The sequence below is a fragment of the Gambusia affinis genome, linkage group LG01 (assembly GCF_019740435.1).
Source record: "Gambusia affinis linkage group LG01, SWU_Gaff_1.0, whole genome shotgun sequence".
In the NCBI taxonomy this organism is placed as follows: Eukaryota; Metazoa; Chordata; class Actinopteri; order Cyprinodontiformes; family Poeciliidae; genus Gambusia; species Gambusia affinis.
This window is the reverse complement of record NC_057868.1, coordinates 16,346,481-16,590,071: the sequence shown is the minus strand read 5'-3', so window position 1 is coordinate 16,590,071 and position 243,591 is coordinate 16,346,481. Positions and strand designations below refer to the sequence as shown.

Sequence of the window (243,591 nt, the reverse complement as noted above, 5' to 3'; positions counted from 1 at the left end):
CAAAGTATGGGTTGCCCTGTGACCTCACTGCTCATGCATGGTAGGGTTGAATGTTTCACTCACAAAACAAACAAAAACATTTGTTTTGTTCAGTAAAGAATAACTTAGCAAAATATTTGAAAATGAAAATAAATGTCACACTGAAAAGAAATTTGGGGTGTTACAGAAGGCCACAAAAGAGAGAGACAAAAACAGCCTTCGTTTTCAATAAATATTTTATGTTTCAAAATATTTTAGTTTTATTATTATTACTCGTTTCTTATTAGAAAGTAAAATAAAAAAATACATAAACCCAAAAGCAAGCAACTTCCAAAATTATTTAAAAGGGCATATAGGTTTTTGAGGCCTTAAAATGAATATGTGTGTGAGTGTGTTTTTATTTTGTTTTTGTTTTGTTTTGGAAGGGGTTCTAATAATTTAATATTGTCAGATATATTACCTAATTAATGTCTTCTGAAAGACTGTTCTACCGAATCTGTTAAAACATGTTAAAACATACCGAGTTAGTTTAGTTTTTTTTAATCTGTCACATCTGTGACGGATAAAAAAACAAAACAAATTGAGTCCACACAGGCCTCGGTTAAACTGAAGTCAAATTTATACAATACAACTGAAAGTTTTACTTTTCTTTATTATTTTCTGGCACTCTGCTACTAGATTATATAAGCAGTATAGTTTACAAGAAGATAAGTTTAATTTTGTGTAATTGAATTGTTTTATTCAAGCAATTTTACTCTATAATTTTATTATGTTTAAAAAATGAGCTTAAAGGCTTTATATGATGTTATAAGGCACTTTTATATAATTTATGACTTAGTTATGTTTTTTTTTTTTTATCATATTTAATTATATCAACAATATATTATTATTATTATTATTATTATTATTATTATTATTATTATTATTATTATTATTATTATTATTATTATTATTATTATTATTATTATTATTATTATTAACAATTAAAAACAACATGGTGCTTCCGTACCCTGTGTTCCAGCAGAGGTGGTCTCTCCCGCCTCATATATGGGCTGCATAATTTTCGGGTTTGGGGGGATGGGGGTCAGCGGAGGGAAGGGAGGGGAGGAGAGGGGTGAAAGGATTACTTCCAGGGCACATCAGCTCGTTTCCTCACCGACAGCGACCCCCACACCTCCTCTCGCCTCCCCCTCTCCCTCCTCACCCCCTCCCAGCCTGTAGGGTGAACATGTTTATGCGGAGACAGATCAGGAAGGTGGGAACAGCGGGAAGCTTCAGTCAGGCTGCATTCAAGTTCTGCTCAAATTTAAAATTATATTAATAATAATAAATCCCGAGTTATTTTGTTTTTATCATTGTATATGGTCTTTGTAAAAAATGCATTGTTTATAAATAAGTAAAAAAAAATAATAATAAAGTCAGGTTTTAATTTATTTGCATTCTTAAGTAGAAAATGGTTTGAATATTCATGGATCCTGGTTTTATGTTGCTCTTGTCCTCAAATAAACTTGACTTTAAATATTCAATTCCTCAGGTGGTCTTCCTTGAAATACGCATTCAAATGACGCAAACATTCACTCATAGCTTTGCGTCACACACGTTTCCCGAAAGTCGCTCAAGCGAAACATACAGGTTTCCGACCGCACACGAACGCAACAGAGCGGGGGTTGTATGGGCTGTTGTTCCGTGAGAGACCAGCGCTTTACCTGGGAGAACACAGTCAGAACCCAGGTTCTGCCTTTTGTTTGTAGCTCCCAAACCGGAGGGAAAATGGAGGGAAAACATTCACCATTTATAGACCAAAAAACTTCCAGGTTGTTTTTTTCGTCAATCTTGAGGTCGTCGGGCTTCTTGTGTTGTAGCCGCCTGAAGCGGCTGCCTTATTTGTGGACATAGACACGCAGAAAAGCCGTTTTTGAGACACCACTTAGGGGCAATTTGTTTGGACTTTTAAATGGTCACATGTCAGGTAACGTTTTTGTTTCACGGCAGGCCAAGAAATGATAATTAATAGTTAAAAGTAAGTGGGAAAAGTTTGATTTTAAAATGTTTTCATCCGGAAAAAAATATGTCATTAAAACAATGAAAAATACATATAAATAATAATAATAATAATAATAATAATAATAATAATAATAATAATAATAATAATAATAATAATAATAACAATAACACAATTTCGGGCCATAAATTGTTTTAGAATTATCTAAGCAAATAGTAAAAATGAATTTAGAAGCTGCATGAAATCTGAAATGTTTTAGACATTTAAAAACATCAAAAATTTCAATCAGTAATGTAGCTAAGTAAGCACATTTTAACAGCTTATAGGCTGGGCTTTTTAGAATCAAGACAGAGATGTTCCACATTTATTGAATTGTATTTTATTTTAATTTCAGGCTTCATGCACATTTCAGCATTATTTGTTTGCCTTTAGAACACTGTTCATTAAAAATCTGCCCTATAGAAAAAAAATAAAGGAAGTGAGAGAGAAAGAAAGCAACAAAGGGAGATAGAAATCTCTCCTTGATTGCAATAGTTTTTCAAATTTGAAAATAAATTAACTTGACCCCTAATTTGTTACACTTTAACACATTTTCTGTTCATGTTATTTTCATTTGCTAATTTTCTTTCAGTTATTTGGACAGAAGAAAATAGGAAAATGACCAACCAGTGATCAAGCATAAACAAAACGGGATAAAATGGTTGAAACTGATTTTTCTCACCTTTTGTTCTGTTTTCTAGACTGTTCCACATCACTGCATATGAAGAGTATAGGCTGCAGGTCTATTTCATGTAGCACATCAGATAATCACATAATCAAAGCTGTTAAAATGTAGATCTTGGTCTTGTGGGAATGAGCCTTTGTTCAATAGTATTTTAAAGATCAATCATCCTCAAAATAAACAATCTATTGATAATAAGATGACATCAAACGTTTGAAGACATCTAACTTGAGGTCTGCTTAATAATTTAGATATTAATAAGTGAAGTTAGTTTTTCTTCCATTTGATCAGTCCTCCTAATGAGTTATGATCTCATTAATATGTCTTCATGTATCCTGAAAATATTCAATTTATTTTTTTTAAGAAGAGAAATTTTCTGCATCACAGTAACAGTTCTCTGTCTAGTCTAGACAGAATTGTTTAATTTAAAAAAGAAAACGTTGAGCGATGTACTAGAAAACAAACAGAAGGGTTCTGTTGTTTTACGTCATTTTTATTTTAATTTTAATAACCTTTATTATAATAACCTGAACAACTTAAAGCAATTTGACACATGGAAAACTGAGGTTCCATTTTTGTCTTGAAAGAAACTATCAAGCTGGTTGATTATTATTATTATTATTATTATTATTATTATTATTATTATTACTCATATTGCAGTTGTTTTATTTCCATCTCAATTAGCTAACAGGGTTAAAATCAAGTTGTTTAAACAGAAGGTCTGTGCTGTTTTCAGTGCAGAAATCTGGAACACTAGTTGTAAATCCTGATTGGTCCTGCATGAGAATAATAATCAGTTTGATTGGGGGAAAAAAAAAGTATCAACTAATTGATTTTTTTTAAGTGCCTTCCTCGTCTGTTGTAATGAATCCTAATTTGGCTTTTTCGTGGATACATCGGACTGGATTGATGTCAGAGAGCAGCGTTGGTGTCTTCCTGTCTGTGAGATATTTTGGGGAACGGATGCTCAAGTTTGTTAGATATAATAATAATAATAATAATAATAATAATAATAATAATAATAATAATAATAATAATAATAATAATAAATACAATTTCAGAAGGGCACGTTTTTGTCTGGAGGAAAAGGGGGCAGGTGCTCTAGCACCACCTAGTGTCTGTCTGTGCCCGACCCTGCTGACAGAAGTTACCCTGGGTTCACCCATCACCTAACTGGTTGTTGTCAAACACTCTGAATGAACAGAGTGGTGAAAACGTAATGATGGTCACACATCATCTGGCAGCAAACTCTGAGGGCTCACCTGAAGAGGGCGCTATGAACGCTGAAACTGAATCCGAAGGTGCTTCTACAAAGGAAGGAAGGTGAGAAGAAATGTTGAAAAAGAAAGGAAGGAAGGAAGTAAAAAGAGAAGGAAGTGTGTGTGTGAGAGAGAGGTGATTAGAAGGAAGGTAAGAAAGAAGGTTGTGTTGTGTGTTCAACTGATGTTTCCTTACCTCCAGTCGTCTCTCTGGTCGTCTTTAGTCTTGCTCTCCTTGCTCTCCACAGCCCTAAACAGAAGGTGAACATAAACGGAGAAGAGAGGAACTGATGGCTTGAAGATGGATGACGTGAAACCATTTCCCAGCATTGAGACGGAGACCTCTTTCATGAGCCCGTTGTTTATGTGGATGGCGGCGCGGCTGGTTGGCGTTCCAGTTGCAGCTCTGTGGTCTGAGTGATCCTTAACTACACAGCCCAATGCCACATCCCCACTTCCTTTCTCCATCTCTCTCATGCCCCCAAACCTTCCCAGAAAAGTTCTCAGATGCCCAAACACCCCCAACGCAGGAGCGGCAGCCATGTTTCTGCATATTTCATCTCCCATACGCCTCATCAGGCCTGATTGGAGCCACTGTGACAAACGGGACGCCACTCTGGTTCAGAGGCTCTGATGAGGAGACAAAATGAAACTAAACGAAGCATCAGGCATGGAGCAGCCCCACCATGTCCCAGCAGTTCATCTCTACTTCAGGTTCAGCAACATCAAACATCACTCTGATTCTCAAACCCAACATAATCATCTAGAGCACAATAGCAATTAGTAAGAGGGACAGTTTGTTCACATCTGGAGTGCATTTCCTCGCCACCAGAATGCTCAGCAGTCCCGTCTTTCAGTTTCTGTGGCGGTGGAAGTAACCATGTGTGTGTTTTTATGGGCTTTGTTTAAAGCAGACGGGCGGTTTACATTAGCAGAGATATGGGCGATAAACAGATTGGAAGAGAAACTGTCAGGACACAAAAAGGGATGTAGCATCTTTCTGTCCTGCTGCACCGACGACCTGTCTGGATCCAGACAGGTTACAGACTGACTCTTATTTTCATCATTACGTCATTAATTACGTGGTTGGACCCTCTGTTATGTTCCGAACAGCTTTCATTCTTCAAGGCGTACACTTATCAAGGTGTCACAGACATTCCTCAGAGATTTCTCCTTCAGGCGAAGCGAGATAACGTTTTTCTAATCTGCCTCAAGGTTTGACCGTCATGTGTGCTGAGATGGTGTCCCACATAACGTGGTTGTAATGCATGGTTATTGTGACTTTTTGGTAATCCTCAGAAACGCTCAGCAAATTGTCCACCAAGAAGCTCACACTAAGTTCCAAATGCAGTATAATGTCAACTGTTTTGAGCTGTACATTACATTGTCTTATAATGTTATTCCTTCATCAAGAACATACTGACAGTGTTGCCTTGATTCTTTGAATCATGTTTGAGAAATCCCTTAATCTCCAATGGGCAACCATTCAGCTGTGCAAAAAAAAAAAAAGAAAAGAAAAAAAAAGCCTGGTGGGATCTAGATTCCTGCTCCTTAGAACAGCCTCCCCCCACTCAGCTCCTTCAAACTAGCCAGGAGCAATTAGCAAACACCTGGGGGAGCTACACGTCTGCTGAGCTCGTTGTGTGAGCTACTTCTCATTCAATGATTGTAAAAATGTTGTTAAAGGGTTAAAAGAGGAGCCATGTTGTGGCGACTTCCTGAAGGCAGAGTTTCAGAAAGAGCAGGAGTTTGTAAAAAGGTTTCAAGGTGTTAAATTACAAAGTGAAATTTCTTTTAAGTCATGTCTGAGATATATAGCATTTTTATAACAACTGGAGGCAAAGTAGCTACTTGATTGTGCTATAAAATAGCATTAGCAGCATTAATACATAATTTTACCCTGTGGATGTGTTGGAGATAAGGAATAAGGAACTGTGAATTGTGGGTGATTTGCCACAGGATGTTTAAAACCACCTGGCTTTATATGAGAAAGAACAGAAACATACTTCATTGTCCCACTGCGGGGAAGTTCGGATGTACCAGCAGTATGTTAAAGGTAAATAGAAGCATACATATTCAGATTAAGGGTAGAAATTTTTAAATCAGAAAAGTAAGAACAGACTGTACACTAAAAGCAAATTTACAGCATAAGAAAAATAATACTGTAAAAATGAAAAGAATGTCTTACAATGTCAAAAAAAAAAGTGAATCGGTAACGAACATTTTCATAGAGGTGTCTAGATTGGGCCAGTAAAGACTAGAATCTCTTCCTCAACATTAAGAAATTATTGACTTAAAGCAAGCTCCTATATCTTGCGGTAAAGTTACTTGCAAGTTAGTTTTGTCTCATTTTAATTGTGCAAAGATATTTGCACCAGAAACTAGACTAAAGATAATTTTACAATTTATGTTTTGCAGTGTATTACATCAGAATGAAAAATACAAGTTAACAACATTTAGAATATATTAGCTGACTACTATTGCACTCCAAATGACAGCAGGGATGTTATTTGAAATGAAGTCTCACAGCTGCTGGTGGGGAAGGATCTGTGATGACGCTCCTTTGAGCACCCTGGATGCTGCAGTCCATTTCGGCGGTGGGGGGCGAAGCGTGACTGTATGGTTTAGAAGACATTCAGTTATGATGAATTATAAAATGGATTTTTACAACATTTGATCAAACAATTTGGAAAGGTTTAAGTTAATGTTGTTTCAGATGGAAAACCTCTCTGCTGTGAGTAGATTAGATTGATATTAGTGTGGAAAACCTAACTTAAATGTTTTTGTTCTGTCTGTTGATAAGATACTGACTGCTCAGAACCCCCCACAACCATGTCAGTGAGGCTCAGACAGAAATGTTTCAGGACATGTGACCGGCTGCTCAGATGACGCTTGAATTAAAGGTCCCCTTTCCTCTGACCATTATGTAACCACCGGGCAGCTGGCCTGTGATAAACCCTGTGTAGATGCAGAAGGGGGGGATCTATCTGAGCTGAATTTTCTGGAGTTTTCTGTGACGAGGTGAGGGTATCGCACTAAAGACAGCTGATGTGAGCAGGCTGCGGCAGGTTGATAAGGTGAAGGGTGGAGCCGAGTCCGGTCTGGTGAAACAGCAGAGTCATGAAGTAACGCCACAGGGGTGGGGGGTGCGGGGAGGTGGGGCTAAAAATAACAACCTCTGGTGGTCACCTTTTGAACAGATTGAAACTGGAACAATTAAGGATTCTGGGATGATGGCGTTGATGATTTACATCGGCTTTCATATGAAATTGCAATAAAATGCATTTATGACTGTGGTTGTAATGTGTCAAAATATTCAAAAGGTGTCAAAAAGTCAAAAATGTGTCAAAAAGTTCAAAAGGTAAGGGTACTCTTGTAAGCCACTGTTCCCTCGGAAGGGTCAAATAAAACTCCTTTAGAGCCATAAATTTCACATGACCTTTTGAAAAAGACAACTTTTTAAACAAACAGCTACTTAACAAAGGTCTTGCAAAAACACAAAAAACAACAGCTGTTTTATTTCTATTTTTAGGATACAAAATAAAGATAAACATAATCATGGGTTTTTTTTAAGGTCAGATTCCAACCTAAAGACAAAGAAAATAGATCTAAAACATTTTACTGGTATTTGTCATGCCATCCTTTGTGGAAATTCAGTGCAAATATTGCAGAAAAATTGAAAATGGTTAAAAATCTGCATTTGTTATTATCTGGATTTAAAAACATTAAATGGTTCCTTTTAAATTTGGGCCAAAGTTCTTGAAAGCCATTATGGAAGGTGAAAAAAAAGCCACTTACAGCTTCAGAGCCACAGGCTGCAAACCCTGCGTTAGATTCTCTAGCTCTGCTTTTGTTCTTTATACAAAGTTCAGGTTCTGTGGTTGAAATCAAACCCAACATACACCAAGAAAGGCAAGTTGATAAAAAAAAAATAACAGGGTTATTCTGTTTATATTTACAAAAAATACATTAAAATTTTAATATTTCACACAAGTGTCAAAAAATGGAAGAAACGTTTCTGTGTTTCTGTCTGTTCTGAATGCAGGACATTAAGAACGGTCCATGGAGTTCTCACAAAAACAACGAGACGTTTTGCAAGCATGTTTTCCTAAAAGATGTTTCTCAAAGGAGCAGTATTATGTAAAATCCATTTTTTTGAGCTTTGCGTAATGTTATAATGTTACCCCTCATCAAAAACTTATCTGCATTGTTGCTTTGATTCTTTCATGCATGTTTGAGAAATTTTTTAATCTCCCATGACAACCATTCAGCTGTGCAAAACACCTGGCCTGTCCTAGCCCCGCCTTTCAGGATGAGACTCCTCCTCAGAGCTGCAGTTTCCACACGTCGGAGCAGCCCTCCTCCTCAACTCCCCCACCCAGATCCTTCAGACTAGCCAGCCGCAATTGGCAAACACCTGGTGGAACTGCGCATCTGCTGAGCTCATGGTAAAAATGTTGTCAAAGGGTCAATAGAGGAGGAACGTTGTGATGACTTCCTAGATGTGGAGTTTCAGAAAGAGCGGGAGTTTTTAAAAGAGAGACAATTTCAAGTTGGGAAGTTGCAAAGTCAAAGTTCTCTTATGTCATATTTGATACGGATGTAGTTTTGTTTTATACCAACAGAAGGTAATATAATTACTTGATTGCGTTACAATATGGCGTCATGTGCCTTGGAAAATACATAACTCGGCCCCTTTAATACTGAACAGGTGTGGTTGTTAGAGGCAGAAATCAATCCGCAAATTATCTTTAAACAAATCCTAAAAATTTTGTGTTTGGATTCATTTTTGCGATTATTTTCAAGAAATTCATCTCTTCTTGCTTTTTCATCTAAGCTTCAGAAACAAACTGTTTGTACCAAAAGTCAGATGCAGACATAGTATGATTTTTTTTTCTGATGAAAGAATGAAATGACAGTGTTGAGTTTAACTGAAAGCCAGCTTGTCAGTCACCACACAGGAAGGCCTTGTGACAGGCCACTGTGAGGGGCCTGTTACCCTGCACCAACTGCAACCAGGTTAACACACACGGTGGAAAACCATGGGCAGCAGAAGTGACATACGTGTATGTGTGTGTGTGTGTGTGTGTGTGCACATTTCCTAAAGAGCTGCAAACGTCTTCCTCTGCTGCCACACAAGGTGAGGTGTTGCGTATGAGGAACTTAAAGCGTCAAAAAGGGAAATGAAATTGTCAGAACGCCAAGCAGTGAGTCAAGAGAAGCAGAAACGGAGGCTACAGGATAACATTTCTCCCCATTAATTTAAATGTTTATATCCAAAAAAAACAACAAAAAAACAACAACAAAGAAACACGCCGGCCTGAAAGAAAGCGTCTTTCGTTCCGACTCTCTTTTGCAAACTGGGGCTGTGAGTTGTGGTTCTCTGCATTGTTATCATTGCTGTCATCGCTAACAATGAAAAACAGTGTGTGTTCAGGCGATGGGGGAGGAGCAGACACACACACACACACACACACACACACACACACACAACGACACAGGAAAAGAAGGAAAGAGCAGCCAGCTGTCGGGCGTCAGAGTAAAAAAGAAGAATGAAAAAAAAAACGTGTGATTGAGTACAAAAGGAGAGTATGTTGCAGTGAACTGGCTGAGGATGTAGAGGGATTAGGAAAAGTCTGCAGGACTCTAAAAGAAAATGCTACTCTTCTTTGTTTCACCTCCTGGTTATAAGTTTGTGACATCTTAATAATCTCTTCTGCTCTCTGATTTGGAGTAAATTACCACCAACAAATTGTATGCAGATCACAGGGCATGTGTGGCCCAGCCTCCCAGCAGTGGATATTGACATATTTAACCAATTATTATCGGTTGGTTCAAGTCAAACACGGCAAGCTGGCAGAGAGTCCACACGTCTGAAATCAAAGCTTCGCGACCGCACCCCTGAAGGCCATGTGTTGCCATGCCTACCCCGCTCCATGAGTCTGGCCATGTTGAGCACACATGTGAAGATCTATTGATGACTAAATAATGACAGCGTTCTGGAAGTACTGCCCTTCACTCCACTCAAGTCTTTGTCGCTCAACTGATCGACTCCATCTGATTCTGGCGAGGAATCCGATTTGACAAAATCAGATGCATTTCCGTATTCTCTTTCTCACTATTAAACCTTCAGCTGAAATCAGAAGATGAGGGTAGAAAACTTCAGAGGTTTATTGAGTAGCATTTATGTGTCCCATTTTGTCGTACATCCATCACTTTCCACTTATCCTTGCAGGTATCTAGCAGTCATTGGGCTAGATAGCTCGGCAGTCCATCATCACACTTTCACACCGTAAGACAATTTCAAGAGACCAGTTACCCAACAGTCATGATTTTGGACAGTGGAGGGAAGTGAAGGTACCCAGAGAGAACCCACGTATCCACAGGGAGAACATGAAAAACCATACAGGATTCATACACAGGATGCAAGGCAGCACTAGCTCCATTTCTATTAACTATAAAATTAAAGGAAAATAAATGTGCTTGATGGAAGCACTGTAATTTCGGAAAAACGTGATTTTTATAAAAGCTGTTGCGCTAGGAAGAGATGGTTTTTCAGCATTTTTTTCCTCGACGTACCAATCATGTGAAGACGCCAAAGAATATCTATACTTTTCAGGCCCTTTTATATAAACAAGATTTTAGCACCTTTGGTTGTCCACATAGGCTTGGTGGTCTTAATCATTCATATTTAAGGCTTCTGCTTGTGTTGCTTGTTTAAAGGGGTTGAGGTTATTGATCACTGTTACAAAGACAACTTGGAAGAGAAAATAAGTTAAAATGCTTTCTATGTCTTCAATATCTATATTCATGCCTGATTTGACATAAACATAAAACTAAATTATTTTTGACCATTGCCCTCAGTCCGGCTGAATAAAACTACAGCCACAAGTATATAATAAAACATCAACCTTTAGAATGATTTTCTTTGTCACTTTTATTCTCTATAACATTTGGTTAGCATAAATGCTGCTTCATGTCTTTTTAATTTGGCCGGACCATTCTATGCTAGCTTCAGGAGAAGGACAGCTGGATAAATTCGACAAGCAGCCAGTCAGGAGGATGAAAATACGTAAATGAATGTTTAATTAAATTATTTTAAGTTGCGATTTATTACAATGTTTAAAAAATAGATTTGATGATAAAAATTCCTTAAAACATTCTGATTTAAAAAATTTATTAGATTCCATTTCTGTATTTTAGCTCCTCCCTCCCCTCATCTTGCTAGTTTTCTGAAGCCCCCCTGACGCCCTCTAGTGACGTGGCACTCACTTTGAAAACCTCTGCTTCAGATAGTAATCCTTCATAATTTCTATCTCTTAACTTTGCGAATGTATCTGCAATTCTCTCTATATACAGTACAGACCAAATTTTGGACACACAGTGTCCAAACTTTTGGTCTGTACATATAAAAAAACTACTTACAAAAATTAAGGGGTGTAAAATGTTTCCAAATTAAATATTTATTGTTCATTTAAATGCGACAAATACAGTAGAATGTGAATTGGTCCATTCAAATCATAAAACTCATGTTTTAATTACTTTAATTTTAAATTATTTTAATTTAAAATTATTGTAAAGCTGAGTGTAAACATCACTGATGTTGTAGAAAAAGTCAAATCCAGCTGCCTGCAGCATTCTACTAGTCCAAAACATCACAGAGTATAAAAGTTGTGACAACACTGGTACTGTCAAAGTCCTTCTGACCAGGGTGGATTTTCCAGTAGCTTTACTTTTGTGGTGCATTCAAGTACATCTTCTACACTGGATTGTCTAAATATCAAAACAACATAATAATATTTTATCCTTTGTACAGTTTCTATTTGGCTGTAAACCTCTGAACTCATCTGCATGCATTAGAGTTCAGAATATTCGGATTTAGAATAGCTGAAAGCAATTTGATTTCCACTGAAAACATTTCAGTTGAAACCTTACAATTTATTTTTTATTTTTTATTTTTTTCTTTGTGGTTTTACTTTTTTGTCAAATTTAAATTAAGTAACAAATTTTAATACCAAGACAAGATAAATGATAAATGAATATAAGAGAAATCTATCCCTATGTGAAGAAGGAATTGATCCCACTTGTTAAATTTTGAATTAACGATATTTCTATGAAAGCTGACTTCAGTGTCAATTGTCACAGCTGATTACAGTCTCATCTATGGAACCAAGAAATCACCAAAAAAGAACAAGCAAAGAAGCAAGCTAAGATGTCTCAGAAAGTTACACATCATGCTCCGATCAAAAGAATGATATAGAACAGATGAGTCAGGGACATCTATCTATCTGCCAAGTTTTATCTGTCAAGTGTGAATTTTGTCAAGCGAGTCATTATCCACAAATGGGAAAACATTGAACAGTGGTAAGACTTCACCACCAAAATACTCCAAAAGCTAATCAACAACTCTGACTGTGCTACGCTAACACAATACGGAGAAAATAAAATGATTCTCATCATCGTCAACAATAGTCAACATGGTGATGTGTGTTTGATGGTCTCAGGCTGTTTAAATAACTTAAAAAGAATTGTTTTGGAGAGCCCTAGTCAAAGAGAAGTCTGCTTGAGAGGCCGTGGCATTATTACCTATACACATAGGACTTAGATTGCTTCTTTTCTTTGACAAATTAAATTATTACTTTAAAACTGTATTTTATTAATTATGGTTACCTTTGTCTAATATTAAAATAGGTTTGATGTTTAAATGTGATTATTTAAGTGTGGCTAAAAAGCAAAACGTATTTATTTCCATTTAGAAATAGATTCAGAACCACGCGGTGGCAGCATTGAGCGGAGCCCTCGTTTGCCAGCTGTCAGTGAACTGCAGAACAAGCAGCGTTAGAGCAATGAACCGCAATGGCGGTTAGGTTCCAAGCAGGCGATCTTTTCAGAGGAAAACTTGGATTTCTTTTTCTTCTCCTCCGTGCCTGTCTGGGTTCTAGTGAAGAACTTAAGTGGGATGAAAATGGCTACGTCCTCTACTGTCCCTGCATGGGTATAACTTTTATTCACAGCTTCATATCTGTGTTTTCTGCTGCTGAAATTGAACGTTTCATATTCAGAAGTTCAGAGGATGGAACCATGGGGATTTAAAAGTTTGGTTACTGAGTCTATAAATTGTGTTTTCATAAGATGGTTTCTAAATACCTCCGGTCTGGACGCGTTTCCAGGGCTCGGCTAAAAGCTGTTCGCAGTGATGGAGGAATGACGGGTTATTTTGAGAAGCGGCTGCTTGGAACTGAGAAACCTCCTGCTCTTCTCCTTCAGGTCGCTTCGGGAACCAGGCGGACCACTTCCTGGGATCTCTCGCCTTCGCTAAGATGTTGAACCGAACCTTAGCGGTCCCTCCCTGGATAGTGTACCGCCACCACACCCCGCCTTACACCAATGTAAGTACAGCTTAGAACTCCTGGAGGGTTATGAATGGATTAGGGATGAACAAACCTCCTGTTCAAAGGTCAAGTAAGGTTTCTGGAGCAGATCAAAGGTCTTCTCCTTTCTGAGCTTTTGCATCCAGATGTAAAGCTTGACTACCTGCCTTAATAAAATGGTTCTTCCACACAAAAATAAAGAACATTTAGTCTGTAATTTAAGAGACAACGTTTAAACTACTGTCATGCGTTTTATGTGAGAAATAGGCTCAACGAGCTCCATCTTAAACTACAGACCAAATGAAATCCTCAGTCATGCTATCAGCAGATGCAACTTGTTCTCATTTTTCCTTTAATTTCATTTTCCAAAACTCTTTCAGTCCATGAGCTGCATGCTTATGCAAAGTCTCTCATCTCCTGGTCACATAGCTTTAGCAGTGAGCTCAAGTGATAAGAGCTTTAGTTCACCTTTAATCTAATCCAGTCAACTATTTTTAAGAACATATTTTTAGGTTCAATTTGGGCGATATGGCTCTAAAATAAAATCAGTATTTCTTTTCTTTTCATACCAAATTTGATTTTAATCTGTTTTTCTCTACTTTTATAAAAAATGACACAGAAAGTTTTGAAATAGTTACTTTTGTTTCAGTCATCACTTCTGGGAGTCAACCTGAATTTTGAAGTCCAAATAAAAACCAGGTGTAAAGCAAGATGGCTGGCCCTGGGTGGGCTGATGTCACTCTAAACCTGCAGCCCACTCACTGGGGGCTGTGGGCCCCAGGGGGTGAAACATTAATGTTTTCCCAAAGATAAAATTGTTATACGGTCAATTTATGCTTTTTTTGTTTTTGTTTTTTTATGTTATCAAATGAAAAACCATTTCAACCTGGAGAGAAACACACAGAGAGAAAAAAAAAGGTCTTCCTGACATAAACGAATTAAAGTTCTTTGGCGCTCGGACCCCCCGGCACCACACTGGTGGTGGCGGTCGGAGAAACGGTGGAAGCTTGAAGGAGCCCGAAGCATAGAGGTGGAGAAGGAGCTGAGAGAGCACGGCTGGAAAGCAAATGAAGATTGATCGGTGATTGGCTATGATGGTGCATGGGCCGATGCGGATGAACGTTGGATGATGCAGCTGTGGCTGAAGAGTCTTCCAGTTTGAATTTCCGCCTCGGCGCCTTCATTTCTCTGAAATCTCTGATGGGACCAAAGTCATGTCATCGTGCCGCCTCGTACGGCTGAACTAAAAGGCTAACAGTGGCGTAATGCTCCTGTTCTCTCTCCTTCAGGTTCATGTTCCGTACCGGGAGTTCTTCCAGCTGGGGGCGCTGTCTGCCTACCACCGTGTGGTCAGCTTGGAGGACTTCATGGAGGCGCTCGCTCCCAGATACTGGCCCCCAGGCCAGAGGAAGGCCTACTGCTTTGAGACCGCAGCACAGCGGAGCGCAGACAGGAAGACCTGCCCTATGAAGGTCAGAGGTCATGGATACTGAATCCCAGCTAATAAACTGAACAGTAATCCATCACAGAACAGCTACATTTATACAGAGGCTACATTCAAAACAGGAAGACTCTGTTTGCTACTTTTGTGACTTCTATAGCTGAGCGGCATTTATTTTGGTGTATCATAGTAACTGGGGCACATATGCACACCACACATTTTTATTATACGTCTATAAAAGCATTTATAACTTTCCTTTCAGCCCACAACATGCAGTGCTTTGTGTTGGTACGTCACAAAACGTCCCAGTAAAACACTGGAATGATTGAAAAGGCTCTGCCTCCTGCTGCGTCGCCATCAGCATCCACCCATGTTAGTCATCAGTTTTGATGACTAATTAATAAAATTGGGCCGATATGAACAACCCGTGTTTAATTCCACCTTGTTGCATTACTAGCAATGTTAAAACACCAACTATAAAGTCTTGAAAAGGCAAACATCTAAAATTACAGACTTTTTGTTTTTGCTTCAGCTGTTTCATCCTAATTAAAGCGTCCAAATTTTTTTTATTCTTTATCCATGAAGTGTCACTTTATTCACTCAAGTTGTTAGCATGTAGAACAGTAGAAAGAGGAAGTGCTTACAGAGTTCCTGTGAATAAAACGTCAGGTGATTTCAGCCTCCCTGTGTTCACATACTCTGTTGCCTTCGTGCTTATAACCGTTTCACCAAAGAGACTCTTTAACCCTCTTTGCTATGATTATTATTAGTGTATAAAAAAATCCCCTAACAAATAAACAAACAATGCAAGTAAAACCTGGTGGCCCATCAGGCTTATATGACATTAGGGGAAACCCTGGTTACCGGTATCGACCCAAATGTCCATTTGGGTGCCTTCCTAGTGAAGTCTGGACTCACGCTTCTGCTCCGTCTCCAGGACGGGAATCCTTTCGGGCCGTTCTGGGACTACGTGGGCGTGGAGTTTGACCAGTCCATCCTGTTCGGAGGGATTTCCTTCAGCACTTATCACCAACCTCAGTGGATCAAGAAGTAAGAGCTTTGTTGTACACAAGGACAAAATCATTGATAGTGTATTAGAGCCGCTCCGGTTCAATCTAATCGTTATTTTCAGCTACATGGATTTTGATTTCCTCGTGTTGGAACAGGTTCCCGGCCTCTGAGCACCCGGTCCTGGCGCTGCCCGGCGCTCCGGCCCAGTTCCCAGTGGTGGAGGAGCATGTGGGTCTGCAGCGCTACGTGGTGTGGTCAGCCAACATGGTGAAGGAGGGAGAGGAGCACATTGCCGCCCTGCTGGTCAGACCGTATGTGGGCATCCACCTGAGGATCGGCATCGACTGGGTCAGATGATGGGAGAGGTTCTGTAGATCAGGTTCTGTAGATCAGGTTCTGTAGATCAGGTTCTGTAGATCAGGTTCTGTAGATCAGGTTCTGTAGATCAGGCTCACAGTTCATACATATTGGTGACAATATGCACATGGTTTCCTGATAAATCCCAGGCCTAATATCTGTCAGACCCGCAGCAGGTCCGGCTCTGAACCCGGCCTCTTCCTGCTTCTTCTCCAGCAAAACGCCTGCCGGCTGCTGGAGAGCGGCGACACGGGGCCTCACTTCATGGCGTCGCCGCAGTGCGTCGGCTACAACCGCCAGACGGCCCTGCCCCTTCCCATGAGCGCCTGCCTGCCCGACCTGAAGGAGATCAGCCGGACCGTGCAGCGCTGGGTGAGGAAGACCGCTGCCCGCTCTGTCTACATCGCCACCGACTCTGAGTCCCACAGCAGAGACATCGAGAAGCTCTTTAAGGGCAAGGTGGGTTGTCAAGTAGCTCAGTTGTTAGCAGCTCTGCTCCTCTTTAAATATGTCTGTTGGTTCAGAAGCCAAGCAGAGAGACGAAGTCGGGATATGATTGGTGGGGCATCCTTGATCCTCCTCTTTCACTCCTCTTTGATTTGGGGTTGTAGTTCAGGAATGACTTGAGCTTTTGAGGCGCTAAAGCTGTTCTCGATTGTAAAAACGATCCCGTTTCCACGGTTTTGCATCAAAACTGGCCAAAAATGAATAAGAGGGAAAAAAAACATCCTTCCAGAGGATTATTGATCCAGAGGATATTCACCCAAAGCCAGAATGAATATTTCTCCAGACATGCAGCGCCTCAAACAGGAAGTGAGGAAATCAGAACTTACTTAACACAGCTAGTGCAACTTGCTGCCGCCATGATTGGCTAAATTCTAAAGTTAATAACGATAAGCAGTGCAAATATTGCTCCTTCTACAGTAACACTGAACCAGTCCCTCCAGTTTTTCATGTAAAATAAACAAATTTATCCAGATTTATTAAATATTCCACAAAATTGTCAAAAAGACTGGGATTGGGTGACGCTAACTCCCACCAGTAGGTGGCAGTCAAACGTTTACACTACTAACTTCATATGTTCAGCAATGTGACAATAAACAAAAATAGAGCTTTTTAATTTCTCTAAAGAATAAAAATGTTGGTGTCCAATCTGCTTTATTTTTGTCCTTCTATTTTTAGATTTTGGAAGGGATTTGATAAGGAACAAATATTGCAAGTATTTCTAAAGTAGCACCGCAAAAATGAGTGAAACTTAAATTATACTTAAACCCTGGAAGGATTTGGTCTTTCTGTAGTCGGTTTGTCTTTCAGCACCAGCCCAGCTGTGGTCCCTCCTGCTTTTAACAGCAGTTCTCCCTGGGGTTCTCTGCAGGTGAAGGTGGTGAGCCTGCAGCCGGACTTGGCCCAAACTGACTTGTACATCTTGGGACAGGCAGACCATTTCATCGGGAACTGCGTCTCCTCCTTCTCCGCATTCGTGAAAAGAGAAAGAGACGTCCGCGGCCTGTCCTCCTCTTTCTTTGGTATTGAGACGCCGACCAACACAAAGAAAGAACCGAAACAAGAACTCTGAGCTGGGGACAAGTTCAAAGAAATAGTAAAACGGATCGTGAGGATATTTTATATGACGTGTCTCAGAGAGAGGCAGGTCCAGTTTTACGCTGAGCTGAAATGAGGAGGAAAGGCTGGGAGTTAGAGCTGCTACCTTGGGAACTGTTCTGACACGTTTTCCAGCTCCTACTGAACGTTTTCACCATCTATCTGCTGCTGCTCATTTATTTTTAAGACATCTTAGAGGCTCAGTGAACCTCTGTCCGTGATGATCGTCTGCTTTTTACGCAGAGAAAAGCGGCATAAACCAGGACCAAGCACTAGTTGGAACGTTGAGGACAGCATCCTTCAAGACTCATTTAAGTTTTGAGTTCACACCAGTATGAAAACGATTTGTAATTAGCCTTTTTTTAATCAATAAATCAGTATTCTAAGAATGTTTTTTTTTTTCATCACATTCATTTAAAGCTCAAAGTTCAGTATCATCAGCTGATTTCCTGAGACGAAAGCAAGAAGATTTTGCCAACATTTCAAACAAGTCACATGTTTTTCAAAGAGACCTTCATATTTTATTTAATAAGTAGATTCCATCAGCTGACATAAGGTTTTAGTTGCTGAAAGTTAATGGCCATCATGTCGGTTATGGAGCATCAGCACTAGAAAAATCAGTTCTAAATCTATTTGCGTACATAGGCAGTGTTAAAATAATGGAAGCGAGCCAAAGCTAAGCCGACAGTTAAAACCTGCATGAAGAAACCCCCAACCCCTATTCTTCAAAACAAAAAAGGCCAAATATTTGTGCATGCTAAGATATTAAAGGTATAAAGAAAAAAAGGTCAAACAGCCCAGCATTGCCCCAGAGTCCTAACTAAAACATGCTAGCTGATTACTAGCATGTTGTAGGTACATCCATTGACCAAATCAGTAATCAAGACTTAATCACTTTTTTTTTTTTTTTTTTTTTTGAAATCTCTTTATTCATTTCATTCAATACAAAGAAAAAAATTCAATACAAAGAAAAAAAAATAATTTAAAAATGAAATGAAAGGTAGCAGAAAGAAGAAAATAATCTTAGAATATCTGCCCCTTTTTCTCAACTATGGATCAAAACAACAAAAAACAAAAAAAAAAACTAAAAATTTTTTTATTTGTCTTATGTGACAAAAAAAGAAAACAAAGGAAGAACAAAGAAACAAGGTCAATCATCAATCTCAACTGAACAATACTATACTTTGACTTTATACTATTTCATACTTCTTCAAAAAAACAATCTTTAACATTCTTTTAAACATGTGTAATGATTTAACATTTTTAACATCGTTTTGCAGGTCGTTCCACAGTTTGACTCCTTGTATCGAAGTACATCGTTCTTTCAAACAAGTTCTGAATTTAGGTTTCTTAAAAACCTAATATTTTTAAGAAACCTAAATATATTTAAAACCAAATATCCATCGCAATGTACTTTTGAAGTAACTGATAAAAATTAAATAGTGAAACTTATCTGTGTTAGTCTCATTCAGAATTAGAAATCTGACCAATAATTCTACCAATATTATGTAGCTCAGTTATCACTCTTTAATATGGGGGAAGCTGGCTAACCTTTGACCTAATCCTAAACTTTAAGCATCTTTGAAACAATGGGAGGGGCTACTTTAATTTCTATTCTCACCTTTTAGTTTGTAGAAAACATGACTTCATTTCAAGCCCTGACACATCTTGGTGAAATTATTTATTGGGTGCAAATATAAAATACACAGATTCCTTAGTCAACCACACAGACAACAGAGCCTGGGTATGGGGCGGCCTACACATTGTAACAGATCCTCCACCTAAAGGGGGAAAAGGAAAAACCAATCACTTCAGATCTCTGCACTCATTTTGTTTAGCAAAGGAAAAAATTAAAACTGAACAGTTTCTAGAAAGTTTGTGTTGATGGAAGCGAACAAACTATAACAAAAGGGGGGAAAAAGTCAAAGAAAAAACTATTAGGAGATGGAAACATAAGCTGAAAATGACAGTTTATGTATGTATCTGTCTATGTAGCCCAATGGCCAGATGTGCTCAACATCCAGAAAACAGAAGTTAGATTTGGTATTCCATAATATGATCAGTCAATCTGAAGAAGTCCCTGAAAAGGCCGTCAGACTGTTTCCTCAACCCTTGCAGTCACAGCTATCTACCATTCTGACAGCTTTTAACACACTCATTTGCAATAGTTTGGCATTTAGAACTAGGGGTGCATCAATTGTAGTTTTCTGGCCAATCAAGATCTTTAAAAAGTCTGATCTGCTGATGCTGATTTGGCTGACCCCATATTTTTTGTCTGAAAAGTTGCTAAATATAGCAAACAAAATCTGTAAGCTGGTCCCAGAGGGGTGACTATCAACCGCACGTGTGCAGACGTGAGCTGGTGACCGGTCTGTCAAGCCATCTACCACAGCAGAGCAAAACGGGGCAGTGATTTTCAGACCTTTGAAAATGTAAAGATTGGTTACATCTGCAAGAAAGATTACAGATAAACCAAAAATTAAGAAAATCTGGGCTGATTTATCGGTTACATTATGCACCGCTTTAGCCACGTCCTGTATTCATGAGAAAAGCCAAAAAAAAAAAAGCATTAACACACAATGAAGAAAGTTCTCCCAGCCAGGATTTGGACCAAGAAGCTTTGTGCTGCTGTGATGCTGTAGGCGTCTGCAGGGCCGGATTTAGGAGGATGGGGGCCCCTGGGCTGGAGTCAGGATGGGGGCCCCTGGGCTAGAGTAAAAAAAAAATATATATATATAAATATATATATGTTTTGTTTTGTTTTAGAGGATGAGCAGAAAATGACCAGACAGTAAGTTTTGACAACCTACAACTTTAATAAGCCAGTTGTCACAAACTACAAACAACTCTGAACTCTTTTCTAGAAAGACTAAACCACATGTTGGGGTTGAAACTAGAATATGATGCTTGCATCACAAAATAAAATCACTGAATAGTTATTGTTGCCTGGACTTCAACACAAACTATAAAACAGATTGAGTGCAAGAAAGTGCAATGCTCAAATATACTTTTACAAAGCAAAGCGAGTAAAACAATATTTATACAAATATCCCCAGCATTTACAAGTTCATATAAGTACAAGTGGAATATATCAAAACTCAAACTGTTTCTTTGGTTTTAAAGTTCTTGGTAAATAGTGGAGGAAATAAATGTCAAAAAAGTGCTTCTCTGCCAGTCAGACAGAACATGGATATAAACAATATCTTCTAGAAAAAAGAGATCAGGCATACTGTAGTTTTCAGAAAATATCCTGACCCAGGTAAGTCCAAAGTGCTGCCCTCTGAAGGATTTTTTAAAGTTTAGGCATTTGCTTTCAGTTGCGTGCTTCCAGTCACTGAAACCAGTTTCAAAGTTTGACTGAGTATTAGCATTGCTGAAAAATGCAAAACAAAATGCAGCTCCGTGGATGGAGAGTAGAGCAGCCACGGTCTTCGATATACTCACCATTTAACATCTTGCGTTTAAAGTGAGATTTGGAGAAGTGACGCTTTTGATGCTTGTACACCCGTTCTGATGCTTGAAAGCCAACATTCATATTTTGACAGCTCTCCGGTCCTCGCTCAGCCCAGTAAGCTCACGGACTCGTCAATTTCCCCCAAATGCGCCGGATCGGTACTGTACGGATCCACAGTCGCTTTCCATCTGCGGAAGAAGATCCCGCTTCCACCGACTCTGACTCCACAGACGCCAGTCCAGCCACCGACTCAGTCACGGTTAAAGGTTCTGGCGGGATCTTAGTGCCGGTGTTAGCATAGCTAAGGGTTTGAGGAGCGGGGATAATGAGGTTTCTGCTCCATCTCCGCTAACAGGTTTAAAAAAGCCTGTCAGTTTAGGCATTTTGATTGTCGCCTCTTTGGCGCGATGCTCTTTTCTTTTCTCTTCCTTCTTTTCTGCCCGCTGTCATATTTTCGGTTGTCCGCCATTGTAAAATAATATTCCCTTGACGCTCCTCCTCCCCAATGCGTAAGATGCGCCAAAAGTGGACCAATAACAAGCAAGCATTCAAGACGGACGTTTGCCAGAACAAATTGGAACATTTTTCATCGGTGCTGTCAAAATCATGCAGTGATTGATTAAATTCTGACACTATCCATTCACAAAATATAAAACATCCTTGGGGCCCCGAAATGCGGGGAGCCCCGGGCTGCAGCCCCAGTAAGCCTGCTAAATCCGGCCCAGCATATATATATGTATATATCAGACCATAGACCAAACGTCTGACAAGCATTTGGTCTGACGCTTGTCAGACCAAACAAGCTTGTGTTCTTTGTTTGTGCCTTTAGTAAACTGGAAATAAAAGTATTGTAATTTGTAGGTTTTAGGAGTACATTGGCTCATTAGTCATTAGAAGTGAAAGCTTAAAAATTGAATGATGAAAATGAAAATAAAGTGGTTATGGTTCTCATGCAACTGAAACTGAAACACCAAACTTTGGTTTCAGAAATAGTTGAAGTCAAATCTGTCTGGTTGTTCTGAATACTGGACTGTAGTTCTTTGGAAATGAAATTCTTGTGATGTGAAAGCAGCAAAGAAAATGTAATGCTGAAAAATTCCTTCCTCTTCCCACTTAATTTGTTTCACTTTAGAGGCACAACCTTTTTTATTATTTATTTATTTATTTATTTATTTATTTATTTATTTATTTATTTATTTATTTATTTATTTATTTATTTATTTATTTATTTATTTATTTATTAATTAATGTTATGTGCGGAAACCGGAGCCGGTTTCGCACAGCCGCCCCTGTCGCGTCCCCCTCCTCCGCCCTGCACCACACTCGGCTACGACCTCAGATCAGACGAGACGACCCGCAGAATTTAAGCATATTAATAAGTGGATGAAAAGAAACTAACAAGGATTCTTACTGAAGTCCTTACTCCTGTCAGGGAGCAACACGAGCAAAATCAAGACACATTTTTACAACAGACAGAGATGCTGCTGCGGAAACAATAATTCCAGAAGAAGAGACTGCTGTCATTGAGGCAGAGAATCGTGACATCAATCGTGAATTTTATAACATCTCTTTGGCCAATCTGAGGAAACTGATGAGGTAACAGAGAGTACATCATTGGGCTTGTCATTCTCAGAAACTGAGGACGATGTGTTTGACAAATATCGGCAAGACCAACGGATCCCTTCTGAGCCTATTTGTTCGACTTGTTTATTAGAGATCAAGTTCTTCAGATGAATTAAGACAAGATGATAGAGTCCAGGAGACCCAACAGGTCAGGCGGCGGACCATGCGTTTTGAAGTCACTCAGCTGGACGAACCCACCATGATGAGGCTCCAGTGCCTTTAGCTGTTAGGCGTCGCCTTCCAAGTGTTTGCCGTTCTTCAGCGTATTTACTAAAATATTGTAGCGGTTAGAGGGTGCTGTTATGTTGTTATGTGTTTTCCCATGAAGCTTAGCGGCAGAGAAGAGAGCGAACCATGAGCGAAAAGGCTATCTGTCCGAATGAAAAGACCTGTTAACCCGTTAACCATAATTCTGCTGGAGATGTCTCGATACAGCAGTCCCACCCACTCTACAAACCTCCCGGTGGGTGTCATAATTAAATATGCATGGCATATATATGTACCCAAAAGCAGGGCCGGATTTAGGAGGATGGGGGCCCTGGGCTGGAGTCAGGATGGGGCCCCTGGGCTAGAGTAAAAAAAAAATATATATATATAAATATATATATGTTTTGTTTTGTTTTAGAGGATGAGCAGAAAATGACCAGACAGTAAGTTTTGACAACCTACAACTTTAATAAGCCAGTTGTCACAAACTACAAACAACTCTGAACTCTTTTCTAGAAAGACTAAACCACATGTTGGGGTTGAAACTAGAATATGATGCTTGCATCACAAAATAAAATCACTGAATAGTTATTGTTGCCTGGACTTCAACACAAACTATAAAACAGATTGAGTGCAAGAAAGTGCAATGCTCAAATATACTTTTACAAAGCAAAGAGTAAAACAATATTTATACAAATATCCCCAGCATTTACAAGTTCATATAAGTACAAGTGGAATATATCAAAACTCAAACTGTTTCTTTGGTTTTAAAGTTCTTGGTAAATAGTGGAGGAAATAAATGTCAAAAAGTGCTTCTCTGCCAGTCAGACAGAACATGGATATAAACAATATCTCCTAGAAAAAGAGATCAGGCATACTGTAGTTTTCAGAAAATATCCTGACCCAGGTAAGTCCAAAGTGCTGCCCTCTGAAGGATTTTTTAAAGTTTAGGCATTTGCTTTCAGTTGCGTGCTTCCAGTCACTGAAACCAGTTTCAAAGTTTGACTGAGTATTAGCATTGCTGAAAATGCGGCATGCAAAACAAAATGCAGCTCCGGTGGATGGAGAGTAGAGCAGCCACGGTCTTTCGATATACTCACCATTTAACATCTTGCGTTTAAAGTGAGATTTGGAGAAGTGACGCTTTTGATGCTTGTACACCCGTTCTGATGCTTGAAAGCCAACATTCATATTTTGACAGCTCTCCGTCCTCGCCAGCCCAGTAAGCTCGCACGGACTCGTCAATTTCCCCCAAATGCGCCGGATCGGTACTGTACGGATCCACAGTCGACTTTCCATCTGCGGAAGAAGATCCCGCTTCCACCGACTCTGACTCCACAGACGCCAGTCCAGCCACCGACTCAGTCACGGTTAAAGGTTCGGGCGGGATCTTAGTGCCGGTGTTAGCATAGCTAAGGGTTTGAGGAGCGGGATAATGAGGTTTCTGCTCCATCTCCGCTAACAGGTTTAAAAAGCCTGTCAGTTTAGGCATTTTGATTGTCGCCTCTTTGGCGCGATGCTCTTTTTCTTTCTCTTCTTTTCTGCGCCCGCTGTCATATTTTCGGTTGTCCGCCATTGTAAAATAATATTCCCTTGACGCCCTCCTCCCCAATGCGTAAGATGCGTCAAAAGTGGACCAATAACAAGCAAGCATTCAAGACGGACGTTTGCCAGAACAAATTGGAACATTTTTCATCGGTGCTGTCAAAATCATGCAGTGATTGATTAAATTCTGACACTATCCATTCACAAAATATAAAACATCCTTCGGGGCCCCGAAATGCCGGGGGCCCAGGCTGCAGCCCCGTAAGCCCCTGCTAAAATCCGCCCAGCATATATATATGTATATATCAGACCATAGACCAAACGTCTGACAAGCATTTGGTCTGACGCTTATCAGACCAAACAAGCTTGTGTGCTTTCTTTGTTTGTGCCTTTAGTAAACTGGAAATAAAAGTATTGTAATTTGTAGGTTTTTAGGAGTACATTGGCTCATTAGTCATTAGAAGTGAAAGCTTAAAAAATTGAATGATGAAAATGAAAATAAAGTGGTTATGGTTCTCATGCAACTGAAACTGAAACACCAAACTTTGGTTTCAGAAATAGTTGAAGTCAAATCTGTCTGGTTGTTCTGAATACTGGACTGTAGTTCTTTGGAAATGAAATTCTTGTGATGTGAAAGCAGCAAAGAAAATGTAATGCTGAAAAAATTCCTTCCTCTTCCCACTTAATTTGTTTCACTTTAGAGGCACAACCTTTTTTTATTATTTATTTATTTATTTATTTATTTATTTATTTATTTATTTATTTATTTATTTATTTATTTATTTATTTATTTATTAATTAATTAATTAATTAATGTTAACGGGCTCCGGCCCGGTTTCCGCACAGCCGGAAACCGGTTGTGCTGCGTCCCCCTCCTCCGCCCTGCACCACACTCGGCTACGACCTCAGATCAGACGAGACGACCCGCAGAATTTAAGCATATTAATAAGTGGATGAAAAGAAACTAACAAGGATTCTTACTGAAGTCCTTACTCCTGTCAGGGAGCAACACGAGCAAAATCAAGACACATTTTTTACAACAGACAGAGATGCTGCTGCGGAAACAATAATTCCAGAAGAAGAGACTGCTGTCATTGAGGCAGAGAATCGTGACATCAATCGTGAATTTTATAACATCTCTTTTGGCCAATCTGAGGAAACTGATGAGGTAACAGAGAGTACATCATTGGGCTTGTCATTCTCAGAAACTGAGGACGATGTGTTTGACAAATATCGGCAAGACCAACGGATCCTTCTGAGCCTATTTGTTCGACTTGTTTATTAGAGATCAAGTTCTTCAGATGAATTAAGACAAGATGATAGAGTCCAGGAGACCCAACAGGTCAGGCGGCGGACCATGCGTTTTGGAAGTCACTCAGCTGGACGAACCCACCATGATGAGGCTCCAGTGCCTTTAGCTGTTAGGCGTCGCCTTCCAAGTGTTTGCCGTTCTTCAGCGTATTTACTAAAATATTGTAGCGGTTAGAGGGTGCTGTTATGTTGTTATGTGTTTTCCCATGAAGCTTAGCGGCAGAGAAGAGAGCGAACCATGAGCGAAAAGGCTATCTGTCCGAATGAAAAGACCTGTTAACCCGTTAACCATAATTCTGCTGGAGATGTCTCGATACAGCAGTCCCACCCACTCTACAAACCTCCCGGTGGGGTGTCATAATTAAATATGCATGGCATATATATGTACCCAAAAGCAGGGCCGGATTTAGGAGGATGGGGGCCCCTGGGCTGGAGTCAGGATGGGGGCCCCTGGGCTAGAGTAAAAAAAAAATATATATATATAAATATATATATGTTTTGTTTTGTTTTAGAGGATGAGCAGAAAATGACCAGACAGTAAGTTTTGACAACCTACAACTTTAATAAGCCAGTTGTCACAAACTACAAACAACTCTGAACTCTTTTCTAGAAAGACTAAACCACATGTTGGGGTTGAAACTAGAATATGATGCTTGCATCACAAAATAAAATCACTGAATAGTTATTGTTGCCTGGACTTCAACACAAACTATAAAACAGATTGAGTGCAAGAAAGTGCAATGCTCAAATATACTTTTACAAAGCAAAGCGAGTAAAACAATATTTATACAAATATCCCCAGCATTTACAAGTTCATATAAGTACAAGTGGAATATATCAAAACTCAAACTGTTTCTTTGGTTTTAAAGTTCTTGGTAAATAGTGGAGGAAATAAATGTCAAAAAAGTGCTTCTCTGCCAGTCAGACAGAACATGGATATAAACAATATCTCCTAGAAAAAAGAGATCAGGCATACTGTAGTTTTCAGAAAATATCCTGACCCAGGTAAGTCCAAAGTGCTGCCCTCTGAAGGATTTTTTAAAGTTTAGGCATTTGCTTTCAGTTGCGTGCTTCCAGTCACTGAAACCAGTTTCAAAGTTTGACTGAGTATTAGCATTGCTGAAAATGCGGCATGCAAAACAAAATGCAGCTCCGGTGGATGGAGAGTAGAGCAGCCACGGTCTTCGATATACTCACCATTTAACATCTTGCGTTTAAAGTGAGATTTGGAGAAGTGACGCTTTTGATGCTTGTACACCCGTTCTGATGCTTGAAAGCCAACATTCATATTTTGACAGCTCTCCGGTCCTCGCTCAGCCCAGTAAGCTCGCACGGACTCAAATTTCCCCCCAATGCGCCGGATCGGTACTGTACGGACCCACAGTCGTCTTTCCATCTGCGGAAGAAGATCCCGCTTCCACCAACTCTGACTCCACAGACGCCAGTCCAGCCACCGACTCAGTCACGGTTAAAGGTTCTGGCGGGATCTTAGTGCCGGTGTTAGCATAGCTAAGGGTTTGAGGAGCGGGATAATGAGGTTTCTGCTCCATCTCCGCTAACAGGTTTAAAAAGCCTGTCAGTTTAGGCATTTTGATTGTCGCCTCTTTGGCGCGATGCTCTTTTCTTTTCTTCTCTTCTTCTTTTCTGCGCCCGCTGTCATATTTTCGGTTGTCCGCCATTGTAAAATAATATTCCCTTGACGCTCCTCCTCCCAATGCGTAAGATGCGTCAAAAGTGGACCAATAACAAGCAAGCATTCAAGACGGACGTTTGCCAGAACAAATTGGAACATTTTTCATCGGTGCTGTCAAAATCATGCAGTGATTGATTAAATTCTGACACTATCCATTCACAAAAATATAAAACATCCTTCGGGGCCCCGAAATGCGGGCCCGGGCTGCAGCCCGCGTAAGCCCCTGCTAAAATCCGCCCAGCATATATATATGTATATATCAGACCATAGACCAAACGTCTGACAAGCATTTGGTCTGACGCTTGTCAGACCAAAACAAGCTTGTGCTTTCTTTGTTTGTGCCTTTAGTAAACTGGAAATAAAAGTATTGTAATTTGTAGGTTTTTAGGAGTACATTGGCTCATTAGTCATTAGAAGTGAAAGCTTAAAAAATTGAATGATGAAAATGAAAATAAAGTGGTTATGGTTCTCATGCAACTGAAACTGAAACACCAAACTTTGGTTTCAGAAATAGTTGAAGTCAAATCTGTCTGGTTGTTCTGAATACTGGACTGTAGTTCTTTGAAATGAAATTCTTGTGATGTGAAAGCAGCAAAGAAAATGTAATGCTGAAAAAATTCCTTCCTCTTCCCACTTAATTTGTTTCACTTTAGAGGCACAACCTTTTTTTATTATTTATTTATTTATTTATTTATTTATTTATTTATTTATTTATTTATTTATTTATTTATTTATTTATTTATTTATTTATTTATTTATGGAGCCCGGATTCCGCACAGCCGCCCTCCCGTCGCGTCCCCCCCCTCCTCCGCCCCGCACCACACTCGGCTACGACCTCAGATCAGACGAGACGACCCGCAGAATTTAAGCATATTAATAAGTGGATGAAAAGAAACTAACAAGGATTCTTACTGAAGTCCTTACTCCTGTCAGAGCAACACGAGCAAAATCAAGACACATTTTTACAACAGACAGAGATGCTGCTGCGGAAACAATAATTCCAGAAGAAGAGACTGCTGTCATTGAGGCAGAGAATCGTGACATCAATCGTGAATTTTATAACATCTCTTTGGCCAATCTGAGGAAACTGATGAGGTAACAGAGAGTACATCATTGGGCTTGTCATTCTCAGAAACTGAGGACGATGTGTTTGACAAATATCGGCAAGACCAACGGATCCCTTCTGAGCCTATTTGTTCGACTTGTTTATTAGAGAGATCAAGTTCTTCAGATGAATTAAGACAAGATGATAGAGTCCAGGAGACCCAACAGGTCAGGCGGCGGACCATGCGTTTTGAAGTCACTCAGCTGGACGAACCCACCATGATGAGGCTCCAGTGCCTTTAGCTGTTAGGCGTCGCCTTCCAAGTGTTTGCCGTTCTTCAGCGTATTTACTAAAATATTGTAGCGGTTAGAGGGTGCTGTTATGTTGTTATGTGTTTTCCCATGAAGCTTAGCGGCAGAGAAGAGAGCGAACCATGAGCGAAAAGGCTATCTGTCCGAATGAAAAGACCTGTTAACCCGTTAACCATAATTCTGCTGGAGATGTCTCGATACAGCAGTCCCACCCACTCTACAAACCTCCCGGTGGGGTGTCATAATTAAATATGCATGGCATATATATGTACCCAAAAGCAGGGCCGGATTTAGGAGGATGGGGGCCCCTGGGCTGGAGTCAGGATGGGGCCCCTGGGCTAGAGTAAAAAAATATATATATATAAATATATATATGTTTTGTTTGTGTTAGAGGATGAGCAGAAAATGACCAGACAGTAAGTTTTGACAACCTACAACTTTAATAAGCCAGTTGTCACAAACTACAAACAACTCTGAACTCTTTTCTAGAAAGACTAAACCACATGTTGGGGTTGAAACTAGAATATGATGCTTGCATCACAAAATAAAATCACTGAATAGTTATTGTTGCCTGGACTTCAACACAAACTATAAAACAGATTGAGTGCAAGAAAGTGCAATGCTCAAATATACTTTTACAAAGCAAAGCGAGTAAAACAATATTTATACAAATATCCCCAGCATTTACAAGTTCATATAAGTACAAGTGGAATATATCAAAACTCAAACTGTTTCTTTGGTTTTAAAGTTCTTGGTAAATAGTGGAGGAAATAAATGTCAAAAAGTGCTTCTCTGCCAGTCAGACAGAACATGGATATAAACAATATCTCCTAGAAAAAAGAGATCAGGCATACTGTAGTTTTCAGAAAATATCCTGACCCAGGTAAGTCCAAAGTGCTGCCCTCTGAAGGATTTTTTAAAGTTTAGGCATTTGCTTTCAGTTGCGTGCTTCCAGTCACTGAAACCAGTTTCAAAGTTTGACTGAGTATTAGCATTGCTGAAAATGCGGCATGCAAAACAAAATGCAGCTCCGGTGGATGGAGAGTAGAGCAGCCACGGTCTTTCGATATACTCACCATTTAACATCTTGCGTTTAAAGTGAGATTTGGAGAAGTGACGCTTTTGATGCTTGTACACCCGTTCTGATGCTTGAAAGCCAACATTCATATTTTGACAGCTCTCCGGTCCTCGCCAGCCCAGTAAGCTCGCACGGACTCGTCAATTTCCCCAAATGCGCCGGATCGGTACTGTACGGATCCACAGTCGTTTTCCATCTGCGGAAGAAGATCCCGCTTCCACCGACTCTGACTCCACAGACGCCAGTCCAGCCACCGACTCAGTCACGGTTAAAGGTTCTGGCGGGATCTTAGTGCCGGTGTTAGCATAGCTAAGGGTTTGAGGAGCGGGATAATGAGGTTTCTGCTCCATCTCCGCTAACAGGTTTAAAAAGCCTGTCAGTTTAGGCATTTTGATTGTCGCCTCTTTGGCGCGATGCTTTTTTCTTTCTCTTCCTTCTTTTCTGCGCCCGCTGTCATATTTTCGGTTGTCCGCCATTGTAAAATAATATTCCCTTGACGCCCTCCTCCCCAATGCGTAAGATGCGTCAAAAGTGGACCAATAACAAGCAAGCATTCAAGACGGACGTTTGCCAGAACAAATTGGAACATTTTTCATCGGTGCTGTCAAAATCATGCAGTGATTGATTAAATTCTGACACTATCCATTCACAAAAATATAAAACATCCTTGGGGCCCCGAAATGCCGGGGCCCCGGCTGCAGCCCGGTAAGCCCTGCTAAAATCCGGCCCAGCATATATATATATGTATATATCAGACCATAGACCAAACGTCTGACAAGCAATTGGTCTGACGCTTTTCAGACCAAACAAGCTTGTGTGCTTTCTTTGTTTGTGCCTTTAGTAAACTGGAAATAAAAGTATTGTAATTTGTAGGTTTTTAGGAGTACATTGGCTCATTAGTCATTAGAAGTGAAAGCTTAAAAAATTGAATGATGAAAATGAAAATAAAGTGGTTATGGTTCTCATGCAACTGAAACTGAAACACCAAACTTTGGTTTCAGAAATAGTTGAAGTCAAATCTGTCTGGTTGTTCTGAATACTGGACTGTAGTTCTTTGGAAATGAAATTCTTGTGATGTGAAAGCAGCAAAGAAAATGTAATGCTGAAAAAATTCCTTCCTCTTCCCACTTAATTTGTTTCACTTTAGAGGCACAACCTTTTTTTATTATTTATTTATTTATTTATTTATTTATTTATTTATTTATTTATTTATTTATTTATTTATTTATTTATTTATTTATTTATTTATTTATTTATTTATTTATTTATTAATTAATTAATTAATTAATGTTAACGGGCTCCGGCCCGGTTTCCGCACAGCCGGAAACCGGTTGTGCTGCGTCCCCCCTCCTCCGCCCTGCACCACACTCGGCTACGACCTCAGATCAGACGAGACGACCCGCAGAATTTAAGCATATTAATAAGTGGATGAAAAGAAACTAACAAGGATTCTTACTGAAGTCCTTACTCCTGTCAGGGAGCAACACGAGCAAAATCAAGACACATTTTTTACAACAGACAGAGATGCTGCTGCGGAAACAATAATTCCAGAAGAAGAGACTGCTGTCATTGAGGCAGAGAATCGTGACATCAATCGTGAATTTTATAACATCTCTTTTGGCCAATCTGAGGAAACTGATGAGGTAACAGAGAGTACATCATTGGGCTTGTCATTCTCAGAAACTGAGGACGATGTGTTTGACAAATATCGGCAAGACCAACGGATCCCTTCTGAGCCTATTTGTTCGACTTGTTTATTAGAGAGATCAAGTTCTTCAGATGAATTAAGACAAGATGATAGAGTCCAGGAGACCCAACAGGTCAGGCGGCGGACCATGCGTTTTGGAAGTCACTCAGCTGGACGAACCCACCATGATGAGGCTCCAGTGCCTTTTAGCTGTTAGGCGTCGCCTTCCAAGTGTTTGCCGTTCTTCAGCGTATTTACTAAAATATTGTAGCGGTTAGAGGGTGCTGTTATGTTGTTATGTGTTTTCCCATGAAGCTTAGCGGCAGAGAAGAGAGCGAACCATGAGCGAAAAGGCTATCTGTCCGAATGAAAAGACCTGTTAACCCGTTAACCATAATTCTGCTGGAGATGTCTCGATACAGCAGTCCCACCCACTCTACAAACCTCCCGGTGGGGTGTCATAATTAAATATGCATGGCATATATATGTACCCAAAAGCAGGGCCGGATTTAGGGAGGATGGGGCCCCTGGGCTGGAGTCAGGATGGGGCCCTGGGCTAGAGTAAAAAAAAAATATATATATATAAATATATATATGTTTTGTTTTGTTTTAGAGGATGAGCAGAAAATGACCAGACAGTAAGTTTTGACAACCTACAACTTTAATAAGCCAGTTGTCACAAACTACAAACAACTCTGAACTCTTTTCTAGAAAGACTAAACCACATGTTGGGGTTGAAACTAGAATATGATGCTTGCATCACAAAATAAAATCACTGAATAGTTATTGTTGCCTGGACTTCAACACAAACTATAAAACAGATTGAGTGCAAGAAAGTGCAATGCTCAAATATACTTTTACAAAGCAAAGCGAGTAAAACAATATTTATACAAATATCCCCAGCATTTACAAGTTCATATAAGTACAAGTGGAATATATCAAAACTCAAACTGTTTCTTTGGTTTTAAAGTTCTTGGTAAATAGTGGAGGAAATAAATGTCAAAAAGTGCTTCTCTGCCAGTCAGACAGAACATGGATATAAACAATATCTCCTAGAAAAAAGAGATCAGGCATACTGTAGTTTTCAGAAAATATCCTGACCCAGGTAAGTCCAAAGTGCTGCCCTCTGAAGGATTTTTTAAAGTTTAGGCATTTGCTTTCAGTTGCGTGCTTCCAGTCACTGAAACCAGTTTCAAAGTTTGACTGAGTATTAGCATTGCTGAAAATGCGGCATGCAAAACAAAATGCAGCTCCGGTGGATGGAGAGTAGAGCAGCCACGGTCTTTCGATATACTCACCATTTAACATCTTGCGTTTAAAGTGAGATTTGGAGAAGTGACGCTTTTGATGCTTGTACACCCGTTCTGATGCTTGAAAGCCAACATTCATATTTTGACAGCTCTCCGGTCCTCGCTCAGCCCAGTAAGCTCGCACGGACTCGTCAATTTAACCCCAAATGCGCCGGATCGGTACTGTACGGATCCACAGTCGTCTTTCCATCTGCGGAAGAAGATCCCGCTTCCACCGACTCTGACTCCACAGACGCCAGTCCAGCCACCGACTCAGTCACGGTTAAAGGTTCTGGCGGGATCTTAGTGCCGGTGTTAGCATAGCTAAGGGTTTGAGGAGCGGGGATAATGAGGTTTCTGCTCCATCTCCGCTAACAGGTTTAAAAAAGCCTGTCAGTTTAGGCATTTTGATTGTCGCCTCTTTGGCGCGATGCTCTTTTTCTTTTCTCTTCCTTCTTTTCTGCGCTCCGCTGTCATATTTTCGGTTGTCCGCCATTGTAAAATAATATTCCCTTGACGCTCCTCCTCCCCAATGCGTAAGATGCGTCAAAAGTGGACCAATAACAAGCAAGCATTCAAGACGGACGTTTGCCAGAACAAATTGGAACATTTTTCATCGGTGCTGTCAAAATCATGCAGTGATTGATTAAATTCTGACACTATCCATTCACAAAATATACCCCGGCTGCAGCCCCGTAAGCCCTGCTAAAATCCGGCCCAGCATATATATATGTATATATCAGACCATAGACCAAACGTCTGACAAGCATTTGGTCTGACGCTTGTCAGACCAAACAAGCTTGTGTGCTTTCTTTGTTTGTGCCTTTAGTAAACTGGAAATAAAAGTATTGTAATTTGTAGGTTTTTAGGAGTACATTGGCTCATTAGTCATTAGAAGTGAAAGCTTAAAAAATTGAATGATGAAAATGAAAATAAAGTGGTTATGGTTCTCATGCAACTGAAACTGAAACACCAAACTTTGGTTTCAGAAATAGTTGAAGTCAAATCTGTCTGGTTGTTCTGAATACTGGACTGTAGTTCTTTGGAAATGAAATTCTTGTGATGTGAAAGCAGCAAAGAAAATGTAATGCTGAAAAAATTCCTTCCTCTTCCCACTTAATTTGTTTCACTTTAGAGGCACAACCTTTTTTTATTATTTATTTATTTATTTATTTATTTATTTATTTATTTATTTATTTATTTATTTATTTATTTATTTATTTATTTATTTATTTATTAATTAATTAATTAATTAATGTTAACGGCTCCGGCGGTTTCCGCACACAGCCGGAAACCGGTTGTGCCTGCGTCCCCCTCCTCCGCCCCGCACCACACTCGGCTACGACCTCAGATCAGACGAGACGACCCGCAGAATTTAAGCATATTAATAAGTGGATGAAAAGAAACTAACAAGGATTCTTACTGAAGTCCTTACTCCTGTCAGGGAGCAACACGAGCAAAATCAAGACACATTTTTTACAACAGACAGAGATGCTGCTGCGGAAACAATAATTCCAGAAGAAGAGACTGCTGTCATTGAGGCAGAGAATCGTGACATCAATCGTGAATTTTATAACATCTCTTTTGGCCAATCTGAGGAAACTGATGAGGTAACAGAGAGTACATCATTGGGCTTGTCATTCTCAGAAACTGAGGACGATGTGTTTGACAAATATCGGCAAGACCAACGGATCCCTTCTGAGCCTATTTGTTCGACTTGTTTATTAGAGAGATCAAGTTCTTCAGATGAATTAAGACAAGATGATAGAGTCCAGGAGACCCAACAGGTCAGGCGGCGGACCATGCGTTTTGAAGTCACTCAGCTGGACGAACCCACCATGATGAGGCTCCAGTGCCTTTAGCTGTTAGGCGTCGCCTTCCAAGTGTTTGCCGTTCTTCAGCGTATTTACTAAAATATTGTAGCGGTTAGAGGGTGCTGTTATGTTGTTATGTGTTTTCCCATGAGGCTTAGCGGCAGAGAAGAGAGCGAACCATGAGCGAAAAGGCTATCTGTCCGAATGAAAAGACCTGTTAACCCGTTAACCATAATTCTGCTGGAGATGTCTCGATACAGCAGTCCCACCACTCTACAAACCTCCCGGTGGGGTGTCATAATTAAATATGCATGGCATATATATGTACCCAAAAGCAGGGCCGGATTTAGGAGGATGGGGGCCCCTGGGCTGGAGTCAGGATGGGGGCCCCTGGGCTAGAGTAAAAAAAAAATATATATATATAAATATATATATGTTTTGTTTTGTTTTAGAGGATGAGCAGAAAATGACCAGACAGTAAGTTTTGACAACCTACAACTTTAATAAGCCAGTTGTCACAAACTACAAACAACTCTGAACTCTTTTCTAGAAAGACTAAACCACATGTTGGGGTTGAAACTAGAATATGATGCTTGCATCACAAAATAAAATCACTGAATAGTTATTGTTGCCTGGACTTCAACACAAACTATAAAACAGATTGAGTGCAAGAAAGTGCAATGCTCAAATATACTTTTACAAAGCAAAGCGAGTAAAACAATATTTATACAAATATCCCCAGCATTTACAAGTTCATATAAGTACAAGTGGAATATATCAAAACTCAAACTGTTTCTTTGGTTTTAAAGTTCTTGGTAAATAGTGGAGGAAATAAATGTCAAAAAAGTGCTTCTCTGCCAGTCAGACAGAACATGGATATAAACAATATCTCTAGAAAAAGAGATCAGGCATACTGTAGTTTTCAGAAAATATCCTGACCCAGGTAAGTCCAAAGTGCTGCCCTCTGAAGGATTTTTTAAAGTTTAGGCATTTGCTTTCAGTTGCGTGCTTCCAGTCACTGAAACCAGTTTCAAAGTTTGACTGAGTATTAGCATTGCTGAAAATGCGGCATGCAAAACAAAATGCAGCTCCGGTGGATGGAGAGTAGAGCAGCCACGGTCTTTCGATATACTCACCATTTAACATCTTGCGTTTAAAGTGAGATTTGGAGAAGTGACGCTTTTGATGCTTGTACACCCGTTCTGATGCTTGAAAGCCAACATTCATATTTTGACAGCTCTCCGGTCCTCGCTCAGCCCAGTAAGCTCGCACGGACTCGTCAATTTCCCCCCAATGCGCCGGATCGGTACTGTACGGATCCACAGTCGTCTTTCCATCTGCGGAAGAAGATCCCGCTTCCACCGACTCTGACTCCACAGACGCCAGTCCAGCCACCGACTCAGTCACGGTTAAAGGTTCTGGCGGGATCTTAGTGCCGGTGTTAGCATAGCTAAGGGTTTGAGGAGCGGGGATAATGAGGTTTCTGCTCCATCTCCGCTAACAGGTTTAAAAAAGCCTGTCAGTTTAGGCATTTTGATTGTCGCCTCTTTGGCGCGATGCTCTTTTTCTTTTCTCTTCCTTCTTTTCTGCGCTCCGCTGTCATATTTTCGGTTGTCCGCCATTGTAAAATAATATTCCCTTGACGCTCCTCCTCCCCAATGCGTAAGATGCGTCAAAAGTGGACCAATAACAAGCAAGCATTCAAGACGGACGTTTGCCAGAACAAATTGGAACATTTTTCATCGGTGCTGTCAAAATCATGCAGTGATTGATTAAATTCTGACACTATCCATTCACAAAAATATAAAACATCCTTCGGGGCCCCCGAAATGCCGGGGCCCCGGGCTGCAGCCCCGGTAAGCCCCTGCTAAAATCCGGCCCAGCATATATATATGTATATATCAGACCATAGACCAAACGTCTGACAAGCATTTGGTCTGACGCTTGTCAGACCAAACAAGCTTGCTTTCTTTGTTTGTGCCTTTAGTAAACTGGAAATAAAAGTATTGTAATTTGTAGGTTTTTAGGAGTACATTGGCTCATTAGTCATTAGAAGTGAAAGCTTAAAAAATTGAATGATGAAAATGAAAATAAAGTGGTTATGGTTCTCATGCAACTGAAACTGAAACACCAAACTTTGGTTTCAGAAATAGTTGAAGTCAAATCTGTCTGGTTGTTCTGAATACTGGACTGTAGTTCTTTGGAAATGAAATTCTTGTGATGTGAAAGCAGCAAAGAAAATGTAATGCTGAAAAAATTCCTTCCTTCCCACTTTAATTTGTTTCACGTTAGAGGCACAACCTTTTTTTATTATTTATTTATTTATTTATTTATTTATTTATTTATTTATTTATTTATTTATTTATTTATTTATTTATTTATTAATTAATTAATTAATTAATGTTAACGGGCTCCGGCCCGGTTTCCGCACAGCCGGAAACCGGTTTGTGCAACTGCGTCCCCCCCCTCCTCCGCCCCGCACCACACTCGGCTACGACCTCAGATCAGACGAGACGACCCGCAGAATTTAAGCATATTAATAAGTGGATGAAAAGAAACTAACAAGGATTCTTACTGAAGTCCTTACTCCTGTCAGGGAGCAACACGAGCAAAATCAAGACACACATTTTTACAACAGACAGAGATGCTGCTGCGGAAACAATAATTCCAGAAGAAGAGACTGCTGTCATTGAGGCAGAGAATCGTGACATCAATCGTGAATTTTATAACATCTCTTTTGGCCAATCTGAGGAAACTGATGAGGTAACAGAGAGTACATCATTGGGCTTGTCATTCTCAGAAACTGAGGACGATGTGTTTGACAAATATCGGCAAGACCAACGGATCCCTTCTGAGCCTATTTGTTCGACTTGTTTATTAGAGAGATCAAGTTCTTCAGATGAATTAAGACAAGATGATAGAGTCCAGGAGACCCAACAGGTCAGGCGGCGGACCATGCGTTTTGGAAGTCACTCAGCTGGACGAACCCACCATGATGAGGCTCCAGTGCCTTTAGCTGTTAGGCGTCGCCTTCCAAGTGTTTGCCGTTCTTCAGCGTATTTACTAAAATATTGTAGCGGTTAGAGGGTGCTGTTATGTTGTTATGTGTTTTCCCATGAAGCTTAGCGGCAGAGAAGAGAGCGAACCATGAGCGAAAAGGCTATCTGTCCGAATGAAAAGACCTGTTAACCCGTTAACCATAATTCTGCTGGAGATGTCTCGATACAGCAGTCCCACCCACTCTACAAACCTCCCGGTGGGTGTCATAATTAAATATGCATGGCATATATATGTACCCAAAAGCAGGGCCGGATTTAGGAGGATGGGGCCCTGGGCTGGAGTCAGGATGGGGGCCCCTGGGCTAGAGTAAAAAAAAAATATATATATATAAATATATATATGTTTTGTTTTGTTTTAGAGGATGAGCAGAAAATGACCAGACAGTAAGTTTTGACAACCTACAACTTTAATAAGCCAGTTGTCACAAACTACAAACAACTCTGAACTCTTTTCTAGAAAGACTAAACCACATGTTGGGGTTGAAACTAGAATATGATGCTTGCATCACAAAATAAAATCACTGAATAGTTATTGTTGCCTGGACTTCAACACAAACTATAAAACAGATTGAGTGCAAGAAAGTGCAATGCTCAAATATACTTTTACAAAGCAAAGCGAGTAAAACAATATTTATACAAATATCCCCAGCATTTACAAGTTCATATAAGTACAAGTGGAATATATCAAAACTCAAACTGTTTCTTTGGTTTTAAAGTTCTTGGTAAATAGTGGAGGAAATAAATGTCAATAAAGTGCTTCTCTGCCAGTCAGACAGAACATGGATATAAACAATATCTCCTAGAAAAAGAGATCAGGCATACTGTAGTTTTCAGAAAATATCCTGACCCAGGTAAGTCCAAAGTGCTGCCCTCTGAAGGATTTTTAAAGTTTAGGCATTTGCGTTCAGTTGCGTGCTTCCAGTCACTGAAACCAGTTTCAAAGTTTGACTGAGTATTAGCATTGCTGAAAATGCGGCATGCAAAACAAAATGCAGCTCCGGTGGATGGAGAGTAGAGCAGCCACGGTCTTTCGATATACTCACCATTTAACATCTTGCGTTTAAAGTGAGATTTGGAGAAGTGACGCTTTTGATGCTTGTACACCCGTTCTGATGCTTGAAAGCCAACATTCATATTTTGACAGCTCTCCGGTCCTCGCTCAGCCCAGTAAGCTCGCACGGACTCGTCAATTTCCCCCCAATGCGCCGGATCGGTACTGTACGGATCCACAGTCGTCTTTCCATCTGCGGAAGAAGATCCCGCTTCCACCGACTCTGACTCCACAGACGCCAGTCCAGCCACCGACTCAGTCACGGTTAAAGGTTCTGGCGGGATCTTAGTGCCGGTGTTAGCATAGCTAAGGGTTTGAGGAGCGGGGATAATGAGGTTTCTGCTCCATCTCCGCTAACAGGTTTAAAAAGCCTGTCAGTTTAGGCATTTTGATTGTCGCCTCTTTGGCGCGATGCTCTTTTCTTTTCTCTTCCTTCTTTTCTGCGCCCGCTGTCATATTTTCGGTTGTCCGCCATTGTAAAATAATATTCCCTTGACGCTCCTCCTCCCCAATGCGTAAGATGCGCCAAAAGTGGACCAATAACAAGCAAGCATTCAAGACGGACGTTTGCCAGAACAAATTGGAACATTTTTCATCGGTGCTGTCAAAATCATGCAGTGATTGATTAAATTCTGACACTATCCATTCACAAAAATATAAAACATCCTTCGGGGCCCCCGAAATGCCGGGGCCCCGGGCTGCAGCCCCGGTAAGCCCCTGCTAAAATCCGGCCCAGCATATATATATGTATATATCAGACCATAGACCAAACGTCTGACAAGCATTTGGTCTGACGCTTGTCAGACCAAACAAGCTTGTGTGCTTTCTTTGTTTGTGCCTTTAGTAAACTGGAAATAAAAGTATTGTAATTTGTAGGTTTTTAGGAGTACATTGGCTCATTAGTCATTAGAAGTGAAAGCTTAAAAAATTGAATGATGAAAATGAAAATAAAGTGGTTATGGTTCTCATGCAACTGAAACTGAAACACCAAACTTTGGTTTCAGAAATAGTTGAAGTCAAATCTGTCTGGTTGTTCTGAATACTGGACTGTAGTTCTTTGGAAATGAAATTCTTGTGATGTGAAAGCAGCAAAGAAAATGTAATGCTGAAAAAATTCCTTCCTCTTCCCACTTAATTTGTTTCACTTTAGAGGCACAACCTTTTTTTATTATTTATTTATTTATTTATTTATTTATTTATTTATTTATTTATTTATTTATTTATTTATTTATTTATTTATTTATTTATTTATTTATTAATTAATTAATTAATGTTAACGGGCTCCGGCCCGGTTTCCGCACAGCCGGAAACCGGTCAGTGGCAACTGCGTCCCCCTCCTCCGCCCCGCACCACACTCGGCTACGACCTCAGATCAGACGAGACGACCCGCAGAATTTAAGCATATTAATAAGTGGATGAAAAGAAACTAACAAGGATTCTTACTGAAGTCCTTACTCCTGTCAGGGAGCAACACGAGCAAAATCAAGACACATTTTTACAACAGACAGAGATGCTGCGGAAACAATAATTCCAGAAGAAGAGACTGCTGTCATTGAGGCAGAGAATCGTGACATCAATCGTGAATTTTATAACATCTCTTTTGGCCAATCTGAGGAAACTGATGAGGTAACAGAGAGTACATCATTGGGCTTGTCATTCTCAGAAACTGAGGACGATGTGTTTGACAAATATCGGCAAGACCAACGGATCCCTTCTGAGCCTATTTGTTCGACTTGTTTATTAGAGATCAAGTTCTTCAGATGAATTAAGACAAGATGATAGAGTCCAGGAGACCCAACAGGTCAGGCGGCGGACCATGCGTTTTGAAGTCACTCAGCTGGACGAACCCACCATGATGAGGCTCCAGTGCCTTTAGCTGTTAGGCGTCGCCTTCCAAGTGTTTGCCGTTCTTCAGCGTATTTACTAAAATATTGTAGCGGTTAGAGGGTGCTGTTATGTTGTTATGTGTTTTCCCATGAAGCTTAGCGGCAGAGAAGAGAGCGAACCATGAGCGAAAAGGCTATCTGTCCGAATGAAAAGACCTGTTAACCTGTTAACCATAATTCTGCTGGAGATGTCTCGATACAGCAGTCCCACCCACTCTACAAACCTCCCGGTGGGTGTCATAATTAAATATGCATGGCATATATATGTACCCAAAAGCAGGGCCGGATTTAGGAGGATGGGGCCCCTGGGCTGGAGTCAGGATGGGGGCCCCTGGGCTAGAGTAAAAAAAATATATATATATAAATATATATGTTTTGTTTTGTTTTAGAGGATGAGCAGAAAATGACCAGACAGTAAGTTTTGACAACCTACAACTTTAATAAGCCAGTTGTCACAAACTACAAACAACTCTGAACTCTTTTCTAGAAAGACTAAACCACATGTTGGGGTTGAAACTAGAATATGATGCTTGCATCACAAAATAAAATCACTGAATAGTTATTGTTGCCTGGACTTCAACACAAACTATAAAACAGATTGAGTGCAAGAAAGTGCAATGCTCAAATATACTTTTACAAAGCAAAGCGAGTAAAACAATATTTATACAAATATCCCCAGCATTTACAAGTTCATATAAGTACAAGTGGAATATATCAAAACTCAAACTGTTTCTTTGGTTTTAAAGTTCTTGGTAAATAGTGGAGGAAATAAATGTCAAAAAGTGCTTCTCTGCCAGTCAGACAGAACATGGATATAAACAATATCTCCTAGAAAAAGAGATCAGGCATACTGTAGTTTTCAGAAAATATCCTGACCCAGGTAAGTCCAAAGTGCTGCCCTCTGAAGGATTTTTAATGTTTAGGCATTTGCTTTCAGTTGCGTGCTTCCAGTCACTGAAACCAGTTTCAAAGTTTGACTGAGTATTAGCATTGCTGAAAATGCGGCATGCAAAACAAAATGCAGCTCCGGTGGATGGAGAGTAGAGCAGCCACGGTCTTTCGATATACTCACCATTTAACATCTTGCGTTTAAAGTGAGATTTGGAGAAGTGACGCTTTTGATGCTTGTACACCCGTTCTGATGCTTGAAAGCCAACATTCATATTTTGACAGCTCTCGGTCCTCGCTCAGCCCAGTAAGCTCGCACGGACTCGTCAATTTCCCCCCAATGCGCCGGATCGGTACTGTACGGATCCACAGTCGTCTTTCCATCTGCGGAAGAAGATCCCGCTTCCACCGACTCTGACTCCACAGACGCCAGTCCAGCCACCGACTCAGTCACGGTTAAAGGTTCTGGCGGGATCTTAGTGCCGGTGTTAGCATAGCTAAGGGTTTGAGGAGCGGGATAATGAGGTTTCTGCTCCATCTCCGCTAACAGGTTTAAAAAGCCTGTCAGTTTAGGCATTTTGATTGTCGCCTCTTTGGCGCGATGCTCTTTTCTTTTCTTTCCTTCTTTCTGCGCCCGCTGTCATATTTTCGGTTGTCCGCCATTGTAAAATAATATTCCCTTGACGCCTCCTCCCCAATGCGTAAGATGCGTCAAAAGTGGACCAATAACAAGCAAGCATTCAAGACGGACGTTTGCCAGAACAAATTGGAACATTTTTCATCGGTGCTGTCAAAATCATGCAGTGATTGATTAAATTCTGACACTATCCATTCACAAAAATATAAAACATCCTTCGGGCCCCGAAATGCAGGGGCCCCGGCTGCAGCCAGTAAGCCCCTGCTAAAATCCGGCCCAGCATATATATATGTATATATCAGACCATAGACCAAACGTCTGACAAGCATTTGGTCTGACGCTTGTCAGACCAAACAAGCTTGTGTGCTTTCTTTGTTTGTGCCTTTAGTAAACTGGAAATAAAAGTATTGTAATTTGTAGGTTTTTAGGAGTACATTGGCTCATTAGTCATTAGAAGTGAAAGCTTAAAAAATTGAATGATGAAAATGAAAATAAAGTGGTTATGGTTCTCATGCAACTGAAACTGAAACACCAAACTTTGGTTTCAGAAATAGTTGAAGTCAAATCTGTCTGGTTGTTCTGAATACTGGACTGTAGTTCTTTGGAAATGAAATTCTTGTGATGTGAAAGCAGCAAAGAAAATGTAATGCTGAAAAAATTCCTTCCTCTTCCCACTTAATTTGTTTCACTTTAGAGGCACAACCTTTTTTTATTATTTATTTATTTATTTATTTATTTATTTATTTATTTATTTATTTATTTATTTATTTATTTATTTATTTATTTATTTATTTATTTATTTATTTATTTATTTATTTATTTATTTATTTATTTATTTATTTATTAATTAATTAATTAATGTTAACGGGCCGGCCCGGTTTCCTGCACAGCCGGAAACCGGTCAGTGGGCTGCGTCCCCCCTCCTCCGCCCCGCACCACACTCGGCTACGACCTCAGATCAGACGAGACGACCCGCAGAATTTAAGCATATTAATAAGTGGATGAAAAGAAACTAACAAGGATTCTTACTGAAGTCCTTACTCCTGTCAGGGAGCAACACGAGCAAAATCAAGACACATTTTTTACAACAGACAGAGATGCTGCTGCGGAAACAATAATTCCAGAAGAAGAGACTGCTGTCATTGAGGCAGAGAATCGTGACATCAATCGTGAATTTTATAACATCTCTTTTGGCCAATCTGAGGAAACTGATGAGGTAACAGAGAGTACATCATTGGGCTTGTCATTCTCAGAAACTGAGGACGATGTGTTTGACAAATATCGGCAAGACCAACGGATCCCTTCTGAGCCTATTTGTTCGACTTGTTTATTAGAGAGATCAAGTTCTTCAGATGAATTAAGACAAGATGATAGAGTCCAGGAGACCCAACAGGTCAGGCGGACGGACCATGCGTTTTGGAAGTCACTCAGCTGGACGAACCCACCATGATGAGGCTCCAGTGCCTTTAGCTGTTAGGCGTCGCCTTCCAAGTGTTTGCCGTTCTTCAGCGTATTTACTAAAATATTGTAGCGGTTAGAGGGTGCTGTTATGTTGTTATGTGTTTTCCCATGAAGCTTAGCGGCAGAGAAGAGAGCGAACCATGAGCGAAAAGGCTATCTGTCCGAATGAAAAGACCTGTTAACCCGTTAACCATAATTCTGCTGGAGATGTCTCGATACAGCAGTCCCACCCACTCTACAAACCTCCCGGTGGGTGTCATAATTAAATATGCATGGCATATATATGTACCCAAAAGCAGGGCCGGATTTAGGAGGATGGGGCCCCTGGGCTGGAGTCAGGATGGGGGCCCCTGGGCTAGAGTAAAAAAAAATATATATATAAATATATATATGTTTTGTTTTTTTTTAGAGGATGAGCAGAAAATGACCAGACAGTAAGTTTTGACAACCTACAACTTTAATAAGCCAGTTGTCACAAACTACAAACAACTCTGAACTCTTTTCTAGAAAGACTAAACCACATGTTGGGGTTGAAACTAGAATATGATGCTTGCATCACAAAATAAAATCACTGAATAGTTATTGTTGCCTGGACTTCAACACAAACTATAAAACAGATTGAGTGCAAGAAAGTGCAATGCTCAAATATACTTTTACAAAGCAAAGCGAGTAAAACAATATTTATACAAATATCCCCAGCATTTACAAGTTCATATAAGTACAAGTGGAATATATCAAAACTCAAACTGTTTCTTTGGTTTTAAAGTTCTTGGTAAATAGTGGAGGAAATAAATGTCAAAAAGTGCTTCTCTGCCAGTCAGACAGAACATGGATATAAACAATATCTCCTAGAAAAAGAGATCAGGCATACTGTAGTTTTCAGAAAATATCCTGACCCAGGTAAGTCCAAAGTGCTGCCCTCTGAAGGATTTTTTAAAGTTTAGGCATTTGCTTTCAGTTGCGTGCTTCCAGTCACTGAAACCAGTTTCAAAGTTTGACTGAGTATTAGCATTGCTGAAAATGCGGCATGCAAAACAAAATGCAGCTCCGGTGGATGGAGAGTAGCAGCCACGGTCTTTCGATATACTCACCATTTAACATCTTGCGTTTAAAGTGAGATTTGGAGAAGTGACGCTTTTGATGCTTGTACACCCGTTCTGATGCTTGAAAGCCAACATTCATATTTTGACAGCTCTCCGGTCCTCGCTCAGCCCAGTAAGCTCGCACGGACTCGTCAATTTCCCCCCAATGCGCCGGATCGGTACTATGCGGATCCACAGTCGTCTTTCCATCTGCGGAAGAAGATCCCGCTTCCACCGACTCTGACTCCACAGACGCCAGTCCAGCCACCGACTCAGTCACGGTTAAAGGTTCTGGCGGGATCTTAGTGCCGGTGTTAGCATAGCTAAGGGTTTGAGGAGCGGGGATAATGAGGTTTCTGCTCCATCTCCGCTAACAGGTTTAAAAAAGCCTGTCAGTTTAGGCATTTTGATTGTCGCCTCTTTGGCGCGATGCTCTTTTCTCTTCCTTCTTTTCTGCGCTCCGCTGTCATATTTTCGGTTGTCCGCCATTGTAAAATAATATTCCCTTACGCTCCTCCTCCCCAATGCGTAAGATCGTCAAAAGTGGACCAATAACAAGCAAGCATTCAAGACGGACGTTTGCCAGAACAAATTGGAACATTTTTCATCGGTGCTGTCAAAATCATGCAGTGATTGATTAAATTCTGACACTATCCATTCACAAAAATATAAAACATCCTTGGGGCCCCGAAATGCGGGGCCCCGGCTGCAGCCCAGTAAGCCCCTGCTAAAATCCGGCCCAGCATATATATATGTATATATCAGACCATAGACCAAACGTCTGACAAGCATTTGGTCTGACGCTTGTCAGACCAAACAAGCTTGTGTGCTTTCTTTGTTTGTGCCTTTAGTAAACTGGAAATAAAAGTATTGTAATTTGTAGGTTTTTAGGAGTACATTGGCTCATTAGTCATTAGAAGTGAAAGCTTAAAAATTGAATGATGAAAATGAAAATAAAGTGGTTATGGTTCTCATGCAACTGAAACTGAAACACCAAACTTTGGTTTCAGAAATAGTTGAAGTCAAATCTGTCTGGTTGTTCTGAATACTGGACTGTAGTTCTTTGGAAATGAAATTCTTGTGATGTGAAAGCAGCAAAGAAAATGTAATGCTGAAAAAATTCCTTCCTCTTCCCACTTAATTTGTTTCACTTTAGAGGCACAACCTTTTTTATTATTTATTTATTTTTTTATTTTTTTATTTATTTATTTATTTATTTTTTTATTTATTTATTTAATTATTTATTTATTTATTTATTTAATTAATTAATTAATGTTAACGGGCTCCGGCCGGTTTCCACCACAGCCGGAAACCGGTTGTGCGGCTGCGTCCCCCCCCTCCTCCGCCCCGCACCACACTCGGCTACGACCTCAGATCAGACGAGACGACCCGCAGAATTTAAGCATATTAATAAGTGGATGAAAAGAAACTAACAAGGATTCTTACTGAAGTCCTTACTCCTGTCAGGGGAACAACACGAGCAAAATCAAGACACATTTTTACAACAGACAGAGATGCTGCTGCGGAAACAATAATTCCAGAAGAAGAGACTGCTGTCATTGAGGCAGAGAATCGTGACATCAATCGTGAATTTTATAACATCTCTTTTGGCCAATCTGAGGAAACTGATGAGGTAACAGAGAGTACATCATTGGGCTTGTCATTCTCAGAAACTGAGGACGATGTGTTTGACAAATATCGGCAAGACCAACGGATCCCTTCTGAGCCTATTTGTTCGACTTGTTTATTAGAGATCAAGTTCTTCAGATGAATTAAGACAAGATGATAGAGTCCAGGAGACCCAACAGGTCAGGCGGCGGACCATGCGTTTTGGAAGTCACTCAGCTGGACGAACCCACCATGATGAGGCTCCAGTGCCTTTAGCTGTTAGGCGTCGCCTTCCAAGTGTTTGCCGTTCTTCAGCGTATTTACTAAAATATTGTAGCGGTTAGAGGGTGCTGTTATGTTGTTATGTGTTTTCCCATGAAGCTTAGCGGCAGAGAGCGAACCATGAGCGAAAAGGCTATCTGTCCGAATGAAAAGACCTGTTAACCCGTTAACCATAATTCTGCTGGAGATGTCTCGATACAGCAGTCCCACCCACTCTACAAACCTCCCGGTGGGGTGTCATAATTAAATATGCATGGCATATATATGTACCCAAAAGCAGGGCCGGATTTAGGAGGATGGGGGCCCCTGGGCTGGAGTCAGGATGGGGGCCCCTGGGCTAGAGTAAAAAAAAAATATATATATATAAATATATATATGTTTTGTTTTGTTTTAGAGGATGAGCAGAAAATGACCAGACAGTAAGTTTTGACAACCTACAACTTTAATAAGCCAGTTGTCACAAACTACAAACAACTCTGAACTCTTTTCTAGAAAGACTAAACCACATGTTGGGGTTGAAACTAGAATATGATGCTTGCATCACAAAATAAAATCACTGAATAGTTATTGTTGCCTGGACTTCAACACAAACTATAAAACAGATTGAGTGCAAGAAAGTGCAATGCTCAAATATACTTTTACAAAGCAAAGCGAGTAAAACAATATTTATACAAATATCCCCAGCATTTACAAGTTCATATAAGTACAAGTGGAATATATCAAAACTCAAACTGTTTCTTTGGTTTTAAAGTTCTTGGTAAATAGTGGAGGAAATAAATGTCAAAAAAGTGCTTCTCTGCCAGTCAGACAGAACATGGATATAAACAATATCTCCTAGAAAAAAGAGATCAGGCATACTGTAGTTTTCAGAAAATATCCTGACCCAGGTAAGTCCAAAGTGCTGCCCTCTGAAGGATTTTTAAAGTTTAGGCATTTGCTTTCAGTTGCGTGCTTCCAGTCACTGAAACCAGTTTCAAAGTTTGACTGAGTATTAGCATTGCTGAAAATGCGGCATGCAAAACAAAATGCAGCTCCGGTGGATGGAGAGTAGAGCAGCCACGGTCTTCGATATACTCACCATTTAACATCTTGCGTTTAAAGTGAGATTTGGAGAAGTGACGCTTTTGATGCTTGTACACCCGTTCTGATGCTTGAAAGCCAACATTCATATTTTGACAGCTCTCCGGTCCTCGCTCAGCCCAGTAAGCTCGCACGGACTCGTCAATTTCCCCCCAATGCGCCGGATCGGTACTATGCGGATCCACAGTCGTCTTTCCATCTGCGGAAGAAGATCCGCTTCCACCGACTCTGACTCCACAGACGCCAGTCCAGCCACCGACTCAGTCACGGTTAAAGGTTCTGGCGGGATCTTAGTGCCGGTGTTAGCATAGCTAAGGGTTTGAGGAGCGGGATAATGAGGTTTCTGCTCCATCTCCGCTAACAGGTTTAAAAAGCCTGTCAGTTTAGGCATTTTGATTGTCGCCTCTTTGGCGCGATGCTCTTTTTTCTTTTCTCTTCTTCTTTTCGCGCCCGCTGTCATATTTTCGGGTTGTCCGCCATTGTAAAATAATATTCCCTTGACGCCTCCTCCCCAATGCGTAAGATGCGTCAAAAGTGGACCAATAACAAGCAAGCATTCAAGACGGACGTTTGCCAGAACAAATTGGAACATTTTTCATCGGTGCTGTCAAAATCATGCAGTGATTGATTAAATTCTGACACTATCCATTCACAAAATATAAACATCCTTCGCCCCCAAATGCCGGGGCCCCGGCTGCAGCCCCGGTAAGCCCTGCTAAAATCCGCCCAGCATATATATATGTATATATCAGACCATAGACCAAACGTCTGACAAGCATTTGGTCTGACGCTTGTCAGACCAAACAAGCTTGTGTGCTTTCTTTGTTTGTGCCTTTAGTAAACTGGAAATAAAAGTATTGTAATTTGTAGGTTTTTAGGAGTACATTGGCTCATTAGTCATTAGAAGTGAAAGCTTAAAAAATTGAATGATGAAAATGAAAATAAAGTGGTTATGGTTCTCATGCAACTGAAACTGAAACACCAAACTTTGGTTTCAGAAATAGTTGAAGTCAAATCTGTCTGGTTGTTCTGAATACTGGACTGTAGTTCTTTGGAAATGAAATTCTTGTGATGTGAAAGCAGCAAAGAAAATGTAATGCTGAAAAAATTCCTTCCTCTTCCCACTTAATTTGTTTCACTTTAGAGGCACAACCTTTTTTTATTATTTATTTATTTATTTATTTATTTATTTATTTATTTATTTATTTATTTATTTATTTATTTATTTATTTATTTATTTATTTATTTATTAATTAATTAATGTTAACGGGCTCCGGCCCGGTTTCCGCACAGCCGGAAACCGGTTGTGCGGCTGCGTCCCCCCCCTCCTCCGCCCCGCACCACACTCGGCTACGACCTCAGATCAGACGAGACGACCCGCAGAATTTAAGCATATTAATAAGTGGATGAAAAGAAACTAACAAGGATTCTTACTGAAGTCCTTACTCCTGTCAGGGAGCAACACGAGCAAAATCAAGACACATTTTTTACAACAGACAGAGATGCTGCTGCGGAAACAATAATTCCAGAAGAAGAGACTGCTGTCATTGAGGCAGAGAATCGTGACATCAATCGTGAATTTTATAACATCTCTTTTGGCCAATCTGAGGAAACTGATGAGGTAACAGAGAGTACATCATTGGGCTTGTCATTCTCAGAAACTGAGGACGATGTGTTTGACAAATATCGGCAAGACCAACGGATCCCTTCTGAGCCTATTTGTTCGACTTGTTTATTAGAGAGATCAAGTTCTTCAGATGAATTAAGACAAGATGATAGAGTCCAGGAGACCCAACAGGTCAGGCGGCGGACCATGCGTTTTGGAAGTCACTCAGCTGGACGAACCCACCATGATGAGGCTCCAGTGCCTTTAGCTGTTAGGCGTCGCCTTCCAAGTGTTTGCCGTTCTTCAGCGTATTTACTAAAATATTGTAGCGGTTAGAGGGTGCTGTTATGTTGTTATGTGTTTTCCCATGAAGCTTAGCGGCAGAGAAGAGAGCGAACCATGAGCGAAAAGGCTATCTGTCCGAATGAAAAGACCTGTTAACCCGTTAACCATAATTCTGCTGGAGATGTCTCGATACAGCAGTCCCACCCACTCTACAAACCTCCCGGTGGGGTGTCATAATTAAATATGCATGGCATATATATGTACCCAAAAGCAGGGCCGGATTTAGGAGGATGGGGCCCCTGGGCTGGAGTCAGGATGGGGGCCCCTGGCTAGAGTAAAAAATATATATATATAAATATATATATGTTTTGTTTTGTTTTAGAGGATGAGCAGAAAATGACCAGACAGTAAGTTTTGACAACCTACAACTTTAATAAGCCAGTTGTCACAAACTACAAACAACTCTGAACTCTTTTCTAGAAAGACTAAACCACATGTTGGGGTTGAAACTAGAATATGATGCTTGCATCACAAAATAAAATCACTGAATAGTTATTGTTGCCTGGACTTCAACACAAACTATAAAACAGATTGAGTGCAAGAAAGTGCAATGCTCAAATATACTTTTACAAAGCAAAGCGAGTAAAACAATATTTATACAAATATCCCCAGCATTTACAAGTTCATATAAGTACAAGGAATATATCAAAACTCAAACTGTTTCTTTGGTTTTAAAGTTCTTGGTAAATAGTGGAGGAAATAAATGTCAAAAAGTGCTTCTCTGCCAGTCAGACAGAACATGGATATAAACAATATCTCTAGAAAAAGAGATCAGGCATACTGTAGTTTTCAGAAAATATCCTGACCCAGGTAAGTCCAAAGTGCTGCCCTCTGAAGGATTTTTTAAAGTTTAGGCATTTGCTTTCAGTTGCGTGCTTCCAGTCACTGAAACCAGTTTCAAAGTTTGACTGAGTATTAGCATTGCTGAAAATGCGGCATGCAAAACAAAATGCAGCTCCGGTGGATGGAGAGTAGAGCAGCCACGGTCTTCGATATACTCACCATTTAACATCTTGCGAAGTGAGATTTGGAGAAGTGACGCTTTTGATGCTTGTACACCCGTTCTGATGCTTGAAAGCCAACATTCATATTTTGACAGCTCTCCGTCCTCGCTCAGCCCAGTAAGCTCGCACGGACTCGTCAATTTCCCCCAAATGCGCCGGATCGGTACTGTACGGATCCACAGTCGACTTTCCATCTGCGGAAGAAGATCCCGCTTCCACCGACTCTGACTCCACAGACGCCAGTCCAGCCACCGACTCAGTCACGGTTAAAGGTTCTGGCGGGATCTTAGTGCCGGTGTTAGCATAGCTAAGGGTTTGAGGAGCGGGGATAATGAGGTTTCTGCTCCATCTCCGCTAACAGGTTTAAAAAAGCCTGTCAGTTTAGGCATTTTGATTGTCGCCTCTTTGGCGCGATGCTCTTTTTCTTTTCTCTTCCTTCTTTTCTGCGCCCGCTGTCATATTTTCGGTTGTCCGCCATTGTAAAATAATATTCCCTTGACGCCTCCTCCTCCCCAATGCGTAAGATGCGTCAAAAGTGGACCAATAACAAGCAAGCATTCAAGACGGACGTTTGCCAGAACAAATTGGAACATTTTTCATCGGTGCTGTCAAAATCATGCAGTGATTGATTAAATTCTGACACTATCCATTCACAAAAATATAAAACATCCTTCGGGGCCCCCGAAATGCCGGGGCCCGGGCTGCAGCCCCGTAAGCCCCTGCTAAAATCCGCCCAGCATATATATATGTATATATCAGACCATAGACCAACGTCTGACAAGCATTTGGTCTGACGCTTGTCAGACCAAACAAGCTTGTGTGCTTTCTTTGTTTGTGCCTTTAGTAAACTGGAAATAAAAGTATTGTAATTTGTAGGTTTTTAGGAGTACATTGGCTCATTAGTCATTAGAAGTGAAAGCTTAAAAAATTGAATGATGAAAATGAAAATAAAGTGGTTATGGTTCTCATGCAACTGAAACTGAAACACCAAACTTTGGTTTCAGAAATAGTTGAAGTCAAATCTGTCTGGTTGTTCTGAATACTGGACTGTAGTTCTTTGAAATGAAATTCTTGTGATGTGAAAGCAGCAAAGAAAATGTAATGCTGAAAAATTCCTTCCTCTTCCCACTTAATTTGTTTCACTTTAGAGGCACAACCTTTTTTTATTATTTATTTATTTATTTATTTATTTATTTATTTATTTATTTATTTATTTATTTATTTATTTATTTATTTATTTATTTATTTATTTATTAATTAATTAATTAATGTTAACGGGCTCCGGCCCGGTTTCCGCACAGCCGAAACCGGTTGTGCTGCGTCCCCCTCCTCCTCCGCCCGCACCACTCGGCTACGACCTCAGATCAGACGAGACGACCCGCAGAATTTAAGCATATTAATAAGTGGATGAAAAGAAACTAACAAGGATTCTTACTGAAGTCCTTACTCCTGTCAGGGAGCAACACGAGCAAAATCAAGACACATTTTTTACAACAGACAGAGATGCTGCTGCGGAAACAATAATTCCAGAAGAAGAGACTGCTGTCATTGAGGCAGAGAATCGTGACATCAATCGTGAATTTTATAACATCTCTTTGGCCAATCTGAGGAAACTGATGAGGTAACAGAGAGTACATCATTGGGCTTGTCATTCTCAGAAACTGAGGACGATGTGTTTGACAAATATCGGCAAGACCAACGGATCCCTTCTGAGCCTATTTGTTCGACTTGTTTATTAGAGAGATCAAGTTCTTCAGATGAATTAAGACAAGATGATAGAGTCCAGGAGACCCAACAGGTCAGGCGGCGGACCATGCGTTTTGGAAGTCACTCAGCTGGACGAACCCACCATGATGAGGCTCCAGTGCCTTTAGCTGTTAGGCGTCGCCTTCCAAGTGTTTGCCGTTCTTCAGCGTATTTACTAAAATATTGTAGCGGTTAGAGGGTGCTGTTATGTTGTTATGTGTTTTCCCATGAAGCTTAGCGGCAGAGAAGAGAGCGAACCATGAGCGAAAAGGCTATCTGTCCGAATGAAAAGACCTGTTAACCTGTTAACCATAATTCTGCTGGAGATGTCTCGATACAGCAGTCCCACCCACTCTACAAACCTCCCGGTGGGGTGTCATAATTAAATATGCATGGCATATATATGTACCCAAAAGCAGGGCCGGATTTAGGAGGATGGGGCCCCTGGGCTGGAGTCAGGATGGGGCCCCTGGGCTAGAGTAAAAAAATATATATATATAAATATATATATGTTTTGTTTTGTTTTAGAGGATGAGCAGAAAATGACCAGACAGTAAGTTTTGACAACCTACAACTTTAATAAGCCAGTTGTCACAAACTACAAACAACTCTGAACTCTTTTCTAGAAAGACTAAACCACATGTTGGGGTTGAAACTAGAATATGATGCTTGCATCACAAAATAAAATCACTGAATAGTTATTGTTGCCTGGACTTCAACACAAACTATAAAACAGATTGAGTGCAAGAAAGTGCAATGCTCAAATATACTTTTACAAAGCAAAGCGAGTAAAACAATATTTATACAAATATCCCCAGCATTTACAAGTTCATATAAGTACAAGTGGAATATATCAAAACTCAAACTGTTTCTTTGGTTTTAAAGTTCTTGGTAAATAGTGGAGGAAATAAATGTCAAAAAGTGCTTCTCTGCCAGTCAGACAGAACATGGATATAAACAATATCTCCTAGAAAAAGAGATCAGGCATACTGTAGTTTTCAGAAAATATCCTGACCCAGGTAAGTCCAAAGTGCTGCCCTCTGAAGGATTTTTTAAAGTTTAGGCATTTGCTTTCAGTTGCGTGCTTCCAGTCACTGAAACCAGTTTCAAAGTTTGACTGAGTATTAGCATTGCTGAAAATGCGGCATGCAAAACAAAATGCAGCTCCGGTGGATGGAGAGTAGAGCAGCCACGGTCTTCGATATACTCACCATTTAACATCTTGCGTTTAAAGTGAGATTTGGAGAAGTGACGCTTTTGATGCTTGTACACCCGTTCTGATGCTTGAAAGCCAACATTCATATTTTGACAGCTCTCCGGTCCTCGCTCAGCCCAGTAAGCTCGCACGGACTCGTCAATTTCCCCCCAATGCGCCGGATCGGTACTGTACGGATCCACAGTCGTTTTCCATCTGCGGAAGAAGATCCCGCTTCACCGACTCTGACTCCACAGACGCCAGTCCAGCCACCGACTCAGTCACGGTTAAAGGTTCTGGCGGGATCTTAGTGCCGGTGTTAGCATAGCTAAGGGTTTGAGGAGCGGGATAATGAGGTTTCTGCTCCATCTCCGCTAACAGGTTTAAAAAAGCCTGTCAGTTTAGGCATTTTGATTGTCGCCTCTTTGGCGCGATGCTCTTTTTCTTTTCTCTTCCTTCTTTTCTGCGCTCCGCTGTCATATTTTCGGTTGTCCGCCATTGTAAAATAATATTCCCTTGACGCTCCTCCTCCCCAATGCGTAAGATGCGTCAAAAGTGGACCAATAACAAGCAAGCATTCAAGACGGACGTTTGCCAGAACAAATTGGAACATTTTTCATCGGTGCTGTCAAAATCATGCAGTGATTGATTAAATTCTGACACTATCCATTCACAAAAATATAAAACATCCTTCGGGGCCCCCGAAATGCCGGGGCCCCGGGCTGCAGCCCCGGTAAGCCCCTGCTAAAATCCGGCCCAGGGCGTCTGCCATGGTGAAGAGAGAGTTAGGTTCAGCTCTAGACAGGAAGCTAGTCAAGTTCATATGCGCAAAGGTAAACAAGTGAAAACTTTGGGCAATCTTGTGTAGCTTTGAAGCATAAGGTTGCAAACATCCTATAGTCCGCATGTCCAGCACTTACTCGTGAACATAAGGCAAAAAATTCACTACCAGCCGTTAAAAACTAGTCGGTGGACAGGGAAGTGCTTCCCTTGAACCACCAGAGTAACATCACACAGCACACCTTGCAGGAAGAAGACAAATACAAAGTTGATTTCATCCCAGCACCAGATGCATGCATTAATCCAGACCAATTTTCTCATCATATCCATGGCTTTGACTAGCCCAGACAGCTGTTTGAGTGTAGCCTCATGATGACAAGCGCTCACGGTCTTGTTGGAGGTCGACACCGTTGTTTTATAGGCCATCTACGAGGTCAAATACCTTCTGACCTATAAAAACCAGCAGCAAACGACCAGACAAGTGCAAAATTTAAGCCATGACAGTTTTTTGATAAATACAGATCTGTTTTGTCTACAGTATGCGTAGAACATCAAAATATATCATCATCAAGCTGTAGTCTATTCACTATATGAAACCAACTGCATAAATGTAATTTTGAAAATCAGTAGTAGATAGTAGTAATTGGAAAATGTCTGGAGCAATTAACTTTCCACAGTTGGAACCCAGCTTTGTTCTGGTGCTGAAAATCAGCACCAATGCTAAAGTGAAATAAAAAGTAGTCAAGAGCATGTGGAGCATAATTACTAATTACTATATTGAGTAATGTGGACTAACTCCATTCAGTAAGCAAACATTAGTGTATAAGGTAAAATTAGCCAAAATGCTATGGTTGGCTTTAATGCTGTCAGGAGCATTGAGGCATCACCAGCACGTTGACTTACATTCACATTCTCCCTTCAGTATGATAAACATAGCTAATAAATGAAAAATGAGCTAAAATGCTTATTTTAAGTACAGGCCTAATGTTAACATGAGGGCCATAGCTAGCATGTAGAGTGACTAGCATGTTGACACTGCCAGTAGAATGTGGGTTAACACCAACATGTTGACAAACACTGATATACTCCATTTTTAGATGCAGGTTAAGAAGGAATCGATCAGAAATTGTTATGCGCCACAATTTCTTGATTGATTTCTATAAAATATGGCTTAAATTAAAGGTGAAAATTGCAGGTGCTTTTAAAACATGAAAGTATATTCTCCATGGATGTAAATCAATAAAAAGGTTGGTTTCTGTTAGGCAAGATGCAAGATGCTAAGCGAATTTCTTTTTTATATTGGATAATTATTTTTATGTAATTGCCGCTATAAGAGCCATAGTTTCTTCAGATAGAAATGGTCAAACTGTTTGTTGGACCTTACTAGATGATCCAGGTGTGTAAAAAAAAAAGCACCGGATGTTGACGCCCCTTTTCTAGCAAAGACGCTTGCAGCTCGACTTACCGTAAACACCCCAATAGATGCGCAGCCATTTGCGGTTGATTTATCCAGGCTTCAGAGGGAATTTTCTCTGGCAGGTCTCACTCGATTGCAATGTAACTTCTGGACTGAACAACACTACTCACCGGTAAATTCCAAGCCCCGACAGTCCGTGGGTTTTATGTTCGTTTTTAATCCCACCTGTCCGTCTTTCAGAGTGTTAGCCAGGCAATGCTATCGTCCTGGTAGCCGAGGTTACCTTCAGTGTGTTTGGCGTTGCTAGGCCGGTGTTGCGCTCCCTCTCCCCGGGTTGTATCTCCCCTAAGCTAGCGTTAGCTGAGCTGCTACACCGATCGCTTGTTTTTGACGTTAATTTTAGGTGTAATAGCTGTTTTGTGAGAAGAGGCTGACTAACAAACTGCTCTCAGTGGCTGTCATTCATTGCTGCTTCGGTTAGTTCACTTAATTCAGTTAGCTAATTTAGGGTTGTGGCTTCGGACGGCATTAACCGCTAGTATTACTTACTTACTGAGGCAATAAATGTATGAATAGCTTAGTTCAAACCCTGTTATTCCAGTGGATGCTGTGGTTTTACTAATCAGTTTGTAAAACTCTTCTTAGACGTAGCTTGTTATCCATTCTTAACATGTTTATTGAAAAATGCTAAAATGTTTTATTTGTCTCTATCAGTTTATTGACTGGCATTTTAAAGGTCTTTCATATCAGTCTCAAAGCTGACATTTTCAGAGGAATGTTTCTTTCGTTATTAAGTAACTCAGTTTTTACCTATGAATCATTCAGGCATACAGAGGATGTGAAACTCGAGGGATGAACCGAGTCGTGTCCACACAATACAGTTGTATACAATACAATGTACTTATCTACATTGTTACAAGCAGCCTGTCAGACAATTTATCATAAAAATGCACTGATCGGGCCTCTTTTGGCCGATACTGATTTCCATTTTTCATTCAGGTCCAAACCTCTGATTCCATTTTGTTTTGTTTCCTCAAGTTCTGTGGCCTGTAAAACAGAATGACACGCAGCATGATCCTTGATATAGGTAGTAGTAGTTTGGAGTCCAGCAGAATACAAAAGAATTAACCGCCCATCAATTTTGGGCCTCTCTTTCTTGCACAATTTTCTTGATTCAGCCACATGGTTGAATCAAGACAATGGATCAGGAAATGGGTCAATGTCTTGATCTGTGATCATCAATGTCCTAATGCATAACTCAAGTGTGCTTTTTCTTACTGAGGATGTACATTTTGCTTAAGCTGTTACTGGTACAGAGCAGAATTTCTGCTCCCATAAATTATAGCCCTGAGCCAGTAAAGCAGCCCCAGGCTCCCCTACTACTACCACTGTTTAATTGTAGGCGTGATCTTCTTTTATGATGTGCTTAGTGCACCGATTGGGTCATTGATCACCAATCTTTAAAATCTGTCAGTCAAAGTTGTAAATTTTAGATCTTTTCAGAGGCAGATGAGATCAGTGGAAAAAATCGGCTTCACGTATAACCATCAGTCAATCTCACAAAATTAAAGAAATTGTGTCGATTTATTGGTGCGCCAAATATTATGGCTTTTAAAATAAGTTTTAGCCTGGTCTCATTAGTCGTCAGAATATTTTATCTTGGGGATTATTAAGATTGATTTTTTATTTTTATTTTTCGCCAAAAGTGAGGTTAACCTTTGTTATCTTTGTGGTGGTTTGGGGCTTGGAACTTTTTTCTGGCTTTCACAGACATTTATTCATGCACCAAATTCTAAAATGAGGATGTTCTGCATCTTCTCTATGTGTGGCTAAGAGCTCTAATTCAGGATAGCTGCAGCCTACAAAATGACTCTTGTAGCTCTTTGTTTAAGGCCAGGAAAGAGGCTTACGCACATTGACTTCTTAAATATTAGTAAAAACAGCACATGCTTCCTCTGAAAATGGTCAGGCGCTGTACTATACTGAAAATGAGGAGAAAACAACCAAAGTTCTAAGAAATCTTTACGAAAACAGAGAGTGTTGCTGAGATGAATGACTCTCTGTGTCTGCTCCAGCTTCTTTAGATGCCTTTTCCTTTCTGAAGCTGCGAGGAGGACACGAGGTGCCAAGAGGTGAGAACTGACCACTGCTTCCCAACATGTCCAAGACCAAGAGCTCTGAGTCCGTCAAGGTGGTGGTCCGCTGTCGTCCCATGAATGGCAAAGAGAAGGCCTCTAAATTTGAACAAATGGTTTCCGTTAATGTCAAACTGGGTCAGATTATGGTCAGGAACCCGCGGGAAGCCAGCGAACTCCCCAAAGTCTTTACTTTTGATTCAGTTTACGACTGCAACTCGAAACAAATAGATCTGTATGACGAAACCTTCCGGCCTCTGGTCGACTCTGTTCTCCTCGGCTTCAACGGGACCATTTTTGCTTACGGCCAAACGGGGACGGGAAAGACGTACACAATGGAGGGAGTGAGAAATGATCCGGAGAGGAGAGGGGTGATCCCCAACTCCTTTGACCACATATTCACGCACATTTCACGCTCCCAGAACCAGCAGTACCTCGTGAGAGCGTCGTATCTGGAAATTTACCAAGAGGAGATCCGGGACCTGCTCTCCAAAGACCAATCCCACCGCCTGGAGCTCCGGGAGCGGCCCGACACGGGTGTGTACGTGAAGGACCTTTCGTCGTTTGTCACCAAGAGCGCGCGGGAGATCGAACACGTGATGAACGTGGGCAACCAGAACCGTTCGGTTGGGGCCACGAACATGAACGAGCACAGCTCGCGCTCTCATGCGATCTTTGTCATCACGGTGGAGTGCAGCGAGTTGGGCGTGGATGGGGAGAACCACATCAGAGTGGGTAAGCTGAACCTGGTGGATTTGGCTGGAAGCGAAAGGCAGACAAAGACCGGTGCTCAAGGTGAGAGACTGAAAGAAGCCACTAAGATAAACCTGTCGCTTTCAGCCCTGGGAAACGTCATATCGGCTCTGGTGGATGGCAGGAGCAGCCACATCCCCTACCGAGATTCCAAACTCACCCGCCTGCTGCAGGACTCCCTGGGGGGAAACGCCCGCACTGTGATGGTCGCCAACATCGGCCCGGCGTCCTACAACGTCGAAGAGACCCTCACCACGCTGCGCTATGCCAACCGGGCCAAGAACATCAAGAATAAGCCGCACATCAACGAGGACCCCAAGGACGCCCTGCTCAGGGAGTTCCAGGAGGAGATCGCACGGCTGAAGGAGCAGCTGGAGAAACGCGTGGGGAAGAAGAAAAAGAGGCGGCGGAGGAGGGGAGAGGAAGGAAGCGACGGAGAAGACCTGGAGGACGGAGAGACGGAGGACGACGAGGAAGAAGGAGGCAGCGACTACTGGAGAGAGCAGCAGGAGAAGCTGGAGCGGGAGAAGAAGGCCGTCCTGGAGGACCACAGTCTGGTGGCCGAGGAGAAGGATCGGCTGCTCAGGGAGAAGGAGAGGAAAATGGAAGACTTGAAGAAAGAAAAAGAAGTCGGTGAAATGCTTGCAGCTAAAGTTAAGGTAAGCAAAAAAACAAACAAACAAACAAATAAAAACCTTCTATCCAGAAGTTTTTGTTCTCATTGGCACTTTGTATTTTCCAGTCTGACTTGATTCTTTTAAACTTTGTGCATCACTCAGGCGATGGAGAGCAAGCTTCTTGTAGGTGGGAAAAATATTGTTGATCACACCAATGAGCAGCAGAGGATGCTGGAGCTGAGGAGGCAGGAGATTGCTGAACAGGTGAACTCAGAGTCCAAACAAAGTCTGCTAACTAAATGGGAGTTTTTACAGGAATGACGGAGGAATGGTACGGCACATTTCAAACCAACAGTGTTTCTACATGTTTTTGAATTATTCCATGATTTATGATGGTTGCTTTTTTGTCCTAAGAAATTTTAAAACCCTAATGAGAAAGAATTAGAAAGACAAAAAAATAAAAACGTTCTCACACAGTTTGTTATTCATCTGTAGGAGCTGGTAAGTAAAATTCAAACTGAAGCATCTGTCTCAGGAACAGTCATGCTAAAACACTAAGGAGAAAAAAAAACAAGAAAATAAAGATTAAAACAGAGCAACTTAGAGACAGAGTGTTTGTGCTTTGGAGTCCTCTGGACTTGATGCATGTTGTGGTAGAACTGCCTGATGCTTGACCATCCTGATTGTCTTCAGAGGCCTGGTTAGAGCCATTTCAGGAAGCCGTAGCTTTAAATGTTTGCTTCCAGAAACGGAGAGAGAGAGAGATGCAGCAGCAGATGGAGAGTCGTGATGAAGAGACTCTGGGGCTGAAGGAGACCTACAGCTCTCTGCAGCAGGAGGTCGACATCAAGACCAAGAAGCTGAAAAAGGTGATGGCTGACTTTTGTGTTTTAATTCTTGGACAGACCAAACTTGCTATGTAGTGTTAAAACAAATAACATAAAAAAAATATCTATTTTATGGTAAATCAGAATTGTGGATTTACTGACTTCTTTCTTCCGAGAAAGAAGTCAGAATATGCAGGATTCAGGATGCAGAATATGCAGAATGTGCAGAATATGCTACTGGCTGTTAAATTCAGTACTGAGATTTTTTTTGTGCCTTTTGGCCAAACTTACCTTTTTTTTCTGGCGATCTTGTGTCCTGCAGCTGTTTTCCAAGCTGCAGGCAGTGAAGGCAGAAATTCAGGACATCCAGGAGGAGCACATCAAGGAGCGGCAGGAACACGAACAGACACAGAACGAACTCACCAGAGAACTCAAACTCAAGTATGGAACACATTTCCACCCTCAGTGCACGTCTACAGCTTAATTTTAGGCTTTTAAGGTGTTCTATAAAGGAGTTTTATTTTTGCTGTGAATAATTTCATAAAACACAACTGTAATTGTTTCTAAAAAATTTAAATGTGTTTATATATATATACATATATGACTCAATTTGTTTTTCTACAAGAAGTCTGAATGTTTATCTTTCAGACATCTGATCATTGAAAACTTCATTCCTTCGGAGGATAAGAACAAAATCCTCAACAGGGCTTTCTTCGACGATGAGGAAGAGTGCTGGAAGATGAAGGCCATCACTCGCATTGAGGAGTAAGCTCAAAAGTGTTCTGGAGTTTGGTTCAGTCCTTCATAAACGTGGGGGAAATCTCAACTCAACTAAGAACACCTTTAATTTACACATTTCTTATTTACATGTCTAAAGCAATGTTAGTTTGAACAGATGACCGTGGCAACTTCAGGTTCCCAAGGATGAAGCGGACTTGTAGAGTTCCATAATTGTCATCCTGATAACTTAGCTGATTTCTCTAGTAAGTTGTGTATTTTATGTGCTGCCTTAAAATGTGTTCCTTTAGAAAGACAGTTTATCCCCTGTTATGCATGGTCTGTATCTGGTTTTGACTGGCCATGTAAAAGTGGAGCTGTGCTGCAGTGTGACCTGTTGTGTTCTCCGTCCTCCTGCTCCAGCGACCATCAGATGATGTCCCGGCCCCCGTCTGCCGTGGGCTACAGGAGGCCCCTCAGCCACCATGCTCACATCGCCATGAGGACGAAGCCTGACATGAGATACAAAGTGAGCTGCTTCTCTCTTTGTTTTGGCACCAGCATCAGAGTGGAGGACAATAATGACCGTCTTTTCAAACAGAATTGGACTCGTTGGTGTGAAAGTCCCGGTCAGGTCTTTTATGGTTTCACCACGTCGAGTCTAAAGTTATTACATTTCGATGTGAGTCTGACTCCACTCTAAGTCAGATGACACAAGTCCACATCTCTGCCATGAATTACTGCATTAGTGCATGATGGCATGGAGGAGATCCGTCTGTGGTGCTGCTGAAGCCCAAGTTGCTTTAACAGAGGCCTTCAGCTGATCTGCATCGTTGAACCTGGTGCCTCTCATCTCCCTGCTGACAGTAATATAAAGTTCAGCTGGAGGTTTTTTCCTGTTAAAGGGGGTGTTTTTCCTCTCCACTGTCGCTACATGCATGCTCAGTATGGGAGACTGCTGCTAAGTCAGTGACTTGATTCAATCTTCTGTGTTTCCTTAAGTAAAAACACTTTTTATCCAATTTGAATGATGAACTGAACTTGATTCCAGTTTGGTAACTGGGATAAATCTGGAATGAATAGAAAAATGTCAGGGTTAGACATGAATGCAGTTACTAAATGAATTGGAGTCGATACAAAGTCCTTTTATAGGTACAAATACAAATGTGTGTGTGTAGTTGTATATGCTGCATAGAGAGGACCACTTTTATTATTTCACCAACAAGGTCCTCACTTTAGGGTTAAAGGTATGGTTTTGGTTAGGGTTAGGAACAGACTAGTAATGGTTTGATTTGGGCTCAGGGTTAGGCTATAGAAACGAATGGAAGTCGGTGTAAACTCTTTGTGAAGATAGAATGACGTGTGTGTGTGTCGTGGATTCTATCAGGCTGAAAACATCCTGTTGCTGGACATGGACCTGCCTTCTCGGACCACTAAGGAGTACCAGGAGCCAGTCATCGCTCCAAAGGTGGCAGCCGCCCTGGAGGACGCCCTAAGAGACGAGGATGAGATCCAAGTAGACGCTTCAGGCTTCCACAGCAGCTCGGGGCTGACCCCGCCTGCCAGTGCCAGCAGCAGCCTTAAGAAACCAAAGTCTGGGTAAGAAAGCCCTCTGCCACTTTCAGCTGTTTGGAAGGAGAGTTATTTGTCGTGTAGCAGTCTTCTTCCACTGCTTCCTGTCTTTCAGTCGACCCAGAACAAGCAAGAAGTCGAGCACGCCGACCTCTCCGTTCAGCCCTTGCAGTCTAGCATCCCCTCTCTACCCACAATCCCGCGGCCTGGTGCCCAAGTGACGCCTTCTTCCATTGCCGTCACCAATGTCTTTGTGCACCTTCCCACTTTAAGACTCTTAGAGGATCGGGTTTGTTTGGTCAGGAGCCAAAGGAACCTTTCAGACCACCGCTGCTCTAGTTTCAGCTGTCACCACATCACTGCTAACAGCTGCCATGCATGAAGCCCCAAATCACAGTCCACTGAGACTGAGACCACCTCTGACTCTTTGTCTTAAACATCACTAAGTTCTTAATATGAAGATTGCCTGCAGGGTCCAGTCCATGTCTGCCTATTTCTCTCTTTACATTAATTTGTCACATTGTGGTAAACTTCATGCGTGTGATTTTTATTTGTTTGATTGTATCCGACGGTCAGAGAGTAGAAGACACGATCGTTGCTGTAATCAATAAATGTTGTTCTTCCTGCGGCCCGGCAGAAGGAGGCAGGAAGGGATAGGAGCGTCCCAGCGGGTGGGTAACCCACCACTAAAAACACATCAGGGTTCCAAGGTGCCTTAAACCTGCCATCCTCAACGTCCTCATTTAAATCCTGCAGGCATGTTGTCTCATTCATTTATTCATTCATTTACTGCATCATGCACTGCTTGGATGGAGGTGTTTAGAATCCAACCTCTTCTTTGGGTTGCTTGGTAGACGAAGAGCAACACAGTCATGGTTAATAAACGTTCACCCTTTTTCAAATGGAAAGTCTTGGGTCACAGAACACGATTAGGAAATTAGTTCCTAAAAGCTCCTAAAATGAAGTAAATAGACCAATAGGTCTCAAGATTCTACCTTCTGGTAAATCACATTAAGGTCTGGACTTTGATGCTCATGAACCCCTTTTGTTGCAGGATCTGCACTCGTTATATACGCCTTTCACACTAAAAGTGTTCTCCTGATCCATTTTGGTTGCTAGTCACAACCCTGTAACCCATAGCTACAACCCTGTAACCCATAGCTACAACCCTGTAACCCATAGCTACAACCCTGTAACCCATAGCTACAACCCTGTAACCCATAGCTACAACCCTGTAACCCATAGCTACAACCCTGTGACCCATAGCTACAACCCTGTTCAGTTATTTGTTTAACTGCTAGATAGACTGGCATGTATGAAGTGAAAGGAACAAAGTAAACTAAGAAGGGGTTTGTGTCTGAACTAATGCAAAATGATTATGTTTTTCATTATTGCTGTAGTTTTGGGGGGGTCATTGTCCTGTTTGAGTCGGGATTGGTGTAATGAGGAGTTCATGGTGTTCTTATCAGTCTCCCCAACCATGTTTGACGATTGCTACAACTCATCTAACAGAGACGGGTTCTCATTTTCCGAGCTTCCATATCTATACACAGCTTGAAAGGGGGTGAACTTTAACCTTTCCATGACCATGTATTTACCCTGTGAGTTCTTTATACCTGGTCTATCTGTCCTTTGAATGAGATCCCAGCAACTTCACTCACCCTGCCACCACAGCTGGACTAAATGTAGACTTGCCACAGAAATCGGTTGAAACACTTGAACTTGCAGGATGCTCGACCTTTCTGCCTCTATGCTGCTTTGTTACTGTGATGCGTGCGCTGTTTACTTGCTGCTACTGTGGAGGGGTCTCCAACCCACTGTGACGTTTAAACAAGCCTGGGTCAACTTGCAAACTGCATCAACTCACAGAGATGTTTTCCTCCCGATGGTTTCTCCCAGTAGCTGGAACCTTTCTTGCTGTTTGACCCACGCCTGCTATTCATGTAGATATTTAACACTATAGACCTGTTGCTAGGCAATCTTTAGTCACTTTTGAAGATGTAAAGGAGAAAAAAAGACTAGGTTACCATATTAAAAGAAAAAGTACTTATAACTTATTGAAATATTTTCTTTTTTTATATGCAGATGTAGATTTAATTTTTATATGCTTTTTTTTTCCTGTGAAATACTTTTATTTTTTTGAGCTCTGTAATTTAAGGTTAAAAGATTTATTTTTAGCATCTTACATGCAGTATGTGTATTTTCTATTCACTGTGGCTTTTTTTGTATATGTGTGTGTGTGTGTGTGCTTGATCGGAGCGTTTTCCCACACGGTTGAGATTAAAGTGTGTAAGTGCAGAAAAATGCTGGATTCATATCACAGCCGAGTATTTACTACTTACAGCTGTTGAGTCAATTTACCAAATGCATATCCTTTCGGATCGGAACCGATTGATGTAACTAACATTGCAGCTCCGTAGACGTGTTGCATGATCTTAGCATGCTTGAGTAACACATTTGGCTTTGCTATTATTTATCAATCACAGGAATCTGGCAAGCCCAGTGTTATTGTCTTTATTTATTGTTCAGTTGTTTGTTTAACTGAACAAGCCGCAGCACTGGATCAGAAACTTTACACTTGTGTGACCAACTTTTATGTGCTGTTATTATTTTCAAGCCAAATGTCTTTTCTTTTCTTTTTTTTTTCTTGTTCAGTATCTTTACATTATTAAAGAAATTTTAGCGAAAAACATCCTGGTATGTCTTTCTTTAAAAGAAGTATTATCTAGGAAGATGCTACTTTGAGTTTCTGTTAGTGGTGCAACAATTGCTGTTTTCTGGCTAATCATCTATCTTTAAAAAGCCTGACCTGCCAATTCAAATTTTGACCAGTATTGATCTTTTTTATTTATTTATTTATTTATTTGTTTGCCTGGTGTGTGGGTGTGTGTGTCTGTCAGCCCTCCCTCACGGCAGAGCACAATCTATAAAATGTGTTCAAAGTCAAAAATACTTTACTGATCCTACAGGGAAATTAAATGCTGAAAGCCATACTGTAACTTGACTCAAATTTTTCCAAGAATTATCACTTAGTGATAAAGTTTCTATTGTAAATGGGCTTCTTAATAATATTCTAATTTATTGAATGAATCTGTGAGTATCGGCCAATGTCCCAAATTAAAAGAAATCGGTGCAGATTTATTGTCCAACCCATTTATCGGAGCACCCCTACTTTCTAGTAGTCACCACTTTACTTGTAAAAGCTGTTAGATGCTGTTTGAAATGTCGACTGGTTCACAACATGCTGATCAGAATGTTAAGAAGTTTTTGATAAGCTTCAGGATTGCTAGATTATCAGGAAAATGTGTTTTTAAAGGTAGTGAACGCTGAACAGAATAGTGAATAATGTAGCACTTAAAGTGTAACTAAACGCCCTTGCGAAAGCTTAACCCCGTCCCCAAATAATTTGAAAAACTCCACCGAAGTAGGCGGTGCCTAGGGTCTGATGGGCGTGGCTCTGTGCGCCACGTGCTTTCCTCGCACATGGAAACTTAATTGCTTTGTTGCTGTAAGTGACGTTTCAGGCCCTCCTAGAAACTTTTTTTCTCCCCAAAAAAATAAAAAAATAAAAAATTAGCCAGCGACAAGTCCAGCAACTATTTTTGTGTTATTGGAGATGACATGTGAAAGCACCAGTCACTCTGCCGTAACCTGGAGGATGGTTGTTCACAGCGCAGGCGATTTCTGCTGAGCTTCGTAGTGTTGCGATTGGATAAAACTTCTAAATCAACAGAGGTCCACGCCTCCAGGAAACAATCATTTCTCAGCAGTCAAGGGTCCAGACTCTGGATGAAGCAAAGTGTAGAACAAGGGACTGGATTTTACCAGGCTAGGCTTAGTGACTGCAGTAGGCACCGCTCAACCGAAGGAGGGCAGCACTGAGACAGTTTTATGCCAGATATGGCAGAATTAAACACATTTACATTAAATTGTCACAATATATATATATATTTTTAAAAATCTGTTCACCGGTCTAATGACATTTAATTCATTGAAATAAGAAGTTATTGCATCTTTAGAATCCACTTTATTACCAACAGTTCCAAATTAAAGTCACTATGATCTGAAATAATTTTTTTTAAAAGTGGAACATAATATTCATATACATTCAGCAGAGGAGCACAAATGTACAAAAGCCAAAGTGCATGACAAACAAATGACCTACATACAGTACTCGAAGGTAGATCCAGCAGGCCGAGAAGTAATCTGGAGAGAGGATGGAATCATTTCGGGGCGGGGGGAGATTGTCTGAAATTCAAAATTCATTTTTACTATCGCCACTATAATTTACCTATTTACTGAAAGCCTTGTTATACTAATCACAGTCAATTTTGTGCTCATGTCACAGTTTCTTTTTCACAAACCAGAAGAAAATCGGAGCTGCTGATTTGCTCTTCATTTGACTTTTTGCCATTCTCCATCTTCTTTCTGATCGACTTGTTCCTTGTTTGCTGTTTTATCTGGAGACTTCGCCTGTGCAGTGTCCGTTTGGCACAGGGCAGAGGTTAGGGACCGGAGGAAAAAGCAACAAAAAGACAAACAAACGGGAACAAAGGAGTAATACCCCATAAGACTAAGATCTAGAGTCCAAAAAAGTGACAGGAGATACATTTTTTATTGAAGTATCTTTGTAGGATTAACAACACAAGACACTTTTTAAAATGTCCACACCACTTCAAGTCTAGTAAAATAATAATTATAATAATAAAAAAAAAATCCATTTATTGCGTAAGAAGATTATGAGTACACAATGGGAGAAAACTTGCACGTTGAAGATTATTTGTGTATTTTTTTTTTATCATGCTGGTTCATTCATGTAAAAAGGAATATTAGTATGCATTTTTATGGTCCTCCCATTTTAGTTAAGAGAGTTCAAAGGGACCCAGATGGACTTGAGACTACTCTTTGGATACAAATGTAGGGATTCTAGCTCCAGGTTGGACCCAAAGAATAAAACATATGCATAGAAAAAAAAAGAGGAAAATTCAAGCTTGTGTCAAGTCTACGTCTCTCCACGAAAGGTTTTGAAATCCTAACAAACAGTTGGTCTCGGAAAGCAGAAAATTTAAAGGGCATTTTGGGTTTTATTTCAACCGGGCTCGTCCCGAGAATCTCCACGACAGACGGGGGAAGAAACCAAAGATGTCGAAGCTTCATGTTTTTCTCAGAAGATATATTTCTAATGGGCCTCCTGACATTAATTTTTCGTAGATGTTGGTGTCCACATGTTCAGTAATCAACACAAATTGAGATATGTGTAATAAAGTGAAATGGCAGATGAATGTTGAACCATTAAAAAACAAAAAAAACAAAAAAAAAAACAGCAAATACATACACACTGCACAAGACTCCACTGGTGAAGAAAAAGCAGACAGAAGCTCACTTAAAGTCTGCTGCAGAACATTTAGACTTTTGACTGAATATTTCAGTGAGTTTGCCTAATAATTAATTTCACTTCATAACTCAAAGCATTTGTTTGTTTGTTGAGTAAATTATTTTTTTTGGCAGTGGGGAGGGGGGGGGGGCATGCGGGCTCCCTGGGTTGTAGATTTCCCACTATTAAAAATATATTCACTGTGAAAAACATTGATATTATTCCCTGCCGACTCGACGGGAAATCTGCCGGGTTGAAATAAACTGGAACCATCGTCCTGGCTGAGTTATCTAATAGACTGAGATGCACCAGCAGAAACAACCCCACCCGCCATCACCAACCGCAGCTGGAGGGATCTTGACACCAGCTCTGCTTCTTCTTCTCACACTTGTGGACCCAGTCAGTAAAACGCAGCGCCTCACCATGAGCCTCCTCTCCTCTGTTCCCGGTTGAAGCTAAACTGTTTTGGTCCCTGCTCCCCGAAAAGTCCTCTGCTTGGTTTACTAAACTGCTTGGAGCTCATCTGTGAACTGTCTTCATCGGCGGGAGTCCGTTTAAAGCTGGCAGCGCCGTCCTGCCGCACAGGAAACGGGAATGGGAATCTTCCCAGTCTCAGGGAACAGAACGGAGAGAAACGAGGATGATGATGGAGAGGATGCCGGACGTCGGCCGGTCTTGTTAGGGGGTTGTTAGGTTGGAACGGAGGCTCGGGCGCCTGCTGGAGAAGCTCCAGGCTGCGGTTCGGTTCGGTTCGGAGTGGAGCGGCGCCGGCTGCGGCTCATTTCTCCCGGTAGAACAGCAGGTACATCTTGAGCGGCTCGGGCAGCGGCAGCCCCAGGATCCTCTCTCTCAGGACGTTGACGGCCGGCTGGGGTCGCAGCAGTTCGCCCGTTTCCTTCTCCTCCTCCTCTTCGTCCCGTTCCTCCGCCTCCTCCTCCTCCTCTTCCTCCTCCACCGTCTCCTCCTCCTCCACCAGCCTCCCCCTACCCGCTCTCCTACTGCCCCTCGCCGGCCGCCTGGCCTGCCGCTCCACGACTGCCTCCTCGTCCTCCACTCGCCCCTCTTGGTTGTTGTTGCTGTCCAGGGAGGCGGGGGCCATCCCGCCACCGGCCACCACCTGGCGGGTGGCGAGCATGAGGGTGTTGCAGTGGCGCCGGTGGACGCGACGGCGCTTAAAGCGCGGGCCGTACTTGTGGAGGCCGGCCGCCGCCAGGCCCCGGCCCACGCTGAAGGAGGAGCCCCGGCCCCTCGCCTGACCGTCCCCTCCGTCTGTGGTCACCCGTAGGGTGTGGCGGATGCAGATGCGGGCCAGTTCCTGTAACGTCCGCACCTCGTACTTGGCTGGAAGGTTAGGAAACAAAAAGGCAGCGGTGGACAAGTCAATAAACTGTAAAAAGTTCTTTTTCTGCTGGTTCTAAAGTCTGCTTTTGATTGAAGCTTCAATGGCCGTCTATCTTTTCCTTTTCTCTCTTTCTGCAGGTATAGAAGCAGACTTCTAGGGTGTTGTCCTTCTTTCTCTCCTCTGCTCTCATCTCCTTTCCCTTTCTCCCTTCCTTTTCCATCTCCATGCCTACTGCATTTGAAACAATGCGATGGATAGGCACGCACTGGTATTACAGGCTGACTTGATCAAATGATTTCATGAAAGAGGATTTAATGAGTCTGAGATGGTGCACCGTTTTAAGTGTTATTATTCTGGTGAACGTTAACAAGCAGCACTACATTCTCTGAAAACCTGAAGTCAGACTTACGCAAAGGTGCCATCTTGGGTTTTCTCTTGGGGCTGTGTTTAGGCAAAACCAGAGGAGCAAAAGACACAGAGATGATTTTCTTCGTCTCCCAGCTGTTGAGTCCGGTGCGGATAATCTTGGTCAGCTGCAGAAATGCAACAGAGTGAAGTCATTCGTCCTGTTTTCTTCTTCATCAGATTTAAGGGCAGTTAAGGTCAACGTTTTTAGCCCACCCCATGAAATCACACAAAACTCCTCATATTTCCACGGATATGAATAAAAAGTTTGCACTTGTATTATTTTCACAAGAACAAAGAGAAAATCTCCACAGAGTTTGATCTGTAGATTTTATAGATGTGAAAATAAAAGACTGAAGCTGTTAGCCCTCCTTTGACTTCTTTCTTTTCCAAAACAAATCTCACAATTCAATTAGCTTTAACCCCTTAACTGTCACCCTCAAAATGCTGACATGTGAGTCGATGGGTCCATGAGGGCGCCGGTGACCTCATGACCGTGTAGGTTTTCAAAAGCAATCCCGAGTAATAAATCAGCACTGAGCCAAACATAAGGAACTCTGGTTAGCGGAGCAAGTGGCACGTGGACACTTGGACAACTCTGACACTTTTGGCAAGAGGCAGATTAATCAAACACAAGATTTCAAAAGGTTTGGAGAGGAAAATGATCAGAGACATCAACAAGGTGTTTGTTGTTCAGCTGGTCTCTAGAAGAGTCGGTGTGCCAAGGAAGAGAGTTGATAAAACTCTTCATCGTGGAAAACTTCAAGAAAAAACTGAATTTGCTCATCAACACCTGACTAAAGTCCAAACCATCACAGCTGGAACACGGTGTTGGTTTGGAAGTCTGATCTTTGGTCTGATCAGACATTGCTAGGTGAGGAGAAGAAAGGGAGAGATCTTCTAAACAGTCTGAATTGTTGAACGTGGTGGTGGGAACGTCAGCTGCTTCAGGCACTGGGAATCTTGTTCATGTTCATGGGATCATGAAACAAGGAGCAGGATGCATTTGGAAAGACAACCTAAAGAAATCTGCAACAAGTCTTGCTTTAAATCACCCCCAGGTCTTTAAAACAATGTAAAAAGACCTGGTTGGACACAGAAATCCGGGTCCCGGAGTTCTCACAGAGCCCAGATCTCAATCACATTGAGAATCTGTGGCAGCGTCTTCGCTCAAAGACCAAGAAACATAGATTCACTTACCTCAAGAGAACTACAGACAGAGAATCACTATTCACCACTAAATGTCAGCAGGGTCGATAGTTTTAGATATGCCATTTTCAAAATTTTGTGTTACAATTCAGCACATCCCTAAAATCTACTGGAAGACTTAAAAAAACAAAACTCCGTTGTTGAAACAACGGTACCTGACTAAAGACGTGGAGATTTTGTCTTTGTTCTTTTGGGAGAAATACAAGTATGAACAGTTTTAATTATGGAATAATAGCAAACACTGGGATATTGTATTATAACCCAAGCCTATTTAAAACTTCTCCAAAAAAACTAAACAAAACTGGAAAACTTCTTCAAAAAGTTCTTGTAGGCTTTTATGGAAGACTGAAAGACTTCCAGTCTAATGCTGCTAGTACTCTAATGTTCTCTGACATGAAAACCTCTTGAGACCAGAAACAGAGCAGCTGGACTTAGAACTTAATTACAAACAGGTGGGCTCCATTTACCAAATACCTTCTGAGGCAACTAGCTGTATTTAGAGGCATCAGAGTACAGGAGACTGAGAACCGATGCAGGCCTCACTTACTGGGTTATTTGTTAAAAAAAAGTAGGAAAAATATTTTGACTTTCCCCTTCACCGATGATGCCACATGTTGGTTTATTACACAACCTCCTAATGAAAAACACTGAGATTAGTGGCAGCAAATTGACAAAATGTGAATATTTTATCTTTTTGAGTTGTAATGTTACAGATTAAGAATGAAAATGTGACTTCCCAAGTCACAAGTTAGTCACTAGTCACAAGTTAGAAAAAGTGCAACTTTAACTTGCTAGATAATAAAAAAAAAAAAAAAAAAAAAAAAAACATAGGAGACGACCGAAACAGAAAGTGTCATGGAGACGATGATGCTGAGGGCTGACCTTCTCCTCCAGAGGCATCACCAGGATGCCCCCCACCTTCAGCAGATTCTTCATGTACTCCTCGTGTTCCTTCTGCACCCCGGCGCCACAGTAGACCCTGTCATAGTGGCGGCTCTCGGGAGGAATCTCCAGGCAATTTCCCACCACGAAGGATGGCTCACAGAACTCAAACCTGAGAAAAAAAATGAACAAAAAGGAGTAAAAGTCTATTCATTTCTGGGGAAAAAAACCCACCCAAAAACCAAAAAACAAACAGACAATCAATGGAACAAGCACATCTACAAGTAGACACCGGAGAAAGGACAAGAATCAAAATGCTGCAAAGACCTGATCAAGACTCAGACCTCAACCTCACTGAGAGAAATGCTTTAGGAAGAGAGCTTACATAAAGATTACTGAGGCAAAATTCCTCCATGTTACATACCAAACAAATGAATATAATGCATCTTTATTTTCTTTTATTTGACTGTAATTTAAAAAAAAACCAAACAGTAAATGTCACAGATCCGCCTGGACCTACTTGTCGAAACTATCACTGGTTTTGATGAAGGAGTCCAGCTTCTGGTAGGCGTACTCGATCACATCTGCATGCAGCTCTACTCCATGATTCACCCCGAACGGTCCTGAAAAACAAACAACGTGATGGGAGTCATCTGAAGACGTCTGTGAAAAGCAGACAGGACTTGGATCTGTACTGGCCTACCCAGAATGAGCCCGACCATGGTGCTGAGGTAGCCGGTCCCGCTGCCCAGGTTGAGGAAGGAGAGGCCGGGATGCAGCTCCAAAGCCTCCATCACCTCGGAGTAGATGCACGGCGCAGACAGATGGATGTTCCCATGGCGCCAGGCGAGGTCCTGTCCAGAACAGAAAGCTACGCTGAGGAAGGGGGGACTTCTCCGGACCGGCGCTGGCTGGTTGTGAGAGTCGCTCCTCACCTTGTAGGCGTTGTCCCGGTATTCATCCAAGTAGTAGTCGGCCCGGTCGATGGCCCTGAAAGCTCGCTCCACCAAATCTGTGCGGATGTAGTAAGCCTCCTTCAGGTTGTCGATCAGGTCGTCGTTGTCCTCGCCGGCACTAACAGCTCCTCCCATCCTGACTGGAGGACAAGCACCACAACAAACCCGACGGGACTTCAGGAAGCTCTGGGTTTCTCCAAGAAGAACAGCCTTCAATGAGAAAAAAAGAGGATTCTGGTACCACTGACTGCTGGAACTTGCTTTGTGACAGCAGACAGAGATAGAGTTTCTCTCAGGTCATATATGGTCCTAACCTACACTGTAAAATGTAAAAGTAAAGTGTACTCAAAAAGAAAAGTGACCTGAACTCATTCCAGCCTACTCTGTTGACTATACTAACTTAAACTTAGCAAAGACAACTTTCTACTGAGGCAAGTAATCAAACTCATCAGCAGCAAGTAACCCGAACTTGGAGTTATGAGTGAGCAAAACGCATCTGCATAACCAGCAGAAAACTCGGCATCATTCGCAGCTCGTTGAACGCACATGCGCATTGGACACTGACGAGTGACGCGTGTTTGAAAAAGCGCCAAACTGTCAACAATACGGGCGGTTGCTGCAGCTAAGTTTTGTCACGGTAAGTCCCACTGTTTTTTAGCAAACTTATATTCGTTATCTCGGCCGTATAATTCATCCGTAAGTCCAGGTTTTGAGGTTAACTTTATGTGTAATGATTTAGCGATGCCTGGGACTAACGTTAGTCGAAAATATCATGTTTATTTAGTGGCAACAAGATGGAGCGGCAGAGCAAAAAAGCTGTCCGGCGCATAAAACAAAAAAGGAAAAGGGATAAGGATAAAGATGTTGGCGGGTTAAAAAAGCCGCTGTACTGTTATAGAAGGCTTATGATGAGTAGACTGCCATAGGTGGGACAGCTGTAAACTGTAGGAGAAGCAGCCATGATGAAGAAGTGTAGGGTCACCAGATTTGGGTTTCTGAAAAGGAGGACACTTCTTTTTTTGTTGACGGGGGGGTTGAATCGGCGGACACACATGCGCCAACGGGGGGTGGAGATGGGGGAGACGGCGGGTGGGGGGGTAGAACCAGCGGTAGCACAAGAAATCGGTAGAACATGTACACACGTGCTACCGATTTCTTTGCCATACAAAAAAAATCTGGAATGGAGTAGTGGAACGGAGTGGCAATGTAATCACAATGCACTGTAAGCTATATAATGTGTTTTGAGGCAGTTGACCAAAATCCCGGAGGATTTTTAAATTCCCCCCAGACATTTTTTTAGGTCTGAAAAGTAGGACATGTCCGGGAAAAAGAGGACGTCTGGTCACCCTAAAGAAGTGTTACTTTGATATGTAATTGTGGTGTTGCTTCTATTGTTGTTAGGACTGCGAAGACCCAGATGTGTCTCACACCCCCATTGGGATCCTGACCATCATTCCTGAGGACAGGCAGGCCTCCACTGACTCACTGCACCTCCAGTCTTCAAGTACTGCCATCATTTTGGAAGGAAGTCTTGTCATGAATGATCTTGGGAATCTTCCACATGCCATGTGTTTGCTCTTTGGACTTATTTATTCTCTGAATTTGGAGTACCCTCAACAACTGAAGTACACCTTTGACTTCATCCAAAGGGTGCTTCTGTCACTTGGACATAAATCCCTAAAACCAAAAATACAATCACTCAAAAATCTTCTGATGCAATGAGTGAATGTGATGTGACATTATGGATCAATGTTGATACCTTTACCCTTATTGGAAAAGTGATTTTTATTTCTTGTTTGATTCTTTTTTTGTTGGAGAGAGCATCATTGCATTTGCAGACTACTAAATGGTTTTATGTTAATGAGGAGAAACATTACTTCACTTCACTACTTCATTATTTACTTTATCAATGTTATGATAAATGTTGGGCTCTAGTATTGAGAATTGAGTTTTTGTTTCACACCAGTCAACAAAGACATTTAAGCAGGGATTCTCAAAGTTTTAAAGACTGAGGGCCATTTGAAGGATTCAATATTAGATTGAAGGCTACCCTAGAAAAAAAGTCATGTCATTTTTTTTCCCTAAAAAAGTCTATGGAAAACTTTGTTTCCAGGTTAGTGTGTATGTAACCACACTTGAGAACCTTGTATTTAAGGTAAACTTGTTTAATTATTAAACATTTTTTCCATTCAAACTGTTGTCTGTTGGCTCTTCGTTCCAATAACTTAACACTTTTGGTTCATCTTACTTGAACATATCAAGGCAATCGGTTTCCTGATATTTTGCAAGTAATGTGAACTCTTAAACGTGTAAGTATAACTTATTTTTATGAGTACTGCTTAATTGACATAACTCACAATTTGAAGTAGTCATAATTGACATTTTATAGTCAACTTTACTAATGATTTTGAGTTAACGGCACTCAAGTTTACTGCCATTGCATGAGTTGTCTGAATGAATATTTTACAGTTAACCCAATTAATGATTTTGAGTTAACGGTACTCAGGTTTACTGCTTTTATCTGAGTGGTCTAAACATAGTTATTTTTAGCAATAACACCTTAAAATGAATTAGCTACTTTACTTGAAGATTTTGAGGCAATCGGTTTCCTAACTTTTTTTAAGTAAAGTGAACTTATTACATTTTACAGTGTATTGTCTCGGTTTTTGCTTTGTGTTTTGCTCAGTTGTTTTAAGTTATTCCCAGGCCAGACTCAATGCAACCTCTCTCTGTCTGAATTGGGGTCGCCCTCTACGACTAGGAGTGTGGCAATAAAATTCACAATCCAGACGAGACACAATATTGAGTTCATGAGAACGGGCCTGGATGAAAACTTCAACGGCCTTTTTACTGCATTTTTATTGAGTTCTGCCACCCACTCAATACACTGTCGGTTTTGTCTCTTTGGTGCTTGGGGATAAACAAGGGAATAAACGGAGAGGCAGTGAGCCAACAACACTATGCTGTGTAGATCAGTGTCCCCATGAAAAATACCAAAAATAAGGTGAAAATTAGTCAAACAAAACACAACAAAACAATTTAAAAGAGGCAAAAAGAACAGAAATCCTGCATTTTTATTTTATTTGGGTATTTAAATCTCACTTTGACAGTTTGGTAATTCCACATTGACAAATTTCATCTTTCATCATTTCATGTTACCTTAAAGTAATGTGGGTTTGTGTGTGTGTGCGTGTGTGTGTGTGTGTGTTTATTGGCTGCACAGCTGCAGCCAATAAGAACAAAAAACTGTTCTTGTTAGGTTTACTGGTAACACTCCAAGCGTGTGTGCACGGTTGTTATTAGTGGGGTTGTACCAATAAACTGATTGGTCGATACTTACTATAGTAACCCATCTTCTGTACCACTGCAAAGGTCTTAAAATCAAACACTGTCCCCTTTTGCTCTGCCGTGACAGAGAACGGATGGACAGACCTGCCCACCATGTCATGTCTGAATGTGTGCAGCTAACAATAATCATCCACTGTGGCCAACTTACCAACTTTGTCTTGATATTTAGTGCCGTTTTCAGACAAAAAACAAAACAAAACAAAATAACAAAAATCAGCATCAGCCAAAATTGGAATCAGCAGGTTTGGTTTTTTTTAAAGATGATTGACCGGCCAGGAAACTGCAATCTGTGCAATCCTACCTGTTGTTGTGTAATAGCACCTCATGTACAGTATGCTACCAGGGGTCCTGTGGTTTATCTTGTAGGCCTGTTTTCGAACTGATCCATGTGTTAAAGAGGTGTTTATGGGTTTCAAGCAGTAAAATTATTAGAAAATCAAGTAAATTCAATTTCTTGGTCAGAATAAAGAAATAAACATTCCTTATCTAACATTGGTGTATTCCTGCCTAACTTGATGACACATTAACAGTATTGATTGACAAGGTCAGCACCACCACCATGAGGCTGGGTGGGCTCCAGAGACCAGATCAGTCCAGACCAAACGGAGGGCCCCATCAGGAGGCTGTAAACGAACGAAGCAGCTGCTTAGCTCCATGTTACTGCTGCTGATAGTCTTTGATGAGTCGACTTGAAAGGGATGCTGAGAAACAAACAAGGGGTCCCCCATCAAAAGGAGGTGGATCCAGTAGAAAATGACCAGAGGATGGCGCTCTAAATCATTGCTTGTTGTTTTAGTGCACCCTTTATATGAATGCCAATCATCAGAGCTCGGTAATACCCTGGCGCTTCAGTAGATGTTTTTTGTTTTTTTTGTTTTTCTGGAGAGTTTCTGTGACGGGGCGCCGCAGGTTTTAATTCACCAAAGCTGCTACTAGCGCTTCGGCCATTAGCGCCACCCTTAACCATCCAGTTTAAACATCCCCACACCAGTACCAGAGAGTGCTGTAGCGCTATTTTTCACCCAAACAGCAGTAAAACAGCCAGTAACACCTTCATGCAGCTGCATTATGTCCTCCAGAGAAAAGGAGGAAAACACCGAGACGACGCGCGGACCTTAGCTGGCCGCAGCGGGGGAGAAGAGCTCCCAGCAGCCGCGGTTCGGGCCCAGTTAGCGGGGTGCCGGCTGGGGAAACGCTCTCTGTCTCAGCTGCCTACCTTCTCGTCGGCCTATTCTTCTTCTTGTTGTTGACGGTGGTGGTGGTGGGGGATCCAGTCAACGCACCACTGCTGGATGTAAACATTCGGCCATCTGACGTGATGACGTCACACACCAAGCACGTAGAAAAGATGGCCTAGTTTCACAAAGCTGAGATGTAGTGGTTCAGATCAGGTCGGGAAAGGCCCTTTTTTCCATGAACGGCTTCAGCTAAAGATAAAGGAATGTATTTATGTTGTTGTTTTGCAACACGCATACATATATACATATACATATACATATATATATATATATATATATATATATATATATAATAATAATTCCCTTCTCACCCACCGCGGGTGGTGATTCTTCTTCCTCTTAGCTCGGGTCCTCTACCAGAGGCCTGGGAGCTTGAGGGTTCTGTGCAGTATCTTGGCTGTGCCTAGGACTGCACATTTCTGGACTGAGATGTCTGATGTTGTTCCTGGGATCTGTTGTAGCCACTGTTCCAGTTTGGGGTGACTGCCCGAGGGTCCGACCACAGGCACCACTGTGGTCTTCACCTTCCAGGCCCTCTCCAGTTCCTCCCTTAGGCCCTGGTATTTCTCTAGTTTTTCATGCTCCTTTTTCCTGATGTTGCAGTCACTTGGTATTGCCACATCCACCACAACGGCTTTCCTCTGTTGTTTATCCACCACGACTATGTCTGGTTGGTTCGCCCTCACCATTTTGTCTGTCTGGATCTGGAAGTCCCACAGGATCTTAGCTCGGTCATTCTCCACTACCTTCGGGGGTGTTTCCCACTTTGATCTTGGGGGTTCCAGTCCATATTCTGCACAGATGTTTCTGTACACTATGCCTGCCACTTGGTTGTGTCGTTCCATGTATTCTTTCCCTGCCAGTATCTTGCACCCTGCTGTTATGTGTTGGACTGTCTCAGGGGCCTCCTTGCACAACCTACACCTTGGGTCTTGTCTGGTGTCTTGTCTGGTGTTTATATATATATATATATATATATATATATATATATATATATATATATATATATATATATATATATATATATATATATATTGGCATTAAAACGCCAATGATTAATTTCGTGGTATTTCAATGCAGTCAAACACTGTTATTCAGTCAAGTACCATAATTATTTTATCACTATGAAGTTAGAATATACCATTGTCAACCTTATAATTATCCATGTAGGCATTGTTGCTGTTTGACTGTTTCTGAAGTTTGACAAAAAGGTCTTTAATAGACTGTTATGTGTGTTGAGTGGATTAGACCAACGGCTAATAGGACATGCCCAGGCCCCTGTATGATGACACTACTGCTCAATTTTAACGCTAAAATTACGTTAACAACTTAAATTCATTTTAGTTTTGGCATATATAATTAAACAAATGCACGGTTTAAATCACACAATATGTAAAACAAGTATTTATTTACATCATAAATATAACTTTAGTCTCTTTCAAGGGTGCTGCTAATAACAAGATACATTTCATAAGCTCTATTGCACGTTATCTTATGATTTCTGATTGCCGTTAAGCATTTACTCTCACAGTTAAACGAGAAGCTATCCCTTCTAAATAAAAGCATCAACATTCAAACAAGAAGCTAATTGTAGTTAAAACTAATTCAGGACGATAGACAAAAGTTATTTGTACTTTGTAATTAACATTTTATCCACATACTTCCCAGATGCTGCAAAATATTCTCGTATTTCATCTGGACTTGTCATGTTTGTTCTGTATAAATATTGATAAGATATAACAAAAACATCCAGCATACCTGGATGTTTCTCACTGAAAAACATTGAGAACATTGTTCATCTGAAGAAAAGTAACCCCACAGCATGATGCTGCCACCACTATAATTTACTGTGACTATGGTTTTCTCTTTGTGAGGCTCTTTGTTGTTTTTTCTTCTGGAAGCCTTTTAGCAAAAATACAATATGGTTGCCACGCGTATAAAGCAAAGTGAAAGATACATGCTATAAATAAACATACATTAGAACTTTATACAGTTTCAGTCTCAAACATTTTTTTGAGATGTTTCGTTTATTTATTGTGTTATGATCGCATCGTGTACATCACTTTAAATTGCCTTGGTGCTGAAATATGCTGTGCAAATAAACCTGCCTTGAATGTAAGAAAATGAAATGCCTCATAGCTTAACTAACCTTCCTAACATGCAGATCTACGTTCAGTGATATTAAAGTGTGCTGGATTTTATGATACCCTCCTGTTCCGTGTTTGTGTTGAATTAAAAATGTACAGAAACTCACATAACTAAAGGTTTGATATTGTTTTAAACACTCTTGACAAAACGAGCTGAAAGACAAGCAAAAACCATGTTTAGCAAATGCATATAAATTCACAAATCGTCCACCAGATGTCAGTGGACAATTTGTGAAAGTCATTGTATGTCTTGAATCCGTATAGAGGCAAAACTACTATGTTTATAATTTTTCAGCAGTCAGGCATATAATGTGTTTGGTTTCTCTTACTTTCATTAACCTTTTACAATGGGTGAATGGGTGAATTTTTTCTTTTCCTACAAATTTTAAAATCAAGCATCAGAACCCATTCCATGGGCTGCACATTATGCTGAGCAACATTAGTCAATATGTAAAATGATGTTACAGTACCGGTAGTTAGTTAGTCTCTATTTTATAATTCGTCATAAACTAATTTAACAAATTCTTAACCAAACTGGCCCCTCAACTGTAAACTGAAGGTTCACTACACTCACAGCTAAAGGGTGGGTTTAGTTAAGAACCTGTTAAATTAGTTTATGACAAATTATAAAATAGAGACTAACGTTACTCAGCATAATGTGCAGTTCATATAATGGGGACTGGTGTTTGTTTTAAAAATGTGTTGTAAAAAATGTTTCCTGTTCTCAATAAGAAATGAATGTGCACAATAGAACTGATGAACATCATAAGGACTAAAGGTTTGTGGAGTGACATTTACCTGCTTTTAGGAAAGTCATAGGAATGTCAAGGGCCCACAGAAAAACAGTCAATGGGCTCCATCCGTCTTCCAGACTAATCTGACCAACTTCCATATCTGCACTAAAGAAAATGCTTCCACTGAGTGATGGTCCGGGTGCTCAGGGTGATGTGCAGACACAGTTTTACATCACAGTTTTGCATGAATGCCAAGAAGTTTGATTTTGGTCTCATCTGACCAGAGCAACTTCTTCCACATGTTTGCTGTCTCCCCTGAATCAATCAATCAATCAGTCAGTCAGTCCATCATTTTACATGCTTATCCCTAGTAGGGTCACCAGGGGTGCCGGTGTCTATCTCCAGTGGTCAAGGGGTAAGAGTACACTCACACAGGTCGCTAATCTATCACAAGTCTCCCCACCAAATAGTTTGTTGCAAACAGGACATTTATAGGTTTGGGATTGAGCCATACAAGTACAGGTGTACAAAATCCAGCATTTAACCATGTAAAATGATGTTTCAGATATTGGGATTGAGGTTCTTTTTCCTCAGCTCAATGGCAGCAAGCAGCGGTGCGGCGATGGGAGTTATCTCTTTTCAGAAAATCTATAATTCCAAGATTACTTCAGCAGAATTATGAATAAGGCAGGGTCAGGACTTATTTCTACAGCAATAGATTTAGGAATAGAAATACTGGATATGCAAACATTATCATATATAGTTCAGGTCCAGGACTTGTAGTAAGCAGCATTCCACCTTAGGGGAGTTGGTCTTTCTGATTCAGGAAGACGTCCTCCCCCATGGGTCAGTCACTGCAGATTAGAGACTGACTTCCATTAGTGGCTCCTCTTTCTTTATATAATGTCACAATGTAAAGGCAGAGCGAAACTCTGCCTTTTCCTGCTAAAACTGAAAGGAGGTTATCGCAGTGCATTGTGGGATTAATAGTTCTCATACCAGCCTCCTTGCCCTTTGTAGTTCCTTCCTGGCTGGAGGCTCAACACTGTCTAGTTCAAAAGATTTGACGTTTTCTAGAACTTTGTGCTAGAAAAGCTGATTCTTCTCTGTTGCCAATTTTACTCAGGCATTGAAGACTGGTCATAAATGCTCACTCAAAGGCTCAGTTTAGCAGGGAAAAGGCAAGGATTTCACAGTAAGGGCCAGCTTTATATAGCACAATGATAGGTCAACAAAATCACAATGACCAGTTAGTTCATATGATGACAGGATCTGTTCCTGTCCCAATTAGATCAATATTGAAGCATTATGTTGTCAGTTCAGATGTATTTTTTCATACTCTGTGTATATGTCTTTAATAGACACTGATCTACCGGTGAGTACTAATGCCAACTACTGTATCACAATATCTCTTGCTGATACTGTCGCTAATGACAAGTATTCACACCCCTTACAGCCTCTAAAAATATGTCTTTACCAGCTTAACAGCAAGTCAACATCATATGAAATCCTTTGTATTGAATCTGTAATGTCCTTCAAGGGCGTTTGTGTGTACAGAAGAGTCTATACATTTATAGCGCAAATCGTGTACATAGATATATGAATCAGTCGCAAACACAAATGCTCTGTTCTATGACTCTTTATTTGTTTTTGTTTTTTTCATAGAGAACATTTAAAATGGTTCATACCCTCACAATAACTGACGTCAATTCTCTGCTTTATAACACTGACACAGAAACAGGGAACATGTTTACAAGTACACAAACACACATCCACAAACTTGGCCAATCTACAGTGTTACAACCCCCCACCCCCAAAAAAGGTTAAACAAAAGCATGAATCCCTAAGAACACACAGCCAAGGCCTGTCCCACTTTACAAAACGGTGCAGTAGCAAAGGAACAGCCACATCTACAAAAGTAACTAAAATGATCACACATTCTATAGTAATGGAAGTGCTTGTACTTCTGGAAGTTTTGTACTATTTTTTTTATTTTTTTTTTAAAGGATTTCAACATCAGTGTCTAGAAAATCACCAGTAAAAATAGCTCATCTCTGTAAAAATGTGCTAGCAGGACAACCCTTGGCTGTGGAGTTTTTGTTGTTTTTTTTTGTCACAAACTATTCTTCATTTTTAGAATCGTTATTAGTTTCGAAACCATTTTCAACTTCGATACAACAACAAGTAACACTGTTTTTTTTTTTGTCTGGATACAAATATGTACAGAGACTCTTTCCACTTATGTCAAAATAATGCCCTGCACTCTGATGCATTATCTAGAGATGACCGCCAAGCTTCAGATCCCTTCACAGAAAATGTCCGTGCAGTTTTTGGTACCTGAATCGACAGAATGAGATCACAGTTTCTTCAGAGAGACAAAAGCTTTGAGTTTCCCCCTGTTACTCAGAGTGCTCTCTGTCTGCAGCGGACAGAAGACAACACGCTTTATTCCACAGAGTAAAACCGTTAACCCACCCCCACCCGTTTCCCCCTGAAAGTCAGACATCTGGATCAGGACCGAGGATTTTCAGCAGTAATTGAATGGGTGTAAACATACCATATGTTGACATGAGTGGAGGGAGAAAGGCACACATGATAAGACCACACATATCTGAGAACTACGGCTGGGGAGGTGGGAAAAAATGGGGGTTTCTTTTGGTTTTGTTATATTTTGGACAGCCTGATGAAAAAGTGCCACTCAGTTTTTTTTTCTCTCTCTCTCTCTTTCTGTCTCTCCTTATATATCTCCCCTTCACACTCACATTTGGATTTTGGTGTTGACTGAATTCCCTGAAAAGTGTCGTTACATCAAATAAAATTGAGAGAGGGGGGGACGTGGGGGGGTAAAAACTGAGCCCCGTCTTGTTAAACGCTCTTTTTCGGATCAGAACAATAAAACTGACTCCATCACTCGGTACTTCTATGTAAATAGGAAAACATACAGTGTGTGGGTGCAGGACCGACCGTGGGCTGAGTTCGCTTTCTTTACTGACTTTTTCTCATTTTTTTATTTTTTCATTTTTCTTAAAACGCTCTGCTTTCATGGCCTCAGTGTTCTTCATTTACATATCTCAGTAGACAATTTCATCAAGCAGTTTAAAAGGGGTCATGCCATATCAAATAGGTTAGGAGAATATTCACAGTCTTAACACTCTCGGGGTAGAATTCTTGTGCATTTCAAGAGGAAAAATACACTACTTTGTTAACCAAATGCATCCAAGCAATCTTTCTTGAGGAAAGACGCAAAGAAGACCCAGGAGGGGGTAAAGAGGGGCTGGAGCGACCGGGGGGGTTGGAGTGAGGGGTTGGGAGGAGGGCTAAAAAGTCAGAAAAAGCTTCAACATTCTCTTGAGTGACGTCCACATATTTATGCAACAAACGCCTCCTCCGACAACAAAAGGGGAGGTTGTGCAGCCCGGCAAATCAATTTTCCACTCCCACGCGCTCATCTCATTTCACACGAGGCCTTGATCCAGCCGCTGCTATCGCCTCTAGCCTCAGCTGACTGCTCGACCTGTGGCTATGCTCCGCTCTGCCGCAGGTCACCCGAGAACCAAGCAACTCCTTCCCGTCAATCTCTCTTTTGGTTTCCCAGAATTTGAAAAAAGAAAATCCTTTAATTTCATGAAACTCATGAAATTGCGGCGATGGCGCAGGGGTAGAGTGCGCGACCCATTTGCGGAGACCTTTAGTTCTCGCGGCCGTTACAGATTCGAGTCTCAGCCTGTTGCCGCATGTCTTCTCTCACAACGCGCTTTTCCTGTCTGACCACTGTTAAATAAAGGCCGCTAGAACATAAGAAGTAATAATAATAATTTCATGGAACTCTTCAGAGAAAACACAGGAAATTTCCTGATCTCAGATCTGTCCGACTTCAACTGCTGGCATCTTCGACGAGATGTTCAGAAAGTGCACATTCTACGCTGGCTAAGAGCACATTTACAACATGCCTTGGACATCAGAGTCACACATGGGAAGAGTTTCACCCCAAAGGCAGGTCACACTAACGTCTCCTACTGGTTTGTTTCAACATAAAAGAGCTCGGAGCGAGCAGGCCTTTACCATGAACAACACACAAGAAGAAGAATATTCAGAAACTGCACAACGTCGCTGAACACAATGTGCAGAACATTATTCAGAGGCATCGTCTTTTTTTCCACTAATACATGAACTCACACTGACACTTAGGATTCAGGTTCAGCCGTAAACATGCAGCTGATGTTTAGCACACCTTCAGGCCAAAGACAAGACAGGTGGACGAAAAGAAGAAGAAGAAGAAGAAAAAAACGAGACGGGGGAGGGGGAAACGGAAACTGACGGGATCCAAAAGTACTGTTCCACTACCATCAACGACTTCAGCTTGACTGAATGTTTAAAGCCACAGTTGAGCAGGTCTAAGTGATATTAAAGAAGGAGCAACCGCCTCCTCACCACGACGCACCCTTAACGTCTCGCCTGAACAGCTTCTGATAATACAAGAGAAGAAGAAGAAGAAGTCAACAATTACACTGGAAAAATATATGTATGTTTATATTCATATATATAGCATCTTTAAAATCTATTTGTACAGAATGTATATATAGTGTACTTATGGCCATCTTGGCAGAGAAATAAAGGCATTTTGAAACAATCCGCGTTCTCTCCCGATGCCGTGGTCGTCCTGGGCAACCAGACATTCTTACATTGCAGAGATGCAGAGAATCAGGAAAAAAGTAAGCTCTCCTTTTTTTTTCTTCATTTGTTTTTGCTCTTTTTCTTTTCTTTTTAATCAGTGGCACTTTGTGCATCGAAAAAAAAAGAAGTAAAATCTAGAGTAAGGCTACAAGGGTGTGTATGTTTGAAGTTAGTCAAAGATAGAAAGGACCTTATCGTATCCTCAAGGGTTTGGATATGTCGCAGTGTTTTTTAGGAATCGTCATGCATCCAGGCTGAAACACGGCCGGAAAAGCGCTCTGTGTGGAACAGTTTTACGGACGATCAGAGAACAACTCGCCACGCAGCCTCAGTGCATCGTAGAGGTTCTGGGTGAGCCAGTGCTGGCCGCTACAAAGAGCTTGGGAGAGGTACAAAATACTTTTTTTTTCTTTTTAAGCTTTTTTTTTTCTGCACCTGACAGAAAGCAAATTAAAACACAGATATGTGACAGTAACAGAGAAGTGAGTGCTTCTGTTGGGTTTACAATCAGCTGCTGGTTTGTCTAAGTACACGCCTAAGCAATCAAACAGTACTGGTATTAATGTCGTTCCTTTATTTAAGTATTAGCAGTGGATTTTTTTTTTAAATCTTTTTTTTTTTTAACTACTCAGACTCAACCGTCACAACACGCACATAAATAAAAAACAAAATAAATACACATCAGTCGACTTCTTTCGCGTTAAATAAATAATAAATACATTGTTTTTCTTTTTCTTTTTTCCCTCTCGCCCGTGGGGGGTTTTGTAGCAGCAACAGAAAAAAGCACAAACAAAACGGAGGAAAACAAGAAAAAAAACCCAAACAAAAAACCCCCAAAAAAGATCATTTTCTTGTAAAATTATCAAAAGAATTTTGATTCCTTATAAAACATCTGAACGTAAAAAGTAAAAAATAAAATAAATAAATAAAAAATACGCCTCCTCTGTCGTTATAGATTCTTAAGACATCTGCAGATCGGTTATCAGTAAAGTTGCATTTTTTTTTGTTGGTTTGTTTTACAAAACAAAGTTAGTAATAAATAGATTGCTTTAAATAAATAAACCTCAATAACATAAAGGGCAATAAGTTACAATTTAAAAGTTCACAAGTTTAAATAATTCATATATAACAATAATTATCGTACCACAAAACTATTCATTGAAATGAAGTGCAATTCCTATGTTGATAAATACTATTAATATGACTAACCGAAGCTGAGATGTGTGCACACTACTCCTATCATCATTCCAGTAAAAAAACACAAAGAGGGTTTGGTCTGCTGAGTATCCAGGCTGCTCTGAGATCTGCCTCACCGCTGCAGACACACATTCAGGTGAGCGTGTGTCTCATTTTGCTGGGATGTGTGTGAGAAGTGTGTGCGTGTGTGTGTGTGTGTGTGGGTGTGTATGGGTGAGTGGATGTGGATCACACAGCTTGGTGAGCGCCCCCTCCTCCCCTCCCAGCCAATGCTACAGGACAGCGGTGAAAGTCCCGTGGTCTGGAAGCAGATCCTGCCTCCTCGTTCCGCTGTTCCGGCCCCGTTGGAAGCAGACTCAGCAGGTAAACGTACCGCACGTCGAAGCCCCTCGGATCTAGTTCCTACAAACATTATTCCTGCTTTTCCAAACACTCTGACTTGAAGGTTTCCTCCTCTGAATCTCAGAAGCAGCATGATGTGCATTTTGGTCACTTTTTCTTCAACAGAGGTGCTCCCTGGGTTGATTTTATTTGAAGATTTGCCGTTTATTCAAGTAACCTGAATTCCCTTTTTGTTTTTGAATCATATTTAAATATATCGTTGAGCGTTTCAGCATCTCTCCAACTCCCTCCCATCCCCCCCTGCATCCAGCTCTCCAGCGTCAGCAGCCGTTTCAGATTCCCTCCCGTGCCGAGCCTCACACTTTGATGCCCTTCACAGCCTTGTTGATACTCTCTAGTAAGGCCTTGTTTTCCGGGCTCTGGAAGCACTCCTTGTTGGTGTACATGTCGGTCAGGGTGCTGACGTAGTTGTCAAAGTTCTGCTCGGTGATTGGCTCCTGCTGCCATGCAAGATAGATTGAGATAAGTGAGATGGAACAGTATGTGCATTTCTATTCACCGTAAAATTGCACAAATCTAAAATACGAAAAGAATTCAGCTTAATGGAAACATGCCAATTTTGAAGGAAACCCTCATATTTTTCAAAAAAAGGTTTTTGCGTTACAGGAAGGTGGTTTTTCAATCATATCAAAATAGACATAATTTGACAGTGTTGCAGTGGAAACTCCTTTTTCACCCCACATGAGTCATGTGATCACTAGCTGGATGTTACTACTAGTGAAAACGCCAAAGAAGACAACAGGACGTAGTAGGAGGGTGATTTTTTTTTCTTTTCAGACAATATGCAGCTGGCTCCACCAGATTTCTAGTGGCATTACAGAGTTCATAAAAAGTCGCGTTGAATCCATAGCTCTTCTGTAAAATCGCCGACTATGATTTTCCCAAAATGCCGCATGCACATCCGCTCTCAAGCAGGCGGGGCTTTTTGCTCCAACGTCTGAATAAGACGCAGACCGTCTATCAGACGATGAGGGCCATCGTCTCTCAGCTGCTCATATAACTGCTCACACTCATGATTTGTGATTTGTAATGACTTATCCATGAACAAGCTTATTTACTTGTGATTATTATATAATTTCTTATTTAATGGTAAACACAGCAAAGTTGTGTTCCTTTGGCATTAGCAGAATCTAGAAAAAGATTTGTGCACATCACAGGCTGGGAACACAGCCTGTGATGTGAGAAGCCTCACCATGTGCGGCAGACGGATGTTAGCCAGGCTGCGGATGAGGGCCCGGCTCAGACCGGACAGCTCCATGAAGAGGGCCTCGTTCTGCTCTTCGATCATCTTGTTCCCGTGCTCAATGCTCTTTAGGTTTTTTTCCATGGAAGAGATCTACAACACAAAGTGATATTTTCAAATTACAAACCCTTTCACTTAAGGAAGTTGTTTTTATCGGAGACCCTGTTCAGACCGGAGTAACGGCCACACAGTCAGATCCAGTCTGGGCCGAGGCAAGCGTAAATATATCTGTGCACATGTACGGTAAATACTTGATTTGTAAACTGAGGGGGTTTTCACACCTGATAGACTGGTAGACTCGGTTTGATTGGAGACCAAAATTACATTTGTTCCCTTTTCAGCTGTTGTGGTTCACTTTCACATAGCTCTGTCAAACCAAACCCTTTGAAAAACCTGTATTACCCTCCCTGTCCTGTGGTGGCGCTGCACCAAGAACCACTAAAAGAAACGAGACTAAAGGTTTAAAGGTCTTATTAGCTAATTTGCTAGCTAGCCAGCTAGCTAACTAACATAAAAGATGTGCTGGCAGAACTCTGGCTTCATTGATTAAATTCTAATGCAGTATGGGTGAGGAACTTTTGTTTCTTTTTGATTCTTTTGGAACATGGTTCTAAATGCCATGATGTATTGTTAGTAACTTGTCAATGACATCAAGAATAAGAGGTGGCTGGGTTAGAATCATTTATGTCTATGCACTGACACTGAGCTATGTGAATTAATACAATTCACTTCATTCACAGCACTTCTCTTAAGCATCATTATTACACTCTTTAAAACTTTTGTAGCAAATAACTCCACCGAAAATGCCACTGGTATACAATTTAGCCATGATAATGTCTAACACAGAACTGGCTATGTCTTGTTTGTTACTCAGGTCAAAGGTCAAACGGTGATGTGGCTGCATGTTGGGGTATTTTTGCCGGTAAAGAGGGTGACTCAGGACGTGTTTTATTATGCCCGGGGTGAGTGGTTGGATTTTGTGAGTTTTATTTTTGTCTGAATCAGCTAGAATGGATGTCAGCATCAAGTTAAAACATGGTCTGACAAGTCTACAGCGTTTGGCTCATTGTGGCAACACAAAACAATGTGAATGTCTGTAAACTTCAGACTCCGGTTGTCAGTTGAGGATGTGTTGGACGGTGAGGCTGTTACACACACTTCTGCTTTTGTGCTGAACATCCTACCGGAATACGTCGTATATGTGGCTAATTTATCCATTAGAGATGGATGACAACTACTATAAATTTTAGCTGTTATCAGTTATATTTTTCAGTAATGATTACCTTAAAGATGAAGTAAGCCATGAAAAACAAATATGTCACAAAAAAAAAAAAATTAACTACCCACTATGGAATAAGTGTCTTCATTACACTGGGTACATTAACACTAATGCCACTAAGCAGCACAAAATCAGCATTCAAACATATATTGATATATTCTGGTTCAAGCATCAAACGTAACTATCCAAGTAACAGTGTCACTTTCCTTGTGTTTGTAAGCATCATTGTCTCCTGCCATGAATGTCCCAGGTAACGTTAAAACTCCTCCACATTCTGGTCACTGAATTAATGTCAGCGCCATGTAAATGATCTCCCACTCATATTAACATTTACAGTCATGGCCAATCAACTAGAATATGGGTTCCGATGAGGCTCGGTTGTCAGATTTTGAAAACAGCTTAGGCAGGTATTAAGAATATTGTTCATTAGATTCCTCTCATTTTGCCTGATGACCTTTAATCCTGCAGGTCATCCCTGAAATTATGATGCATAGAATCACAAATCTAAATCTAAACTGAGTTACAGAGAGTAAACGCAATACTGCAGCATTGCTCATTAAAATGGCACATTACTGATGTATTAAAATGAAAAATGACAGGTACACTTAATTATATTATATTAGCCATTAGGTAATACATCCTAAGTATACCTGATTACTTTTACTTTTAATACTTTTAGTATTTTTAAAAGCCAGTACTTTCTTACTTTTACTTAAGTAAAAATGTTAATCTAGTACTTTTACTACGGTACCTTTCTGTCTGTTTATTTGTACTTTTACTTAAGTACATTGTTTAGCACCACAATACATTAAAGATCTGCTATTGTTTTATCAACCTTCCAGACCTCTCAGGTCTTCTGGTTCTGCTCTGCATCCCCAGAACCAGAACCAAACGAGGAGAAGCAGCATTCAGCATCTATGCACCAAAAATCTGGAACAAACTTCCAGAAAACTGTAACACAGCTGAAACACTGACTTTCTTTAAATCTCAACTAAAAACCCACTTGTTTAGAGTTGTATTTGAAACGTAATCAATTGCAAATTTATTGATGGAACCTGACTATGTTGTGTTTTTATTGTTGATTCTATGTTGCATTGTGTTTTTGTGTTTGATTTGATGTAAAGCATTTTGAAATGCCTTGCTGCTGAAATGTGCTATACAAATAAAGTTTGATTGATTGATTGATTTGAGTACTTTCTCCACAACTGAATAATGTACAGTATTGTTCCATATTGAGCCCAGACAGACATGTACACTGCAAAACACAAATTCCTCCATGTATTTTTTAGCCTAGTTTTTACTGCAAATATCTTAGTACATTTGAAATAAGACAAAACACAAATTCCGTGTGTTTTAAGCAAGACATAGGAGCTTGTTTGGAGCCAATAATTCCTTAATATTAATCTTCTATTGGCAGATTATTTCACTTATAACATGCCGCAAAAATGTTTGGTTATCATTAAAATAATCTGCCAACGGAACAAGTCATTTTTAAAATCCATTTTTTAGGAATTGTTGACTAAAAACAAGTTCCTATATCTTGCAGAAATTTTACTTGTAAGTTAGTTTTGTCTTATTTCAAGTGCACTAAGATAGTTGCATGAGAGACTCTGCCAAAATTACTTGGTAATATTTTGTGTTGTTGTAGTGTCTGATTGCTTTTGTTAACCTGAAGTTACTCTGAAATAAATAATAACCTTTAATCAGAAACAATTTTGAATTCTCTTGTTACTGTGCCTTGAGTTGCAATGCTCATATTTGCTGCTTTTCTTTAAATTTAAATATACTGATGGGTCTCTTTCAATATGTATATTAGATTACCTACATATGATGTTATGCATTATACATACCAGAAACCACCTGCAGTACAGTGACACCCACCTGAGTTTGCAGGTTGACCATGTCGGCCTCCATTTCGTTGTTGGACTCGTTGAGGTCGTTTATCTCTCTGTTGAGCTGCTTGATCTCCTCATCGTTGTCCAGAACTAAAACAGAAGCGCAAACATGTCAGTGAAAGAGGGAAACCTGAATATAAGCAGCCTTCTCCCATCAATTCACTCAACTACAAACATAGATATTGTACACCATATAATGTGTTGTTCTGTGGTTTTCTCAGTAACCCCTCCTTTGTAACATAAAGGCATTAGGGTGTTAAGTCCAAACATCATACCATCAGTGGCTCTGAACTTGGTGCTCATATATTCCTCGGAGGGGAACTTGGCCTTCTTCTTGGCGTACAAGGCCCTAGGACATCCTGAGAGGCTGGAGACAGACAGACAGACAGGGTCGTTAGCTGACCTATCAAGTAATAAAGACACATGTCTTTCTAGACTCGGCTTAAAAGTATCCTTTTTCATAAAGCTTATAGTTTGACAGGCGTAGGTTATCCTGAAATATCTCTAGAGTTATGCTGATGTAGTCTTAGGCTACTGGAGGACAACTGACCACTTTTTCTCACTTTCTTCTTCTACTCCTCTCCAATTGGCATTATTTACTGTTATTTCTACTGTTAACTTTATGTTTTCTTTCAGGTATTTGTTATTTTTCTCCATGGAAGCTACACCTGGTCTGGCACGCCGTTTGGCTGCGATTCCTTCCTGAAGGAGAACATCGACCATGAACTGATTGTTCTCCCTCTTCTGTTATTAACCTTTTACTTTCATGAACATCAAAAATAGTCCTACATCAGTTCTTCTGTTTCTTTGTGTGTCTCTGTCTGCTCTGTCTTTTCAAACCTGTTGGGTCGTGGCAGATGGCTGGTTGTACTGAGCCAAGTCCTGCTGGAGGTTAAAGGGAGGTTTTCCTCTCCACTGTTGCCACGTTCATGCTTGGTATCAGAGATTGCTGTAAATTCAACGACTCTGGATGCAACCTGCTGGATCGAAACCTTTTTAAAACTCACTTGAAAAATAAACTGAACTTGACGTTTGATAACTACGATCAGTTGGAATTTATATGTGAGTGAATTGAAAATACATTTTTAGATTACATTTGTTGTGAATTGACACTATGGAAATAAAACTATTTGAACTGAAAATATTCAGTATGAATTTTGTTAACTTCTTTTTCAAAAGAGTATTTTTGCTAATTTTAACCAAAACTAAAGGCATGCTAAATGTAAAAATCTATCGTTTTAATGGCTGTAATGGAGGAGGGCGGCTTTGTGAGGCTTGGAAACTGCAGCTCGGAGGAGGAGCTGCGCCTCGAAGGCGGTGCTATGACCCCAGGCGTTTCCCACAGCTCAATGGTTGCCATAGAGATTAAGCATGCATGAAAGAATCAAAGCAACACTCCAAATATGGTTTTGATTATAAGTAAAGCTCAAAAAAAGTAGATTTTACATTACACTGCCCCTTTAAGAGAGTCCAGCTAGAGAGACAAAGCTAAGCTCAAGTCGTACCATGAAGCGGCTCGTCTGTGTGCACCTCACCTGCGATGTGTGAGGAAGCTGCCGTTGGCGTGTCCGGAGCCGTCACAGCCGGGGGTGGGGCAGGTGGGACCCTCTGTCTTGAATGCCTTCCAGTTGAAGGGCATCCCGTTCAGGAGGCTCTCCTTCTGCCTGCGGGCGGCCAGCGGGCAGCCGTAGGCGCTGCGGTGTGTGGCGTACTTGCCGCTGATGTGGCCCAGGCTGTCGCAGCCCGGCACGGGGCATCTGCTGGGAGGGACGGAAAGACGTCGGACAGAGAGAGAAGGAGAAGAAGAAGAAGTGTTTAGGAGATTTGTACTCAAAAATACTCAAAAAAAAAAGAAGTTATTTTTGGGGGTTATTTAACAGGTATGCACTTTCAATTTTTTAGGTAATTTTTTTTATGTATTCTTGCTGTAGTATTTTTACTAGTACATGTTATCAGGTTTAATGTTTTATGTGGAAATGCAACATGTGTCCTCCATGCACTGTGCTCTACATCACTCTAAGAGTCAGTGTTTGCAGCTGGAGTGCTTCATCAGTGAGGGCGATTACTATTTGGTTCAACTAAAGGCCAAGGTCAGCACCTCCACATAAGACTCACAGTGACTGTCCTCTCTGTGCTTCTCTGTCTCTCTGTCCTTTATTGCATTTTACTCTTTACCGTCAGTCATGCTTAAAGCAGACGTTATGGCTTTCTGAGCGGTACGAACTTTAAAAGCTCCGAGTCCTCCTGGTTGTCCTTGGTAGGAGTTTTAATTCCACTTTTCTTGGCACGCGGGCACCCAGAGAGACTGAAAACAGAAAGTATGGAGTTGATAACAGAGGGTTGAAAACGTTACGGTAAGGTGACTGTTGCATCAAGGGACAGAACATGAGAAGGAAGGATATTCTGTAAAAACGAAAAATAGAGGTCCAACCAAACGAAAAACAAAAATCAAAAACGCCTGAAAGGTGAGGAAATGTGGATGTGGTTCCTGTCTAACTCTACCATGAGCTGTCACTATGCCTCTCTGACTGACTGACTGGTTGTGTGTTTTGTTAAAGGAGCTCTTTGCTCGGTGTGTTGGTTACCTTCGGTGAGAGGCGTAGTTTCCTGTGATGTGACCCGAACCGTCGCATCCTGGCGTGGGGCATCTGGGGACGGGAAGAGTTTCATATTTAGAAAGGAACTCCAAACCTTCCCTAAAGGTGACAGAACTCAGCTGAGACGACGAGAGAAGATGCCTCATTACTGCACCCTGCAAACAAGTTTTGGATTTTTATCACTTCGCAGTCACTAATTTGGAAGTCATTTATTGAGATTTTGTGACAGACGAACATGAAGTGGAAGTAAAAGAATCCATATGTTGAGAAAAAGGCAGCTGGAACCACCTTTTGGGTTGTGTCTCTACCACATTGGCTCATCTACAGACTGACATGTTTTGTCCACTTTTCTTTGGAAGATAACTCAAATTCAGCCAGATCGAATAGAAAGCCTTTGTGAATAGCAAAGCAGTAACAAGTCTTGCTACCGATTCTCAATTGGTTTTTGTCGCAGACTTTGACTAGGCTGTTTGAACACAGGCAAAAATGCTTTGTCTTAAAACGGGGTCGTCAACCTCATGTTCATCTCGGGCCATATCAAGATCGTGAATGACCTCAAAGGGCCGGTGGTGGCAGAGCGTAATGATAAAAGTACCTGTTAGCAAACTTAAAAAATATTAATAATTAGATATATCTGCATTCAATTAGCACTTCTTAATTAAATCACTCTGAAGTGCTTTTCACATTGATGTACATACAAATTGATTTGATTTAGTTGATAAAATAATATCTAAGCAACCTTTATCTTGAAGATCCTCCAGTATACCAGACGAAGCAAAAGCCTCCCCACAGCATAATACTCCCATCACTATGTTTTTCGGAGAGGATGGTGTTATAGGGTGTCATTTTAACGTCACCATTATGCAGTAAAATAACAATCCCAACGAAGCACATTGCAGTTAGTGACGTAACACGTTGTAATGTGAAACTGTGAGAGAAAACATTTGTGTTTTACTTGTATCACATATCCCAAACGTGTTGGAGTGAGCTTGAATTTCATTTTCTCCACTGCGACTGAATCCGCACATTCATTGAGACTCAAGGATATTAACTATTATAGATATATAATCTATTACAATAACTCTGACAATGGTAATTATTCAGTATAAAGAAAAGGTTTGCAAACTCTGTACTAGCGCTGCACCGACTGCAGTTTTCTGGCCGATTGCCAATTATTGATATTCAGTATTTGCCCAATGCTGATTTTTTTTTTTTTTGTCTGAAATGTTTCTAAATACAGCAAGGAAGTCACTGAGTTTGGCACACTGGGGTGAATACTGTTAATTGCTAACATGCAGACATGACCCGGTTGGCGGTCAAACCTCACTCACAGCAGAGCAGTAGTGGCTGATTTTTATACTTTGGATAAGGTCAGTGGATAAGATCTGCTTCATATGTAAGTGTGAGCCCTTCACTGATCTCCCAAAATTAAGGAAATCTGGGCCGATTTATCAAAACAGCCCTACTCGATACCAAATATCACTAATTTTCTGTCGGAATTTCTGTGTGAATCCTTCATTTTGATTAATGAAAAAAAGAGCAACATGTTTCTTTCTAAATACATAAAATATTTTCCCAAAACCTCTGACTAATGTTTTATTTAATCCATTATTTAGTTTTTTTGTTTGTGTTTTTTTTCTTGTTACATTTCCTTAACTTGGAAGAATGGTATTATTTTATTACCTATCCCTATAATATGTCTTCTTTCATTTTGCTTAAATTTAACCTCCAATTGTCTCACAACTGATTCTCTACACATTATGTCATATCTGTTGTTCTTTAATGCAAAACCTGATTGTTTTGTGCATTTTTGCTCAATAAAGATAAAAAAATGTAATTAATTAAATAATTTAAAAAAAATTATTCAGGCATTTTTGACTCTATGTTTTTTTGCACTTATTCACATGAGCTGAGTGATGTTAAAGTGAGCAGAGACCAATCTGCAGAACAGAAACACAATGACAGACGCAGCAGCAGAGACAGCAGTCGAGCTAACGTCAGCAGAGCAGCGCTGTAGCGCTGGACGGTGTCAGCAGCAGTGCGCCGAAACGACAGTGAAAAAGCAAAACGAAGGTGAAGAGCAGACATACTTGAGTTCAGGAGTGTGGGCCGCCATGAGGGACCGAAGGCTCTTATCAGCGAGAGGACACCCAGACAGACTGAGAGAAGAGAGGAGAAAGAGCGAAGGAGAGGACGAGGAAAGCGAGAGGGGAGAAAGACGTGAGTGAAGGGAAATCCAGAAGGCAAGGCTTACCAAGGTCATTTAGGAGTTAGAGGGCAGACAGAGAGAAGTAAATCACTGATAAGTATTAAAGTCATTGACAGTCTTTGCTTTAGGGCTCACTCTAGCAGGTCAGATCAAATCAAATGTTTGGTTTTGGTCTTTTGTTGGACTCAGAGTCTCAGCAGAGCTAAGGTGTCACATTAGCGCTAACAGAGCAGGAGCCGCACATGTTGGGCTAACTGGCTTCAGACTGAACATACCTGCGGTGGGATGCGTAGTTCCCTGTTATGTGGCCGCTGCCATCGCAGCCGGGTGTTGGGCACCTACAGAGAGAAGAACAGAAGTGCAAGGAGGAGAAAAGGGAGGCAGAGGCCAAAAGTTAGAACAGACGAGCACAAGAAGAAGAAGAAGAAGAAGAAAGCACAGATTCCTGGTGGAGACAAAGAAGCTCCTCTTAATGAATGCAAACCTCAGTTTTTATCAAGTAATTACCAAAATAAGGTAGATAAATGACTTCTATTGTTGGATCTAGCAAAAAAAAAAAAAGAAAAAGAAATGTGTATGATGGTTTGTGTAAAACTACCTATTAAAATTAGCGGAGCACCAATACATCAGCCCCGATTTCTTTGGCATTCGGCCGATACTTCCATGCGAAATCTTAACCACCTCTCTGATCTACATCCACAAACGTATGAAAATCAGCCACTGTCCCCTTTTGCTCTGCCATGAGAGAGGACTGAGCGACAGCTAAGTTGGCCCACTGCTGTTGCCAACTTAGAGTTGAAGACCTTGTTGCTCTGCTTTTCAGACCAGAAAAATCGACACCGGCCAAAATCAAAATCAGCACATTTTTAAAAAATCTGTTTTTTAAAGATTGCTGATCTGCCAGAAAACTACAATTGGTGCGTCTCTGATTAAAATAATAAAAATTGTAATCATGTATATTAGTTTGAAATATAATGTGCATTAATGCTTCATTCTATTGACTCACGAAAATTGCCTTTCTATTTTAATTGAGGATTTTGTTTCTGTCAGCTGTTGCTCTGAGACGTCATAACTAGCATAGCCTCGCTGCTAACGCTTTAGTCAGACTTACTAGCAAGCTGAGCTTCTTTCTCTCTACATCGGCCAATGAAAGGCACATGCTGCTTATCAGGTTAGACATCTTATCACAATTTGAGTTTTATTCCTTATTTGTAAAACAAAGTTTCTGACTCTTTTCAACAGGGAGAAAAAAAAACTTAACGGCTTCATGAAATAAACAGTGAAGGTGTTTGTTTGGCATGATTCCACTGCCGTACGGCACTTAGCAGAGGTATCTGCTTCGATAGAGGAGATCCTCTGCATCCATAAAAGTGGTTTGTGCTTATTACTGGCAGCAGCTGTGAATCCGTCGAGGCAATTTAGTGCCAATCGATCTGAGCTTGAAGGTTCTAAATGTATGTGATTATGGATTGAGAGGTAATACATTCTTGCTGTTATCCTATTTCTCGTGAGCCTCTAATTTTGTGAGAGCGTGGCTTGATTTTCAACTATTTCTATTCAGAAACGTAGGGTAAAAGTTTTGGGGATTAAATTGAGTAAATGATGTTAAAAACAATGTTTCATAAGCGCAGATGTTATAAGATGAAATGAAGCTATGGAAAGCAAATTTTAATTGAGTTGTGCACAGATGGTCAAATCATACTCAAAATGAAAGTCGCCTCAAACAAAAAGCACTGAGTTTGAGTTGAACCAGTCTTTGGAGTGCCTGGATGTCATATAAAACTCACATAACGAGCCTGTTGAACTATTAGTCCAACGGTTACTTACGAGAGCAGCTCTTTCTTGCTGTCCTTGGGCTGAAACTTGACTTTGAAGCTGGGGGTCGTGACCTCTCCAGGGTACTTCCTGTCCTCCACACAGTCCTGCATCATGTCACAGTCCTCTGGGTCAGATGAGACGTACGACTGACCTGTGTGTTCCATCTAAAAAACGACATACCACCAACAGATACGATATATTAACTCAATCTCTGATGATTGTTTCCATGAAGCACTTTGCTTAGCTGTAAACAAGCAGAAACCCCCCCCAAAAAAAACACGAAAAAGAAAAACTTTGCAAAACTCCTAACACACACAACCCCCTTTTATTCTTTTGTAGACTCAATGTTTCCAAATGCAAAGTGTCCTCATAAAAAATTAACATCCAAGGCCCTTTATATTTCTTTTGAAAAAGTTCAAAGCAGTGAAAATTAGCATATGCCAAATCCTGGATGGTGCAATGCACCTGACACACCACCTCTGCTACGCAGTGCAATGTTTTAACCTCGTGGTAACTCTTGCATTTCACTGAAATGAATGAATAATAGAAAGAGGAGAACCGGGACAGGAAATAAGAAAAGGCTATTAGACAAAGAAAGTGATGTAAACAAGAAGTTTTCATTCCAAAGGCTTGAGGGCTGTTTCGTCTATTGTTATTTATGCCGCAATAGCTCCTCTGTGACTAATGCAGCAGGAAACGCGGTGTAATTGAAAGCGGCCGTTTAATTGCACTGACCTCGTCTGTTTCCTCCTCCCTCTGGCGATTGGGTTTGGTGAAATCCAGAGGTCCCTCCCAGTCTTCCTGCTTGTACGTATGAAGGTTCGGGGACGTCATTCCACTGTTTCCGCTGTGATGGAACGAAGAGGAGGAGGACGAAGACGGGTCCGGCGAGCGGACCCCGGGGCTGGTGCCGGACACGCTGCCCTCCCGTTTTATAGGCTTCTTCATGCTCAGGTCCAGCGTGCCGTTCTCATCCACCTCAATGTCCATTTCCTGAGTGGAAAGCAGAGAAGCACAGCTGAATGAGCACACGAGTCAAAACAAATACAAAACAGTTAGACTTTTTTTTTTACCTGTTATTATTAGAAAGGCAAGCAAAAACTGGTAGGTGACCAGATCGCATGGACCTGTCATAGTAAAATATTCTAGAAAGAGATAGTTATAGTCATGGCACATTAATGAGTGATTTAAATGTCTAACCTAAAATTGAAAATCAGAGCTTTTTCCAATCAAAACTGTGAAAAAGAAAGAAATATCTCATGATGTAATAGTGCACTTCTAAATTTTTATGTGTGCAAAAAGGAAAACGCAAAAGTCATTCAGCTATTGTCTGTGTCATGAAATATTAGGTGAAACATGCTGTAGTTCTTGTAGCTGGTCTTCATCTACACACGTTTCTGTTCAACAGCCTGGAGGATTTCACTGCATTTGTAGATTTTCAGTGACGCAGGGAGACATCTGTGCAGCTTTGAGCTCTGTTACCGGAGTCACTTTACAGCCAAAATGGTTCCATTTTAAATTGATCCAGAGAGTATGAAAAAATATTATGTATTTAAGTTGTTCATTATAATTCTTTAGGAGGAATCAGAAGATAATCAGTAATGCCAGGCATGCTTCACAATATCTGTGGTAGAATATCAACCACATAATCTCTATATAACCCACCATAAAATTGACTTTTATGTTTATTCAAGTATAAAAAAATGTTGCTCTACACATCTCAGGTTACTGAAAACGATGTATTTTTAAGTATTTTTATCAGACTGAACACCTGACTAACAAGCTGTTTAGGACAAATAATGTCTTTACCTCATAAACATTTAAAGAATAGTAATAAAAAACTGCTTCAGTATTGCTTTGCAGAATAATTTAATTAATACGAACATTAAAAAAACCTCTGCATGTTGAAGCTAACTAAACACATTTTTCTTTCTCTCAGAGGTTGTATTTGCTTATGAATACACAATCAAATACATTGCTTATGTATTGTTGTATTAGGGTTGTTTAAATCCATAAATTAGTTACGTTGTTCAGCAAAGGGCCTTACTTAGACATTTTGCAGGGCCTAGCTAAAAGAAAATCCTTTTGTACGGAGGAGCATTAGGGCCACTGAAAAAAAGAATTTCGACTTCTCAGAATTCAAACTTTTTTTTTCTTGGATTTCTGAGGAAACAAGTTAAAATTCTGACTTTAAATTTCACAATTCAGAGAAAAATAATAATAAAAACATATTATATAAAAAAATGTTTGTTTGTTTGTTTATTTTTTTTAGAACTTATACTTTTATTATTTTTACAGAGCAATAATACAGCCATACATCAGTGGTACGTAACACAAGTGTTGACAATATGAAGCTTTCCATAAAATAAGCATCTTAGCATGATATCTTACGACCTCAGCATCAGAATTGTTGACTCATCATCATACAACCCTAAAATAAGGATACACTTTGGGCAGATAGATAAACACCATAAGCCAAAACACAAACCTGTTGGACTTATTTACATCAACAGAGGTTCTGCTGGCCCCCAGCGCAGGCTAAAAGTGGTTTTATGAAGTCTTAATGAGTAGTTTATCTAAATTTTTGCTAAATCCTCTTCCTATCCTTTTGGGACGTATTAGCTAAACATGCTACTTGTGTCAGCTAACCATTTTAAAATACAGCTAAATAAATAAAATAAAAAAATGGTTAGCAAAATGATATATTCATCAATCTTAGCTTTTGTGTCTGTACATCTTCTCTAAATGTTGTCTTTCAACCTGCAACCTGCTACTAAAGAAGCACTTATTTAGCCCTAAAGCAGTGTTATGCACTTTGTCGTATCGATTGCTCAGCTTAAGAATGCCAACTCGGCTATCCGAGGTATTCCGGTGCCAGTAGCGCTGACATAGTGCTTGAAAACCCCACACTTCATTTTAGCGCTGGCAGGTGAACAGAAGCACAGGGGTGAACCGGGTCGTGTTTTCATGTAAAATGCTGCTCATATAGCCTGGTCAAGATCTAAAAATATCAAAGGCTTGTGAGAGGAAGGAAGCTAGCTGGAGCAGTTCCCAGAGACGTCCCGGGTTGATGAGCACAGTGTTCCGGTGCTTTAGTATTGGATTTCAACTGACTCCAACTCTGATTCCAGATCAGTTCCCAGCTGATTTGCTAAGCCTGCTCTTGGAAAACAGCCTTGCTGAATAACACCTTGGTTTGCTTTGCTGCCAGAAACACAGATTTTCTTTTTTATCACCCTGAAACCACGCTAAGAAACCACAAAAATGATGAAGCAGTCACTTTCTCTCCTCAGCGAAACAGAAAGGCCATCCAAAATCACAATATGGGAGAAAGCGATATTGTAACAATAATGTTTCCTGTTGCAAAGAGAGGGAAACAGAGTAACAGAAAAAAAAATAAATAAATAAATAAAGACGCACAGGCACACGGAAAACGTACACCTCGGTTTGGGAGAAAAGTGATGGAGATAAAGCAGAGTAGCAAAAAAAAAAAAAAAAAAAAGGATGCTAAGAGAAAATTAAAGAAAGAGTGATGGGGGTGGAGAAGCAGAGTGATCCGTCCAACAGATAATGAAAAAAGGCTACCTGGTGGAAAAGTAATCCAGGGAACTGGCAGTCAGCCAAATCCAATAACAACATGAAAAGTGTGTGGGATGGAGGGATGAAACGATGAAAGAGGATAAGAGAGGTGATGCAACTGAATCTCAACACCGTCCTGTTGCTGTAAGCCAATGCTTCCTGATGATATATTCATGTGGAGATGATGGGGAAAGAAAAAGCATGATGGAGAGGGAAGGGCACACCCACTGTTATCCCTTCCAATCTCACCAGCTGCGGCCTGAAATGTTTTATCTGAACTGCAGTCAGCTAATGATCCTTCTGCAAATGCACTAGAAAGAGGACCAGGGCAGCACTTGAAATGTTTAAACAAGCTTAGAGTGCTGATGAGGGCACATGTTTATCACTCATCACTTTATCATTTTCATTTTCTGCTCTGCTTAATGACTCTCCAAGATGAAGAATGTGACACGGATCTGGGATTGTTGCAGAGACCGTACCTTGGTTTGCGGTTTGATGCTCAGGTTCTCGGGTTTCTCCCAGCAGCGAGTGGACAGGTTGAGGATGGCGGTGGCGGCCATGTGAGCAGCTTCGGCGTCGTGGGAGTAGTCGTAGGGGAGGGTGGCGCTATTCCCGTAAGCGTGGAGGCTCAGGGTGGGAGAGGACGACTTGGGGAACGAGGGCTTGGCTGCAGGAGAAGAGACAGGAATGTTTACCAAGAAGAAAATTCAGAATCCCAAACAAATCCTATGGCAGACATTTTACTCATGAGAGCAGTTTCAGAACAAGACAATTATGAAAACAGGACTTTATGTCTTTTGTTCTTAAAAACTTTTAAATACTTTTGCTTACATTTAGATTTTGAAAGCAGGATTTCATATCTTCTCAAAACTTGTAATGATTGTACTCATTTTATTGGCAGAGAGGTTGCCAGGCGACTGTGCCAAAAGGCAGTTCCATGTTCTGCAAGTGAGCAGAGAGTTCGAGAGAGGAGAGGTTTTGCGTACAAGAATTACAAGTTTTGAGAAGGAAGACATGAAGTCCTGCTTTCAAAATGAAAAGGTAAGCAAAATAATTAAAAGTTTTTTTAGAACAAAAGACATGAAGTCCTGCTTTCAAAATGAAAATGTGTGCTCTTGGATTATGGCAGAAAAATTCCTCCATATAAAATACCTTCATAAACTTTTCCAAAATCTACTGTTGTAACAATAATCTGTCCCTCCAGGAAATTGTGATGTTGCAATCACAACTATAATGCAAATTCACTCATCATTTGAACATTTAGCTCATCAGTCATCGCAACTTCTCCACAAATCTGACCAACCACCTATCTCTGCTTTTACTTCTTTCCTGACTAATCACTGCAACTCGGCTGAATTTTGACCAATCCTCTGATCTCCCATCTAGTTCAGCTTCCTGTTTCACAACGGCTCTTTTAACATTAAATCATGTGTGACACTAATGATAGCATTTGCTTTTCCTTCTTTCAGCAAAAGCCATTTTGAGATGTTCTGTAGGATTTTCATGTTAACTTGAATGACCGATATGGAATTCTTCTTTTGCACTTTGACAATTCCTCGGGACATGATTTGGTTTATATTGAAGGTGACATATTAAGAAGGTGCTTGAGAAAGTCCTTTGTACTTCAAATATTAACTGTGTTAAAATTCTGTCTTTTTATGAAAGGTTATGTGCAGCAATTTTAACTTTTTGTAAGACCATGTCATGGCATTATTCTGATCTCAAACTGTTTTGAAAAAGGTTGCTGCAAAATCAGTCATTTTAGGCCACGATAATCCCAAAAAACACTGTAACATCCTGGAGAGACTGAATAAAGCTTCAACAAAACAAAACAGTCTCAGGATTTGTGTGAAATAATTGATTCTAAGAATAATTTCAGACCACGATCAGTAACTGCTATAGCTACGGCTCGTGCCAGATGACCGTTGGAGATTGTAGCGACCCCTCAGACAGTAATCCAAACCCGAGAAAAGAATCCAGCCTTACTTTTGAAGGCTTTGGGTGAAGTTTCGCTGGTGGTCATCTTTGGAGCAAGCGTGCGCTTTCCGAACACTTGGGCATCGAAGCTTGCGTAATCGAAGGAGACCTTGGAGTACTTCTCCAGCTCCTTGGCCAGGTTGGCGCGCGGCGTCGAGGGAGCCATGTTGGGCCTGTAGTTGCCATACTGGGGCACCTCCAGCTGCTTCACAAAGCACATGGGCCTGCAGAGGGAAGGGGAAGAAGGAGGAGGACATCAGAGAGACAGATTAAACATGATTTACACTGGAATGAAGACAAAAAACATAAAAAAACAAAACAAAAAAAAAACAGAATTGATGAGAAAAGGAGACAGAGAAACAAAGCGATTGTATAAAAGAGAACAAGAATGGGTGAATGAAAGTAGAATGAAATAGAACGAGCAAAGATAGGAGCACCGGTGTACTTAGCAGGAGTGCAGCAGGATTAAAAGCTCTCTTATCAGCAGAGGGCACATTTGCATGTTGTACAGCATGGAATTTATGAGCCTTAAGCCCTCTCGTTTTCCTGGAGAGCTCGGGCTTTTGTCAAACCTGTTGGCGTAAATCCATTGATAGACCAGGGAGTGAGGGAGAAGGGGAAAAGAAGAAGAAGAAGAAGAAAAAAAGAGAGCGCTCCTCTTTTCTTCTCCTCTTGTTATTTTGCTCTGCAACTGCAATATGGCCACCGAATTCCCAATCTTTGGTCTCCAAACATATGCTTGTTAATAAGCTCCATGACCTGGCCTGCAGTGTGAAGGAGGACCCGCATAACAGGGAAGAAAAAAACTTTCTACCAGCGATCACAGAGGATTTCCTTTTGTCTTTGTAACAAATCAACATGAATGCCATTAGAATGAGGACGACACCAGGAATCCAGCGTACACATAACAGACAAGCGGGCTCATTTCCATAACAATCTGCAGAAGGAAAACAAAGGGAGCCTTATTATGTTTTAATCCAACGCTTTGTCCGTCTAGTGAGGTTTCCTCTAGGAAAGCAATTATTTTTTTCCCATCCTCCTGCAATGCCCCTATAACTTTCATAATTAGCATATCAGCTGCATTATTAATTAAAATACCAGTGTGGGAGAGCATGGACTTAGCATAATGCCGGTGTCTGGTTGGTTTTAATTATCATTCTTTCTGCTGTGATCGTGGTGCCTAGCTGGCCTGGAGAGATGACTGAAGATATAGAGATCTTAAAGTGAGAGAAGAGATTAGTCTGTGGGACTTTGTCAAAACTGAGCCGTTCACACGCAGGTCATCTCTGCATGTCGTAACTAAGGTCGTCAGAGGAGCAGCGACTCATGAGAGAAGCCACAACCAGTCTGCCTTTAGTTCTTTATACCGACAGCTACTTGCCAAAGGAAATTTAGAAAACTTTAAATGTAGATCCTTGTTACGTAGCATACTGTAATGGCTTTCTAACCAAACAGCCGGAGACAAATTTAAAGAGGAGCTGCAAAAGCAAACGATATGGATTAGCAGTGCTTGCTAGCGACTGATTGAGTCATACAGGACATGTCACTGTGAGGAATATTATCTCTGCCTCTTGAAAAGCTAGCTGTTAGCATGTCATTACAGAAACAGTCTTCAGTCAGAGGCCTCTTCAGATTTGTTGCAACACTGACTGCTACTGGAGATCCTTCCTGCCCACTGCATCACCGTCCACATTGACTCTTTTAAGATGATACGAGTTACAAAGATAAAATTTCACTTTTGGGTGAATGACGTATTTTTAATGAATTGAATTTAAGACATCGATGTTTTATGAAGCTGTGAAAGCATCAAGCGTGACTCAGTAGCCTCGATAACAAGGTTGTAGCTAAATAGTAAAAAAAAACTACCAAAACACTTTCCTAAATGGTTTTAGTCTTTTCATGAAACATCAAGTTAAATTCACTTAAATAAATTTGCACTTTACCTACACCTGTTAATACATCTGTTCATATGAAACTAAATCTGATTAGAATAGGAATACAGGGTGGCAAAAGGATAAAGCAATAAAAAAAGAGGGGTTGCATTTTAATAGGAGTTTAACAAAACACCTAGATCACAGTTTAGTCAGTAGCTCAGTTTTGGGCTCGTGGTTTGGTTTGTATTTAGTACAAGAGAAAGGAAAAGACAAAATGTAGGTTACTTTTCAATTATTAATGCAGAAAATAGCCCAGACAAAAACAGAGGAAGCCAAAAGAAAACAACCCCTCCAAATGGAGAGATGATGCAAAGGTCTGTAGCCATCTGCTGGAGAAATATTTGAATATCAAAATCGAGTTGAGTCGTGTTACACAATAGCATGAAATGTGAAAAAATAAAAAAAAGTGGTGTTTGTTTTAATTGTTTTGATTTGGCTGTTTCTTATTGCAAATAGAAATAGTTATGTAGAACTGATGCGAAGTAAAATTACTGATCCCTCATAATGTGTGAAAACATGCGCTCACTCTTATTGTGTAAAAGAAGGTCACCTTCATTCTCCATGTGATTGCACGACTGATATTTGTACCATTGCATTTCAGTATGAATACTTGGCACAGGAAGGTACAGCTCACTTTTTCCAATGGAAATCGAATATTTCAAGATCCATGAATTGCACTGTCGATGCTTAACCTGCCAGTTTGGACCTTACAGTCTACACCCACCTCAGCACCCTGTCGTTGGGGCTTCCTTTGAGGAGCTCGCTGCCCGGCTGAGCGAGGTGTTGCTTATCGTGGGTCTTAGAAAGCTTCTCCGCAGCAGCGATCGGGCATCCGGAGAGGCTGGGAGGACGGAGGAGCAGAAAAGCCGGTGAATTTAAAAAAACCACGCCGAGCCGCTGACAACGCAAATCGACATCACACTGATGCGGGCCGACACATTTGCTGTCCAGCATGCATGCGCTTGCAAATCCTCAAAGGGAAATGCGTATGCTGTGCAAAAGCCCGTCCAGCAGAAACGCTCATAAACGACACAGATTAGCAACGGCTCAGACGGGATACCTGCGGTGTGTGTTGCGGTTGCTGTTTACGTGGCCCTGACCAGTGCAGCCAGGAGTCGGACACTTCAGCACATTTTCATGCATGGCCAGAACTGAGCAGAAGAATCACAGATTCAGAAAAAAACAAACAAACAAAAAAACACAGTCTAAACAACTTCATGCCCTCAAACTATCATCAGGCAGGTCTTTCAAACCAGATTGGTTCATTCCACAGATCTGCTTTTTTACACTATCCAAGAATTTTGAATGCTGCAAGTGTGAACTAATAATAATAATAATAATAATAATAATAATAATAATAATAATAATAATAATAATAATAATAATAATAATAATAATAATAATAATAATAATGAAACAGTGAAATCAAAATCAAAAATGTAGCAGCCAGACAATCTTTTGAAACCACAAGAAAAGCTGCCATAATGACTCTGCCATTGTGACATTTCCTCTCCTCAGAAATGTGTTTGTATTCAGAGCGAAGACCAACCCAAACTCACTCTCTGGGGGGATCCTGTCCTTGTGCGGACAGCCTGACAGGCTGCGGTGGTGGGGGTAGAGGCCGGTCACATGGCCCGTCCCGTCACACCCCGGCGTGGGACACTTGTTCTCTCTCTTCTCCGGTCTCTCTGGAAACAGACAGACAGAAAGAAAGAAAGAGAAATGAGAAGGGTAAGAATGAGATGGGAGAGAGGGATGAGAAAGGAGGACAGGACCGAGTGGTTAATGCCATCAGACCGTCTGCTTGGCTGAGCGTGAAATCTAGACATATTTCAGAGAACTGCACCACAGCAACACCATCTGTATCCCTTTACGTCTTAAGCATCTGCGTAAACGCACAAGGTGTTTTCTGGATTAATGCAATTCTGCATAGATTATTGAAGACTCATTCTGAAAGATGCCCTGTTGCTATAAGGATGTGACACTTTCAGCAGTCTTATTTGGTAAAACAAGGCATCCTTTATAAACTATCCATAATTAAAGAGGTGTGCTTTTACTTAAAATCTAGATCTGATGTAGGATGCAAAAATTCATTGCAACTTCTATCTAGCTTCACTTTGTGGAACCATCCTGTCCGGCATGAAGCATAAAAACCGTGGTTTGCTTTTACTTTCTTTTTCTTTAAATGGTATCATGTCGCTGGCAATGAGGTGCAGAGGACTCCCCCATACTCCCACTACAAGATGCTACTTGACACGCTATTAGCTGGCATTTGTGAAGCAGTCAATCCAGTAGAGCCATTCATTTTCTTTGGCACTGATTAGCTGCACCCCTAGTCCAGATTTAAGGAAGACTGTAGATGTTAGTTTCTATGTTAGTGCCAAGATGGTTTCCACTATGTGTATTAATGCATATTAAGTTATGTTTGGTGTCTGAAATTATAAAAAGGAATTTGTAAACATTTTAAAGGTAAGGACTTATTTAAGAACTTGTGTTCTTTAGGTGTAGAGAAGTTCTACCAAACTTTCCAATATTTCTAATAAGACTGCATAAAATCTGTAACAGCTATGAAACAAATTTATGGGAACAATAATAATTGAAAAAATAAATGTCTTGACTTTACATTCAACCATTTTTATATGCTGAAATACAGAAAGTGATAATTGGAATATCTAGCAATGTATGAAAAAAAATCATGTATTGTGTGTATGTTTATTATTTGTAAGTTATACATATATGCCATTTAACTTTTCAACCATCTACTTCCCACTGAGCATGTTTTGGTTAAAATTACAATCTATAAAATGTTCACATGTATCTCATATTGGGGTAAGTTAATTTGAAAGGTAAATGTCAGCATGCAGTGGAAACTGGCACATGTAATTAAATATTGACAGGATGAGGGGGTGAACATGCTAGCTGTGGTTTAGGAAGCCAGTAGTTCATTACACAGAAGTTACACATTGAGCTACTTTTGTTTAAAGCTACGGCCAGTCGTGTGTGTCAGCTTAAACACTGAGTTATATACAAGTCCTTCTTGCATCAGCAGTTTGGAGTAATATTATAATCCATGCTTAACTTTTCCTGTTTATGCAGACGTTGCTGTGTTATCTTGTTGCATGGTTTGATCAAATGTATTAACCTGCATTGAACTCTTTTCCCTAAAATCATTAACAAATATGTGAATATGTCTTCATTTTAGCTTTCTGTTGAAGAAAGGGCTTTTGGTAGATGTACATGTTATTGTAGCTACTATATTCAATCCAAAAAGAGGTCAAAAATGAATAATTCAAAGAAATGAAGATTGGTTTGCACTTTCTCTCTTTTTTTAATGACTTACCAATTTTGCTCATGTTTTTCCAATTTTGCATTTCTTTACATGGGAAATGAAAATGAAGGGATGAGATCTAAATTGCAATCACAAAATGAGAGTTTGATACATAATAAACATACATCATTACTTGCCCCAAAAGTAAGAACTAGACTGACTTAGGCTAAGAATTAGGTTCCTCGCCTGTCTATTTATTGAACAATTTAGCAGCAAAAAGGGAATTTTGAGTTGAAGATGTTGCCAATTTTGTCGATACATGGTTTTTGATTAAACTGCAATTAATTGTGATTCATTAATAGAGGCCTTGCAGTTAAATCGATTAAGCATTTTAATCGAGTTCCACTAGTCTTAACTATTTATCTGTTCTAAATTGGACTTTTATTGTTTCGTTCTAATTTTTCTTTTTATTTTAAAGCATTATTATAATTTGTTTTATGTATATTTTTACTTGAATCTTATTTGTCTTTAACTGTTTCCCCTTTTTCTTTTTCTTTTAAAGTATTATGAAATACTGTGTGTTTCACAAATATATTTTTTAAAGATTTTAAAATGTATTAAAGTGGTACTTTTTGACTGAAAGGTAGACAATTAGTTTCACATTATTATTTACATGCTAATTTATGTCAGAATCAAAAAAAAAAAAAAAAAAAGTAGAAGTAATGCTTTAATTGAAATTGTGGCTGTTTGACCTCTTGTTTTATGTTTCCTATTGTTTGTTTAATTAACAAATACTTAAGTAAAATCAATAAAAACCAAGCGTTGTCCTCTCAAATGATTTTGGAGGTAGGCCAGGAAATATCTGTGCCACTGGAGAGGAAAGTGGAGCAAGAGGACGGTGCGATGCTCTGTTGGCCTTCAAATTGAATGTTAACGAGACATGCATCTCCTAATTAGCGACGAGGAGAACATGAACGCCACCACAGGAGGGAGCTGGGGCCAAGGAGAGGGCAGCACTACCAGGCATGTAATCACACTGCTGCTTCACCGTGAGCATGACAAGTGGGCAGCGTGCCAGCAGTGAAATACGAGGCCCGAGCACACGTAAACAAACACTCCACGCACGCTAGCAGCGGAGCAACCCACACTCCTCCTTCTCCTCTCTTGACATGTCGTCTCCTCGGCCTTTCTTCGAGCACTTCCTCTCCACACTTCGGTGCTGTCTGCTCAGCTGGAGCCTCTTCATCCACGTTACAATGAAGACGGGAGGACCAGCACAGAGCTCTGTGACTCTCCGCTGTTTATTTGGTGCACTGTTTCTCTGGACGCGCTGCTTCCATTGTTGGGGTTTGGACATGAACATTCACGCTGATTTACTTCAGAGTTTTCTCGTACTCTCATGCAACTGTTTGCTTTCGCCATAAATATTACAATGTGAATGGTATATGTAACTATCTTCCGCTTAATCGGGTGTCACCAGATCAGCAATCTAAGACTCAGACTACCTCCTCTGGGGGAATCCTAAAATATTAGGAGTTGAGGAGCCATTTGAACTGGCTCCTCTCACTGTGGAGAAGCAGCGGCTCTACTCTGAGTCCCTCCCAGATGAACAAGCTTCTCATCCTATCTCCAACAAAGATGCCAGACACCCTACGGAGTAAACACTTTTAGTTGCTGTTTGGTCTTTTGGTCACTACCCAGAGTTTGTGACCATAGATGAAGGTAAGGACCATAGATCAGCCAACTGAGCTGTCTCTTCACCACAGCAAACTGCTGCAGTACTCCCATCATAGCAGATGCTGCACTAATCTGCCTATTGTTTGTAATTTCATTCCTCATTTTTGAACAAGACCCTGAGATACTGGAACTCCTCCACTTGGGCCAGGACCTCTTCCCACCCAGAGAAGCTCTACTCTTTGTCTGGTTCAAGATTGCAGTCTTGAATTTGGGGATGGTAAATGTCATCCCGGCCACAGAGAGTGTGGCTGAGCTTATAAATTCAGTCTCTACACGTTATGAACAGAGTCAGTGGCAAAGGACAATCCTGGAGGAGTCCAATTCTCACCTCTCACCTCAATGAGGCCTCAAACTCTGACACCAGTTGTGCAGTCCATATGAAGGTGTGTGGTAGCATGTTCAATAAAATTTTATCAATGTTCGGATGAGAACAATGACTCTCCTAAAAGTGACACAGGAGCTGAGCTGTCACAAAGTTTGATGTCAATACATCACTAGTCGACTGGAATCCTGATTATCTGCATGTCTAAGGAAAACACGGTAAAAACACATTTCTGTTGTGCAGGTAAAATATTTTAGAGACTTTCTAACCTTTGCTGAAGTAGGTCTTCCGGATGATGTCTAGGTGCTTGGGTCTGTCCTCAATGGTGAAGTATCTCTGGTGGTGGAGGTCTGGAGCTCGGAGCAGCTCCCTAGGCCCGGCGGGCTTCACTTGCTCGGCCTTGAGAGCGATGGCCTGCTCCAGGAGACCCAGGTTCCCTCTGGTCATGTCGAACATCTCCGACTCATCGGTCACCGTGGAACGCTGAGACAGGCTGTCTTCATCATCTCGCTCATCGTCTCCGTCAAGGTCATCAAAGCCTTTGTCCTCCGACTTATCGGATCGCACTTCGATGACATCCGGGGAGGCCGAGCAAGAGGCCTTGTGGAGTTTGTAGTTCTCCAATCTTGGGATGGAGTAGTAGTCGTCGAGCGGGCTGGCCCTGTGGGAGCTGAAGCTTAAAGGAGGGCTGCTTTTGAAGTTTTGAAGCGAGTCGTACCTGTCGCTGCTGTAGTCCTCCTGAATGATGTGGTTTTCTGTCTTGATGTGAGTTCCCTGAGCTGCTGCTGTGCTGGTGATAGTTCGGACGGCGGTTGGCACATCAGACATGGAGAGGAAAGGCCTCCTTTGCTCCTCTTCATCTTTCTCATCGTCCTCCTCATCTTCTGTCGGGGTCTCCTGCGTCTGATGCACCGACACCACCATCTCCTCCTCCTCTTCGCCTTTGATCTGTTTGCCGTGGCTCACATGGTTGCTCATGCTAACACGCTCCCCTTGTTCTTCCTCCACCTTCCTCGCCTCATTCTGCAGAACAGATGACTCCTCCGGAGATCTTTGTGCCTCCTCCTCCTCCTCGTGTGCGGCCCCCTCCTGCTGATGCTTTGCTTCTTCATCCTGTTCAGCTGCCGCTCTGACATCTTCAATCTGCTGCACAACCACGCCAGCAGTGTGGCCGTTGGAGACCCGGCACAGGTGGAGCAGGGAGTCGGCCACCTCTTCGGGGCTCTGGGAGGGAGGCCGGCGCACCTCGGCGTCGGGCGACGTGGGTCGGTGCTCCAGCTCAACAATCACACACTCTTGCTCTGTGGAAGGCAGAGAAGAAGAGGTTCCAGCAGTCTGAGTCATGCAGTGAGCTCAAGCTGTTGTCAGCAACATCTCTGTCATCGCTTGCATCACCCTCGCTGCCTGTGAAGTGACAGTGCAGTGAAAACGACCCGCTGCGACAAATCTGCAGCTTGTAGATAGAGAAAGAGAATTGATCCAGTTCTAATCAAGAGGTATTGCAGCACATTTCGTCTTTACTTTGTGTCCTCATTCCCTTGAAGATGAAGAAACACATCACTAACTCACCCTGCATAGTTTCATATAGTTGCTTAAAACCCTCTGAACTTTCTACTAACTTTTTAAAGTGGTTTTAGCGATCAACACGGTGGGATTTCTGCTGGCCTTTTGGGGGGATCTTGGTTTCTTTCACATATTTTTCTGTTCAGATTGTTGAGTCACCAAGCATCGACCTACAGTGCCCTGCAAAAGTATTCACATCCTTGAATTTTTTCACATTTTGCCCTGCACTTAGCCTAAACCATTTTTTCATCTACTCAGCTCAGCTTCACTTATCCTCTCAAACAAAAGCATTTCAGGACAATGATGCCGTCACCACCGTGTTTCATGGTGTTTTCAGGATGATGCGCAGTGCTACTTTTCAACCATGATTAGCATTTAGCATGTAGGTCAAAATAATTAATTCGGTCTCATTTGAACAGTGCAATTTTCTCCAGGTCTGCTTTTTATGGGTGCACTTATAAGTCAGCCACAAAGTCAGAGTCAAGTTAAAGAAAAAACATTTTTTAATCAAATCTACAAAATCTACATCACCTCTAACTCTGCATTTCTGTAATCTGTCAAGGGCTTGAAAATTGATTGAATGTGACGTTTACTCCATTAGAAGTATAAATAGGCATTCAAGTGTTTTATTTTCAGAACACTTTTTCTGCCAAACTGTGTTATCTTTTAGCACTGTTGCCTTGCAGCAAGAAGGTTCTGGGTTCGATTCCCGGCCCGGGATCTTTCTGCATGGAGTTTGCATGTTCTCCCTGTGCATGGTGGGTTCTCTCCGGGTTCTCCAGCTTCCTCCCACAGTCCAAAAACATGACTGTCAGGTGAGTGTGTGTGTGAATGGTTGTGTGTCCTGTCCGTCTTCGTGTTGCCCTGCGACAGACTGGTGACCTGTCCAGGTCGCCAGTCTGTCGACCTGGACAGGTCTATCCCGAAACGAGATAGACACGTTTCGGGTGTCTATCTCACCCGAAACGTTCGCTGGAGATAGACAGCAGCAACCCTCCTGACTCCACTCGGCACAAGGGTGTAAGAAAATGGATGGATGGATGTCATCTAGTATATATTACCCTGTTGTTATTTATTTGTGCAAGTTTTATGTATTTATTGTTATTGACTTTGAAGTATTGTTTATCTTTGTTGCCTTGTCTCCTTTCTCTCATGTGAGACAGAAGAATTATCGTAAATGATAAATATAGGTCATACTTTCTGTTTTTCCATAAAACCTTTTAAGTAATTATCATTAGGAGTAAATGTTAGAACGGTATTAAACTAAGAATGATACTTAGCTCTAACGTCCATAGGAATGTTTTCATCTTTTAAATTGTCAACAAAGGGAAATATAAACCCATAGAAAACAGCCTGATGGCTTACCAGGATTGTCATAGCAACCTCATAAAACGGAAACATTTTGCACAGGTTGTTGCTTTCCAAAAATTCCTCAGCTTAAGCTCTGTGTGAGAAACCAAATGCTGCATGAACTCCTCCTCATAAACTACTGCGACGTTACCGGATGCTTCATTCACAAGTTCCATGCTGTCTGTGTGGAAAATGTTGTTTCAAAGCAAAAATGGCTGAATAATGTCTGAGTTATTTAAGGAGAGGAAGCTGATGGAAGAAACTTATGAAGTCAGAAGTTTTGTCTAAAGTTAAAATTAAAAAAGATGAAAAACCTTCAGGTTATTAAGTCTTACCTTCATCGCCTGCTGATGTTTCCTCCTCCTCCTCCTGCTGCTGCGTCTCCTTCTCCTCTTCCTCTTCCTCCTGCCCCTTCATCAGTCCATCAGCATTCTTCTCCAGGGGCTCAGCCGCTACCTCTTCTTCCTCCGCACCTTCATCCTTCTCTTCTTCCTCTCCTGACCCGGTAACCTCCTTTTCCAACTTCCCTCCATCCTTCTCGGCTTCCTCCTCTGCCTCGCTGCTGCCGTCGCTCTCGGCGCTGAAACCCTCATCCAAGGCAAGCTTCAGGGGGTGGGACTTCCTCTTGGAGGCAGGCTTCTCCGTTTCCTGTTCCTGCTCCTGCTCAGCTTCCTCCAGACGGCGCTTCCTGGCGATGGGGCAAGCCAGAAGGCTTGTTTTGGGAGGAGACACAATCGGAACCGTTTTAGGACCAGAATCAAGTTCACCTTTGACCTTTGTGAAAGCTCATGCAGTATCAGGAAGCAGAAGAAGAAAAAAACCCAAAACAAAAAAAAAAAAAAACAAAGGAAAAAGTTTAGAGATGAAGAAGCATGGAGCTGATCTTGCAGTATGACATGTGGCCTGCGGGTGGCGCCCCTCTCGCTCCCCTAGACATCAAAACCAATCTCAGCCAATTGAGTGGAACGTTTAATGAACAACTTGTATGGAGAGGCGGGCTGGCGGGCGAGGCAGCAGAGGGTGAAATCCAATAAACTCCCTCTTATTCGCACCTGGAAGATGCCGAGGGAGACCGAGGGACGATCTATAAACAAAGTGCATCTGAAATTGCCTGCTGAACGAATACACATGTAAACAGATAGCTAATATCTTCCCTTCAATAAAGAGGAGTCACAATCCGGTGAACCGCCACCCTCCCACCCCTTTAGGCATCACAGGGTCTCTGTGGGCGACAGCACATGTGTGGAATCGAAGGAGGAGAAATGAGGCTGAAGTGAAGAAGCCGGACAAAATCACATGGAGCTGCTGTTAGCTTCAAGACTCAGAGCAGGAAAACAACTGCAAATGTCATCTTTTGATTGGTTGTTATTCATGATGTAGTTCAGATTCCTCTGATCTTAAGGGATGCTTTCATTTTAACGCTGCAGTGTGTCATTTATATAAGTTTCTTTTTTTGCATATTTGTTGAAACTGTCACCATGTCGACAGTTTATGAGACAGATAATCTGTGAAAACATTGAGCTCCTCTCCTCCTCCCAGTGTTCCCAGTGCTAACAAGAAACAACCAATCAGTAGGTGGGTCTTAGTGCTGTCAATTACCGTCCGTATGGCGCTTCTCTCTTCCCCTCCCAAACCCTCTCACTGCTGCACTGCAGCTAGCATAGCCTGTTGTGAATGCTCAGGCTGGATAACATGACCACAGATTGATGGCAGATAAACAGATTCCTGTAAAGATAAGTTGTTTCTCTGGCATTAGCACATTTAGCAGCAACTATACAAGGTTTATTGGCAGCGCTACGACCCTCCCCCTGGCTCTGATTGGTTGCCTTTGGTCTGGAACGGTGCATCCAGACCAAAACGACCAATTGCTCCAGCGCTCTTCAGCAATAGCTCAAGGAGAAGATGGAGGAGATCAACTTTCTTCACAGATTATCTGTCTCATAGCATACTGTCACGACATGGTGACGTTCCAGCAAATATGAAAAAAAACATATTCCTTACAATACTTTCATACTGCAGCATTAAAGCTGGAAATGCAACTCTACATATCCAACTAATCAGAGTTGTATTAAACCATAAGTGCTTCATTTTGGATTCTTTTAAAACAGACACCATGTTGCCTCCATTTTAGTTTGTCAATTAAACTACAGCCAAATGTCTCATCAGTTCAAATCTGAAGCTTATTGTCTCTAAAGTGAATTTTTGTTTTTATAAAGGCCTTAAAAATGTATTTATACTTGTTGAATTTTTAGAAATACTTCATTATATTACTAAACAAAACTGCATACTTTAATGGGATTCCGTGTGAAAGACCACCATGACGTGGTGTAGGAGGGGAATGATACATGGTTGTAGTTACAATTAAAAATCTAAGAAGAGTGGAGTACATGGAGGGCTCCCTCTACTTTAATACACATAAAAAATAGTTCTGCCAGAGAACTTGAGAGAAATCTACTGATTTGTGAACGTTATATTCATTTAATTATTGTTCTGACACTACATTTAACTAAGCCTTAGCTTGCTCATATGACAGAGAAATTTTAGTCAAAATATCAAAATCTAACAAGATTGTTTTATCTTAAAGTCCTTGTACTACCTACAAACAATCCAAACATATCCAAATGTTTGGCGTAGCGTAGAAGACCAACGTGTTTGAATATTTTGACGCGATGAAGCCAAAAGGTTTCAGTAAGGCTGTTAGTATTTATTTAATTGAGAGAGGCCATCTTATCTCAATAATGTTGACATGTAGAGATTCATAGGTCAGTTACTTCTTTGCCTGATGTTGGCATTTATTAGTCCTGCTGTGATCACTGTATTGTCAAGTTTGTCGCATCACATCAAACTGCAAGAGTCCCAGCTTTTTACTGACACGTTGTGTGTGTGTGTGTGTGTGTGTGTGTGTTTGTGTGTTCATCTAATCGCGGGACCTGAGTGCACAGCCCACCAGCTGCCCATCAGGTCTGAAGCTGTTTAATTAAAATGTTATGGATCATTCGTTTTTCATCTGTAATCCACATTGGGACTCAAGTGTTTCTTGGCTGTGAGCAGCGACTCAGTGTTCAGTCTGCTCTTGATAGCCTGCTGTATCATTTATATACTTTCCTTTTGTTTATTAAGTTAATAATATTGCTTTTCTACAGTGAAAATTGATTCATTAATTAATAATGAATTCCCAAGGCAACACATAGTTTCAAAGCCGAAGGAAAAGAAAGAATCAGGACATTGAGATGTTGAAGGCTGTGGTAGAGGCCTGACAGTCAAATTAAAAACTGATGCCTCGCTTTCACAATTAAGTTTAGGAAGAGCCACCAAAAATATCAAAGACTAGATTACTAGATTTGGGGTTGATACGGTATCTGTGGCCCCTAAAATATAAAATATGATATTGGTCTTGGAAATAAGTCATGATGATGATTTGAACTTCTTGTATGAAATCAAACATTTTAATTCAAACATGAAATCTTTTACTTTGTCAAATTATCAGCAAAAAGTGAGTCATTCATTGTTTTTCGTTTATTTTTAATTTTCTGCTTACAAATAAATCCAGTTTAAATGTGTTTGTTTTTGGGAGTGTCAGCAATGTTAGTTTTTAAATTTGAAATTTGCAATGGAAGCGCTGTAATTGTAGCTTCCACTAAACACAGGTCATCAACAAACATCTGGATTATCGATATTCCTGGCGGTAGCCTTCCTGCTCACTTCTCATCTCCCTTCAGTGTTCTGTCTGGGATTTCTTCCATTGAAGTGGATTTCTCTGGTAAAATTTGAAACGGACAAATCAATGAACAGAAGGAGACGTTTGTGAACAATGACATTGGTTTTCCACGCTGTTTTAGTGTTGCAGTCTGGCTGTAGTTTCAGCAGTGGAAGAAGTGAACGGAGGCATTCAGTCCGTGTTGGCTGCGCTTCCAAATAATGAATTAGCATTAGCAGCTGCCTTGCAGTGGAGGACGAATGTTTAATTTAAGCTTCTTAGCGTCAAACTGGTAATTACGTACATCAAGGGCAACAGCTGAGGGTCCAGACCACAGGACTGGTTTTCCCCATGCTGCAGCCCTTATTTAAAACAGAAAAAAAGAATCAAACTTTTTAGCCTTTTGGTCTCGTCTGAATGTAGCTTTAGCAAAAAGATTGACTGCCAGGCTTCCTCAACACGATTCACTTTACAGCTAGATTTAGACGATTAAATGGTTTGACAATTACTTCTTGAGTGAACTTGTTTTGTTTTTGTTGTTGTTGTTTTTTTTAAATTCCTGCAGTTTTCAAACTTTAACAAAAACATTTTTTATTATCATACTGAACCCTGTTGTTGCAATATCTAACCTAAGTCGTACCCCTGAATCTTTCCGGGTTCAAATTCACATTTGTGGAGGAGCTTTTTGTATCTTAAATCTGTCCAGAAACCTGTTTCCTCTGATTGTCTCTAAAAGCAAACAGCAGGTGGAGGATGGCAGACAGAGGAGGGGGGACAGACAGAGGGTGGGTTTAATCTGCCCTACCTTCTGTGTCGTGAGTATCTCCCACTGATATGGCCGGAGCCATTGCATCCGGGGGTGGGGCAGCTGGATGGGATGGATGGAGGTTAGAGATATGTTTAAGACACAAGAGCATTTTAGTCCTTGTGCAGTAGCAGCAGCAGCAGCAAAAGCAGCAGCAGCAGCAGCAGTGATAAACACAGGCAGTAAAAAAAAAAATTAAGATAAAGAAAACAAAGCAAAGAGATGCAAACGGGGCAAACGTGTCACACAAATGCACATGTACAAAGGAAGATATGCAGCCCGGCCCGTCCAGCCGACACACATGATGCATGAATGCAGGTGGCATCCAGCCGGGGGAAGCAGAATATTATGTGTCGTACATCAACCCTGGCCTATATCCTGTTACTACGAGTGATAAAGATCAGCCGAGACCTGCTGTAATTTCCCCTGTTCGCCTCTCTTCACCAGTCATCATCATCATCATCACCATCATCTTCGGTGTTCACTCCTTTCTTTTCTCTCTGCTTTTTGATTCAGGTTGCCATGACCCCTCAGGATGGCTCATTTTAATTCTCATTAACTTCCCCCAGCAATTGCCCTTTATTACTCCAATTATCCCTATTATTAATTTTACTTATTAAAAATTGCCGCATTAGCATTTTAAATGAGACACTCGCTGGCCTTCCCCACTGTTGTCTTTTTTCTCTCTCCCTCTCTCTTAATCCCTACAAAAAGTGAAGCTTTTTTTTTTTTTTTTTCAAAGCGCTGAGTGCAAATCGATGCTCCGAGGTGAAGTATGACAAAATGAAGGCGGGGATGAGGAGAATCATTTAGAACAGGGGAGGGAAATAATTTTTCCCCAAAGGGCCTCGTGACAAACCAGGACTGTTGTCAAAACCACTGGCAACCAAAACTTTCCCAGTTTTACAATAAACTGCAAAAATACTTTTTTCTTCATGTAGAAACCTTAGAAATTGCAAACAACTGAGACTTTGCATTTGTAACAAAATCCTGAAAGATCACTTCAATTTGAGCTCTATGTGGACACCTGGCCGTGTTACAATAATAATATGAACAGCAATTTTTCAATTATTTTTTTTCCTCGGAAAAAAAAACAACAAGACTTTTTGTTCCCCTCATCCCATCTATGCAAATTGGATGTTTTTGCGCTTGATGAGTTTTCGTATTGTTTTGGTGAGCAGTACTTAAAAAAATAAATAAATCCTAAACTTGATTCTTTTTCATCCCACACACAGAAATGTGCTCATGCAGCCAATAAGACGAATATCTTGGACTGCAGTAATGACAAAACGGACTTTAAACCAATGAATGAAAAAAGAAGGGAAATTACAAATGCTTTGTATTCTGAAATGGGGGACAGAGATTGCAAGTTTTAAAGGCCTATAAATGACCTTTCCGAAAATAAATGTAAGAAAAAAAATAGTAAGATTCCATATTCCACTGTGTGTTTGGTTTGATAATTGAATTGGAGTTTCTCTGTTAATACAGAACCTCCTTACCTCAGCCAGTCCCTCCTGGATGTTGTGATGTTTTGTATGGGATTGTTGCCGCCTAAAATTACTAGTTTTGCAGCAACCCTTTTCAAAAGTTGCACATTTTTAAAAAAGTTTATGTTTTCCATAACATGGACTTAAAAAGAAATTATTTGGAAGTGCTGCACATAACTTTTCCCAAAAAGGCATGATTTTAAGATTTAAAGTGAAAGTGACATTTTCGTGCACCTTCTTGAAATATCCTCAATATAAATCAAATCATGTCAAAGTGCAAAAGAGGAATTCCACATTCGTCATTCAAGTTAACATGAACTGGTTACAAAGTAGAAGCAAATATTACAGAACGTCTCAAAAAGAAATGTGAAAAAACAGGAAACGTTATTTAGCTTTCATGCTGTCATCTCATAAGCTCAGCTTCAAGAGACGTTGTGAAACAGTAAGTTAAATCATCAAGGGACAAAAGGAGTTGGTTAAAATTCAGCCGGGTTGCAGTGATTGGTGAGAAAAGAATGCAATGCAGAAAACGCTAAGGTGAAATTTTGCTATGACTGTTGAAAATCACAAATACGTGCCAAATTCGCGAATGATGACTGCATTTGCATTAATAGTTGCAACATCGCAACTTTCCTGGAGGGACTGGGCAGCGGGCGGCTGACTGGTGGAGGACTTGAAGAGGAATCCCACACGGGAAAATGAAAGCTCTTTCTTTTCTTCCCTCCAAAACAAAAGCAACACATTCAGATTTATGCACAGATTAACATTTCATTCATGTCTGATTTCCAATTTTTCCACAGGCCGGATGAGGACGCCAAATGGACCGGATGTGGCCCGCTGACCATTAATCTGCAGGACGGTGGGAGGAGAAGCGGCTTCCTGGTCCCCAAAGATGTCGGCTGTGTGGGAAACTACAGGAAGGCTGAGGCCGACAGATGAAACTACATAATCAGGCCTCGCCGTCCTCCCGGCTCACGCTTCCATCGGAAAGCAAAAGAGATCACACGGCTCTTTCATCGCATCTACTGTACGCGCTCGTAGCAGGAAACAGCAAAAGGCTGCCAGGAATCAATAGCAGCACGTTGGAGGCACTGACCATGAGCTGAAAAGTGCTGATAATAACGAATAAAAACTAATATTATACAGCATTGTCTGAAGAAGCACCGCTGGTGTACTAGTGCTGAGGGGGGCTGCTGCACGGCGGCACACATAAAAGAACTTCATAAAAGGATTCTGTACAAAGATGAAGGTGTTTCCTTACCTCAGCTCTTGTCCTACGAGCTCAATGGGAACTGAAAGGAAAAAAAAAGGAAGGAGAGGAAAGGAGAAGGGGGAGAACAAAGGTGAATGACTGCTCAGAAAAAAGAAACCCAGATCAATAAATCACAAATGCATACGAACCCCATGAGGATTTTCCCATAGAGGCTTACACACTGCTGAATGTGTGATCAGAGGGGGGGAAACCACACCTTCCGACTTTACTTACACACATATGCACACACACATATATATATGTTTATATCTTAACATACACACATCAGCACACGTGCAAGGCTGAGCACGAAACAAACAATGCAGTGTGAAATCTGGTGGGTGGAAACACACACACACACGCCCACACGCCACCACACACACACACACACGCCCACACGCCCACCTGCACACACCCACCCACACACACACACACACACACACACGTGCCCACTGCTGCTCAGAAAGGAGGTGGGTTATGTGCAGACTTCAGCAAGAAAACAAGATTAATTGTTACACTTTAGTTATCATAATTGAGAAAATGAAATTAAAAAGCAAAAAAAAAAAAAAAAAGTGCCTTCATCAGTAGAAAACAGGACTTCTTTCAGGGGCAACTTATAGTAATTGGCTCGAAAACATAAATCAAGCTGTGCTGGCGCGCAGCACCCAGCTCCGGGCCGGCCGTGGGGCATCGATTGGGCGAGTTGAGCGATAGAACGAGTTGGGAGAAATATCCTATTTTCATTTGGAGCAAAATAAGAAAACAATAGCATCCTGGAGAATTCAGTTTGGGCTCTGATATCACATGCATTAATCACATGTCAGGAACAGCCTGGGTAGCTGGCTACTCCAAAAGCAAAGAAAATAAACATTAACACACACAAGCTTCTTATTTTTGTCTGCAAGTGTGGGTATGTGTGTGTGTGTGTGTGTGTGTGTGTGTGTGTGCGTGTGTGCGTGTGTGTGCGTGTGTGTGTGCAACATTTCAGTTTCTCAGTCTTTCATCATGCGATTGGAATGACTGGACGGCTTCTTGCACTCTGAATGCTTCGTGAACTGCCGCTCTGCTGTCTCTCTTCAAAACATCAAACACACACACGCGCGCCCACGCACACGGATATGCACAAAAGTTTTATAAATATGTGCGTATTAGACAGTCATTCAAGGATACACCAGACATAAATTACCAATTTCTTGTGAAAATTCTTAGTAAAACATGAAAAGGTGCCCAGGATTCTTTCTGAACGCCAGAGTCACAGCTGAACTGATCTGAAGACAGCTTCCTGTTTCTGTGGCAGATGTTTTCCTACATTAACGTTCTGCATTGTCTTCTTTGTAAATAAGGATTTAGATCCAAAATACAAGGCCTCATCTCTTTTAGAAAATCTTTACACGCATCAGGCGACAGAGATGACAAAAAACAACTTGGATTATATCACCTTCACATCAGTTAATATAACACAGATAGTTAGCAAAAACATTTCAAATTACTTTGTGTAAAAAAAAAAAAAAAGAACTCGCTCTAATCTAGATACTGTTCAACTGAGATCAATTGGATTTCATATATGTACTTATGAAATATAAATAGATTGTGCGTTTATTCTCATTTCAGCAACCATCACAGACGCCGAGGGTTCTTTTTATTCAGTAAAACTTAAAATAACGTCTAATTTCATTTTACTTTCAAAGATAAACCCTTTTGGTTGAAAGTTTGGGTGCGGAGCTGGCTAATCTCTTTAGCACCTGAAGAAATCTGGTCTAAACTGAGCAAAACCACAAACATGTCAAACAGCAACGCAACAAAATCTCCAGCAAACCCATCACTCACTGAGTTTGATTTAAACAACAAAAAAATAAAAACTGAGATCCTGAGAGACTAAATGATTCAGGCTTAACCTGTAGTAACCTTTAAACTCAGCAAGGACTTCGTTCATCTCGGAATCTCTAATCGGAAGTTGAGGTTAGCATGAACAAACGCGTATAGAAAATGGATTGAAGGATTGGTTCCCATACATAGTTATGGTCATATTATGACTGTGGTCATCTGTTGCAGTATAATTACTTACATAAGCCTGATTCTGCAGCTTGAGTCCAAGTTTTGCTGGTGCTGCACAACGTGATGTAAAAAGTTGGGGGAAATGAAAGAAATCTGGTTTCTACAAATGTTGCTTCAATTTCCAGACTTTTCCAGACTCAACTTGGTTGATTGGAATGAACGGTCTGGAAATACCAATATGTTGTCGTGTTCAATACTTATCCAGTGATTCCATACTGGACAAGTAGAAACAATAACTAGTCTTGAACAGCAGCTGAATGTCAAACATCTGGATTATGATCCATTAAACATGTCAGAATTATCTAGAAATACACATGGGCAGAAACAGCTACTCCCTAAGCTAAATTTTGCATAAACTCTTCTACATGGAACATATGCAATGCACGCAAACAAAACCAAGTAATCAGTCAGCTCCAGTAGATGAGCGGAGGATGTTAAGATGTGAATCAGGGTGACTGAATGTGTATTTAACAGCTGCAAAAAGCTTGACAAGGTGGAGAGACGCTGCCGACGCTCACCTCTGATTCCCTTTGACCGAGTGCGAGTTCGCTTGTCGTCACCCTCCACACTCATCTGGGATGAAAGGAAGAGGCAAGAAGCGGAGGAAAGAGAAAAGCAAACAAGGGAAGAAAGGGGAGGAAACAGAGAAAAAGAGAGAGAAAGAGACAATCAGTGGTTAGTTGTCGAAAAAAGCCTCCAGAGTTCATTGTCTCTGTGTGCTTCAAAACAGCTGCTATAAAAAGATCCGTTCAAAATGTTCCCGTTCAAACACAGATGAAGTGTGGCGCTGATGCAAAAGAGGCCGTCGCATCTAGACACTTGTGTTCACACACGCCGCTCCATCGCCACGGGAAAAAAAAACTAAACAAAACAAAAACACACTTAAAACATGCTAACATCATGTTCGCTTCATCACAAATGAGGGTTACATGGAAAACAAACCATGAGCACCCACCCACCCCCCGTCGCTCCCCCTGTAATTTCCTGCTTCTGAGTGCTACTCATGATTGTGGTCTGCGCCGAGGCAACAGGCGGCGCCGGCGCAGGGGGCCGCGGCCCCTGTGAGCAGAGGGGCCGACAATCATAACTACGCTGAATATAATAATAAAGCGAAAACACACGGGTCGCTGTAATAACCCTTTTAAGAAGAGGAGATGTGTGCGTCAATGTGTGTGTGTTTGTGCCTCGGCTTTTAAAGCCACAAAGGAGCAGGTGTTAACCCTCGTGCACGCACACACACACTTACACACGCTCGCACGCGTGCACACACTGACCATGGACCACACCTCCTCATTGCTACCTCTCCACGCTTAGGGTTCCTCTATAAAGCTATCAGATGCTCTCTAGACACAATGGAGCCATTAGCTTTGATTACTGGACTCTGTTTTTTTATATTTATATATTTATATATATTTCTGCTCTCCCTTCTTTCTGTCCCACACTTCCTTCTGCACGCTCCCCGTCTTCAAGCCTTTCATCCCCCCTACAGACACGCCGGCTTGCCCATCCACTTAACTGCTTTGTAGCTCCTCTTTAGTCAAGTTGGCACAGTCACAGTGGGATTCAAACATAGGGTCTTGGTTTTTTTTACTCGTCTTCACCCTATTTGGCAGAACCCCTTTCCTGCTAATAGACTACTTATGAAAAGAAGGGGAGGACGAAGGATGCAAGGAGGATGAAACAAGCTGTTGTTCTTGTTAAAGGCTTTTCTTCGCCCCTGACTCCCATCGAGGCTACATTCATTAGCAGTTGGCTGAAGGTACAGGTGCAGCCCCCAAGCCCCTCCTTCCAGTTCCCCGCCTCACCCGCTCCTCTCAGGCCTCAACATTCTCCATCAAGCTACGTCGCTTTCTGTCCAGCCACTACTGAGCGCTCGACTCCTTCTGAGAGGGAAGACAAGTGTATCATAGTTATTTGTGAGCTTGTCATATTTATTCTTGCGTTCAACCCAGAATTCCCTTTTGTGTCTAAATGTGGAAAGATCGTCAACTTTAAAGAGATAACAATGGATTATTTTTTTAATTATTATTCTCCCATACAAAATCACATCTGTTTTTAACAGATTTCTGACAGGATGTGGTGACCATGCCCAACTGAAAAGTCGTCAGCAATAACCTTAAAGCAATAACTGTAAACATCACTTCCGCTAAAGCTAAAGCAAAAGCCAAAGCGCTATTCCAACATAGGGCGCTAACATGCTAAAGTCTAAATGCTAAATTCATCCATTTTTGTATTTCATGTAAGTTTTATTTAGCTTACTCATTTGTTTGAGTAAGCTAAAAATTTATCAATAGAGAATAATTACAAAAAAAGAGAACGCGAGGAGGGAAAACACAAGAATCTTCACCTGCTTTGAAATATGAGCAACAATGTAAACTACTAATTACCTGAAAAGGTCTTGACAGTCAATAAGCAAAACTTCAACACAGATTGCAATGTTTATTCAACTGAAGGTTTACAAAACAGGCATGTGAATTTGTGCTTTAGAATTAATCTATAAAAATTAATTTGGGGAAGCTAATTGCCCTTAGCAAAAAGCACTAAATAAAAAACTTGCCCCTCTTCTACAGCTTTAGCGGATCAGTGGAAGTGTGCCGGCAACTGCTACCAAATTTAAGATCATTTTCAAAAATCTAATTGACAGGACTCTTTTATGATCAGAATTCATAATCTGTCATATTTCATAGAAGCGGGATGCCCCACCCAGGATCAGAATCATGACCAATAAATACGACCAGTATAACCAGTGACCAGCCAGTTTGAAAGTCAAAACCTTGACCTTTCTCTGACTGGTGAATACAACATGCCTCAGCTCTACCAGGCAACAATAACACTCTTCAGAGCAGATGCTGTTACTGAGCGAAGAAGACTCAAAGGTGTCTAATTTCAGTAAAGTGCTTAAAATTGAAATCGGAAAAGAATAAAAACGTGTAAGAGGTTATTTAAAGGTTAAATTTGCTGTATGTTCAGACGACCTTCACATAGTTAGTAGTGTGACCTCTGCAGGCAACAGTTCGACCGAACTGAGTATCCTTTTGGCCTCGGTCTGCCAAGAAACACACAGGATCTAGAAATGTTGGCGGTAAAAGAATAAGGGCAAGAGTCAGAGCTTCCTTTGCTACTTGCTGGTGTAAATAAGCTAAATGTAAAATTACATAATCATTTCCTTTATGTTTTAAAATAACACTGATGTGTCTCAAACACACACACAATGCTGCTTTTCCAACTAATGTAAAATTCCTACCAAGTAGGCTATAAAACCATATTTTGAATGGTCTCTCTGCATCTTCCTAAATGTCTGTACTTAAAGAAACGTCTGAATCGACTCATTTCTATTTCGGTGACTTAAAGCTTTTGGAAAATCAGATGCAACAAATTGGTGACAGAACTCTGGTGGGTGCCCCTCTATCTTCAACCTAATACTTTACCCCACAAGTTTTCTTTTGTCTGCGTTATTTATTTTTTTGTAGACATCCCCTGAAGTTTAAAATCTTCAGTACTAATACATTTAAAATTTGTTTATCGAGTACGTTAGCCATTACGACCTCAAAAAGCTAAAACGGACAAATACGTTCTAAAAAGCTTGGAGATGATCAAGAAAAAGACTTTGTGGTTACAACAATTGGCCGTTTCTTCTATTTAAAAAATCCTCTATGATGGATATAAAAACTTTGTAACCAGTAGGGAGGACGCCGTTCGGTTCGATTCAGTTGATTTATTTAGTGGCAGTTCACAGAATGCATCACCGCAAGGCATAAAAATACAGTCTAGCAGGTTAAACAAGGCAAACTATGTAACCACATAGAGGATGTTTATGATAGATAGAAATTCCAGCTACATAATAAAACATATTGCACCGTTGTGCTTCTTTTTCCCTTCCTTTGCGTCCTCCTTACATCGAGAGTCACCGGGTGAATCAAAACCTGGACTGAAAAGGCCTCCTGTTGCTTTCATGTTTGTGTTACCATAGTTACGTACATTCAAATAGGTAAGCATATCAGAGTTCTCTTCTCTTTCCTGTCCCTTTTTTTTTCTTTCCCTCAGTTCCAGCTCATTAGATTAGCATGAACACAAATTCACAGCAAATAAATCCCAATGCAGACAGGCAGGCATTCACCGGGATCTCTTTCAAAGGCCTCCGAGTGTTCACAACTTGTCCTTTACAGTCGTTTAATTAGAGCACGCCGACAATGAATGCATATGGGAGCACAGACGGCGCGGTCAGTACGGAAACTGGGAGAAAAGGGAGTTTGTGTGCAGAACCTGCTGTAGGTCCGTGCATGTCATGTGCTTTAACGAGTGTGAAATGTGCAGAGCAGCTGCCAGGAGGAGGGGGGGGTTGAGAAGAAAAAGAAATAGGAGGAGGAAGAAGACGCCGCTCGTCCCTTCAGGCTGTGTTGTACATTATCAATTACGTCCTTCTTTGTGTGCAGCGGCCGGAGCAGGAGGGCCTCAGCTCTGCCTCCCAATTCTGACAGCTCCATGTAAATGTCTGGCTGGGGGGGCAACGTCTTCACAGAGAAGGTCACCCTCCATCCCCTGGTGCACGTAAATGACTCTTTTATCCATTTTCGGGTTTACAACAACTGATGAGGGGAATGAGGCAGGTTAAGGTGGAGAGAGAAGGCGGAGGAGGCTGACCTGCGGACAGCAGCTGCCAATTAGAGCAGCGAACCTCTCTGCACTTTCACCCTGACAGTTCACACCAGGCAGAGCAGATAGAGCGGAGGAGGGGAGGGCCGTGAGGTGGGGGGCAGATGTCATGTTACCCAACTTGTATGTGAAAAAGAACGGAGCTAGTGTGACCACACAGTGGGTCATATGTGTGTCTGCCGTCAGAGGTTTGCCATTTACAGGCTGAGTCATCCTGATGTGACTCAGGGCTCAGAGTTAAGCCTCTTCCAGCTCTGATCCAGGGTCAGCTCCTGCTGCTGTCGCAAAGGGAAACAATAAGAGGAGGTGGAAGGCCGAGCGGTCAGGAGGTTCTTTATTGATTATTAACCGTGTCTCAATCAGGATTAAAAACATAAATGTTTCTATGGGCTAAAACAAGATCTGATGCAAAGTCAAGAGTCAGTTCAGGAAAAGAAACCAACTGGAGTACATTAACTAATTAGAGCAGCAGAGTGACCAGTGAACTACGACCTGGAGATTTCCCCCTGACGTTCAATATTTACACTTCCCACATTCACTGGTGAGCACACTTTTACTAATCCGATAATGCGCTAATAGCAAAATTATTGTTTTATCTACTGCTTTATTTCCTAATTTTAATTTAGCTTCACCTAAATTATTATTATTTTTTTTTGGGGTAAGGGATAATTTACTTGGCTGCTTTGTAAACTTTCAACTGAATGAAGTTCAACATCTGAGTTGACATTTTAGTTATCCACTACTGCAAATTTTGACGTAGGCAGATGTTTACATTCATGCTCTTATTTTGAAGTCCGTTTATTTATTTCTAGTTCCTACTCTGAATGACTGAAAAAGAACTTAAAATCTATTCGGATACCGTGGCATGACCTTCAGTGGGACGTTCATCCTTGAAGACCATCCAATGTGGCTGAATAAAAATAATTATCCAAAGAAGAGGAGAGCAGAATTCCCTCACAGTGATGTGATGGACTGGCAGTTATCATGAACACGATTATTTTTCACATAGAAAACTCATCTTTAGCTAGAAAATGTAAACAGTTTGACTGATTAAACCTGGATTGGACAATTCAATACTGCACAACAGCGATGTCATAAAACACTTCACAGAAGGGTGAAAGAATAAAAATTACATAGGTCATTTTTTTTTCTACCTTCTGCTTTCCAACATTTCCCTGTACAAAGTAACCCTTGAGGTTAACATTTGTTTTATTTAGTAGGGTCAGGATTTTAATGGGTTAAATTTGATTCATTATATATGTAGACTTTAGCATGTTAAAAGTTTTAGCACATTTAATCTCAATTTTTTTTCTTTCTTTTTTTTTTTTACATACAAAAGTTATGGAACCTTTGTTTTCTTACGTTGCTGGTGGGCCAGTAAATCTGACGCAAAAGCAACAACAGTGACAGAGCCGCTTCTCTCTGCCCACTGGGGGTTCATTTCTGCTTCAAAAACGGACCTGATGGGACGCTTGGAGAGACTGTAGTTATGTTCAAGTTGTGCTAAATGAGTTAGCCTACTAGAGAAGCTATTCAAGCCCAGGCATGCTGCAACAACACAGATATCCCCAACGGTAATGTCAGCGTCCACAGTCCTGAAGAAGTTCCATGAAAGATCAGGGCTTCTTGAAACACTGGAAAGCTGAATTGGTAGAGGAGAACTTAGGACCAATCTGATGGTTGAGGAGCCTAAATAGGAGATTGAAAACTATAGATATCTGTGCTGTTAAGATCTTATGTCTATTTATGCAATAGTTTAGCAGCAAAATGTTTGTTCTTTTTAATTGCAACTGCTGCTCATTTTGTCAAGATATAGTCTACGATTAACTGCAATTAATTCATAATTCATTGCAGACCTGCAAATAACGAGATTAAGCATTTCAATAGGAGTCAAAGTAGTATTTAGACACAAATGCTGCTCATGTTTGAGAGCAGAAGTAAACAAACAAAAAAAAACCCTTTGAGACAATGGCCAGCTAATCCAATGCTAGCCCCTGCACATTCTGACTCTTGGGCAAATTTTTTATGTGTGACCCCTGATGAGGCGTTTAAAAGCAGCACCTCTCACTCCTCGGTTGTGGCAGAAATCAAACCCAATCAATAAAAGTCATCTCTTCAGATGAACCCGAGCCATCAGGGGGAAGCAGAACTACTTTTACAGAGCCCAGGGGAAAACAACACCCCCACTCCTCCTGCTTCCAATCCCCGCCTCCACCCCCACTTCAATCCCTCCATCTCTTTGTTGGATGCCCCCTCTCAGTTGCTCGGCTCTGGAGGAAAAGAAAAAAAGAAAAAAAAAAAAAAAACAGGGATCAGGTGTTTAGAGAATCCTTGAAATGGTGGCAGCGGGGGTCAGAAGTTTCTCCGCTCTGCTGATAAACGCTGAATATAAATGCCCCCAAACCCCCAAAAAAATACATAAAAAAAAAAATTATGAGCCGCTCAAGAACAACCTTTTGAGATTTTTTTTTTCTTCTTCTTATTGTGAGTCCTGTGAAGTGAACTCAGCAGCAGGAAAAAGCTGAGCTGTGCTGAGCTTAACTAAACTGAGGCGAGGGATGGGCGGGGCCGGTAGCCCAGCAGAGATTTGATGTGCTGCTTGATTCATGTACCCCTCCACCCCCACATCCTAACCCAACCCCCACACTGCAAAATAACAACACCCACAAACACACACGACCCCTCCTTCCTCCATCCGAGCCAACTTTCCCCGCTGAGTTAGGGATCAGGGAAATGCCCAGGAAGCAGAATCAGCTCTGGAAAAGAGGGCGTTGATGGGTGTGGTGAGTGGGGAGAATAAGGTGGAGGGGGAGGGCGGGCAAGCGGGAGGGGCGGGGAGGGTGTCACTCACCATGATTGGTCGACGGCTCTGCAGTCTCTGGGAGGCCTGACAGCGGCTGCTATTCCTCTCGCCTCGTGTCCACCGCTGGTTCACCAGCTCACCCCGAAACTCATTTTCTGAAGGAGGGAAACGAGGGAGGGGGCAGGACAGAGTGAGAGGAGGGAGGGGAATACAGAGGGGTAAGGGTGAGAGAGAGGAAAAAGAATATGTAAAATCATCAGCATCAGTACCGGTGGACGGGGTTTGGGTGAGGGGAGAATAAAGTGGAGGGGGTTTTATTAAGTGGAAGAGGAGGAAGCACAAAGCCGTCCCTAAGAGCCACAGCTGGGATCCCTGTCACTTCGCTACTAGAATCAATCAAACCTGCACATTTTGATCCAGCTTTCCGAGGCCCGTGTATGATTAGAGAGAGGGTGAGGAGTGGGGGAGAAAATCACACATAAATCAAACCTTTTTCCTTCACCCTCTCAGTCCCCGCCCCCCTGTTGTTGTTTTTTGTTTTTTTTTCCTCCATCAAGGTAAAAGCATTGGATCCCATCTTTGTGACGCCGTCCCAGGAGAAGCACACTCTCTGGTTCTAAAGACACGGCAGACTGGAGGTGACGAATCTAACAGCCAAGCTGCAGCTTTAAGTTCAACCAAAGTGCAGTGCATTACACTACGAACGCCCAAGGCTGAACTTTTCAACTAATGCAGCTTTACGACACCTCAAACACTCTCTCTCTCTCTCTGTGTGTGTGTGTGTGTGTGTGTGTCTGTCTTTATTGGCGTTTTCAGGCCCAGCTGGTGCTGTGAAATCCGACTCCTTTTCGGATACATCTCCACCCTTTAGCTTCACCCTCTGCAGGCAGGTGTGGGCTGTTGTGAAACAGGAAGTGTCCTTGAGTTTACACTCAACTCTGAGCAAATAAAAACCCAAACAGAGCAAGGTCTGGGTCACTCTGTCTCAGAGGTTCACCAAAGCTGCAGTATGTAATGTGTGAAAAAAATAAATAAAAAAGAATAGATATATTTATAGAAATATTTTCCCATTTTTGTTAAAAGTGTCTCTGTGTTGTGACAGTTTGCTATGAGTTAGACAAGCTGCGAAAAGATAAATCTCCTCCACCTCTTCCCTGAGTTCCTGTTGCCTTCTTAAGAAACCAACCAATCAGAGTCAGAGGGAGGGGCTTAGAGCTGTCTATCAACCCCCCATATGCTCCCTACTCAATGTACTAATGGCACAGAAACAACTTACCGTTACAGGAAAACCGTTTATCTGCCTTCATCATTGGCCATGCTAACTAGCCTGACATAGCCTGACAGGCTATGCTAGCTGCAGCATAGGAGAGGAAGGGAGCAGCGCCACTCAGGATGATTGACAGCGCTAAGATCCACCTCCGGGCTCTGATTGGTTGTTTTCAGTTAGCATTGGCAGAAGGCAGAGAAATGTAATTTTTTTCCAGAGGAAAACATTTTCACATAGTGACAGTTTCAACAAAATTGTAAATATCAGGTGGTTTATAAAAGCTATATATTGCAGCGTTAAGCAGCTCATTGTGAATTATTCTGACTGAAATTCCTCCAGATTCCAACTTTAAATGCCACGATGTTGCTTTCTGAAGCACTCTGACGTTATGAGTGGGTAGACGCAAACATGTCCCCCTCTGTCCTCTGTCTCCATTAAACCCCCCGCCCACCTCCCCAAATGTCCTGTGGCTGAACCCAAACTGCAAGATAAAAGTGGGCTGATGGGATTCTGTGGGCTCTCTCCTCCCTGCTTCACCTCAGCACTCTTCAGAAAACGCTTGTTTATCAACTTTCATCTGCCAGCAGAAAAAAAAGTGATTACAGCAGCAGTACTGTTGGTCTGCATCTCTATCTCAGCTATCCGTGTCTCCGCAGACACACAAACCGCTTTATTACAGAAGGGAAGCGGAGCGTCCGTCCGGCCGCTCCACGTTCAGCTGGGATGCCGGGAAGGTGAAAGAGGATTTTTCAGGACAAGTAGCCTCCGGCTGTGACCGCTTCTCAGGTTGCAAACGCATGTGGACGCTTCAGAACGCTTAAAATCACAGGAAAAGGGCAATGAAAAGTGATCAAAGTGACCCCTCCTCTGTTTTTTGTTTTTTATATCTCTGGTTTTATCCTGTCTTTGTGCTGACAGGGAGACTAATCAGAGCTCCTGCTTCCTGTTGGATCACACGCTGCTCATCCGCACCTAAAAACGTGCAAAGCTCATTATTTTACGGTGAAAATTGGAGGAGCGCGAGACAATTAGCTGTTCGCTGGGGGAGGCCCGGATAGGGAGGTGGGAACGACTGGGAGACGAACACAAAATGAGGGAGTTTTTAAAATCAAATCCCATTTTATAAAAAGACAAAATATGAAACAAACGCTTCGGCTTTACTGTCGATCCAAACGAAAGAAAGAAAAAAAAAACCCGTAAACTTTAGGATCAAGTAATACTATTACAGGAGTGGGGCTTACTCTGCTGGGACAATGGAGCAAAGAGGCCTAAATCCAGAGTTAGATTAAACAGGAGGGTGTTCAATCAGTGACAGTAATACCACAGGCCCAGATATACTGGCCTGCTCCTGTTCAGCAGGATTTACAGACAACTTTGTGTGATTACAGAGATCCCCGCAGCAGAGACGGACGGGTCCAAAGGTGGGCTTTGTCTTTGTCAAAAAGCATGAAAGAAACGGCGAGCAAGAGGTCAGGAATGAGTTTATGATGCAGAGTTGATGAGTTCAAACACCATCTTCTGGAGGTGAGTTAAAACAAAGAGCGGCAGATGTCCGATTTTTCAATTATAGGATGATTGGAGGGAGGCGACGGAGGCGCCTGGGGGCGGATTTAGAGGAAACCCCTTCGGGGCTGTTGTGACCTCGGTATCAAATGTGTCACCAGAACACAAACTGTAAGAACGAGAGGCACGACTCATGCATCAAACATTTCTTTAAGTCTCAAATGGATCTTACCTCACCAGTCCTGCCTATTTAGTAGGACTTCTTTTTTTAATTAGCGTTTTTTTAGTTAAATCAATTTCTCTTTCAGAGCTGAGGCATGAAATTCATTCTTCCCGTTCTTTAGATGCAGATGCCTCCTCTCTCCGTTGAGAGCGTACGCGCGGGGCGACCCTGACCTCTGCCAGTGTTGTTTAGATTCTTGATACAGGCTCCGGGAGGAGGAGGGTGCAGTTTGGCCCCCTCTGCTCTTCCACCATGTTTACGGCCCTCCCTCCTCCGGCACCTGCTATCCTCACTGCCGCATGCATTTTAGGCCCTCACAAATACGAGAAGTCTCCTCTTATCACAGGAAAACAAAACAAAACACAAAAAGGGATGCAAAGGAGAAATATCTAGTCTATACTTCACTGTTATGGCCTCCTCTGACAGCATAAGGCACCGATAACCTAATTCTGTAATCCCCTTCCTCAAACTGGGCTACATTATAAAAAGGAATTTTGTGAGGAATTAAATACAGACAGAAACCACTAAATTAATTAATATGTTAAAAAACAAAGTTTTAAAAACAGTCTTGAAGTAAAAAAATTCTACATAAACATTTTTAAAATAATTTCATGGAGAGTGTTGATTCAGTCAGTCATGATTCTCATTTGTTCTCCAACAGATAACAACAGGCTAATATGTTTATATAAGATGAATTAATATGTAAATTATGCAAAGTTAACAAACACCATGAGATTTGTTGATGAAACAGATTCTCTCTTGGAGAAAATTTTTGAATTTGAAACGACTTTAAGTGGCTTCCAAGCGCTAACGCTAAAGTTAAGCACGCTAGCACGATCAGCTTCGGGTGACTTCTCTTGCCTTTTTTTTTTTTTACCTGTTATTCTAACAGGATAAAATCTCATTAAGATTAAAAACTTATTTTTCAAGTGACGTCTGGTCAAGAAGCAGCAAAAAAACAATACAGAATGGCTTTTAGTGCTATTACTAAAATCAAGCGCACCAGCAAGATCAGCTTCAGTGTTTTCTCTTTAGACTTTTTAAAAACCTTTATTTTACCAGGACACAATCCCACCAAGATTACAAACTCGTTCTGTCGTTTTCTATTTTTAAAAGAAAATGACAATCGATGAAAAACAACAACAAAAACCCAGCTTTAAGAACTTTAAGTTTAAGACCCTAAATGAAATAAGTTCAGACATAAGCTGGCAGGGACGTCATGACATGACAAGACATATTCTTTTGAAAGTCGAAGGTTGCTGAGCAGTGCTAGGTTAGCCAACATGGCTGCTGTATACAAAGAATGCAGTTGCAGCTACAAACAGTTTTTGCACATTGGACAGTTTGTGTCTTGTTTTGCACACAGTACTGTACAACTTCTGTTTATGAAAATGCTTCTTTAAAACTGGAAAAAACTTAGTTGACAATTGTTATAAATGTTAGCGATTACACCCGCATTGCCTGCTGCTGGTGGTTATTGAGCCCAGTGGCACTGATTGAATGGTTGCAGTGTAGCTTAGCAGCATCAGTGTGTGTACGCAGATGAATGTCTGATTGTTGTGTGAGTCACTTTGGAGTCCTCAGACTTGATAAAGTGTTGCAAGTACAGGCTATTTTCTCCTGCTCTGACCTTTATTATTATTGTTGTTGTTGTTTCTTTCTATTCAGCTTGGGAAAACAAGCCAGGTGAAGATGGTCTTAATATTTTGTTCCTATTTAATTTAGTTCAATAAGTAACTTTTAAGTAATGTATTAAAGTGTTTTAGGCTAATCAAAATTTTTTTTTTTTTTTTGTGTTCACCTACTCTGCCCAATTAAAATAATAATAAAAAAGTGTGTGTTTTGTTTTGTTTTCTATGTGAGTGGAATTAAAGAAAAAAAGTTAAATTAAGGTGCCAACTCGACACATTTCTTGTAGAATTACAACATTTAGAAACTGGTTAAAGGGGAAAATCGGCCTAAAATTTCACGCAAACAGCAAAAACATTATAGCAAAAGCCTCAGTAATACCACACACCTGGTTCTGTTTATTTGCCTGACTGGTGCTCTAAAAAACTCAGCTGAAGTTTTTTTTTCTTCTTCTTCTTTCCTGCTGGGATGGACGGCAAAGTTACAGAGCACGCTGACATAACGCTCCGCGCATCCTCATCCTTCATCTCCTTCCTCCATCTTAGGACGCAGGTGCTCTGACAAACCACGAGGCGCACACGGAGCACATTAAGCGGTCATGTAAGCAAAGCAAGAAGGTGGGAGGGGGAGGAAGAGGAGATAGGAATTAAAAATAAAAGATCCCAATCTGCACAGAGCCGCTGAATCGCTTCGGGAAAAGCGCTGAAATGAGGCTGCGCTTATTTCTGAGGACTTTTTTTCCCCTTTTCTCTTTGAATCTGCGCACTATGAAAGGCGGCTGACATTTGAAGGGACCATCTCTGGGGTTTTTTTCGCTGCAGAAGATCAAATGGCCAACCCCTCCTTCCCTTCCTCCGTCCATTCATCCATCCTTCTATCCATCCATCTATCTGCATCTTTAAGCTCACCGTCCAAACATCTCCCATTATCGGACACACAGCTAACAGCGGAGAGGTCAGTCGGTCGGTGGAGACATTAAGGGGGGAGATCTCTTCCCGGAGATCAGGAAGGTGAAACTAGAGGACGGGGCGCACTTCAGCTGCGACCCGGTCCAATAAGTTGGAACAAAAATATGGTGCGGGTTTTTTATTATTATTATTTATTTATTTATTACACAGAGAGGACGCTTCAGCTGATAAACTGTGAGCAATAAACACGCAGCGTCACTGAGCATCTGGAGAAGCAGCGCCATGCTTCCTCTGACTATTAAACATTAAAAGCTTCAATCTATTCCCGACTAGACGGAGCACAGCATACACACACTAAAACAGAAAAAAAAATTAACTTTGTTTTGCTGCAAGTTTTAATTCTGCACCAGAAATGTAAAATAAATCAAACAGAATCCAACATCAATCGGGAGAAAAATCCACGTCCCCAAACAATGATGCGGACAAACATGAAAGTTATGCAAAAAGAGCCCGCTCACATCTGATCATCAAACACACACACATATACACACACACATGCGCGCTTATTTCTAGTTACCTGCATCCAATTAGATGTGTTGGTTTTAGGTCCTCGCTGTGCTCTGAGAGTTCCGCCGCTGCTCAATTTGTTCGCTTTAAAAGATATCCCAAGTAAAGATTTGTAAAGAAGAAGAAAAAAAAAAGAAAAAAAAAAAAAAGCAGCTATCCCGTTTCCAAAGATGCGAGGAATGAGAGGAGGGGAGCGGGAGGAAGGTCGCAGCGGCCTCTCCTTACGCGGCGCATCGGCGCATGGCTCCGCATCCACGCGTTAAGATGTTTGTAAGCAAAAACATGGCTTCATTTGCCTTTGTCAGCGAGGAGGAAGGGGGGAAAAAAACGTAATATTGACTTACCTTTCCCTCATGAGCCATTGTACCACCCCCCACCTCCCTCCCTCCATCCATCCCGGCCCCTCTCCGCCCCTCCGAACCCCCCACCCCACCCCCCTCCAACTCCTCCCTCCGCCCTTTGCCATGACATCACGGAACTGTAGTAAAACCTCCAGCATCACATGGGCAGGGCTTAGGACCCCCTCCCCTTTTACTACACACATCCCCCCCTCTCTCTCTTCCCCCTCCTCCCTCTTTAGACTTTCTCTCTCTCTCTCTCTCTGACTTCAAACCAGATTTCCACCCCACATCATTTCCCAGATATGAAGCCCCCCCCCAACCCCACCCCCACCTGCTCCCAACCATTTCAAACAGCATCCTGCCATCACACAGTTCACACCACGCTGAGCTCAGACTTTACACATTTCAAGTTCCACAAATGAAGGGCCAGACTGAGGGATAAACGAATTTTGCAGCTTCGCTAATAGATGACGAAGTTATTTAAATAAAAAATTATTATTATTATTATTATTATTATTATTATTATTATTATTATTATTATTATTATTATTGAAAAAATTAAAGTGAGGCTCAGATTAAAACGCCTATTGTTTTGGTTTCTTTTTATGTAAAAAAGATACGCTAAGAAAAAAAAAGAGAATTTAATTAATTGTAGCAATTTTTATATATTTAACTCTTGTTTAAAATCAGAAATTAGTAGCAATAAGTTGAGTTTGAAAACTAAAAAAACAGAAACTAAAACTATTTCTCAACTTGTTTAGTTTTACTTTAAGAAAAATATCGTTTTCACATCTGTTATGTCCTTTATGCTGAACAGAGATCAAACATAAGAACCAGTTTGGGTTTGAGACATACAGCAGAACTAAATAGTCATACACATTTTAAATAATAAAGTGGCTTATCTATTTTTTATTTAGTTATTCATTTATTTTACTGTCAGCTTCTAAACATTTTAAATTGCTTCTTAAAACTCATTTTTATTCCTTGGCATTTAATTGAACTAGTGTTTGATACTTTGTTTTTATTCATTTGTGTTGTTGTCACTCTTGTACAGCACTTTGGTGCAGTTCTATGCCTGTTTTAAAGTGCTATATAAATAAATTTGACATTGACATTGACATAAACTGCTGTGACAGATGTAGGATAATTAGGTAATAAAGCATTATTAATACTTAAGTTTATAGTTTATCTATAAACTTAGGCATATGCAAACCTTGCAGCCGCTTGGGCGCACCAGATAACCTGACAGGTTGACGAGTTCTACGCAGACTTCAAAAGTACTTTCATGGTTTTAAAGTGAAGGTAACAGAAATCCATATCTGATACATTATCCCAACTGCAATGTTCTGTATTTGAAGAAGCCATTGTGGTGGCTGATGAGCCCATTCTGATTTGGGCCTCAAACATTCTTGGACCGGCTCTGAGTCAATGTTTTTGAACTCAACATTTTCTCCCCGTACTCGTTCTTCGCGGCGGCGTTTCCCAGTAATTCATTCAGAGATTATTACTCCCCCTCCCCACTTGGTTCCAAAATTGATACAGTAGTTGTGTTGATAGTTTGTATATGACAGCATCTGATAACTCCTCTGAACGGAAAGGTTTAACGTCTCTGAAAGGAACTCTGCTGGAAATTATTTATGCGCCGTGGAAGCCGAGCATATCAGCGTGGAATTATCAAGAGTAGAAAAGCAGCTGAAAGAGCGATCAGGGTGAGAAACGGATTTTTTTCTTTTTTTGAACGTTTTTGTAAACAACAAACAGCGAGTCTTGACGGTGCAACTTGGACCCGGCCCCAAAATGTTGCTCACGCCGCGGTTTTTCAGACCATTAGTGGAAATGACAACCATTCATTACAAGCCATTTGAGAATAGTCACCACAAATGCCATCCTTTATCTGCTGTCTCCACGCCACGCACGCAGGGAATATTCAAAAAGCCCAACCTTCAGCTTTCTGAAATTCTATTAAATTCTTATCTCTTTGCAGCAGGCTCTTTTTGTGCAATCCCATTGTTATGCATTGGAGCTGAAATCAATCACCGGGCCGTGCGCGCCGCCATCAGTATGATTTCAGACTGTGGCTGCAGAGAGAGGGAGGAAAGGATTCACAACTGCAGCAACAACAGCATCGACAATCAAATAAAAACAAAGGAGAGGCTGTGGAGGGCTGGGGGGGAGGAGGGATGAAGGAGGAGGGGATCCCTGATCCAAAAGGAAGTGGGAAGTTTGATCCCAGGCAGGTTAGTTTCTACAGAAAGGCCACAAATGAACTCCAACTGCTGCTGCAGCGTTGGGAGGCTTCAGCACTGCGGACAGCTCCGAGGTGAGCTCTGCTCTCAGAACCCCGGAGAGCTCCGCTGCGCCGCTCAGTCACTCCTGGACGTCATTGTCGGAGAAAACAAAGAGCCTCCAACCTGATCTGATCTCAAGTTTAACGGCTTCCTCTCCAAATAAAAAAAAAAAAGCCAGGAGGAAACCCAGAGTTTGAACGTCATTTCAGTTCGCCCTCAATTCACCGCCCGGATCTACTTCCTACCTGTGATCAGCCTGAAAGCATCTGTGGAAAGATGAGGAACTTTAAATTATTCGCTCATTATCAACTAAAGTACAGAAAACTTTTGTGACAATTATGCTTTATCCCTTTTGTAGTGGATGAAAACTTTCACAGTTTTTCTGTCACCATGGAGGAGCAAAACTAACAAAAACTCAAATAAAGTGTTTTGTTTGCAGTTTATTAGTTTTGCTATGACCATCTAGAGTAAATAATAGAAATTAACTTCAATGATCCAAACAGCGTTAGGTAATGTTCAACAATTTCTCTGTACAGAAACTATTTTGTCCATCAGGCAACGAGGTAGTTGTTAACTGTGAGTTTGTGTTTTTACAGTTATACATGTTATAAGGTTTATGGGTTTTTAATAGTATTTTTATTGTGCTTTTTTCCATGTATTGTGAAAAAAGTTTTCCTGCTTGTTCTTATTTATTGTTATGTGATGTCTTCAAATTATGTTCCCAGCCATCCCCTGGTGAAGCTAAAAACTTCAATTCCTAGTATGTCAAGTTCATACGATAACGTGACAATGAACATCAATGTTGATTTTGTACCAAAAACAAAAAAACAGAGAAATTATCTTAATTTTACATACTTATTAAATCAACTTTAAACAAAGACTCGATTAAGAACTACTGAGACTGAACTGAATTTGTAGTTTCAACTGATTTGTTTAACAATCTGCTTTTGATCACGCTAGACAAACTTTTTCACTTAATCTTCCAGAATAAAAAAATTAATAAAAATAAACCCCATTAAAACTGCATTCTATCAAACTGAAACACTTGTCCATGGAGGTCAGAGAAACACAAGAACAACCTGAGTATTCCCAGGACGAGCCGGAGGGAATCAGAGGCGAACTTGAATAATTAAAGGCGGTTCTCTATGCGGGGATCAGGCAGCAGCCGCGCCATCAGCTGGGAAAACTTTTCCTCTGTTGTTCACAAGTATGTCTGGATGCAGATGGCACCGAGGCCTCGCAGCTCTTATGGATATATTGTGCGGCGCTGAGCAGCCAGTATAAATATTACATGGGGGCAGCAGCTGACTGGGCGCTGAGGCTGGGACCGGGGGAGGCCCCTGTAGTCCCTCGACAGATGGAACAAGCCGACAGACTAACACAACAACAAAAAAAAGTTTTTTAATAAGCCCGCAGCCTGGCATTGTCCCCGCGGTACCAGGGCCACACGGTCCCCAAGGGGACCAACTGTCCTTTGTCTGGACTGCATTTTTCTTTCTTTTTAGCGTCTCCTCACAAAGCGACTCAAACTTTCAGCTTTTGCTTTATAGCGCAAACTTGACGTTTCTTGGTCTGGATGTAGAGAAGTTTTAACGTGATTCGTTTCATTCCACTCGGACCTGCAGCCGGATGAGATTCAGGAAATTTTATCCGGCTTATATATATATCTATTTATTTATATATAAATAAATATTTACAATTTATGCTGTGCGTAGTTTTGTTTTCTTTTCATCACGAACTGAAGTCAAACGTATTAAGATGATGACGGAGAGAAACTCGCTCTTTTTAGGCGCCCTTGAGATGCCGGAGCACAAAGTTCATCTCTAGAAAAAAAAAAAAAAAAGTTGCGCAGAAGTACGAGAAAGAAAAAAAAAAGAGTTACGAACCCAGAAAAGAGCGGCACAGCTTCATGTTTGCGCTCCTCTTCTTCCTCCTCCTCCTCTGAGTCTCTTCTGTCCCGCAGCCACCGCACAGAGTCCCGCAGGCAAGTTTAACTTCTGAGCGACAAAGTTTGAAGAACTTTACCGACTCTACCTCCCAGCGACCCCCTCTCACCCACCCATACCACCCCCCCCAAAAAACCCAGGAGTTCAGCCGGTCCACGGGGGGCGGGGCTACGCGCCTGATTGACGCTGAGGAAAACAGCCAATGGGAAGAGGAGCTGGAGCCAATCCAGAGCTCCCAGTGTCAGCTTTCAACAACAATAACGGTGAGCTCCAACAAAGAGCATCTGCTGCGGCCCGAACTTCTCCCGGTCCGAGCCGCAGCCTGAAAACTCTGTCTGCCACCTTATCCTTCACACCTGATTGGACAAAAAAAGAAAGAAAAAAAACCCCTCCAAGAACACTTTCTGAACATAAGACCACATGCACCTGATGGCGCGTGGAGCTGTTTTTACTGGGAGGACTGGTGGACGTGTGCAGGTCGCTGTGGGAACACAAAGGGCGACTTCCAGGAAGGCTTTTCCCGGCTAGTGGAGGCCTATTGACGGTGTCTGAGTCTGGGACGGACAGACACGTCCTCCCTCCCCACAGCAGATGGTCTGCCAGATAATGAGCTCTCCCATTGCTAGCTCCCATTATCCCCCTCATAACCCCCTCCTCCCAGAATACTCATTTTTCCAAGATGGCATAAAGGGGGTTAAAGCAACTACAACACACTCTCCGTTTCAAGTTATCAGAGAAATTATTGCTTTGTAGCTGTTTGTTCTGGTTGGCTTTGCATCACCAAACAGCTCAGCTGCTACCAGCTGAAGGATCTTTTTAAAAAGTGAGTTATTCTGTAGATGTTTCACATAACAAAACTAATCTGATTTCTATTCATCTCTGAATATGTTGCGCTTCAAAAAGAATAACCCAAAAGCTAAACAGAAACCAGCCGCCCTTCAGGTGAAATCAGTTCGAAGTCTAAACTTGTGTTTTCCAACGTAGTGCCGTGCGAAACTTTTTAAACCATCTGTTTCTTTATGTTTTAACTCAGATAAAATCCAAACAAGGCCACGTTAAATGCAGAAGTCGTTTTCCGTTTATGCTGTTAGATTACTTTCTTGATATAATGTAAATTTCTATAAAGTCTTTGCATTGTCCTTCTTCTCTGCTTTGTTTTAAGAAAACAAAACTTCACAGTGCATAAAGTTCTACAAACCTTCTGTCAGTAAAAAGCCAAAGATCTTGTTGTTGACTGAATTTCTTAAAGTAGAAGAATTCCTACGATATCTGAAGAGTTTAAACTACTTTAAACTACACAAAACTTGTGTTGATGGAGACAAGTAATTAAGTTTAACTAAATATTTCTAAATGCCAGCAGTATTCATTTCATTTTAAGTAACAATTGATTTTGTGCATAAAAAGTGAAAGCAGCACAGTTTAAAGACTCAGAATGAGCTCCGATGAAGCTTGAACTCTTCAAAGCTTCATGAGGTATAAGGAAGATGTTTCTTACAAAGCAGCAGACAAGCATAAGAAGACGCGTCTGCAGGTGGACAGGGTCAGATGTTAGAGAGGTTGAGTTTAAGTTCACGAGGAAGAAGAAAACAAAAGGTTCTGACCTTCTGTTTGCAGAACTCTGACCTAAATATCACAGACAATCTCTGCAAAGGCCTGGAATGAGCTTTGCTCTTTCGATGCCATTTTCCCAAAGCTGCGAGCTTCTGGGACCCTCAGAGTGAATCTCTTCACCCTCAGCCCTTCTCAGACGCCACCTGACAGAAATGACTCTGGCAAATAAATAAAACTTCAAAATTATTTCTCTCTTACAGCCAGGTTGTACCAGTGACAAAGTAAAGTCGCTTTCAGAGACGTGAAGTTCCAACCTGAGAAAACATGAATCTGTCTCAGTTTCAGCACCACACCACTTCATCTTCCTGACTCCGCCCTCCCCTGCCCCCCCTGTCTGTGGTTGGCCAACGTTAAAAAGAACTGTAAACTTACAGACAGAACGAGATTAGATTTTGGCTCTGACCGCCGCCGCCGCCGCTGCCGTCCTCAGACTCACGGAACAACAAGCCTTCAGTCGGTGGGCTCCATGAGGCCTGAACAAAGCGCCTCAGTGTGGCACATCAGGGGTGAGAAAACAGCATATGGGCATGTTAATGAAGGACGGCGTCTTTAACCCAGGACTTCAGCCTGAACTCTCACCGCTCAACAGACTCTGCTAAAAGCCAAATAGTGCTTTCTGGCTCACATGGAGACAATTAGTTTTGATTTGGACAAAACTCATCTGGCTGTAGTCTGTCTGACGGCTTCAAAATATGAACAAAAGAAAGGAACCAATATCACTCGCTAAAAACAAAAGTCCCCCCCCCTATTATGACTTGCTATAAAGTATAAAACATCCAGAATTAAAAAAAAACAACTAAACTTTCTGTCTTCTTTATGCTATTATACAATACATAAAGTTAATAAACTACATAGAAAGTCCAATAAGTTTCTACCCAAACTGAATAATTGTGTGTGGATCGTGCTGATCGATCAGAGTGAGTGCTTGTGTCGTTGCTGCATTATTGTTTTCTGAACTGCAAGGAAAAAAAATTCAATCGGTGATGGGGCATGACAACACCGACAGAGAAAAAGAAACACCAAACGTTACGATTCAAAATTAATTAAGCAAATAAACTGTGTGATTTTAGTTGTTGTCACGTGAGGAAATGAAAAGGAGACATTTTAAATACATCAGTGATAAATAAGCAGGCATATCTTTGGGCAGCTCAGTTTCAGCGGCTGCACTGTCAGTGTTTAACATATCAGAGACATCTTCCTGTCAGTCACAGGGCTGCAGGAAGAGCAGAGAGGTCAGGGGTCAGCTGTCTGAGTTTTCATTTCTGAAAAGAAAAAAAAAACTATGTTGAGATCTGAATTTATTTTCATTTCATCAAATATCAGACGGGAAAAACCTTCATAGTTCTGTTGTCTCTTTCTGGATATCTGAAGATGTGAAATGCTACGGCTTTCACACGGTTTACAGACAGAACATACAGAAGTGGTAATTCTGCTGATAAAAACGTCGATCATAGATTTTGTCCAAAACTTTTATTTCTGGACCAAAGCAAAACAAAATTATTCAAAACTGATGAATTTAAAATATATCCAGTTAAAATTTACTGTAACTAAGGGCAACATGTTTTCAGGCTGCGGGAGGAAGCAGGAGTACCCAGAAAGAACTTAAAACATCAGAGTCTCATTAAATCTCATAATCAGTAACAAATACAGCTGCATTAGTGGATCTTTACTTATATATATCTAAAAAAAATAATAATAATTCCATAATTATGGGTCCAACTAACTGACATGCTGTTATTTTGGTCTGGCAGGTTTACACACACACACACACACGCACACGCCCACACACACCCACACACACACACACACGCACACACACCCATACGCACACACACACACTGCCCGTCTTCATCTCAGTACAAAGAAAAGAGTGACAGAGGGACACAAATCTGGAATAAATTCACTGCTGATTAAAGTCCCTTTCTGAGTTTGTGGACAAAGAAGGTGTCACTGCTGAGGAGCACACACTCATATAGAAGAACTGGAGGCAAATGAACAGAAATTAATGCACAGACTCTCCTCCTCTTCTGTAGCAAACAGCTGAGCTGAGCCTCCAGCTGTCCGGCAGACAGTGAGGACAAACCCGCTTCAAACACGCCAGGAAAAGGGAAACAGAACCTTGTTGGTAACATGTCCCACGTGACATCATCTGTCTTCAACTTCATTATGTTTACTCAAAAGTTCCCTCCTGTATGAGTCGTTATCCGACATCTGGAGCTTTATTTCTGTTTGACGTGGCAAAGAGAATAAAGCTTCTCGAATCTCTGCCGCTGTTAGCTGCTTCTCTTTGGGCCGCAGACAGGAAGCCGTGCCGACGTTTGGCAGCAGGGTCCTGCTCCCGGCCTGATGATAACAATCAGGATCATAATGCGACGACTTTATTGTTCCGCGCTCCCTCCCTCTCCATCTCGTCCACTTTCACACCCCCGACCTCGCTCGCTCTTTCTCTCTAACATCCGTGGTGGCGTGATCATACCCATATCTGTCAACTCCCATTAGACACGGATAAGTGCATCATCCACGAGCCGACACACAGATGGGATTTGTGGGAAAGCACTTTAAACTTCTGTCTGATGTACAGTGCCGCACAAGACAATTCTGGATCCAGTCCTCATTTCTTCGCACTTTCCGTCCAAGCCAACGTTAAAATAAATGCGTGTTTGGCTGCTCACCGCTGTTTACCTGACCATTTTCAGAGGAAATGTATTTCAAATGTTTGTTCAAGAAGCAACTTAATGCTAAAATACGACTCATTCAGCCTGTAAAAAAGGCATTAAGTCTTTGCAGGTTCACACAAACCCAATTGCACAGAACCCATTTTAAATATGGTTTGCCATTTCTCTTACTGTAAAAAACAAAACAAAACAAAAAACACAACAAAAATTATTTTTAATGATGCACAGGTTTCCAGGGATTGTTCATATAATTGCCTTTTTCTGCTACTGCCGACAGACAGGCGCTATTAGGCTATAAGGGTTTTCTACCAGTAACTAGGAAGGCAACGATCCACTTTTTTCAATTTCCAATACTAATATAGATATCAGATCTTTAGTGTCTGCCGATATCAATCCAATACGGATAAACAGTGCAGAATTGACTCAAAATGTTTTTTTAAATATACTTAATTACTCTGCACCAGTACAGCTCAAACATGTAAAAACACAACTTTGGGCCGCAGACAGGAAGCCAATCACACATCAGCGCAATCAGAAGTGTGACAGCCCGTGTCAAATAAATAATAAAGAAACTGACAACAACAAAGAGTTGACTATCCTGGTCAAACCATGGAAAAATAAACTGCAACAAACTTTTCAAATGAGGTCAGAGAGTGAAATTGGGAATTTTAAATTTGATGTCAAATAAATAAAGCACGACGTCACAGATCTGAACCCAGGAACCTTCTTGGCAGCAGTGCTAACTGTGCAGCCCCTAAAGGTTTGGAAAATACAGCTGAAAAGGTTTCTTTAAAGAGCTCAATAATACAATACAACAAAAGAAAACCCTTAATTCTTTACACCTAATGATGCAATCAACGACATCATGACCCAATGCAAACAGGAAGTGCCATTCTCTGGAATGAGCAGATTATATTCGCTTTGGTCGTGCCAGTCTCCATGTTTCCATGGCACAGAAAGCAATGTTTTTGGTGTTTATTGGACATACAGAACTGACCAGCAGTAGATAATCTGATTTTCACTTCGATGGATGAAAACAGGATTCTAGGTTTCTCGGGTGACACAGTTGCAGAACAAACGTGTCAGATTAAAGCTAGCTGGAGAAGTGACTCGTGTTTTTATTTTATTTTTTTATTAAAGAGGAATTCTACATTTGCTAAAATCTGACATCACTCCATTTTTGTCTAGATTTTGTGAAGAAGGAAGCTGTGCTCAGTTTCTTCTCCAGAGGTTTTCATGTTGTTTCTTTCAGTGGTTCTTGGCCCAGCGTCCCCACAGGCGAGGAGGGAACTGGTTGCTCAAAGGTTTTGGTTCGTTTGACACAGTGCAGTGTGAAAGAAAGAGAACTGCAGCAGTTGAAAATTTTATAATCTTGATCCCCAATCAACCTGAGTCTATCTGACTACCAGTCCGGTGCACAAAGATGAAACATAGTTCATTTTCTCCACTTTTGTTCAGCTCATTCGCTTGATTAGAATGTTGGACATCCTTGTGCCTCTTTTGGACAAATCATGTCTCCGTGCATGGCATCTTTTGAAAAACTCTTTGTTTCCACATAACTCAGGAACACATTGATTTTTCAGTCAATATTTCAGCCTAAATAAAAAGCAAAAGGCATATGGTTCACCCCATGATGTCACCAGCAATTTATAAAAGTGTTGTCCACATCTAAAAAGTGTCCGTCCATCCATCATCATACAGTGAGTGATGGTTCCAGCGGTCAACGGCGATGAGAGACGGGGTCACCCTGGACAAGTTGCCAGTCCATCACAGGGCAACAAAGAGACAGATGGGACAAGGAGAATTTAGAGACACCAATCAACCTGACAGTCATGTTTTTGGACTGTGGGAGGAAGCCGGAGAACCCGGAGAGAATCCACCATGCACAGAGAGAACATGTGAACTCCTGGGCCGGAATTTGAACCCAGGACCCGTTTGCTGCAAGGCAGCAGTGCTACCAGCTGATCAACTGTGCAGCCCATCTTAAATTTTTTTTTTTTTTATTTAACCTAGAATAGAATTTTTCAACACTGATTTCATTTTAGTTTTTGTGCTAATTTTATAGTCCTTTTATTAAAAATTCCACGGGTCAGCCCTTTAGGAGTTGACTCATGTTCCCCTGGCTCTTTTCTTACTTCTGGATCCCATTTGTCTTCTTTGCAGGATTTGCAGTTGTTTTTCTTTACAATCAAAGGAGTCAAAGTGGAAGCAAAAGGCCAGAAGACAGAGAAAGTTTGGTCTGGGTGCCAGTTTGGATGATTGTCACCTCTGGAGACTCCTCCCCCCCCTCTGCTCACCCAACCCCCTCCCCTTCCTACTTACCCCCCCTGTGCAGAGGAGGAGCTGAGGCAGGGAACGAGGTCATCCCTGCCAAAAGGCATCTCATGGCCTGGTTCCTCTGCCCCGTCACTTGGCCTGTCACTTCCCCTGATCCACACCAACTCTGGAGCTTTTTTTTCCTGTCCTTTTTACCGTAATGTGGGGATTCTTAGGAGAGCTGAAAAGCCTGCAGCCATGAGACAGCTTCCAGGGGGGATGTAAATAAGACGCCCCCCAGCCCCCTCAAACCTCCCATCTTGTCCAGACTAACATCCCAGCAGTTACCCTAACCCTCCCTGTAGAGGTCCCCTGCCTGACCCCGTGTCATCCTGCAAAGTCACTGACTCAGATTCTTCAAGGCCACCCTTCACTTCCACTCCTCTGTCAGGCCTCCATCCCCTCTTTTACCCAGTAACCCCCCCTCACCCCTAACCCCCTTTCTTAGCAGGCTCCATCTTTTAGCTCTTCACCCTCTCCGCCACAGCAGCAGGCCGGGCAAATACGCACCCCGAGCAGCGGTAAATACAGGCAGCACTTCACAAACAAGGCCTGATTACAATGACAAAGGCCGCCACACTTTAGGGAGGAGCTTGGAGCAATTTGGAGGCTGCGGGGGCCATTGAGCGAGTGGCATACTTAATGGGCTTTGTGCGCCAGAAGAAAAGGGTCTGAGCTTCTGGGCCCAGCTGTCACCGCAGAAAATATCAGACTGACATAGCACCCGACACTCTCTGGCTTGCTCTCTTTTCTTCTTCTCCCCATCACCCCACCTCTCCCTCTTTCTCTCCCTCTTCTCTTTGCACTTTTTTTCTCCAGTTAGTGCGCACAAAAAAGTGAAAGCTGGAGAAGGGAGAGGGAAAAAAAGCTAAATGAGAACTCCCTCGCTTGATCTTGCACACAAGCGAGCAAGTAAACACGGTTCTCTCTCTCTCGTACACACACACACACACGCACGCACACCCACACACACGCACACACGCACACACACACACACACACACACACACACATTAAATGCACAGTAGGCTGACTCTGCAGCAATTACTCAAACCCTAAACCCAGAGGGATAAATGACATTATTACATTTCACTACTTAATTACGTATGTGGATAGTTACTAAGCGTTAGCCATCATGCATGCATAATGCAGTAAGATATAGTTTGTTTTGCTTCATAAAGCATCCTTTCATAACCAAATATATGGCAGCATAAAAACAAATTAGCACATGAGATGGTTTTCAAAAAAAAGTTGCAAATATATGATCGCAGATCCTCACAAAGCAATAAATAAAAAAAAAAGAAGAAACATTTAGTGGATTTCCAGCAGTGCCAAACAAGAGTTTATTTTGTGGAAATTATTTTGCTCCAGTGATAATGGGCTTGGCGCAAAAACAAAGACTTTCAGAGATCCTCTGAAGCAGCGCTCTCTCTCTCTCTCTCTCTCTCGGTTCCGCTTTTCAGAATCCTCGTATGCAGAGAAGCGCTCACACTCCAGATCCAACTGTATTACACCAGCTCTGTGACTTATGGCACTGTAACCCTGAGCACAACATACACACCCACGCACACGCACGGAGAAGAAGAAGGAGAAGAAGAAGAAAAAGAAGAAGAAGAAAAGAGCCAGCAATCACACACTGGAGGCGAATGCATAAACACATGCGTGCACGGTCGCACAACGCTGCATTATTGAAACCCAGCACACAAAACCAGAGTTGGATGTTGTTTCACCTAATCTCTTTGATACCACTGTGGTGCTGCTAAGCTCCAGAAAATCAGCTTAGCAGATGTCCTAAAGTGTAGGTGGCTTGTTTCATAAGGCAAGAGAAGATGCACGGAGACGAGGGGAACGAAAGGAGCGTGGGGGCAGGGCAAAAAGATTTGGAACTGCTCCCTGAGTTCAACTCAATCCCCTTTTCACTTCAGTCTGCCAGGCACAGTTGTTAAAGCGAACCAAAAGATGCTCCCCTCCACCCGCCCTGCATCTTGATCGTCCCCTGCAGCCTCTCACTTCAGAGCGCTCCCTCTAAATGTGTGTCTGTTGTCTTTATTCAGCCAGTGAAGTTGTCTTATTTCTGATAATGACGGTGATAATGACTGTAATGAGGACCTTTTGTTTTTTGGGGGGGGGGGTTGCACATGCTACTTTCACTTCAAGCTCCAACCTGTCCTCAGATGTCAGCTGATTACATTCACAACTGAAGCAAGCTGTCGCCCGCACACTCATGTAGCCGCATGCATTATCGGCACAAATGAGACATCTGTATGCAAATGCCATTATGTGGACGGCGATGGGGGCTCGACGTGGGTCGGCGGTGAGTGATGTAGTGATAGTGAAGGAGGGACTGGAGAGGGCTGGCCTATGAAGGAGCGAGCAATACGGTGCTCTGTATCATTTATTCCTCCTCCGGTTTCAGAGATTGTTGCCATGTTGGTTGATAGTCCAGCAGAATCACATACAGACATTTTTCTTTTTCTTTTTTCAGCCCGATCAATTAACAAAACTGTTAATCTTCTGAGATACTTCCATGTTAACATAAAAAAGGTCAATGACCTTGTTATTCTCCCTCAGTCAATGTGCTCAATTCTTCCCCTCAGTCATGTGGTGCGCAAAGGCATATCAGTGTCATTATATTGTTCAATAATTATAGTGTCTCTAGGTGTTTCACTGGGTTGGTCTCATCTCAGACGGGAAGGGGGAGCTGGAGGACAGGGATGAGGTGAAGCGGCTGTCAGAGTGGTTCAAAGTCAATAACCTGCTGCTCAACATCTCCAAAACAAAGGAGCTGGTGATCGACTTCAGGAAGAACAAAACGGACATCCAGCCTCTCACCATCAGTGGGATCTGTGTGGAGAGGGTCCCAGTGTTCAGGTTTCTGGGCATGGAGTTGGAGGACAAGCTAACCTGGAGCACCAACACCAAGGAGCTGCTGAAGAACTGAACTTTCTGAGAATCCTCCAGAAGAACTGTCTCCCCTCAGACCTGCTGCAGGCCTTCTGTCACTGCTCCATAGAGAGTGTGCTCACGTGTCTGGTACGGCAGCAGCACATCCTCGGACAAAAAGGCGCTCCAGAGGGTTGTCAGGGCAGCAGAGAGAACCACAGGCTGCCTCCTCCCCACCATGGAACAGATTTACACTTCCAGCCTCTGCAAGAAAGTTCTGGACATTTTAAATGACTCTTCACACCCTGACCATGGTCTCTTCCAGCTGCTGCCACCAGGCAAGAGATACAGAGCAATAAAAACCAGGACAAATCGCCTAAGAAACAGTTTCTACCCGATGGTAATCATGGCACTAAATTTAAAGGCATGAGAACTTCTGCTCTTGACAACACTCTGTTAAAAATGTAAACTGTATATTCTGAGACACCTCCAGGCGCTGCAACCATCTTCTGATGTCTATTTATTTCTCGTTTTGTGCTGTTTGTTTCTTCATCTTTTTATGTATGTATATTTACATTGTGTGTTGTGTATGTGTATATAACCTGAACTTTAACTCAAGTCAAACACGGCCTACATCTCGTTGTAATCTGTTGATGACAATGACAAATAAATCTTATCTTATCTTATATTAAATACATTCCAATTTTTGTTTGCATATATTGTGAACAAAACATGCTCACAATGCATGACACTTTTCACTAAGCATACATTTCTCAAAGCTATGGATCTCAGTTTTGTGTCTCTGTGGACAGAATAAGGGTTCACTAATCACAGATTATATTTTCAAGAATCTGTAATCAGTGCAGAATAATTCAGTCCAGGTTTGACTAGCTCACCTGTTTATATGTCTGGTCTAATTCTAAGAAGAAACATATACCAAAAAAACAACAACAAACAAAAAAAAAAAGCTAAAATAGCTACTATTGTTCCAAATTATTTAATGTGTATTTGACCAAACTAAGGATGTTGGGTAATTAATCAGAAATTATTAGACCCAGTCAGACCCCTTGAAGAGAGTAAAATAACTCTTCAGTTCAGCACTCAAGGCTCGATCAAGACGTCACAGTTAGCATTGTCAGCCTCTAACGGCTAGTCAGTCATGATATTTATGCACTTCTTACAACTCATTCTGACCTTGTCTGTTGCGGTTTTCTTTTTAACAAAAAAAATGCTCACAAAAAGCTCAACTGAAAAATGTTGGCGCTTGTGTAACTAAGTGCTGCTAACCAGTATGATGAATAGTCTGTAAAAGGCGACTGTATATCAATCAATCAGGGAGACTCAGTCATTTTTTTTCCTTTCAAAAGAGTCTCGAACAAAAAATCAAGATTAAAACACACCGACCTTCACACCCCGGACTTATTACAGTGGTTCATGTTTCCTTCACCAGATCAAGTCACAATCTAAAAGCAACTGGATGAAGCTTTAGGAGACAAATTTGACTATAAGACTACAAATACTATAGCATTTTAACATGTTGTGGCATGAGCTCTAATCCTGCTCCAGTAAGATAAGATAAGATAAGATAAGATAAGATAAGATAAGATAAGATAAGATAAGATAAGATAAGATAAGATAAGATAAGATAAGATAAGATAAGATAAGATAAGATAAGATAAGATAAGATAAGATAAGATAAGATAAGATAAGATAAGATAAGATACAGTAATTTTATTTATATAGCACATTTTCAGCAACAAGGCAATTCAAAGTGCGTAGTGTGAACTACAGGATGAAGTACACCATCACTATTTCACTTCAGGACTGATCATAAACCATCAGGATGGGTCGGCCTTGTGAGAGGCTGGAACAGCTCAGGACAGGTGGTCCCAAGTCCTGTCCTCTTTCATCTACTCAGCCAGGATAAAACTCATTAAGATCAAACATCTCTTTTACAAGAGCGTCCTGACAAAAAAAGAGTGTCCTTGCCTGGGACCTATGAAGATGCCATCCTGCAGCGTTTGCCTGCATCCCTGATCCAACACACCTGAATGAAATGACTGAATTCTCTCACCTGCAGTCATTCAGCTCTGCAGAGGACATTAATTTGGTTCAGGTGTTTTTGGTGACAGGATGCATCTAAAAGTTGCAGAACTCTAAAGGCCTCTAGGGCCCCGTGTCTCCTGTGGCCTAGAGACATATCTGTGATCCATGTTCAGCAAACTCCTTTTATCTCAGCCCAAACCAAGACAGTCTTCAAACTCTAGTCTCTGTAAGAAACGTAGCAAACATCCTCATTAGATCCATTTCCCTGGAGGTGTGTAGGATTTTTCCAAGGAGGGCTGTGGGCGCGGAGACTCTACGACAAAACCCTTACAGACCGTTACCACTTCATTCTTTTCTTAGCATCTCAGCGTCCTTTGCAGTATTTCAGTCAATTGTGGCGAAACTTTTGTTATGATGACATGACATCACTGATTATTATGTTTTATGAATACAACAAAAGGTACAGAAAAGTTCTGGGTTCAAATTCCGGCCTGAGGTCGTTCTGCTGGGAGTTTGCATGTCCTCCTGGTGCATGCTTGGGTTGTCTCTGGGACTTTCAGGTGACCTGCTCTCTCTGAACTTCCTTTTTAGTTTAAATACTCTTAAAATTAGTGTGCAAAAACACTGCTTTAAAATAACGACAGAGGAGATTTAAAATGAGTTTAAAATGAGTTTTAAAAGAGTTTTAAAATGCTACTCTAACTTCCTACTGAAGCTGCTGTGCTGTGAAAAACATTTCCTTCTGCCTACACTAAGCTGGGCAAATACAAAGTGTAGTTTTCAAACAAAGGCATCCCTCATTGGATGAAAGAAGAATTGAATCCACAGCACCTCAATTCAGTTGGTGTCCAGAATTTGACTAGGCCACACTAAAACCTGTACTGTTTGAGCAATTCAGAAACTAAATCGTACTAACATTTAATAAGTTGTGGGTACCGTACAGATTTTCACATAGGCTCACGATGATTTGGATAGCTTTTGAGCCTTTTTTCTTTAATATATGAAATTATTATTATTAGAAAAAATGTGTTTTGAATTTACTCGAGTTATCTTTGTCAGATGTCAGCATTAAGCGTGTCAAAAACAGAAAAAACCTGTAAGGTGGTAATTCTTCACTGTCTCAGCGCTGCGATGCTAATGGAGGCTGTAATCCGAACAGGAAGAGGAGATTTATTTTCTCTGGTGTTTGTTCTCTTCTAACTCTACAGCTAACACGCTTCCTACCACTTTATCTCCCGCTGCTTTATTTCTGTGTGTAAAGTGTAAAGCTGCTCTTTGCCAGTATATTCTCCATGATGAATATTCTTGAAGAAAATAAATAAATCATAGTCCAATGTGGATCAACAAAAAGAAAACCATTTAGTCAAGGTGGGAAGCATAATAATCCATCCTATTTTATTAAATTTTTTTCTTAAGAAATGTTTGATGATACTAAAGTATCTAAATTCAAAACAATGCAAACATTTCTGAACAACTTTACCTTTAAAAAAAAATCTCTATTGGAATAGCAAGTCTGTTGTTTGATTGGTGGTCACACCAAATGAATTTGATTAGTGCTTTCCTGTTTACTGCGCTTCGTGTAAAGTGACAAATAAAAGCTGCTCATGAAATTAGTTTTGAAAGCATTCTTACTACTCGCATTGCCTAATCCAAAAGCTCTTTTCTACATTTCATTTATGGACGGACAAAGGCAGCGCCAAAGACTCAATTCATTTAGAAGCTTTCTAAAATAATTGTATGTTTGGCGCAAAATCTAATGTCTAGTTATTTTCAATACACACACACGCATGTGTGTGAGGGCGTGCGCACACACACACACACACGCACGCACACACAAACACACAAACACATCCAGGATACAAGATGGTGGGGAAATAAAGTTGAACACTAATAATTTGTCGGGGAACCAGACGGTGCAGTTGGAGCTTCAAAGATCAATGACAAGTTAAAAATGTCCCCTAGATCTGAAGAAGAACAAGCAAAATGACTGAAAAGCTGGAACTGGTAGTGTAAGGTAATGCTGTGGGATGTTAGTCAAGTGGAGCCAGGTGTGCTAAACGTGGGACAAAGAGCAGGTGGCAAACACTGCATGCATCTTATTTATTGGCAAAGACGTCATGGCCCCGCTCCCCATTGTCTGCATCACACACAATATCTGGTAAGCTTCATCGATCTGGCAGATTGCACAATGGTCAAATGTTAGCAAATTGGACAAAAATCAGATCCAATCATTTAAAACTTCTACAGAGCCCACGCCTCCAGTAAACAAACGTTTCTTAACAGCCGAGGGTGGAGACAGTCTGTACGAAGCAAAACGGAGAACGAGGAGCAGGTTTCTACCAGGCTATCGCAAGAATTAAACATGGCAGGGGCGTGCTGTGGTGGCGGAGGGGGTCAGCACGCCCCATGTTTGGAGGCCTTAGTCTTTGACGCGGACGTCGCGGGTTCGACTCCCGGTCCCGACGACCTTTGCTGCATGTCTTCCCCCCTCTCCTCACCCGCTTTCTTGTCTGCCTACTGTCGCAAAATGTGAGCAACTAGCGCAGCAAAAACTCTTTGGAAAAAAAAAGGGGAAAAAAACCAAAAACATGGCTGATTATCATGTGGTAGAAAGTAATCTGAATTTCAACAGTCAGCCAAAAGTTGTTGTCCTCCAAAGTAACCCCTACTGGTGGAAACATGCCCAAACAGCGATAGGATGGATGGACGAGTTCATAAGCCTGAACATGCAACTTAATTGCGACCACAAACTGTTTGAGTTTGTAATGTTTTCCAGAATGTGAACACCTGGAATTGGGGATGAATTGTTACAACTTTCAGTCTTTCGCCACTACACAGTTACCACTAAGGCTCATTAGTACAACTGTTTGGAGAAAGCTGTTCTGTTGATGGTCATCAAGGTCCTCTGTGTTAATCAAATTATTCTATTGATTTTTGTGATGATTGTTTAAGCAGTGCATGTTACAGACACTTCCAATTACAACAGGATACGTTTCATGACCCGTTGGAACCTTAAACACACAGACCTGAAGTCAGGCTTACATCTGGAAAATAGTTCCTATGTCGCTTCCAAAGCTGAAAAGGTAGAAAATTGAGCTTTTACCTCCATAGCTTCTGAAAACATAAAGAAACAGATTATAGAGGGAAATCAGCTTAATGATATGTGTGTGCATGCATGTGTGTGTGTGTGTTGTTTTAGAAGGCATAATGACTTATCAGAAAACTATTTGCGGAAAAGAAGGAGAAAAAAAAAGGCGTGTAGTGAATGTCTTGTGGTGATCCTCTGGTTCATAAAACAAAACAAAGTAAATCCCATATTAACACAGTTTCTTAGACGTTAAGCTTCGTCTGTTTACTCTGCACACAGTAATAAAGCCAAACAGAACAAGTATTCAGAGAGAAAAAAAAACCTTGGGATCTTAATTTGAACTCAACATAAACAGGATATCAGGCTTCCGTTCTCGTTGCGTTGTAACTTGAAGCTCAAATCATGAGCCAAAGCTAAATGCCACGTAGCCTTTTTACTGGGCTTCAAAGCAGACAATGTATATTTTTTTGTAGACATAAACATTTCGGAAAAACCTCTCAGAAATGGAGTACGAATATGTATATGATAACTCCCAGCAGTAGCACACTGCTTGTTACTGCAGATGGAGAGGTGATTGTTTACCTGACAGATGGGATCAGAAGAGTATTTTTGAAGTGAATTGAAAAATAAACTAAAGCTAAAAAAAAAGAGGACACAACCCAGCTCCTGCCATGGCCGCTACTGTCATTAATAGGGCAGAGAGCTGTCAGACCGCTGAAGAGTGTTGATTACGAGCAACATGGATCAATCGGTAAACTTCAATAACGTCTCTTCCTGAACGTTTACCCAAAATAATTAGCTGCAGCAGCTACTTTTTTTTCATAGTGTCTGAACAAAATTAATATGCAAGTGTACGTTTAGCTTAAATTCCAACCATTGCATGAACAGTGTTAGTTTGACGTAACTATTTAAGGCCAGATAATGTGATGGTGTAAGAAAACTCGGCGTAGATGAACTTATTCATCTACACCGAGTTTTCTCACAGGTCATAAAAAATCTGGAACAGAGAAAGAATGCTGGTCAGAACTGGAGCAGAAGTTATGTCAACATGAACTCTGTCAGAAATGTAGTTGTGAGTCTCTGAGTAGCATAAATTATTTTAGGTATCTGACTTGTTCCTCTTATAAAACATTCGCCTGACATTCTGTTTCTCACTGCTAGTGGTAGCTCTATGCTATCACTGCCTCCATCTTGGGGGAACATTGTGTCAAGACTTGTGCTAACTCTTTGTTTTTTGCTAACATTTCTAAATTTCGTACATGGAAGTGAATATAACTGTCACAATCTTCAAGTCCTACACAACTGTAGCAGCTTAGCTTCTTATGCTTCTACATTAGAGGTGGGGATTGATCCTAAATATCAATAACATTGACACCGAGTCGGTATCAGTATCGGATCGATATCGATACTTTAGTTTCAGATTGCCTCTTGAATTTTTATTTTCTTTTTTTGTATTGTAGTTTCTCAACTCTACTGTAAAAAAAGGTTTTGTTTTCATTTGCTCTCAAATAATTATTCTTTGATTCTTTGATTATTCAGAAAACAAATTTACTTTGTTTCTCTATTGTTCCTGTTTATCATGCAAATATGTTATTAAAGTAGCCTAAAACCTTTTTCTTAATTCTGTTGACAAAATAATGAAAGGGGAAAAAACTACAAAAAAAAACCCCAAAGGTCAGAACTTTGATACTATATATTGGCAATATCATATATTTATATAGTAGATTTAGTTCTGGTCTGATACAAACCAGAAAAAAAAAAAAGCAAAGACGCCAAAACAAATATATAGAGTGTTGGTTTTAACTCAGGACTGGTTCCGGCCCAGTGACAGCAAAGACAGGCAGAGCAGCAGAGGCAGGTGGTTGGCAGAGGGATGTATAAATAAATGTCATGTTACTGCTTTCCTATAATATGGCAAAAATAAATAAATAAAAAAATAAATCAAATCTTTAAATATAAAGGGATTGTGTTGACCCAGATCAGAGATTACTTTAATCACTTTGTCACAAATACATTCCCCCTCCTGACCAGGAGATTAACTGAACTCTTCCTTACAGGAGTAATTTCCTGCCAGGGTGATGGTAAGGAAAATGACTGACAGGATTTAAAGACTCCATCAACAATTTGTAGTGTTTGATTTATTAATATTTGATTGAATATTGGCTGCTGAGCAATGGGGAAAAGAACAGCCAGAGGTAACTCAGTGAAAAGGACTTTACAGAAAATCTTTAAAATGAGAAATGTACGACTTGTTGAACAGGAAAACTGCTTTTCATATCTTTGCTTCTTTTTTTCCCGCTCTAAGCAGGCAATCTTTGAAAGGAGTGTGTGGGGAAGATGTTGTATAGCTGCTAATTAAACTCACCTTCTCTTTATGTTTTCCTTGTTTCTCAGTTAATTGGTTTGTTTTACTGTTTGATTAAGAAAGAAAACTGTATTAGCTTAAACAATGTGTGTTATGACCCTGTGTGACATATGCATAGAGACTGTTTTGAATATACAAACCGTGGGTGTAAGCTTTACTTGCATTTGGATGACTCCTTGAATAGCTTGGCAGCACTTTATAGCAACAATGCGCTTATTGAAATTTAAAATTTAAATTATTATTAACGTTTGTCAAATCTCACCAAGAGGATTTCCATTTTTGCATTTTCTTGATTGTGGTATAAACAAGGCCTTTTATACCAGCTTTTACTACAGTTTGCTTTTATGTCACATTTAAATGTTTCAGATCATCAAACAAGCTCTCACATCAGTCAAACATAACTCCAATAATCAGTTTTCATAAGATTTCATTTCTTAAGAGAAAACATATCCAAACTAACTTATGTGATGAAGCAACACACACAATGCAGATCTACAGCGGGTAGAAACTGGAGGAAAGGGATCAAAATAAAAAGAAAGAAAAGAAAATATAAGATTGGAATGGAAGAACATGAGGAAGGAAGGAAGGAAGGAAGGAAGGAAGGAAGGAAGAAAGGAAGGAAGGAAAGAAGGAAGGAAGGAAGGAAGGACACAAAGAAGGAAAGGAATAACTTTAAAAGGAAAGTTAAAATCCAAACTAGAGGAAGAAAGTAGGACACAGAAAAGCAAGAAAAATAAAACTATGTGGCTGAAAAGACCAGAAGAAAAGTCAAAAATTTTCGTTTGAAATTGAGATGTAATAATAGAATAGAGTAGAGTAGAATAGAATAGAGAAATTACTCCATCCAAGGTGTTAATATTAGATGAAATATTACAACACTGCATCTCAGAAGGTCAGGACAATTTTTGAATGGTAAATTAAACATTAAAAGATTAAAAAGTAACTCCTGAGAAATAGTCAAAGATTGAAAGATCGTCATTAAATGTTCTTGTAATAATTTGGGCTTCATGACAAACAGGTCAGGTTTAGTTAGAGGTGACCCAAATCTGACCCTCCATAGGTTTCCATGTGGCCCCCTTGGCCCTAGGGAAAGACATACAATGTTTAGATATTTTATCAATTAAATCAAAACAGGGTATTTTCTGTGTACTGCCAAATTAGATCAAAGATCAAAATTAAATAGAATTCTATTTAATTTTTTAATTTTATCGAATGCAGAAACAGAAAGTTTGTTGATGGGAAGATTTGTCAAAACCTTCTGTCACAACCAGTCCTTTGAGGATAGTTGTGATCTTGGAGTGGTCCAAAATGAAAATGAGTTTGACCTAAATGATGTGGATTTGATGAGAAAATGCTTAGCTGAATAATCAGAGCTCGACTCCGATTTGCGGTGAAAAACTTGAGACTTGAATTGGGCTTGGACATCCCTAGACAGAACAAAAGAAAGTAGAGGAGGACAGAGGGAAATATGAAAGGCAGGAAGGAAGACATTATATCTATAATTTCAGAACCACACCATATTTTTCTCGGAAGTGGACAGAGAGCGGGTCTGGATCCAGTTGTTTGCTCCACACCAGGATTCGCTTGAGTGTATTCACACCTGCACAAAAAGGTACGGCCCAACGGGGGAAACCAAACTGGTCCGTTTGAAGCAGACCAAATGTGTCGGGAGTGAATACGCAAAAATTTACAAAACTCCAAATAAAAACTAGCATCCCAGATGTGGGGAAACGCAGGCCAGCAGCGGAAATAAGGAACGATTTGACTCCATCTGCATTCACACACATCCTGCCTCTCCGTCAGGCTGATGGGTAATTGAGGCAGTCACAACACAGATCGGGATGCGGTGTCATGCTGGGTTCGTGGTCTGGCTTCCTGCCCCGGCCCTCTGGCAGCATGCTGCGACACACACACACACAGAACACTTGCTCGCTGCGCCTGTGCACTCAGAGACGTGAAGAATTCACACTCACACACACTCATTACCAACATATATAAACGCTAACAGGCTGTCGTTATGTGATTGTGCACGGTCGCCCAGACTGATGGAGACGGAGACGAAGGGCGCCGGGAGGCCACCTGGGGCAGATCATCTATTTACCCTGATGAAGCTGAAAAACGTCCTGAAGAGACAGAAAGACCAAAAGTGTCTCATTTAAAAAGAGGCTGACTGACTGTGTCACTGTCTGCTCACCTGATGCTGCTCCAACTTTTCATGTTCTCCCTAAACGGCAGCATTTACATCGACACCAAATGAATTTGTTACAAAGTCAGACAAAAATAGGAGTCACACTTCAAAACACTGCAGTAATCTCACAGCATCAAACTACTTGTTCTAAGCGTCTCTATAAAAAGTTCTGACACAGTCGGGACTCTGGGTTGTTCCTACATTTTACAAACATGCAAAATAGATTTTAAAAAAAAATACGTTCATGTTCAAAACTTCACACAGCCATGCTAAAACGAGAAGAGAAGAACAGAATGAGGTTTTAGGACTTTCTCCACTTTTAGCGTAGCGTTTATTCCGTACAACTCAACCAAAACACAAACGACTCAGAGTCAGTATGAAAAAAGGTTCAATAACTTGGTTGCATAAGTGTACTAATACTTTGTTGGAGCACCTTTTGATTCCTTTTCATATCGTCAGCTCGGTAATATTCGGTTTCTCTGCCATCCAAAAGTTCTCCAAACCGATCAGACGGTGAGGAAACATCTGGTCCATTCCAGGTGACCTACAAACAAACTAGAGTTTGGACCAAACAGAGCCGATGTGAATTCACCCAAAGACCTGCACAGGGTGCCCAACAGGTCTTGCTGACGTGGATTTTAATTAGTTCAACCCCAGTAACTTGATATGATATTGTTTTTTTAAAGCTGAGGACACGTGTGGAGCATCCGATCACTTAAAAAGTGATTCTGTACTGTCTCTGGTCCTGGGTCATGTCTTCCTGATGAAATCCTGCTTTCTCTCTGTCAGGTTTGAAAATGTTCACTACAGAAAGGGGAACAAATTGTGTGTTTGTGACAGAACGGGTCAACGTGACACTGGTCCAGCCACTGAGTCGAGCCTTTCTGTAGGGTTGGTAAATCAGACATCGGTGACTTGAGAAACAGAAAGCACACGATGCCTGGCTTGAGACTGGGTGAAAAACCAGCCAAAGTCTGAAGGACAAGAAATATTAATCAGGAGCACCTAAAAATGCAGCAGTCTGGATCCTGGGGAAACAACTCTTTAAGAGAGATGATAAACAGTCCAGCACCCCTCCACTCTAAACTCCTTCTCTTTCTTTCTTTTCTTGCCTATACGTCCCTCCTTTTGTCTAATATCCTCTATATTCACTTCTTTCCCTCTCCTACCTTTCTCTCCTCCAAGCCTTATATTCCTTCTTCTTCCTGATCTCACTCTCTGCCATCCTCTTCTCTTTCCTCCTGTTTGTCAGACCTGAGGCAAACAAGGCTTGGCCCTCAGCATGCTCCTCTTCACCACGCTCCCTTCCTCTCCATCCCTCGTTTCTGGCCGTCCTCCAGTTTAAACAGAAGGCTCTGCTGGGGGAGAGATTTGGGGGAATGGGGAAGGAGAGGGAGGCCAGTTGCTTGTGTGAGTGCTGCATGATTCATGCTGCCCTGTAATGAAGCTGGGCCGGTCTTTTAAGTGTTTGGTGTGTAATGGAGTTTCAGGGACAGGCCTATCATTTTCTCCTAATAGTGCTTTCTCCGCCGCACGCCGTGACCCCTCTCTCCACGCCCCCCCAGCCCCACGCACCCCCTTCGCCGCCGCAGTAACTGCACATTACCCCGGCGCGTGCACACACACACACCAACAGACACACGCAGCGATTACCGACAGCTGCGGGAGTTTCTGAGCAGCAAAAGTGGCCAATTTTCTCTCCCTTCCATTTAAACAACAAACAGGGCGGTGTGTTAAAATGGGCAAAGAGAAGAGAGAAGGGAAATTGGGCTGATAAGGGTTATTGTAAATCAGAGAAGACCGAGTTAGCAGCAGTGTGCCGAAACTTGTGATTTCAATATTTTTGAGGGATTCTCACGACGAACGAGTCTGAAGAATTAACATCAGTTCAGTTCAGCCTCTTTAAAATGTAAATCTAAAGGCGAGTGTGTTTATCTGCCGTTTACGTTCAAAACCAAAGCAAAGAAAAAACATTAAATTGACATTCACCAATGGGAGTCTGCTCTCTGTGAAGTTAAATTTGCATGAAAACTTAAGATTAAAAGTGGTTGAATAAGAAATGGAGTCAATAGCTGGTCTTCATATGGGCTCATCTGACAAGAGCTGGAGTGTGCGTGTGCGTGCATGCGTGTGCGTGTGTGTGTGCGTGTGTGAGGGGGTGTGCATGTGTGTGTGTGTAAAGACCAGTTTTACCAGAGCAGATTGTGCAATGTGTGCACAGACCAGACCTGAGATTACTGAACAGATTGCACAGCTGGCACGCAGCCCTCTCTCCACACACAAACACACACACACACACACACACTCTAATGCAGAACGGGAAAAACAAATATTGACAAAGTATTGATCTTGGCTGTTTTGGCTCTTATTGACAAGACACTAATGCCGTGAACCTCATTCTGCTCCACGCACTAATTCGCTACCAGTCAGGTTTTCTGGTTTGGAAACAAGAATTTTAGATGTTGAAAGGAGAAAAAGCTGCATAAACCGACATCATGATTATATTGTCATTTTTGCGAACACCCTCTCTTTCTTTTTTATGTTCCTTACAGCAGTGATCATCATCACTTTCATGGTTCTCAAGGCTTTCAAAAGGTCCTTCAAAGATTTTCTGTAGACTTTGCACTCCACTCATTTTTCACAATTGGAAAAGTTCTGATTTGAATGACTTACCCAGTTAAGAAAACATCAGACATTCAGTCAGGCTGTAAATTCCTCCTTGGCTACGGAGATGAGGCAGTGTAGAGTCTACATGCAACTGGGATCCATTTTCATATTTGATCTTTGACCTTTTTACCATCAGCATGTCACCAAGTCCTTATGTGGACCCATATTTAAGTCTATAACATATAATCAGGAAATAGCTTCATGGCTTTAGCTGTCTATGTGTAATTTGTTTGATGATCTATCAAAGCATATAAAGGCTACACCTCTGAGCTGAGTGGCTCCACCTTTCACCAGTGAGGGAAGGAAAACAAGAGAAGAAGAAAAGTTGGCTTCCTGTTTCCCTAACCATGCAACACCTGCCGTTTCACACCGTGCCGTCGCTGACGTGCGGATCAGTTGTTGCCAGTGTGCACGGATGGGCTCGTCTGCGTGTTCGTGTGCGTCCTCTCTTTGCTTTCCCCCAGTGCTGACATACAGGGAGTTTTCTTCAAGAGTTGAACAATTAAATGGAGACAAAGCCAGGGAGGGAGCACCTGCCGAGGCCTTTGTGTTCCTCAATATGTGACACCACTGACAGTGAGAGCACAACCCCCCACTCTAAACACACTGAGCAGATCTGCAGATATGCAGAACCACACACACACACTATATATATATATACATATATATTATATATACGTAATTATTTTAGATGTGATCTGTGAACAAAATCCTGAATAAGTCAATTTTCGTGTGAATAATTTGGTCCAGTAACCAGGTGAATCTGTGGACCAATTCCTAGCCAAACACTTTACAGGAACGGAAAACTGGTTTAGTGTAGCACCGCCAGCGTAAGGTCAAGGTGATCTAGATGAGCCAATGAAACCCAACATCTGTGATGTTAAAGTGGCTTGTTCGTCCCAAAGTGGCATCAACACAAATGGTCTAAATGAGTTTTAGTAGATGCCATTTTTAACAGCGGCCATTTGTGGGTCCAGAAGCCCTGGATTGGCAGGTCTCTAAAACTTTAATGAAGTCACAGAGTGTAAGCAAGTAGTTTATGACTCAGCAAACGAGGCAAAATTAAGAGGCTGGAAGCTGAAGACATAAACTGATCACCTCAGTAAGAAAATACTCCTGCCGACTTGATTGAATAAGCTCAGCTCTCAACACAAATTTGGAAAAATATGCGGTCCACTGCAACATCAATCAACATGATTCCCTTTTGTGAACAATATTCTTTTTCCTTATTTTGTCTCTTTTTTCTGTAAATGTTTTCATTGTTAGGTTGTTGTTTTTTGTTGTTGCCCGCCTGTTTTTGTATTAAACTAGCAAAAATATATATTTTTTATAAAAACAATACACCTGCTAACTGACTGACTGATGTGAAAGGAGATGGTCAGCAGAGTACTCAGACTGTTGTGTATATCAAGAAGACGGTCCAGGGAAAGAAACTGAACAATTTAAACCATTATATTTATATTTATATTATATAATTTATATATATATATATTTATATATATATATTCATTCTGGTCCTCAATGCAATATTCCACTGCCAGTAAAATCTAATGTATTTTTTTTTTAAATAAAAAAAATACCACTGCCAGACACAGAAGATTAAAAAACAGTCTTCTTTTTCATTTACAAAGCAGAATTTCCATCATCGCTGTTTTCCAGAACTGAAAAAGTGAAGGATCTCTGGAGAGATGGAACTTTTAATAAACGAATGCTTGGAAGTCTGCTCATTTGCTGATTAGGCTTTTTTAAATCATTCGCTGCGTTTAGTGAACGCTCAGCAGCACATTCAGCCAACACAACATTTCAGGCCAAGAGGCTTTTTTTTTTTTAAATATATATATATATATATATATATATATATTTTTTTTTTTTTTAAGCAGACAGGTTTCTAAGGTACAACACAATATGAAAAAATACTGGTCAAAACCGCAGTTTGATATTTTATGCTTGAGAAAATGTATTTAGTTTAATTCACAGTGTTTGTCACTAGACTTTCTTAGTTTTGTTTTCTTTGACTGAAACTGTTTTTATGTAAATTACTAATAAAGCTTCACTTTTTGTAAACACTGTTCTGCATCTCAGACGTTTGCCCAGTCGCTGGTTTCACTGATCCCTATTCAAAATCAGAGTACGCTCTGTAAGCGTAAAAAAAAAAAAAAATATGGCAAAGAGAGGCAAAAAAAAACCCATCAGTGAGATCTTCTCCCCCTCTTCCCTCCATCATCGTTTAATGCTTCATGCGTGTCTCTGCAGAGGGTTTCATTCATCTCACTATAGGTGAGTTTTAACACATAGCAAGGTGATAAAGTTTTACGGCTGATTGAAACTGTTAGTCATGAAGGTGAGGCAGCGCTCATGTGAAACATATAAATGGAGACGGCCTTCTTTCTCCAACATATTCTTTATAGTGACCCCCCTCCACCAGCAGCCCAACAGCCAAGGCCCAACAAATGGCTGTTTATTAAGATCTTTTTTTTTTTTTTTTTTTTTTTTTAAAAAGGACTTTTCTTAATCTGTTGCTCACTAATTTGTTTGAGGATTTGTAGTGGAAAATGATGTCAGTAAGGTGGACCTCTGCCATTACCTATGTTTACCATAACCATAAAACTGCACAAACTGGAAATATAAAAATATGACAAAGATATGAGAATATTCAGGGAAACCCGCCTGTGTTCTGGTTAAGTTTCTTGGCATGTAGCCAATAGAAATAATTTTGGTAATTCTAACCGACCTAAAACAAGTCTGCTGTAACTTCAGACAGCGGGACAGAAAGATGAGCGTGTCTGTTTATTTGCTGCATACAGGGCATATCCTCTCCTCAGCCAGACAGTCTACTAGCTTATCCACGCGCGGCACGCCATCAGTCAGATCCCCATCTCTGAGGAAGTCATCCGCTCCTACCCCCGATTCTTATCCAGACGTCTTCTGAAACATCAAACCTGTCCACTGAAGTTGTGTTTGCTGCTCCCAGCTGTTTGTATGTGGGATGGGTCTCAGAGATTATTAACTCCCTGCAGCCATCACACAGCAGGAGGACCCACGCATGCCTCCTCCGTGGCAGGAGTCTAGTTGAGTGAATTAATGCAAAGTACAAAGAAGCAGCTGCAGACTTATTGATTGCTTCTCCAGCTATCAATTATCTGGATGTGCTGATGTGACTGGTAATTATGTAATGGTAACAACGTCTTTTCAAGTTGTTAAAAACAAACAGAGCGAATCCAGTAGCAGTCGGGTCTCCCTCGGATTGACTTCTTCAGGTATTTATGGGTTTGAAGCGGTCTTTAGGACCAAAGCGGATACCTCTGACTGCCAAAGCATTCACAAAGGCAAAGAGAGCAGTCTTTGGAAAGGAGCGGTTGGAATATAGTCCTGCTACAAACATTTCAGACCGATATGTAATAATATTTTTGGTCTCACAGTAGGCGACTCCAAATGGGCAGAAGAATGACGGTTTGTGGGGTAAATTTCCATATTAAAGGGAAGCAGAGAAATACACTTTAGGATTTTTCTGCGTTTACAGATTTACCTCCAGCTGAGATGCTGAATAAATTCAAACCTCACAGAAACCTACTCAAAATGTCACACAGAGGTCAGCAGTTCTAAGCATTGTGCTTGGTTATGAATGGATGTGGAAAACCACTGGAGGAACATTTCTGGACTAACGGGTCAGTCCTCCGGGCTTCATAGAATCAGCAGACTAAACCCGTCAGAAGTCCTTAGAAATAAGTTAAAAACTGCTTTGGGACAGTAAGAAGTGATTTTATATTTTGTTGCTTTAGGATACGGCAAACTTTGTTTCCAGTCAGTGAAAATCCCATCCTACCAATATTTCATAGTAAAATTTTAAATAAAAATCCTTAAGGCCTCTGAAAAGTACTAGCTACGGAGTCTTGTTGAAAAAAGTACAGCATGGAGGTGGGTCTTTACGCTGTCAATCACTGGTGTGTACACGCCGCTCACAGCCTACCCCTTGTTCTCTGCTAGGCTACAGCTTCTCTCCATCAGCTAAGCCTGTCATGAAAGCTAAGGCTGTGGTTGGCATGGCTACCGATGACAGCGGATGAACAGTTGTTTCTCCTCCATTACCACATTTAGCATCGCATACATGAGGCCACTCCTGGCTCTGATTGGTCGTTTCCGACAGGAAACGGTGCATTTTTGCAGATCTATAATGGTAGATAATAGCAGATTATCTAACATTATGTTGACACAACATGATGACAGTTTTATCAAATATAGAAAAACCACATTGTTGTAAAAGTTACATACTGCAGCTTTAAGAATGTTTTCTAAAAGGGGCTCCAGCATGCGCAACAAGCAGCCTGTAACGTCAATGTTTGGGATTGTTCTTCTGATTTAAATCCATTAAAGCCACTATTAAAGTAACGCTGGATACCCGCGTTAAGTTTACAGTCAAAAAGATGAAAAATAGTTCAAATCACAAGAATAAAGTTATGTCGATATCATAGCGTCACCACTGAACCAACCCAACATTGTCGCAAAGACCTATGATTAACATGTCTTGTGTAATGAGCAAAAAGAGTAATACTTTAGATTTATTTAAAATTTCATGAGAGCATTTTGGCTGTCATGAAACAAAATTTGGACTTTTGTCTCAACATTTCAACCTTATTCTTATAAGTCCTAAAGCAAACAACCTTTTATGATAAAAAAGGGAGAAAAAAAATCATCCCCCATGTTTTCCTCCTTTTTTATTTGTCAGCAGCTGTGTCACAATCAGCAGACGTTTTCCTACGAACTGAAAAAAAATGACCTCATCTCAATGAACATCGATAAGTAAAACATAAAACTTCACTTACACCTAAGTGCTGAGTTTTCTTGTCCATTTATTTCCTTCCTGTTTACTACTGAATCTCAGTTTAGAATTTGCATTCAAATTTAAAAAGGACATTTTTGGGGCTGGGGGTGTTTTGTAAAAGAGCGAGCGCAGTTTTAATCTGTTATTATTGCAAACACTAACTGGCGTAAAGGCTGTGCTTCAATAGAACAGAAAATGCAATTCTCAACAAAGAGCTTCCATTTCCTCAAAAGAAAAATATTCTACAAATCTGGTGTCTGTCAAAGAATCAGCTGTAATGTTTTCTTGCACGCGAGCATTACAAGATATCCAGTCAAGTGACTTATTATCTCTCCCAAAAATCCCGACCAATATGAAGCAGCTTGTTTTGTCTTCACGCTTAGCTCACAGCATGTTTCATCATCATAAAGAAGAATGTCACAGTCCCTTTTTTTGCAATCACAAAGAGAATCAAAGTGCTTAAATGGAAAATAACTTCACTTCTTTTCAGTTGTTCACAAAAGCACCAAGAGGCATCTGAAGGCAAACATTTACAATAATATTTTTGGTCTCCATTATGTGAATTACTGTTTCTCAGACAAATGTTCCTGCTTTAGAGCAGCACTGCTACTGAGCGTAGAATGACAGGAAAGCTCTTAGGGAAGCTAATTCATCAGGTGAAAACATAGGAGACACAATTTTCACACCTTCTTCTTAAAATGAGAAAAGAGAGTAAAATAAAGCTGTCATGTTTTCAGCCCTGCAGCTCCACCACTGGGCTGATTTAGATTTTACCTGCAATTACTTAACTATTTAACCAGCTGCTACATCATACAGCTCAGTGGAAAAATCGTCTGTTGCTCTGGTCACTAAAGCTTTCAAGCACTGTTCCTTGGTTCTTCCATGAAGTTTTCTGAGCATCAATTAAAACGCTTATTTTCATTAATTTATTTACTTACACTGCTCATCTTTTGGGTAAGTCTGATCTCCTGTTAGGACAGCCTTCTGAACCTGCCTCTAGCCTGCAGAGTTTATTGATTTTCATGTACCTGAGACCCATCCGTTCTCAAGAAACCTGGAAAAACTGATTCTACTTAAAATGTCTTTGGTTTTTTTGTCCCTGTTTGTACAGTGACAGCTCCCCAGGCAACTCCTTTGCCGATTTCTCCCCAGCAGTATGAAGTCACCTCCCTCCCTCATCATGTGAGCCCACACCCTCTAGAACCCCTTGTTCACATTTGTTCTTATAATAAAAGTTTGGTGTATTGGATACGTGTTTTGGCTCCGTTTTGGGTTCTGACTAACACTCAATTATCGTTACAAAAGCATCATCTATTTCTGTGGTGACATCATAGCAGAATTAACTTACTCTGTCCTGATGGAGTAACAGACTGAACATTTTGCACCTTTCACCTTAGAAAATGGTAATGAACTCTACAAATTATCATTAGTGACACATAATGCCTTTTTACATCTGCCAGCAATGGTGGGCACTGATAACTAAAAACTAATTTTGAACATTAGCTCTTCTAATGTGCTACTCCATGTATATTATAGTATTTAGCAGAAGCTAATGCTAAAGCTCTAAATTTACCCACATCGATACTTTTGCTGTGTACTGCATATTGTATCTATGTTCTTGCTACTGTCCGTGTTTTATTTTGTCCCTGTATGTTTCTTGTTTGAAATGAAGTTATTGGCTGAACAAAAGGAACAAAACGTGAGAAGAGGACAAGGAACTGCTACGTCGAGCTTTTACCTCCTTCAAAATAAGAGCATGAATATAAATGTCTAAGTAACTGCTAGAAGAATCAAAGTAATCAGTAATCAAAACTTGAACACAGACATCGAACTTTATTCAACTGAAATCTAACAAACAGTCAAGTAAGTTTGCAGTTTTTAATTTATCATGAACAATTAATTTAGGGGAAGCTAAATGAGCCTAACCTTTTCAAAGTTACCAAAAGGGTTAACGCATTAAATGAAAAATTAACTCTATTAGCTCTTTAGTGTAAGTGTGCCCACTGCTGTCTGCCAGCACATCAGCCAACATAAGACAGTCAGCCAGCACTGAATGTAACTTATGAGCCCTGAAGGTCTTCTTTCCTCCAAACATACACCACTGAATGAATGCTTTCCAGAACATGCCAGGCAGAAGCCACATATTAATAATGCAATTTTCTATCTAAATTCTTATTTATGTGAAGCAAAAAGTTCCCCTGAGATTATTGTATTATTCATAAGCATCAGAGAGGAGGATACAAATCATCACACAACGTGTGTGTGTGTGTGTGTTTAGTTTGTTTGAACATCTTGTAATCTAACCACAGCAACAATGGGGGATTTAAATACATGCACTTCATGTATCTAAAGAAAAATGCTTTCCTCTTCATCTCTGAATGGCTTGTGATATTATTGTGGCTTTGTGAGGAATTTGCATCTGTTTATGTGTGAGTTCACGAATGTTTGTGAATTCAAGTGATTATCTGAGAGGGGAGGCATGTGTGAAGATGAATGTTAACATCGGTGTTTGTGAATGACAAGCGGAGGAGGCAACACCGTCGGCACGTATCAGCGTGCGTGCCTGTACTGTATCCGGCTATATGTTGCCTGCTAATATGAACACGCAGAAGTACTCGGCATTCAATGCAGCTTCTCTCCTTTCTGTCAAGTAGAGAGTTTGAGAGGAAGAAAAGTCTGCATGCAAATGAAACACAAATCAAGTTGTTTTCTCATTCCAGAGCCAAACTGATTTCTTTTTGTTGAGAGTGCCATGATGTTTTTTTTTTGTTCGTGTATAATCACATTTACACTTAGAATTTGGGTGTTACAAAAAAAAACCGTGGGGATAAAAAAAAGGCATTACTTGAAAGAAAGCAGCAGCAGCAGCAGCAAGAAAGCATTACTATCAATAAAACATATTGTTTATTACCATTCTTCTATTGGGAAGAGACATGGGAGTAGAATAAGGAATTATCATCGGAATCTGAACACGTCTTGGGGGGTGCGAGATGATGACTTCCATCTGTGCAGTGGTATTAATGGACGTGTTAATAGAGGTTGTAGCTGAGAATGGAGGGACTGACAGGGAAACAGCCAGCAGCACTGCAACCTCCTTGAAAATCATCAAGTGGGACAGATAACATCCCAGAATAACGCACAAAAACGCAAATTAGTTTTGCGTATGTCTGGAAAAAAAACAAAACAAAACATACACATCAAACTCTAGGCTCTGGAAAAAATTAGGGGACACTGTAAAACTCAATTCTTGCTCAGGTCAGGTCAGGGGTCAAACCCGAACTGATGCGCCTCTGTTTGAGCTAACAGCAGAATCTCCCTCCTCAGTTGAAGACCCCTGCATGAGCTTTTAAAAACGTCACAACTTTCCCTCTGACCAGTCTGCAGATTACCGTGGCATTCATACTGTTTGTGGACTAATGTTCTCTCTCCAAAGAACAGCTTCCTTTATATACACAAGTAGACTCTATCCACCAATAAGTTGACTTTTGTAGAGAGTTAGTAGAACTGGACTTTATTTTGGGGTGTCTTTCTAAAAGAGCTTGCAAATGTTGACTAAATTTTAATGGTGAAACATTTTGAAAACCATGTATTATTGTCCTTTCACTTGATAATTATGCTGTTCCTGGTGCTGGTCTATCATAAAAAATACATGCGGTCTTTAAGCTGCAGTATGTAACTTTCATAAAATATATATATATATTTATAATTTTTTTACATTTTTGTTAAAGCTGTCACCTTGTTTTGACAGTTTGTTGTGAGACACATAATTTGTGAAAAGATCAGTCTCCTCCACCTCCTTCCTGAGATGCTACTGCTGTCTGAAGAAATGCACAGCTCCCGACCAAAAACAACCAATCAGAGCCTGGAGGAGGATCTTAGCGCTGTCAATCAACTCACTGCTAAACGTGTCAATGGCAGAGAAACAGCTACAGAAAAACTGTTTGTCCACCGTCAATTGTGGCCGTGCTAACTCGGCTTAGCATTCGCTACAAGCTGTTCTGTCAGGAAGTAGCTGCAGCTAAGCAGAAAGAGGGAAGAGCAGCATCACATAGAAGCTGATTGACAGCGCTAAGACTCGCCTCCTGGTTCTGATTGGTTGATTCTAGTTAGCACTGGGAGAAGGCAGAGGAGCTCGATTTTTTTTCCCCCACAGATTATCTGTTTTATACCATACCACCATGACATAGTGACAGTTTCAACAAATATATAAAACGTATATTTTTGTATGAAAGTTACATAAGTTACATTGCGGCTTTAGTGTCATAAAATGCGAAAAAGTAAAAATGCCGGGATGCTTTTGAAAGGCATTTCATTTGCTTATCTATCACAGTGCATCTAGTCTGAATGTCACAACTGCTGTTAAGAATATACATGAAAAATGTGCATAAAAAAATGTAGCGAACTCATGTTTTCACAGACACAAAAAGACAGATGTCTCTTCCATAACGCAGATTCAAGCATAAACATATGTAAGCAAAAGGCTTCAACGTTTACCTAAGCAAACGTAAGCTCCCTTCAAAAGCAACAAAATAACCATAATGAACCACAGACACCTGTTAAATCATTCACAGATGTATGTGCAGAGCTCACATGCACAAATTGAGAGATTTGAGGGAAACGTGCAACAGCTAGATAATTGAAAACTAAGAGCACAGAAAGCTGATCTGCCTTCTAAATCACCCGAGCAAACATGTAAACAGCAAATATTTGATGTGAGCCAATATTTATTCAACCACATACGGGACAAAAAGAACGATAACAGCACCATGAGTGAACTAATATTTCCAGTCCAGTTCTATTTAAGTTCTTTTTGGCAGATGGTATCCTTGTTGTCATAGCTTGAAACATTTTGACTATCATAAAAATACCTAAAAGTGAATCAACAGTCATTTTTAATGCCTTCTTGTATCTAACAGAGCTCCGAAACGGTTTGATAATTAGAGAGAACAGTTGGCCTTAGCAGTTTTTTAAATATTTCCAGAGAACAACTTGTTTTTATTCCCTCACAAAACTCTCAGGTACCCATGGATTCATGTTTCTTCAGTTTTTGCCTTTTTAATCACACAACAAAAAAAAACAAAAAAACGACCCAGTCTAACTTGGCCTTATGTGAAAATGAGACTAAACCTCCTAGTTACGCCACGTTTGCTGGCAACACCTGACAGTAAGTGTTTGCAATAACAAGCAAGAGTCTTTAATGTAGCTCTAGAGGCATTTCAGCCACTCTTCTGTGCAGAATTGTTTTAATTTAGCCACATTTGTGAGGTTTTCCGGTACAAACAACTTAAGGTCATGTCACAACAACTCAATTGGATTTAAATCAGAACTTTGGATAGGCCACTTGGACACTATCCTTCATGACTTTGTGCTAGAGAGCAGAATTCATGGTTCCATCAGTTATGGCAAGCAGCCCAGGTCCCAAAGCAACAAGGCAGCCCTCAGGCTACCACACTCTCACTAGTGTTTGACTGTCAGTTTGAAGTTTGTTTTAACATACAGTCAGTTTTACACCAGATGTAATGAGACAGCACACCTCTGTGTGGTGTGTTTTCCCAAAGGTTTTGGTCAAGATATTTTTTGGGGGGCAAATGTGAGACGGCCCATTTTTGGTCAGCATATCAAAACTCAAATCAAACTTTATTTGTATAGCCCATTTCAAAGTGCTTCAAACAGTAAAAACAACAAAGTCATGCAACATAAAATCAACAACAGAAGTCTTAATCGATTACGCTTCAAAGGAGACTCTAAACAGACAGTCTAGATTTAAAGGCACTCAGTGTTTCAACAGTTTTGCAGTTTTCTGGAAGATTTGTGGTGCTTAGAAAATGAATGCTGCTTCTCGTTTGGTTCTGGTTCTGGGGATGCAGAGCAGAACCAGAACCAGAAGACCTGAGGTATCTGGAAGGTTGATACAAGAGCAGATCTTTAATGTATTGCAGTGCACAGCTGTTCAGTGATTTATAAACTAACAAGAGTATTTTAAAGTCTGTCTTGGAACTCTCCGTTAAATGTCTTTTTGTCCCAGTCTTTTACTGTTGAATCACGCTGAACTTCATTTTGAGAAACGCTTATTAAATTACACAAAACTTTGTAATATGCTTCTGTAGTTTACAATCAGTCAAATTCAGAATCAGTATTTCATAAAGCAGAAATATGAATCATCCTGGAAATATGGAATCAGTTTCAATTTTGAAGAGACGACTGGAATCTGACTACTGTTGCGAGAAGCTGAACAGCACATTTACCTGGAAAGTATTCCATTTTGTGCTTTATTATGTAACAGTACTGCATTTTGCAGTTTTTATATTTCTTTGTTGTAAGTGGGTACAAAATAAAGCCTGACAAGTTGGACTAGAGAAATTATGGGATGGTTTCCATGAGTTTTACCTTAAAGAGAATTATCCTTTTCTATATACTTTCTGAGAAAAAAAGCAGCAAAGAAACAAAGAAACTCCAGACTGTAACCTGTTTGCTGCAGGCTGATGGACGTCGTTTCACAGCCTCCCCTGTTTTGTTGAGTTGTTGCTCTAAAAACACAAAAAAACCTTCAGTAGTTTGCATGTAGAAAATGCCAGCCTTTTATACTTCATTATTGTGAATTCAGAACAGAACAAAGAAGTAAGCAAAGTGACTGACAGGATGAAAGACAACAGTGCATTCTTCCTTGTCAGTCGAGATCTGAAATGTAACATAGGATCCTAGTAGGAAAGCTTTCTTCTGTGCTGAGCTGCAGACAAAAAAAAGTTTAATAGGCTAATGTTCTCCGCTAAGATAAACAACCATCAAAATTAATCTACAATTAGTTGAGAATGTGGAGAGCAATAACGTCTATGATTTATTTTTGTCCTGTCTGTTGTTATGTTTGGTTTAAGGTAAGGACCCAAATGTAGAGAGCAACAGAAAGCAAAGTCTTTAATGAAAAAACAGATAAATAAATTAAAAAAAAATAACGTACATCTGGCTAAGAGATGAATCGTGGAACAGCCAGAGAAACGGGGGAAAAGATGGAGGAACCAGTGGGAAACAATGCAGAAAAGAAGCTTTATAGTTGAGAACGACATGAGAATCAGAAGAGCTAATCACAGGTGAGTAGATGCAGCCAGGAAGGGGATCAGGATGCAGACTAGAGGAAAGGTGAAAGGTAAATATGTAACTGAAGTATGTGACTTTTATTGAAAAGTACATATATATGTATGTATATGTATTTTTTAGTCATTACATACAGTATGAGTCAGATAATCTGTGACAAAAATTGAGCTCCTCTGCTTTCTTCCTCTGCTGCTATTGCCATCTACAGAAAAGCAACCAATCAGACCATGGAGGAGGATCTTAGCACTGTCAATCATTCATGTGAATGCGCTGCTCGCGCTCTCCCAGTTTCTCTCGGATACAATACCACTGGTTTACCACAACATAACCAATTAGCCAGATCCATGATCTGGCTAATTGGCTACTAATGGGGGTTTTTATGGGATGATAAGTTCTTTCTACGCCATTGAGCACTTGAAACACAAACATGATTGACAGCGCTATAAGAGCCTCCCACTGGCTCTGATTGGTTGTTTCTCACCGGGAGCGTTGCATTTCTTTAGACGGCAATAATACCACTGGGAGGAGTTTCATTTCAACATACAGTATATCATCTGTCTCATACTGTCACAACACAGTAACAGTTTAAATAAAGATGTAAAAACACTTTTTTTTATATAAAAGTTGCGTACTGGAGCTCTCAGGGGAAAAATAAAAAAAAACTGTCAAACAGTAAACAGAAAGAAACACTAATCTAAACAAATACAAAGAACAAATGAAGAGAATATAAGCTACAATAGAAGATCGAGGCGAATAACAAAGAAATGATCACAAACCAGAAGCACAAAGGAAACTTTTAAAAAAAGCTCAAACACCTACAGATCATGTCACCTATTCCTTCCAAGTATTGGCTGGAGAAAGTGTGTGTACAAAGTATTTACACGTAGCACTCTCAGGAATGCTGACTGTAGCGATTCACTTCATTCAGTCCTGACTTGCTGTTTCTTAGTGGAGCCGAGATCAACAGCAGATGTACAGTTTGTGGCGGCAGAATGTGGCACCGTGATACGACATGACACCCCCGCTACGAGTGTGGCACAAACACAAGCAGTCTGCTGCCAAGCGGGGGAGGATGGAGGGGAGCTGGAGGGCGGTGGGGGCAGTGGGGGGCATACATGGCACAGACGCAACGAGTAACAAATGTTCCAGGAGATCAGAGAGGGCGGTGAGATCAGGCGGGATTCAGAGTCTGAATGACCAGGTGAGACTTGGTCTGAACAAATGTTTCGGACTACTTATTTACTACTTCTTTTATTTTTTTTGTTTAGGTAACGTTATAACTCTGACTGCATGACACAGCAATCAGAGCCCTGCAAACACAAATACTAACATGCTTCTTTAGGACACCATTCACATAAAGAAGTGTGATGTACATCACTAAGCTGCACACATATTATCAAATTTATTTAACTTTTATTGAAAGGACACTAGGGAAAATAGTAAAGCTAGCAATAACCACATCACAGACTGCTTTTGGAGGTTTTAAACATTATTTGGGATTTATCATGACAACGGTAAATCACAATAAATGATAAACGATGTGATAAATGCTCACTTCTGCTGGTGAAGTGGTTGTGCCTGAGACCACAGTGGGAGCAGAAATACCAAATGAATAGGAAATATTAGCAATCAGAAATAAATAAGAGCTGCATGGAGGCTCAGTTGTTAGCAATGTTGCATCAGTGACAAAGCATCGGGTCAAATTTACTCTTATGATTTATTAAACTATTTAGTTTAATAAATTAAGAAAAAGCAATTACTTTCACCAGATGCCACAACTGGCTCAAGGACATGATATGAAAACAACAAACAAAATGTACATTCGTTGCTTAAGCAACCTGGTCTCTACGTATTTCTATTAAAGACAAAAATGTGCAACAGATTTCACATGAGCAGGTCATGCGTTCCAGAGGTGAATAAAGCACCAGGCTGTCTGAACAAAAAAAAATGTTTACAAAATGAATGCTGGAACTTTACCACAGAACACAACGGCGGTCTTCCTCCTACCGGAATCACATACGACCCTTTAAACATTTAAAGACAAACTTTAAGAACAAAAAAAAAATAAATCAATGATGTTCACCAATCAGTGATGGTCCTCAACCTGTTATATTCAGACTTTTAAAAGCTTGATTGTAAAGAAACTCAACAGATTTGATTGCTGACGGATTGGATTTTCACAAGCATTGCCATGCCAACACACAAATATGAACATTTCCACAAGTTCAAAAATAATGCACATTCAATGTTATTTCGGTGAAGATTCACTTTTAGCATTTTAGAAATCCTTTTACAGCTAAAATCCATAAATTGACAGAGAATGTAATAAATTATTACCAGTGGACACCTGGTATTCGATTAGGTTAGGAAAGCTAGCATCTACGTTCTTCCTTCTTTCCACTCTTGGCAAGAGGAACCCAATCAGCCAATCAGCACCAAAGACAACTGAACGGCGCTTCTGGATTGGCTGCTTTGCGAATGCCAGCAAATAGTGTGTTGAGCAGCATTGCACCAACGTCTTTCAGGTTCAAAAGCTGTGTTTTCTTTCAAATATTTTACATGTGCTCTACGGGAAAAACTCCACAAATAATTTTAAGTCACGTTCAACAGAAAAAGCCATGAGCAGGTGAATCTAACCTGAGAATATTGAATCATCAATCAGCCCCCGCCTACATGCGGTTCAGGACTGTGTCCACGGTATATTCCCAAAAGTGCTGCAATTACTTCCATGGCCATATTTGTGGTAAGATGGGTCATTCTCAGGGAATTCCAATGTGGTGACAAGGTTGGATGCCACCGGTGCAGTTAGTGTGTTTATGGACTTTTCTTGCTGCCAAATATTCCACAATCAGCTGTTACCAATATCATTACAAAGTGAAAGTGATTGGGAATATCAGCAACTCATCTGAAGTTGTGTTTCCATTACAAATGGCAATAACAACTGGAAAGTTGAATAAACACAATCTTGCAATTGTCGTGTTTCCATTAAATAAGAACCAAATCACTGGTGAATATGTTTGTTCGTGTGGTGTGTCATTAAAAACATGCTGTGGCATCATCCTCCTACTATTCCCTGCTGTCTTCTGTCTTGTTTGTACCAGTGGTAGCATGCGGTTGTTGATCATGTGACTCGTATGATGCAAAATAAGCATGTGCATCTCAGTTTTGTCACATAAACCAATTTTGTTACAAAAAAAAAAACACACACCTCATCCTGCCGCAAAAACATTTAATCACGGGTGTGATGGCGCAGGTGGATAGCACAACCCATGTTTGGAGGCCTTAGTCCTCGACGCGGACGTCGAGGGTTCGATTCCCAGTCCCGACGACCTTTGCCGCATGTCCTCGCCCTCTTTCCTGTCTGCTTACTGTTGCAAAAATACGAGCCACTAGCGCCGCAAAAACTCTTCGGAGGAAAAAAAACCAAAAAAACATTTAACCACAAAATGACAGATTTTTCGAAATTGCAATGTTTCCATGAAGCTAATTTATTCTCAAAATGTCAAATTGCACATTTATATGGTCAATGGAAATGTAGCAAACGTTGTGGAAGGCCATGAAAATCTTAGACTCCATGTGACTGTGTGAGGACAGCTTCAAAGAATGAGTTTCAACAGCCATGCAGTTACACCCACACTGAAACATCAAGTCCAACGCAAAGCGCCAGAGTGCAAACCAACAAACATGCCACCACTTGACTTGAGTGCGATGGAAGCGTGTTGTCTGGAGTAATGAATCATGCTCCTCTGATTTCTAATTTTCTGAGTTGTGAAGAAACCATAAAACAGAAAATGACAACACAGGACAAACAAGGTGAAAATTGCAAAGTTAGATTCAAGATGAAGCAGCACAACATTCAGAAAATGGACTTACATGATGCTAAATTCAATACAATTTGTTGGAAAATTATGATCACTTTCATCCTGGTTTGGGTTCAGAAAGAAAAAAGCTTACGTGCACCTTAAAATGTGTAATTCTGGACCACTTTTTGACCCAGCATGTTAGGATGGCCCTTAGCGGCTGGTTTACAGAGGAGTCTTGAGGCAGAGAAATAGTGCAGACCAACCAGGTGTTTATTTTCCAACATTTAACATGGAGACAATCCTGCTTACAATGGCCATGGGTCTTAGCAGCAGCCACACCAACTAACCTGCAATGTGGGCAACATACAGGTTTTTATAGTCCCTGGCTGCTCCCATTAACAACCCCACCAAGAAACAGGGTAGGACAAAATACCTATATACAGACAATCTGGACAAAACAACTAAATCTTCAACATAATCATACCAACACTCTTCATTTTTAAGCTGCCATTTCATTTCTAAAATCCCTTTCTATAAATATAAATCCAATCATTACACTTCTAAAATACATAGTTTCATCGCTCCCCCTTTTCCATCTGCATTTGGTCTCTTCCGGAACCTTTATAAGGTGTTCAGGCCCCCAGGGAATCTTTTAGCCTGAACACCCTGCAGAGGAAGAGACAGAGGTAAGCCATTTCTACAAACATTTCAGTGTATTTCAGACAGTTACAAAACCCATCCATTTGTTTGTTTTATTTTAACAGGACACCATCAGTTCCAGCTGAGGTGCCACTGGACAAAACACAAACAATAAAATACTTCAATTTGTATTTGTCTCATCATTCAACCCCTTTTAAGTGTTTTTATACAAGTAATGAAAACCTTCATTACACAGCATCACTGTTTCATCGAAACCCAGACGAAATGTGTGGGTCTCACTCAGAGCTAAGAGTGACAGCAGCAAGCCTCAAACTAAGGACAACACTTCTTTCCTTGTTTTCACATGGCAGACATCAAATTTGTAGTAGGTTTCAATGACTGTATGTAAAGCAATGTTTTTAGGATTCCCTTCATCAAAGCGATTAGTGTATTCCCACCCAACTCTACGTGACGTTAAAATATCCACCCAACCTCAATTCAGGTCTTTGCCTTGTATTGATGTCTGGGGCATTAAAGAAAAGACTAAAATATGATCAGTTACGTCTCTGAATAAGTAGGGCATAAAGTCGCTCAGCTGGCTGGCAACCGATTTCAGGAAAGAGTCTCTTTACTACCGAATTGTGGTGCGAAGAATAACACAACAGTAAAAACCAGGAAAAACAAATAAAAGTAATGGCCACATCAACAGAAGCGGTAGTCTTGGTTGAGAGCTGGCAGCACCCCACTGGGAGCCTGATAGAGAGCGCGGTTCTGAATGAAACACGGTACGGACCAAGAAAGAGCTTCAGAAGAAAAAACAATCCTCCCTGTTCGTGTTCTGTACTGTTGGACTCGAACTGGACTGAGGAGATAATGTGCCACAGCAGTAAACATATTAGTCCCCTTTAAAGCCTCTTTGTCCCCAAGACATCACATGTCCAGGGCCCATTAGCATGGGCAGCTGGTTGTGGTGCCAGCCACAAAGAAAGCTTAAAGTGGAGTCTATTTCATTTATTGATTCCTCTCCTGTATAGCAGGATACTTCATTGCTTTAATCAGTGGGTGGTTTAAACTGGGGTGAAATCACAGGTATGGGGCCTGCAGAGGCCATGTTTGCAGGTGGGTCAGATTGCATTTGCATCGTTTCCTTTGAGTTCTCTCGCTGTAATTGGAACACATCCTGTGTTCTGTGCTGCAATGAAAGTGTGGAGGAACCGATGAAGGATGGATTAGTGAGGACATGAGAGCATGCATTTCCTGGAGTTTGTCTCGTGCTCTGACCCCACAGTGTGTCAGTCTGTGGGAAGTAAGGATTGTGAGGGCAGATGGAAAATAAAATAAAATCCAAGGTGGATGCCTGAAGTGATCCTGAAACAGGGAACTGGAATATGAATATGAAGATGTAACACAGTCGCTTTTTTACAAGTAAGTCTCAAGTTTTTCTAACCAAGTTTCACGTCAAGTCCAAGTTTAGTTATGTAGGTTTCCTGGTTCTCTACTGCAGTTTACAAACCAAGTTTCACCAACTCAAAGTCATATCTTTTTCATCAACTTGTGATTTGGGCAAGCAAGTTAAATGATGGGTTGTAGATCAAATCATTTAGAAAAGTTACTGAATTGCCTTGAACTTTGTTATTCTAAAGTGGCACTTTGGAATATACAGAGGAAGCTCTGGATTTAAATAGATTAATTTAAACAGTCAATCGTAGCCTGCAGATCTGCATGTGGAAAGAATTTTGATTCAAATCATTTGCATGAATAAAAATGTTTCCCTACTTTTGTTCTAAAAAATACAGCAGAAGATCTGCTATAATAAGATCCTAAATAAAAAAAAGCTGCATCTCAGCTGCATCTCTTCTAAAGCCACCAAAGAGTCGGGTTCCAGTTCACGGCCGCAGACTAATCACAGATTACAGTCGAGAAAGATCTGGGTTCTTTAGCATGTTTTCTGTGCAGGACCTTTGGTACTATTAATCTAAAATTACAACACAGAGATGATGAGGAGAAAAAAAGAATGTGCCGTTTAGTTACTGGATGAGAGCTACAGCTGGGAACTCTGAGACAACATCACCTTTTGATTTGTTCTGATGCCACACATCACATCCGAAGGCTCTCTGATCGGTCGAATCCCTGCTTTAGATCTGAAACCAGTCAAAATCAAACCAGGCACTAATAATCCACAAAAAAAAATTTACATTTCGTTATTGTTGAGATGAGAAGAAAGACAAAAACAAAGAAGTTATTTTTGCACTTTTTTATTTATTTATTTTTATTAAAAGGTGAATTTCTGTAGACTTTGTGGCAAAAAGGTTGGACACCACAGGTTTAGATCAAAACATATTCAACCCAATCAAAGTCTAGACTTTCACTTAATCTGTTGCAAAATTATTTTAACAAAGAGGAAGCTGCTATCGACCATTTGCTTCACTTTGCAAAAAGAGAGAAGAAGAAAAATTAAAAGAGAAGCAGCTTTGCAATCTAGTGAATAGTTAGCATATGCTAGAATATGACACCTCAAGCTGCCCACTATGTGGAATAGCAGTTATAGTGAAAGATACTTTGACCGTAACAAAATACAATTTAAGGAACATAAACAGGATCCATCAGGAGCTCTAGTGAAAACCCGGTCAGCTGTTTGTTGGAGGTTTTTATTGTGTTTCTTATAATTATGACATTCAGATACTGTTGATCTTCTGTTGTTGGTTCAGCATCACTGCCACACATCCAGCTTTATGGATGTATGGAGGCTTTAATAAAAGGAAATCAGCAGGACAATATGCTGACTCTCAGCACTCAATGCCCTATGACCTCTATAACCTCTATGACCTTTCACCTGTGAGTTCCATAGGGGCTCTACAGCCGTCAACGTATTGATCAAGCACGTGCTGAAAAGATGGATTCAACTGAGAGCAGCAGGCAGTAAACATACTGGCATTTGCGTAATTGTTTGGAAATTATGTGTCTGAACGCATCTGAAACGAGAATAGACAATGAGAAGGAATAAAATGGATTTCAATTTAGAAATAGATCCAGATTATAAAAAAAAAAAAAAAGACAAACTGAAGTTTCCTAAAAGAGTAAGTGTGTAAGGAATTGACATAGTGTGTTTGAATCTACATTTTGTTTTGATGCTCGGTGAAGACGGCCAGAAACAAATGCAATAAGAACAAATTGTGAAACAGAAACAGAAAGAAAAAGTGTCTTCGCAAAGTCAAATACATAAAATCACAAAAATATTACACAACTCTCATCCCTACCGCTTGCTTTTGTGTTTGAGCTTTGTAATGCTGGCTTGCTTCTGTTTTTTATATGTCTAAAACATAAGTGTCTGAACTTTGTATGTTTGATATCATCACATAACAATACCTGAAAGCTTTCCGCACATTTTGATCTGTCATGTACAGTGGGCCGTTATCTATGGAAATGTAGATGATTATTTACCCAAGAAAGGTAGAACGTGGCGTTCTGATGATCTTAATGTGTAATACTTGGGCTGAGAGCAAATATATGATGGATCTCAGTGCAACTAACTAATATAAAGGGAAATGATGTCATTTGTTAAATATAAAACCAAACTCTGCTGAGGGCCAAAATAATGACCTCTTGTCCGCCTCCAAACCCACATTTCAGTATAGCAGAAGTGAATTACAGTGAAATGCATACGTGAACCACGCAGACAAGAGGCCGGTCCAAAAGTAGGAAGTGGTCTATATGCCGCAGGGCATTCTGGGTAAATACAACCAAAACAAACGGGTGAGTCTTGCACCAGCAGGAGAAACCCTACAATCACTTAAATCTGACAGTACTCCATTTTTGTTTATATGTCGTGAAGAATTGAAGTTGTGCTCGGTGTCTTCTTCAGAGGTTTTTCTTGATGCAGCGCCACCACAGGCGAGGCAGGGAACAAGTTTTTGCAATGGGTTTGGCTGGTTTTACCCAGTGTAAAGCAGTGGTACCCAAAGTGGGTCCTGGAGGGCCGGCATCCTGCATGTTTCAGTTCTCTCCCTGGTTTAACACATCTGCATCAAATGACGGCTCATTAGAAGGCCTGAGAAGAAACACTGACATGCTGAAAAGGTTGTTGGAGCCACCAGGGGGAGAACTAAAACATCCAGGACCCACTTTGGGCACCGCTGGTGTAATGTGAAAGCGAAGTTCATTAGCTGAAAATGTAACAAATGTTGCAATCTCGATCCCAAATCCAACCGAGCCTACTGGACTATCAGGTCTGAAAACGTCCTAAAGTAGGTTCAGATGTAGTGATTGATAAGTTAATTCAGTGTGAAGTAGTGAGTTTTTATCTTCTCATTGTTTCACACATCCGCTCATCAGACATTTATTGTGACCAGAAACATTTTGAATGAACCAAACGCAGAATGAAAGATCATTAGTGACCTTCTAGCTACAATCCTTGTATGAATGACCACCTACTTTTGTGTAAATACCCACCAAATGCACATGTGATAATGGTTTAAAGGTCGATAAAGGTATTTGGATAAGGTTCTCTAAGATTTTTGAGATTTCTTTTAAGTAGGTAGCAGTCCACTTTCCCAGTTCAGCCTACCAGGTCAACCTCCGAGACCAACTAATCTGGATTTAGACAGTCATTAAGCAGACTTATAAGATAGTAAATCCTGAGAAACTTTCAACAGAACCCACCTTATAAAGTTCCCCGATATTTTAAACAACAGTAGCTAGCTACAAAGTTTTTTCTTCCTCCTTCTTTTCTCGAGCCGAGGCAAACGATGTGGTTCCTGGCAAAGTGCAGGAATTCCCATCACTAGTCGGCATGCAAAGTATTTTGACCGCAGCTCAATCTTCACACCTCTCCGACTGGCTTTCATTGATTTCCACGGTGTTAGATGGAGTGCGAAGGTCTGCACATCCCGGAGAGGAGACGGCTCACACGTGGAAGGCTTATAATTACAAACATTTTCTCCATGTGGGCTCCACTGCACCTGAACCGGCAGGTGAAGACGCATGCATTAAGACAAGAGCGAACACCTGTGTCTTTCTTTTTCAGTAATAGATCCAGTTCTCACAATCTCCTCTTATATTACGCACGAGGATTCAATCAAAGAAATCTGATTGTGTGAAAGCTAACGGCTATATGCAGGCGTGCAGATACTATTATGCACTTGACAAAGAGTGACACACACACACACACACGTGCGTGGTGAGCATGCTGAAACACACACAGTCACTGAACTAACAGGTTATAGCTTGCCCCATGTGTTTCAGTAAGTGTGTTATTTTATCGCCTCTTTTCATCCCCTCTTCTCCAATTCTGCTCGGTGACACGGGAGGGAGAGTGAGGGGCTTCAGGGAGTTGGGGGGGGGGGGATCTGCACCCTACTTTGTTGCCATGGATACCACAAACACCCCACATAGAAAATTCTACACAGAATAATAAGTGGCCAATTGCGTCTGTTTGCTCTCCAACAAACCTCGGGATTAGAGGCATTTTCTTGTCAGAGGCATAAACTATTTTTATGTTTGCACAGAACAAGCAAGAGGAAGAGGAGAGGGAAGGAGAGAGAGAGAAAAGGGAGAAAAAGAGGCACGGATATGAAAAGAGCATACTAATGCTGCGTGGTGACAGGTTTCTCCCTGCTTGGTTGAGATGAGAGGTTGGGAACAGAGGGGGAAGATAAAAAAGAAAGAAAAGGAAAAAGAAGAAGGAAAGAAGAGAAGAAGAGATGCTCATAAAAAAAAAAAAAGGAAAGAAACTCAGGTGCTCGGGGCAACCTGAACAAATGAAGGAGAACATGGCAGAGAAGAGACTGAGAAAGACGAAGCACATCATTTCAAGTCCAGTTAACTGGCAGCGCTGACATTTGTAACAGACAAGACGAGGAGCGGGAAGTAGGCGTTGTTTAGTGGGGCAAACTCCAGCTAAATGGTTCATTTCTGCTGCTCTTTTTAGATGAAACACTCCTCATTTCTTCCTCCTCCGCCCCACCACCTCTGAGTTTCAGAGTACATAACCCTAGAGTGCAATGATGTCATTATGATACCATCTGTTTGTTGCGATGGAAAAAAAAAAAACACACACACCCCAACACACACATGAACCAGATCAAATAACACGCAGAGGAAGGAAAACCTTTGACATTTGCTCTGTATCCTGCTACACATGTCAGACTATTCTGGGTTTACTGTAAAGAGGAAGTCTGATTGTTGACACAGAGGAAACTACAGCAGGATTCTTAGTGGCTGCTTTTAAAAGGGCAGGGCGGCGTCTTTCTGCTCGTCCTGCAGGGTGGAGCACTTCGCCTCTCAAGGTCAGAGGAGGAGATACTTTATGTGGATGCCAGTCAACCCCATCCCCCATTTAGACATGGACACAAACCCCCCCACCCCGTACAATTTTTACACCTTTGCCGTCTACTGGCGGAGCGGGTTGTGTGCGATCCAATCACGGCAGAGGTCAGCTGACGTTGGCTGACAGCGGCTCTGTTGAGATCACAGTACAGGTTTGCTCACAGCTCTGCTGTGAGAAGATGTATTAGCTCGACGTCTTGTACAAAACATTAATATGCAGAACAGTCGCTACATGAATTATACATCAACTTATCCGCAGTGGTGGAGTGGCCAGTTGTTTTTAGTGGAGTGGAGTAGTTATGTGTCATTGTGACATTCCTACAAAACTACAATGTTGTGACTTGAACTTTTATACCTTTGACATGTTACAACTAGAGCTGCACTGATTTGTTATTGATATCTGTATTGGTCAAGAATCCAGATCAGGTATCAGTGAGTGGGTGCCCAACCCATAAGCGCAAATCTATGAAGTCTAATTCTACATTTTGTGCTCTGAGCGACGTCATGTTTTATCACTTATTTTACATTATTTTTAGAATTACTAATTGCACTTTCTTTAATGAAGTTTTTTTGACGTTTATTTTTACATGTTTGACCAAAGTAGTCAACCTCCGGTTTTTGTCAGTTTCAGTTTGTTCATTATTTATTTTTCATTGGCTGTTCTACTCCTGATTGAACAAATTAAAGTTGTGTTGTTTCCACACAGTTTATGAAGCTATTGGTGTATTTAAGTGTGCTGTACTGGTGCAGTTATCAAATAAATTTGTAATTAAGTTCACTTACGTCTGAAAGGAAACGTGTTCCATTCATCACTGTTTTCCTGTATTGGAGCGGTATCGGTCGAGGCCAAACCTCAGATATCGGTATTGGTATTGGAAGTGGAAAAAGTGGATCGGTGCCTCTCTAGTTACACCCATGAACCTCTATTGTTGATTTGGACACTTTGTCACAGAGGAGCACATGATTGTGAATTGAAAAGAAATCAAACAGGTTTGATTTGATAAATGTGTCTCACGTAAATCGTTAGAGTGATTTTAGAGGTTGTAGGAAATGTTTCTTCATCCAAGCTTCTTTCTTACCACTAATGACGCCACACAACTATTCTAATCAAAACTTACAGTTTGAAGACAACACAAGTAAGCAACTATGAAAGTGGCACCTATGACTGAGGGCAAGAGGATGTATATGTTTGCATCTGTTCATATTTTAGAAACCTTGTGCACTTATTTTTGCAAAGCAACACAAAAATGACTCCTGAGAATATAGTGAAAACAAACTGTTTTGCGTCAAAGTGCAAAGTTTTGCAAATATGTTGTTTACTTTTGACATAGCCCGCTTGTAAAGTGTGAAGTTTGAACTCTTTTGCAGTTCATTGCAAAAGTATTTGTGCACCTTGAACTGTCTCACATTTTGCCATATTACAACCAGAAACTTCTATGTACTTTGGTCTGATTTTATCTAATAAAGTACCGTAGTGTATAATTGGAAGCAATATAATATTTAGTTTTCTGTACAAGCCTCACAGGTTTGGTAGAGGATATTATGAAGATTAAGGAACACAAATGACAGGTCAAAGAGACAAATTGGATTTAGAAAAAGCTATTTGTATGTTTAGAATTTGTAACTTCTAAATTCTAAAGATAATAAACAAGAAAAAAAAATTAATAAGCAATTAAAGACAGTGACCTTGCTTCTCCTTCAGAAATATTCTCCTATATGGATAGCAGTGCCTGCCTGTACTCATGTTTTGACTTCTGAACTAAATGTAGACAAACAGCAGGTACAAGCAAAGCCACATGGGTAAAGTGGCGTGCTGTGCATGCATGAGCAGGCCCAGCCGACGTAGCAAATGAATTTGGAGGGGCGTAATGAGAGATGGCGCTGGGCTCAGGCCCGATTTCACAGCCGCATCATTAGGGTGAGGCAGCCCCTTCCCCCGAATTAACGCGCGCACGCACACAGCTCAGCAGAGTGGCCCGAGGAAAGACGACCAAGGTCAGTCGCCATGCGACTGTCTAATGAGAGGTGACAAGTGAGAAGAGAAGCTCCAGACTTTGCTCATTAAACGTACATTTTTAGGGCGCGCTTGTGTGTTTCCCCCTGTGTCCCAGTACGTTTCTCTGAATCACAACCAAATTCATGTGGGGAAGAAACTGTACGTGCGCTAAAATATCCACATGATGCCCTTCAGGCGACCTTTGTGTACTTCCTGGGAGGCAGGTGTTAAGGCCGTAGGGGCTGAAACGAAGGGCCGTCAGGAGGTGGTGCTGCTTTATCTCTCTGCATGTCCAGGTTTTGTAAATGCTGTGAAACAACAGGTTTGTTTTGGCTATGAATAATTGCATAGAACAACTTGTAACACAACTTGTCATGTAGATCAAAATTGCCAATTCGGGGAGCCAAGTTGGCAATATCATTAAAATAATAAAATAACAGCCAAACAGTTTAGTCTCAGTAACTGCTCATAAATAGTTGTCTTAGGCATTAAAATAACAAGAGATGGAGGAACAAGCCCAGCACAGGCGTTTTCAAACAGCAAGGCTCTTCTACACGTGAAGAAACAACATCTGTTCCAAGTATGAGATTTTAACAGAAAAGAAGAATTCAACCTCCAGTTAAAACATTTTATCAATAGACTCACTAAGCCAGTAACTCTCACCTATCAAGCAAAAGATGAAAGAGTAATGAAACTAATAAACTACCGTAAGTAAAAGAGTAAAAACATCTAAGTAAAGTATCCATTTAAGAATAGACCAAAGAAATGATGCAATGATGTCACAGTTAGCATCTAGATTTTATCTTTAGCTTAGCATTATGCTAGGATAATGAACAATGTTATGTATCTAGTAAGAAAACTAGAAGCAGCCTTGGCATTTAGGAGCCGGTCTCTTTGCACAATGACAGATGAAATAATGAGAGAGTGGCTTAGTTTTATTTACTGAGAGCAAGAGAACCTCGTCATCCGGCTCCTCTGATGACAAGGTCTGAGTTCATCAGACAGTTCAGAGGCATTCTGAGTTTGGCAAGTTTCACCACCAACTCTGGGAGCTGATATATATAGTTATCAGTGTTTACATATATGTTAAACAAAAGGGCTTAACATAATGGGGAGAGGGTCAATGAATACCCAAGACAGAGAAATCCAAAGGTGACTGAAAACTCTCCTCTCCATGGTGCTGAGATGGACAGAGGGTACAGTAAGTATGAACAGAGGGTACAGTAAGTATGAACAGAGGGTACAGTAAGTATGAACAGAGGGTACAGTAAGTATGAACAGAGGGTACAGTAAGATGAGTGGAAGTTGAAGAGCAGACAGGGAGGTGGATGTGAAGGAATCCAGACAGATATAGAGGTTAAAGGTTAAGGTTACACATTTTGGCACCCTAATGCTTACAGCTTTTGTACTTATAAGATAATCTAATTAATTTTTTCTCTTGAGTTTCGCAGAGCATACATTACAGTGAATATAGAAAAAGTTTACATCTTGACATCTAATTTTTGACAGATCTGGAGTTCCTAACAGACTTTTCAGACACACAGCACGTTCTGAGGTTAAACTCTGACTGAGGCCTGTCATCGACATCGGCTGATCTCATCTGGTCGTGATTGCAGGTTGTTCTCATCCAAACATTAATGCTTGAGCATCCCGTTCCGCGTCCAGATGGCTAACCTTAAAGACAGCTTGCCGCAGCTGTCCTCTTTGCAGTTAACTCTCTTAATGACTTGTAACTCGGGATGCATCTGACATTTCTAGTGACAGCCTCGAGCTTGACAAGGAAGCCTGAACGCTTGATAATCACCACGGTGACACCATTAGGATGACGTTCAGGGCCCTTCCTCAGACATTCATCAAAAGATAAAAAGGAAACGAGTTAAACCTCACATCCTGGTTTCATCTCGGCAGAAGACTGACACGCCGAGGCTTCCAGTACGAACACTTGTGATTGTTATTGAGAGTTGTATCTTAACATCTATGTGCCTTCTTCCTTTACCTTGGTCACGTCATCCTGAACTGGAGTTTCTCACTTTACACAAGCAGTTGAAACTAGATAGTCACATACAAATTTTTTTCTCACTGTCTGAAGTTAAATCAGACCAAACTTTGTCTTAGCTTAGTCAGAGCTACCAAAATTATTTCTATTTGCTCGGTGCCACAAAACTTAAGAAGAATTTTTAGAGATCATTTAGTAATTTTCCTCCAATTCATATGTTTACATACATTGAATGTATGTAAACAGTATTTTTGTAGCATTCCATTTGAACCATTTGACCTTGGTCTCACCTTTTGGGTTCCCTTCCAGAAGCTTCTCACAATAGTTTGCTGGAGTTGTAGCTCTGACATTCCTCCTGCCAGTGGAAATGAGTCCAGTTTGTAGGCTGTCTCTTCTCTATCGAACTGAGATCAAGACTTTGTGATGGCCACAACAAAACATTGACTCTGTTGTCCTCGAGCCTCTTTAAAACCACTTTGACTGTGTGCTGAGGGTTACTGTCCATCTGGAGGACCAATCTGCTTTTACTTCCTGGCTGATGTCGTTAGCTGTTGTTGCTTCAATATTTTCTCAAATATTGTTCTTTCCTTGTGATTTCATCTGTTTTATGAGGGAATCATAAAATTTGTACTGCAACAAAACAGCCCCACAACATGATGCTGCCACAACCACGTTTCACAGTTAGGACGGTGCAGGCATCACCGTCCTAACTGTGATTCCTGCACCGTCAGTAAGTCCAATATGTTCCATTTTAGTTCCATCAGACCACTGGACATGTCTCCAAAATGAAGATCTTTGTCCCTGTGTGGATTTGCAAACTGCAGTCTGGCTACTTGTGTTTCTGTTGAAGTAAAGGCTTCTTCTTCACTGACTGACCTTTCAGCCCAGGACATTTCACTGTGGACAGTGACGCTGTCTCTCCAACTCCAGCAGCATCCTCTGGGGTCAATCTGCACATTTTGGACCTGAACCTGTTCATCTCTGAGACACGGAGCCCGTCTCCTTCCTGAGCGGTGTGATGGTTGGACATTCCCATCATGGCCATACTTGGATGAAATTGCTTGAACACATGAACGCAGCAAATTAAATTGCTCTCAAGGATGAATCCGACAGGTGCAGCTGCACAATCCTCTTCCTGATATCTTGGTGGATTTTGACTTTCCCATCATGTTAAATCAGAAAGCAGAGAGTTCCAGGTGTGGCTTAAAATACATCCACACAAGTCATACGGCTTAAAAGACAGTTATCCTGACTCTGACCACATGTACAGTATGTTAACAAAAATCTAACTTAGTTTTCTGTCATTTAGCAAATAGAAATAATTTTGGTAATACTACACAAGCGAAAACAAGAAAAGTTTGGACTGATTCAACTTCAGAGAAAAAAAAACGTGTTTGTCTTTTAATTTAGTGTAAATATCAGGTTTCAATTGTAAAGCTGCGTGTTTCATAGAGTTCTCAAGACACATTCTCTCTGTTAAGACCTAAAAAAGTTTCCTTGGACAATATCACTATCTGGGCTACGATAACACCATGTGAAACTGAAATCTTTTCTCCCTGATGATTCCTCCCTTCTTTTATTAGCCGTCTGGTAAAAGAGATTCTGTAAAGATAATCTTTAAATAAATCATGAGAAACTGTATAGAAGTGAAGCAATCTCACGACCCTTTTTCCCCCATCAGTGATGCCCCTGAGTGACTTTCCTATCTTGTTAGCCTTTGTTGTAACATCATGTTCCCCAGCCAAATAAAATTAAATCAATCTCAACATGATCATCAGCCGCCTTAGTGTTTTCAGCCGTCCACTTTTCTATTTCCAACTGAGCCACAAACTGTATTAATAACTTATTAAATCAGATAATTGCATTACAGACATGCGTGCATTTATATACGTGAGCGCATCATCTTCTCTCGGATGGATTCGCCCTGCAAATCAAGTTAATCACAGCACTGAAAGCAATAATGAGTGTGGCATGCTACTCGACAAACTAACAAACCCATTAGCTAGTCTGCCTGTCTCCAAATCCAAAACCTTATATTCATTAGATAGTAATTCAGAGCAGAAAATGAGATTGAGATCCTTGATGCTACAGAGAAATGCATGTCAATCCCTTAGAAACAATAAAAAAAAAAAAAACAAGAAGAAACCTGCGACGGCTGAGACAAGATCGAAAAACAAATTTCTAATTTTGTCCATGAAGTGAGAAAGGAGTTGATAATTAGTCTGGGATGAGAGGAAGACGTTCCAGACACGACCGAATCAGTTTTCAATCCATTCCTCTTTCTGTCCAATTTAACGCAGCTGCTGGAGCCGATCACGCTGAGGAGGCGCTCAAGCAGCTTATGTAACTCCAGGAAGAAGTGGTGTGAAAAATGGTGCCATCAATCCATTTTGCAGTTTTGTGCTCTTTACCGTGGGGATTTTGTCACACCCCTGCAGAGTAGCACATCAGGATGATCCAATTCAGCTCGCTCAGGTTTGTAGGACAAAGGGTGGAACATTTAATCCAAGACGCTGTCAGCCATCTTTATGAAAATGTCGAAGTGATAAGCTAACATTCCTTACCTTTAAATCAATGAGCGACCTGAAGGCCGTTTGCGGGCCTCAAAGTGATTTTGCGCACTTCACAAAGACATTTTAAAATGGTGATGGACACTTTATTTTTGTCTTAATTACTTCTTATATTTTTTAGAACTGTGTTGTAGTTTCCTTACTTTGTATTTATTGTTTGCACTGACTGTATTTTTTGTACTTGTTGATAAAATTTGTGAAATTGAGTCATTTTAGCTTTGTTTGTAGCCTATAGCCTTTGTTTTTAGTAGAATAAGTTGAGCTTCTGGCACATTGACAGAAATTTTAATAAATGTGTATTTTCCCTACCAATTAAATTAAATCTCAAATCTACTGCTGCAAGTTTAAATCTGCTTAAAATGCAAAATGGTAGGTAAAATACAGTCTTTTAAAGGATCTGTGATGATTTAAAGCTCGCTATTGTACAAAAATACAATACATGTTTAGCTAATTTTATTGCAGAGCACAGATAAAATGACCAACTTCACAGCAGAATATTTTTGTAGTAATTAAGGTGGGGGAAAAAATCTAATTTTTGAATATTTTTGTCCTTTCAATGCTGGTAGCAATCATTCATTCATCCAATAAAATCCTTTGTATTGTAGAGTCAAACGTGTGAACAGAAACTACAACTGATCTGTGATTCTAAAGGCAGCAGCAAATCTTCAACAGAATGGCTGAAGCAAAAGAATCGAGGAGCAGCAGTGGTCCAGTCAAAGTCCAGATCTCCTTCTGGAGTAAAGGCTGTGGTGGGCCTTTGGGTGAGCTTTGCAAATACTGCTAACAGTTCAGATAGCTGAACTCTTAGATCATGGAAGGAACTGAATTTTTTATTTTTTTCAGTTTTCCATTTGGGCTTTGTCTCTGTTTAATTAATAATGACAAAGGTAGAATCTGTTGTGTGTTTCTGTGTGTTTAAAGTTAGACTTAAATAATTTAGAGCCTGCATTTGACTAGATATTTTTATTTAGTCCAAACATCAATATGATTATATCAGAAGTCATAGCCAGTTAAAGGTGGTGTACCTGGAGAATAAGTGGAGGAATCCAAGCTTCTGCTCAATGTGACGTCAATAGAAATAGTTATCAAAGATATTCTGTTGGGGTGTGCTAACGACTTTTTCTGGGAATACACTTGCATTACACTGATTTCGTTGTGAAAACACTCTCATGTTGTTTATTTCCTCGGGTGTTTTCCCCTTTTCTTGCTTTCCAATCGGAGGAAACTCCATTTTGTGTTTGTATATTCGCACTCTGCCATCACTCTGACATTCTGCTTGACATTCAGGTAGCATAGCAACATGACAAGATGCCCCTACAGCCTGGTGTGAGAATATAGATGCTTTTTGAAAAGGTTGACAAGAGAGAGAGGGAAAGAGAGAGAGAGAGAGAGAAAGAGATGAAGAAAAAAATGGATGAAGAAGAGGAGGAGGACGAGGAGGGGTAAAAAGTGGCGTGAATCCCTTCACAGATTCGCCTCGTCTTTTCAACCCTCCTCCAAAATCCCATTTGAAATTTAAAGCATTGCTTTTTGTGTCTGAAAATACCTTTACTCATGCTGCCATAATACTGCCCAGAGGGAGAAGGCTTCACTTCCTCCTGCTGACTTGCATGATTCAACAGGGATGAGCAATTCTAATGGAAATCACACATGCTCTCACACACACCATCTCTAAATGCACATATCATCATGTATTTGTACGTTTATTCTTCTTTGCGCAAAGACGCCGGACCTCAGGTGGCAACACTTTGCGCTGGTTAAATCGAGCACAAGGTGAGAAATGCAAGTGAGAAATAATTTGCTGTTAAAAAAAAATGTAGTGCAGAACCAGAGCACACATAAAACATGAAGTGCCGGTCATGGGGGGGGGGGTTATGTAAATGCAGTTTCTTTTTCAACCACAGCATTCGATTCATAATTCATAAAGATTAAAGATGAATTTCAGATGAGGCAGAGGCCCCGTTCGATTGCTCCTTTTTTCACCGGCACGAACGCCGCAGCCCAAAGAGCTTCTCATTTCTCAATGATTAGAGAGAAAGCAGATCTCTGTCTCCACTGACCAAATCAATACATCTGCTGATTTGATCCTTCATGTTCGGCTCCAGCTGCTCTTAAAAAATATATTAAAAAATCACACCAGCCAGTGTCAGATATCACCTTCAACAAAAGTAACAACTAGCGAGTTTTAGGGTCAGAGAGAGATTTTTATTATTATTATTATTATTATTATTACCGCAATATTATTATTATTATTATTATTATTATTATTATTATTATTATTATTATTATTATTATTATTATTATTATTATATGGGTGGTATTTCATGCACTGTAGCATGTTTTACACTTTGGAAGCAGTGACTGAATGTCCGGTTGGATGTAGTTAAAGAAAATGAATAACCTGGTTGGTAAGAAAATAAAAACAGGCGATTCGTAAAAGAAGAAAAACGTGCAAAAATAAAATAAAATTAATGTTTGTCAAAATCGATTCCAGCCATCTTTTACAATATAGACTCAGAATTTGAATCAAGTATCATGGGGCATCACAACATACTCTTATTCGTTTAGTTCTTTATTTTTTCTAGGACCTTTTCAACAGTAATGCTTTATAGCATTTTACAGAGAAAAATTACAGAAAGAAAGCAAACAAAGCATGTAGGCCAAGGATGATAACAACTATGACTAAAAAGCGCAACTACAATATTTATGAAGTACAGGGCGAAGGCTTCATTGTTAAAAAAAAAAAAAAAAAAGTCACTTACCTTTTTCAAAAGTGCTTGAAAAGATTTCTGGACACTAGATGATTGTGTTGCTTTAAATGAATAATTGAAACCAGAGTTAAAACCAGTACAGTGAAAGATGTTAAAAGAGATTATATTAACATTTATGAGTGTATTAGCAAGCAGCACAGCACTGACTTTTTCATTTCCAGTTCACCCCTGAAAAAAAATAATAAAATAAAATAAAAAATCCTTTCATCCTTCCTGACTGCAAAAGCAGCTCAGATGCGTTACTGTAGCGTGTTCTTAGAGTGAACTAACATGATTACACACATATATAAAGTTACCCTGATGTGAATACTGAAGACTTTAATACCGTAGGTTGGTCAGTCGTTTATCTGTCCAGACATTGAGTGGGAAATAAATCGTGACTGAATGACAGAAATTGTATAGATAATAACCAAGTTAGAATACAGTAAATGACCAGCCACTAGCCACAAACAGTGGCCTTATCCGGTGATAAGGTCTTAAATCCAAAGACTGAAAATCTTACATGTGCCTCATTTAAGACACTCGGTAGAAAAACAGAAACTTTGACAGAGTGAGACCAAATGTGAACAGTTCGGAAAACTGTAAGAATACCCAAAGTGACAACAAGGATGTTATACGTTTCTTGCGCTAAGCTAAGGGGCTACTTTACTGCTTTCTTACAGAGGATAATCTCGTTTCAAATTGAAAATACTTGTAGCGCTAACCTTAAATGTATGACTCTGACATTATTTTATGCTAAGCTAATTTACCTGAAAAGTTGTTTCAGGTAAGTTAAAGATGAATTTTGGGTTATTCTCTGAAATCACTTCTGCTTCTCTTCAACTTCCAAGAGCTCCAATTTAATCTGAAAGGATTATAGGCTGCTGCATGTAATATATGAATATGATGTATTTAATCCTTGTACAGAAACCGACTTGGATTGATCATATTCGTTTTAATATAGTTTTTCTTCACATCTGCATATAACAAGTCCTCTTCTCTACAAGGCTGATTCAGTCTTTTGTTGACTGGAAATTCATTAATGACTTTTCCGCTAAACTTTAACAAGGGAGGGTGGTGGGGGGCTAAAAGGCCACAAAAAAAGCCCTGTGTTCCCAGAAAGACGCAGCAGCCCACTCCAGACTTTATCACTGACTCCATGATGTAATTAGCCAACATGGTGGTGCAGCTGTGGTTCTGCTGATTGTATTAGTGAATCAGAGATGTCTTTCTGGGCAAAACCCCAGAGATTGGAAGAGGGACGCTCAGACAGCACGAAAACACAATAAACAGGAGCAACAGAGCCCACAGACCTCCGAGGGCCGACTCCTGCCAGAGCCGACTCTGAAATCTGAGGAGGAAAGTTTCTCTTTTCTCACTTTTGTGGTGGTTCGTTGTTTGGGATTGTGTTGCTATGCGTTTATATCGCTCATGAGTTGTTATCTCTCAAACACAGAACAGAAGCAAAGACCTAGCTCCCGACAATGAAAATGCAAACGCACCACCGCACATGTAAAAAAAAAAAAAAAACTCCTAGAAGGACACTGGGGACGGCTGGGGGAAAGCCCTCCTGGAATGAAGTGACTTTTGACACGAATGGCAACATATCATGGCCCTGAACTCACACACAGATCGAACATCACAATCAGCGGCCTTATCCGCCCCCGAGGGGCAAAGAGAAGGAGGCCGGCGAGGGAGATAAGCTCTGCTTTTACCCCACCACCTTTCTCCTCTCATTTCTAAAGCCATTCACCCCTCCATTTCCTCTTTTCCTTGCACACCTGCCCTGAATACACATCCTCTGCCAAGCAGCCTGTGTGTGTGGGTGTGTGTGTGTGGGAGGGGGACTATCTGATCAATCTTTGGCGGGGGACACACAGAGGCCCCTGAAGCCACTCCATCCAGGGACAACAGACCTCCCTCAGAGAAGCTGTGGGTGAAGATTTTACAAGAATAGAGTAATTAGAGAGGCACTCGCCTTCTGGAGGAAATGAAGGAGAGGAGAGGGGGATGGGACGGGGATCCAGGAAGGACGGCTCAATGCAGAAAATCCTGCCGGATATTTTTTGTTTTGTAAACTACTTTTGATCATTGATTCTTTGGACTTTCTCTAAGACTTCTAAAGTTTTTTTGTTTTTGTTTTTCTGATTCTGTGTACTTTTGGCACTCAACTTCAGTTTAATACTCATAATGTATCTTATTCATGGGAATGCTTTACTATAGTTAAAGGTTAAAGGGTCGCTACTATGCAAAACTGACTTTTTTGATCTTTACATCATGTTACATCCTCATCACACACCTGGAGTGTTGCCTCAATCCTTTCATGCATGTTTGAGGAATCCTTTGATCAGGATACCATATGAACACAACGGCAAAGTGACTGAGACACAGAATGGGGATTTGAACCAGCAACCCACCAGTTACAGGGTGGACCAAAGATATTCCGACCGCTGCCGCCCCCTGACCTTAATAATCAGTTTGATTTTTGAGCTGCATGACAGTATTTTGATTTAGCATCAACCGATATGCATATATAGTTTTTAAACTAAACATTTGTAGTTTAGTTTAAAAACTAAACTACAAATGTTTAGTTTTTATAAGCACTGTTTTGAAAAGGTAATGCAATGTTCCAAATTAATAAATAAGGAGTCTCTTATTTAAAAAATTCAGTCTTAAACTTAATTTCCTCAGTCCAAATCCATTTTGTTGTCCAATAAAGTTTGAATACCAAAAAGCTTCAAAGTGCCCCAGAGATTTTAAACTAGAATGCTTCGTCATTCCATTCCTAAAGTTTCAGCTCTTTTTATACAGTTTCTTTTTGTCTTGCGTAGCATTGAGTAGCACTTCCTTTCTCGTAGCTTGTTGCTGCACGATGTCAGTCAGGAAATGTCCCAAAGGAGGACATTTCCTATAACTTTTTATTCTGTTACGTAAAAGAAAAAGCGGGTCTTTCATCAGAAAATCAAGACCATGGTGAAAGATTAACCAAAAATGCTGAATTCAGGTCAGATTAAGACCTCAGGAAGTATAGAAAGAGGGAAAGAAAACCAGATTAGACGTAAGAGGCATCAAGAGTCAAACTAAAATCCTGCAACCCCTGCAGACCACCAAGGAACAATCCAAGTGGAGATACAATGAAGAAATGGCCAGAGGGCAAACAGAGATCACACCGCGGTCATGGCACGCGAGAGGAAAGGTTTACGGCTTCAGAGCAGTCCGGCATTAGAATATTAAATCAGGTAGGCGCTCTCAAGCCTCCACAAAGAGCCTCATCCATCAATATCCTTTTTTGAGTTAATCCTTATTAGAAGATGCTGAAACAAAGGACTTCTCTGGCCTGACAAAAAAAAATATATATATAGCTGAATTTCAAATGTGTCTTTACTTTTCCCCATCGGTGATTCCAAAATGCTCCTGAGCCTGAATTTAGCTTCATCTCAGTTTGTTTTCTCTCAGTGCGACCAAGAGAAGATTATCAGATCTAATTACAGAAGTCAATCTCAGTGCTGTCAGCAGGAAAAGGCTCAGATTAGGATGCGACCATATGGCTTGTTGGGACGACTGTGGCTATGGGGTGAAGTTAAGCACACGCACACACACACAAACACACACACACAGACGCATATGTACAAACAGGAAGTTTGGCTTACTCATACCACATAAGGAGAAGTGAGTTAAGCCATGCTGTCAGTCCAATATGTCTTCACCATCAGGAGTCATTTTAAACTAACGTACTTTTAAATTTGAGTTTATGTTCACATGAGGAGGTCAGAGATGCCTTGTTCTGATGATTTGACAAAAGGGACATTTAAGCTGGATTTCATACAAACTTTTACCCACAGAAGCAGATTCATAAGACAGTCAGGACAAGAATCAGTCTTGATGGATTTGTCTTGTTGTCAAAGGTGCACTGTTTCATAACCAATGGATGGACTGACTAATGCTTCTTCTAACTGTCATTTTAAGTTGTATCCTCCTGTCTGGCATTTTTGGCCAGTTGTTCACCATAAAAATCCTCACTTGCCCTGGAATGACATGGCACATTTTGCAATTTTATGATTATCTCCTGAGCAAACGAGCGTCAGTTATCCAAGTAAATTTTCTCTGAAACCTTCTGGATCGTTTGCTAGCACATTCAAGATCCCAGTCTTACAATATGAATATATTAGCAATTACTCAGCGTGCTCCTCTTAAAAGGCCAGATATGTCCCATTAAAGCATATCTGGCATATCTAAGATGATCATCTCTCATCTATGCAAAGCTAGTAGTGCTTTGCACTACTAACACATCTCCGCATGTGTTAGATGTGCCTTTATTCCAGAACAGCTGATTCAAATGATTGCATGACCATCAAGTGCTGCAGAAGCCTGTTAATCACCCTACAGATTCAATCCAGGTGTGTGGCAGAAGAAACACCTGGAAATCAGGGGTGATTAACAGGCTTCTGCAGCACTTGATGGTCATGCAATCATTTGAATCAGCTGTTCTGGTGTAGAGGTACATCTAACACGTGCAGAGCAGGGGGGCCTGAGGACTGGAATTGAGAAGCGCTGATTTAGACTCAGATCACCTGCTGGAGACCTCACCAGAAATCATAGCATTGATGTGGGATCATTCCTGGTGAATTTCTGCAAACCCACATTAATGAGCCTCACAGAGTTGGTTTTATTTATTGCAAATATGTTCATGTTTTGCATTTTGATAAAACCCAGGGTGATCTACCATCCACATCTACTTCCGCGTTTTAGTGCTTATTAAACTTTCTGATAAGAGCTGACATAGTTTGAGGGGTCACAAAACACAACCAGGGTTCCGACCTCAGGGTCATGCTTTACCACCAGAAGGTACTAAACAAGCACTGCCCTCTGTTGTGAGCTAAGCTGTCTAGCTACTTTTTGATTGAAATGCACCTTCAATTGAGAACACAAGAAAAACTCCCAGACAAATGCAATGAAGTCATGTGTCTCTTAAACCCCAGGATGCATATCTTTGTTGATTGCCAGGTGTTAGGTGTGATCTACTCACCAGCCCAGGATTTAGAGTCTGCAGGGAAACTGGAAATGTGTCCTTGGATGCTGTCAAATGAGGCGCACATGCAACAACTCCGAGGAAGACCTTTAACATCTTGTTATCCTGGGCTTTCACTCTGCTAAATGATGAAATGAATGAGAAAGTGTACAAGTGGATTAACTTTGAAGACAAGGCCATGATTTACTTGTTCTCACGAAGGTCATTAATTAACGCTTCAGCCACAAAATCAGATTTGAAAACCACCACTGGCAGTCCATGAAAGGAGTGAAAACATTCGTTTTCATTCACATCAATACTTTTCTTCACACCAGGTGGCAAATGTCTTTTTCCATGAAGTCGCTAAGATGCCATGAATCAACAGAGTCGCACTGAACAGCCTGATTATTAACAGTATATTAACTTCTAAAGACTCAAATGTCACATTCTGCCTACATTAGAAGACAGAGAATCTACGTCTTATTATTGATTTACAGACATAAAAAAATTTGCTGACCCCCCTGGAAAATCAGTGAAAAAGCTTTTAATGCAAAAGTTAAAATTTACACGGAACATTTTTTTGAATAATACAGCCTTTTAATTTGAGTAAATTTATTCAGAGGGTACAAATGTTGAATGTTAAGAAATAATAGTTTTGTCTAAATCAGTGGTGGCCCCTCTGGGATCAATGCTTTGAACAGCCCTATTTTGTCAAAAAGGACAGCACTTAGTCTGCTGCAACATTTTCACAACGATAGAGTCTATGAGGGGGAAAATCTTTAAACATTCTACGTTATACAAGATTATCAAAAGCCTACAACCTGAAACTAGGAGGATTTGTTGCTGAAAACCATCATTTTTAGTCACTACTAGCTTTGCAGTAGTGCCAAATGGTTTCCATTCTGTGTATTAATGAATATTAAGCTATATTTCTAGTTTGAATTATTAAAATTGGCAGTTATAAACTTTTTTACAGCGGGTTTCAAGTATTTGTGGATTTTAGCTAATCACGGGTGGCTGTGGTCTCTAACCACCATGAACACCAGTCCACTGTATTTGGGTTTATCCAGAGTTCATAAGACCCACTGTGGAAGTTCCAACAAACCATTTGTTGGCTCCATTAGGAGAACTGGGTCTCTGGGTCATATTTATACTGTCAGGTAAACCAAAAGTCATCGATTACCAAGTTTATGAAGAGCGAAGCTTAATTATAAAAATGCTTTTAAAGGGGCAATATAAAGTAAAATCATCTTTTTGAGATTTAGATAATATTATGTTATTCGCTCATCAAAGACATACCTGGAGTGTTGCTTTGATTCGTCCATGCATGTTTAAGAAACCCTTTAATCTCCACGGATTAAAGGGTTTAATCCATGGATAATCCACCCTTTAATCTCCCATTCGGCTGTGCATAAGGCACAGCTGAATGGGGTGGACCTAGCCCCGCCTTTGAGGATGAAGCTCCTCCTCAGAGCTACATTTTCCAAGCTTTCACCTCAAAGAGCAGCCCTCCCTTCCGACTCCCCCACTCAGCTCCTTCAGACTAGTCAGCAGCAATTAGCAAACACCTGGTTTAACTGTCCATCTGCTGAGTTCATTATTCAAACAACTTCTCAGTGCAAAGCTGGTAAAAACATTGTTAAAGGGTTAACAGAGGATGATTTCCTGCAGGCGGAGTTTCAGAAAGAGTACAGGTTTTTAAAGAGACAGAGGCCCAATTTCAAAGTGTTAAATTACAAATTCAAATTTCTTTTAAGTCATATTTGACATATATAGCATTTTATAACATCGGATGGTAACACAGTTACTTTTTTGATACTATAAAATAGCACTATATGTCTGGAAACACATAATACTGCCCCTTTAAAGAAATCAGTTTTTGGACAACTGGTAGTACCATTAGATAATAATTGTTAATGTTTCTAAATGTGGGATTTCTCCCCCAAGTGAATAAAGGCCTGAAAAACAAAAGCTGGCTTTTCTAAACGGTTCAACATGAGATAAATGCATAGATTTTTACGTATCTTGACCAGAATGACAGTGACTCAGGAGATGTAGATCTTATTCTCCTTGCAGGTTTAACTCGTTTTGATGTAATTTACATCAGTTATTTTTAGATCCGAGGTTTATGTAGCTGGACTCCAAAGAGTTAATCATCTCTTTTGGCGAAAAGATATAGCGAGGCAGAAAAAATGCTTCGCAGCAAAGGTTAGTGGCATAAATAATGAGCGAACAAAAACTGCGCCTGTTTGGCCCTGCAGTTGCAACAAGGCTAATTAGTCCTTAAGGGAGAAAAAACACATTTTGAGAAGAAAATGAATGATTTGGAACTAATACAATGCAGTGATAACAAGAAGGTAGCGGAAAATAATCAAAACAAGAGAAAATGAATGTGGAGGTCTCTAATGCACTTCAGAGAGTGAAAACAAAAGAAAACAGAAGCCTGGTTTTAAAAAAAACTACAAACTTAACCTTATTTGCTATCGTGTGTTATTGATTGGCAGCATTTATGTCAAAGAGGAAACAGGCACAGAGAGAAACAGATGCAGGAAGGCTAGAAACAGAATCCTGATCAATACTGAGAGAGCAGTGATTGATTTACACACATAAACACAAGCATAGATAAGGACTTTAAGACCAGGAAGCTTTAAGACATTGAACTGTGCTGTAATTCAACATTTCACCGGCCCAAATGTGAGAGACTTTTGCTTATTTCTTCATTTTGCTTCTTCTTTCTTCTTTGATGTTCCTCTGACGCCATAATGAGGGCCGCACCGACTGCAGTTTTTAGGCCAATCCCCGATTACCAATCCTTAAAAAGCCTGACCTGCCAATTTTGATTTTGGCTGATGCCATCTTTTTTGTCGGAAATGTCGCTAAATATTGCAAGAAAGTCGCTGAAGTGGCAAAAGTGGGGAGACTATTGTTAACTGCGAATGGGCAGACATGACCTGGTGGGCCAGTCTATCAGTCAAAGCTCTCTCATGGGAAAGCTATAGAGGACTTTGGCTGATTTTTAGATCTTTGCAGAGGTAGAAAAGGTTGGAGGATAAAATCAACCAATTACCAATTTCCCAAAGTTAAGAAAATTGGCACTGATAAATGGGCTGGCCGATAAATCGGTGCACCTCTGGCCATAACCGCAACATTGGTGACTGGAAATGCTCTTAGGAAAATCAAAGTGATTCACACAACTTGCATGTTTTGTGAAGTTTAACTGTTGGGATTTAACGGCAGAAGGGAAGTTGTCTGCTGCCATCTTTATGTTTCGCTCTCCTGTGAAATGTGTGGAGGGTTACAGGATGTAACGCTCCTGTACATCACTCAGAGGAAAGTACAAGACATGAAAAGAATTAGCTCCCTGCAAATTTCTTCTGTTTTGGCTTTTTTTTTTTTTTAGAAATTTGTTTGAGCATCAAACAAATTTTAACAGCCAATAAAAAATAACTTGAGTAAAAACAAAAGGTTTTCAAATAATGATTTCATTTACAGTACAAAGGCACACAAGTCAAACTGTCTGTATGAATACATAATCCCTCTATTGTTAAATGGGGAACTAACATTGTTAAAAAAAAATAAATAAACATTTGGTACAATTTTACCTCACATCTGATTGAAATTCAGTGTTTCATTCTCAAAAATCCTCTGCTGTGGCAGAACTGAAAACTGTATTTTGTACTTACAGAGATTATCTTTGTCTGATCTACAAGAGCTAGAAGACATCACCAACACAAAGCAATTGTCAAAACACAATGATCATAAATATTATTTTGTCAATCTGCTTCCCATATGCAAATAACAGTTATTCATATGAAAACATCTGAACCTCATTGGTGAGTCAGTATCAATCAAAATCACACAAATGTGAACATGTTGTTAAAATATGATATTTGTTTTAGTAAAGAAAGTACAGTTTTATTATCTCATTTAAGGATCCACTGTCATAGTACAGTATTATTGGTCTACTCAAATATTTGTTAATAGGTAAGATAAAACTTTAACACAACTTTTCTTTTGAGAATCTGAATGTGTGCAGTGAAAGATGCGCTGCCAGACAGCGATGAATCTTAATAGACATGAAGACACAATGAGTGCTTTACATGTCAATTAAACAAAGAAAAGTCAAATTTGAAGTATTTTCGTCTTCTCAAAACTCCAATAAATTCCTTAAAAAAACATTCAAAGAATTTTTTTTGCAAATTAATTAAGGCCTTTGCACCAATCTTCATTACAAACGAGTCCGCGTTCCTGAACGGATTCCACAATGAAAAGACTTAAAGCTCAGAAGCCAAATATTTCACAACAGAAATCACGATGTCGTGACTTTTTCTCCGGCTTTTGTGTCTTTTGTTCTGCATCAAATAAGCTTCTGATATATTCATCCAGTCATCTGCGACGACCCCTCTATTATAAGCAGGTGAGTAAGAACGAGGGGTCAGTTATAAGAGAAGGTCAAGGTAAGCCATTACCATCACATTACCATTTTAACACAAAAACCTGCATGCATTCCACAGGCCCCCATTTTTAAACACATGCCCACATTAATGAAATGGAAACAAAGTTTGTTGGGTTTTTTTTCAACCAAATATGAAAATGAAAATGCATCAGAGGGTCGAACAAGATGATGCATGTCAGCTTATTTTGTTTGTTGAGGCCTCTGCAGACAGAGCCGGAGTCATAAGCCTTTTTCGATATGTGTGATAATGAAATTCATTTCTCCCCCCTCCCCTGTTCTCTTCATTCTCCTCTTCCTCCCCCTGTCCTACACACCATCCATTTAAAAAGGGAAAGCACTGCATTTGAATTACGTTGGCAGCTTACTGTAAGAGTCCACCGGGGAAATCGAAGAGGAGACAGATAGAGAAAGCGGGGCGGGAGGGGGCGGGGTGGAAAACAGAGTTATGGGAAACAGCGAGGCAAAGTGCATCTTTAGTTGGGGAAGATAGTGATGGGGATGTTGGGAAGAGGCTGGCAGGGGAAGTGGAGTGTGTAAGTGGATGAAGTGAGTAAAGAAAAGCAAAAGGTCAGGGAAAGAGGGAAACTCTGAATTAGGAGTTTGAAGGAAAGATGGCGCCGTGAAGTGACAGTGTTTGTCCTGCGTCCTTGATCTGTGTTGCACCTTCTGTCTTTCGTCTTCCTTTCTCTCATGTTGCGTCGGCTCTCTCTGGTGATGGATGGCAAGCAGACTGGCAATCCCAGAATGCTTTTTGTCATCCGCGTAGCAGAGAACTGCTGCGTTTGGCTATTTACATGCAAATGGGGGTCCCCCTCCACCCGACTACCCCCCACTACCACATATACACCTTCCATCAGTCCCATCTAAGCTCTCATTCATTCTGTCCAGGACTGCTTTACTTCATTAGATAGGTGTCTTCAGGGAGTGTTGGGACAGAAATTCACTTTTTATATAAATACAAATGCTTCACCATCAGACTGACAAAAAAAAGGAACAGAGAGTTTTTATTCAGGAACTAAGCCAAACTTCAAAAGCTATGTGCTAAAAAATTGAGTCAATCTTATGATTTAGCAGCTCATACAAACACCTTCAGCAGTGACAATGTGAAGTTGTTGGTAAACATGACTTTAATAGACTGTCCGATTAATGTTATTTCCATAAAACACAGTTAATTGTCTGGTATGACAGTCTGAAGGCTCAACGTTGCTTCCATGTTTTCTATTGTTGTGTTTTTGTCACATGCAGATCACACCATGTTAGTTTTCCAGACTCAAAAGTAGTAGTTTCCAATGGAAAACCACCCAAAATGCTCAAGAGTCAGACTCAGAGTCGATGCCTGACTAGGTTCTAGTACCGTAGAAAAGGGTCCAACGGTTCTGCTAATCCAAACAATGTCACTGCATTGTTGATTTTGTGTTAACCTGCATATGGGGGTGATAATGTACCAGTTTATACACTTCCCACTCAAAGGAGGAGAAGACAAGAACTGATAAGGTAAAACAGTGATTTCTGACCAAAATATCAATCCTGTTTTTGTATCTTTGATGTCTGTAAGAGATAAAGTTTCCACGCTGGGAAATGAGCCGACGTCCCCTATCTGTTCTTCTTACAAACAAGCCATTTTAAAATACAAATGATGAAATTTACATCGCACGGGTTCTGACGTCAAGTGGGCTGACAGTAGAGTAGACCGCCCCACCTTGGGCCACCTTGACTACTTTCCTTTTCAGATATTCAGCTGTATATTTGCTGCTGTGTTTGGGGTTGTTATTCTTTTGATGACTTGATTTAGGTCAAGTTTCAGTTTGGATAACCGCACATTGAGCTGAAGAATGAACTGTAGCTTCCTTAAAGAGGACTTAATGATGGACTCAGTGAATGCACAGAGCCTAGATAAGAGCTGCAATTCTGTTACAAATGTGTGAAAAGCTGAGATGATATGCCGTTAGTCAAAAAAATACAATTTCACAATCGTGGTTTTTCTGTTTACGTAAAAAGAAATGCAACCAAGATCTCACATTAGCTTGTTCACATCATTTTATTTAATTTATTTTTTTCAAAGAGTTTTTGTGGCGCCAGCGGCTCGTATTTTTGCGACAGTAGGCAGACAGGAAGGTGGGTGAGGAGAGGGGGGCAGACATGCGGCGAGGGTTGTCGGGACCGGGAGTCGAACCCGTGACGTCCGTGTCGAGGTGGGGGGCCTCCAAGTGTGGGGCGTGCTAACCCCCTGCGCCACCACAGCACGCCCCAGCTTGTTCACATCATTAACAAACACAGAGTGCCATCATCCTCCTACCACTTCCTGTTATCTTCTTTGTTGTTTCTGCAAGTAATAACATCCGGTTGTTGATCATGTGACTTGTGTGATTCTAAAGAAGTGTTTCCACTGCACTTTTTTCAAAATACACTAATTCTGATATGACCAAAACAAACAACAAAAAAAACACCTTGTTCTTGTCCTTGCATTAAAAATTTACATCCAAAAACATTAGGATTTTCTTTCAAAATTGGCATATTTCCACTAAATGAATTTATTTTCAAAATGTCATATTGACCAAGTTTAGAGATAATGCAAACACAGCTAGTAAGGCTGAAAATCAAGCCCTGCCACCAGGCTGCTGATCGCTGGTCTCAGGTGTCTGTGCTGATGTGTTCCTGAGGAAAATGTTGCGTCTGTAATTCAATCAATGGTTTTCCGGTTCAATCCCTGCCATCTGTCATTGAGTCCTTGGGCAAGACACTTCACCAGCCTTGCCTGATGGTAATGGTCAGAGGCCCCGGAGGCACCTCACTTCTGACAGTCTGCCCCTGGGCAGATGTGGCTACAGTCAAGTAGCTTGCCCACTATCAGTGTGTGAATGACTGAATGTAGAGTGTGGGGTTGATAAAGTACAGGACATTGGCCATTTACTGTATTTGGTTTATTACAAACATGGTACAAGACCTTTTCTTACATGGTGCAGTTTATTGGAGCAGCAGCTCATCTCATCCTAGGTAAGAAACCTTGGGATGACGTCCGATTCATGTCTGACTCTGTAAAATCAAGTCAAGTCTCTGGTTCGCTCCGGTTTCTACCGTCAGCAAAATACAGCCAAACCTAGACCTGTTGTCTCTTGTTCAGAAAAGGAAATCGTAATTCCTGTTTGTGATTCATCTTGTCTAGATTGTTGCAATGAGCTGTGCATATGTTTAAACTAAACCTCTATAGTGCGGTTGCAGTCTGTGCAGAATGCTGCCGCTTGACTCCTGACTGGATCTTCAGAGTTGAGTCATGCAGCTCCACTTCTAATGTAAATCCACTCGGCTCAATATCGAGTGGATTTGGAGATATTGGTTTTGACTTGGTGAACTCTGCATGGACAGACACCAACATTCACATCCCTATACCTGCTGAGGAGACGAACCTCCTCCAAGATCCTGGATCTCCCGTTCTCTGACTCTCAGATCAGCAGACTAAGCAGCTTCCTTTAAAGGCCAGCTAAAAACTTATCTTTTGAAATGTGCTTTTGCTTAAATTTCTTTTGTTCATTTGTTATTTTGTTTGTCGAAGCACGTTGTGATTTTTATTTTGAAAGGTGTTTTAAAAATAAAGCTTTACTTACCATCTATACATGAGAAATCCATAAAATGGTTTACAGGCTGGTTAAGTAGAAGTCAAGAAAAATTAACTTTGCTTTAGTCTGTGTCATATTTTTATCCTTAGTGGAGTTGGTCTGCTAAAAGCTGGTTATTTTTCTGTTTGCACGTCTGCCGAGCTTCATAACTTTTTTTCAGACATTTGAAGTGTCATCGGTTTTTTTTACATTTAAACTTCTTTTGAGAAATACACAACATACATTTAGTCAATATGTGAGATTTTTCTTTCAAAGAGAGAGGGAGAGAGAGAAAAAAGAGCCCATGAAGCAACAGAGTCTTCCTCACTGTGTCGCTCTTTTCTCGTCATTTTCCTGTCCTTTCGTCAAACCCTTACAGCAGCACAAACAGACCATTACGCTCGACAGGCAGGCACGGATTCCTCTCTATCTGCCTCCGTCTCTCGCTTGCAGACTCAACAATACACAACCCTGACACTTCCTCTCTGTGTAAATGAAAGAGGAAGTACGGAGGAGACTGAAGTGTAAAGAATCCTCTGTCTCCTCCGTCTCTCTCCCTCAGACAGGAGTGACACTGCAGCGACAACAACAACAACAAGGACAGTGACGAGTCGCACAGGCGAATTATTCATGAGCCCCAAAAGCAACACCAAAGGAGCTCAGTGTCTCCAAAAAACTCACTCACTCAGCAGCCGGCTGAGCGTTTTCAAAGCCGTCCCGTTCATGAGTTACAGCCCGAAACTTTCACCCTGCGAGAAGACATTTCCCTCTCAATGGCGCCCACCTGGTCTGAGGAAGGAGCGCTTCCATGCTGAGGATTTGGGAATCAAAGAGCCTATTCTCCAACTTGTTTGAAAAGTTTGCAGTTTGTCACAAGCGGCGCTCTGTTGCCGAACAAGATAACTTTGTGTGCCACCTGAAATGGTACAAAGCACCGGTTACAGCAGCAAGCTGCTGGAGGATACGCTCCTCATCCGTAATGAGGACGTAAACAAACTTTGTCTGGAAGCACTTTTGACTCAGGGAGACTTTGAGAAACACAAAATCAATACTTTTCCACAGAAGGAGACCTCTGTTTCTACTAGAAAAAGTAGCGATTGTCTCTCATCTTTAAAAGGAGCTCTGAATCCCACACTTCAATGACTTGTTATTGCTGCTTAATGTTTATTTTATGCAAGAAACGATTATGTGTTTTGCTGGGCTTTTCCTCTATCTGTGGTGTCAATGAGACAGACTCTTTAATGTTGGAAATCATTTCAGTTCTCTTTAGTTCAGCCCAATAATGTTCTGAACATGTAAACTTAAAGGCCTCTAGTGTTAATCTCCATCCATTCATTATTTATTATCCTTGCAAGAGTGGCAGTGGGGGTGGTGTGTTTTCAGCAGTGATTGGGCAATAAGCAGAGGCTACCCTGGAACAGGTCACCAGGGTAACACAAACACACACACAGGACAAACAATTATGTACTGTGCACTTTCACAACTGAGGGTAATTGAGAAAGAGACCAATTAACCCAACAGTTGGGTTTTTGGACATTAGTTGTGTTTCAATTGGCCATATAATTGCAGAAATTGGAATTACAAAAATAAATTTGCTTGACGGAAGCATGCTGATTTAAAAAAAAAAAAAAAAACTTATGTTAGTCAATAAGTAGTTTTTTGCTACGATCAGGTGGATTTTCAGCTGCAAATAAATGAGTATTTTGCAAAACTGCAACAGAAACTGTTTTTTCGCATCACATGAGTCACGTGATTAACAGGGTGTTACTAATTGCGATAAAGACAAAGGAGACGACAGGAAGTGGTAGGAGGATGATGTCTTTTAATGGATGGTCGTGTGAACAAACCTTTTGACGTATGATTTTGATATTGTGTTTCTTATTTAATTGAAACATCAAAACTGGGAATTTTTTGTGTTTAACAGAATACCAACAAAGTTGTTGTCATGGAAAAGCAGCTTGTGAGAGGAAGCCTAGAGTACCTGGAGTGAACCCACACATGCACAGGGAGCAGAAATGTTCACAAGTCATTTTTCCAGAAACAAGTCAAATCTCAGGCCCTTTGAGGGAAAAGTGCAAGCCAAGTCTGAATTCTTCCACCCAAAATCACATTATTCTCACCTTTTGCATCTCTAAAGGGGCCAGCATGGTCAGACAGAGGTTGAGCTGTCAACGCACAGTGATGTTTCAGGATCTTGGTTTTCGCGTAGACCCTTCAAGGTCTACAAGACACCTTAAAGTCGAGCTCCAGCGAAGCCCCTCCCACTGCAGTAAACATGTTGGTGTTTTGTTGCACCAAAACGTAACATTGCTGTGTCATCACACAGCAATCATGACAGAGACAAGGATGGAGGAGAAAATAATGATTGATGAGTCGCAACATCTCCGTGTCCTTGTAGAGTCGCCGCTAGCTTAGCAGGACGAAAATGTCAGCGATAGGTTAGTTTGCTTCCTAAATGATCCAACGTCATTTAATACAACATTTATTTGGTGAGACATTCATGTGGTCATTGTTATGAACAGACTGCTATGAGCCATTAGCATCCCATGAGCCACATACCTTTCACTCTACATTACACAAGATAAAAACTAGCAGCAAGACTCAAGTCCCAAGTCTTTAGGACTGAAGTCTAACCTGAAGTCTTTTATTTTTATTTTTGCTTCTCAACTGTGACTTGGGTCAGACTTTCAAACTGAAGTCTTTGTCTCTGACAGGAAGACCATGCAGACCAAATGCAGACCGACCCAAATCTTGGACTGGAACCCGGGAACTTTGTTCTACCAGCAGCTTCACTGTGCAGCCCAATTTTAATTTCAATAACATAAAAATATCTGCTCTAACTCATTTGATAGTCATAACATTACCTTTGGTGCAGCAAAAAATTTATTTAAGGATACTAGCGATTCTAGTAAAAACAGTAAAATTAATACTAAGCAAAACTAATTTGAATTTGTTTCCAATCATGTTCAATTTTATAGAAATCCACCATTAGTGGCAAAAATATACTTTTTATGGGAAACATTTATTTCAGTTCTAAAAACAATAACGTAAAAACATTGTAGGCCGTTTAGCTTTCATAAATTTAAATAATTCATTTTATGTTTAGCTGTAATGCGTCCTGTGGAAATAACATATACTAGTTTCTACGTTCATAGCTCCGTCAGCTCCTTCAGTTTGAATTGGAGGGCGTTGAAATTGAATTGAATGCAGAAATGAGAAAAGGAAATTAAAATGAGAAGAACCACGTGGATGAACAGGATTCAGCTGGTTACGGTCAGCATCGGGTTCAAAATATTTTCTCAAATATATTAGAATGGTTTGTTAAAAAGACTTAAAGATGCTTCACTAACAAATCCATTCATAATCTTGTCTTGATGTTCTGTTAGCTCTTGCTATTGGTGTTAGATCTAGCTAATACGGTAAACAGTGGATTAAAGCCTTTTTTTTCTGTTTGTTTCAACGGATCTCTTGCGTATTTGACACATGAAAACTTTATGAGATAGTTTGCCCCAATCCAGATGTTTTGTGGGCTGTTTTGTTTAAAGGCTCAAATCCACTACAACCTACTTGCTTCATCGGTCCAGTAATCATTCCGCAGGTTAAAATATCGCGAAGAATTGTAATAAATATATAAACAATGTTGAAGTAATTATGTGGGTTTTTTTACGCATCACAAACCACAGCTTTTACATTAAAAGGAAAATTACAAGATATTCATCCCAACATGTTCAACAAGACGTGGATCCCTTTAAGCTCATCAGTTATTAAAAACATGGTGAAAAAAATCTGACTTTCTCCCTCAGCTAAACAAATAGTTTCATTCAATTCAGATCATTTACATAGTGCCAATTAACAAATAAAAGTTATCTCAGGGACAGAGAAGTGGGTCAGAGATGAAGGAAGAGTGAAATACAGGACAATCCTACAAAACAATCACTTCTAGAGCGTTCAAAAGATTCACCATATTGCTGAATAATGACCCCACAAGGGTAAGTGGGTATAGATGGACGGACGGGTAACAACAAGCAGACACCAGTCTTCACTAACTGTAGTCTCTTTGGACAAAAAGGAAGCTTCGACGTTCATGAGCTGCAAAATTCAGAGTCTCTGCCTCACCATAGCGCCCCACACAGAGGGCACGGCCGCCCTGAAGCTCTCCTGAGGCCCCACAGGGTTGGGTCATATGAATGTGGGTCACAAACAGCTCCTTCTCAATGTGCTCGCACTCGGGACGCCCACCTCACAGACTGCCTTTGGGGTGAAAAGGAAGAACGGGACGGTCTCTCAAAGCGGGTAGTAGGGCGGAAAGACAACATGCAAACACAAGAGACACGGAAACACGATCAGACCAATGTAAAGCAGACGCGTACAAGATCAAATGAAACTTAAGTCCTGTAAGGTGAAAATGTTTCATGGAGATGCAGTTCTCCTTTACAGATCAAGCAGCGAACAGAAGCTGACAGCGGATCCCTGCACCTGCATATTGTGTAACATCATCTGAGCCCTGCTGAGCCGCCTGCAGTGCACTTCCAGAGACTCTACCGTTTCCGCCATCCCTGCCTCACAGATCCCGTGACTAAGCCATGAATACTTCATGGCTTTCCTGAAAGCACAGGCCCCAGTGGAAGTAGCAGGCGAAGTGTACGAGTTCCTCTGCAGGTCACTGTGCCACACTGTCTCTGCTCTATATTTACTCCACACCGAGGGGATGTGTGAGCAAGCGTGTGAACGTGGGAGGATGTGTGGGTGGGGGGTGAGAAAAGGAGCGATGATAGCCGACACATTTTTTGCACTTTCAGATGTAATATAGCTGCTTGATGAAGCCGGAAGATAAATAAATCTGTGCTTGTGTTGCAGGTGAAATAATCCCCGGTAACATCTTGCATTTGCCTGCTAGGAACCTCGGTGCTCAGACTTGCGTGGAGAACATATTCATCAGAGCAGAAGAATCATGTCTTGCACCGGCCGTTGGATGGGGGAAGGGTGTGTGTGCGTGTGTGTGAGAGAGCTAACATGTGAGACAGACAAAGATGACCAAACACTAAGCTACAGACAATCTGTGCAGCACATTTCCTGTAGCTCTTTCACTGATAATAGCAGGGAACACAGACAATGGTGAAGGTGATTCAATAAACAATCCAGATGGTTCATTTTGCAACAGAAAAAACACACACACACACGCACACACGCACACCCACACACACACACAAGGTGTGCCATGAAAACCTCCTTTGCAGAACTTGACATATGGCGCACACAATTTCCCTCTCAATTTCAACTCCCACAGACGTTCCTCGTGCGCCACAAATGACCCCCCCACGCCTCCCTCCTGCAGCCCCTCTTCCCTCATCTCCCCATCTCGTCATCCCCTTCCTCTAAATTCACTCTTCTTTCTAAAAGTCATCTGCTCGCTAAGCAGTAAGCAACATCACGGGCCGCTTGCAGAAATGAGAGTATACAAATGATTTGTGGCACAGCCGTCCCACTGGCGCCAGGCTGCGAGGACGACAGGGTTGGAGGGGGGTGAAGGAGTGAGGGTGGTGGGGCGGGATAATGTCACTTTCACCTTGTGTTTCCCTAGCAGGCCCATGATGATCATTTTTACCCATTTTCATTGCAAATTTGTTTTGGGTAAAAGCTAGCGAGGGAGGAAAGCAAGTATGAGGTGATGCCTTTTGCTGAGTGGAGTCAAAAAGGCGAAGATGGGGGTAAACACGGTGGAGGAGGGTGGATGTACATATATAAAGGAGTGGGTGGGGTGTAACAAAGAGGAAAGAAGTAGTGCATCTGCACGGTGACCTTTTTCTGATCCAATCTCACTGATGAATCCTAATGAAGGATTTAATAAAAGCACAGTTTTACAATCTGTCTCTGCATCAAAGCGTGCAATTCAATTCAACAACACAGGCCTCGCATCTACATCTCCCAATATTGCAGAAAAACCCATCAAGCTATTCTCCGAAAACAAGCAGGCGCATGTTTGCATATGCTTGGTAAGAAATTGGAGAGTGGGGGGTGGTAAAGGGCGGGTGGGGGGGGGGGTTGAAGGGGCAGGAATTGGCTGGGCTGAAAAGCGAGCGGCTGGCACATTTGTTCCAGCTGTAGCCTAATGTCAAAACTCGTCATATTCATTTGGCCTCCTAATGAGCCTAAAGTCAACAAGGTGCAGCACACATGAGTGGAATCGCCGCTGCAGCCCCACCGCTTAATGAAGGGGGTGGAGGAGGTGGGGGGGACACAAAGGAGCAGGCGGTAGTAGAGACGGAGAGCAGAACATGGGAAATCATTCCAAACTTGATAAGACAAACACTCCTCACACACGCCGTCATCTGACATTTCGGTGAAATCAAAAGGGCACACCTGCTACACTGTCAGCGAGCTCAGAGTCTGTAAACAAGACAGATGGACAGATCAACACAACTGTCTGAACAGCTGCAAGTTGATGCAATAAAGCGATGAAGAAGAGGAGCAAGTGCTGGCAGACAAAACTAAAAATAAAACTACTGCTGGAGTTTAAAACTCCTGAAACACTCTACAACACTGACATCTGCTGGCGGTGTGCTGGGATTACAGCAGACTATCCCAAACTTAGTACAAAAAAGAAGCTCTACATAACTAAAGCAATAAAATACTGAGGAAGACTTATCAAACCGGCATAAGGTTGCCTCTGCTGCACCAGAAACAACCTCCATGATGAGATCAACAGGAAACGTTTCAGAATGTTCTCAATTCCCCATGAGAACATTGGCGTCTCAGTCTAACCCGGTTCTTTTGGTAGCTTATAAGTTCAATTAGAGAATTGACCGAAAGCTTTCTAGTAACAACTAGAATATCGAGTTAAAAACTTGTGTTTTGTTAACTTATGTGTTGACACAACTTTGGTTAATTTCTTGACTTTGGAAGTCCTTTTAATTGCTACGGGACTCTTAGATAAAATGATATATTGTCATGTGAAAAAGTATTTTGCTTCTGTTTTATTTTTGTTTTTTCCTCTCATTTTTAAACATTTGATGTCCTTAAGCAATTTGTAATATTAAACTACAATGACTTGAGGGATTACAAAAAGTCTTTGCTTGCCACCCAGTTTTTGGTTCTCTTTCCCAGAAGAATAATTTTATGTAGTGGACACCTCACTGGCAGGAAGGAGCCAGAGCTGGTTCAGAGGAACTATCTGGGACAAGTTGATCTGACCTCCAGCAGCTTACAGCTTAAGCTTTGGGGACCCCAACATCTTGTGTTCCTCAGATGTCTTATATCTGTCTGTCCTGTTCTATCGACCCCCAGCTGGTTGGATCAGGTGGTTGTTCACACTGTGGAGAATTTTTCCGTTCTCCATAATGAGTTCTTGATGTATGAGGTTGAAAAAGAATCGGCAAGTTGAATTCATAAATTCTATTTCTTAATACCAAACTACAGCTGGTCCATTCTGACATGTTACCTCTAGGGGTTAGCGGGACAAAATGACCCCGCCTCTCGCCCGAAATGTAGCTGTAGATAGACACCAGCACCTCCTGATCCCACTAGGGACAATTTTGGATTTTTAAGACAGCATTTCCCCAATCAACTTTTTAAGGTTAGGCCGGCCACTATGCATGTCTTATAGAGCACAAATAAACCAATTAAATATGCTTACACTCTGAATAAAACAGAAACACAATATATTTGAAACCCAGCAGATTGCTTCAGTCTTCCAAAATTGCTAATCTAAGTCATACAATAAATTTATACTATTAATTTATTTATAATAAACATCTATTCATTTATAGATGTTTTCCAATAGCAAATTGGAAAATATTCATGCTGAGTGAGCAGTTGAAAATGCAGCTTTTTACTGAATAAAATAAAAAATATGCTATATGGAACCACAAAACATACCATAGGAACTACATCAGATGGTTTTATAGGTCAATAAATTCAGTAGAAGAGATGAGTTACTTAAAGGGGCAGTACTATGTTTTTTTCAAGCACATTGTGCCAATTTATAACATAATCAAGTAACTATGTTAACTTAGGTTGTTAATAAAATGATATTTATATCAAATATGTCTTAAAATAAATAAAAATTACTTCCTAATTTAACACCTTGAAATTGGGCCTCTGTCTCTTTAAAAACTCTTGTTTTCTTCCTGAAACTCTGTCTTTGGGAAGTCATCACAACATTGCTCCTGTATCAACCCTTTTACAATGTTTTTGCCAGTGTTGCACTGAGAAGTAGCTCCTATAAAGAGCTCAGCAGACGGGCAGTTCCACCAGGTGTTTGCTAATTGCTGCCGGCTAGTCTGGAGGAACTGACTGGAGGAGTCGAGGGGAGGGATGCTCCATGAGGTGGAAGTTCTGAGCAGGAGGTGGCGCTAAGTCCACCCAGCCGCTTTGTACAGATGAATGGTTGCCATGGAAAGAAAAGGATTTCTCAAACATGCATGAAAGAATCAAGGCAACACTGCTGGTACGTTTTTGATGAGAGAATAACATTATAACATAAAGCTAAAAAAAAATTCTATTTTACATTATATACCTTTAAATATCAGATTTTAAGTAGAACTGCTGCCTGGATCTGAGAACATGCAATGTTTTCCTGATTAGACTGTACACTTCATTTACTTTATGTTGCCACAAAATGCATCTATGAGACAGTTTGTGCCAAAAATCCGCGTGAGACGTCACATCTCAGTATAACATTTTCCACATATATGGTAAATGTGGACGTTTAGGTGTGGCCTCAGTTCAGATGCAGATTGGTTGTGTGTCTAAATGTGTGATGGGAGAGTGTGGAGCGACAGCTGTGCCACAAATCAGCACCCATTTACTGGTGACAGAGTCATTAAAGCTTGCTCATCTCATAAAACACAATGCACATGGTCAAACACCGTGCACTCCATTCACGCTCATAACTCAGCCTGCTGCACACACACTCACACATGCAAATGCAAACACACAATCCCACAAAGCTAAACTGAGTGTGTCAACCAAAGCGAGCGTTTGGGGGGCGTTTTGTGCGCGTGTGTTGTTTTTGAATCTATAATAAGGAGGGTGATAACGACTCCGAAGCAGAGACGGATCTTTACTAAAAGCAGTGCAGCAGTTAACGGTGTCACACTTTGTTTTACGATAAGTGCAAACCTCCCTTTCCGCTCCTCTCCCTCTCTCAATTTAGCAAAATTGCACAAACTATATGAACATTATGCAAATAGGCAGTAAAGTCCTCTCTTTCCGCAGTGCTCCACAGTTTAATTAATCTTTAAGACTAACTGAGCAATCCGGGGAGGCTTTGTTGAAGTCAAGAACTGTTTTTCATTGCTAATGCCGACTTCTACCTGCTGCCTTCAACTCCACAGATTTATACACCCTATTATGAAGTCCCATCCAAGGGTTAATGTGCCATACGAAGGCACTGAGGTGTAAAATGTCACCAACCTCAATCTGATCCGGGGTCAGCTGCTCGACACCCAGAAGGTCACAGCAATACCTCAGCCGACACATTGAATCAGATCAGTTTGGAGAGAACTGCGAAATGCGTGCTTCACCGCAAAGTAAAGGTTATATATACACAGATGTTTTCACAGATTTAAAAAAAAAAACCATATCAAAGTGCTTTGAGATTACCAAAGGAATATAAATACAACATCAGCTTCTGGCCGACAGCTACTAGTTGACAGGGCAGATGAATACGTGAGATCTGTCATAGAAAAAGCTCAGTGGGTTCTGAAGGTCTGAAGCAGGGATGCACCGATCCACTTTTTTCACATCCAATACCAATACGGCTATCAGAGGTTTATTATTGGTTGATACAGAAAATCAGAGCTGAATTGACTTTAAGTCTTTTTTTAAACAAACAAAAGACACAGACATAAAAGTACTGAATTAAAATTGATTTGATAATTCTGCACGGGTACAGTACAAGTAAATACACCAATAGCTTCACAAGCTCGGTAAAACATCTAAAAACAACACAACTTTAGTTTGGTCAGTCAGTGCAATTAGGAGTACAGCCGATGTAAAATAAATAATAAAGAAACTGGAACTAACAAAAGCCATAGGTTGACTATTTTGGTCAAACGTGTACAATAAAAATAAATAATAAACCACGACATTGCTCAGAAAACCAAACATAGAATTAGACTGAATAAATTTGCCCTTATGGATTGGGCACATTGTTACTGTTACCCAAACTAGAAATGTTTTCAATATCAAGACCGACACAGATATTAATAACGGATCGATGCATCTCTAGTCTGACCATCAAAGAACAAGTGGATATGGATATGAGTTTTAAAACAGAGCCACAATCAGTCACCTCCACAACATGGATGAAATCAAGCTGTATATTAAGAAAGAGATAGGCATCCACCAAACCAAGATATGCAGCAAGGACATTGGGGTATAATTCAGACTAGATAAGGGTAACCAAACTGTGCACAAGAGGGGGAAGGTGATCGCTACCAGAAAGCAGCATTACAGATATTAAAGATGGCTATGAATGCCTTTTGATTCCACAGGCAATTGGTACCTTGGTGAGACCAAAGGAAACCAGCCCCAAACAAATGCAAAGTAGAAGGTTTTGAGAAGCAAGTTGTACAGTAAAAGAAACAAAATCCTAACAATCAATGGCCACACCTTGGCAGTTGTCAAATACACTGCAGGAACAGCAGCATGGCAGAAGAATGAGGTAGAAACCTCAGATATGAAGACAAGGAATCTCTTCACAACGCCCAGAGGGTTTCAACCAAAGTCCTGAACCCTGACACTCTACGCTGAGTGGACTAGTGAGGGCTAAAAGCAGGGAAACATCACAAAGAAATTATAAACATCATTAACAGGAATCAGTACAGAGAAGCCCAAACTGAAGTGAGTAAAGCTATTCTGTTTGTAGCAGCAAATATTCTCGTAGCAAAGTTCTGCAGAATCTGATGCTGATCCAGCATGGGTAACATTGGAGATAAGCAAAAGCAAACACATGCCAGACTTATCATCTCCGGTTTAGTGTTTAATGTGAGCTTCCAAATATTATTTTAAATATAAAAGTAAGCCACCTATTTGAAATTATGCTTAGGAACACATTTCTGAGACTCAATTAAGCAGAAGGGCTTGAAGAACAAATTATGTCACCATTTACAGGAATCGTGTTACCATGGAATATGATCAGTCTTAGAACTCAGTACAGCCGGTGTCACCAGCATAGAGCTTACACCAACTAATAATCTGGAAGGACAAGGAGAATGGGAACAAGAATTGAACTCCGTGGTATCCCACAAGGCAAAGCTGTCCTTAGCGATATTATCTCTTCAATCACAGAAAGCAGCAGAATACTCCTCTTTGTTTCAACCGGCTTCTTGCCACTAAAAGGCCAAACACATTTCATCCCTCCCATAAGGATAAAGCTCTGATGGCGCGACAAGGAATAATTTACTCAGTATATTATACTTACAGGCCCGAAAATGAACAACTGGATGAAGTAGAGACTTGTAACATGCAAATCTGAAATGTCCAACAGACAGACTTCCTTTTTCTGAGGCGTCGGACTGACCTTTCTCTGAGAATCCACAATCCTTCATGGCCTGGTCCCAGCCAGAGTGAGTGGGCAGTGGAAGTGATGACCCGTCACCCCGCAGAATAACTTGGCTGGTCATCACCATGTGCCTTCAGGAGGACAGCCACCAAATCCAAAGTTCTAAAAAGTTGAAGTCGAGGAAGCACAAGTTGGAAAAGTTGTGGGAAATCAGTCACTGGACTGAAAGTAGTGCAATAAAACCTTGTTTTATTCTGACCAAATTGGATTTGCTGTAATCAGATAGTACAGATATGACTCTTGAGTTGGTAGTTTAGTAACAATATTGTTTATGTAGAAAGTTTAAAAATCCTGAGTCATGAAAATAAAGATAAAAAAATAAAACATTAGCTTACCTCAGCTTACAAAAACTCAGAATATGCTCCAACTTCAACGTTGAAAACCTTCTAATTTCCTCACAAACAACTCTACAAACTCTACGCCAAGATCACAGGATAAGACAGACCAAAAGAAAAAGATCCTCTTTTCTTAAAGAATGCAGACTGATTGGTTTTGGTGATACTTTGGCGCTGAGGAGGAGAATCACGATGTTGTCCTTGCATGGGTTGTGGAGAAGGAGCGAGAAAACACCGGGGGTCACATCCACAAAAATGAGGCTGAGGGGCAAAAATCTCACAGGGGATGTTCCATGGAAAAGCATTTACATTCACTCTGATTACATACAGCCTGTGGCGTGCTCCTCAGAAGCAAAGGTAGGATAGTAGGGATGCTTTGGAAAGTTCAAAGTTAAACATCAGTGTATTTAAAGAAGAATTTAAACTAAGGACAGATAATCTTAAATTAAAGTATGAGGGTAAAAGTACAACATGAAAGCAGAGTCATTCAGAAAGCTGTTGTTCCCCCAGGCAACTCCAAGCATCCCACACAGTTCTTCATAGTTCTGCCTTGTGACTGAGCGGATCTTCTCTTTAGCTCGTCCCTTTAACGTTTTATACCATGGCTTCCCACTCCAAACGCAACAGAGGCAAACGTCTGAAAAAATTAAGCTCAAGTCAATTTTTCTTTAGTCCAGCCGAAAAAAAAATGTGTGTATGAGGCGGGGTTTTTTTTCTGCTAATAATCGGATTACAGTGCCACTTCTTTTTAAATTTAAAACTCAAAACATATAAACAGCAGGGCAACAGGGGAGGTACCTCACCTGGATTTTTGTCAGTTGATGTCCGTTGGAGGTTGGAGGTGAGGGCACGTGGGAGGAGCATGTTGTTATTTCCCTAAACAGACAGAAACAGCACCTGCCATTCAAATACACAACTAAACCAAAGCATGTCTACAAAACCCTCCATTTGCCTACGTTTGAATACACCAACGTAACGTCAGGACACTGGGATTCACTGAGCTCCTCTGAACTACACACTCACAGAAGTTCAACTCAATGCAGTTTATCCTAAAGTTGTTTCAGGAAAAACCCAACTGCAACTCTTCTGTGTTCATACTAGGCTGATACAGGCCGTGGTTAACCGAAAAGTCAAGCATTTACTGTAAATAGGGAGGTAGTTGGACTGGTTTCATTCTGACCGAAATTGCTTTTTTCTTAGAGCGGAGAAACCCTGCCCCCTTGTGGTATCAAGCTGTAAATGCAGCATCTTGGAAAAAAGAAGTATCGGCGCCAGATAAGATACAATGGTCACCAAGCAGGGGAAGTATTTTGATTTGCAAACTCATAGTGGTGTGAAAAGGTTCTCGTTTGCGATGCATCAGCTCTGAATTATCACAGGCAAGTTCAATTCTTAATAACCTTTTTTTCCCTTCTCACTGAGTGTACTAAAATGGAAAACCCCCACTTTTTTTCAGTCTGTGGAAGGATTATCTAACAGTATGTTCTTTGATGATGAGTTTCTTGATACAGCATCATACAGTGTTGACCTCTATGACTACAATCTCGGCTTACTTGTTTACCTTAGTTTTATTTTATCAGAGACAAAATCTTGCTGTCCAAGAATTCTTTCAAGCTCTAAAGCCTATACGTTCACCCTTTTAATGAATAAAAATTAGGCTGCACCATTTACAGTTTTCTGGTTTGCCTGACCTGCTAAATTTGATTTTGGGTGAAGCAAAAATTCTGACTTTTGTCTGAAAAGTCAACGTTTCTACATAGCCAAGAGGGTGACTACTGTTAACTGCACGCATTCACACCTGACCTGGTGGGCAAAAGGGGATAGTGGCTTACTTTTAGACCTTTGCGGAGGTAGGCTCAACCTGTAAGTATCGGCTGATCACTCAAAATTAAGGAAATCGGGGCCAATTTATTGGTGTACCTCCTAGTAAAATTGCTACTAGTTAGTGGGGAGTGAGGAAACACTTATGATGCAGAAACAGAAACTCTTGAGCATTATGTTGAAACATTGAAGCATGACGTACATCTGATTGGCTGTGGAAACTCATTCTCAGTTAAAACCAGAAGTTCACACACACCGAATAAAAACATACATCCACCTGTTTTTTCTCACTGTCTGAAGTTAAGTTTGACCAAGCTTCTCTTGTTTTAGGTCAGTTAGAATTACTAAAATTATTTTTATTTGCTAAATGTCACAATGAAGCAAAAAGATTCATTACTTTTTCTCAGAGTTTGGTGGCGTTACTTTTTGACTGTAGGACTAGGATGAAACATGATGGACATCCTTCCATGAGCTTCTCTCAGAGTTTTGCTGAAATTCTGCCCCATTCCTCCTGACAGAACTGTGGAATAGAGTCAAGTTCGATGTCGGTACAAAATATGTTTCACTGTGGATAATGACTCTGTCTTACCAGCTCCAGCCAGTGTATTCATGAGGCCTTTGGCTTTTCTTCTGGGGGTCAATATATACATTTCATACCAAAACATATTTATCTCTTAGTTACAGATCCGATCTCCGTACTGACTGGTATGATGGTTAGACATTCCCATCATTTCAACAATTGCGTATAATTGTTTGGACAGATGAAAGCAGCACTTTCAAACATCTGGAAATTGTTTCTAAGGTTGAATCAGATTCAGATGTGTACAGGGCCACAACCTTCTGCATCATTAAGGTGATTGGCTATATATATACATATATATACATATTAATTTGAAGATGCTTTGTATGATTTTGACCATGCCTGGTAGAGAGATCCCACATAGTATTGATACCTTTGTAACAAACTTATAGCAATCTTTGGAAAACCAAGAACCACTGTTCAGTTTAAAAAACTGAACTCTGGTTTCTTTGAGGCAAAGTGTAAAGAAAAGAAAAGAGGGATTCCTCAAGACTATGCTGTAAAATAGGCTTCGATAGGCATACCAGCCAGATGGTGCTGGTTAAATAATAAATAAATGGGTTGATCTGGGTCACATACTTATTTATCTCAACAAATCTATGAACATACAGGCATCAACACAGCTGAAAGCCACATGAACAGTCAGATCTTTTATCATAATACACTACAGACTGCTATAGGCAGTTCATCAGGTAGGTGTTAAGCCAAAAAACATCTCTACAGTGAAGCACCTACTTTGCTTTTACAAGGCTCTTGTAATAATAACAATCAAAAATGATTGTTGATCCTTTGTTTGGCTGCTTCGTTAAGACGTTAATGTTTCTAAGGGCAATAGAGTCAAAAACAGTGAGGTGGCTGGGATATGGGCCAGGGGGGGCAACATTCCCCCTATATGTGCCAGAACTGCCTGATCAGGGAATCTAAAGGAATTGAGCTGTCTTGATGAGCTCCAACAATTATTTGCTTTTCTGTTTTTCTATTTTACATTTTGTCCATGAAATGATAGCAGGATCGGATGCTTAGGCAAAATATTAGGAGATTCACTATATTTGACATTTATGGAAACTGCTCTCTAATATCAAATCAGCCGAGTTTTGGTATTTAAAACATTAAGATATTATAGACACATTGTATGTTTATGTTTACTTTCCAAAGTATGCACAGTGCACTGGTTGGCAGAAACCAGGAGGTGACTTTGAAACTAGTAGCATTCCACTGAGGTGAGACATTCCATGTCAACAAAGCCAGGTTAGGCCATCAGGAATTAGTGCACTATGATCCATGGTCTCACCTATCACTCAGGATCCCAACATTCTTCTCTGCAGGTGGTTGGCGCACTTGAATAAATTAATGTCCATAAAACTTGAAAACATATTTGTATTTTACATTATGTAAAGTTGGGGCATAATTTTGGTTTTAAAATACCAGAATAAACACAACTTTATATATTTGTCTGCATTATATTTTAAAATATTAAATCGGATACCTTATTACTCTAATTTGAATAATTACGGGACTACTTTTTACCTTTACTTGAGTAAAAATATGAGGAAGTACTGCTACTCTTTCTTGAGCACACCTTTTCGCTACTCTACCCAGCTCTGTCTGTTGGTTATTTTTGTTCATTTATTTATCTTTTTCCTCCTTTTCCCTGCACAACATCTGCTGCTATTGGCCACCTTCACCGCACCTGTTCGACCCTCGAGCCAATCACGCGCTTCGACCGTTGCTCCCCAAGATGGCGGCTTCCATTGAGCCGCTTTGCTCATCCTCGCAGCAGAGCACAGATATTGCCTTATCTCTGGATCATTTGAACTCTCCCCGAGGCTGACCACAGAGAGCTGAGCGGGGCCGCGCTGTGAAACACGGAAGCCGTCCCTTCCCCTTCACCCTATTGAGCTTTCATGGTACGCGGAGCCGGGCTCGGTGTTGGGCTGAAGGGGGTTGTGCTATCCGAGTATGGCCACCGACAACAGGATCAATTTCTGGAGGAGAAACACTAAGGTTCCCGGAAGGTTGGTTGTCTCATTCTTATCAAAACATAGCTGCCTCCCAGCGCTAACTTTTCGGCTGGACTGTTGTAGTCAGGAAAAATCTACAGGAAAGTCGTGTTTGGCGCACAACGAGAGAAGCTCAATATGCGTAGAAACATAATGTTTAAACGGTCGACGTAACTGCCTGGAGTAATTATAGTTAAATGCGCAAATTATTGTCGTTTTTAGTCAATCTGCTGTAGCACGTCAGAGAGGTTTCATTTGGTTGCGTTGTCAGCTAAAAGTTGACTGAGCTCCATCACTTTATTCTCTGCGGTTTGTGTTAAAGTGGGGGTGTCATCTGTCACCATCCGCCCGCCGTATGCTTCCTGGGTCTGTGCTGGCAGCTGCTGCAACACAATGGTCTCCATTCACCCTCATACCGCTCTAAACTGGAGTTCAGCGAGCCTCCATTTAGGGTCATGAAGTGAAATAACACTTTAAGCTCCTCCCCCCCCCCCAATTATCATTATGAGTTATAGTTTTGTGTATGAGTGATTTATTTTCCACCCAACCTACTGTAGAAACAAATACAGCAGATGGATGGACATTTAAAACATTTAGTCACAGGCTGGTTGCCACCATCAATACCAAGTTTTAAAAAGATACAGTTTAAAAATTACAACAAATTTTGTTTATAGCACTGTTGCATAGCACTTGCAATAGTGCTATGCACTGCTTGTCAGCTGGCTGAAAGAAGGCTCCTACACTGTCTGCTGTCAGCCACTACAGATTGTTTGCCAGACTCTAAAGTCGTTTCATTATTGGTGAGAAGAAACATGTTGGTAAAAAAATAAATAAAAATGAATTTAAATAAACCTCTTCCAAACGTATATTAATGTGAGCTACGCAAAATAATTTTTTCCCACGCTTGCGTATGACGGTAAATGCGATTTTATTTTGTTAAATAACAGATTGAGGCTGAGGCAGAAGTAAGACATATTGTCACCTGCAGGTGGGAGTTAGGATCACTTAAATCCCATGTTTGACCATTTTTGCTAATGAATTCTCACAATTACTCACAATGATGCAGTAGCATGAAAATATATGGGAATTTGCTGAGTTTGCGGGAATTTCCACGATTGCAGAAATCAAGAACAACTGGAGGGACCGTATTTTACAATAGTGAAGGTAATTGTGTGATTTCTGTTATAGATATTTGAGCATATATTTGACATGCAAATCTTTCACAGTCTAGCGATTCAACTCAGAAACCATTTTTAATTTGAAAAACAATTTTTTCTATTCTCTATGGAGATTGTGCTTAAATTATGTGAGAAAAAGAAAAGGCGGTATAAACGAATAGGATACATTTTTATCTTAACCAGGGGTGTACCAATTGCAGTTTTCTGGCCGATTACCGATCTTTAGAAAGCCTGACTTGCCAATTAAAAATTTTGGCTGAAACCAATTCTTTTTTATCTGAAATGTTGCTGAGTTGGTAACAGCGGAGGGACTATTATTTACTGCAGACATGACCTGGTGGACAGGTCTGTCAGTGAAACTGCTTTCACAGCAGAGCAAAAGAGGACAATGATTGATTTTGTTTTTTGTTTGTTTTTTTGTTTTGTTTTGTTTTTTTTATTGGGTAGATAAGATTGGAGGAAAAGATTGGCTTTGAATGAAAGTATCAGCCGATCTCCCCACGCTAGGTAAATCAACTATCAGTTCACCTCTTATTTAAACAGAAATACCTATGTGCATAAAACTCCGAAACTTAAATTACCTGGCTTTTTCTTAGATAAATAAAAAATAATAATTCAAAGAATTATTCAAAATACAAATGGACGTGCGTCCGATTCGCTGCTGCATATGTTTTTCATTTGTCATCTCAAATATAAGCCTAATAGCTGGGACCAGCAAACATCACAACCGCCCACTAAGGTACTGCCTGCAGTTCCTCTGGCACACACAGCAATCACAACTCATTGGAAAAAGAGCTGAGCTGTGTGTTTCACCTACGTTGAGCTGTATGTTTTTATGACTGACGGACAGGCTGATGTGTTGGTTTCAACTGTCAGAGGGCGGGGCAGGAAGAAAACAGGAGCTGAGTCTGTTTGGGAAACCTGAGAGGAGAGGATTTCCAAGGAGAGGGCGTGTCTCTGTCTCTGTCCCACAGACGGATCTAACCACGGAGGTTGGACACCAACAGATGTTTGAACAGGAAGACTGGGGCTTTGCGCTCGCTCCCTGTCCTTGCTGCTGCTGCTGATAAAGCCAGTGTGACGGTTGTAAACAACAGACTCTGGCACTGCCAGATAACCAGCAGCTCCAGTTCCCAGCCACAAGGCTGTAAGCTATTCCAATAAAAATGTCGCCAGCCAGATGAGTCGTTCATGGTCACAGTGTGACTTGTTTTCTACAGCAGAAGGGATAATTGTGTTTTTATACCTTGCTATGTCCTCTACAGGGCTTCTGGCAAACTGCAGCAAGACTTCCTGTGATTTTCATTTAATAATTTTATTTAGCCAGGTTTAGTCCAGAGTCATTTCTTTATTAATTTGACATAAATGTGAAAAACATGGTTGTTGAAGGATGAGTGCATATTGTACATTTCATTTTTTTTTTTTTTTTTTTTTTTTTTAAATTTGATTAAAATTATTTTTTTTTTTTTTACTTCCAACCTTGAGCTGGGAAACCAAGTTTGTGCCAGTTTTGTGTTGGAATCAGGGGTCGCCCAGAATCACTACCAATAGTCCCCAAGCCAGACTTTGGACACCCTTGGTTTAAGAGTTGTGGAGAGTTTTATAAGGCACTATGGGGTTGTTGAGGGGGGGCAACATTTCTTTGGATTTCTTCGAAGAAACAAAGAAAGAAGTGGGAATTGTGGCTTTTCCTTGTTTGCTCCCGGTTTGAGTCCAGAGAGTCAGAAGGGAAATAAAAAGCTGGGCTTTAAGTTTGTGCTGTCTGCTGAACATACTGCCCACGACAGGGAGGGGAACAACATGGCCGCCCTGCAAGCTGTTGGCTACTTCTGTTTACTGCAGAACTACAGTCTGACTAAAAGGAAAGAGTGGTCAACAAAAATACTGAAACTAAACAAACACTACTTTACACAACGCTTTCTGACTTTGAACCTGTCACTCAAACTAAAAAATACCTTGGGAGGAATATCCCTCTGAAGGAAAAATGATTCCTTATTTATTTATACTGTTGTGCTATTTTATCTTTTTCAACATTTATTAAAAAAAACAAATTGTCATTGAAGATGGTTTTTGAAGAAGACCACCGACTTAGATATTACGCCTAACAGAAAATGGGGTCCCAAACCCAACTGTGGAAACCTCTTCTTCCTAACTTTGTTTGCTTCCTGATTTAATTCTCACATATGAGTGGGAAAAGCAAATTTAATACTCTAAGGTTGCGTCTGTACTCAGCCATATTTAGAACAAGTGAGATAATAAATTAGCTTTTGGGGTCAAGGAAAGCCATGAAGGACAGTTTGTACCATCGCCAGCATTCCTCTGAACAATCATTAAACGATGGATGTGAACATTTACCCTCAGGTTAGCTACAAGTGTTTTTCCACGTCGAGGTGACTGCATTTTTACATTATCATCCACAGCGTGCAACCAGTTTATGGAGCACAGCATCCACCTCTCGATCCCCGTTTGCGACGCACGTAAGTGCTCAGTGATCGCCTGGGCTGCTGCATGCCACGTGGACGCATTTAATTTGTCCTTTTTACCGGTCTTTGCAGTCGTTCCATACTTTGAGTACATTTGTGTACTGCATGCATTTTGCTTTTGTTCTGCTTTTGGATCCAGTATTTTATGTTTCTTTTACTTTATTGCATTATTTTGAGATGCATCAATTCGATTATTTTTTTTCTTAATTCAGATCTGTTTGTTTTTTTTTTTTTTTTTTTAACTCCTACAGAAAGATAAAGTTTACAGCCAATTCCAACTTCTCTTTAATGACAATGATTAAGTGGGGTCCAGGATATTTCTTTTTAGGCTTTTTGCCATGAACTGTTATGGCAGATTTGAATTAATTATTCAAATTTGAAGTGTCCAATGTTCAACTTTGTAGAGTTTAGCTCAGAACTATTCATACCCCAGCTGGATTTTGAATCAAAAATGACTTTCATTGAACCGTTAAGATGTTTCTGACGGTATATGAAACAGACGTCTCTTAAAACAATAACGTGACAGGAGTTTCAATGGATTGTAAACTTTGGCAGTAATTAGTTTTACTTCTGTGTTCTTATAAAGTGATAAGGAAGGTGTATTTATGCTCTTAATAATCAATGCATTCACTTTTAAACACCTGTCTTGTACTTTCAGTCTGATTTCCTCAGTAGCAACTTCACCACAGAAGAGCATTGGGAATATGGCCTGGCAACAATTGTGTTTCTCTACAATGGAGTGTTACGGCCAGGCTAGAAAAAAAAAAAAAGTAAAATTTGAACGAATTACCAGAATGAAGACATAATATTCCCAGAATAGGTTGTAATAGTAGGAGAATAAAGTCATAACATTACCAGAATAAGGTCATAATAATACCAGAAGTCATACAACAATAAAGTCGAATAAATTCATGTTATCTGAAAGTCATAACACTAGAAGAATGAAGTAGTAATTTTATAACTACTTTATGAAAGATAAAACACTAAAACAAAGAGCATCTTATGAAGTCGTACTTTGGTATCGGTTTTACAAATAGGACATACCTAATCTTTTAACACATCAGCATCAAATTATTATCAGCAGGTGTTTGAAGCGATTGAGCAATAACTGAGTCTATTCTGAATGAACCACAGACTTGACGATCTGGTCACATTACAGCTTGATAACTATAAAAGCTTTGTTCTTGTTAAAACAACTGTTGGTTTGTTTTGTACTTTTATGACTTTCCTCTTGTAATATTGTGCCTATATTTTACTAATATTAGGACTTTTGTGTCATAAATATGATCACTTTAATTTCATAATTTAGAAAAAAAAAATATTTTAATCTGATCCTAGTATGTACTTGTGTCTTTGCCCAGAGAGTTTTTTTTTTATTTATTTTTTTTAGATTCCAGTCAGTTGATAACTAAATAAGGTTGGTAAGCTGAAAAGATGGTCTGATTTTCCCCTCACTAGCTGACTACTTGGTTGGCTGGATGGATAAAATTCATCCATCAATGGGATCTACCAGGTCTTACACCTTTTTTTCATTTCCTGTTTGTTCATTATTCCAACCTGCAGGTACCCAAAAGACTCAAAGCCCAAATTCAACAACCTTAAGTCTAAAAAAGCTTGCAGCTTCCACGAGTTTGCTTGCAGCACAAATGATGCTTGGGACATTGGCGACGAGGAGGATGAAATCTTGTGCGGGACACCCTTCTCGGCTTCCTTTACGCCTTCAGGCCAGGACTGGACATCTGTGCACAACCAGGTATCTACAAGACCTCCTGTTTCTCACTGAAAAGCTCCAGGCTGGTCTGGATCGGTGAGAGATTCTCATCCAGGTGTGTTCTGTTTATTTCTGCGTCCACTTAGCAACTACGGCATCAGACGGGTGAAACCGAGCATGTGTTGCCTCACATACTGACTCCACCCAGGGACGAGGGTCACAACTCCCAAAGGGACGACGGCTCAGAGTGTGAGCGTGTCAACGGCAAATTTGTGAAGTCTAGTAGTGACGCCGATCTCAACACGACCTCAGGTGTGTTGTAAATATCGTGCAGCAATTCATTCTGCTTAAAGAGTTTCTGAGACTCTTGTGATTCATCCTGAAGCTAATTATGGACTTTGTTAGAAGGGACTTACCACTGCAGGTAGGTCTGTAGAGATTATCAGGCTTAAATATGTGCCTGACGGGACACGTCCCAGACCACAGACACAACCACTAAATACTGGAGGTGTTTGAGGAGTTCTGTTTTACTGCTGGTATTCTGTTAATCATTGGAAATGTTCTCTGACAAAAAAAGAAAGTCCAAATTGATTTACAAAACTGAGTTACAAATCTGATTTTTAGTGACTTGGAGTCGAAATATAAAAGCTTACCCAAGACAAAGATGTATACACAGATCACAATAAATAAAGCTTTCTATTAAAGCATCTTTCAAAAAGTACGAAGGAATCACTCAGTTAATTCCAATAAATAAACTTTCAGTTAAATAAGGTTCGACATCTTTGTTGAACTTTTGGCTGTCCACTGTTAATTTTTCGAGGACTTAGACATTTACATTCATGCTCTTATTTTCAAGTGGGTGCAGCAGTTCAGTTTCCTTTCCTCTTGTTCTGTTTCCTCTGTCTCTTCTTTTCCGCTAATGACTTAATTTCAAACCAGAAATAAATATAAAATAAAGTCATGTCAAAAGTTAGTGCTTTAGCACTAGCTGCTGCTAAATAGCATGTTGGTGTGGAGCATAATGTTAGCAAAACAAATTTTTTTAGTAGTAGTGCCAAGTCTTTGAAAGTATGTAAATTTTTTTCCCCACTGCTTTGGAAACTACATCTATAGAATATGTGGATTGAAACTTTTTGCACAGTAGTGTATTAGTGTTGTGACCTGCAGGCACACTGTGGGTTGCTGGGTGAATATTTTGAATAATGCACAAGCTGCGTACAGCTTCATATTGAGGAGCATCTGCCACATGAATAGTTATGTGCTGCTCAGACGTCACCTGGATGCTGAATATTCAGGCTGTTGCGAATTAATCCTTTGATCTTATTTAAACTCAGTGGTTGTTCAGTTACTGTGTTCTTTTATCTGAAGAGAATTTTACCAATTTTCTTTTTTGTTTGTTTGTTGTCTTTTCCTCAGTCCGCTCCTCGCTGCAGAAGCAGCAATCTCTCCCAGTGCGTCCCATCATCCCTCTGGTGGCTCGTATCTCGGATCAGAATGCGTCAGGGGCTCCACCCATGACGGTGCGGGAGAAAAGCCGCCTGGATAAATTCAAGCAGCTGCTGGCCAGTCCCAACACTGACCTAGGTACTGTTGAAGAGGGAAAGGTATTCGCATGCTGCCATGCTCAGCGACGCCCCCATCTGTCCTGTAAATCCTGTCCAGAAATCATGCAAGATGTTTTTGTTCCACCCAAATAAGAAAATGCAGTTAGACAAACTTCAAAAGCATTATTGTATAATCTTGAGGCTCTGATGTGTTGGAAATATGCATTTTATTCTGTTGTTTTTAGGTGTTCACTGATAAATTGGTGCCAAGTTCTTTAATTTTTGGAGATCAGCCAATACTTACTGATCTTATCTACCTTCACAAATGTCTAAAAATCAGCCACTGTCCTCTTTTGCTCTGCAGTGAGAGTGGTTTGACTGACTGACCCACCCACCATGTCAAGTCTCAATGTTTGCAGTTAATAATAATCACCCCACTATTGCCAACTCAGCAACTTTCTTACTATATTTAGTACAATTTCAGACACAAAAATCAATATTAGCCAAAATTGGAATTGATAGGTTAGGTTTTCTTAAAGATCTGTAATTGGCAATCAGTGCACCCCTACTTTTTTAAATGTGGTTTATAAATTGTTTTAGCTTTTTTAAAACAGGGAAACACTCAATTAAAATATGATTATGTTTACCATAACTTTGCACTCTGTAAGATATCATCCCTCCAGTGGATCAGTCATTGGATTTATTTATTTTTTGTTGTTGTTAAATGGCCTCTTAGAAGCTCCCAGAATGCTGCTTCACACAAAATACAGCTTGACCTCTGACAATTATTGCAAAACGTTGTAATGTCTCCTCCAGATAGACCCTATATTTGAATCAAAGGGAAAGATAAAATCACATATCATCCAGCGTCTGTGAGGAAAACTTGAATAAGTCCTTAATGAAACTTGTTCAAGAAAAGGACAGTTTAGCTCCCTCTGACTTGCAGCCAGCTGAAGCAGCTGCTCTCTGGACTTAACATGAAACCGAGCGTTGATCTGATTGGCCTGTTTTGCTTTCTGCCATCACAGAAGAACTGCGGAAACACAGCTGGTCGGGAATACCAAGAGAAGTCCGGCCAATCACGTGGAGGCTTCTCTCTGTAAGGCTTACGACCTTCAGTTTTGCAACATCGCATAACTCAAAACTCAGTACTAAAAGCCAAATTTTTTTTTTTTTTTAGTTTGTTTATCCAGTACTGTTCATTTGGTGTCAGCAGCTGTGCGTTTCAGCGGCAGCCTTATCTTCCCTCTGCTCTTATCGCCCTCGGCCAGCTTGTTCTGTTCCCCAGAAAGAAAAGTTTCTTTTCTGTTCTTGCTCCTCTCAGGGTTACCTGCCGGCCAACAAGGAGCGCAGAGAGCTGGTCCTGAAGAGAAAGAGAGAAGAGTATTTTGGGTTCATAGAGCAATACTATCACTCCAGAACAGATGAGCACTATAAAGACACTTACAGACAGGTAAAGATCTCATCTGGGTAGTGTGGAAGCATTATGTTATCACTTTAAATGAATTAGACACACTGCTTTTATCTGAGTTTCATTATTTGGTCCTGGCAGATCCACATTGACATTCCAAGAACCAACCCGCTCATCCCTTTGTTCCAGCAGCCTGCAGTCCAAGAGGTGAGGTCCAGTAGAAATCCAGCGGCCAGAGAGTTTAATGTCCAGCTCTAGATCAGTGGTACTAACGGCCTTTCTGGAGGAGGAAAACGCTCCTGGCTCGGCTACCTCAAAATCATAAAGGCTTAAAAAAAGTTTAATTTCAGTTTAACAAAATTACATCCACAGACTTTACTTAGATGTTTTATAATAAGTTGGTGGTTCCATTTTTTTTTCCTACATTGACATGTGTTTGACATTTTGTCAAAAGATTTAAATGTAATGCATGTGTAATCTGCATATATTCAGCTCTTACAGCTAAAAAAAGACAACTATAGATACTGTACATAAAAATTAAAATACCTTTATTTTGTATTGTAGAAAAATTTTAAGTCTTAACTCTTTTCAAACTCGGTCCAACTATAATAACAATCGAATCTGAACTCCAGATTGACAGTAAATGTTCATGAAATTAGAGTCTGGTTAACTCTAGAGCCTGGAAAGCTTTCTGTGTAAACTGAGGATGCAACTAATTCACTTTGCTGCAGTTTCTTTGCTCCCCTGCTTCTTTTAGGAGTGTAACACATAATATATATTTGACAAAGACTTAACACTGGTCATTTTTGTGTTGTTTGACGTCATCTTGTTTTCGTGATTGTAAATATAAAGATAAATTCTGCTGTGTTCAAAACTTCTCCTAGTCTGCTCTCCTGATGATTCTTTGTTCTTACCCTGCTGCAGGTGGCTGGTGTGTAATTCAGATTTTGAGTTTATAGATTAGTAATTAAATCAGGCATATAGCTTAATTTTCTCAATTTTTCTTCTTCATTGGTTTGTGGGGAAAATAGACGTTTCAATAAAGCATCAAGAATTGTTACAGTTTGAAGCAAAGAGCAATTTCAGAATTGCACTCCTCAGATTGGAAGTATCAGCTTCACACATCAAAAATCAACAACACTTCAAATCACTGGATGACTAGACATAATACTACTAAAAAAATGTATAACTTGGGGAAGTTTGTGAAATATTGTGTTGCTGAGTCACTGAGGAGAAAAAGAGGAAGTTCACTTTGAAACGTAGCTTGACCGAGTTCCTCAAATCTCATTTTATGATGCTGCAATTGAAAATTGTAAAGATTTGTACAAAAATGTGTAGATAATGCATCTAAATTTGACTGTTCTAACGGGTGGACACAGGTTGAATGTGTGGGACGTAGCAATAAACTCTCCCCTGAGAAACGGCTACAAAATTGCCTCAAAGAGAAAACAGAACAGAGCGTTCTGTACGGCACAGCATGATGTTCCTTTAAAACAGAGTTTTGTCATTTTGTCTTCAGGTATTTGAGCGGATTCTGTTTATCTGGGCCATCCGTCATCCAGCCAGCGGTTACGTCCAAGGGATCAACGACCTCGTCACACCTTTTTTTGTCGTCTTCTTGTCCGAGTTTGTCAGTAAGTTCATTTATTCTCTTGAATTAAGTTTTTTGTTTGTTTTTTTTTAAGTACAGAGATGCACTAATCTGAGTGATGAATTTCATTCCTGATGTCCGATTTTCTGTTTTTGCAAAACTTTGATTTGTTTGTATGGACTTTAGATGATTCTAGTTTCTCTTGTATTTAGGATGTTGAAGTTTGTCCTTGTGCATCGCTGGCCTCATTTTGCAAAAGCCATTTTTTTTTCTTTTGTAAAAGTTTATTCCACACTGATCTGAAATCTGAAAACAGAAATAGATTTGAGTTTATTTACTTAGTTTTCCAAAATATCTTTAGTTTAGTACATCTGTATAAATAAAAATCCCCTTCAGTCTCCTGTCTTCTCTTTAGTTAATGTGTCCCTTACTTACTTTTGAAAATATGTTTCATGTAGTACATGATTATATAAAATGTATCTCTTTTTCAAGGCAAATTGCATTTTGGCTCTCTCGAGAGAGAGATTTAACCCTGAGGTATCCAAAATGCTTAAACGTTTCCAAAGCCAGCATGCACTGCCTGAGAGCTCAAACTGATAAAAGTGCACTTCCTGACTCTTCACGTTATCGGCTAAAAGTGTTGCCTGAACGACCTGCAGCCATGCAGTCGCAGGAACACGAAGGCTGAACGCCAAAACACTGACAGTCATTACTTCACTGTTGTTGGAGAAAATAAACATCCTGATCATTATGGAAGTGAGCACAAGGTTGTTGTTTTTTTAATTTTTTTATGTAATAAGTATTTTGATATTCAGTTCAACTCCAAAGCATTTTGAAAAGGGAGATTCTTCTTTAATGCCAAAAACAACATTTGATGTTTGAGTTCTTCAAAGAAATGAAGGAAACAATTATTTAACACCATGGGAAAAAAAATGTTCCGTTGACCACAGCAGTCTGTTATATTTGTGAAACTGTGGATTGCTTTCATTCACACAATAATTGTTGATTTAAATGCGGTTATGAAAAATAGATTAAAAAACTTGGAATATGAAAACATGAAATGAAATGAAATTTCATGTTTGAGGAATCGTTACTAGGGCTGTAACGATTCCTCAAATGATTCCATTACCTCGATTATTAAAATTCCTCGAGGAAAATTTATCTGCCTCGAGGATTCGTTAAATTACGTTCTATAATTTAGCGCGCCGTATTCCGGCAACGCCTTCACTTCCGCCTGCGAGTTGTTGCTACGTGATGGCAGCATGACGTAGAATTTTCATCAGGTTTTGGGAGACCAATAAGCACTGTTAAATTGTCAAGCTGAAAATTAGCTGACTCCTTTACAATACGGCTACTATACAAGAAACCTTTCATTTCTTTCGTTCTCATCCTAGCGGAGGATGTGGAGAACTTTGACGTGGCGGCTCTGCCTCTGGAGACCCAAAGAAACATCGAGGCCGACAGTTTCTGGTGCATGAGCAAGCTGCTGGATGGCATACAGGTGAGGACGCACGCTTGGCTCTCAGGCTGCAGGTCATCTGTCTGTGTTCCTGTCAAATAACACGGCCCACCTTCCAGGACAACTACACCTTCGCCCAGCCTGGAATCCAGAACAAGGTGAAGGCGCTGGAGGAGCTGGTCAGCCGGATAGACGGTGAGGAGATGAACGTATTGTTCAGTCCAACAGAAATCATGAGAAATCGTTTTTAAAATTTGTTTTTTGTCTGTCTTCAGTGGATATTCACACTCATTTCAAGAAATATGAGGTGGAGTACCTGCAGTTTGCGTTTCGATGGATGAACAACCTGCTGATGAGGGAGCTGCCACTTCGTTGTACCATTATCTGCCTGTGGGACACCTACCAGGTGGAGTTCTCTCCTTCAGATATTTACATGTTCCGGTCTTCCTCACTATATTCTTCACCGTGCTCATGCACAAAATAAATCAGTGGTAGTAGTGATTATGGAAGCAGCAATCCACTATTTTCACTACCAATACCGATACTTGTGGTTTAGTGTTGGCTGATTCCATTGCTGGAAAACAGCTGAATTTACTTAAAACTTTTCTCTCTCTCTATTTATTTTTTTTAAACACAGTACATAGTAAATGTACTGAATTCCAGATGTATTTGATAACTCTGCACCAGTGCAGCACACTTACACACACCAATAGCTTCACAAGCTTGATGTAAAAACATCACAACTTTAATTTAATAACATAACAGCCAAACAAGTAAAACAAATAATAAAGAAACTGAAACTGATAAAAACAACAGGTTGACTCAAACATGTAAAAACAATAAAGTGCAACAAACCTTTCAAATGGTCCAGAAAATGCAATTGTTTACAATACTAAATATGATGTAAAATAAATAAAGCATACTCATCACTCAAAGCGCAAAGTATAGAATTAAACTGAATAGATCCGCCCTTGTTGTTTTCGATATCGGGACCGATGCAGATATTAATATCGGACGGGGCGCCTCTCTAGTGGTGATGGAGGCGCATACTCCCTGTCCTTTGGGCTTCACTCGTCTTCCTGCTCCAGAGCATTTATAGAACAATCACAGAATCTGTTAACATGATGAGGAACATTTTTAGATTAGATCATGGTCACATCAGTAACAGGCATAACAGGAAAAGGCTGATCTAGAATAATACAGAGATCCAATAAGTGGTAGAGCTGCCTCCTCTGCCCTAACCAACTGAGGATTCCACACTAATGGTCTTAAGACATGAAATGTGTGCCTCAGCCTTAGACGTGTTCCTGGATAATCACTGATCTGGTGTTGGTAGAAAACTAATAAACTGGGGGGGGAAAATGATGAAATCCAGCTGAAAATGATCTGGTACATTTCTCAACTCCTATCAGCTTCTTGCTCTTGACATCATATTAATTTATTTCTTTATCCTTGATAAAGTGTTGGGACAACCAATTAAAAGCCTTGGCATGGCGCTGCCCCAGGGAATGGAACTTCTTGGAGCTTACAGATAAGCAAACACGCCTAAGTTTTATTTTTAGCTGAGCTGAACCTCAGCTTTCCATTTAGAGATCTAGTTTTCACTCCAGCCTTTAGGAGGGTGATGATTCGCTGATTTACACACAATCTGCTCAGAGGGAGAAAGAAGAAAAGGACTATATCGGAAAAAACACTACCCAAATACCAAATAAATTGTTGTGGTTATGGTTCCTAAGAGATAAATGTTCTTCTGTTTCTACTCATGATGGAGTTTTTTGTCCTCTGTATCTGCTGTGTGTTTGGCACCAGCCTTTGAATTGGAGTGTTGCTATCTTTGTAGACACACACAGACATCTGGGATCTGCATCAGATGAGCCTTGCAGCTGATTGAAGGCGGATGTATGTCTCTTTGCCTGATGACTCTGATTTGCCTCATATTGTGAATAAACATGTGCACAACTGGACCGACCAGCTAAACCCAAACAGTTTTGGTTTTGAGGTGCAAAGTTAGAGACGTCATTTGCATTAATTTTGGTCGTGAGCGATCCGATTGCGATCGGATAGCAATAAATAATTCCTCCTGATTTTTCTCTAGGTGTTGCAGCAAAGACTTCTGGGTAAATGTGTGTTGTAACAATCCGCTGTGTTTGTACTTTCCACAGGCTGAAGCTGAAGGTTTCTCCCACTTCCACCTGTATGTGTGTGCTGCATTTCTCATCGAGTGGCGCAAAGAAATCCTCTGCATGGTTGACTTTCAGGTACTAATAGGAGTCTTTGACTTTATTTAACGATGATGCAAAAAAAAAAAAAAAAAAAAAAAAGACTTATTTATTTCTAAAAACTCGTTTGTTGTTGAGGCTCATCCACGTACTGCTGCACGTCCTCATATTTTCTGACAAGAAGATTACGTTCTTTATTTCCTGTCTGTCTGCATATAAATCTTTAATTTGCTTAACCCGGCTGCCCTAGTTTTCCTCCTCTCTGCATCTTTTGACCAGAGCGATGTGGATGTAAACACAGAATTTGTCTTTCCTTCAGAGCCTCCTGATGCTTCTACAGAACCTCCCAACCATCCACTGGGGAAACGAGGAAGTGGGTCTCCTCCTGGCCGAAGCCTACAGACTCAAGTACATGTTTGCAGACGCCCCCAACCATTACAAGAGATAGGCAACCAATCAAACGCGCCTGTGACTGCGAGCACCTGAGCAGTATTTTGGTGCAACCCTGAGCAGACCGACAGTGGGTTAAACTGAACTTTATGCTGTGAAGATGAAGTTTGCAGACTCTCGCCGTGATTTTTGGATTTTCGTGCAGAAGCTCCGGTGAATTTCCTGGACTACATGCAGTAGACGACGTACTGCACTGCATCAACGGACTGTTACAGTATATCCACCACATGTATTTAGTTTTTCTTCTTCTCAGAAAAACATGCTGGCATTTTAAAGGATGGTGAATGTTTGTGAAATCCTCCTTTTAGTGACATCTGCAGATTCTATTTTATATTTGTTTTTCTAAAACAAAAGAAACACTGCAAGAACCAAGCAACTACTGTTTTATTTTCCTCATTTTAAGCTTATTGAGTCAGACACTGTTCTAAATAGGAAGCACAACGAAGGCCCCCTGTTCCCTCTGATTCGTTTAGGACGACCAGATTTGCTGGGAACAATTAGCCTTTTAAATCCTGGGTTTGGACTGAATTAGCTTCCTGTTTTTACATTGTAGAAGAACTGCCAGAGTTTCTTTTCATGTTTTAGGTAAAAGCTGAAAACCCAACTCCTTTCCTGGCTGTGAATCACTTTGATCAACTTCTAGAGGGTTCAGCTTTTTCAGTGTATAAAATGATATTTAAAGTATAATTCCCTTAAATAATACCTCATGTGTATGGTATTATTTAAAATGACTTTTAAATGACCCCGACTTAGTGGTTGTGAATTAAGCATAACGTGTTTTACACAATTTTAGTTTAAAAAAACTAAATATGTCGACCCTTCTTAATCCCACTGAGTTATAACTCCTGCAGACCAACATGGAATCACTTTTGTTGCATGGTGGTCAGCTTTAATCTGTAGCCAGAAAATTAATTCACATATGACAGAAAAGCTGAAAGTTTTTTTGCTTTGGAAAACGCGTCTGAGTAAAATTGTTGTAATTATCGGCACATCTTCTTTTCAGTTCTAGTAGAGGGAACTCAAGGAATCCCGAATCAAAAACATGGGGAGTCCTTGAGCCTCCCCTGGATCTTACTTGTATGAAAACAGGATTCCCGTCTCGTTTCAGGGTAATCAAAGAGCTGCTGGCAGATCAAAGTTACAGGAGAAAGGCTTGTTGTGCACTTGTTGTTTTACCCCAAGTTTTCTTTTGGCTCGACATCCAGCGTGTTAATTTAGCTGATCTGCCTTTTTTTAGAGAAGGCATTTTTACTCTGCAACAAGCTGCGTTATCATCGTCATCCTGATTAAACGACTTCATCGTTGCTAGATCTATGATGTATTGATTTTACAAGAAAAGTACCCAGCGGTACATTTGCTAATGAGTTGATCAGTGCTCTCTTCTCTTCTGTCTTCCCTGTCAGACTATCCTGCATCATCTCTGCTTCACCATCCGTGTGAAAAAAAATCTGAGGCTTTTTAAATATTGATGATTGGCCAGAAAACTGCAGTTGCTGCATCCCTAATTTCCTTTCTTGCTCAGTTTCTGTTTTCCAGGCACATTGCTTCATGTAATGTCTAGTTTCTGAATACTTTCCTTTAGAAGCCTTCCTGTTTTTGTGGACTTGCTCCAACTTTTAGACCCAGGTAACCAGCATTTAGCCAAACTACACATTGATTTCACCGTCTTAACGATGCAATGTGTCGTTGAGGTCTTCAAATTATTTTTAATAGACTTGTGTGTGTATTTGTTTTTAGAAATGTTAGTCACTCAGAATCCAGAATTGTTTCTTCTGTTTGATTTTAAAAATATATGCTGTTGATGAAGTCATTCAGTGGCTTCAAGGTATATTTTTAAAAGCCATAATGTTCAGCTGTTAAAATTATTTAGTCATCTGTGTTCTGGCACGATGAACTTTTCTCCACTCCAGTAAGAATTATTTCTACAGTCAGAAAACAGAATTAGTGTTTGTTTTCTTTTCATGCCTGTTGGTACTGAAGGACGTTTAGTCTTAACCTGCTACTGAACGCAGCTCAGAGCAGCTGAACAGCCAAGATGATGCCTTTGTTTTGAACATTTGCAATGTACTCCTGGAAGGTTCTATAACTTGTATTTATGTTCTTTTTGTTTGAATGTTTGTTTTTCTGATCCAAGTTTGTTTCACATGACTTTGTTCTTTTAAACCTTTATGTTCTCACTCGTCTATCTACCGTGTGGTGACGGCACAGCATGTACAGCCTGAATGCTCTGTATTATGCGACTATTTGTTTTCATTCTCATGTGAGCCAGTCAGGATGAAAACCTCTGATGGAGTCTGAACATTGGACTGCAGTCCTGAAGATTTCAAACTCGTAATTCAGTTGACGACTTTCAGAGTTGAAAGCGTGACTAGGGGGGCTTTGGTACTTAAACCTCATTTCACTCCCAAGATGATCTGACCCTTTATGGTACAGTTGGTGTTTAATTATTGAGGTTCATCATCTCCATGGAGTACTCTGAATGTTTTGTGAGAGTTGCAGTTTACCTGTAGCCTTAAAACCACATTCATTCCTTCATTCAGGCGAGTCCGCTGATTGTCGCTACCATGACGGTGTTGTTCGGTCCACGCCAACGTACTTAAATGTCGTCAAAACATGTGATGTGAAGAACTAAATGTTAGTTAGGGGTGATGAAGCGTTGATGTGGATCCAACATATGAAGCCAAATATGTGGTGGGCCAACGCAAAATGTTTTGAAGCGCTTCGGTTGTCAGAACTGGCTTTAGCCTTAAATGAATAAATCATTACAGTTCCTGCTGTATATTCATTCTTTTTGTTTATATTAAACTAATTGCTATTATTCATTTCGGTGTCGAGTTTTTGAATGTGAAGTTTTTTGACAAACGCTTTCATCAAAAACCTTTGAGGCGTTCAACAGTCCGCATGTTGCATCTAATGAGTCGAACTATAAAGCAGTTGTATTCATACTAAAAGTATTCATGTTCTATGTGTGCATTTCATGGGGATCACTTTCATTGGAAAGAAATGCTTTTTGGGGGTTTTTCAAGTTTTGTTTTACAAACTATAAAAGTTTATATCATAATTTTAGCTGAACTAAAAGATGCGCATTAATTATAAACCAGTATAAAATAACCAACCAAATCTTATGAAATAAAAGTTCATATGTTTTTTTGTTAACTATGTGAAAACAAAGGTTTTTCCACCCTTTGTCTGCAGGAGGGTTAACCTGTCCCTGAGTGACGGTCAGTAGAGCTTAATTCAGCAGCGCAAAATATTCAAATAATAAAAGTCAGTTTAACCCAGCCTGTCTTTCCCTAAAATTGTAACTTGGGGTGTCTACAGGAGCAGAATTGGCTTCAGCCTAAGGTGAACAGACGGCATACACACTTTCCAAAAGAGTTCAACTTTTGTCTCGTCAGTCCACAGGATGTTTTTCCTAAAAGTCTTGAGGATCATTAAGGTGAGTTCTGGAAAAACTGAGACAAGACTTAAAGTTATTTTTACACTGTGGTAGTTTTCATCTTGGAACTTTGTCATTGATGTGGAAAAATTACAACAAGGTCACACCTGCTAGTTGTATTGCTATATGTTTATTCTAAGTTCCTGTATATTCTCACCAAGATAAAGCTATTTGGGTAACATGTACAGCTGCATGTAAGGTTGAATGTTGTTTTTCCCAGCTGCATGGGAACCAGTCTGCTTCCAATGCTTTGGATCCTTTATCCCTTTGTATGAAACTCATGTGTTTTCTCTGCCTGGCAGAGCTTTTCATCCAGACCTGCTTCATTACTGATTGTCCTACAAGCTCTCTGAGTTGTGCGCAATTCATGAATAAACCCGATTGAGTGATTTCACCTGAACGGTGCTTGGAAATAGTTTTTTTCCACAACACCATCTTGGCCATTTTTGTCTCTTTTTTTTACAATGTCATGACCTCTAACCTTAGTTGAGGCCAGAGAGGCCTGCCGCTCTTTAGATGTTTCTTTGGGGTTTTTGTGACCTGTTGGATGAGTCGTCACTGAGCTCTCAGGCTAATTTTGTTCCACCAGCTGGGAAGCTTTACCACTGTTCCATGTTTTCTCCATGTGTGGATAACGCCTCTCACTGTGGTTCACTGGAGTCCAACACTTTAGAAATGACTTTGTAACCCTTTCCAGACTGATAGAAATCCATTACTTTATTTGTTCCTGAATTTCCTTAGATCTCCGCATTGTGTCTGCCTTTTGATGGTATTTTGGTGTTCTTCACTTCGTCAGGCAGGTCCTGTTTAAGCTATGTCTTGATTAAGATCAGCTGTGTCAGCAATTATACCAGGGTGTGTCTAGAGACACTGAACTCAAGTGTGATAAATCAGTTATGATTTAACAGGAGGGATAATCAGTTTACACACAGCACCATTTAGGTTTGGATTTTTTCCCCCCCTTAATAATAAACTTCATTTTAAAAATTGCATTTTGTGTTTGCATGTGCTGTCTTTGATTAATGTTTTTATTAACAATATTTGTCTGTTAAATCAGACCAAACGTTTCTTGCCTTTGGTCAACTAGAATTACCAAAGCTAATTTTGTTTGCTAAATGTCACAATAAGAAAAGAAAGAACATTTCAAAGATTTATTTACTGATGTTTTTCATTGAAGTTCAAGCATTTTAGGCTTCCTTCCATTAGCTTCTCACAGGAGCTTCCTAGATTTCCAGCTATTTACATCTCATATAAAGAGGTTGGGGGGAAGGGTGGAAAGCAAATTTTGTTTCTGAAACACAGAACTCAGGGTTCCTTAGTTCTATCTGCATCTAAAACATGCAGATAGAGGCACATCTGCATGCAAATCTACCATATACCTATGAAGAACTTTTATATTAATGCCTTACATATTGTTGAACCAAATATACTATCGATGAATCGGAACCATGTGATCACACGTGCAGAAAACAGCCAAACACAAATAATCAGACTTTACTTATTTTATTCTTTTTAGCGCTAAAAAGAAAGAGACGCTTACCCTCACAGGCTAATTGGTTGTGACGTGAATACACCGGGACTGAACAGCATCTGATCTAAAACGGACGATCCATTCTTTATATCTAAGACACGCCTTATTGGTCGTCTGATGAACTACGTCAGCTAAGGAATGCCATGATATCATGGTGTCAGCTTAAGTTTCACTTCTACTGAAAGCCTTTTGTTTGAAAGTGAAACATGCAAGGTCAAGTTCCATTCCTCCAAAAGCTCTCTGTGCATAAATGAAACATACTATGTGTGAAATACAGCTGTATGTGCATGAGTACACGTGCAACCCTGGATAAGCGTCTCAACAACTCCCCCTTTTGGTCTCTAAGAGACCACAAATAGAACATCAAACAGCTTGGGGAGCATCACACATCCTGAGGAAACACTGCCCACTGTTCGGAAAACTCCCCGGGCCCATTACAATGTTTGTTGTTGTCATTTCATTCCATTCTTATGGGGTAAAAATCGAACAGAGCGCCCCCTGGCCCTGGGCGGCGGGAAGAAACCACAGTGTTCCTCTTACAGGCTAACAAAGAACATTCAGCTAATAAATAAAAATAAATAAATAATATATATATATATTTTTTTTCAAAATAATGTGAATGTCATCAATTGTCAAAATTTTCATGGATAAATGGTAACTGAAATGTAAAATGAATAAAATGTTATTTAATACCTGGAAAGAAATGCAAAAATGAAGAAAAGAATAAAACATTAGATTTCA

General features: G+C 40.7%; 5 protein-coding genes and 2 long non-coding RNA genes across 11 annotated transcripts in view; 4 read left to right on the top strand and 3 right to left on the bottom strand.

Moving 5' to 3' along the window:
* The first annotated feature begins 12,728 nt into the window (after positions 1 to 12,728).
* Positions 12,729 to 18,132, top strand: pofut1 (protein O-fucosyltransferase 1). The gene is made up of 7 exons (XM_044128282.1): positions 12,729 to 12,956; positions 13,229 to 13,350; positions 14,622 to 14,804; positions 15,711 to 15,823; positions 15,940 to 16,132; positions 16,358 to 16,600; positions 17,517 to 18,132. The coding sequence occupies exons 1-7, from the start codon at positions 12,818 to 12,820 to the stop codon at positions 17,715 to 17,717; spliced, it is 1,194 nt and encodes a 397-aa protein (XP_043984217.1). The 5' UTR covers positions 12,729 to 12,817; the 3' UTR covers positions 17,718 to 18,132.
* A 37,841-nt stretch (positions 18,133 to 55,973) lies between these two features.
* On the top strand, positions 55,974 to 65,238 carry kif3b (kinesin family member 3B). Of its 2 annotated transcripts, none has more exons than XM_044128261.1 (9): positions 55,974 to 56,099; positions 58,003 to 59,474; positions 59,595 to 59,696; positions 60,179 to 60,301; positions 60,582 to 60,700; positions 60,908 to 61,024; positions 61,400 to 61,505; positions 62,364 to 62,575; positions 62,664 to 65,238. In XM_044128261.1, exons 2-9 carry the CDS (start codon positions 58,086 to 58,088, stop codon positions 62,767 to 62,769), a joined length of 2,274 nt encoding a protein of 757 aa, XP_043984196.1. In that variant the 5' UTR covers positions 55,974 to 56,099; positions 58,003 to 58,085; the 3' UTR covers positions 62,770 to 65,238. The 2 variants fall into 2 exon arrangements, with proteins under 2 accessions (XP_043984196.1, XP_043984205.1); XM_044128270.1 differs by lacking the exon at positions 55,974 to 56,099 and adding an exon at positions 56,214 to 56,403 and having other exon boundaries at positions 62,664 to 65,232.
* A 1,317-nt stretch (positions 65,239 to 66,555) lies between these two features.
* On the bottom strand, positions 66,556 to 77,409 carry LOC122837994 (protein-L-isoaspartate O-methyltransferase domain-containing protein 2). Its single transcript, XM_044128248.1, has 7 exons — positions 77,281 to 77,409; positions 72,696 to 72,926; positions 72,464 to 72,614; positions 72,281 to 72,383; positions 71,761 to 71,932; positions 69,674 to 69,797; positions 66,556 to 69,263 (listed from the first exon to the last, which is right to left on the bottom strand). The coding sequence occupies exons 2-7, from the start codon at positions 72,849 to 72,851 to the stop codon at positions 68,701 to 68,703; spliced, it is 1,269 nt and encodes a 422-aa protein (XP_043984183.1). The 5' UTR covers positions 72,852 to 72,926; positions 77,281 to 77,409; the 3' UTR covers positions 66,556 to 68,700.
* A 4,782-nt stretch (positions 77,410 to 82,191) lies between these two features.
* On the bottom strand, positions 82,192 to 220,267 carry myt1b (myelin transcription factor 1b). Of its 3 annotated transcripts, XM_044128211.1 has the most exons (25): positions 220,237 to 220,267; positions 219,434 to 220,070; positions 219,057 to 219,200; positions 130,028 to 130,134; positions 123,042 to 123,096; positions 120,478 to 120,508; positions 117,730 to 117,792; positions 113,563 to 113,939; positions 110,584 to 111,615; positions 106,547 to 106,675; positions 106,048 to 106,138; positions 105,712 to 105,828; positions 103,063 to 103,277; positions 101,556 to 101,743; positions 98,233 to 98,490; positions 97,507 to 97,661; positions 95,955 to 96,017; positions 95,561 to 95,629; positions 93,459 to 93,521; positions 93,098 to 93,178; positions 92,409 to 92,633; positions 91,149 to 91,240; positions 90,860 to 90,963; positions 87,649 to 87,792; positions 82,192 to 86,896 (listed from the first exon to the last, which is right to left on the bottom strand). In XM_044128211.1, exons 3-25 carry the CDS (start codon positions 219,163 to 219,165, stop codon positions 86,753 to 86,755), a joined length of 3,912 nt encoding a protein of 1,303 aa, XP_043984146.1. In that variant the 5' UTR covers positions 219,166 to 219,200; positions 219,434 to 220,070; positions 220,237 to 220,267; the 3' UTR covers positions 82,192 to 86,752. The 3 variants fall into 3 exon arrangements, with proteins under 3 accessions (XP_043984146.1, XP_043984153.1, XP_043984162.1); XM_044128218.1 differs by lacking the exons at positions 219,057 to 219,200; positions 219,434 to 220,070; positions 220,237 to 220,267 and adding an exon at positions 140,592 to 140,748; XM_044128227.1 differs by lacking the exons at positions 219,057 to 219,200; positions 219,434 to 220,070; positions 220,237 to 220,267 and adding an exon at positions 136,087 to 136,460.
* LOC122837989 lies at positions 178,731 to 179,028 on the top strand. The gene is made up of 2 exons (XR_006371815.1): positions 178,731 to 178,886; positions 178,965 to 179,028. It is a non-coding gene; the product is annotated as an uncharacterized LOC122837989 (long non-coding RNA).
* Positions 220,268 to 223,536: 3,269 nt separating the features above from the next.
* LOC122830197 (TBC1 domain family member 22B-like) lies at positions 223,537 to 240,702 on the top strand. 2 transcript variants are annotated; one of them, XM_044115363.1, is made up of 14 exons: positions 223,537 to 223,849; positions 227,433 to 227,489; positions 229,059 to 229,248; positions 229,353 to 229,518; positions 230,623 to 230,790; positions 231,779 to 231,849; positions 232,075 to 232,203; positions 232,303 to 232,368; positions 233,681 to 233,795; positions 235,147 to 235,253; positions 235,331 to 235,406; positions 235,487 to 235,617; positions 237,374 to 237,469; positions 237,750 to 240,702. In XM_044115363.1, exons 1-14 carry the CDS (start codon positions 223,794 to 223,796, stop codon positions 237,876 to 237,878), a joined length of 1,557 nt encoding a protein of 518 aa, XP_043971298.1. In that variant the 5' UTR covers positions 223,537 to 223,793; the 3' UTR covers positions 237,879 to 240,702. The 2 variants fall into 2 exon arrangements, with proteins under 2 accessions (XP_043971298.1, XP_043971306.1); XM_044115371.1 differs by lacking the exon at positions 227,433 to 227,489 and having other exon boundaries at positions 223,538 to 223,849.
* Positions 240,703 to 242,806: 2,104 nt separating this feature from the next.
* The window catches only part of LOC122822869, a 5,525-nt gene continuing 4,740 nt past the window's right edge, over positions 242,807 to 243,591 (bottom strand). The window contains exon 2 of the long non-coding RNA XR_006369239.1: positions 242,807 to 243,591. This exon is cut by the window's right edge and continues 1,093 nt beyond it. This is a non-coding gene — a long non-coding RNA (uncharacterized LOC122822869).

What these genes read in the sequence shown, in the direction of transcription:
- myt1b (XM_044128211.1), bottom strand. Translation starts at nt 219,165, where the DNA reads ATGGTGATGACCAGCCAAGTTATTCTGCGGGGTGACGGGTCATCACTT. An exon ending in AACCGCAACACACACCGCAG is followed by an intron (nt 105,829 to 106,047) that starts GTATCCCGTCTG and finishes CCGTCCTCCCAG; the next exon opens with CCTCTCCGGATGCCCGATCG. An exon ending in AACTACGCATCCCACCGCAG is followed by an intron (nt 95,630 to 95,954) that starts GTATGTTCAGTC and finishes CTCTTCTCTCAG; the next exon opens with TCTGTCTGGGTGTCCTCTCG.
- LOC122837994 (XM_044128248.1), bottom strand. Translation starts at nt 72,851, where the DNA reads ATGGGAGGAGCTGTTAGTGCCGGCGAGGACAACGACGACCTGATCGAC. An exon ending in TGATGCCTCTGGAGGAGAAG is followed by an intron (nt 69,798 to 71,760) that starts GTCAGCCCTCAG and finishes GCATTTCTGCAG; the next exon opens with CTGACCAAGATTATCCGCAC. An exon ending in ACCCAAGATGGCACCTTTGC is followed by an intron (nt 69,264 to 69,673) that starts GTAAGTCTGACT and finishes CTAACCTTCCAG; the next exon opens with CCAAGTACGAGGTGCGGACG.
- pofut1 (XM_044128282.1), top strand. Translation starts at nt 12,818, where the DNA reads ATGGCGGTTAGGTTCCAAGCAGGCGATCTTTTCAGAGGAAAACTTGGA. An exon ending in CCTCTACTGTCCCTGCATGG is followed by an intron (nt 12,957 to 13,228) that starts GTATAACTTTTA and finishes CTTCTCCTTCAG; the next exon opens with GTCGCTTCGGGAACCAGGCG. An exon ending in GGAAGACCTGCCCTATGAAG is followed by an intron (nt 14,805 to 15,710) that starts GTCAGAGGTCAT and finishes CTCCGTCTCCAG; the next exon opens with GACGGGAATCCTTTCGGGCC.
- LOC122830197 (XM_044115363.1), top strand. Translation starts at nt 223,794, where the DNA reads ATGGCCACCGACAACAGGATCAATTTCTGGAGGAGAAACACTAAGGTT. An exon ending in CGATCTCAACACGACCTCAG is followed by an intron (nt 229,519 to 230,622) that starts GTGTGTTGTAAA and finishes TCTTTTCCTCAG; the next exon opens with TCCGCTCCTCGCTGCAGAAG. An exon ending in AGCAGCCTGCAGTCCAAGAG is followed by an intron (nt 232,369 to 233,680) that starts GTGAGGTCCAGT and finishes TTTTGTCTTCAG; the next exon opens with GTATTTGAGCGGATTCTGTT.
- kif3b (XM_044128261.1), top strand. Translation starts at nt 58,086, where the DNA reads ATGTCCAAGACCAAGAGCTCTGAGTCCGTCAAGGTGGTGGTCCGCTGT. An exon ending in ACCAGAGAACTCAAACTCAA is followed by an intron (nt 60,701 to 60,907) that starts GTATGGAACACA and finishes TTTATCTTTCAG; the next exon opens with ACATCTGATCATTGAAAACT. An exon ending in CTTAAGAAACCAAAGTCTGG is followed by an intron (nt 62,576 to 62,663) that starts GTAAGAAAGCCC and finishes CCTGTCTTTCAG; the next exon opens with TCGACCCAGAACAAGCAAGA.